The following is a 216,415-nucleotide window of genomic DNA, read 5'->3' as shown; positions in this document are numbered from 1 at the left end:
GGGTTTTTGCATTTATATTTATAAGAGAGACTAGTCTGTAGTTTTCTTGTGTCTTTGTCTGGTTTTGGTATTGGGGTAATATTGGTCCCAAATAATCCATTGGAAAGCGTTGTCTCCTTTTTTAAATGTTTGCAAGAGTTTGAGAAGAATTGGTATTAGCTCTTCTTTAAATTTTTAGAAAAATTTGCCAGTGAAGCTATCTGGTTCTTGGTGTGTATGTGTGTTTCCTTGGTCATTAATTCAATCTCTTTACTTATTAGAGGTCTATTCAAATTGTCTGATTTTTCTTGAATCAATTTCAGTAGTATATGTCTTCTAATAATTTATGTCAGCTGGGCATGGTGGCTCACGCCAGTCCCAATACTTTGAAAGGCCAAGGCAGGTGGATCACTTGAGGTCAGGAGTTCGAGACCAGCCTGGCCAATATGGTGAAACCCCATTTCTGCTAAAAATACAAAAATTAGCTGGGTATGGTGGCAGGTACCTGTAATCCCAGCTACTTTGGAGGCTGAGGTAGGATAATCACTTGAACCCGGAAGGCAGAGGTTGCAGTGAGCCAAAATCACACCACTGCACTCCATCCAGGGCGACAGAGCAAGACTCCATCTCAAAAAAAAAAAAAAAAAAATTTAGGGCGTGGTGGCTCACGCCTGTAATCCCAGCACTTTGCGAGGCCAAGGCGGGTGGATCACTAGGTCAGGAGTTCAAGACCAGCCTGGCCTCAAGACCACCCTGGCCAACATAGTGAAACCCCATCTCTAATGAAAATACAAAAAAATTAGCTGAGAGTGGTGGTGGGCGCCTGTCGTCCCAGCTACTTGGGAGGCTGAGGCAGGAGAATCGCTTGAACCCAGGAGGCAGAGGTTGCAGATAGCCACCTGGCTAAGTTTTGTATTTTTAGTGAGGTTTCACCATGTTGGCCAGGCTGGACGTGAACTCCTAACCTCAGGTAATCCGCTCACCTAGCCTCCCAAAGTGCTATGATTACAGGCATGAGTCACTGTGCCCGGCCGCATGATTATGATTATTTTAAATTTATACAGATTTGTTTTGTTGCCTAGTGTGGGGTCTATCCTATAGAACATTCTCTGTGCAATCGAGAAGAATGTATATTCTGCTTTTGTTGGGAGAAGTGTTCTATAGTTGTCTGTTATATCTGGTTGATTTATACTGTTCAGATCTTCCCATTTTCTTGTTGATTTTATGCCTAGTTGTTCTATCCATTATTGGAAGTGAGATACTGAAGTCTCCAACTCTTATTGTGGATTTGTTCATTTCTCCATTCATTTTTATTAGTTTTTGCTTTATGTATTTTGGTGCTTTATTATTAGAGTTATATATGTTTATATTGTTATGTATTCTGATAGACTGACCACCTTATCATTATACAATGTTTCTCTTTATCTGTAATAACTTTTTTGTTACAAAGCTTATTTTTTCTGATGTTAGTATTGCCACTCCAGCTTTCTTGTGGTCACTGCATGATATATTGTTTTTCATCATTTTGCTTTATATTTTTGAATCTTATGTGTTTTTCCTATAGACAGCTTTTAGTTGTATCTTGGTTTTCAAAACAATCTAGTCTGAAATATTTGACTTTTATTTGACTTTTAATTGAATTATTTATTTCATCAGCATTTAATGTTATTATTTATGCAATTGGATTTACATCTGCCATATTAGTCTGTGTTTTCTACAAAATTTATTTATTAGTGCCAGGAGGTTTTTGTTTTATTTATTGATTGATTTTATATTTATTGAGATTTTCTACACAGACAATCATTTCAGCTGGGGATGGGGACACTTTTATTTTTCCCTTCCCAATCTATATGCCTCTTACTTCCATTTCTTGACTTATTACACTGGCTAGGACTTCCAATATGATGTTGAATAGAAATGGTGAACATGCTTGACTTGTTCCCAGTCTTAAGAAAGAAAGCATTCATTTTTCACTTTTTGGTATGATATCAGCTGTAGGCTTTTTGATGCACTGTATCAGGTTGATGAAGTTCTCTTCTATTCCTAGTTTGCTAGGATTATTTTTTGCAAAATAAAACAAAACAAAACATGTATGAGTATTTTATTTTCTCAATACTTTGTCTGCACCTATTGATATAATCATGATTTTTCTTCTTTAGATGGTTAATATGGTAGCAGTGATTGATTTTCAAAAATTGGACCATTGTTGAATTCTTAGTATAAATCCCATTTGGTCATAATTTATTTTATTTATTTATTTATTATTATTATTATTATTATTTTGAGACAGAGTTTTGCTCTTGTTGCCCGGGCTGGAGTGCAATGGCACAATCTTGGCTTACTGCAACCTCTGCCTCCCGAGTTCAAGCGATTCTTCTGCCTCATCCTCCCAAGTAGCTGGGATTACAGGCTGTGCACCACGACGCCTGGCTAATTTTGTATTTTTAGTAGAGATGAGGTTTCTCCATGTTGGTCAATCTGGTCTTGAACTCCTGACCTCAGGTGATCCGCCCGCCTCTACCTCCCAAAGTGTTAGGATTACAGGCATGAGCCACCACGCCCGGCCAGTCATAGTTTATTACTCATTTTATATATTGCCAAGTTCAATTTGCTAACATTTTATTGAGTATTTTTGCATCTATATTCATGATGCAAAATGAGGAGTATTTTAGTTGTGTTTATTATTATTTTTTGTACTGTCTATCTGGTTTGTCATCAGGGTAATGCTGGCTTCATAACATGAGTTGAAGAATATTTCTCCTTTTGTATTTTCTGGAAGAAATTATGAAGAATTGGTGCTATTTCTTCTTTAAATTATGTATTTAAAACCATTGAAACCACCTGGGCCAGGAGATTTTTTAAAATGGCATTAACTATACATGCAATTTATTTAATAGTTACTAGACTATTCATATTATCTATTTCAACAGTGCTGAATGTAGTAGTTGGTAGTTTTTGAGAACTTGGTCCATTTCATCTAAGTTTTAGTATTTATGTGTATAGAGTTATTACCGATGTTTCTTTTTTTTTTTTTTTTTTTGAAACGGAGTCTTGCTCTGTCGCCCAGGCTGGAGTGCAGTGGCCGGATCTCAGCTCACTGCAAGCTCCGCCTCCCGGGTTTACGCCATTCTCCTGCCTCAGCCTCCCGAGTAGCTGGGACTACAGACGCCCGCCACCTCGCCCGGCTATTTTTTTGTATTTTTTACTAGAGACGGGGTTTCACCGGGTTAGCCAGGATGGTCTTGATCTCCTGACCTCGTGATCCGCCCGTCTCGGCCTCCCAAAGTGCTGGGATTACAGGCTCGAGCCACCGCGCCCGGCCACGGATGTTTCTTTATAAGCTTTTTAATAATTATAGGGTCTGTGGTGATAGCTGTCCTCTTTCTACTCTAATATTGATAATCCCTCCCTTCTCTCTCTTCTCTATCTCTATCTCTATCTCTGTCTCTTTCTCTCCCTCCTTCTCTCCTCAGTCTTGTTAGAGATTTATCAATTTTACTGATCTTTTCAAAGAAACAGCTTTTGGTTTTATTGATTTCTTCTATTGCTTTTCTGTTTTCATTGATTTTTGCACTTATTCTTATTTTTTTTCCTTGCTCTTCATTTGGATTTATTTTGCTCTTCATTTTCTAGTTTCCTTGGGTGAAAGCTTAGATTATTGACTTGAATCTTTCTTCTTTTCTAATATAATCAACATTTAAGACTATACATTTCTATATAAGAACTTCTTTAATAGAATTCTGCAAATTTTGATGTTTCTTACTTTCTTTCAGCTACAAATATTTCCTAATTCCCTTTGGAATGTCCTGTTTTTCAAATGATTAAAGACTGTCCTGTTATCTTCCTGTTATTGATTTCTAGTTTAATGCTGGCCAGGTGTGGTAGCTCATGCCTGTTATGTCAGCACTTTGGGATGCCAAAGCAGGAGGATCGCTTGAGGCAAGGAGTTCGAGACCAACCTGGGCGACATAAAAAATTTACAAAAAAAATCTACAAAAAATTTCACGTGAGCCCAGAAGTTTGAGGGTTCAGTGAGCTATGATTGTGCTATTGGACTCCAGCCTGGGTGACAGAGTGAGACTATGTCTCAAAAAAAAAAAAAAGTTCTAAATGGTCAAATAATATACTTTCTATGATTTCAAATTTTTTCAACTTCTTAACTTCTGTTTCATGACTCACAGTACCATTTGTCACGGTGAGTATTCCATGTGCATGTAAAAAGAATTCTTATTCTGCTATTTTTGGAGGAGATGTTCCATAAATGTTGATTAAAGCCATTTGGTTGATGGGTCAGTTCTATGTCTGTGATATATAACTTCTATATCCTTAATTTTCTCTCTACTAATTCTATTTATTACTGAGAGGGGAATGTTTGTCTCTAAGTACAGTTGTAGAATTCTTTATTCTCTTTCCTGTTTCGTCAGTTTTCACTTTGTGTATTTTTTTTCCGGGAAATAAAAATAAAATGGGTTTTTAATACCATATACGGATATTTCATTCTTGGGAATGGTGCTGTGCAATTACAGATTCTTCAGGAAAACTGGTTTTTAAATACTGGTGTAATTGCCCCACAAAAGGCCCAACAAGACCTGCAGCCTGTTTCATGCATGTGACATTTAATCTAACAGCTTCATTGACCCTCTCTCTGCTTGTCACGGCTTTGGGTATTTTGAAGCTTTGTTAGGTTAAAACATCATAATTGACCCTTTAATCAATATGAAATGCTTCTCTTTACTCCTGGTAATTTTTTTTCTGAACTTTAATTTGTCTGATATAAATATAACAACTCCAGCTTTCCTTTGATTAATTTTACAGACGTATCTTTTTTCACTCTTTTACTTTTAACCTACAAATTTCCTTAAATTTAAGGAGTTTCTTGTTGAGAGCACATAGTTAAGTGAATTTTTAAATCTATCCTGATAATCTCATTTAATTGGTATATTTAGATCATTTACATTTAATGTAATAATAGTGTTTGGATAGGGTATACCATTTTATCATTTGTTTTCTGTTTGTTTCATTTATTTATTTATTTATTTAATTTTTTTCTGAGATGGAGTCTTGCTCTGTTGCCAAGGCTGGAGTGCAGTGGCGTGATCTCAGTTCACTGCAACCTCTGCCTCCCGGGTTTAAGCAATTCTCCTGCCTCAGCCTCTTGAGTAGATGGGATTACAGACACCCACCACCACGCCCAGCTAATGTTTGTATTTTTAGTAGAGACGGGGTTTCACCCTGTTAGCCAGGCTGGTCTCAAACTCCTGACCTTGTGATCCAGCTGTCTTGGCCTCCCAAAGTACTAGGATTACAGGCGTGAGCCACTGCGCCCAGCGTATTTTGTTTTTGCTCCTCTCTTTTTCCTTTCCTGACTTTTTTTTTTTTTTTTTTTTTTGAGACAGAGTCTCACTCTGTTGCCCAGGCTGCAGTGCAGTGGCGCCATCCTGGCTCACTGCAAGTTCCACCTCCTGGATTCACACCATTCTCCTGCCTCAGCCTCCCGAGTAGTTGGGACTACCGGCACCTGCCACCACGCCTGGCTAATTTTTTGTATTTTTAGTTAGAGATGGGGTTTCACCGTGTTAGCCAGGATGGTCTCGATTTCCTGACCTCGTGATCTGCCTGCCTCGGCCTCCCAAAGTGCTGGGATTACAGGCGTGAGCCACGGTGCCTGGCCATATGACTTTTTTTTGCTTATTTGAACATAGTTTAGTATTCCATTTTAAGTTTTCAATTATGATTTTTACTATAACTATTTGTATACGTTTTTGGTGGTAACTCTAGGGATTACAAAATGCATACTGAACTTTTTACACCGTATTTAGAAACAATATTTTATCACTCAAGACTTTAGCACTAGTAGGTCCCTTAATTCTCCCTCTTTTATGTTATACTTGTTGTGTATTACGTACACATTCATGAAAATTCCATGGCCAATGTTATAGTTTTTTTTTCCAACTGTAAAACAGATTTTAGGGAACTCAAGAGGAGGATAGCCTACTGTATTTATCCAGGTAGTTATTACTTCTGTTTTCCTCCTTTATTCGTGACGGTTCAAGTTTCCTTCCGGTATCATTTTCCTTCTGTCTGAAGCAATTCCTTTAGCAATTTTTTTACAGCATTTCTGCTGGGTATGAATTTTCTTAGTTTTACTTCATCTAAGAATGTCTTTATTTCTCCTTTATTCCTGAAAGGTATTTTCACTGGAGATAGAATATTCCAGATTGACACTTATTTTCTTTCAGCACTTTAAAAACATTAGGCCGTTTCCTTCTGGCTTCCATGGTTTCTGATGAGGAATATGCCATCATTTGAATTATTCACATGTATTGACTTGTTGAGTTTTTTTTCTTTTTTCTTTTTTTCTTTTTTTTGCTTCTTTCAAGATATTTTCCTCATATTTAGTTTTTAGCAGCTTAATTATGATTTGTCTGTGCATGGATTTCTGTGAGTTTATCCTATTTGGGGTTCACTTAGCTCCCTGAATCTGCAGGTTTAAGTCTGTATATAGGGAAAACAAACTTTTCCCTCTTCTATACTCACCCTTAGCACTCAACACTTCTGACACCAGAAGTGTGGGGTTTTTTTGTTCAAGCAATTCTCCTATGGCAGTTGGGAGTCCTACATTTCAATTCAGTTCTAACACTATTTACCTAGAGACAGTGTCAGATCCCAAAAGTTAAGGGCTCAGTCCTGTCAGATTGCATCCCACTTCAGATGTCAATCGTAAGTGATGGGTTCCCAGGTTATCCACAACTTTTGTCTGACTTGTCTCCAAATTACAGGTTCCCAAGATCCTTTACTTGGGTTCAGTCATTTGCTAGAATGGCTCACAGGACCCACTCCATATACTGAAACTGAGAATTAACTTGATTAAGCCCACTGACCTTAACCTGCCTTACTTACTTTTAATTCCTTACTTCTAGTTAATCTTAATACCTATATAGATAAAAGTTACGTAGCTAAGCAATCTACTAGCTTCCCTATAGACAACATCCCTGACATATAGGTCACCATGGTAACAGTTGCTTAAAGTTGTTTTTCATGAATTTGGGGTCAGCTCCTGTCCAGTTCAAGCCACTTGAGACCACTTCAACTGGGCCTGCGTGAATGTCCAAGAGGTGAGCTTTTGACATCAGAGGGCCATAAAGATCTTCCTGCAGATCATACTAATGCCACAATTTTCTAAATGTGTTTCCCATGAAGAGCCATGAGGCTTGACCATGTATGTGAAGATTGCCAATTACCTCATTTTTTCTTATCCAAATTACCTTTCTCCACACCGCAGACCATTCTGCTTCTTTATCTCGTAAATATTCCTAATTCCCATCTTTAGGGAGGCAGATTTGAGACCCGTTCACCCACCTCCTCACTTGGCTGTCTCATGAACAAACCCTTTCTTTTTTGCAAAACCTTTCCGCCACAGTGATTGGCTTACTGAGTGCAGGAAAAACGAACCTTGCTCAGTATCAGTATTTACTCATTTGTTACAAAGAATACAAATGAGGAACAGCCAGATGGAAGATGCATAGGGCAAGGTATGAGGGAAGGGGTGCAGAGCTTCATGTCCTGTCCAGCTGTACCTGCCTCCTAGCATTTCCACTTGTTCAGCAATCCAGAAGCTCTCAGAATCCCATCTGTTTGGGTTTTGGTGGAAAGCTTCATTACATAGGCATGATTGATTGCATCATTGGCCTTTGGTGATGAACTCTACCTTCACTCCCCATCCTCCTCCCCAGAGATGGAGGTGGGGTGTGGCTAGAAGTTCCAGCCAACTCATCACGTGTTTGGTTCTCTAGGCAAGGAACCCTCATTCTGAAGCTGTCCTGGAGCCCCCAGCCATCAATCATCTCATTAGCATACAAAAATATTTCAGTTGTTTTAGGAGCATTGTGTCAGGAACTGGGGGAAGGCATAGATTAAAATTTATTTCTTGACCAAGTGCGGTGGCTCATGCCTGGGAGACTTTGGGAGACCGAGGCAGGTGGATCACCTGAGGTCAGGAGTTGGAGACCAGCTGGCCAACATGGTGAAACCCCGTCTCTACTAGAAATACAAAAATTAGCCGAGCGTGGTGGTGCATGCCTGTAATCCCAGCTATTCGGGAGGCTGAGACAGGAGAATCGCTTGAACCTGGGAGGCGGAGGTTTCAGTGGCACCACTGTACTCTAGCCTGGGCAACAGAGCTAGACTCTCTCAAAAACAAAACAAAAAAAATATTTTCTTCTTATTATGTCATAATAGCTTTTGCTAAACTTGAGATGTTTTCCATCATTATTTCTTCAAAATATTTTTCAGCACCGCACTTTCCTCTGGCCTCTGGGATACAAATGTTAGACCTTTGTGATTGTCCCACAGGTTCCTAAGGCTCTGTTCATTTTTTTTTTTTTTTACGTTTTTTTTCTTTCTACTATACAAATTTGGTTATTTTTATTGATGTATCTTTAAGTTGACTGATTTTCTTCTCCCATCTCCATTTTGTTATTGAGCCCATTAGATGAATTTTTTATTTTGGTTATAGTGTTTTTCAGTCACACAATTTCCATTTGTTTCTCCTTCACGTGTTTTATTTACTTGCTGATATCTTTAATATTTGTTTAAGAGTTTTTGTATATATAATTGCAAAGTTTATGTCATTGCAATAGCATGGATTGATTGTCTTTTCCCATGAGAGTTAAGAATTTTGGTATCCTTTGTATGCCAAGTAATTTGGGACTGCATCCTGCACAATTTGAGCATTATATTATGACATTCTGAGTCTTACTTAAATCCTATTGGGAATATTGATGGTTTTGTTTTCGTGGCCAATTAACCTGGGTAGATTCAGACTGCTAAGTTCCTACTTGCCTTCTATGCCCTGTGGTTCCAATGTCAGTTCAGTTTTTGAAGCATTTGCAATGCTATTCTGATCTATCTTCCACATGTGTCATCCAGTAGTCAGTCTGGGGCCTGGGCAGAAGTCTAATCATTAGCTCAGTTTCTAGTCTGTGGCATGCTAATCAGGGCCAGATGAGTCCATGAGTTCATAAATAACTTTATGGGGTGACTTTCTCAAGCCCTTGTCTTTCTGCTATCTTCCGATACTTTCTGGTTCCCTGGGCTCCCCTTTTTGATCGTCCAGACAGAAACTGCCCAATTTCATAATTGTGCCAGGTCTAGGATCAAGAGGTTGGAGAACAGAGAGGGAGCAAAAAAGCAATGGAGTCTGATCCTGTCCACTGAATGGAGAGAAAAGTCCTTTCCTGAATTTTGGGCTTCTGCCAGCTGCTCTGCTACTGCAATGGGATTGCTTGTAAGAAAACAGAGAAAAGGGGGAGAAAATAAATTCCCTCCGAACTTTAAGAGTACCCTTTCCTGCTCCTTCAGCCAGTCCTCTCCTAGGAGTCTCCCTGTCTGCACCACAGTGCTCACTTCCAAGTTTTGGACTGTATTGAATTCAGGTCAGGGGATAAAGGAGGAAAATAAAATAGTAAACTCATCATTGATTTGGTGGTACTTTGAATTTCTGTGTCCTTTCCTAATGCAACTGTTATAATTGACTTTCCAAAATTGTCAAATAGCTGGGCCATGTAGTCTGTCTGGATTTTCTAGTTGTGTTCAGTGGAAAAGAAAGTGTAGCACATGTTTACTCCTTCTTGCCTGGGTTTACTACTTCTTTCCCAGAAGTGGAACTTGAAAGGGACTTTTGAAGATTTGGTTTCAGTGTCATCTGTCTCAGTCTATTCAGGCTGCTCTAGCAAAAATACCATAAACCGGGTGGCTTAAACACTGGAAATTTATTGCTTACAGTTCTGGAGACTGTTAAGTCCAAGATCAAGGCACCAGAAGATTCAGTGTCTGGTGAGGGCTTACTCTCTGGTTCATAAACAGTCCCTTCTCACTGTGTCTTCACATGGTGGACGGGGCACAGTATCTCTCGGGTCTTCTTTACAAGGACACTAATCTCATTCATGAGGGATCTTCCCTCATGACCCAATCATCCTCCCAAAGGCTCTGCCTCCTAATACTATCACCTCAGGGGTTAGAATTTCAACATATGAGGTCGGGTGTGGTGGCCCATAGCTGTAATGCCAGCACTTTGGGAGGCCGAGGCAGGCGGATCACTTGAGGTAAGGAGTTCGAGACCAACCTGGCCAACGTGGTGAAACCCTGTGTCTACTAAAATACAAAAATTAGCTGGGTGTGGTGGTGTGCGTCTGTAGTCCCAGCTACTCTGGAGGCTGAGGTGGTAGGATCGCTTGAACCCGGGAGGCGGAGGTTGCAGTGAGCTGAGATCATGCCACCACATTCTGGGTGACAGAGCAAGACTCCCTCTCAAAAAGAAAAAAAAAAAAAAAAAGAATTTCATATGAATTTGGCAGGGAGGACACAGACATTCAGAGGTCCTATTTCCAAAGGGAGTGATGCTTCCACCAGCAGACACAACAATGATTCCAGTGAACTGGAAGTTGAGAGTGCCCCCTGGTTGCTTTGGGCTCCTCATGCCACTGAATCAACAGGCCACAGGGGAGGTCACTATACTGGTCAAGGCAATTAATTCTGACTATCAAAGGGAAATTGAGTATAAAGAGTATGTCTGGAATACAGAATATGGTCTAGGGTGTCTCTTAGTACTCTCAAGTCTTGTGATTGAAGTCAATGGAAAACTACAGCAACTCAATTGAAACAGGGCTGCTAATGGCTCAGGTCCTTCAGAAGTGAAGGTTTAGGTCATCCTACCAGGCAAAGATCCAACCAGATGAAGTAGTTGCTGAGGGCAAAGTGCATATGGAATACGTAATGGGAAAGGTAGCTGTAAACATAATTATAAATGCCAGCCATGATTATGTGTCCAGAAATAAAAAACTGTAGTAGTGTAAACCAAAATTAAAATCCTAAACCCCCCAAACAACTGAACACACCCCCTCTTGGCTGAGGCGATCACAGAGAAACCTGAAACACTGAATTCCAGGCCATGACAGGAAGGGAGGTCAAACGTGCCTCATTTCAGACCCTCCATTTTGGAAATTAGGCACAATTGACCAGCATTAACATTAAAATAGAGATCATGAGACTGGCTGGCAAAACAGACTCTGTGGCAACAAGACACCAGTTCCAACCCACCCCGGTGCAGCATCACATGCTCTCTGGGAGCTGCCACCCATGAGACTTCATCTACGTAACAGGAACCTTGACTTCTACAACCAGCTTTATCTTAACTCAAGCATATTTTCGCTACTGACTTCAAGTATTTAGTTTAGCACTTTCAACCAATTGCCAATCCGAAAAATTTTTAATCCACCTATGACCTATAAGCCCCACCCTCCACATCCAGTTTCCCAACTTTCCAGGTTGAACACGTATATATTACATGCATTGATTTATATCTTTGCCTGTAACTTCTGTCTCCCTAAAATGTAGAAAACCAAACTGTAACTCAACCACCTCAGGCACTTTCTCAGGACCTCCTGAGACTGTTACCCTAGCCATAGTCATTCATATTGGCTCAGAATAAACCTCTTTAAATATTTTACAGAGTTGGATTTCTTTTTCTTTCTTTCTTTTTTTTTAACTACTTATAACAGTTGTTATAAGTCTTTCTTCCTTAATTTGACATGGATATGTTTGTATATATATTAACCACATATTTTTAGCGTCTTCCCCTCTCTCTATTTATTGTCTAACATAAGGTATGTTAATAGTAGTTCACTTTATATTTTGGTATTGAAACTATAAGGCATCAATGGAGTGGTGTGAATCAGCTGGGAGAAGAAGGAACATCATCCAAAGACTAAAAAGGGTTATTGTATCCTCTTTTTGGGAAAAGATTGGCATGTTTTAAGTTTTAACTGGAAACATTTAGGTAACACCAAAACTTTGTTATTCTCTATTTGGAGATGAAGTGTGGTTAAAGGAGATGTATATGGTTGCAAGGTGACAAGGGGTAGACTGTGGTGGCTTTGCAATGTGCCTAACTTTAGTTGGTTGAAGAGGTGGATTTGAGACTTGTCTCCTATCTCCTGGCTTACATCACCTGCAATAAAATCTTTCTTCCCTGGCAATACTCATTGTCTCAGTGACTGGCTTTTTGTGCAGTGAGCAATCAGGTCTAGGTCAGACCCTTGGCACTTAGCAATACAACTTGGTTAGGCTGAACTACATTTCCCAGAATTCCCCTTTTGGTATGTTCCCAGTTAGGTTGAGCCACAGGAGCAATCTTTGTGGGAGATTTAGGGGCCAGGGGATGTAGCAGCCATTTAGACTCTCATGCATAGTTTCATCTGTCGGTTCACTTCATTGGTTCTTCAATGCTCCACCTTCCCTTGGATCCTCCTTCAACTTCTCCATCTGAAACTGGCCCAATTTTCCCATAGAACTGATGTTTATGGGTTTTTTGTTGTTGTTGAATAAACATAGAAATTGACCCTCCCCATCTTAAAGCTTGAAAAACTTACATGTGTCTTATCTGAGTTCCTTTCTCAGGAAACCAACTATCAGTTCTCCCAGATAGTATCAAGGAACTAAAACTTCCCAAATCAACACATCTAGAATGATGAGACACCATGCTCCTTATCTGACCACCTGCTGCCTGTTGATCAGCTTCTCTTCCTCACCCCTCCCTAATTCCTATTTTCTCACATGTAGTTACATTCCTTCCCTGCTATATAAACCCCTAAATTTAGTTTGAGAGAGAGAGGTAGATTTGAGACTTGTCTCCCATCTCCTGGCTCGCATCTCCTGCAATAAAAGCCTTTCTTCCCTGACAATACACGTTGTCTCAGTAATTGGCTTGTGCAGTGAGCAATCAGACCTAGGTGAGACCCTTGGCATTCAGCAGCAGAACTCTTGGGGCCAGATACGTGTGCTTGGCCCCATGATAAAAGACCCTGGCTCCAGCAGTATACCCACACCACCGAGGCTGGAGGCAACAAGAACTGACATGGGGCTGGGTGCAGTGGCTCACACCTGTAATCCCAGCACCTATTGGGTTCAGTCCAAGCATGTGACTGGAGGATAACAACTTGAAGTCAGAGACCATTTGAGACCAGCCTCGGGAAATCACAACAAGACCCCATTTCGGTAACAAAAAATTTTGTAGAAACTAAGCCAGTGTGTAGGTCTTGCGCACCTGATGCATCAGCCAGCTAGCTGTGGTTGAATCCTGGCTGAGGCAGGCACCAGATTGCTTGAGCTCAGGAGGTTCACAGGCTACAGCCTGGAGCTATGATCGTGCCACTGCACTCCAGCATAGGCAGAGCAGACTGGAGGAGCCCTGTCTCATTAAAATATGACAAAAGCCTCAAATAAATAAAGATTTACAAGGAGAGAATCTCACATGGAAGGCCGAGGCGGGCGGATCACAAGGTCAGGAGATGCAGAGACCACGGCTGAAACCTCGTCTCTACTAAAAATACAAAAAATTAGCCGGAGCGTGCAGCTTGCACTTCGGGCGCCTCGTAGTCCCAGCTACTCGGGAGGCATGAAAGGCAGGTAAAGTCACATCGGCGGGAACCCGGGAGGCGGAGCTCTGCAGTGAGCTGAGATCCGGCCACATATGTTGCTGCACCCTGCTTAGCTACGATTTTCTCCTCTTTGGGTCACAGTACTCCTGTTTTCCTTTAAGGTGCACTTCTACCCATGTTTAGCCCCTGTGATTTAAGTAAGATGTGATTCCCCTCTCCAAACTCTAGAAATGGACATATGCCCCAGGCCTGGGAAATGGGAGTCTATGTAACCCTGGCGACTGTCCTTAGTTCTGGGATAGATTCATGGTCACACTGGACCGAGACCCAACTCTAGGACCTTTGCTCATCCTCTGTCTGAGTTGCTTAGATGGTAGAAGGTGAACCTGGAGCTGCTGGTGACCACTGTTTCCCTCAGAAGGGAGGAGTCATTTTGAGAATGAGATCAACACAGAGGCACATTGAACTGGCAGAAGGGACAGGGAGACACTCCTCATGTCATCCTTTGAGCACCTGGATACAACTACACCTGAAGCTAAATATATCTGGACTTTTTAGTTGTGTGTACCATTAAGTTCCATCTTTGTCATTGTTATTGTTGTCTTTCTAATTAAGTCAACTTGAAATTGGGGTTCTTGCACTGGCAGCAGAGTCAAAACTAATAAACTGACCCTTCAGTAAACGAATTTAACTCCCGTCTCACATCTCCGGTGTGTTTGACTTGGGGGAAAAGCAGGGAGGCTGGAAATACTATTACCGATGGTAGCTAACTTTGTCGAGGACTTACCATGCACCAGATGCTCTTCAAACACTACATGCATTATACTTTACAATCCTCAAAACAACCCTATGAGGTGGCTATTAAAATTGCCCCCCGTTTATTGATTGATTGATTGATTGAGACGGAGTCTCACTCCTGTTGCCCAGGCTGGACTGCAGTGGTGTGATCTTGGCTCATTGCAACCTCTGCCTCCTGGGTTCAAGTGATTCTCCTGCCTCAGCCTCCTGAGTAGCTGGGATTACATGCGCGCACCACCACGCCCGGCTAATTTTGTATTTTTAGTAGAGACGGGGTTTCACCATGTTGGCCAGGCTAGTCTCAAACTCCTGACCTCAAGTGATTCGCCCGCCTTGGCCTCTCAAAGTGCTGGGATTACAGGTGTGAGCCACCGCGCCCGGCTGCCCCCAGTTTTAGATGTGGATCAGACAGCTTAGGCAGCCACCCCAAGGTTATACAACAAGCGAGAAGTATTGTTAGGAAGGGAGTGTCCACCGCTTCCTGACAATAGCGGCTGAGATGACTTCCCGGGCATGGGAATGGGAGTGGGAGAGGTCAAATCCCCCAATTTGGACCCGTCCAGGTTATCTAAGCACAACCTCTTGCAATGCTGAATGGGAGGGGTCCTGCCTCTGGTTGGTCAGGAAAGACCTTCTTTATTTTGGGCTAGATGTGCCCCCACATAATTGCCACCTAACAGTTCTCCTTCTGCCCTCTGTGGTCACAGGTAAGTGGAGCTCTTTTTCTCTCACTCTGAGACTAACAGATGCTAGAAGCAGCTGTGCCCTTTCACTATCAACCCCTGGTTTCTTCGATTGTTACTTGGAGGCTTTCCTGGCTGCCCTCAAAGTATCTTCCAGGTGCGGGTTGATTAGGTCCCACCTTAATGACCTCCTGACATCACCTCAAAGCTCACTTTAGGCTGAAAGAAAAACCATAAAGTAAATGCTTCTTATTTTACTGCCAGTGAAATGAAGAGCTTTTCAGTGCTGTGGATTTTTCTTTCTATTTTTTTTTTTTTTTTTTTTTTTTGCTTATCATGCTCACATCTGACCTTTCAGAGGCTGACTTTTAAAATGCAGGTTAGCAAAAGTCATATCAGGAGGAGATGGAGATGTCTCCTCTCCTCTGCTTCTGTAAAGGCGGCAGTGAGTGCAATCTACACCATAAATTTAGTTTGCAGAATCCGATAGGAAGAGGTGTAAAAGAAGGCATGGCAACGCGGGAGTAGCCTTGTGAGAACTGCTCTTTGCATAAAAAGCAGAGGCCTCATGCTGCCTCAGACCCCACATGGCCAGGATGCTCCCATCTCCAGCCTAGTATCTCCTTCTTTCACTCTGCTCCTCTTTCCTCTTCACTCCAGCTATGCTGCGCAGACTCACCATCCTCTCTCAGCACCGGTCTTTTGCACACACTATTCCATCTCCTTGAAATACTGTTCCCTGCATTCTTCATCTAGTTAAATCCCCTCATCCTTCAAGTCTCCGCTGAAACTTCGTGTCCTTGGAGAAGCCTTGTTTGAGTCCCTTCTGTTATCTTCTCTCATGAATTCCTATACTTCTCCTTTGTAGCAGGTGTATAGCACATAGCACACATAAGGCACATGTTTATATGTGTTTTTGTGGTTGAGTAAACTGTACCCCCGTCCTTTTAGAACAGGCTCTGCCAGGGCAGGGACCAGGTCTTGGTCACTGCTGACTAGCGGTGTGCTCATAAAGGTTTAACAACTATTGCAGGGGTGGGGGAATGTTGACTTATAGAGTGGCTGATTCCATGGTGTAAATCTTCCACCACGCATGATTTCAAGCTACCAATGCGAGTTCAACCAAAATTCCTGAAAAACTTAACAAAGGGCTCTTGTGAGTTGGGATAAACTGGCTTCAGCACGTGATATGGTTTGGCTGTGTCCTCACCTAAATCTCATCTTGAATTGTAGTTCCCATTATCCCCATGTGTCGTGGGAGGAACCCAGTGGGAGGTAACTGAATCATGGAGGAGGTTACCCTCATGCTGTTCTCATGAGAGCGAGTGTGTTCTCATGAGATTTGATGGTTTTATAAGGGGCTTTCCCCCCTTTGGCTCAGCACTTCTCTCTCTTGCCACCATGTGAAGAAGAACGTGTTTGCTTCCCCTTCCGCCATGATTGTAAGTTTCCTGAGGCCGTCCTAGCCATGCTGAACTGTGAGTCAATTAAACCTCTTTTCTTTGTAAATTACCCAGTCTCAGGTATGTCTTTTTTTTTTTCTTTTTTTCTTTTTTTTTTTGAGACAGAGTCTCACTCTGTTGCCCAGGCTGGAGTGCAGTGGTGCAATCTCAGCTCACTGCAAGCTCTGCCTCCCGGGTTCACACCATTCTCCTGCCTCAGCTTCCCAAGTAGCTGGGACTACAGGCGCCCGCCACCACGCCCGGCTAATTTTTTGTTATTTTTAGTAGAGACGGGATCTCACCATGTTAGCCAGGATGGTCTCGATCTCCTGACCTCACAATCTGCTCACCTTGGCCACCCCGAGGATTACAGGCCTGAGCCACCGCACACAGCCTTCAGGTATGTCTTTATTAGCAGTGTGAGAACAGACTAATACAGCACACCACTGCTGCTGACCCTCCAACACCTGGTACAGATTTGTGGAAGGAGTGAATGAAGTTAGGCCCACAAAGCAGAGCCTCCTCTGCCTGTGCCTATCCATGGTATACTCTCCATCTGTCTGCAGTAGGAATTAGCTTTAAGCAAAAGTATAGCATTGTCTATCAAGTAAAATACATTCAGTGTAATGTAAAGGAATATTCTATGGGTAAAACTTTCCCATTTTCCCCGGTATTAAAACATACTTTCTAGTGTGTAATTAGAGCTTTGCACGCTGTGAGTAGTGACTTGTTAGTGGTTCATGAGATCAATTTAGAAGGTCCAAACCAGCAATTTTTTTTGGAAATGGAATTAAGTAGAAGAAAAAAAGAAATTTCAGAGTATCAGAGTTTGTCTCCAGCCTTAAGTAAGTGTTACTTTGGTAAACTCTTATTGTGAGTGTGTATTGTTGACAAAAAAGCCAAACTTTGTAAAATATTTAAAGAGGTTTATTCTGAGCCTATATGAGTGGCCATGGCCTGGGGTACAGTCTCAAGAGGTCCTGAGAACATGTGCCCGAGGGAGTCAGGTTACGGTTTGATTTTATACGTTTTATGGAGACCGGAGTGACAGGCAAAGACATAAATCAATATACGGAAGGCGTACATTAGTTCAACCTGAAGAGGTGGGATATCTTGAGTCAGAGGGTGGGGAGCAGGGTTTACAGGTCATAGGTGGATTCAAAGACTTTCTGATTGCCATTTGGTTGGAAGAGTTAAGCTTTGCCTAAAGACTTAAGAAGTCCTTAGAAAAGAATGCTTGAGCTAACATAAGGGGTTGTAGAAGCCAAGGCCCTTGTTATGCAAATGAAATCTTCTAAGTGGCAGCACCCAGAGAACATGTGACCAGGGTCAGCTTGGAATTTGGGATCTGATTGCCATAAAGAGTCTACTCTGTCAGTCCCGTGATCTGTATTTTAATGTTACTGTTGGTCAGTTGTGCCTAAACTCCAGAAGGGAGGGGCTAGAATGAAGCATATGCACCTCCCATTTCATCATGGCTAGAATTCAGGTTTTCAGACGTCTCTGGGGTCCATTTGGTCCATAAGGGGGTCCACTTAGTTAGTTGGGGGGCTTAGGATTTTATTTTTGGTTCAAAGTATATATTCTAGGTTGTGATGTCAAATGACTCTCTTACAGTTAAAAAAAAAAAAAGTGTGAAAGTCACTGTGGTTGACAGCAATATCCTTTGGTTTAGTAGCTTTGTTTTGTTTTCTGTGTTATTACTTGGAAATTATTTTCCCCTGGACTTTCCTAAGTCTCCGTCTCCTATCTCCCAGAGACCTAAAGGGTGAACACACTGAGCTTCCAGATTTGAGGGCAGGAGGGTTCTAGGGAGGCCTGGCTTGGAGGCCAGGGAACTTCCTCTTCCAGTCTGCATATGTTACCCTTCAATCTCCAGCTCCCCTGGCTGTTGGTGCCCAGCCCAGAGTTGTGGAAGCCCTTTCAGTCTAGCTGTCCCACCTGGTGACAGCAGGGGCAGGGCAGGGAGCATCATGGGGCTGATGCTTTCTGCTGTCCAGCCTCCCTGCATGCAGGGCGATGGCCCCTAGCTGACTCTTGAGAGTTGAGGGGAGGCTGGGGAGAGGGTTAAAGGCGAAGCCAGACCCAGGCCATCATGGAAGTCACATGGCCTGCCAGGAAATCCCTCTCTATATTGTAGCTGGTTGAACTAACTATATTATAAATAATTTTCCATTTTCTGCCTAGAACCATGCTCTAGACATCTGCATGAGGTCATCAAACCTGCACCACAGCCATGTACACACACACGTGTGTGTGTGTGTGTGTGTGTGTGTGTAAAAGAGAGACATGAGGTGTAGAAGAGCAATATAGAGGTCTCCATATTACGGGGAGACAGACAGTCCCAGAGCAGGGAGGTCACTTGAACAGGGTCGCAGAGGCAGGAGGCCACAATCATGGCTGGACACTGCAAGGCCAAACAGGTAAACACTGTGCCTGACTCCCATCCAGACTTCACAACAACCCTAGAATATTAATAAGTCAGTAATAATAGTATTACAGGGAAGGAGTCCCGATCCAGACCCCAAGACAGGGTTCTTGGATCTCCCACAAGAAAGAATTCAGGGCAAGTCCGTAAAGGGAAAGCAAGTTTATTAGGAAAGTAAAGGAATAAAGAATGGCTACTCCATAAACAGAGCAGCCCCGAGGACTGCTGGTTGCCCATTTTTATGGTTATTTCTTGATGATATGCTAAACAAGCGGTGGATTATTCATTTCTCCCCTTTTTAGGCCATATAGGGGTAACTTCCCGACGTTGCCATGGCATTTGTAAACTGTCATGGCACTGGCGGGAGTGTAGCAGTGAGGAAGACCAGAGGTCACGCTCATGGCCATCTTGGTTTTGGTGGGTTTTGGCTGGCTTCTTTACTGCAGCCTGTTTTATCAGCAAGGTCTTTATGACCTGTATCTTGTGCCGACCTCCTATCTCACCCTGTGACTCAAAATGCCTTAACCATCTGGGAATGCAGCCCAGTAAGTCTCAGCCTCATTTCACCCGGCCCCTATTCAAGATGGAGTCGCTCTTGTTCAAACGCCTCTGACAGGGTGACAACTGTGACCACAACAGATTCACAAACATGATATTTTCAGAGAGAGGAAGGTATGCAGGGTGGTGTGATTTGGAAGAGGCTGTGGGTGTAGAGGGATGGGTAATTCAGTTGGGGTGGTCAGGGAGGGCTGCTTGGAGGAGGGGACTCTTGGCTGAGACCTGAGGGCTGAGAAGTTCTTACAGAAGGGTGTTCCAGGCAGAGGGAACAGCAAGCACAAAGGCCTGAGATGGGAGCTAGCTTGGTACGCATGAGGAACAGAAAAGAGGAAGTGAGAGTGAGGCGGGGGAGGGAAGGGGCAGGGAGTGGAGGCTGTGGAGGGGGGAGGGTTTCCAGACAGCCCAGGACCCTCAAGAGAGCAACGTCGGATGTGGTCTCCCAGGTAGGGTCCATCTGGTCCTTCCTCATGGCTCCTGGGGAGTCCAAGTGACCCTTTCCCTCCTCCTCCTTTCCTCCTCTTTCCTCTTCCTTCTCTCCCTCTCCATTTTCCCTGCAAGGTCTGCAGCCCGACTCCAATTCTCCCAGTACTACAGGGGCTCGTCGTGGGTCCTTCTGAGCAAGAAGATGGGGCTCTTTGTATACAGTGTCTGTCCATAGTCATTCATTCACTCATTCATTTGATCATTCACTCATTCATTCATTCATTCATTCATCCACTCATTCATCAAATACTGATTTTTCTCAGGTGTTTTGCCCTCACAGGTCCTGCCACCTAAAACACTGACTTCTTATCCTTCAAGAATTTGCCTTCAACACTGTCTCTTCCAAGACCTCTCCCTGACCAGTCCCAGCTTATTGAGCCCCTATCACCCTGTTATCTTTTGAATTGCTTTTCATGGTAAAACAGGACAGGTTGATGCTCTCCGGGGCTCTCTCTACATACAAGAGAAAGATTAGCTTGATGGGCATTCGTCTACCCTTCTTATTTTCTTTAGGAGCCAACCTCTCCTGCTCTTAGTCTATGTGATTTGGATACAGCCAACTACATTCCCCAGGTCCAGAAATGAACACGCCATCCAAATGAAGCCATGAGAGACAGCTGCAGGACTTTTGCTGGAACTATTGGGAAAGTGGCATTTCTTTTTCTGCCATGGTTACTTATCTGCTGTGCTCTAAGCCTGGAACTGCTGGAAGTCATCTTCGCTGAATGAAAATGAAGTCAGTATTGAGGACAGCAGAGGTGAGAGGGAGAGAGGCATAATCCTGAGTGTATTGTAGGGGCACCTGGATCCAGCCGTACCTGAAATCCGAGACTTTCCATTCTAAGAACCAATAAATTCCCTTTGTACTCAAGCTAGTTTGGGTTTTAATCACTTGTGACAGAAGGCCTGATTGATAATAAAATCTCAAAGATAAGCAGGCAGTCAAGCTTAGGTACTTTCCTTTTAAGAGGTGTGGGCAGGTGCTTCCTTCTCTCAGAAACCACTCCTCCTCTAGGACCTCCTATTCTAAGAAGCCTAAGTGTTTGAGGTTCGTTCATCCTGAGGCATAAAAACAAGATCAAAGTGCCAGGCCAGAAGGAGGCAGAGTGTCTACAGAAGCAGCCGTGCAACTAGCAGCAGGAATTGGGAATCTGCATTATTAGTAAGCAAGCCTATTTTCCTTTACTTCTTTGTAAGCAGAGCCTTAATTCTATTAGCCTGTTTATTAGCTCTGATCGTGTGTTCAGAAAAAGTACCCTCAGCCTCTGAGTGATCTAAGCCAGGCATAGCTCTCCTGTCTCCTTATTGGTGATTGGTTCTGGGAAAGGCTGGGACACACTCCTGGCCAAGGAGAAGTCACAGCAGTGACTGACTTTTAGAGGGAGTCTGCTGGGGGCTGGCTAGTGGAAGCCATCTGGGGTAAAATGTTTTTGGTCTTAAAAAGTACTGTAGGAGGCCAGGCATGGTGGCTCATGCCTGTAATCCCAGCACTTTGGGAGGCAAAGGTGGGCAGATCACTTGAAGTCAGGAGTTCGAGACCAGCCTGGACAACATGGTGAAGCTCCGTTTCTGTTTTTAAAAATAGAAAAATTAGCTGGGCCTGGTGGTGTGCACCTGTAGTCCCAGCTACTCAGGAAGCTGAGGCAGGAGAATCACTTGAACCTGGGAGGTGGAGGTTGCAGTGAGCGGACATAGAACCACTAAACTCCAGCCTGGGCGACAGAGACTTCATCTCAAAAGAAAAAAAAAAAAGTACTGTAGGAGTCTGGGTGTGGTGGCTCACACCTGTAATTCCAGCATTTTGGGAGGCCAAGGAAGGAGGATCACTTGAGCCCAGGAGTTCAAGACCAGCCTGAGCAACATAGCAAGACCCCATCTCTAAAAAATTTTTTAAAAGATACACAAAATTAGCCAGGCGTGGTGGTATGTGCCTGTAGTCCCAGCTACTCAGGAAGTTGAGAAGGGAGAATCATCTGAACTCGGGAGATCAAGGCTGCAGTGAATCATAATCACACGACTGCACTCCAGCCTGTGTGACAGAGAGAGATCCTATCTCAAAAAAAGAAAAAAAAAAAAAAGTAATGTAAGAGAAATAAACTATTTCTTTGCCTCGCAGAGAGAATGTGACAGTGTGAGGAAGCATTAGCTGGCTGAAACTGGGCGCTCAAACTCTTAGTCTAGAGCAGAGTTCTAACAGCATCACACGTTTTTGTTCTCCCTACATCCACATTGAAGAAGAGGGGGTGGTAAAAATATTCCTCTGGTTTAACAGAAAATTCACAAATATTTATCCTTTTCAGAATCTACATGCAATTTAAGTATTAGTCCCAGGGCGATAAATCCGAATCACAGATGCTGCAATGTTAAAGTTTCCTTTGATAAGACATACTGATGATCTCTGATGTCCCTGCGGCCTGCAAAGAATATTTGCAAACAGAGTTTTATGATGCTGAGGAGTGTCTGATTTTCTGAAGCCACAGAGAAAGACATCATTTTTCTTCTTTTCTTTCTGCAATTTCTTTCATTAGCACTTCGGAAAGCCTATAATCCCCATGATTTGAAATCCCATGAGTTAGTAGTAAGAGCAGAATCAGAGGGGCTAAACACTGAAAATACAGAAAGGAAATGGGTAGAGTAGGATTTTAGCAAGAGGAAGTATATGGTTGTGATGCTTTGCATCTACAGGAAATGATGGCTGGGGCTGTGGCAGCCACGTTACCACCATGAGGGATGATGTTACCCACATGCTGAGGAGCCTGAGTCTATAAGACCATCATTTGACTGATGCATTGACCCCTGGAGAAACTCCCCGCCTTTGGGGGACTAGCAGTTCTATAAAATAATACATGTCCTTATTGTTTTAAGATGTTTGGAATTTGTTCTTTCTTACGTGCAGCCAACAGCATCCTACATGAGGCAGCCAGGGTAAGGGGTCCACACACAATGGGTGAACCAGTGCTTGTCAAGGAATTGAAACAGCCTGGCTCATTCAGTGCTAGGACCAGGGCCCTCAGTGGACACTGTCCCAACTCTCAGCACTGAGGGTCCCTCCTTCCCTCCAAGCCGGTCATTGCTGTGTGTGATCACGTTCATTAGGTATCCATATTCTGTAGGCGGGAGCAACGAGGTTTTCTTTCTTTTTTTTAAAATTAAGACGGAGTCTCGCTCTGCTGCCCAGGCTGGAGTGCAGTGGTGCCATCTCAGCTCACTGCAGCCTCCTGGTTCCAGCGATTCTCCTGCCTCAGCCTCCCAGGTAGTTGGGATTACAGGTGCCCACTACCACACCGGGCTAACTTTTGTATTTTTAGTAGAGATGGGATTTCACTGTGTTGGCCAGGCTGGTCTCAAACTCCTGACCTCAAGCTATCTGCCCAGCTCGGCTTCCCAAGGTGCTGGGATTACAGGCATGAGCCACCGCGCCTGGCCGCAATGAGGTTTTTTCTTTTTTCAATTCTAGCTGCCAACCACAAAATTTAACTAAGGTCCCTCCCATCACACACCTGTCATCCACCCTGAAAATTTAAAGTAAAGGTATAAAAATATCAAAACCATGATTGCCTCTGGGGGTGGAGTGGAGGTGGGGATCATTTGGGAAGGGGCATAAGGGGACTTTGCAGGGGTCCTAGAGATGTTCTTCATCTTAACAGGGGCTGTAGTCTAAAGCAGGAGTGTATACTTATTACATAAGTGCATTCATTGGTCAAAACTCAGCAAATGGAGGTGGGAACAGTGGCTCATGCCTGTAATCTCAGCTACTGAGGAGGACAAGGCAGGAGGATCACTTGAGGCCAGGAGGTCAAGACCAGTCTGGGCAACATAGAGAGACCTTATCTCTTTTTTAAAAATTGTTTTAATTCCCCAGGCATAGAACTCACCCTGTGGAGAAAAAAAAAAAAAAAAAAAAAAAGGCACGCGTGGTGGCATGTTTCTGTAGTCCCAGCTACTTTCAAGGCTGAGGCAGAAGGATTGCTTGAGCCCAGGAGGTCGAGGCTACAGTAAGCTATGATCATACCACTGCACTCCGGTCTGGGGTACAGAGCGGGACTGCATCTCTAAATAATAATGATAATACTAAGAAATTCAGCAAATGGATGTTTCAGATGTGTACATTTCATTGCATGCAAATTTATAAAACCTCAAAAATAACTGCAAACATTGAACTCCAGTTGGTGATATGAATCCTGAAATGTTTAAGGGCAAAGAGTACTGATGTCTGCTTTAAAATACTTTACTCTAACCTTCTTTAAAAATACATTTTAAAAAAATCAGATGGCTTGATAAATAGAGGAATGGACTGAAAGATATGTAATAAAGTAAATACAGAAAAATGTTAACAATTGTAGAATCTAGATGATGGGGCGAGGCGTGGTGGCTCATGCCTGTAATCCCAGCACTTTGGGAGGCCAAGGCAGGTGGATCACATGAGGTCAGGAGTTTGAGACCAGCCTGGCCAACATGGTGAAACACCGTCTCTACCAAAAATACAAAAATTAGCCAGGCGTGATGGCACATGCTTGTAATCCCAGCTACTCAGAAGAATCACTTGAACCCAGGAGGCAGAGGTTGCAGTGATCTGAGATCATACCACTGCACTCCAGCCTGGGTGACAGAGTGAGACTCCGTGTCAAAAAATAAATTAAAATAAAATAAAAGTGATGATGATCATAGTTATGAACGACAGCGAAGAGTCCAAACACTGCCTGTAGTGTGGGCAAAGCCCTGTTCTCAGTGCTTCATGTGAATGAATTTGTTCACTCCTCACCACAACCTTCTGAGGTAGGTACTGTTATTCTCATTCACGGATACGGACTCTGAGACCAGGGAGGTTGCGTGGCATCATTACATCAGAAGGGGCGTGGTCTGAATCCACTCCTCCCCTTCCAGGGCAGGAAGTCAACAGAGAAGGGCTCTGTGGTAACGTTGACAATCACGAATCAGTGGCATAAACATCTCCTTAAGACATGTGGAGGCGGCTGGGCATGGTGGTTCACACCTGTAATCCCACCATGTGGGAGGCCAATGTGGGAGGATCACTTGAGGCTAGGAGTTTGAGACCAGCTTGGGCAACATAGTGAGACCCTGTCTCTACAAAAAAAATTTTAAAAATTAGGCAGGCACGGTGGCTCATGCCTGTAATCCCAGCACTTTGGGAGGCTGAGACAGGTGGATCACCTGAGGTCAGGAGTTCAAGACCAGTCTGGCCAACATGGTGAAACCCCGTCTCTATTAAAAATACAAAAATTAGCCAGGCATGGTGGCAGGTGCCTGTAATCCCAGCTACTCAGGAAGCTGAGACAGGAGAATCGCTTGAACCATGGGAGGTGGAGATTGCAGTGAGCCGAGACGGTGCCAGTGCACTCCAGCCTGGATGACAAGAGTGAAACTCTGTCTCAAAGAAAAAAGTAAATAAATAAAATTAGAAATTAGCAGGGCATGGTGGTGCATGCCTGTAGTCCTAGCTACTCAGGAGGCTGAGGTAGGAAGACTGTTTGAGCCCAGGAGTTCAAGGCTTCAGTGAGCTATGGTTGCACCACTGCACTCCAGCCTGGGCAACAGAACAAGACTCTGTCTCCAGGGGGGGGAAAAAAAAAAAGGTGGAAATTGTGAGAGACACATGACAGCAGAAATATGACTACTGCTTGCCTTTGGAGGAAGGAAGAAGTTGTGGAGGAGAGATAGGTGACTGGGCACTGTGGCAACACCAGCATGCCAGGGGCTGGGGGTGGGGGGCAGTCAGGACCTGAGGCCAGAAGCTGTGAATCTTGGAATCTGCAGGGTGCCCCTTATGAGACCCCAAGCGTTCATGTAAGCGTCCACGCCCCCACTGATGATATCTGGGCAGAGAGGCAATAAAATCAGAGGCAAGAAAATCAGAGTTACCGATCAAGGTTTGGAGGCTGCGGTTGGAGGCCGGACATCCTGCCTGCAGGGCGGGCTTCAGCGTGGAAGCTTGTGGCCCGGAACAGTCCCCGTGGGCACGCCCAGGCAGAGGGCTTTGCTAGTGTCTGACCCAGCTTCCAAAGCCAGGGTCTAATAACAACAGCGCCACCAACAACAGGAAACATTCGTGACGCACATGCTGCCAAGCACTGTTCTAAGCACTCCATATTACAGTGTATTCCTCCCGACAGTAAGAATGAGGTGGGTGCCAGTGCTAACCCCATTTTACATATGCGGAAACTTAGGCACAGAGAGGAGACCTCATGAAAGGCAATGGGGACACCTCCAGGAACCTCCCACCACAAAAGATCACCGCAAAATAAGGACAAATCGAACATCAGATTTCCTCAAGGGTGGGCACTTTCTCGCTGCATTGCTGGTGCCCTCTTTTGGATTTTAGCTGCAGTGGCCACAACACCACGGGTGTCAGCGACAGGAGCAAACCAAATCACACATGCACGGGGGAGTCAGCCGGGAGGAGCTGCCCCTGGCGTTCCCACCATGTCTGTGAAATGGGGGGAATCGTGGTATGTACTGGAGAATCAACAGAGGCTGGGCGAGGAAGACTTGGGATACTCGTGAGCCCATTCTAACATCAGCAATTACTAATATGTTTATTGCCTTGAAAAAAAGAGATAAAGAAATAAAGGAAAAAGAGGAAAGGAAAGGGGAAAGGAATGAAGAAAAGAGAGACAAGAAATAAAGCGTTGTTGGCCGAGGGCTCACGCTTGTAATCTCAGCACTTTGGAAGGCTGAGGTGGGCGTATCACTTGAGGTCAGGAGTTCAAGACCAGCCTGGCCAGCATGGCAAAACCCCATCTCTACTAAAAACACAAAAACTAGGCCGGGCATGGTGGCTCATGACTGTAATCCCAGCACTTTGGGAGGCTGAGGCGGACGGATCACGAGGTCAGGAGATCGAGACTATCCTGGCTAACATGGTGAAACCCCGTGTCTACTAAAAAAAAAATACAAAAAAAATTAGCCAGGTGTGGTGGCGGGCGCCTGTAGTCCCAGCTACTCGGGAGGCTGAGGCAGGAGAATGGCGTGAACCCGGGAGGCGGAGCTTGCAGTGAGCCGAGATCCGGCCACTGCACTCCAACATGGGCAACAAAGAAAGAAACCGTCTCAAAAAAAAAAAAAAAAAAAGAAAAAAAAGAAAAAAAGAAAAGTATTTTAGTATCAAAGAGGAAGGAATAGAGCCAGAAAGAAGAGAGAGGGCTGAAAAAAGAAGACAGGAAACAGGCAGAATGTTTCCAAAGAGTCCCACGAACTATTCAGAAAAGTTGTTTTTTGTTTTTGTTTTTGCTTTTTGTTTTATTTATTTATTTATTTATTGAGACAGAGTCTCGCTCTGTTGCCCAGGCTGGAGTGCAGTGGCACGATCTCGGCTCACTGCAACCCCACCTCCTGGGTTCCAGCGATTCTTCTGCCTCAGCCTCCTGAGTAGCTGGGAATACAGGCACACACCACCACTCCCAGCTAATTTTTGTATTTTTAGTAGAGACGGGGTTTCAACATATTGGCCAGGCTGGTCTTGAACCCTTGACCTCGTGATCCACTCGCCTTGGCCTCCCAAAGTGCTGGGATTACAGGTGTGAGCCACCGCGCCCGGCCAAGAGTTTTGTCTTTAAAGGAGTTAACGGTGGGGTGCAGACCGTGCAGCCGAGACAGCTCGCGGGGTGAGTTAAGAGTCTGCCTGGATTCCATCCCCAGCCCCGCCACACACTGTCCATGAAGCAAGTGACTGTCCCTTCCCAAGCCTCAGCTTCTGCACTTCAGAATGGGGACCGTTGTCCGCGGCATTCCCACAGGTTGGCGTGAGAACCTGTTGAGCCCACGCAGCAGGGTGTGCCTGTTGTCTGTGGTAAGGGGCAGACGGCGTTGCCTACTTTCCACTCGTAAGATGTCACTGCATGTACGCCGTTCTCACTTGGCAGATGAATCAAAGGGCTATAAATAGCCATGTCTTGGTTTCTCATAAACGCATTAAATACGACTTGGCATCTTGCCCAGGCTTCCTGTCGGGGCAGTGGACGAGGATTGTTTTGCAGAGGTCTGATAAGTGTCAAGGTTACAGTCACGTGCAGGTGCATGAAGCAGGACTCGAAGTGAGCCCCAGCTGCTCTGGGGAATGAGGGGGTCTTCCCTTCCACTCCCATGCCCTTCTTGGCATAGGTTCACACCAACCACTCTGGGCCCTGGCAAGCCCCGCCTTGTGGCTCAGGCTGGGCCACTGGCCTCTTTGCCGGCTTTGCCTGGACTCACCCCACTGGTCCAGCTTGCATTAGGTCAGTCTGTTCACAAGTGAATTCTGGGAAGACTGGACCAGGCTATGGGAAGAGGGGAGAGGAGGGAAAGGTGGACACATGGCTCGTGAGCTCGCCGGGCTGTCCTGGGCACCTCCCTGCATCTTACTTCATGAAGTTCTCTGAGGCTGACCTCACCCCCAACTCAGGGATGAGGCCCTGGGGGAGGCAGATGGGGACTCTGGACCCCCGCTGCCTGGGTTCAAGTCCCAGCTGCTCTGTAGGGGACCTCAGGCTTGTCTATGCTCTCAGTACCTCAATTTCCCTCTCTGTGAAATGAAGATAATGCCTCCTAGGGCCTACATCATAGAGCTGCTGGAAGGATTCAATGGATGTTGATCATGATCATGATTTCCTGATACTCAGAATAATGCCAGGCACAGACTGTCTGCCCTGAATAACGGTTTGGTATTATTATTTTTCTGCTAGTGATAGTTAAGAGCAAGGACTCTAAAGCCAGCCCAGTTGGGTTCAACGCCCAGCTCCACCATTTGCAACCAATGTAACCTTAAACCTGGATATCATCTCTCTGTGTCAGAGGCATGTGAACCAGAACAACTCCATCTTGAATGGGGTTGGGTAAAATGGGGCTGCATTCCCAGACGGTTAGGCATTCTAACTCATAGGATGACCAATAGGAGGTCAGCACAAGATACAGGTCATAAAGACCTTGCTGATAAAACAGGTTGCAGTAAAGAAGCTGGCCAAATCCCACCAAAACCAGAGTGACCTCTGTTTGTCCTCACTGCTACACTCCCATCAGCGCCATGACAGTTTACAAATACCATGGCAACATCAGGAAGTTACCGTATATGGTCTAAAAAGGGGAGACATGAATAATCCACCCCTTCTTTAGCGTAACATCAAGAAACAACCATAAAAATAGGCAACCAGTAGCCCCCGGGGCCACTTTGTCTATTGAGTAGCCGTTCTTTATTCCTTTACTTTCTTAATAAAGTTGCTTTCACTTTACTCTATGGAATTGCCCTGAAATTCTTTCTTGTGCTAGATCCAAGAACCCCCTCTTGGTGTCTGGATCTGGATCCCTTTCCTGTAATGTCTGTGCCTCAGTTCTTTCATCGGTAAAATGGGAGTGAGGATTATTTGTACCTTATAGGGTGTAATAAGGATAAAATAAGCAAACACCTGCCAAGTACTGAGACAGGAGCCTGGCACACAGTAAATACTCCAATGTTGTTGCTACCGTTGATGTTCTTATTACAAGGGGATGTGCTCACCCCCTATCAAGGTTGCTAAGCAGCCATGATGGAATCCTGGAGCTACTGAAGGACACCTCATCTCTTCATGGGAAGCATCTGCTTGAGGATTAAGGCGATGCAGAAAAAAAGTGGAGTAGAGAGATGGAGGAAGATGACTTTGGAGGACATTGTGTGAGCACCTGGATCTAACCGTGCCTGAAGCACAACTCAAACCCTGGACTCTCAATGTATTGGCTCTCCATTCCAAGACCCAATAAATTCCTTCTCAGCTTAGAATGCTTTGCTCAGATATCTGTTACTTCCAGGCAAATGTATTTTAATACAGAAAGCTCTTGGGGGCTCAAATAACAGAAAGGGAAGCTATGTGAGAAGCCGAAGGAAGCTAAGGAGAGGAACAGAAGTGATGCAGCTGGGTATGGTGACTCATGCCTGTCATCCCAGCTCTTTGAGAGGCTGAGGTGGGTGGATCACTTGAGGTCAGGAGTTCGAGACCAGCCTGGCCAACATGGTGAAACCCTAACTCTACTAAAAAAATACAAAAATTAGCCAGACGTGGTGGCATGCATGTGTAATCCCAGCTACTCAGAAGGCTTAGTCAGGAGAATCACTTGAACCCGGGAGGCGGAAGTTGCAGTGAGCCAGGATCATGCCATTGTACTTCAGTCTGGGCGACAGAGCAAGACTCCATCTCAAAAAAAAAAAAAAAAAAAAGAAGTGATACAGCTAAAGAGAGTAGGCCATGTGGAGGCCATGTGGAGGCCACGTGCATCGTGGGTTATAATCCAAGCTGTGTTACTGACAGCTTGTGGTAGGATGTTGCAGAATGGACACACTTCTTCACGCCTCCTTGAGTACATTCTTACAAGGTGACTTTGCCACTCTTCCCATCAAGGGATAGAGTCTATGTCTCCACCCCTTGAATCTGGGCTGACCTTGTAATTTGTTAAGGTCAATCAAACATGGTGAAAGTAATGCTGTGCTAGTTTCAAGCTTTGACTTCAAGAAACCTTGCTGCTTCCATGTCCTCTCTTAGTTGACCTTGCCATGACCTTGTGAACATGACTGGGCTAGCCTGCTGGAGGATGAGAGGCTGGAGGCTCCCCAGCAAATTGTCATCCAGCCCTCTGAGACAGAGCCACCTAGCTATACAGTGCTGGCCACAGATGTATGAGTGAGCCCAGCCTACATTAACAACCTGCAAAATGGACAGATAAATCCATCAATGTTGTTTTAAGCCATTTTAGATGATTTCTTAGGCAACAGTAGAGAACTGCTTTGTCTGGTTTAACTCAACCTTGCCCAAGGGGCTTCCAAAACCCTGACCTCCAGGTCACATGACAAGGCGAGGCCTCTACATCCCAGTCCCTGGTGATACTGTGCTAGTTCGGAGGCTGGGTTTCAAGGGGCCTTGCAACTTCCATTCACTTTCTTGGACTCCTGCCACCACCTTGTGGACACACCTGGGTTGGCCTGCTGAAGAATGAGAGACCAAATGGAGGAGAACCCAGTTGCTCCAGCTGATGACATCTGGTCCAGCCTACAGAGAGCCAACTATTGAGTTAGCCAAGATCAGCAGAGCCAACCCCAATTCACTGCTGCTGATCAGAGAAGCAAGAATGATCACAGCTGAAACCAGAACTGCCCAACTAATTTGTAGACTTGTAAGCAATAATGAATGCTTATTATTTAAATCTCTGACTTGGGGGATGTTTTGTTTTGCAGCCATAACTGATACACTAACCAATACACTTTGTAAACATGAGCAAATGAGCTGACATCTCTGGGCCGGAGTTCCTCTTGTGAAAAACAGGAACCATTTGGGATGGTCATGAGGATGTCATGAGCTCATGACCCTAAAACTCTTGGCACAGAGTCTGGCTGTCTTAGTCCGTCCAGGCTGCTATAATAAATTACCATAGCCTAGGTGGCTTCAACAACAAACATTTATTTCTCACAGTTCTGGAGGCTGGGAAGTCCAAGATCAAGGTGCCAGGTGAAGAGATGTCTGATGAGGGCTGCTCCCTGGTTTGCAGATGGCCATCTTCTTGCTGTGTCCTCACATGGCAGAGAGCAGAGAGAGAAAAGGCAAGCTCTTTGGTGTCTCTTATAGGAACACTAATCCTATCATGAGGGCTTCACCCTCATGACCTAATGATGTCACAAGGGCTCCCCACAACATTATGCCATTGGGGGCTAAGAGGTCAACATGCAAATTTCTGAGGGGACATGCAGTCCATAACACTGGCAGAGAGTGAGCACTCAATTTAAAAAGAGGTAAAATGAAAGGCAGACAGACAGTTGACTAACACCCTGCCCACCATGAATATTTTTGCCTTGTCCAGCCAGCTGTGGGTCATTTTATTATTTTTTTTATTATTATTATTTTTTTGAGTCTCACTCTGTCGCCCAGGCTGGAGTGCAGTGGCTGGATCTCAGCTCACTGCAAGCTCCACCTCCTGGATTCAGGCCATTCTCTTGCCTCAGCTTCCCGAGTAGCTGGGACTACAGGCACCCACCACCACACCCGGCTAATTTTTTGTATTTTTAGTAGAGATGGGGTTTCACCGTGTTAGCCAGGATGGTCTCGATCTCCTGACCTCGTGATCCGCCCACCTCAGCCTCCCAAAGTGCTGGGATTACAGGTGTGAGCCACTGCGCCTGGCCAGCTGTGGGTCATTTTAGTGTAGCTTCCCAATGGCCCATAGGTCCCCAGCCTCATATCACCAACACAGACACATTCCTTGGTGGCAGAACAAAACCGCTTGGGAATAAGTACCAAGACCTGGTAACCTGAGACCTACCTATTCAGAACAGGTAGCAGCACATTGTTGTAACAAGCTCTGGATTCAGTTAGACCTGGGTTATGATCCAATCTCTGCCACTTACCTGAGATGTGACATTGAGCAATCAATGCAACCATTCTGATCTTCCATTTTATCCCTGTAAAATAAGGATAATTGTGTCTACCTCCCAGGATTCTTGCTCAATCATTTCTTCCATCAGTTTAGTATTTTTTAATTTTTATTCTTTTTAAACAGAGTCTCATTCTGTCACCCAGGCTGGAGTGCAATGGCATAATCTCAGCTCACTGCAACCTCTGCCTCCCAGGTTCAAGCAATTCTCGTGCCTCAGCCTACCAAGTAGCTGGGATTACAGGCATGAGCCACCACGCCCGGCCCTTCAGTTTACATTTATTGAGCTTTTACGTTGTTCCAGCTTTTTCAGAATCTGGGGATACAATGGAGAACAACAATCACAAATTCCTGACGTCATGGAGCTCTCAATTTGTAGCTTAAAGAAAAATACTAATTTGATAGTGAGAGAAACAAGTGAAAAATTGCAAAAGTGACAAGTGTTTTGGAAGGAGAATGTATCAGTCAGAATAGGCTGGGTTATGCTGTGGTAACAAACATCCCCAAAGTCTTAGCACCTTATAATAACAAAAGTTTACTTCTTATCTGTCACTTCTATTGTAGGTCAGTTTCACTTCTCCTTTTCAATCCAGGCTGGCAGAATGGCCTCCACCTCAAGAATTGTGGGCTCTGTACAGAGTGAAAGAGAATCCTAGAGTATCTTTGCCCAGGCAATTAACTACTCTGGCCTAGAAGTGACTGTATTACTTCTGCCCACATTTCATTGGCCAGAGCTAGTTGCAAGGCCCCACACAACCATAAGGAGGACCAGAAGTAGCATCCTGTTGGATGGACCAGAAGTGGCACCCTGCTTGGAAGGGAGAGAGCCAAGGGGATTCAGGGAGCAGCACTAATGACCATTCTGAAAGCATATATGTGATGGGAAGACTTCCATGAGGCAATGATGCTTGAAGCATCAGAGCAGTGAACTAAGAGAAGGGGAAAATAAAAGTTTTCTAGGTTGGAGGGCGCAGCATGTAGTGAGAGTAATGAGTAGAAACAGCTTATTCAACCAGTTTGATTGGAGCTGGAAGGAGACATTGGGGCATGTGTGGTGCAAGGAAAAGGGAAAAGCGAGCAGCAGTCCATAGTGCAGTAAAGAGGTTTTCTTTTTGAGACAGAGTCTCACTCTGTCGGCCAGTCTGGAGTGCAATGACGTGATCTCAGCTCACTGCAACCTCCACCTCCCGGGTCCAAGCAATTCTCCTGCTTCAGCCTCCCAAGTAGCTGGGGTTACAGGCACCCACAACCATGCCTGGCTAATTTTTTGTATTTTTAGTAGAGACAGGGTTTCACCATGCTGGCCAGGCTGGTCTCCAACTCCTGACCTCAGGTGATCCACCTGCCTCAGTCTCCCAAAGTGCTGAGATTACAAGCATGAGCCACTGCGCCCTGCCTGTAAAGAGGTATTAATAGATGCCAATGATCTTCTTATGTCTGAACAAGAAACTGATAAGTATATACAAGTTTTAGGAATTCAGAGAAGTCCATATTACTCTCAGGTCAACAAATTATTTGTACAAGGAATCAAAATTACAGATTCTTTGTTGTTTGGTTAGAATTGCTTTCACAGGACATGGCCACAATTTCTGAATCCCTGTCTGGGCATTAATTGGCCAGATAGCCAACAATTTACCTCCTCTTCCTGGGCACACAGGCAGCCATGTTTCCCAATTTGCTTTGCAGTTGAGGAGGGGTCATGTGACTGCATTCTGGCCAATGAAATGTTCTGGCCAGTGGACAAAACAGATGACACTTCTAGGCCCAGTTCTACCCTTCATACTCAGTTCCATGTTCTCTCTGCCCATTGTGTGGTGACCTTGGAAGCCGGTACTTCAGATGGCAGCCTGCATTCCTGAGTTATCTGAATCACGTGAAAGAAAGCCACCTGAGCTGAGACTACGATGTTGAAGCCATGCCCCAAAGAGTTAAAGAAATCAGTAACTAACAGAAATTCTTGAGCTTGCAGGATGGCAGATAAGAAACAACTTGTGGAAATGTGAACCACTCCCTCCACTTATGAGATAAAAGAACTGGCTGAAATGAATCAGAAACAATATGGCTAAGTGGAGTCTGTGCAGAACCAGCTTGCTGAAGTCACAACCCAAAGTTTCATACTAACCCCTCAAGTTTTCACATGGGACTCCGTAAGGAGGCATGAGAGAGAACTGTGCATGCCAGAGGACTTTCCAGACCTCCACTTTGCTTCCACCAATCACCGGCTAATCACAGAATCCACCCCCTGAACCTTTCCCGGTAAAATTACTGCCTTAAAGCCAGCATAGGGAGACAGATTTCAGTGAGACTCCTGTCTCCTTGGAAGTTAACCTGCAACACAAAGCTTTTATTTTCTCAAAATCCTACTGCCATAGTATTGGCTCGTCGTGCATCTGGCAGCAAGCCCCTTTTGCTTGATATCAGTGTAAGCAAGAAATAAACCTCTGTGTTTTATTCTGGAGTCTATTTATTGCTGCAGCAGAGCCTATCCTATACTGACGAATACAGAATAATAAATGAGACTCCTTCCATAGCAGTAGGATTTGCCAGGACTTTTTTTTTTTGAGACAGAGACTTGCTGTGTTGCCCAGGCTGGAAAGCAGTGGTATGATCTTGGCTCACTGCAACCTCTGCCTCCTGGGTTCAAGCGATTCTCCTGCCTCAGCCTCCCCAGTAGCAGGGATTACAGGCACATGCCACCACACCTGGATAATTCTTGTATTTTTAGTAGAGGCAGTGTTTCACCATGCTGGCCAGGCTGGTCTTGAACTCCTGACCTCGTGATCTGCCCACCTCGGCCTCTCAAAGTGCTGGAATTACAGACGTGAGCCACTGTGCCTGGCCTGCCAAGACAATTTTATGATGCAGAAAACATCTGTATTCAGGGTTGTCATGTGGAGGTGTACAGGTCGAGCACTGTCCAACGTGTCCAGCCAAGGGATGAGGGGAACCCATTCCATGCTCCACTCACCAGGCCTTTATATAATTTGTTCTAAGGTGACATATAGGCTAGTGGCAGCTTTGTCTACATTTCTGCAGCTTTAGAAAAAAGGGAATATTTTCTCCTTTTCTTTCTCTGGCAGAATAGAAGAGTCATATAGCAAGGCTAAGTACTGGAATTGCATTTATAAGCAATTATTTTCGCCCAAAAAACATAGACTTAAGAAGTTAAAAAATTAGGCCGGGCGCCGTGGCTCACGCCTGTAATCCCAGCACTTTGGGAGGCCGAGGTGGGCGGATCACAAGGTCAGGAGATCGAGACCACGGTGAAACCCCGTCTCTACTAAAAATACAAAAAATTAGCCGGGCACGGTGGCAGGCGCCTGTAGTCCCAGCTACTCAGGAGGCTGAGGCAGGAGAATGGCGTGAACCCGGGAGGCGGAGCTTGCAGTGAGCCGAGATCGCGCCACTGCCTGGGCGACAGCGCGAGACTCCGTCTCAAAAAAAAAAAAAAAAAAGGAAGTTAAAAAATTACAGTAAGAAAAGAAATAGGGAAGAATAGAATGGTTAAAAGTGGAATCTGGGGCATGTTTTGTCTTACGCTGTACTCTGTGGTTCAGGGGAGGGTGGCAAGGCTGGGCCTGACCATGTCTCCTGCTTGGTGAGGAAAGTTTCTCATTGTACAGCTGGCCACATGCAAAGCGGCTGCTACTCCCTGCTCCAACCTGGGGGGCAACCCACCCTTACCTGTAAGGAACCCCACCTTGTCAGAATCACTTATTATTATTATTATTTTGAGATGAAGTCTCTCTTTGTCAGCCAGGCTGGAGTACAGTGGCGCAATCTTGGCTCACTGCAACCTCTGCCTCCTGGGTTCGAGCAATTCTAATGCCTCAGGCTCCCAAGTAGCTGGAATTACAGCCCCGCCACCACGCCTGCCTAATTTTTGTATTTTTTGTAGAGATGGGTTTTCACCGTGTTGGCCAGGCTGGTCTCGAACTCCTGACCTCAGGAGAATCATCATTTTAAGTGGACATCAGGTCATGTCTCTCCACTGCTCAAATCCCTCACATGGCTCCCATTTCATCTCAAATAAAGCCCACAGCTACTACCCTGGCCTACAGGGTCCCACACACTCTGGGCTCTGATGACCTTGATTTTCTCTCCACAGTTGCCTTCCTGTCCTAATCAGCTCCATCCACCAAGTAGACACCCACCCCCAGAGCCTGTGCCTGCAACTGCTTGGGGTAGGCTGAATAACGCCTCCCAAAGATGTCACTCTAATCCCCAGCACCAGTGAATGTTACCCCTGGGGAGTGTGCCTTAGAAGGGTGAGGAAGCTGGGTGCTCCTGTTCCTGTCCCTCGAGGTTAAGGACTGCTCCTGGGGTGTCAACTGCCCAGCTTCCAGCCTGCTCCATGAGTGGCTCAGCAGGCTTCTGGAATGAGTTAGGAAGCCCTTGGCACCCACTGGAATCATGCCCATGACTGCTAAAGCTGCAGGGGACTTCCAGGACTTTCCAGGGATATGGGTGAGTGTATTTGTTGTCTGTTGCTGCAAAACAGATCGCCAGAAATTCAGTGACTTAAAACAACACACATCTATGATCTCACAGTTTCTATGGATCAGGAGTTCAGGCACAGCTTAGCTGAGCCCTCCATCTGAGGTCTCAGAAGGCTGCTGTCAGACACGGATTGGGCTGTACTTTCATTTGGAGGCTCGACTGGGGATGAATCTACTTCTGAGTTCATCTGGGTTATTGGCAGAGTTCGTTTCCCTCTGGCTGTGTAACTGAAGGTCCTAGCCTTTTGCCTGCTGTCAACTGGGAACCTCCCTCAGGTCCTAGAGGCCACTTGCGTCTCCTAGAGGCCACCCACAGCTCCCTACCGTGTGGACTTCCTCAATGTGGCTGCTTACTTCATCAAGCCAACAAGCCTCCCTCCCTCTGATCTGCTAACACAGAGTTATAGATAACATAAGGCAAGCTAGGGAGTGACAGCTCAACACCTTTACTGTGTGCTATTGGTTAGGTGCAAGGTCACAGGTCTGGTCCACACTGGAGGGGAGGGGATCATACAAGGCATGGACACCAGGAGGTGGGAAGTCACTGGGGTCACCTTAGGGGCTGCCCTGACAGCCTTGGAGCACTGGGGCACTGACAGCCTCTGCTATAGGTTGTGAGACTTCAGTGCTGTGCAGAACAAACCCCTGAGTGTGGAACCCGTGCTTGGCTCTCCCTGTCCCACCTCCAGCTCCCACGCAATGGGGGCTTCTATGGGTGCAGGCACTGGGGGGCTCCCTGGGAGCTGGGGTGGGCACTTCAGGTCTCCTTTCACCTTCCAACCACTGGCCCCTTCCCACGCTCAGTGTGTGACCTCAGGTAGGTTGCTTGGAGCTTCTGAGTCTTGATGTTCTCAGCTGCAAGACAAAGTTAACAGTGGCACCAGCCTCTTGGGTGATTGTGGGGACATAGCACTTATGAAGGGTTTGAGTTTTGACCACACCAGGAAGTCCCCAAATGTTTGCTATGATTATCATTATTATTGTCTACCTCTGGTTCCCAGGGAAGCCTCTTTAGTTCTCAGGGAACGCTCCCTCATTCTGCAGGAATCTTTGAACATCTGGGCACCACATGAAGCCTTAAGTGTTTTGGCAACAGTGTCTGGTACATGAGGGGTGAATCCAGCCCTGTCATGGGGGCAAGGGTTCTGTTCTGGGAGAGTTTCATCTCTGTCCAGTCATGGCTTCACTGCACTATCAGGGCAATGAATTTTAATGGCATGAATGATTGTTCACTCTTGCACTCTGCTGAACAGTGTGTGATTTCTGGGAACAGCCAGGCCTGGTGATTCCTGCAGGTCAGCTGAGCCAGACCTGGCGCCTTGTACCAGCAGAAGGGCCTGTCTCCCCTTCCAAGGGCCTGAGGGGCTTCGCTCCACTGCAAGAGCCTGGAAAAGTGGTGCGTATCTGGTACTGCCTCTGACTTGGGGAGTGGTGGCTGGGCCTGAAGGCCTGGGCACAGTAGGGAGGGCGGGCAAGGGATGGGCAGGGAAAGACAGCAGGGCCCAGTGAGATCTGGGGAGCCTAGGGATGCCCTGCTCATATTCCCCATCTTGTTGGGGGAATGGGGTGAGTGAGGAGGCTATGAGTTACCACCCTTGGGGAGACACCCAAAGAATGGCCTCGTTCCATCTTTCCCTCCTTCTGAAGAACACAGGGCTTGGGCCAGGCAACCTGGTTTGAACTAGAATCCCCAGCCTCAGTTTCCTCATCTGTGGAATGGAAATTACTAATGAGTTAACAGAGCAGGACCTGACCCAGGGAAGAGCTCGGTTACCCTGGGCTATGGCCGCAGGTCTGTCCTGGTTCATGCAACTCAGAGCAGCGTGTGGGTGGGCACGGGGGCGGGAGTGACGGAAGGGGAGGCTGTGGCTAAGAGGGAACCGGAGGCTGGGTCCACTTGTGCATCGGAGGTTCGCTTTATTTCACCATCAGCACCTGTTTGCTTCTCTTGCTCGGGGAAGGGCGGATGAACTTGAGCAGCGCCCCCAGCAGGACCAGGACGGTGCCGACAAGCAGCACCAGCTTCAACCCCTTGAGCACGGAGTCCGCTCTGCCCGGCAGGGACTTCCTTGCCTCCCGCCACTGGGCATCGTTCTCTCTCCACTGAGCCTCCAGCGTCTCCGGACTGGTGGCGGGGTTGAACTGGGCCACGAGCTCCTGCTGCACGAAGCACTTGTAGATGGCCGGCTGGAAGACCTGCAGCTGCCTGCCGCCGGTGGAGGGGTCCAGGAAGGTGGTGAAGTCCCGGCCGGAGAGCTGGCTCTCCCAAGTCAGGGGGGTGTCGTTGGCATGCCAGTTGACGGGCCTGCGAGGAGGACAAGGTCAGGTGCAGGGCCCAGGGAGAAAGGAGGGACCGACGTCTGAAGGGAGGTGGAGACAGCGGCCCCCTTCTCCCTGAGGAACAAAAAATAAAGCACTGCTCCGCCCCCCTCCTTGCCACTCCTCACGGAGCACTGTGCAGCCGTCGACAGTGAGGTGGGGGCTCCCAGGGCTCCACCCCTTACTGGCCCGATCCCTTACTGGCTCCACCCCTTACTGGCCCCATCCCTTACTGGCTCCACCCCTTACTGGCCCCACCCCTTACTGGCCTCACCCCTTACTGGCTGGGTGACCTGGGCAAATGCCTCAAGCTCTTTGAACTTCCATTTCCTCATCTAAAAATAAGAGTCTAGACTGGGCTTGGTGGCTCACACCTGTAATCCCAGCACTTTCGGAGGCAAAGGCAAGGAGGATGGCTTGAGCCCAGGAGTTCAGGACCAATCTGGACAACAAAGCAAGAACCTATGTCTGCAAAAATTAAAAAAATTAGCTGGACACGGTGGCATGCGCCTGTGGTCCCAGCTGCTCAGGAGGCTGAGGTGGGAGGATCACTTGAGCCCAAGAGGTTGAGGCTGCAGTGAGCCAGTCACAGCACTGCACTCCAGCCTGGGTGACAGAGCAAGACCCTGTCCCAAAAAAGAAAACGACAAACCAAAAAAATGGAGAGTAATGATTGTACCTCGTAAGGTTATTTGGAGGAGTTAGCAAGGGCACTCCTTTAATGATTTGTGCACCTGCCTTTGCCTGTCTGGTCTCATCTCCTTCACCCTCCGCTTCACTCACTTTGCTCAGCCACGCTGCTCTCCTAGATGTTCCTCTGACATGCTGGGCACAGCCTCCGCCCTGGTTGTTCCCTCTGTCCCCAGAGTTCCCTCACCTCCTTTCAGTCTGGGCTGAAATGGCAGCTTCTCAGAGGAACCTTCCCTGACCCCACCACTTTACACTTTTAACTTCCCCTATTCCCAGCATCCTTCCCTGCTCTGTCACCATCTGAAATACAATAGGTCGGGCACAGTGGCTCAGGTTTGTAACCCCTCCCTTTGGGAGGCTGAGGTGGGAGGATCACTTGAATCCAGGAGTTTGGGCCCAGCCTGGGCCACAGAGTGAGACCTCATCTCTACAAAACTTAAAAACTTAGCCGAGCATAGTGGTGCATGCCTGTAGTCCCAGCTACTGTGGAGGCTGAGATGGGAGAATCACTTGAGCCTGGGGAATTGAGGCTGCAGTGAGCCGTGATCGCGCCACTGCACTCCAGCCAGGGTGACAGAGCAAGAACCTGTCTCTAATAATAATAAAAACAACAACAATAATAAAACTATGTATTTATGCACCACAAGGGCAGGAATCTCTGTTGGTTGTGTTCTTCACTGTTTCACAGGTCCCTAGAATGGAGCTTGGCATATAAATGTGCAGTGAACACGTGTTTAGTGGAGAATGAGTCAGGCACTGACATACCCAGCGTGGTGGAAGAACAGAGAGGATACTCCACAGACAATATCATAAAAGCTTGCGTTCCCAGCTAGGTACATTGTGGAACTTCTTATTGGATGCCGTGGCAGGCACTCTACAGTCTTTAGTATCCTTAACACATCACAATGACCCCGTGTGGCCAGGGGCTGGCAAGACCTCTGCACTGAGTTGGACAGCGGCCCCCCAAAACACATGTCCTTCCCAGAACCTCAGAATGTAACCTTATTTGGAAATTGGATCATTGCAGATATAATCAGTTGAGATGAGAGCATGTTGGAATAGGGTGGGCCCTCAATCCAATCTGAGCGGCATCCTTTTAAGAAAAGGAGAAGAGAAACAGGGACACAGGCACCCAGGAAGAATGCCAAGTGATGGTGGAGGCGGGCATTGGAGAGAAGCAGCCACAAGCCAGAGAAGACCGGGATCTCTGACTGCGTCCAGAAGCTACAAAAAGGGAGGATTCTGCCCAGCTCGGAGGGACTGAGAGGGAGTGTGGTTCTACTGACACCTTGGTTTCAGACTTACAGCCTCCAGAAGGGTGAGACAATGAATTTCTGGGTTGTTTTTGTTTTTTTGCATTTGTTTTTTGAGTCAGAGTTGTCTCCCACTGTTGCCCAGGCTGGAGTGCAGTGGTGTGATCTCGGCTCACTGCAACCTCCGGGTTCAAGTGATTCTCCTGCCTCAGCCTATCAAGTAGCTGGGATTACAGGCATGTGCCACCATACCTGGCTAATTTTTGTATTTCTAGTAGAGACGGGGTTTCACCGTGTTGGCCAGGCTGGTCTCGAACTCCTGACCTCAGGTGATCCACCCGCCTCGGCCTCCCAAAGTGCTGGGATTACAGGCATGAGCCACTGCACCCAGCCTGCATTTCTTATTAAGGGGCAGGTGGATTGGGGGAGAGGAGGGGAAGGGGGTATTTTCCAGGGACTCCTGGCAGGAAGCAAGATGAGTGTGAATTCTGGTAGGCAGGCCCTGATGGGAAGCCCCGGGGGGAACAGCATCTCCTCCAGGGTCTCAATGACCTTCCCAGATGAGGCAGGGGCCTGTTGGAGTCCCTCAGCTTCCTGGGCTTCCCCCGTCACAGCCCCATCTGTCTGCCTGTGCTTTTCCCATTCCAATTCGCACCACCCTGGGCTGTGTCCCCCTTGGACTGTTTAAGACCAGGGCCTGGCACTGTCCTGATGACCACTATGGGGCTGACCTGCATAGAACGCCCCCTTGTCCCTCTGCACAAATTACCACCAAGGATCCCCCGACCGGAAGAACCTGGCTAGGGGCCAGAGGCAGGGATTCCATCACCTGTACATGGATCCTAAGGGACAGTCGAGCCACACAAATTCTGTCTCCTCATCGAGCCTGAAGTTGTCAAAAATGACGTAATCCACCCTTAACTGTGTGTTATTGGTGCACCGGACGTGGCAGGCTTCCACCTGCAGCTCAGGCCGCAAGCGGCTAGACCACACCAGCATCTCTCCCAGATAGAGCCAGCAGGGCATGGCTTCCTTCAGAGGCTCCTCAATGTAGCAGTACCCCAGGCGTTTACGCTCGCCCGGCTCCTTACAGCGGTTGCAGTCCTGCCAGGGCTCCCACCGGGTAAAAATGAGCTCTTTGCTGCCCAGAGGTAGGGTCTCGTTCTGCAGGGGCCTCTGACCCAGGTCCTTGTGTGTTACATGCAGGGTGGAGACGTCCTGGAAGTCAATTTCATACTGCACCACTTGGCGGCCATTCTTATTCCAGCAGTGGTAGAAGCCCGTCTGGGAGGGCGATGGATCTTTAATGAGAAGGCTGCCCTCGGGCATTATTTCCATGTTGGAAATGTTGGTGAGGCTGGCGAGCCTGCCCTTCTTGCCTTGTGTGAATAAGTAGTACCAGTGTGCCCCCGAGGAGTTGCAATACAGGAGAATGTCATTGCCGGAGAGTAAGGCCTGTTGGCACTGCTTACCACTGGGGCAGCTGATGGAAAAGTAGAACCCCAGCGCCGGGGCAGCAAAGTTGAGCAGCAGCCACAGCGTGGGTGGCATGGTGGACTGGGGCTGGGGCAGTGGGCCGGTGCCACCCTGAACATTGTGAGGTCACCCATGAACTCTGGCCTCAGCCCTGGGCAGTGGGATGAACTGCAGCCACCACATGGGTGTGTGAGGTCACCATCCCCTTTTGTTTTATGACAAGCTGACAACACTATTTTTTCTTTTTTTTTTTTTTAGACAAGGACTCGCTCTTTTACCCAGGCTGGAAGGCAGCGCTGCAATCACAGCTCACTGCAGCCTCACACTCCTGTAATCAAGCAATCCTCTCACCTCAGCCTCCTGAGTAGCTGAGACTACAGGTGCATGCTAACCATGCCCAGCTAGTTTAAAATTTTTTCTGTAGAGACGGGGTCTTGTTATGTTGCCCAGGCTGGTCTCGAACTCCTGGCCTCAAGTCATCCTTCCACCTTGGCCCCCCAAAGTGCTGGGATTTCAGGCGTGAGCCACTGTGCCCCGCCAACCATATTTAATTTCTATTCCAAGCCCTCCATTTTGCTGGGAAAGGAGCAAACTTAATTTGTCTATTCAGAATTTTCTCTACTACCTGCCCCCCTTCCTTTCCCAGGGGTGAGACTACATTCCCAGGGATGGAACAAGAGCATGAACGTGTCACATGTGAACACTCAACACATATTTCCTGAACTCTTACTATGTTCTGAGCACACTTCTTAGCACTGGGGATAAAGCAGTAAACAAATCCTCTCTGGGTCTGGGCTTGGTGGCTCACGCCTATAATCCCAGCACTTTGGGAGGCTGAGGTAGGCGGATCATCCGAGGTCAGGAGTTCAAGACCAGCCCGGCCAACATGGTGAAACCCCGTCTTTACTAAATAGCTGGGCATGGTGGTGGGCACCTGTAATCCCAGTTACTCGGGAGGCTGAGGCAGGAGAATCGCTTGAACCTGGGAGACGGAGGTGCAGTAAGCCAAGATCGCACCACTGCACTCTGGCCTAGGTGACAAGAGTGAAACTCCGTCTCAAAAAAATAAAAAAAATTAAAAAAAAATTCTCTCTGGTTACTGTTCTGACCTCCTGCACCTCTCCCCCTACTCCCTACCCTCCAACCACACTGGCCTCCCACTGTTCCCTGAATCTGTCAGGCAGGCAGAGGGGCTCTTGCCCCAGAACCATTGCACGTGCTGGTCCCCGTCTCTTCCCTCAGCCATCTGCGTGACTCAATACATCTTCAACAAATATTTTTCTCAGTTGCTCCCTTTCCTTCCATTCCATTTTCTAAACCCCTTCTCAGGGGGTGGCTCACACGTGTAATGCCAGCACTTGCCAGCACTTTGGGTGGCCAAGATGAGAGGATCACTTGAGGTCAGGAATTCGAGACCAGCCTGGCCAACACGGTGAAGCCCCATCTCTACTAAAAATACAAAAAAATTAGCCGGGCATGGTGGTGGGCACCTGTAATCCCAGCTACTCGGGTGGCCGAGGCAGGAGAACAGCTTGAACCCAGGAGGCAGAGGTTGCAGTGAGTGCAGATTGCGCCACTGCACTCCAGCCTGGGTGACAGAGACCCTGCCTCAAAAAAAATTAAAAAAAAAATAAATAAATAAATAAAATTCATCTTCCAAACTTTTCCAAAAATAGAAAAAGATGGAACATTTCTATGAGACTTGCATCACCATATACCAAAACTTTATAAGGACATTACAACAAAGAAAAATCTCAGGTCGATCTCTTTTGTAAACATAGACGCAATATCCCAAAGGAAATATTAGCAAATTGATTCCAGTGATTTTCTTTACATAAGGATAAATATAAAGACCAAACTGGGTTATTTCAGGAAGGCAAATTTGGGTTTATATTTGAACATCAATGAATGTAATTCACCACATTAACAGAATAAGGGAGAAAAACCATGTTATTATCTCAGTAGATACAGAAAAAGCATCTGATAAAACTCAACATTCATTTATGGCTCAAAACTTTTGGCAAACTAGGAAAAGAAATTTTCTAAGAGGATAAAATGTTTCTACTAAAAACCTAGGGCAGGCTGGGCGCGGTAGCTCACAACTGTCATCCCAGCACTTTGGGAGGCTGAGGTGGGTGGATCACCTGAGGTCAGGAGTTTGAGACCAGTTAGGGTAACATGGCGAAACCACATCTCTGCTAAAAATATGAAAATTAGCCGGGTGTGATGGCTGGTGCCTGTAGTCCCAGCTACTAGGGAGGCTGAGGCAGGAGAATCATTTGAACCCAGGAGGCGAACGTTGCAGTGAGCTGAGATTACGCCATTGCGCTCCAGCCTGGGCAACAGAGTGAGACCCTGTCTCAAAAAAACAAAAACCAAACCAACAAACAAAAACACCTCGGGCTAAATTATGCTTCATAGTAAAATACTGAGAATAACACAAGTATTTCTGCCATCAGCTTTTCCATTCAGCATTTTACTGGAGGTAAGATACAAGCGAAAAATTAGACACAAGGTCATATATTAAATATGATTTATTTACCAGCAACAAAGAATTAAAAGATGAAATTTAAAAGATCAATGTATGATAGGATGAAAAAATTAAATACCTAGGAATAAATATAATAAAAGATACATGAGTCCTCTACATTAATAACTTGACATTATTGGGAGAAATTAAAGACAGACTAAATAAAGGAAGTATTTGCCACATTTCATGGATTAGAAGACTAAATATTGAATATATATTGATTCTCCCCAAATTTATCTTTAGATTCAACAAAGTCCCAATTTAAAAAAAAAAGAAGTTTTGGGGTGGAAACTACAAACTGATTCCAAAATTTGTATATAATGGGCCAAGAATAACCAAGACAATCTTGAAGAACAAAGTTGGGAAGCACTACTACATATCATGACTTACTGAAAGGTATAAAAAGACACTGTGGGCCGGGTGCAGTGGCTTGTGCTTGTAATCTCAGCACTTTGGGAGGCCAAGGAGGGCAGATCACTTGACGTTGGGGGTTTGAAACCAGCCTGGCCAACATAGTGAGATCCCTTCTCTACTAAAAATATAAAAATTAGCCAGGTGTGGTGGCGGGTGCCTGCAATCCCAGCTACTTGGGAGGCTAAGGCAGGAGAACCGCTTGAATCTGGGAGATGGAGGTTGCAGTAAGCTGAGATTGCGCCATTGCAATGAAGTGCAATCTGCAATGAAGTGCAATCTGCACTTCAGCCTGGGCAACAGAGGGAGACTCCTTCTCAAAAATAAATAAACAAATAAATAAAAGAAAAAAAAAAAAAAAAAAAGAAAACCAAAGACACTGTGGCACTGGGGCAAGGATGGATAGATAAATTGTATCCAGCGGGGTCTGATCAGGAGACAGAAACATCAGTGACTACATTGGCATGAGCCCATGGGCCTGAGTAGTTTGGTCTCTAGATTCTACATTTGGCCTCCCCCTGAATATCAGAAGCCTGTGCAGACAAGAACTAGGTCATTGCTGTGTCCCTAACATCATCTGCCCAGGGCACACTCAGAGGAAACACCAGGGAATTCTTCCTGAATGCACATCTCAGCAAGCCAGTGAAGAGACCTTTTCCTGAGCAGAAGCCATGAAGGCTTACGGGCTGGGAGAAAGAGTCTGGTTTTCCGTTGGAAGGTAACCCCCAAGCCCAGGTGAGCACAGAAAACAAAGCCTGGGTGAGGGTCAAGGGCAGGGCTATGGCTCTGGTCCTGTCACCTGTAGATGGTGGCCAAGGGACAAGGTGAGCCACCTGTTGTTCGTCCACTTGCCGGGCTGGTAAATGTCAAAGATGAGGTATGGCTGGTGAATTTCCTTGGCCGGGTTGCAGGGTACGTGGCAGGCTTCCACCTGCAGTTCGGGCTGCGTGTGGCTGAATTGCATCTTCTCGTCTCTCAGATACAGCCGGCAGGGCACGGGTTTTTCCAGGGGCTCCTCAGTGTAGCAGTACCCCAGGCGTTTGCGCTCACCCGGTTCCCCGCCGCGGTTACAGTCCTGCCAGGGGTCCCAGCTGGTAAAGATGAGTACCTTGCCATCCAGGATCAGGGTCTCATTCTGCAAGGACTTTTGGTCCAGGCTCTTGTGCGTAACATGAGGGTTGGTGACATCCTGGAAGTCGATCTTGTATTGTACCATAAGCGTACCATCATTGCCCTGGCAGCGATAGAGGCCGGGCTGGGAGGGCTGAGGGTTGGTCAGTTGAAGGCTACCCCCAGGCAATTTCCTTATGTCAGGCATCGAATTAAGCAGAGAAGGATCTTCCCCAAGAATGGAAGAGAAGTACCAGAGTGCCATGGGATGGTCACACTTCAGGACAGCATCACTGCCCGAGAGTAGGGCTCACTGGCAGAGGTTCTTGTAGGCACAGCTGATGAACATCTAGGCCCACAGAGCAGGGCAAGAAAGGCTAAGGCTAAGCAGCCGAGGGTGTCCAGCATGGTGAACCAAGGCTGTAGAAGGAGGCTAGGAACTTCCTGGCCATTGTGAAGTCACTCACAAAACTCGAGGATCAGCCTAGGCAATGGAATGAACCTTGATCCACTCTGCTTCCAGGAGTACAGTTCAGTTTGTGTCATCAAATGGCTTGTCATAGGTTGCAGGGTCGAAGGTCAAATGTCCACATGAGCTAGGCAGGAAACAAAATGGGTGAGCTTAAATCAGAACAAACGAACTACAAAGGCAAATTATTGGCCCTCCACATACCCAATATATAACGATGGAATGGGACAAAATGACTTTATGACCATTAGAAAGTGGAAGAGGCAGGGCCCAGTGGTTCACACCTGCAATCCCAGCACTTTGGGAGGCCGAGGCGGGTGGATCACCTGAGGCCAGGAGTTCAAGACCAGCCTGACTAACCTGGTGAAACCCCGTCTAACCCTTTCTCTATTAAAAATACAAAAATTAGCCAGGTGTGGTGGTGCATGCCTATAGTCCCATATGCCTGAGAGGCTGAGGCAGGAGAATCTCTTGAACCCAGGAGGCAGAGGTTGCAGTGAGCTGAGATCACACCACTGCACTCCAGCCTGGACGACAGAGTGAGACTCTGTCTCAAAAAAAAAAAAAAAAAAAGAGAGAGAGAGAAAGAAGAAAGAAAGAGAGAGAGAGAGAGAGAGAGAGAGAGAGAAGACACACAGAAATCACTGCTCTGTACCACTTCTGAAATCCAGTGGGAAAACATTACAAGGACCCCCTATCTTGTAGATGGGAAAGATTCCTTAACTAGCACCGAAGCAGCTCCTCGGTGTGTGTGGGGAGGGTAGGGGGATTCCCAAATGATTGTTCTCTGTGGCTCATGTCTCACTCTCCAGGGAAATACCTCCTTTTCTCATATTCTCCTTGGCTACATCTGAAGATGTGCCCTCCTCGAGACATCAGCAGTTTACTCAGCCTGCTTTCTATCTCCCAAAGTTTGGGACCTACAGTTCTTATAAGCCTCCAGTCAACTAAATATGTAAACAAACAAACAAAGACACACACACAGTCGTAGTTCTGTTCAAGATGTTCTCGAGCTGGGCACGGTGGCTCACGCCTATAATCTCAGCACTTTGGGAGGCCAAGGTGGGAGGATTGCTTGAAGCCAGGAGTTCGAGACCAGCCTGGGAAACATTGTGAAACCCTGTCTCTCCTAAAAAATACCAAAATTAACCAGGCGTGGTGGTGGGCTCCTGTAATCCCAGCTACATAGCAGGCTGAAGCAGGAGAATTGCTTGAACCCGGGAGATGGAGGTTGCAGTGAGCCAAGATCACACCACTGCAGTCCAGCCTGGGCGACGGGACAAGACTCTGTCTAAAAAAAAAAAAAAAAAAATATTCTTATCCTCTCTCTCTCTTTTCAGGTACCTGAAACTCTATCAAGCATCCTTGGAGAGCTATATCCCTTATCTCTCTTTCACTGAGGAATTTGTCCACCAAAAGCATTTTCTGGTAGTGTCTTAATTCACTCAGAGATTCTTTAAACAATCATCCTGGCTAACACGGTGAAACCCCGTCTCTATTAAGAAATACAAAAAACTAGCCGGGCGAGGTGGCGGGCGCCTGTAGTCCCAGCTACTCGGGAGGCTGAGGCCGGAGAATGGCGTGAACCCGGGAGGCAGAGCTTGCAGTGAGCTGAGATCCGGCCACTGCACTCCAGCCTGGGCGACAGAGCGAGACTCCGTCTCAAAAAAAAAAAAAAAAAAAAAAAAAACAATGGGTAATAATTATTTACCTAGGCATATACTCTTGATTTTATCCCTGTCAAAAGCTGAGTTCTAATTGGACTTTGTCTCTCAAAGGCCTTCTCAATTTTTAGCTAACTTTGGCCAACATCTACTGCTAATATCTTATATTCCAGCTGCTTCCTTGAAAGCTACAAGTCCATTAAATACATTATCTGCCTTCCAGAGTATCTCAGGCGACAGTTTCCATCCTTCAGGTTTCAAATAAGTGTCTTTGCCCCAAATGTATCTAAGCCAATGTTGTCTTTTTCTTTTTAATTACCTCAGCACCTTACTCCTGATACCATTTTGGTATCAATCTAGATAAGTTATTTGCTACTATAATAAACTTCTGGTCAGGTGTGGTGGCTCACGCCTATAATCCCAGCACTTTGGGAGGCTGAGGAGGACAGATCACCTGAGGTCAGGAGTTTGAGACCAACGTGGCCAACCCTATCTCTACTAAAAACACAAAAAATGACAAAACCCTGTCTCTACTAAAAATACAAAAATTAGCCAGGTGTGGTGGCACGCACCTGAAGTCCCAGCGACTTGGGAGGCTGAGGCAGGAAGATCGCTTGAACCCAGGAGGCAGAGGTTGCAGTGAGCTGAAATGGTGCCACTGCACTCCAGCCTGGGTGACAGAGCGAGACTCCATCTCAAAACAAAAAAACAAAAACAAAAACAAACTCCCCCAAATCTCAATAACATAAAATAAGAAAGGTTTACTTCTTACTCATTGTGCATCGGTACTGGAATCACTCAGGAACCCAGGGTGATGGAGCAACTGCCATCTCAAACATCTTCAGTTTCTTCCAAGGAGAAAGAAAGAGCTCTCTGTAAGATTTCGGGTCTACATTAAATGCTTTGCCCTTAAGTAACACATGTCATGTCACTTGCTCACAAACCATTGGCCAGAAACAGCTACATGGCACCACCAATCCACCAAAAGAAATGGAACTCTAGCCAGGCGCGGTGGCTCATGCCTGTAATCCCAGCACTTTGGGAGGCCGAGGTGGGCGGATCACGAGGTCAGGAGATCGAGACCATCCTGGCTAACACGGTGAAACCCCGTCTCTACTAAAGATACAAAAAAATTAGCCGAGCGTGGCAGCGGGCGCCTGTAGTCCCAGCTGTTGGGGAGGCTGAGGCAGCAGAATGACATGAACCTGGGAGGCGGAGCTTGCTGTGAGCCGAGATCGCACCACTGCACTCCAGCCTGGGCGACAGAGCGAGACTCTGTCTCAAAAAAAAAAAAAAAAAAAAAAAAAAAAAAGGAAAGAAAAAAAAGAAATGGAACTCTACTATTTCCAGGAATCTTTTGGCAAATGGCAGTAATGATTTCCATGGCTAATGTCTATTACAAGGAATTTTTCCTCTGGTATTATCCTTTATATCACAGAGTTAAAACCATTTCCAAAATCCTCACATCAGCTCTGCCCTGAAGTTCTATTGGCCAGGATCGGGGCCCATGCCCAGGTCTAAACCAATCCCTGAAAATAAATGAAGTTTACATCGTTGGCTTAAACCACTTAGAATTTGTTCCCTAGGACTGGGTAAGGTCAGCTTTTTCTTAGCAGAAAAGCCGCTGAAGACCCAAACAAAATCAGGGTTTTGTATGCAGGAGAGCTGTAGAAAAGAATGCTGACCTGGTGTAGCCAACCATGTCTTCCACAGCATTGACCGATAGGAAAATATTAGTTGTACCAGAATTGTGCTAGGCACTGTGTGAGCCACATGACCCCAGGCATGTTGCTGAGACTTTCCTTTTTTTTTTTTTTTTTTTTTTTGAGACAGAGTCTCACTCTCTAGCCCCCAGGCTGGAGTGTGATGATGCAATCTTGGTTCACTACAGCCTTTGCCTCCCAGATTCAAGCAATTCTCTTGCCTCAGCCTCTCAAGTAGGTGGGATTACAGGCATGAGCCACCACGCCCAGCTAATTTTTGTATTTTTAGTAGAGACGGGGTTTCACCATGTTGGACAGGCTGGTCTTGAACTCCTGACCACAAGTGATCTGCCCATCTCGGCCTCCCAAAGTACTGGGAATACAGATGTGAGCCACAGCACCAGGCCAGAACTAGTGGAGACTAGTTAATTTATAAGGAAAAGAGGATTAACTGACTCACAGTTCTGCATGGCTGGGGAGGCCACGGGAAACTTCCAGTCATGGTGCAAGGCGAAAGGGAAACAGGCACCTTCACAAGGTGGCAGCAGAGAGACAGCGATGGGGGAACTGCCAGCTACTTTTAAAGCATCAGAGCTCATGAGAACTCCCTCACTGCATGGGAGAAACCACCCCCATAATCCAATTACCTTCCACTGCGTCCCTCCCTCCACCCGTGGGGATTACAATTCGAGATGAGATTTGGGCGGGGACACAAAACCAAACCATATCACTTATCCACCTTGCACCAGGCACCAAGGATCCAGGCTAAGTCCTTGACCTCTCGGAGCTTACATCCATCCTAGGGGATGTGTTAGTCAGGATAAGTTAAGTTATGCTGTGTAACAAAGGATTCTAAAATCTTAGTGGCTTAATAAAATTTTTTTTCATGTGAAGTGTCCAAAGTTGGCTGGGGAGAGCTCTACTCCACAAAGTCCCTTCAGATACTGTGGCTAACAGAGGTGGTACCATCTGCAACATCATTAGTTGCTATGGCAGGATAAGGGAGTATAGCAAATCGTGAACTGGCAATTGAATGCTTTGGCCAGTGATATGGTTTGACTGTGTCCCCACCCAAATATCATCTCGTATTGTAGCTCTCATAATCCCCACGTGTCATGGGAGGGACCCAATGGGAGGTAATTGAATCATGAGAGCAGGTTTTTCCCATGCTATTCTCATGATAGCGAATAACTCTCACAAGATCTGATGTGTTTTTTTTTCTTTTCTTTTTCTTTCTTTCTTTCTTTTTTTTTTTTTTGAGGTGGAGTCTCACTCTGTTGCCCAGGCTGAAGTGCAGTGGCATGATCTCAGCTGATGGCAACCTCTGTCTCCCGGGTTCAAGCAATTCTCAGCCTCCTGAGTAGCTGGAATGACAGATGTGCGCCACCATGCCTGGCTAATTTTTGTATTTTTAGTAGAGAGGAGGTTTCACCATGTTGGCCAGGCTGTTCTTAAGCTCCTGACCTCAAATGATCCACCCGCCTTGGCCTCCCAAAATGCTGGGATTACAGGCATGAGCCATCGTGCCTAGTGAGATCTGATAGTTTTTTTTTTTTTGTTTATATTTTTTTTGTTACGGAGTCTCGCTCTGTAGCCCAGGCTGGAGTGCAGTGGCCGGATCTCAGCTCACTGCAAGCTCCGCCTCCCGGGTTCACGCCATTCTCCGGCCTCAGCCTCCTGAGTAGCTGGGACTACAGGCGCCCGCCACCTTGCCCAGCTAGTTTTTTGTATTTCTTAGTAGAGACGGGGTTTCACCGTGTTAGCCAGGATGGTCTCGATCGATCCGCCCGTCTCGGCCTCCCAAAGTGCTGGGATTACAGGCTTGAGCCACCGCACCCGGCCAATCTGATAGTTTTATAAAGAGCAGTTCCCCTACACACGGTTGCTTGCCTGCCACCATGTAAGACATGCCTTTGTTCCTCCTTTGCCTTCTGCCATGATTGTGAGGCCTCCCCAGCCATGTGGAGCTCTGAGTCTATTAAACATCTTTTTCTTTAGAAATTACCCAGTGTCAGATATTTCTTCATATTATCAGATATTATCATATCAGATATTTCTTCCATAGCAGTATGGAAATAGACTAATACACACATGGTAAACAAATAAATGACTAATAAAACATCAGGTCATGGTAAACGCTTTGAAGAAAAAAAGAAGGCATGAAGAGAGATTGGGGATGGAGACTATTAGGGGATGAATTGTGACCCCACAAGTTCATATGTTGAAACACTGACCGCCAATACCTCAGAATGTGACTGTACTGGGAAACAGGACTTTTAAAGAGGTAATTAAGTTAAAATAAGGTTGTTAGAGTGGGTTCTAATCCAATATGACTAGTGCCCTTAAAAGATGAGGAAATTAGAACGCAGGCAGAGGGATGACCAAGTGAGGACATAGTGAAAAGGGAACCATCTGCACACCAAGAAGAAAGGCCTCAGAATGAAACCAAACCTGCCAACACCTTGATTTTGGACTTCTAGCTTACAGAATTGTGAATAAATAAATTTCCGTTGTTTAAACCACCCAGTCTCTGGTGTTTGTTATGGCAGCCCTAGCCAACTAATATAGAGACTATTTTATTTTTATTTATTCATTTATTTTTGAGACAGGGTCTCATTCTGTCACCCAGGCTGGAGTGCAGTGGTGTAATCATAGCTCACTGCAGCCCGAAACTCCTGGGTTCAAGTGATTCTCCTGTCTCAGCCTCCTAAGTAGCTAGGACTACAGGGACGTGCCACCATGCCTAGCTAATTTTTAAAATTTTTGGTAGAGATGGTAGACTGGATAAAGAAAATGTATACACCATGTAGAGGCTTGTCTTAAACTTATGACCTCAGACTATCCTCCTGTCTCGGCCTCCCAAAGTACTGGGATTACAGGCGTGGGACACCATGCCCAGCCTGTGGAGAGACAGGTAGGTGGGAAGAGAAGGCTTCTCTGAGGAAGTGACATTTGAGCAGACCTACATAAGATGGTCATGAAGATTCACACAGTGGCTCATGCCTGTGATCCCAGCACTTTGGGAGGCTGAGGCAGGTGGATCACCTGAGGTCAGGAGTTCGAGACCAGCCTGGCCAACATGGTGAAACCCCATCTCAACTACAAATACAAAAATCAGCCAGGTGTGGTGGTACACACCTATAATCCTAGCTACTCAGGAGGCTGAGGCAGGAGAATTGCTTCAACCTGGGAGGTGGAGGTTGTAGTGAGCTGAGATTGTGCCACTGCACTCTAGCCTGGGTGACAGAGTGAGACTGTGTCTCAAAAAACAAACAAACAAAAAAACATTCCAGAGAAAGCGAGGTCTGAACTAAGCACACTCCACATGTGTGGGGAAAAGGAAGAGAGATCAGCCTATTACTGTGTCTATATAGAGAGAAGTAGACATAAGAGACTCCATTTTCTTCTGTATTTGAAATGCTGTTAATCTGTGACCCTACCCCCAACCTTGTCCTTGCAAGAGACATGTGTTGCGGTGACTCAAGGTTTAATGGATTTTGGGCTGTGCAGGATGTGTCTTTGTTAAACAAATGCCTGAAGGTAGCTTGCTGGTTAAAAGTTATCACCATTCTCTTAATCTCAACTACCCAGAGACAGGTACACGGCCAAAGGTCGCAGGGACCTCTGCCTAGGAAAGCTAGGTATTGTCCAAGGTTTATCCCCATGTGATAGGATGAAACAATGTTGCTAAAAGGTTTATCTCAAGGCACAGGATTTTCCTTTGAACTTATTCATATCACAGAGGTTTTTGTTCTTATGTCTTACTGCTAATTTCCTCCCTAAAAATGATCCTATTGTCCTGCCACTCCCCTGTCTTTAAGATGGTAAAGATAATTATCAATAAATACTAAGGGAACTCAGAGACCGGGGCCGGCGTGGGTCCTCTGTAAGCTGAGTGCCGGTCCCCTGGGTCCCCGCTTTTCTTTCTCTATACTTTGTCTCTGTGTCTTATTTCTTTTCTCAAGTCTCTCGTTCCACCTTACGAGAAACACCCACAGGTGTGGAGGGGCAGGCCACCCCTTCACACATGCAAAGGCCTTGAGGTGGGAACAGGTTTCCTATGTGAATACCCGTCAGCTAAAGACAATCAGGCATGCACCTATGAACAAAGTTAGGTTTTTTGACTTGCTGCAGTGAGGGCAGATGTACACCATGGGGAACGGTGTGGTGTCTCAGGAAGAAGGTGTCAGAGAAGACGAACAGAATTTGGGCTGTGTTGTATGATTTTGGGAAGGATTCAAAGAAGTGGGGATTTGCTTTGGGTTGGGTGCTATCAAAAAGTGTAACCAATTCTTTTTTTAAAAAACTTTTTAGCCGGGCGCGGTGGCTCAAGCCTGTAATCCCAGCACTTTGGGAGGCCGAGACGGGCGGATCACGAGGTCAGGAGATCGAGACCATCCTGGCTAACACGGTGAAACCCCGTCTCTACTAAAAAAATACAGAAAACTAGCCGGGCGAGGTGGTGGGCGCCTGTAGTCCCAGCTACTCGGGAGGCTGAGGCAGGAGAATGGCGTAAACCCAGGAGGCGGAGCTCACAGTGAGCTGAGATCTGGCCACTGCACTCCAGCCTGGGCGGCAGAGCCAGACTCCGTCTCAAAAAAAAAAAAAAAACTTTTTATTTTAAGTTCAGGGGTATGTGTGCAGGTTTCTTATAGAGGTAAATTTACATCATGGGGGTTTGTTGTACAGATTATTTCATCACCCAGGTATTAAGCCTAGTACCCATGAGCTATTTTTCCTGATCCTCTCCCTCCTCCCACACTCCACCCTCTGATAGGCCCCAGTGTGTGTTGTTCCCCTTTATGTGTTCAGGTGTTCTTACCATTTAGATTCCACTTATAAAGGAGAACATGTGGTATTTGGTTTTCTGTTTCTGCATTAGTTTGCTAATGATAATGGCCTTCAGTTCCATTCATGTTCCTGCAAAGGACATGATCTCATTCTTTTTTATGGCTGCATAGTATTCCATAGTGTATATGTACCACATTTTTTTTATCCAGTCTACCATTGTTGGGCATTTAGGTTGATCTTATGTCTTTGCTATTGTGAATAGTGCTGTAATGAATATACGTGTGCATGTGTCTTTATGACAGAACAATTTATATTTCTTTTGGTGTATACCCAGTAATGGGATTGTTAGGTTGAATGGTAGTTCTGTTTTTAGGTCTGTGAGGAATTGCCACACTGTCTTACATGCTAATTCACACTCCCACTAACTGTGTACAAGCATTCCTTTTTCTCTGCAACCTCACCAGCATGTTGTTTTTTGACTTTTTAATAACAGCCATTCTGACTGGTGTGAGATGGTATCTCTTGGTGGTTTTGATTTGCATTTCACTAATAATTAGTGACGTTGAGCTTTTTAATATGATTCTTGGCCAGATGTATATTTTCTTTTGAAAAGTGTTTGTTCATGTCCTTTGCCCACAACAAGTGTAACCAACTCTATCTTTTCTAGAAGGTGAGAAGAATGGAGAAAAGCTAAAACTGCAATTGGTAAAGAAACAGCAGTCACTCAGATCAGCTGAGAGAAGGGGATGTTTGATATTTTAAGGTTTGGACAGTGTTCCTGTTTCGTCTCTGTTTAGGCTTAATTACAGAGCAGTCTTGTTTCTGTCTAGATGCATCACAGTTACAGAGAGGCCTTTGTTGTTGTTGTTCTGTGAAAATTGTTCACTTTCAATAGGAGAACACCATGACCTAGCAGTGCATTCTAGACAAGCTGCTAGCAACACCAAGACCCAGTTGTTACTGTTAGGCCAGCTCCCAGCTATTAGAGGCTGCTTTTTCTTTTTTACATAGATGAGGAACTTCAGTGAAGTCTCTTCCAGCAATGAAAGACTGATCAAATGGCTTTCACTCTGTGAACCTCCGTTTCCTTATTTTCAAAGGATTTTAATTGTACTGGCCACATAGGGCTCTTGTGTGGATTTGATGAGATGTTATTTATAAAGTATCAGCCAGTATTAGTACCTAGGGATGAGCAATATGGACTCATCCTCCAAATATCAGAGTTCTGTGTTGGGATTCTGGATTACTACTTCTGATCACAGCTGTGCAGACACATGGGGTGGGCCACGATTGGCTTAATCCCCACCAGCTGAACTGGCTTCCAGAAGGTATCAAGGGATAGCCACTGGATTTTCTCCCCTTTTGTTCCCTTTGGAAGGTGGACATTTAGGGATCAGGACATTCAAAAGCAACTGTGTATACAAGGGAATTTAAAAGGCACTGCACAAGCTCAGGGAAAGATGCAAATTCAGAAAAGACCTAAGATGATCATAAGCTTTCATTTTAGGTTGATCCTAGCACAGAGACATCGTATAACAATAAACAAACAAACAAACAAACAAAAAACAAACAGGAAATCTTGGGGAATGGGGAAAATCTGATTTCCAGAGTTAGCACATTGTAAGATTCAAATGTCCATTTTCAACAAAAAAGTCACAAGACATACATACAAAGAAACAAGAGAGTATGGCCCATTCAAAGAAAAAATAAATAAACTATACGTGAGGAAGCCCAGGCAGTAGACTTACTAGACAAAGACATAAATAACTGTCTTAAAGATGCTTAAACAGCTAAAGGAGACATAGACAAAGACAGAAAAATGATGTATGAACAAAAGAAGAACATCAGTAAAAAGATAGAAAATGCAAAAAGGAACCAAAAGGAAAATTCTGGAGCTAAAAATACAATTACTGAAATAAAAAATTCATTGAAGGGGCTCAAAAACAGATTTGAGCAGGCAGAAGAAAAATCAGCAAACTTGATGATAGGACAATTTATTGAGTCTGAGGGACAGGAAGAAAAACAATTAAAGAAAACGGAACAGAGTCTAAAGGATCTGTGGGACACCACAGAGTAGAGCAACATACACATTACAGAAGGTCCAGAAGAAGAGAGAGAAAAAGAGGAAGAAAGAATTGTAATTTAAGAAATAAGGCTGAAAACTTTCCAAATTTGAAGACAGACATGAATCAACAAATCCAAAAACTCAACAAACTCCAAGTATGAAAAACCCAGAGATTCAAGCTGAGAGACATTATAATCAAACTGTAAAAAGCCCAAGCCAAAGAAACAATCTTGAAAGCAGCAAGAGAGAAGCAACTTGTCCCATTCAAGAAATTCTCAATAAGATTATTGGCAGATTTATCATTGGAAACCCAGAGGCAGTGGGTTAATACGCTTGACATGCCAAAAGAAAAAAAAAAAAAATACAACTATCAACCAAGAATTCTATAGCTACCAAATCTATCCTCCAACAATGAGGAAGAAGTTCAAACATTCCTGGATAAACAAAAGCTGAGGGAGTTCATTACCACTAGTCCTTCCCTACTAGAAATGCTAAGGGAAGTCCTTCAGGTTGACATGAAAGAATACAGACAGTAATTTGAACATATGAAGAAAAAAATAAAAATCTCTGCTAAAGATAAATACATGAGCAATTATAAAAGCTACTGTTATCATAATTTGAGTTTGTAATTTCATTTTTTATTATCTACATGATATAAAATGCATGAAAACAATTATTAATCTTTGTTATTGGGAAAACAATGTATATAGGTGTGACTTGTGACATTGACAACAGAAAAGGAATGACAGAGGCCAGGTACAGTGGCTCATGCCTGTAATCCCAGCACTTTGGGAGGCAGAGGCAGGTGGATCACTTGATGTCAGGAATTGAAGAGCAGCCTGGCCAACATGGTGAAACCTCATCTCTACTAAAAATACAAAAATAAAAGTAGCCAGGCATGGTGGCAGACACCCGTAATCCCAGCAACTGGGGAGGCTGAGGCAGCAGAATCTCTTGAACCCGGGAGGCAGAGGCTGCAGTGAGCCAAGATTGCACCATCGCACTCCAGCCTGGGCGACAGAGTGAGGCTCCATCTCAAAAAAATTTAAAAAAAAGAAAGAAAAAGGAAAAGGAGCAACAGAGCTATATAAGAGCAGAGTTTTTATATGTATTACTGAAATTAAGCTGGTATAAATGCAAATTGGAGTCTTATAATTTTAGGTTGTTATATATAATATAATCTCCTCTATGACCACGAAGTAAAAAGCTACAAAATATACACAATTGGAAATGAAAAGAGAATCAAAACATTTCACTACAAAAAAAATTAAACATAAAGGTAAACAGTAATGAAGAAAATGAGGGACAAAAAGCCCAAAGGCATATAGAAAACAAGTAGCAAAGTGGCAGTAATTTGGCTGATAGTCATTTCTTTAAATCAAGATGGAGATTGCCAGAATGTATTTTTAAAAACATCACCCAACAATATGCTGTCTATAAAGGATTCGTGTTAGATCCAAAGACATAAATCTGTTCAAAGCCAAAGAGATGGAAAAGGATATTCCATGCAAATAGTAACCAAAAGATAGCTGGAATGTCTATGCAAATATCAGACAAAATTGACTTTACATCAAAACAATTTACAAGAGACAAGACAGACATTACAAATTAATAAGATATAACAGTTATAAACATTTCTGCACCTAATAACAGACCTCAAAATATAAAGCAAAAATTGATAGACTCAAAGGAGAAATACATAGTTCTACCAAGATAGCTGGAGAGTTCAAAATCCCACTTTCGATAATGGATAGAACACACAGACAGAAAATAAGTAAAAATATAGTGGACTTGAATAACACAAAAACCAAATAGACCTAACAGACACATATGGAACACTCACCCGATTAAAAAAAAATCCAAGTGCACATGAGACATTCTCTATGATAGATGACATGTTAAGCCATAAGTTAAATCTCAGTAGATTTTAAAATAAATATAAAATGAACTATCTTCTTTGACCACAACAAGATACAGTTAGAAATCAATAGAAGGAAAAATGAAAATTCACAAATATGTGAAAATTAAACAACACTATCTTAAACAATCAATAGGTCAAAGAAGAAATCACAAAGGAAATTAGAAAATACTTAGTGACAAGTGAGAAAGAAAACAAAATATGCCAAAACTTATGAGATGCCCCAAAAACTGTGCTCACAGGGAAAGTAATAGCTATTAATGTACATGTTAAAAAGAAGAACTATCTCAAATTAATAACCTGACTTACACCTTACGGAACTAGAAAAAGTAGAGCAAACAAAACCCAAAGCCAGCAGAAGAAAGGAAATAATAGAGACTAGAGCAGAAACTAATAGAGAAAGAGAACAGACAAAAAATCTATAAAACCAAAAGTTGGTTTTTTGAAAAGATTAACAAAATTGGCAAACCTTTGGCGAGACTGATGAAGCACAAAAGAGAGAAGACGCAAATAACTAAAATTAGAAATGAAAGTGGCAATACCACTAATTTTAAACCACCTAGCAAAGAAAAATCTTAAACCAGATGGCTTCACGAGTTAGCTCAACCAAATATTTAAAGAAGAATTCACACAAATCATTTTCAAACTTCCAAAAAATTGAAGAGAAGGAAACACTTTCTAATTCATTCTATGCAGCCAGTATTACCATAATACCAAAGTCAAATAAAGAAATCACAAGAAAATTAGACTAAAACCCCTATGAATATAGATACAAATATCCTAAAAAAAAAATTAGCAAATCAAATCCATTAGCATATTAAAAGGATTACTCACCATATCCAAGTATGATTTATGCAGGAATGCAAGGGTGGTTCAACACAAGAAAATCAATCAATGTAATACATCACATTATTAGAATGAAGGTAAAAAACACACATATGATCATCTGAATTAATACAGAAAAGGTACTTGACAAAATTCAACACACCTTCATGATTAAAAAAAAAAAAAAAAAAAAAACTAATCCTACAGGGAAAATTCCTCAATGTGATAAATGATATTTATGAAAAACTCACAGCTAACATCATACTCAATGGTGAAAGATTGAAAGCTTTCCCCCTAAGATCAGGAATAAGACAAAGATGCTCACTTTCACCATGGCTATTGAACACTGTACTGGAAGTTCCACCCAGAGCTATCAGACATAAAAAGGAAATAAAAGGCATCCAAATTGTAAAGAAAGCAGTAAAACTATCTCTATTCAGAGATGACATGATCCATATATAGAAAATCCAAAAGAATTCACAAGACAGTTACTACAGTTAAACCAATTGCAGGGTACAAGATCAACACACAAAAATAATTCGTGGTTCTACACACCAGCACTGAACAATCTGAAGAGGAAATTGAGAAAACAATTCCATTTACAACAGCATCTAAAACAATTAAATACTTAGGAATAAATCTAACCAAGAAGGGGAAAGACTTGTACACTGAAAATTACAAAAGATTGCTAAAATAAATTAACAAATATCAAAATAAATTAACAAATATCTAAATAAATGGCAAGATGTGTTCATGGATAGAAAGACTTAACGTTAAGATGTCAATACTACTCAAAACAATCTACAGATTCAACACAACACTGACCAAAATTCCAACATCTTTTTCCAAAGAAATGGAAGCAGATCCTCAAATTAATATGGAGTTTTAAGGGGTCCCCAATAACCAAAACAATACTGAAAAAAAAATAAAGTTGGAGGACTCACACTTCCCAACTGTGAACTTACTACAAAGCTACAGTAATTAAAACATATGGTACTTGCATAAGGATAGGCATATAGATCAATGAAATAGAATGCAGAACCCAGAAACAAACCCTCACACATATGATTAATTGATTTTTGACAAGGAAGCCAAGACCACTTAATGGGAAAAGGACAGTGTTTTCAACAAATGGTAGAGGGAAAACTGAATATCCACGTGCAAAAAAATGAAGTTGGACCCTTCTACCACATACCAAAATTAAAATGGCTCAGGCCGGGTGCAGTGGCTCACGTCTGTAATCCCAGCACTTTGAGAGGCCAAGGTGGGCGGATCACTTGAGTTCAGGAGTTCGAGACCAGCCTGGCTAACATGGTGAAATCCCATCTCTACTAAAAATACAAAAATTAAATTAGCCCTGTGTGGTGGCACGCACCTGCAATCCCAGATACTTGGGAGGCTGAGGCACAAGAATTGGTTGAACCCGGGAGGCGGAGGTTGTAGTAAGCAGAGATCACACCACTGCACTCAAGCCTGGGTGACAAAGTGAGACTCCGTCTCAAAAAATAAAACAAAATAAAATAAAATGGTTCAAAGACTCAATTTAAGAGTTAAAACTATAAAACTCTTAGATGAAAATATTGTTGAAATCTTCATCACATTGAACTTGGCAACAATTGCATAAATAAGAGACCAAAAGTACAAGGAAGAAAAAATAGTAGGTAAATTGAACTTCATTAAATTAAGAACTTTTGTGCACCAAAGGACACTATCAAGAAAGTGAAAAAACCTGGAGAATGGAAGAAAATATTTGCAAATCATATATCTAACAAGGGATTAATATCCAAAGTATATATAGAACTCCTACAACTTGACAACAAAAAAACAACCCAGTTCAAAAATGGACAAAGTACTTGAATAGACACTTCTTCAAAGAAGATATACTAATGGACAATAAATTCGTGAAAATATGCTCAACATCATTAGTCACTCGGGAAATGCAGATTACAACCACAATGAAATGCCACTTCACACACTAACCAGGATGGCTATAATCAAGAAAATGGATAATAAGTTTTGGTAGGGATGTGGAGAAATTGGAATCCTCCATGCATTGCTGGTGGGAATGTAAAATAGTGCAGCCACTGGGCAAAACAGTTTGGCAGTTCCTCAAAAGGTTAAAAATAGAACTACCAAGTCACCCAGCAATTCCATTGCTAGGCATATATTCAAAAGAAATGAAAGCAGATATTTGTACACCAGTGTTCACAGCTGCACCATTTACAATAGTCAAAAGGTAGGAACAACCTATGTCCATCCACAAATGAATGGATAAATAAAACGTAGCATATACATACAATGGTACACTAGTTCGCTGTAAAAAGAAATTTTGATCTTACTTCATGCTACAAGACTTTGACATACTACAACATGGATGGACCTTGAAAACATTATTCTTTATGCAATAAACTAGACACAGGACAAATGTTAGACGATTCCACTTATATGAGGCATCTAGAATGGGCAATTTAATAAGCAAAGTAGAATAGAAATTACTAGGGGCAAGGGTAGCGGGTAATGCGGAGTTATTGTTTAATGGGCACAGAGTTTATGTTGGGGGTGTTGAAACAGTTTCGGGGATAAAGAGTGGTGACTGGTACAGGACATTGTGAATGTACTTAATGCCATTGGATTTTACATTTAAAATGGTTAAAACGATAAATATTATAGTTTGCATATTTTATCATAAAAACATTTTTTAAAATGATGAAGGAACGTGAACGGGTTGAAATTTTATAAAAAGTGGCCAGGGAAGGTGTCACTGCCAAAGTGTCCTACCGGAGGAGGAAGTTCATGTGGACATCTGCGGGAAGGGTGTTCTGGCAGAGGGAGTAGCACGGGCGATGGCTCTGAGGACTCTGAGAAGCATATTTGGAAACAGCGAGGAGGCCAGGGTGTCTGAAGCTGAGTAAGCCAGAGAGTGGGAGGAGGTGAGATAAGAGAGGGAAGGTCAGTTTCTGCTGAGAGTGAGGAGGAGCCACAGGCGGGTTGTGAGCAGGTGGACGTCAACTGGCTTGAGTGTTAACAGGGCCAGTAAAACAAAGCACGCATGGGTACCGAAACCAGCCAGTGACCAGTTGGCAACTTGGGGGAGTCTAACGCGAGGAAGCGCCCAGGGTTCCCCCAGGATGCGCTTCCCCTCGCCGCCACCTGGAGACAGCAGAGTCGCGCCCAGCGCTGCGCAGGCTGATCGCCGCGCCGCGCCCCGGACCTCGGTTGCAGGTGGCTACTCCCGGGAATTCCTACGCGGAAACCGGTCCCAGGCCCAGCGCCTTCGCTCGGCCCCTTTAAGAGCCAGAATTTCCGGAGGGCTGACCTGGGGCTAGGGATGCCCAGGGGCCGAACCACAAGTTGGGAACGGGTGGGGGAGGTGGCGAAAACTTCCGAAGTGGAATTCCAACTTTTCCTGGGCCTGATTCCCCTCGGGCATCCCTGAGGGGGCAGAGCTTCCCTTCCGGGGACTTCAGAGGGTTCCTCAGGTCATCTAACTGGGAGACACAGGGGGCCTGAAGCGCCCCCCTCCACCCGGTCCGGACGAACCCCAGTGGAAGTGGAGAAGTCAGGCGCCACCGACAAGCCTCTCCCCGCCAGGACTTTGCTTAGACTCGCTCCTCCCGGCAGGGCGCACCTAGGCGGGTCCATCGCCCGCCGGGGAGAGGGGTGTGGGTAGGGAGGGAACAGGTGCGCTGCGGGTCCTGCCCTATCTCAACAGGTGAATCGCTCCAAGTGGGTCTCGGTTTCGTGGATCTCGGTGCGCTTAGTTTGGCCGGAGCAGATGGGGGCCGGACGGGACCTGTGGTCCGCAGGCGCCCTCCCAGCGGGCCAGTCACTTGGTTCGGGCCCTGGGGGCCGGAGCGCACCTGGGTCAGCCCACTTCCGGGGAGGGAGGCAGAGGAACCCCTCCCCGCCACTCACCCCCAAGCCCAGCCCTCGGCTCCCACCCTTGTGTACCTGGGCCGAACCATTCACCGGAGCGCGCAGCGGGTGGAGTGTGGCTCGGAGAACCGCGGCGGGTCAAGCACCTTTCTTCCCCATATATGAAAGCGTGCCCTTTGTCCACCTCGTTTACGTTCATTAAACTTCTAGAACGCAGCAGGATGGACTTGTTGTAGGGACAAGGAACGGAAGTGGGAAGGGGAGGAGCGTGCACCCCTCCTGGCCTTGGTGCGCCCCGCGCCCCCTAAGATACTTTGGAAGGGACGCGCGGGCCGGACGCGCCCAGACGGCCGCGATGGCGCTGGTGGCCGGCGGGCTCTCTAGAGGGCTGGGCTCCCACCCGGCCGCCCCAGGCCGGGACGCGGTAGTCTTCGTGTGGCTCCTGCTTAGCACCTGGTTCACAGGTACGGGGCACGGGGCCCCTGACGCTGCGGAACGGCGGAGGGCACCGTAGAGGGGGATGGATGGAGTTGGAGGCGGCGGGGGCGCCTAGGGCGCGGGAAGCGGGAGGTCTCAGAGGCTGGGTCCTTACGATCCCCTGGGTCTTGGGCGATCTCTTGCGTGCCGGAGTGAGAGGAATTCCCCATCCGTGCCTGGGAGCGCTCCCCCCGCCCTTATCTGGGAGATAGCAGGAAGTGAAACTCCCTGGACGGTAAGACCCGGAGCGGCAGGGAGAATGGAACTCTTTGTGGGGAGGGAGTGGAGGACCGCCCGATCACTAGGAAAAGAAAAGCCGGGATGGAGCTTGGGCGCACCCGGGGTTTTCTAAGTGTTGGAGTAACGGGGAGAGGGCACGGGAGGGCTGGATCAGACGCTTCCTAGAGGAACAGAGACGAAGGAACAATGCCCAGGCCTCGGGTGGGTGTGGGACTAGGGACTTCCCATCCCCCGCACCCCACCCACCTCCCGCGGGTTCCGGATTATACGTGCGTAAGAGTCTGATGGGGTGGATTTACGGACTTGAAACCGACTTCTGCTGGCAGGCTTTCACCAGGATGGGATGTTTGGGTAGTGATGAGGTCTTTCAGCAGACGCTTTTGGTGAAGTCATTTGAAATGACTTTAGAGTAGGGTGAGGTGGTGGGAGGCTGATGGAGATATTGTGGGGGCTTTAGTCCCTCCATGGCAAAGCAGTTCAGGCAAACAACTCTGCGGTTTTCCCTCCAAATTCAAAAGACCCCGGATAACCTGGAATCCTTGGTAGTCGGTTTTGAAGTGGGGCCTTGGGCGCTGGGGGCATTGACATGGCCAGTTGGGCTTGCCTGCCCAGGCCACCCAGAGGCCCCTTGCTGTGGGTGAATGGCAAAGGGAAGAGGAGACTGGTGTGATTCAGAGGCCACAGGCTGGGAAGAGGGATGGCGGAGGAGTCCAAGGAAACTGGCCGTGTCACCGTGCACCTGCCACTTCAGCCCCACGGGTCTATAAAATGGGCATGATTATCCTGCCTACCTCACTGGTCCTGGCGATTAAGGAACAATGTGTGCCAGGCACTCTGTAAGTAAGCCACACACTTGCAAGTGTCAAGCTGGTGACAGGTGGCGTTCCTGTTGAAACACCTCCCTGAGCTCACAGCAACCCCTGCTTCTCTCCTCTTGCCCTCAGCCCCTGCCAGGGCCATCCAGGTGACCGTGTCCGACCCCTACCACGTGGTGATCCTCTTCCAGCCCGTGACCCTACCCTGTACCTACCAGATGACCTCGACCCCCACGCAACCCATCGTCATCTGGAAGTACAAGTCTTTCTGCCGGGACCGCATCGCTGATGCCTTCTCCCCAGCCAGCGTCGACAACCAGCTCAATGTCCAGCTGGCAGCCGGGAACCCAGGCTACAACCCCTACGTCGAGTGCCAGGACAGCGTGCGCACCGTCAGGGTCGTGGCCACCAAGCAGGGCAACGCTGTGACCCTGGGAGATTACTACCAGGGTCGGAGGATTACCATCACCGGAAGTATGTTGGGCGGGGCAGGGGGATGAGGCTGGGCTTGCCCGGGTGGTGGGGCTGGCATCCTTGTACTGGACCTGGAGTCCCCATCTGAAAGCTCTTGAGTGCCAGTGTCTGAAAGGACCAATGAAGGGAACAATTCTTTTTTTTTTTTTTTTGAGATGGAGTCTTGCTCTGGACTCCAGGCTTCCAGGCTGGAGTGCAGTGGTGTGATCTCGGCTCACTGCAACCTCCACCTCCCAGGTTCAAGCAATTCTCCTGCCTCAGCCTCCAGAGTAACTGGGACTGCAGGCATGTACCACCACGCCCAGCTAATTTTTATATTTTTAGTAGAGATGGGGTTTTAGCATGTTGGCCAGGCTAGTCTCAAACTCCTGACCTCAAATGAACTGCCCGCCTTGGCCTCCCAGAGTGCTGGGAGACACCATACCCAGCCTAAAGGGAGCAATTCTATTCTACTATTCTTCCTTCTGCTAATCCTTCCATTCCTTAATTTAATAACGAAGATTTTTTGAGTACCTGTCATATACCAGGTGCTGTTCTGGGCCCTGGGAATAAGCTGTTAACAAAATCATCAGGCCGGGCACGGTGGCTCACGCCTGTAATCCCAGCACTTTGGGAGGCCGAGACGGACGGATCACGAGGTCAGGAGATCGAGACCATCCTGGCCAACACGGTGAAACCCCGTCTCTATTAAAAATACAAAAAATTAGCCGGGCGCAGTGGTGGGCGCCTGTAGTCCAGCTACTCAGGAGGCTGAGGCAGGAGAATGGCGTGAACCTGGGAGGTGGAGCTTGCAGTGAGCCAAGACTGCGCCACTGCACTCCAGCCTGGGGCACAGAGCGAGACTCCCTCTCAAAAAAAAAAAAAAAAAAAAAAAAAGATCATCAAACTGTTTCCCTCGTGGAGCCCACATTGCAGTGAGAGAGACAAACACAACACACTCTCAAGTGCTTGAAGATAAAGAAAACTAGGTAATGGAGAGAGGAGGCCAGAGTTTGTTCTATAATCATATTAATAACACGATCAGTAAGAAGTAAAATTTATCTAAGTAACAACTTATAAAGGGTCTACTGTGTGCTAAGCTCCCATCCAGCTTCCCAAGGATTAACTCAGACCACATAGTATTTGAATAGATTCTATTATTGTCATCTCACAGAGGCCCAGAGAGAGAAAGTGACTTGCCTAGTGTCACATCGCTGGTAAAGGGGCTGGGATTCTAACTCGGCCACTTCGGGTCTAGTGGCCAAGTTCCTAATCCCTTTGCTTGCCTAGGGTGGTCCACAGAACTCAGAGGAGGTGGCAGGAGTGAACTGCAGGGGCAAGAGAGCTTAATGGAGAAAGCCTACGACGTGCTAGGAACTGCACACACTTTCTCCCATTGAGAGAGAAAGCTGAGGCACAGAGAGGTTACCTTGTTCAAATGGGCGCATAGGAAGTCAAAGTCTGGAGCTGGGGTTTGAACCCAGGCAGCTCTGAGAACCCTTGTTCTTAACTGTAGTGCTGCCTCCTGATAGGATGTGTCTATTGGGACTAAGTAAAGGGCAGTCATTCATTCATTCATTTGGTATTTATCAAGCATCTACTATGTGTCATTGGTGCTGGGGATAGAGGTGATTGGGGTGGCTGGTTTCTGTCCTTAAGGAGATGACTTGAACCTGGAAGGTGGAGGTTGCCGTGAGCCAAGACTGCGCCACTGCACTCCAGCCTGGGCAACAGAGTGAGACCCCGTCGCAAAAAAAAAAAAAAAAAAAAAAAAAGAAGAAAGAAAAGAAAATAGCACTGGGTGATGTGCTACATGGAGTGACTTGGGCTGTGAATATGATTTGAGGAGGGCCTGGGCCTGGGCCCTACAGAACCTAGAAGACAGAGAGGAAGGGGAGGGGCAGGGTGCCAGGGATGAGGGCTCATCTACCTCATGTCTTAGTGTGTGTTCACTGTCTTAAACAAGCATTTAAAGTTGGGCATGGGGCAGAAGGGGGAAGGGAGCATCCCTTTGCAGACCCCAGGAAGCCAGGAACTGGAGCACATTCTGCTAGAGGATCGATGGGAAGCAGGGTTCCAGGGGCTGAGCCCGTGTCAGTTCTGTTTCAGAGGACGCACCAGGCTTGCTTGCCCTGGATTTCTGTGGGCCGCTCAGCCATGAGCATCCTACTGTTACTGAGGTCACAGAGCTTCTTAGGCCCCCTCCCCTCTAACCCAGGGATTGTGCCTGCCTGGACTGGGCATGACTGCTCAGCTCCTGCCAGGACAAGCCAAATACTGAGGGTGCTTCCTCTGCTGGGCACAAAAGTCCAGGATGACCCCCCCAGGCTCTGTCTGGGGAAAGGGGCCCTGCATGCTTCAGGGGCCTCACAGGCCTGGGTCTTTCAAACCACCCCCACCTGGGCCCGTGTTTGATCAAGGCCCTGAGTGTAAACATCCATTGTGTGTGTGTCCTTTATCAGGAAAACCCGTAGCCAAAGGAGCTTCCTCCGTTTCAGCTTTGAGGATGGGGAAAAGTGGACTCCCCATGGTGTTCCTAGGGTCACCCACTGTGCTGCTTATTTATCTTTTTTTTTTTTCTGTCGCCCAGGCTGGAGTGCAGTGGTGTGATCTCAGCTCACTGCAACCTCTGCCTCCCAGGTTCAAGCGATTCTCCTGCCTCAGCCTCCAGAGTAGCTGGGATTACGGGTGCACATCACTACACCTGGCTAATTTTTGTATCTTTTTGGTAGAGATGGGATTTTGCCATGTTAGTCAGGCTGGTCTCAAAATCCTGACCTCAGGTGATCTGCCTGCCTCGGCCCCCCAAAGTTCTGGGATTACAGATGTGAGCCACCATCCCCGGCCTATCCTGGTTTCAAAAGTGAAAATAGTCCTGGGTGAACTAGGAGGCCGTCCACTCCAGGCGTCCCTCAGGTCAGGTGGCTCATGCCCTGCTTCATCCTTTCATGCTTTGGGTGATAGACCAGCACCTGGACAGGAGGCCCTGTTCCACCTCCTCAGGCTCCTTGGGGTCCAAGTGCCCCCAACTCCAGCGGCACTGCAGCAGAGAGCCCATGGGACCTCTGAAATCATGAAGGTCACCTTTGCAGTGTATAAAGAAGGAACCAGAGATTGGAGATGTGGAGGAGGCCTGGCTGCTGTTCCCCCTGGAGACCTGGCATCTCCTCCCCTAACCTAAAACAATGAAAGCAATGCTCAGCCCGGGTGAGATCAGCGCCAGCCCAGGACCAGGAACAGGGTACGCCCTGCAGGAAGAAGGTGCGCCCAGGCCTTAGGATGGATCAAAAGAAGCCAGAAAACTATATTTTGTGTGGGTTTTGAAAACGTCAGACAGGTCAAATAAAACACAGTGAGGTCCAGCCTTGGCCTATGAGATGCCAGATTTCAACCCCTGGCCTATAAGATCCATTTGCTATGTCAGGGGGTTCCTGTCCACGTCTTTTGCTTACAGCAGGGACCAGCTCTTGAGCTCCATTGTTGGAGAGGCATAGTCAGGGTCTCATTTGAAGACACTGGTGGCTCATGCCTATAATCCCAGCACTTTGGGAGGCTGAGGCAGGAGGATTGCTTGAGGACAGGAGTTGGGAGAACAGCCCGGGCAACACAGTGAGATCCAGACACTACAAAAAATAAATTAGCGGGGCATGATGGTGCACCCTGGTGATTCCAGCTACTCTAGAGATGGGAAGAGTGCTTGAGCCCAGGAGTTCGAGGCTGCAGTGACCCATGATCGCACCACTGCACTCCAGCCTGGGCGACAAAGCTAGGCCCTCTCAGAAAAGATACAGGTGGAAAAATGATGGACGAAGAGGGCATTGTGGCAAACCTGGAGGATTTAGGAGAACCTAGTTTAGAATTCTATGAGGATTCAATGAAAGAATGTGTGCAGAGGGGCCTAGCACATAGTAAGAGCTCAATAAATGGTGGGGACACAGGGCAGTGGCTCACGCCTGTAAAATCCCAGCACTTTGGGAGGCCGAGGCAGGTGGATCACTTGACAGTGGCTTAGATGCCTGATCATTAGGGGAAGTCGTGTCCTCAACCCCTTCACATCTGCTCTGAAGGTCGCCATATCCGGAAGCCTCCCTGGCCTCCTTGTTTAAAATGGCACAGCCCCCACTCCATGCCTGGCACTCTCTGTCTGCTGTCCCTGATTCGTTTTCTCCATACAGCTTATCTTTGTCTGATATGTGACATAGTTACATTTTTTATTTGTCTTTCTTTCTCAGTTGGAATCTGAGCTCTGGAAGGACAAGGGCAAGGATTTATAACTCAAAGATTCTGGGCTTAGGCCTCTTTACACTCTTGATTTTGAGGTTAATTAAGAGCTCAGGCCTAGCGAAGTGGCTCATGCCTGGAATCCCAGCACTTTGGGAGGCCCAGGCGGGCAGATCACTTGAGGTCAGGAGTTCCAGATCAGCCTGGCCCACATAGTGAAAGCTCTGTCTCTACTAAAAATATACAAATTAGCCAGTTAGGGTGGCAGGCGCCTATAATCCCAGCTACTCAAGAGGCTGAGGCAGGAGAATCGCTTGAACGCAGGAGGCGGAGGCTGCAGTGAGCCAAGATCGCGCCATTGCACTCCAGCCTGAGCAACAGAGCGAGACTCCATCTCAAAAAATAATAATAATAATAATAAGAGCTCAAAGAGTTTGTTTTCAAAGGTAGCAGACTGAGAAAAGTTTACAAAATAGTTTAAATGACAACTCATTATAGATTAACATAAATAAAATAATTTTTATGAAAAACAATCATTTTCTGAAAGCAGACAAAATATTGTGAATGAGAAGGTGGCATGGTTTTATTGTTTTGCAAGTCTCTGAAGCCAAGCTGGATAGAAGAGCCTGGCTTCTCAAAGCTGCTTCAGTCTGCTGTGATGTCTATCGTATGTCACGTAGCCTCTGGAAAACTCCAGTTAGTATTGTTGGGAAAATAACTTTGACCTCAGGGTCTCCTGAAAATGTCTTGGGGAACCCCAGGGTCTAGAGACTGCAGTTTGAGAACTGTTGCTATGGTATACCAGGTGTCTCAAATACTGCCTAGAGCATAGGTGGCACTCAGTAATTATTGTTGAAGAATGAATGAATGAATGAATGAATGAAGTATGTCTTTGAATCCAGCCATGTGCCCAGAATGACAGGACAGATGACAAAAGCTAAGGGACTTTAGCATGACGGGAGAGGGGGTTCATTTTTGTTTTTGTTTTTTTTGCGATGGAGTCTCGCTCTGTTGCCCAGGCTGGAGTGCAGTGGTGCGATCTCAGCTCACTGCAACCTCCGCCTCCTGGGTTCAAGTGATTCGCCTGACTCAGCCTCCTGAGTAGCTGGGACTACAGGCACGCACCACCATGCCTGGCTAATTTTTTACATTTTTGGTAGAGATAGGGTTTTACCATGTGGGCCAGGCTGGTCTGGAACTCCTGACCTCAAGTGATGCACCCGCCTCAGCCTCCCAGAGCGTTGGGATTACAGGTGTAAGCCACCGTGTCCGGCCAAGAGGGTGTTCATTTCTACTCCTGGCCAGGTATAGTGTCAGGCATTGGGGACCCAGCAGTGACAGACAGACAGGGCTGTGCCTTGTGGAGCCCACATTTTCACCAGGCAAGGGATGGTCGGCCCCTAAGCTGGGAGATAGACTTCACCAGTTGGTTGGGGGAGCTGTGGGAGAAGCCCAGCCCATTGGGGGACAGTGCGAATCTAGAGCCAAGGCGATGGCAGGGGTGAGGCTGGCATGGTAGCTAGAGACCATGTTGTGCCAAGGGCCTTGGGGACTGTGGGACCTTAGGGAAGGCGTCTGGAATGCTGTAGCGAGACACCGTTGCAAGGAGAATTTTTCTGTAGACAGGAGACCTTCCTTGTGAAGAAGGAAGAAGGCAAGGGTTCTTTCATTCCTGGGAGTGCCAGGCGCTGTGGACTGGCATGCGTGGTTGCTGCCATCACAGAGCTGTCGTGCAGGAGGGCAGCGCGTCCTTGGGAAGGTGGCAGGCAGGTCAGGCTGGCAGGAAAGAGGCTGGGAAGCTGAGGGCGTTTCCTGCCCGAGATGCCCAGTGTAGCGTACTTCTCTCCCCACTGGCCTAAGGCGGAGTTGCCTGGTAGGTGCCCGCGTCCCACCTTGGTGAAAGGCTGAAGGTATTTAACTAATTAGGGCCTGAGGAGCAGAGAGGAAACAGGATGTGCCAAAACACTTTGATGGTTGGCAGAGTTAACAGGCTCCTTGTCTGCAGCTGCTTCAGACATGAGCGTCCCCAAGCCCTGGGCCTGACCTAGAATGTGGGGATGGAAGGGGAGGGGAGGGACCAAGGCCCTGGGAGGGTAAGTCTCTCTCCCCCACACAGACGCACCCACTCCTTATGGGTGCCTGGGCATCTCCTGGTACCTAGAATCTGGACTGTTTATTTCCACACCCATCCCTGGGGTGTACACTAGGCCCTGTGGGTGGCAGTTCACATCAGGGGAGTTCAGACTTTGGATCTGAGAGGTGGTTCAGAGATGGCTGGAAGTTGAGAAGCACAGACTGCTGGGTGTGGTGGCTCACGCCTGTAATCCCAGCGCTTTGGGAGGTGAGGTGGGTACGTCACCTGAGGTCAGGAGTTCGAAACTAGCTTGGTCAACATGGCGAAACCCCATCTGTACTAAAAATGCAAAAATTAGCCGGCATAGTGGCAGGTGCCTGTAATCCCAGCTACATGGGAGGCTGACACAGGAGAATCGCTTGAATCTAGGAGGTGGAGATTGCAGTGAGCCAAGATTGGATCGTGCCATTGCACGCCAGCCTGGGCAGCAAAAGCGAAACTCTGATTCAAACAAAAAAAGAGAGCTGGGTGTGGTGGAGTGTGCCTGTAGTCCCAACTACTCAGGAGACTGAGGTGGGAGGATTGCTTGAGTCTGGGAGGTTGAAGCCACAGTGAGCTATAATTACATCACTGCACTCCAGCCAGGGCCACAGAGTGAGACCCTGTCTCGAAAGAAAAAAAAAACCAACCTCAGGCTCTGAGGGCACCATTACTGCTCTACACTGAAGAGCTGTGCAGCTTTTCCACACCCGATATGTCATCCACAAAACAGGAGTGATAATGGCCCTGCCTCACAGACTTCTTGTAGTAGCCCAGGTGTTTCGAACGGGGCGTAAAAGGCCGCATGCCATTGGTAGGAATCTTTGCATATGCATTTGATCATCTTCAGCCTGCCCAGCCCACCGCTTGCCCGCTCCTGGATGTGCTGGGAAGGGGGCTCTGACCCTCGTGGGGTTAGGTGCCCCGGCCTCTAAGGTGCCCTCACGCCTTTTCATCCTGACCCAGATGCTGACCTGACCTTTGACCAGACGGCGTGGGGGGACAGCGGTGTGTATTACTGCTCTGTGGTCTCAGCCCAGGACCTCCAGGGGAACAATGAGGCCTACGCAGAGCTCATCGTCCTTGGTGAGTGGGCCTGGGAAGGGGGAGGCGTGGCCCTTCCTTTTGTCCGCTTCTGTTCTGTCTGTCCTCCCCCGTGTCCGCCCTCTGCCCTCCAGCTTACCCTCTGGGCTCTGTCGCCTGCTCTGCTCTCCCCCAGGCTCTGCCAGTCACTTAGGCTCCCCTGTGCCCTGCACCCCAGGCAGGGACCACTGGCCCACGGTGCCTCCAATCAGCCAAGCCAAACTAAGAGTGGAGAGAATTGGCGACTCTGCCTCTTCAAAGTCTCATTTAAAAAAAAATCCAGACTTGGGGTCCGGGTGCAGTAGTTTATGCCTGTAATCCCAGCACTTTGGGAGGCGGAGGCAGGCGGATCACTTGAGGCTAGGAGTTCGAGAACAGCCTGGCCAACATGGCAAAATCCCGTCTCTACAAAAAACATAAAAGCCAGGTGTGGTGGTGCACATGCCTGTAATCCCAGTTACTCAGAAGGCTGAGGCATGAGGATTGCTTGAACCCGGGAGGCAGAGGTTGCAGTGAGCCAAGATCACGCCACTGCACTCCAGCCTGGGCGACACAGCGAGACTCCGTCCCCCCCCCAAAAAAAAAAAATTCAGACATGGTCAGAGTCCATGGGCAGTGAATGAGGACAGTTGATGGTATGCAAAATTGACCCACCTCCTGCTACATCCCCAAGGCCTCATCTCACCTGAGTCCCTCGCTAAAGCACAGTGGCTTTGCCGTGTGCCCCGCTGGGATGGTGCTGCATGGCACACACAGAGAGTGTGGGAGTGCAGCTGAAACGAAGCCGATTCCAGACACCCAGGGGCAGGGCGGGGTGTCTGTGTGGCTGGGAGGCCTCCCTACATGTTAGGGGGATGCTGCCATCTGCCAGGTGCCCTGCTATAAGCCAACACACGGAGTCTCGTGTGGCATGTGCTCTGCAGGAGTGACGCCGCTGGGCTGTACACTGCCATCTTCACATGTGTGAGTGAGCACGTGACTGGGGAGTACTTGGGCTGCAAGACAGAGTTCATGTGTGGGGGACGGAACACGTGCACCAGTGACCCAGGAACCTCTTCGTGTTCTTTGGTAAAATGCACCATTTGCATCAGCAGTTCCCAAAATTTAGTCTCCGGGTCTGTTTACACTCTAAAAAAAATTATCGAGGGTCTCCAAGAGCTTTTGTTTGTTCCTGTGGGTTTTATGTCTATATGTTGCTTAATATATTAGGAATTAAAATGGGGAAATTTTTCAAGCCCAAGATACACAAGCAAGACTGGGCAACATGGCAAGACCCTGACTCTACAAAAAATTTTAAAATTAATAGGCGTGGTGGCATGCACCTGTGGGCCCAGCTTCTTGGGAGGCTGAGGCAGGAGTATCGCTTGTGCCCAGGAGGTCAAGGCTGCAGTGAGGCGTGCTTATGCTACTGCACTCTAGCATGGGTGACAGAGACCGTGGCTCAAGAAAAACACACACACACAAGCATATAGTCCATTAGGCATCAGGGCGATGATGACTTCGGGGAGCCTGGGAAACTCCACTGGACATTCATGGGAGAACAAGTGAAAAAGACAAATAACATCTTAGTGCTTTTCTAAAAATACTTCTTCTGGCCTTGTGGACAGGACCATGTTTTGAGAGCTGTGACTGACATGCCTCTGTCCTGTTGCGAGGGCCTACGGTGCCAAGTGCATGAGCTCTGGGGAGGGCTTCATGGGTGCAGAACTGGGCCTGTGGAGGCCCCTCAGACACAATGCTGGTGGGGCTCAGAGCTCCAGGGGGCACTCGAGGGAAGGTAAGAACCTGGTCTGAGATGCGCGAATGTGATAGTGCCTGAGTAGAGATGGAGACCCTGTGGGCCCCAGAACCAGGACTGCATATGACTTTCATATGTGGGCATTTTTGCTTCAATGGGTCCTTTCCTGTTTTAAAACAAAAATTTGTGATTATGTTCTCACAAAGACAGTTTATTACTATATATTCAGTGTTTATTTTTTTTCAGATTTGTAAAGTAAAATTAAACCATTTCAGCCAGGTGTGGTGGCACGTGCCTGTAGCCCTAGCTACTTACTCCGGAGGCTGAGGTGGGAGGATCGCCTGAGCCCAGGAGGTTGAGGCTGCAGTGAGCCATGATCGCACCCCTGCACTCCAGACTGGGCGACAGAGCTGAGATCCTGTCTGTCTCTTTATTTTGTGGGCCCTAGGGCACTGTGCCTGCTGGAACAGGACATCCCTATCACCGTGCTTGGAGCCCTTTGGGGTGCTAAAACCTATGAATGAGGAAAACTTAGGGTGCCCAAGCTGAGGTAGAGCCCTCAGAACCCCCTGGGATTTGTGTTGGAGCCCTCGTGGCATGAGACACAGGTGGATTATGCAATGGGAATTTCTTTCCTATGAGCACCCACATGTGGGCGGGTGGAGGGCAGGAGCCATGCGCTAGGGCTTCAGTCCTCAGCCCCTCCCCACTTCAGGGCACACCTTCCACTTGGCCAGCCTGGAACTGGGCTTTCGGGGGCGGCACAGCCTGGGCTGGCTCTGGCCAGCATAATCTATTTCTCTTTTGTCCCTCCAGGGAGGACCTCAGGGGTGGCTGAGCTCTTACCTGGTTTTCAGGCGGGGCCCATGGAAGGTACGGGGGGTGGATCCTGTGTTGGGCTTCTGAGGAGCTCCCACACATCACCTACTGCTTCTGACTCTAGTTAGTATCCCCTTCCCCACTAAACCCTGCTCACTGTGGACCCCTCACTAACCTGGCCTGACTGTGGCTCTGAGGCATCTAGTGGCCTGGGCTGGGCTGGGCTGAGGAGAGCCGGGGTGCAGGCCGGGGCTCTGTGACTGGCACCTGCGGTGCTCTTGAGGGCGTGGCGTCTGGGCAGCTGGCTCTCTTTGGTCTGGGGGCTGCAGTCTGCCTCTTGTTTTCTGCCTTGTGTATTTGCACCTGCGGGAGGGCCCTAACTGGGGACTGGCCGGGATGGTAGAATGGGGAGTGTGCCATGCCCAGCCTCTGGCACAAAGAATCCAGCCAGGGCTGCAGGTTCCTTGGTGAGCTTTGCAAATAGTTGCCGACCTCAGTGCTGGTTGCGCACCGTGTGCCCCTGCTGTGCCCTGTTTCCTCCCAAGCCTCCGGGCTCAGGGCCTGTTCTCTCTTTGCAGACTGGCTCTTCGTGGTTGTGGTGTGCCTGGCTGCCTTCCTCGTCTTCCTCCTCCTGGGCATCTGCTGGTGCCAGTGCTGCCCACACACTTGCTGCTGCTACGTCAGGTGCCCCTGCTGCCCAGACAAGTGCTGCTGCCCTGAGGCCCGTAAGTGCCCTGCTCATGGCCACCCTGGTTCGGGCCACATCCTGAGTCTGAGGGAAGGAGTTGGCCATCCACCTGCCCCCAGGACAGTGGCATTGGTCTGGAGGGTGTGAATTTAGCAAGTGGGGAGAAAGTAGGCTGAGGAGGGTCTGCTGCTTTAGATTGTCATTTACTTCCTCCAACTTTCAGTTTCTTTTTATGTATGTTGTTTTTTTCTTTTGTAAGTATAATCCATACACATGGTAAAAATGTTCAACAGTACAAGATACTATTCACATGAAAGTAAAGCCCTCTTAAAAAACCAAATCTTGGCCAGGCCCAGTGATTACGCCTGTAATCCCAGCACTTTGGGAGGCCAAGACGAGCGGATCACTTGAGGTCGGGAGTTCCAGATCAGCCTGGCCAACATGGTAAAACCCCGTTCTCTACTAAAAATACAAAAATTAGCTGGGCATGGTGGTGTTCGCCTGTAATCCCAGCTACTCAAGAGACTGAGGCATGAGAATCGCTTGAACCCAGGAAGTGGAGGTTGCAGTGAGCTGAGATCACGCCACTGCACTCCAGCCTGGGCGACAGAGTCAGACTGTCCCAAAAAAAAAAGAAAAAAGAAAACAAATCTTCAGTGAAAAAGGTAAGAAACCAAACAAGGTTTACAACACTACATGATTTAAGCAAAAAAACTTTTTTTTTATTTAGAGAAAGGGTCTCACTGTCATCCAGGCAGTGCAGTAGTGCGATCATAGCTCACCACAGCCTCCAACTCCTGGGTTTAAGCAATCCTCCTGCCTCAGCCTCTACAGCAGCTGGGACTGTAGACACACATCACCATGCCCAGCTAATTTTTTGATTGTTGTTTTTTGTAGAGACGGGGTCTCAGTATGTTGCCCAGCCTGATCTCAAACTTGGCCTCAGGTGATCCTCCCAAGTCAGCATCCCCAAAGTGCTGGGATTACAGGCATGTGCCATCATGCTAGCCAATTTTTAAAATTTTTTTGTAGAGACAGGGTCTTGCTATGTTGCCCAGGCTGGTCTTAAACTCTTGACCTCAAGTGATCCTGCTTCAGGCTCCCAAAGTGATGGGATTACAGGCATGAGCTACCACACCTGGCCTTAAACTTAAGCAATTATTTTGAGACATTTTCACTGTTGCCCAGGCTGGACTGAAGTGGCGCGATCTCGGCTCACTGCAACCTCCACCCCCCGGGTTTAAGCTATTCTCCTGCCTCAGCCTCCTGAGTAGCTGGGATATAGCATCTGCCACCACGCCTGACTAATTTTTGTATTTTCAGTAGAGACAGGGTTTCGCCATGTTGGCCAGGCTGGCCTCGAACTCCTGACTTCAGGCAATCTGCCCTGCCCCACCCCCACCTTGGCTTCCCAAAGTGCTAGGATTACAGGCATGAGCCACTGTGCCTGGCCAAATTTAAGCAAATTTTTGAAAACATATCCACAGGAATGCTGCACATTTTGCCCAGTTACTACGTCTAGGGTCATATCTAGCACACCAGCATGGGTACTGTGGAGAGCTGGGACTGGCTGTGGGACTAGAGCTAAAGGGGAAGTAAGCAAACCAAGCAGGGGAAGGTAAGAGAAGACAGAAGAGAGAGAGAGACCTAACTCTATGAGAGGAGTCAGACATGTGCAATTGAAAAAGACTTGCTCCTGCCTCTCTTCTGTGAATGTTTGTGAATATCCCAACGGGACACTTTCACAGAGGAGCTGATAGACATGGTCACAGCCATCAGCCCCGGGACACCAGGCCACAGCGTGTACACTAAGTGGCACTGATGGACACTTCAGCATCCCTGCAACTGCTGTCCCATTTCCCCTCCTCGGGGACCACAGCTGTTGCCAGTCCTTGGTTTCCTTCAGGAGGGTGTCTGGGTAGACTAGCCTTTCTGCACAGTCCAAGACACATGAACAGTGAAGTACCAGGCAATCCTTGCAAGCGTGGGCAGGTGGAGAGCTGAGGCCTGCTTGACACCTTCCTGCTCAGAAGCCCAGTGAGCAGTTTCCCTCCCTAAAGCTCAGTGTCGTCCCCTATGAAATAGGGCTTACGGCAAAGCTCACCGCTCTGGGTGCGTTTGGGGATTCGGTGAGCTCATGTGCACGCCATTGAGCATGGGACCTGATCTATATAAAATATTCTACGTCTGCCAGCTGCTGGGCACTGCCACTCTCAGCCTCGGTAGTGACTGAGGGCCAGGGCACCAGTCAGATCCCTGGTGCACACAGAGTGACCCCAGAGAAGCAGCCTTCCCTCTCTGAGTCCTGTTTCCTTCTGTTAGGTCCCCACTTCATGGGGTGTTGTGGGTATTAAGGAAGTCACTGGCTAATTTTATAGTCATTGAAGTCAGTGGTGTGCAACCTGGTTCCTCAAAGGATCGCTTTCCTGAAAAAATTCCACTGCTTCCTGGAGGCTTATGCAGGCCATTTCATCCCCCGCCTCTTGTCGTGTTTAGCTGACAGCTTTTTGCCCAGGCAGTGAGTGTTAGGTCCATTTCACAGATGGGCTGCAACCAAGTTTGCAGTGAACCCACTAAGACCAGAGCTAGGGCCAGGACTGTAAATGCTGGTCCCAACACCACATTTCCTCCATCTGGAGACCCTGTTACCCCAACCTGGCACCCCATTAACTCTCTGGCAGAGGCCCTGTTACATCTGCTGCTGCCACAGCCTCTGCCACTGATGAAGTTGCAGGCTGCCTGCGCTAATGAATGGGCTTCCTCTAGGCTGTGCACTTAGCCTTCTGCTTCCAAACCAAATCAGAGGTGAGGCACCCTCTCTGGGCCCATCTCTTTCCTCCATTTACCTGTTGGGGTCCCAGGGAGGAAGCCACTTGCCTAGGGCCCAGGAACTTTGCAAGCGTCTTGCCCTAGGGAGGAGGATCTTACCTCGAGCTGTCAAGCCTAGACCCTGACAGGGCAGGTAGGAATGGGTGCAGTCCATGAGTTAGAAACACTGGAGGAGACACTGCTGCTTGGCCAGGGCAGGCAAGTTAACTCCTGAGGCTCCTGCCATTGCATCTCTGTCTGGAAGGTGACCAGGTGGGCAGGATGCACGTCTCCCAGATGACTCATTTTTTCTAGAGCAGGGGCTTGGCCGCCAAAGAGGATACATGATTTTGGCTTGTGGGGACAGTGGTGGACGCAGCACCTGGGCTTTATATAAAGGGGCAGCTTTGTTGCCCTGTAAACACACAGACTGTGGGTGGCCACTTCTTCCAGTAAGTTAGCTGGGGAGTTGGAAGTTTAGGTAAAACCTTTTGATTGGCAAACGTTGGCAAATCACCATACTGTTAAATGAAACATTGTCCTGCCACCCTGGGGCCGTGGGCTGCCTGTGTGCACCCTCTGAAAAACCACACAGGAAGTGGGGTGGGGTCTCTGTGAAGCTGGTGTCCCCCAACCTCAGGGATGCTGCAGAAATGGAATGAGGACCAGCAGGGACTCAGATGCCCACGGAAGCTCTACAGTGGAGAGGGCGGCTTGGGAAGGAGGTCCAGGCCCAGGTCCCTCTGAAAGCCAATGGGTATGGGGCAGCCTGGCTCCTGCCCCACCCGCCTTCTCATGTTCATTGTGTCCTCACAGTGTATGCCGCCGGCAAAGCAGCCACCTCAGGTGTTCCCAGCATCTATGCCCCCAGCACCTATGCCCACCTGTCTCCCGCCAAGACCCCACCCCCACCAACTGTGATTCCCATGGGCCCTGCCTACAACGGGTACCCTGGGGACCTGGACAGGAGTAGCTCAGGTGAGGCTGGGGGAAGCAGGAACAGCTGGTGGGGGTGTGCTGGGCATCTGGACACTGAGGGGCAGGGGCTGGAAGGAAGAGGGTCTTGGGAGCTGAGGAGGGGCTCTGCTCCTGGTGAGCAGCAACTGACAGCCACTCTCTCCCAGCTGGTGGCCAAGGTTCCTACGTACCCCTGCTTCGGGACACAGACAGCAGTGTGGCCTCTGGTGAGAATCCATCATCCCAAAGTTGGATGTGCCTGTAAGGGGGAGGGCTGGGCCAGGATCCATCCTCCCAAACCGACCACCACCACCCTGTCCTTAGAAGTCCGCAGTGGCTACAGGATTCAGGCCAGCCAGCAAGACGACTCCATGCGGGTCCTGTACTACATGGAGAAGGAGCTGGCCAATTTCGACCCTTCTCGACCTGGCCCCCCCAATGGCCGTGTGGAGCGGGGTGAGCAGGGGCCTGGGGGGGTGGGGGCTTTTCGGGTCGGGGGGGGGGGGGGGGGGAGGGGGGAAGCATGTCTCCCTGATACCTGCCCCAGGGACTCTTGGTGCAAACCCTGGACCTGGGCAAACCTGGGCTCCTCCAGTAGTCAGTGACACCCCGCTTCCCTGCAGCCATGAGTGAAGTCACCTCCCTCCATGAGGACGACTGGCGATCTCGGCCTCCCCGGGGCCCTGCCCTCACCCCGATCCGGGATGAGGAGTGGGGTGGCCACTCCCCCCGGAGTCCCAGGGGATGGGACCCAGAGACCCCCAGGGAGCAGGCAGGCGGGGGCTGGCGGGCCAGGCGGCCCCGGGCCCGCTCCGTGGACGCCCTGGACGACCTCACCCCGCCAAGCTCCGCCGAGTCAGGGAGCAGGTCTCCCCCGAGTAGTGGTGGGAGGAGAGGCCGGGCCTACATGCCCCCGCGGAGCCGCAGCCGGGACGACCTCTATGACCAAGAAGACTCGAGAGACTTCCCACGCTCCCGGGACCCTCACTACGACGACATCAGGTCTCGGGAGCGCCTCCCTGCCGACCCCAGATCCCACTACCACCGTACCCAGGACCCTCGGGACAACGGCTCCAGGTCCGGGGACCCCCCCTATGATGGGCGGCTACTGGAGGAGGCCGTGAGGAAGAAGGGGTCGGGGGAGAGACGGAGACCCTACAAGGAGGAAGAGGCCTACTATCCGCCCGCGCCGCCCCCGTACTCGGAGACCGACTCGCAGGCGTCCCGCGAGCGCAGGCTCAAGAAGGTGAGGGCCGCCCTCCCTGGCGTCCAGATCGTCCCTGGGTCCCCAGCCGGTCCCCGCGGCTCATACCCTTCTTCCTTTCTCCCTTGCAGAACCTGGCCCTGAGTCGGGAAAGTTTAGTCGTCTGATCTGACGTTTTCTACGTAGCTTTTGTATTGTTTTTTTTTAATTTGAAGGAACACTGATGAAGCCCTGCCATGCCCCTCCCGAGTCTAATAAAACGTATAATCACAAGCTCTGGAGAGAACCATTTGTTCAGCCGCGTAGGGCGGGGAACGGGGACTGCTCCCGTGTGTGTCTGTAAAGCCCCGCGTCCCGGCGGCGCCGGAGTCCCGGGCCGGGAAGGAGAGACCCAGCCTGGCCCGGCCCGCGCCCGCGCCGCCGGCCGGAGAACGTGCCCCGCCGCGCAGCCGCCGCCCGCCTGCGTGCGCGCCCCAGCCCCGCCCAGGCGTGCGCATGCGCCCCGGTCCTCCGCCTTCGCGCTCCGCAGGCCGACTGCCGGGAGCGCGCGCGCGCGCCCCTCTCCCATTCCAGCCCATCCCCCCCCACCCCCCACCGACCTACTTTACTGTCTCCAAACTCGGGCAGCCCACCTGGCCCCCGGCGACCCGAGCCCCTGCTCCGGGTTCCCCGACGTTCCATCCGGACCCTCGTTTCACCCGGGCGGCGCGCGGCGATCTCGCGCCCCGCGGAGCCCCGGGCCTGCGCGCGCCCGCCCGCCCCCGGAGACAGCCAGCGCGCGCGCTCCCGGGCCGCCTCCCCCAGCGCTGTCCGTCTTGCTCGCGCTCCGCCGCCGCCGCCGTTGCCGCCGCCGCGCGCGCGCGCTGGAGGAAAAGGGGAAAATAGCGAGCGCGGCCAGAGCGATCCGCCGCCGGCGGCGTGGCGCCGCGCGAGCCGGCGATCCAGGGCACTGGCGGCGGCCAGCCAGGGCGGCCAGCTCGCGCAAAGTCGCGGCGGCGGCGGCTGCTCAGGGGAAGGAGGCCCGAGGGCCGCGTGCAGCGGGCGGGCGGCGTGGCGGAGTACAGGCCGCGCGGCGTCCCGGAGCCTGGGCCGCCCGGAGCCGGCGGCGGTGGATGATAAGTGCGGCGCCGCGGCGGCTGCAGGATGGCGGCGGCTGCGGCGCGCGCGGCATCTCCTCCCTACATGACCCCATTGTTTGTCCCCGTGATCAGCGGCGAGCGGCTCCCATTCCTCCGTCCTCCTGCCGCGCGCGGCGTGAGCGTGCTGGCCTGGGCCCCCGGCCGCCCGCCCCTCCCTCCCCTCCCCTCCCCTCCCCTCCTCCCCGGGCCCCGCGCCCCCGCCCTCAGCCTCCCCATGGGATGCTGGACCCGGGTCTGGATCCCGCTGCCTCGGCTACCGCTGCTGCCGCCGCCAGGTAAGATCCCCGGCCTGGCCGTGCCCCTGCGCCCCGGCCCCGGCCCCGCGGCCTGCAGGCCGGGGCCGCCATGATCCCGAGCGGCCGCGGGCCCGGCTCAAAATGGAGGCCGCCGAGGCGGGGGGGGACCCGGCGTCTCCCGCCCCCGGACCCCGGCCCCGGCAGCGCCCCCGGCCTCAGGCGCAGCCGGGAGGGACGGGGGCCCTGCAGCTGGGCGCGGGGGCGGGGGCGCGAGCCGCGCTGATCCCGCTCCTTCCTGTGCCCCCGGCAGCCACGACAAGGGACCCGAGGCGGAGGAGGGTGTCGAGCTGCAGGAAGGTGAGTGTTTGCGGGGCCGGCCGCGCCCGGGGAGGGCTGGGGGCGCCCGGCGCGGCCGTGATCGTGCCCCGACCCTTCTCGGCCCCAGGCGGGGACGGCCCAGGAGCGGAGGAGCAGACAGCGGTGGCCATCACCAGCGTCCAGCAGGCGGCGTTCGGCGACCACAACATCCAGTACCAGTTCCGCACAGAGACAAATGGAGGACAGGTGAGCTGCGGGCCGCGAGGGCGGGCGGGCGAGCGAGCGAGCGAGCGAGCGAGCCGGCGGGCGGGCGCGCCGGGAAGGCTCGGACCTGGCCCCAGCGCCGGCCTCGCCGCTCTGCCGCCCCCTGCAGGTGACATACCGCGTAGTCCAGGTGACTGATGGTCAGCTGGACGGCCAGGGCGACACGACTGGCGCCGTCAGCGTCGTGTCCACCGCTGCCTTCGCGGGGGGGCAGCAGGCTGTGACCCAGGTGGGTGTGGACGGGGCAGCCCAGCGCCCGGGCCCCGCCGCTGCCTCTGTGCCCCCAGGTCCTGCAGCGCCCTTCCCGCTGGTAGGTGCCCTGCCACCCCTGGACGGGGGGTGGAGAGGGGACACTGGCTCTGCTCTTGGGGATCCCCGGGGGTGGGGCAGGTGTCGCCCAGGAGATACTGCCTTCAAGCCTCAGGCTGCATGGGGTCAGATCCCTCTTGTGCACCTTGAAACCTGGGGACGGTGCTCTTGGAATTTTTTTTTTCTGCAAAATGGGAATGATGTGTCTAAGGGGAAAGTTTCTTAGAGTGCAAAACAGATTGGCTCAGCAAGTGATCGCTGACCTCCTCCTGCCATGTTCCAGAGCTGTCTGAGACACAGGACAGAATGCTACTCGCAGAAGGAGTCCCCACTCCTGTTAATTGCGGAGAATGCAGTAAACCCCGAGCACAGCAATGAGGGGACCGGATAGAGGAACAGAGAAAGCTAAGGGTAGTCTCTGTCCTCCTACTCCCCAGGCTGTGATCCAAAATCCCTTCAGCAATGGTGGCAGCCCTGCGGCCGAGGCTGTCAGCGGGGAGGCACGATTTGCCTATTTCCCAGCGTCCAGTGTGGGAGATACTACGGCTGTGTCCGTACAGACCACAGACCAGAGCTTGCAGGCTGGAGGTGAGGAGAGGAGGAAGCCAGGTTGGCAGGTCGGGGAGGCAACGGGCCCAGCAGGGAGGGAAGCCCCTGCAACCAGTTCTGACTTCACCCTGTCTTGCCACTAACCCCCACTATCCCTGCAGGCCAATTCTACGTCATGATGACGCCCCAGGATGTGCTTCAGACAGGAACACAGAGGACGATCGCCCCCCGGACACACCCCTACTCTCCGTATGTGCAGGGGACACCAGGCGGGCCTGGCATTGGAACTGAAGGGAGGGGTTTCTGGAGTAGAAGCTGGGCAGTTAGCATGAAGCGGGCACATGGTGTAATTTTTTTTTCTTTGCCTGTTTCTGCTTCTTTAGTGCACATAAAGAAAGTATCATCTCGTTTTTGCACATGGATTTACCTGAAAAAGATAATTTTTAAGTCTAATACTTAACAAATGCTTGGACAAACAAATCTGTGATAATACATGCCCCTTTTTTTCCCTCCTTTTCTAGAAAAATTGATGGAACCAGAACACCCCGAGATGAGAGGAGAAGAGCCCAGCACAATGAAGGTGAGGACAAGGTGTGGCTCCGGGTCCCCCCCCCGACCACCGCCCTCACAGGCTCAGCCAGCCCGGGGGTGTGGAGTGACAGAGAGGGAAGCCACTCCTGGCAGGCCACAAGTGCTCCAGAGGGCTTTGCTGGACGCTGTAAAGGTAGAAAGTGAGCAACGAGGGGAGAGTACAGTGTCAGAAATAGAGGGACAGGGAGTGTGAACTGGAACTGGCCATGTGTTGACCTGGCTGGTGATCTTGTATTCATGGCCCACATCTAAGATGGTGGATTTCATGTTCCCATACGGATTGCCTGCCCCACTTGAAAATTGGGGCTGACCGGGCTCACCTGAGCTGACCTTTCCACGTGGCAGCTGTCATGCTCACATCCCTCATTCCCATGCCTGCCTGGCCTCCAGAAGTAGGTCTGTTCCCCCAGGGAGCACAGCTGAGGCAGAAACTGCATGAAGCTCTGCCTCTGGCTGCCTAAGGCCGGAGCATCCTGCCCTTTCCAGAAACACCAAGTCTCACCTCAGGTCATTTGGCCTTCGACACTGTCTCCTCGCCCCCACCCCGCCTGTCAGTAGCCACTGTAGTGGGCACAGCAGCGTGCAAGTGCCAGGGGAGTGCTTATACCCAAACAACCATCATTCAACAAATATTTACTGCCCATGGGTTCTGGGCCGAGCGGCACAAGCCCTGTGCCAGGTCTGGAGTCTGGCCTGGAGCGTCGGGGAGGCTCGAAGGCCGGCGGGCTCATGTCTCACGGGTCTCGTGGGACATTGATGGGGAGTGGGCTGGGGTGAGGCTTCCCCAGGGAGAGGGGAGTTTGGGTCAGGTTACTTTGTGGGGTGCTGGTTTGGTTGTGGGAGAAGTTCCATCTGGAATGCCTCAGGAGGGAAGATCGGGAAGATCAGGAAGGCCTTAAATGCCTGAGTGAGGCGCTGAATCTCAGTCCTAACGGTGGCCATGGGGCTGGGGTCTGTGGCCCAGGTAGTTGTGTTCTGAGCAGTTCCTCTCTGAGTTCAGGCATTCATTCAGCGTGTGCATACTACGGCCAGCCCCCGTTTTGCGTCTTCAGATATGGCAGTGCAGCAGGTAATAGGCCAGACGAGGTCTCAGCTCTCTGTGCGTGTTCTGGTGGGAGAGATGGAGTCATACACAGCCAAAGCAGGCATCAGGCAGCACAGGCAGTCACAGGCAGGAGAGGAAAGCTGGGGAAGGAGGTGGCGGGTGATGGCGGCATGGCACTTTGCTCTGAAGGGCTCTTTGAGAGGTGACATTGAAGCAGAGTCCTGAAGGGACCTGAGGGAAGGGGCCTGTTGAGAACCTCAGGAGAGTGCTGGGCAGAGGGAAGAGCTAGGACACAGGCCAGGCCCTGAACCGGGACCGCCGTGGTGTGTCTGCAGAAGAGCAGAATTCAGGAAAGGAAAGAGGAAGTCGGCGCAGTGGAGGGGGCTGCCCAGGCCAGATGGTGGAGGACCTTGAAAGAAGTCCCTAGTGTGACTGGACTCCTGTGGTTTTATTCCAGGGTGATGAGAAGCCAGCGGAGGGGTTTGTGCGTGGAGGCTGCTGGCAAGGGTGGTGGGAAGAGGCTGGGAGATAGGACACCACTCGGGTGTCAGGCCTGAGACAGGGCAGGGGTTGAGGGGAATGCGGGGAGGACTCCATGGCTGGAGAGTCAGGATTTCGTGCTGCACTCCCCTCCATGCTTGGAAGGGAAGGGGTGCATCTGAGCTTGGTTTTGGGATGCATTGAGTTTGAGGGGCCCCCAGAGCAGCCCCCACGCTACCACTTACCTATGGTGGGGCATCAGGGTGGTTCTTAATCTCCGTGCCTGTTCCCCCTCTGTGAAATGCTGGAAGCATGGCTGCCTCCGACACCTGGTGGGGATGCAGTGAGTCGAGGTGGCCACACAGGCTGAGGAGAGGACTCGGGACCCTCCCACCCCATTCTCACCCCTGCCTCTCCCTCAGTTAATGTGACTCCAGGCAGTCTTGAGACTTTCTCTCCTTGTGAAGCAGTCTTCGTCACCTGCCCAGTTTTCCAGCCCCGTCCTGTCTGCTTTCCCGACTTGCAGAGCATCTGCCCGATCTGCTCATCCTCCCAGTACCCTCGGCCGTCTGGCTCATGGGTCTACCAAAACAGCTCCACTCAGGTCACCCATGGTGACCCCATTGCCACATCAGCTGGCCTCCTTTGCTGTCTGGGCTCCAAGCATCTGACGCTGCCTGCTTCCCTCTGTTCCTTTCTGGAATCTTCCTTTCCTGCACCCTCTCTGATTCTCCTGTGATCTTTGCCTTTCCTGCCCCACTGTTAATGAAATTTCCAGGGCTCTCCCCGTTCCAAGTGAGTAGGTGGGGGTGCCGGGGAATCTGTGTTTTCCATCAGCTCTTCAGGTGATTTGTCATAGTGGACAAGTTGAGAAACTGCTTTAGCTGCGAGTGTTTCTTTTGTTTTTGAGAAGGGGGTCTCACTCTGTCACCCAGGCTGGAGTACAGTGGCACAATCACAGCTCACTGCAGCCTTGACCTCCCAGGCTCAAGCAATCCTCCCACCTCAGGCTTCTGAGTGGCTGGGACCACAGGCAGGTGCCATCACATGGGGTCATTTTTTTTTATCTGTAGAGTCGAGGTCTTGCTATGCTGCCCAGGCTCGTCTTGAACTTCTGGCCTCAGGCAGTCCTCCAGCCTTGGCTACAGGCCTGAGCTGCCACGCCCAGTCTTGCTGGTGTTTCATAAGGTCCAGCCCCTCTTCCGTCGGCCTCAGGTGTATGATGTGTGAGGCCCAGCAACAGGCTTGGAAGCTCTTGGTCAGTATCCCCCAAACTCCGTTCCCACTTGTAGGTGTTCCTCTTTTTTCTTGGCTCCAGAAGAGTGTGTGACTCACAAAAAGTTGAGGACTGTTCCTTGATGTCCTCCCAGGCTTTGCCCACCACCTGGCTCCTGGTAATGCAAGGAACTGTGTTTCCATCCCATTACATTCCTCTCACTGCAACTCCAGCCCCACATTCTGAACTACCCGTTCAAGATTTCCGTCTTCGGACATCCCCGTAATGCCTCCAACTCAACTCACCCAAAACAGAATGTGCCATCTCCCCTCTCCAAAGGCTCTCATGCAACATTCCTCTTTGCAGAGCAGCAAAAGCTACCCCTGTCACAACTGCCCAAGCCAGAAACTTAAGACCAGAGCCGCTTTCAGCCCTGCCCTTTTCTTCCCTTATGGCCACAAACCCCAAGTTTCTGTTCTATGGTGAGTTTCAGATCCGCTTCTCTCACTTCTTTTTCCCTCCTTCCCACCACTTCTTGGTACCGCAGAAGATCATCCCGGAGTCACAAACTCAAATGCCTGCAGGGGCCTGAGGGCGGGAGGTGCACTTGGCATGGTAGGAAGGGGTGTGTGGCTGGGCGTGGTGGCTTACACCTGGAATCCCAGCACTTTTGGGATTACACTTTGGCCAAGACAGGCGGATCACTTGAACCCAGGAGTCTGAGACCATCCTAGGCAATGTGACAGAACCCTGTCTCTACCAAAAAAAAATTTAAAAATTAGCCAGGCCTGGTGGTACATGCCTGTAACAATCCCAGCTACTTGGGAACCTGTGGTGGGAGGGTGACTTGAGCCCGGGAGATGGAGGTTGCAGTGAGCTGATTTTACACTCCAGCCTGAGCAACAGACCCAGACCCTGTCTCAGAAAAAAATAGGAAAGGGTGTGGGGGGCCCCCAATGATCTGGGGCACGTGTGTCCTGCCTGAAGGGTGGCCCTTGCCCAGTACCTTCCCCTTGCTGCCCTGTCAGAATCTAGGGCCACTGTTGTCAGAAACTCTGAGAAGCCAGAAATCGAGACTTCTATGTGAAATCTGATTTTTAGGTGCCAGATTGGATTGCTTCTTCTGTTTCATTGATTTCTGCTCTTAATGTTACTAATTCATGCTTCTGCTCACTTTGTTTTTTTGTTTGTTTTTTTGTTTTGAAACGGAATCTCGCTGTGTCACAGGGTGCAATCTCAGCTCATTGCAACCTCCGTTTCCGGGGTTCAAGTGATTCTCCTGCCCCAGCCTCCCAAGTAGCTGGGACTACAGGTGCCCGCTGTCACACCCAGCTAGTTTTTGTATTTTTAGTAGAGATGGGGTTTCACCGTGTTGGCCAGGCTGATCTTGAACTCCTGGCTTCAGGTTATCCACCTGCCTGGGCCTCCCAAAGTGCCGGGATTACAGGAGTGAGCCGCTGCACCCGGCCCCTTCTACTCACTTTGGATTCAGTTTGCTAGGTTTTGTGCTTTGGCTCCCCTGGCATGCCCCAACCCTGGCTTTTTAAGGTTTTTTTTTTTTTTTTTCAATTTTCTACTAAAATCTTTATTTTACAGGATTTATGTTTCACAGCAGGGATTGAGATGATTCTTAAGCTTTGTCTTTGCCTAATAGCGTTTAGAGTTGCCAGTTCACTCCAACATCACTTTAGCTACATCCCACTGGGATGTGTTGTGTTTTTGTTATTCAGTTTAAAGTATTTTCCAATTTTCCTTGTGATTTATTCTTTGACCTTTCTGTTATTTGGAGGCAGATTGCTTAATTTCCAAATATTTGTGGGTTTTCCAGATATCTTTTTGTTACTGATTTTTAATTTCTGTTATGGTCAGAGAACATACTCTGTATGATTTCAGTTCCTTGAAATTTGATGAGACTTACCCGACGGGCCTGAATGTGTCCTAGCTTGGTGGAAGCTTCTGGGGCATTGATGAGGACAGGTGTCTGCTGCCGTCAGGCAGAATGTCCCCCCAGGTCAGTGAGGTCAGGCTGGTTAAGTGTTCAGGTTTTCTATTCTGATTTTTTTTTTTTTTTTTGTCTACTTGTTCTACCAATCATTGAGAAGGATGTCCATGTCTCTCACTATGTTTGTGGATTTGTCCATTTCTTCCTTCAGTCCTGGAAGGTTTCGCTTCTGAATTTTCTCTTTTTTTTTTTTTTTTTTGAGACAGAGTCTCTCTCTGTCACCCAGGCTAGAGTGCAGTTGGGTTCAAGCAATTCTCATGCCTCAGCCTCCCAAGTCCCTGGGATTATAGGCACACACCACTATGCCTGGCTAATTTTTGTATTTCTAGTAGAGCCGGGGTTTCGCCATGTTGGCCAGGCTAGTTTCGAACTCCTGGCCTGATGTGATCCGCCCTCCCAAAGTGCTGGGATTACAGGCGTGAGCCACCCCGCCTAGCCTCTGAATTTTAAGCGTCCTATGGAGTTACTGAAGTGCTTCTGTGGAATGAACGTGGCCTTGGTCCTGTATTTCAAATGTGCCATGATGGTGTTCCGAAGCCACAGGCTGGACAGCATCACCACCTGCTGAAGTCAGGGCCTAGACTCAAGGGCCTGGGCCTCTAGAGGAGGATCTGAAATTCACTATAGAACAGAGCACCCTGGTCCTGATGTGCGAGCAGACCACGCAAGGCCTTGACAACCGATCTTTACAACCTCTTCCCGCCCCTGCACACCCTGAAATGGTTTTCAAGCCAACATTTCTGGGATCTTCCCACCTGCCTGCCTTAGAGCCCTTCTCTCAGGAAGCAGCCCAAATGTTTCCTGGATCTCTGAGGATTCGTCCCACCCCCATTCCCGTGCAGAGGCCATGGCTCGGCGCCTGGTGTTCCCGAGGCACTTTGTACCGTCTTCGGTGGTGACACAAATGCTATGGGGTTAGTGCCACCTGCCCACAGTGGTGCTGCGAGTGCCAACGGGGCACAGTGGGGCTGCTTCCACCCTGGACCCCGGCCTGGCAGAGGGCCTGGCATACAGTAGGGCAGAGAGTAGGTGTGTAAGAAGTAAATGCGCGCTGGAGAGGATGTAGCTGCAGCCGGCGCCCAGCCCTTGAGAGGGCTGAGGGAAGGCAGAGGCCGAAACAAGGCCATCTGCCAAGTTCCTCCACGGACCCCTGGGCGAGGAGCACTCTGCTGGGGACTGCGCCAGCGGTGTCTCCGGGCTTGGACTGTCAGCTCCGCTGCTGCTTTTGGCCAGAGTTCCCAAAGGCAGGTGTGGCTGTCTTTGGTGGGAGGGTTCAGCGCACCGTGATAGTAACAGGCAAGCAAGCAATCGCTGAGCCCAGTGCAGGGCCTGGACCATGCTCCATAGCGAGCTCTGATCTTCGGGTATTTGTTTTGGAGGAAAGAGGGAGCTCAAGGGTGGAAGAGGGGCCAGGGAAGAGTGGTCACGGTGGGAGGAGGAGAGTCCATGTCATTCGGGGGGTTTGTCACTCGGGCCTGAGTGGGAGGCACAGGAGGCAGGTAGAGGCCAGTCAGCGGCACACGGCCACAGCCCAGAGGGGTTTGCCGATGGGTGGGTCCAGCCTTCTAGAGGGAACGGCGGGGCCAGGGAGCAGCTGATCTCCGGGTGTGAGGGTAATGGGCAGGCTGTGGCCCACCCCTACTTCTCAGGCTCACTGGACCCCAGCCTGGTATCCCATCACCATTATCCAAGGCTTTGAAAAGATCCCCGGCCTTCCTGCCGCATCTGCCCTAGCTATAGGCTTTGTTCCCCGCCGCCAATGCCACAGACAGCATGGGCCACCCTGGCAGGGGGCTGGGGTTCCGTGGGGTGGGAATTGGGGGTAGCTGAGCGTTCTTTCCTGTCCCCCCGGTGCCTGGTGCTGGGGCTTGGCAGGCGGTGAAGGGTTGGGACAACCTGGCTTTAGCAGGCCCTGGGTCAGGGGTCTCAGGCTCCGTGGCACACAGACCCCAGGCAGGTATCAGGATGGCATGTGGCCAGAGACAGGCTTGTGCTCTGTCTGGGGACAGCTGCTACCCGGCCGACACAGTTGGCGTAAGATGGTGGAGTTTTATGGAATAAAATCACAAATCTGGGTTTTTTAAGTAAAATCTTCTATGAGTTGCCATCTCTGGCCTTCAGCATAGGGTTCGTGTCTTTCCTGGCCTCGTGGGCCAGGCCTGGGAGCTGCAGATACCAGTTGGGATCTGCCATTACCCTGTGGAAGGATTTTAAGCAGCGGTGAAACATGGTCAGACTTGGAATTAGAGATGAGGAAAAAAACAAAATCACGGTGCCCAGAGTCTCTGGGGACACTGGAGAATCCAGTGCAGGGGCCACGGGAGCCAGAGAGGGGCACTAGTCCTGTGAAGGGCGGCTCTGCCCATCCCTGCCTCCCAGTACGTGCCCACTGTGACCAGAGCTCCATTTCTCAAAAGAAGCCAGTGACACCAATTACCATGAGAAATTTCTTTATTCTTAACCGTCGATTGAAATTTGTGCAAGTATGGCCGGGCAGGCCCGTAAAACGAACTCCAAGTGCCTGACCTTTGACGCCCGTCCTAAAAGCGTGTGTGGCACTGGAGGGCCCAGGTTTCTTTGTTCCTCTTGAGAAGCTGGGGTGGGGGCCGGCTGGGCTCAGGGTGCGGCCCCTCACTTCCCAGGGCTGTGGTCTCAGTGGGGCCTGCGCTGTGCCTGGGTGTCCTTGGGCTGAGCCTCTGCCCTGTGAGGACGGCCGCTCGGGCACGAGCCCTGTCAGCGAAGCCGTGGCTGTGGCTCTGTTTCCCGCAGTGGAGCGGAGGCGAAGGGACAAGATCAACAACTGGATCGTCCAGCTTTCGAAAATCATTCCAGACTGTAATGCAGACAATAGCAAGACGGGAGCGGTGAGCATCCCGGACCCTTAGTGGCTGCGGTGGGCCTGGCCCCCAACCCTTGCATGCAGAAAGTCCAACTGCCATGGGGCTCGGGAGTCTTCCCCGGGGTGGAGGCCAGTGGGTGGTGCCCGCCCTAAGGCTCCTGGTCCCCTCGCCCCCCAGAGTAAAGGAGGGATCCTGTCCAAGGCCTGCGATTACATCCGGGAGTTGCGCCAGACCAACCAGCGCATGCAAGAGACTTTCAAAGAGGCCGAGCGGCTGCAGATGGACAACGAGCTCCTGAGGCAGCAGGTGGGTGCAGGGCCTGGAGCGGGTCGGGGCCCAGGAGCCCCACATGCAAGGCGCTGGCCCTCAGCTCCCTTGTCCTCCGTCGTGTCCGCCAGATCGAGGAGCTGAAGAATGAGAACGCCCTGCTTCGAGCCCAGCTGCAGCAGCACAACCTGGAGATGGTGGGCGAGAGCACCCGGCAGTGACGCCCGCCACCACCGCGCAGCCGCCGCCGCCCACGCCGGCCTCTGCTGCCCCCTTCCCCAGCCCTTAGCACAGAGAGGGACACACGCCCCTCCCCCAGCTGCGTTTTTTTATAGTAGATTTTTAACAAAAAACGGGGAGAAATAATGGATTTCTGTGGATACAGTGCCCACCGCCCTCCTCCACTTGGAAACGGTATCCTCCCTCCCCATCCATCTGTCTGTCGCCCTTCTCCCGGCCCTCACTAAGCCCCGGCACTTCTAGTGGTCTCACCTGGAGGCAAGAGGGAGGGGGACAGAGGCCCTTCCGCGTCCCGCTGCCTCCTGCTCTCTGGAGGTACTGAGACAGGGTGCTGATGGGAAGGAGGGGAGCCTTTGGGGGGCCACCCGGGGCCTGGACCTATGCAGGGAGGCCACGTCCCACCCCACCTCTTGTTTCTGGGTCCCTGCTCCCCTTTGGGTGTGTGTGTGTGTGTTTTAATTTTCTTTATGGAAAAATTGACAAAAAAAATAGAGAGAGAGAGGTATTTAACTGCAATAAACTGGCCCCATGTGGCCCCCGCCTTGTCTGCTTGTGTGTCTGTCCATCTCGGGAACGGGGAGGGGCCTGGGGTCTACAGAGCTCCACGCGGCATGGTTCCGCCGTTGTGCACATGGCTGTGTGCAGTCCCTGCCAGCTGCACCACCTGGTACCCAGTGGTTGGTTGGATGGATGAAGGAATTAAGGAATGAATGTCCCCTTTGAGGCCCCAGGCATGCATGAGGGTGTGGGGAGCTGGGGTCAAGGACATGTCCCATGTTGGAGGAGAGGCGGGGGTCTCCATGTCAGCAGTTCTGAAAACACAACCAGCCCCTGGCCCTGCTCTGCTGGGCTGAAGCCCTCCCCTCTGCACCAGCCAATAGTGGGGCCCGGCCTTGAGCCCCTCACCCCCAGGAAGGGCAGATGGCCAGGGCGCCAAGCTTGGCCCGTCAGCCTGTCGCCTTGCACCGAGGCTCTGGCGCCTGTGCTGTGACCCCTGCCCCTGCTGATGATGAAACCTGTCCTGAGCTGAGATGCAGTGATGCCTGGTAGGGCTGGGGGCTGCTGCCGAGTCCCCGGGTGAGCACGCCCCTATTCACTGGACCCTGCCGCATCCTGCACTCCCCTTCAACTCCATCCACTCCCAGGAGCTGGGCCTGCCACTCTGCTCACCTTGTGGAGCTCCATGCTCTGCCTTTCCTCCCAAATGTCCTCCCCCCAATCGTCTCTTGCCTCAAGAGTCCTGTCTCCTTTTCCTAGCTATTCCCATCTGAGGCCATCTTTATTCGTTTAGTTTTTAGAGACAGGGTCTCACTCTGTCACCCAGGCTAGAGCGCAGTGGCGCACGATCACGGCTCACTGGAGCTTTGACCAACTACAGGTGCATAGCACCACAGCCAGGTTTTTGTACCGATGGGGTCTCGCTTTGTTCCCCAAGCTGTGACAAGAGGAACCTCCCACGTGGTGTGGATGAGGAGGCAGATGGCAGGGCCTGTCCATTTCTGTGCCTGAGTGGGCCTTGGCAGCGGTTCAGCAGTCAGGAAGAAGTGTTCACTCCTCGACAGCAACATCCCCAGACTCTGGTGACTGGGCTGACACTGGATGGCCCTGGAATGAAAGGCAAAGTGGCAAAATGTCCAAGGGCCCATCTGGAACCAAGGTTTGTGGATCCCCTGGGCCGTGTGCACCCTGAGCTGGGCCTGGTAGTGGAAAGGAATGAAGGCACTGCAGTCAGGCCGCCTGGGTTCATCCCCCAGCTAGTGGTGTCCTAAGGAACCGGCTCCCCCAAAATGTCCCTGGCTTGTAGGGTTTGCCCATTTCCTGGTGTCAACACTCCCACCACTGCTGATTTCAGGGTACCGGCATGATGCCAGTGAATGCAGAGTTTCGAGATGTGCACGGTCTGCTCTGTTGAGCCAGTTCTAGCATGCCACTGTACCCTGCTGTGTTTTAGGGGAGATGGGGAAGCCTGGTGGGTAAGAGCAGAGGCCCTGGGTTCAGGCTGTCCAGGTCAGAATCCCAGCTCTACCTCTGCCTGGGCAAGCTTGGGCCATGCCCTGATCTCTGCCTTCAGTGCCTTTTCTGTAAAGTGAAGGAAATGAGGGTCCAACGTGGAGGAGGCTCCTGAAAGGGAGTGGGGTCTGGGGAGCCCAAGCCCCTGGGGTTGGGTGACCGAGAAGGCAGCCCCTGAACACAGAGCAGAGCTGAAGGTGGGGCAGCAAGTGCTGCTGGGAGAACAGGCGGCGCAGGCTAAGTTGGTGCAGAAGTGAGTCAACACATGTGCCATCGTATAAAATGTACTCATCAGACAGCAGATGTCAGCTATTCCTATTACTGCTATTTTATGTTTTATAGACAGGGTCTCGCTCTGTCACCCAGGCTGGAATGCAGTCACACGATCATAGCTCACTGCAGCCTCAACCTCCCTGGCTTAAGCGATCCTCCTGCCTCAGCCTCCCAAGTAGCTGGGACTACAGATGTGTGCCACCACGCCTGGCTAAATTTGTTTAAAAAATTTTTTTTTGTAGAGATGGTGTCTCCCTACGTTTCCCAGGCTAGTCTTGAACTTCTGGGCTCAAGCGATCCTCCTGCCTCAGCCTCCCAAAGTGCTGGGATTACAGGCATGAGCCACCGCACTGGGCCATATTACTGCTGTCATTTATGGCCAAAAGTTTGCTCAAACATTTTCCAGTTACCAGAGACACGTCTCAAGGGTCTGACGCTGGGAAAACACCGTGTGCGGATCAGGGGCACACGCTGATGCTCGCCATGCTCAGGGCTATCCACTGTTCCCTGCCAGAACCTATGCATGTGTGGTGAGAGCTTAAAGCAATGGATACTTCCCCCAATATGCCGGACACTCCTGAGGAGCCTGGCAGCTGCTGGCCATGCCCTGTGTGCATGCAGGCGGTAGGGAAGTGGGTGAAGGAGAGCGGAACCTTGAGTCAGATCACCAAACTGCTTAACCGCTGAAGCAAAAGGGGTAACTTTTTCTCAATCAGCAGAATGACATCATGATGGGGAAAGGGCTCCCCAGATGGCTGGCGAGCAGTGTGTGTCTGTGACCCCGTCTGCCCCACCCCCTGAACACACCTCTGCCGGCTGAGGGTGACACAACCCTGTTCCCTGTCGCTCTGTTCCCGCTTATCTCTCCCGCCTTTTCGGCGCCACCACCTTCTTGGAAATGAGTCAGAGCAAAGGGGAGGGGGCCCAGACCACTGCCTCCCCTGGCAGGCCCCATAAAAGCGACTGTCACTGGGTCCCAGACACCAGAGCAAGCTCAAGACCTAGCAGTGGGACAGCCAGACAGACGGCACGATGGCACTGAGCTCCCAGATCTGGGCCACTTGCCTCCTCCTCCTTCTCCTCCTCACCAGCCTGACCAGTGGCTCCGTTTTCCCACAACAGGTGAGAGCCCAGTGGCCTGGGTCCTTAGAAGGGCAGCAGGGATGGGAGAGCCAGGCCCCAGCCTAGGGCACTAGAGACACCCAAGCACTGAGCAGAGCTCAGGACAGGTCAGGGGGGCTGGCAGCTGAACAGGAACCAGGCCAGGCACGGTGGCTCATGTCCAGACCACTTGAGGTCAGTTTGAGACCAGCCTGGCCAGCATGGTAAAACCCCATCTCTACTAAAAATACAAAAGTTAGCCAGGCGTGGTGGCAGGTGCCTGTAATCCCAGCTACTCGGGAGACTGAGACAGGAGAATCACTTGAACCTGTGAGGTGGAGGTTGCAAAGTGAGCTGAGATTGCACCACTGCACTCCAGCCTGGCAACAGAGCAAGACTCCATCTCCAAAAAAGAACAGAAATCGATGAAGCACCAAGTGACAGGGATTGGAAGGTCCTAATTCTGTGGGTATCTACGAAGCCCTTACGCTGTGTGGAGTCTTATTCTAGACAGTGAGGACAAGGCTATGAACAAGGTAGATGAGAGAGGAGACCTCTCATCCTGGTCAGGGAATTCGTTAAAGACTGATGAAAACATGAACAAATAATTGTGTCTAGTACATGCTATTCGTGAATCACATAACGGTGGTAGAGTGACCGTGATCCATTCGCCACACAGTAAAGTCACTTTTTTGGTTTGTTTTTTAGAGACAGGGTCATGCTCTGTTGCTGAGGCTGGAATGCAGTGATGCAGTCATAGCTCCCTGCAGCCTCGACCTCCTGTGCTCAAGCAATCCTCCCACCTCAGCTTCCCAAATAGCTGGGACACCAGGCACATGCCACGGGTGGCGGGCCCACGGCACGGTCAAGGGGCTGGCAGTCAAGCAAATGTTTCATGAGAAAGTGACAGTTGGCCTTCGTCTTGGAGGGTGAGAGATGGAGGCAGCAGAGACCCGAGGAGAGGACGAACTGGCATAGCCCAGGGTCAGGCTGAGCAAGAGGAGACGGTGGGACTTGGGGATAAGGCCGAGGGGTGGGCAGAGTCCCAAAGTCTTGTGGGCAACCGTACAGACGCTGACTTTTCCTTGGAGTAAAGAGGAAGCCCCCATAGGCTTTTTTTTTTTTTTTTCCTGAGACGGGGTCTTGCTATGTCTTTCAGGCAGGCATGCAATGGCATCATCTGGGCTCACTGCAACCTCCGCCTACCGTGTTCAAGCAATTCTTCTGCCTCAGCCCCCCAAGTAGCTGGGATTACAGGCACCCGCCACCACGCCCAGCTAATTTTTGTACTTTTAGTAGAGACAGGGTTTCACCATGTTGGCCAGCCTGGTCTTGAACTCCTGAACTCAGGTGATCCTCCCATCTCGGCTTCCCAAAGTGCTAGGATCACAGGCGTGAGCCACTGCGCCCAGCCTCCTATAGGTTTTTTAAATGGAGAAAACCACAATCTCACTGGCCACGTTTTTTAAAAAATTAGTCTGCCAGTCGGGCACCATGGCTCACGCCTGTAATCCCAGAGTTTCAGGAGGCCAAGGTAGGAAGATCACTTGAGTCCAGGAGTTCGAGACCAGCTTCGGCAACACAACCAGACTCCATCTCTACACAAAATTTAAAAATTAGCCGGGTGTGGTGGCGTGCACCTGCTGTCCCAGCTACTCAGGAGGCTGAGGTGAGAGCATCGCTTGAGCATAGGAGGTCGAGGCTGCAGGGAGCTATGACTGTGCCACTGCACTTCAGTCTGAGTGACAGAGGGAGACTCTGTCTAAAAAACAAACAAAAAAAGTGACTCTCCTGTGTGGCAAATGGATTGAGGGGCAAGAATGCAGGGAGATGTGTTAGGAGGCTGGTACTGTCATCCAGGCAAGGGAAGATGATGTCCCAAAGAAGAGTAGGAGCTGTGGAAAGAGGAGGAGGCGGATCTGGGAGGTTTTTTTTTAGGAAGAGCCGCCCATGGGAAGGTGAGCAGAAGCAAGAAAGCAAGGTCCCTCCTAGGAGTCCAACTGAGCTCTGGGTTTAAACCACTTGGAGAGGAGCAGGTTGCTGGGAGCCAGTCTCAGAGGTCCGCCGGGCCCCCTGCCATCCTCAACACCCCCTTCTGCTTTCACAGACGGGACAACTTGCAGAGCTGCAACCTCAGGACAGAGCTGGAGCCAGGGCCAGCTGGACGGTGAGCACACCAGTGACGCCCTTCCCAGCCCCCTGCTCCCTCCGCGTGCCCAGGTCGGTTCCCTGCTCACACTCCCTTCCTTCTCACAGCCCATGCTCCAGAGGCGAAGGAGGCGAGACACCCACTTCCCCATCTGCATTTTCTGCTGCGGCTGCTGTCATCGATCAAAGTGTGGGATGTGCTGCAGGACGTAGAACCTTCCTGCCCTGCCCCCATCCCCTCCCTTCCTTATTTATTCCTGCTGCCCCAGAACACAGGTCTTGGAATAAAACGGCTGATTCTTTTGTTTTCCAAACCAGCGTGTCTGTTGTCCTTTCTCTCTGCCAAGGGCCTGTGCTAAGAGCTTGTCCTGACCCTGCCTTGCAAGCGCCAGTGCTTGGTGGGTCATGTGGGGCTGGTGTGTCCTGGAAGTTGCCAGGAAAGTTGGTGAAGAAAATTCGTTTCTGTTCTCCCCCTTCATGTTGCAATCACGGGGGATGAAACTTAATGTTTCCTCTCCTTGAGATCTTCCTAAAACAGCCGTAGAAATCAGTGCCTATAAGGCAAGCTTGTCCCACCCGTGGGCCACATGCAGCCCAGGATGGCTTTGAATGCACCTAACACAAATTCGTAAACTTTCTTAAGGCATTATGATAATTTTTTGTGACTTTTTTTTGTTTTTCTCATCAGCTGTCATTAGTGTTAGTGTGTTTTACATGTGGCCCAAGACAATTCTTCTTCCAGTGTGGCTCAGGGAAGCCAAAACATTGGACACTACTATAAAGGTTCTCAAAGTAAGATCCGGGGACTCCTTTTGTAGGGCTCCTGAAGGTGGAAACTACTAAGACATTTTTTTTTTGGAAGCAGAGTCTCTGTTACCCAGGCTGGAGTGCAGTGGCACAATCTTGGCTCACTGCAACCTCCACCTCCTGGGTTCAAGCGATTCCCCTGCCTCAGCCTCCTGAATAGCTGGGACTACAGGCACGCGCCACCAAGCCTGGCTAATTTTTGTATTTTTAGTAGAGATGGGATTTTGCCATGTTGTCCAGGCTGGTCTTGAACTCCTGACCTCAAGTGATCCACCCATCTCAGTCTCCCAAAGTGCTGAGATTACAAGCGTGAGCCACCACGCCCGGCCTACAAAGATGTTTATTTGCCTTTTTCACCGTGGTTCTCTCATGAGTATACAATGGAGTTTCCAGGAGGCTCCGTGACACCTGATGGCATCATCAGCAGATGGCTAATGGATTGTGTGCTGGTGTATCTCATGCTTTTAAATGTCCCAGTTTCTAGCCCAATGCGGTTACATGGTCCCAGCTACTCAGGAGGCTGAGGTGGGAGGATCGTTAAAGACTGGGAGTTCCAGAAGAAGACTCGGTGTCAAAAAAGAAAAAAGTCGGGCAACCAAAATGAGAGTGATACAGCTTTTAAGAATGGGAGGAGACAGGGACAGTGATTCACGCCTACAGCACTTTGGGTGGCTGAGGCAGGTGGATCACTTGAGGTCGGGAGTTCAAGACCAGCCTAGCCAACATGGTGAAACACCATCTCTACAAAAATTAGCCAGGCATGGTGGCATGTGCCTATAATCCCAGCTAGTCAGGAGGCTGAGGCAGGAGAATCACTTGAACCCTGGAGGTGGAGGTTACAGTGAGCCAAGATAGCACTGCTGCACTTCAGCCTAGGTGATGGAGTGAGACCCTGTCTCAAAAAAAAAAAAAAAAAAAAGAAAGAAAGAAAAAAAAGAATGGGCAGGAACTCAGTGTCTTCTGGAGGTGAACCATATTCCTATATGTTTCACGTGCAAAGTGTGCCCTTCCTGAAAGAATACAACTTAAGATGCTCTCATGTAACAATCCCCTGTATCTCGCTCATTCACTACACCTGGATGGCCTCTGAGGGCCGTGGCCCTCACACCTTTCGGTCTTAGGACCCCTTTACATTCTGAGAAATTATTGAGGACTCCAAAAAGCTCTTGTTGAAGTGGGCTATATCTCTAGTTGCCTGATGTATTAGAAACTGAAACTGGGAAAATATTTCTATTACTTATTTATTTATTTATTTATTTTTGAGACAAGGTCTCACTCTGTCGCCCAGGCTGGAGTGCAGTGGTGCGATCTCGGCTCACTGCAACCTCCACCTCCCAGTTTCAAGTGGTTCTCCTGCCTCGACCTCCTGAACAGCTGGGACTACAGGCGCCCGCCACCTTGCCTGGCTAATTTTCATATTTTGAGTAGAGACGGGGTTTCACCATGTTGGCCAAGCTGGTCTTAAACGCCTAACCTCAAGTGATCCACCCGCCTCAGCCACTCAAAGTGTTGTGATTACAGGCGTGAGCCACCGTGCCCAGCCCGCCCACATTTGATAGAAACAGAGATAGGAGCTGTATTTCACAGTCTTCTTAGCTCCTAGGAAGCAACAGCTCTCACTTGATGGTAAAGGGCATTGGTCATTCAGCCTCAATGTTGGGTGTGGGCAGAGAGTGGGAAGGCCCAGGCTTGGCGGGAGAGGGCTCCAAGGCATGGCTGCCGCGCCCAAGGCAGGCAAACCTGGCTAGAGCTTCTGATTTCGTCAAGAGAAGGTGGGAATTCCTATTTTTATTTGCGATTTCTTGCTTTTACAGTATTGGCAACTGAGCAAAGGAATTTGTCTTTTTACATTAACATTCTGTGAGCCAAACTAAGCCCAGCTGGGAGCCAGATGAGTCCCGGTGCACCACCAACGTCTGCCTTCGCTTTGGAATCCACGGAGGCTTGTCCTCTGGGAGGGGAGGTTTCCTGAATGAAGACTGAGGGGTAGGGAGAGGGGAGTTGTGGTGAGCTTGGCTTCTTATTAGCTATAACATCATGCATGCATCTTCTTCGTATCCGGAGCTCCACCTCCTCATCCGTATTTTTTATTTTATTTTTTTAGTCTGGGTCTTGCTCCATAGCCCAGGTTGAAGTGTAGTGGTGTGATCATGGCTCACTGCAGCCTTGACCTCCTGGGCTCAAGCAATCCTCCCACCTCTGCCTCCTGAGTAGCTGGGACCACAGATGCCTATCACCACACCCCGCTAAAGTTTTGTATTTTGTGTAGAGATGTGGATCTGGCTGTGTTGCCCAGGTGGGTCTCAAACTCATGGCCTCAAATGATCCTCCCACTTCAGCCTCCCAAAATGCTGGGACTACAGGTGTGATCCACCATGCCTGGCCTCTCCTTACCTTTAAAAGAACAGAAGCCCTGGGTGCAGTGGCTCACGCCTGTAATCCCAGCACTTTGGGAGGCTGAGGCAGGTGGATCACCTGAGGTCAGGAGTTTGAGACCAGCCTGGCCAACATGGTGAAACCCCATCTCTACTGAAAATACAAAAATTAGCCGGGCGTGTTGGCGCACACCTAAAAATAATCTCAGCTACTCAGGAGGCTGAGGCAGGAGAATCACTTGAACCCGGGAGGCAGAGGTTGCACTGAGCCAAGATCATGCCACTGCACTCCAGCCTGGGTGACAGAACGAGACTCCATCTCAAAACAAAAACAAAAAACAAAAAAAACACAGAAGCATCTGTACAGGACTTAGCTTATCTGGCTCTAGAGTTGCTCAACAAAGGGGATGAGTGTGAAATTGCTTTGGAAACTGTCCAATGCTTCCTCAATGTAAAGGATTCATATTGACAGGGGATGGTGGAGGCCTCCCTCCTGGTAGGTGGGAAACCTGAAATCAGGAATTACACTTAATGACATGGGGTGCTCTTCTCTCCCGAGCAAGCAGTTCTCTGGGGGTGATCCTAGAGAGATGGGAGAACATATAAAGCAGAGATACTCAAACTTCAGCGTGCTCAAAATCTCCTGGAGGGCCTGTAAAAATGCAGACGCGGCCAGGTGCAGTGGCTCAAGCCTGTAATCCCAGCACTTTAGGAAGCTGAGGCTGGAGGATCACTTGAGGCCAGGAGTTCGAGACCAGCCTGACCAACACGGTGAAAGCCCGCCTCTACTAAAAATGCAAAAATTAGCTGGATGTGGTGGTGGTGGTACACACGTGTAGTCCCAGCTACTCGGGAGACTGAGGCATAAGAATTGCTTGAACCTGGGAGGCAGAGGCTGTGGTGAGCCAAGACCATGCCACTGCACTCTAGCTTGTGTGACAGAATGAGACTCTGTCTCAAAAAAAATCAAATAAATAAATAAATAAAAATAAAATGCAGATGAGGCTGGGTGTGGTGGAACACATTTATAATCCTAGTAGTTTACGAGGTTGAGACGGGAGGATTACTTGAGGCCAGGAATTCAAGGCTGCAGTGACCTATGATGGCACCACTGCACTCCAGTCTGGGTGACACAGTGACACTCTGTCTGTAAAATAAATAAACATACAAAATGCAGACAACTGGGCCTCCAGAATTTCTGATTCCACAGGTGCAAGGTGGGGCCCTTGAACTTGCATTTTGAGCAAGCCGCAGTCCTGCGGAGGACTGGTTGTGAAGCTGCCAGCATTGTCTGAGGACAGCAAGGACCCTTGGATGGATCAAGCCTCAGCCCCTGTCTACGAGAGCTTTAAGCTTTAAGTGAGAGCTCCCCATGGCCGAGAGCTTCCTTCTGAATTCCTGTTGCTAGGAATTCCAAAGTCACATTGAAGTCCTAATCCCTAGTAGCTCAGAATGTGACCTTAGTTGGAGGCAGGGTCTTCACGGAGGTAATCAAGTTAAAACGAGATGGGCGAATCCTGAGCCAATAGAACTGGTTTCCTTATAAAAACGGGAAATCTGACAGGGTGCGGGGGCTCACGCCTGTAATCCCAGCACTTTGGGAGGCCAACACAGGAGGACCTCTTGAGCTCAGGAATTCAAGACCAGCCTGGGCAATATAGTAAGACCATGTCTCTACCAAAAAAAAAAAAAAAAAAAAAAAAAGCCAGTAGTCCCAGTTACTGTTGAGAGGCTGAAGCAGGAGAATCGCTTGAATCTGGAGGGTCGAGGTGGCAGTGAGCTATGATTGCACCACTGCACTCCAGCCTCAATGACAAAGCAAGACTATGTCTCAAAAATAAATAAATAAATAAATGGCAAATCTGGGCAGGGGTGAATACAGGGGGAAGAGCATGTGAAGATGAAGATGCCATACAGAGAGAGGCCCAGAAAAGATCCTCACACCCTCAGAAGGAACCAATGCTGCCAGCACCTTGATCTTGTTGATCTTGGAATTCAAGCTCAATGCTGGCGGTTTTTTAAAAAAATTTATTTATTTATTTATTTATTTATTGAGTTGGAGTCTTGCTCTGTCGCCCAGCCTGGAGTGCAGTGGAGGAGTCTCCGCCCACTGCAAGCTCTGCCTCCCGGGTTCACGCCATTCTCCTGCCTCAGCCTCCTGAGTAGCTGGGACTACAGGAGCCCGCCACCACGCCCGGCTAATTTTTTTGTATTTTCAGTAGACAGGATTTCACCGTGTTAGCCAAGATGGTCTCGATCTCCTGACCTCATGATCCACCCACCTCGGCCTCCCAAAGCATTGGGATTACAGGTGTGAGCCACCGTGCCTGGCCTCAATTCTGGTTTTTAAGCCACCCAGTTTGTGAAACTTTGTTGTAACAGTCCTGGAAAACTGATACACCTGCTTTCTCGTAAGAGATCAGCTGATGCGGCAGCACCGGCCACTGGATCTGCAGGTCGGTTGTCCTCTTAGACGGTGTACCTGCCCGCCAGTCACAGGTCCTCTCACCCAGCCCCTTCCTCTCACGGGCTCCAGCTGCCTCGCTCCCACAGGGCTCCTGGAGACCCAAGTTGCAGATGTCAGCGACTATTGCGAGTGCTCCTGTGGGACACTGTCCTCTCCCCAGCAACAGCCTTCAGTTCACACCCAGGGAGGAGATGGAGCCTCACACTACACCAGCACACAACTCCAGCTCCAACGAGGTGGGTGTTGATGCTGAAGGCTGGGACATGCAAATACCTCCAGGATCTCCTTGTCACCCCAACCACCACCACCAAAGCCCAGGCACCAGGCCCCTCTCTTCTCCAGGACCCAGGCGTTCAAGCCCCACCCAACTCTCAATGGGTCTTTGTCCCGGACTGGGAAAGGCACGGGCAGAGTCTGACATCATGAAGCCTGGGGTGGGGGTGGGACTCCCCCTCCCCCTCCAACTCCCCCACATCCCCACAACACTTCTCTCCCTGGTCTGAGGGATTTCCCCGCCCCTCATCCCCTGGGTTCTCCCTTGAGAGCGAGGACCCCCCCCTCCCCACTGCTCTGGCCTGAAGGAGGAGAGGAGATGTCCCAGTGCGGCTGAACAGCTCATGGTGAAATCACTGCTGCACTTTGTCACGCCACCTCCAGCTGTCCCAAGCCCCCACCCACCTGGCAAAAGTCGTAACCAAGGGGTGGAATCTGCACTCAGAAAGTCCTCGCCCAACTCGGTCAGCACAGTCCTCTGTGCACCAAGCACACTGCTCCAGGGGATAGAAGAGTGGCAGATAGGTTTCTGGTGAGCCCCTGCCTCTGAGAGCTCCTGGGTTAGTGGGAGGCAGAGGCGGGCAGACCTAGGGTGCACACGGGCCAGCCTGCCAAGGCTACAGAAGGAAAGGACAGCATTGCAATGGAGGGGCCTGGCTAATGGGGGAAGATGGGAAAGCTTCCCGGGGAAGCGGCACCCGGGCTGCTGAGCCTACAGGACGGGTGAACGGCAACCAGTGCCAGAGCGGGGAGTGCTATGGAGTGGGGACTGCTTTCCACGAAGAATGAGCAGCAGGTGCCCAGGCCCTGAGTCTGAAGGTACCCCGGGGCTCTGGGGAACACATTCAACCACCCATGCTGTTTATTAAGCTCAACTGCCTGCCAGGAACTTGTCTATGAGCGGGGATGGATTGAGAATATCCAAGACAAGGCTTCTGGCCTGGTGGAGGTCATGTTCTCATGAAAGGAGTTGGTGAACACGGAAGGTCATTTCAGATGGCAAGAGGAGGTGGCACTGACGTTGAGGGTGGAAAGGACCTGTCTCCTTCTGCTGCCCACCTAATGTTGCCACTATGATTCCCTGAGGACAATGCCTCTGTCCCTCAGCCTGGGACTTCCAAAGAGGTTAGACTGCCCCCCCTCCCCAGGACCCAGAATCAGGGTGTTCAGGGATGGAGGATGGGGAGAGAGCAAGGCAGCCACCCCCAACCCCTCCAGGAAGGAGCTAGGAGAACCCAAGCGTCAGGCTGCCCAGTCCGAGCCCTGTGGTGACAAGGGCCCTTTTGTGCCCCCCTCCCCCGGGGGTAGGGAGGAGCTGGGCCCTGGAGGCAGGCGGCCCCTGGCACCCAGGGGGAGGGGAGGGGCTGGCAAGTGGGGGCCTAGACCCTGGGAGGCAGGGGACTGCGAGCTGGGCTGGCGGAGCAGAGGTGCAGAAGCAACTGCGTCCAAGTGAGTACGATGGTAGGGAGGCCGGGGCATGGGGAGCAGGGCGCCGGGGCAGTGGCACCCAGATGTGAGCAGAGTCAGGTGCTCTGGGTGAGGAAGCGTCGCTGTGCACCGCCACTGATTTAGGATGCAGGAGGGTGTGGCTTGGAGCTGCTCTGGGGATGGGCTGGGACCATCACTGGGGCAGCGATGGGGCTCTGGGAAGAAACCGCAGAGAGAAAGAACAAAGGGCCCCCCTCAGCACCCCTTGTGGGTGAAGGTTTTGCAGGAGAGGTTTCCTTGGGGTTCCCAAGTGCGGGGCAGATGGGGTGGAGAAGGTCCAGGTGATCAGACACCTGCAGTCTGCAATCTGGGAGGTGGATGGGGCAATGGACTGTGAGTGACTGCATTCTAGCACCTGGGCACCCAACAGCTGTGTGTGTGTGTGTGTGCACGCGCACACACACACACACGGCTGCCCATGCACCTTCCTCTGTGAGCCTCAGTCAACTTTTATTCATTAATCCCCACTAAGGAAACTTTTTATTTTTTATTACTATGTTTTTAAGAGACGGTACTCTCACTATATTGCCCAGGCTGGTTTTAAACTTCTGGGCACAAGAGATTCTCCCAACTTGGCCTTCCAAAGTGCTGGGATTACAGGCGTGAACCACTGCGCCCGGCCCCAACTAAGGAAACTTTCTAGATGCATTTGTCCTCATCTCATCCTTCCCTTGACATTTTAACCCAACAGATCTGCTGTACATATGTTTATGGACTGTGACCACACACATTGTAACAGCTGAGGTTGATTTGGCCCCCATCCCGAGAACTGGCTTTCCCCGCTGTTAACAGTACATGATTTACCTGATGGTTTCATGTCTGCCCGGGCATGTGCTCATCCTTATCTGCATCTCTCACCTGTACCTTCCCGTCACAGGTGCAAGGGCAGCGTCGGCCAGGTGTCCACTGGCGCGTGTCTGGCTGGACCCGTGTGTAGCCATCCTCAGTGTGTGTGTGCAGTTCCTTGCATCTTTGTCAGCCTGCCATGCATGCAGGGCTGTGTGTGTGTGTGTGTGTGCGCGCGCGCGCACGCGCGCACACCGAATGCCAGGTCTATGTCTGTCCAGGTGTGTGTGGACAGCAGCAGGGGCACTGCACGCATGCCTCGGGAACTGTGTGAGTGCCAGCCCATCTCTGTGGGCACAGGGGTCCCCGTGCCTGTCTGTGTGTTCAGGGTCCTGTCTGAGTGTCCGCATGAGTCTCTGCTGTGTGTGCCTGCCCCTTCTGACTGGGGCTACATCTGTCACATTTCATCCCGGCGATTGGATATGTGTGTGCACGCGTCTCTGTCCGTGGGAAGAGGGTGGTGAAGGCTGGGAAAAGCAATCACTTGGAAACCCTGGCTCCAACCCCAAGGCAACCCACGGAGCAGCAGGGTGCCAGGGGCTCGCTAGCCCCCACCCTGGGCCTTCCTGGCCCCACGCAAAGCCCAGTCAGGAGTGCCTGACCCCTTTCTCACTCCCCACCCACCCTGAAAGCCCCCCGCAGGCTAAAGCATCCTCTCCCCAAGGGAACAGGACTCTTTTGTACCGGGGACCAGCTTCTGGTGAGGGTGCAGACACCAGGGGCCGTCTGTGGGGTGGGAGAGGGCGGCAGGAATTCACGCGGCATGTCGGGAATGCTGATGTTGTGAAACCCAGTCATTGATGGCGCTGGGTCCCTGCCCGCCACCCCCAGGCCCCGGCCGTGGGACATCTGCTCCCTCACTCCACTCGCCACACCCCTCTGCCTCACCCCCATACCCCGATGCGGCCGTTCCCCCCTTCCCTCCCCACAGTTCTCCCACACCCCAGCTTGTGGGGAGTTGTTGCCAGAGAGTGGCTTCGAGGCTGTGTGGGAGGGTCCCAGGCACGATGGGAGGCCACACAGGCAGCCTGACAACAGATCACAACCCATGCAGGAGATACTGAAGCGAGGGCGGGTTGGGGGCCCCGATCCCACCCCCTTGCACCTGAGTGACTCTTGTTGCAGGCTGTCTGGCAGCTTCAGGTGGACCCAGAAGACGTTCCCAACTCAGGGACACTCAGGTGAGGAGGGACAGGGTACCAATTCTCTTCCTTTGCTTCCGCTTTGCAATGCTGGCCCTGCCTTGGCTCTCTGGTTCTTACTTGCTGGAGCTCTCCAGGGCCATCATAATGACAAAGATACTGATCAGCACATCATCACTGCACAGAGACAGGACATGCGGCTAAGACTGCAGACCGACTGTGTGGCCTTGGGCGAGTCACTTAACCTCTCTGGACCTCAGCTATAAAATGAGGATAATGCATCTTCCTCAAAGAGATCAAATGAGTTAAGACAGCAGAATAAGCAATGAGGGCTGGCGCATGGCCAATGCCATCGAAGGGTTTGTAATTATAAGTAATAGCAGCAGGTCGAGTGAGGTGGCTCACGCCTGTAATCCCTACACTTTGGGAGGCTGAGGCAGGAGAATCGCTTGAGCCAAGGAGTTTGAGACCAGTCTGAGCAATGTGGAATATGGCAAGACTCCCATCTCTAAAAATAAATAAATAAATAAATAACAAAATAAATAAACTACAATAAAATTAGCCAGGCATGGTGGTGTGCACCTGAGGACCCAGCTACTCTGGAGCATCGCGTAAGCCTGGGAGATTGAAGCTGCAGGGAGTGAGCCATGATTGCACCATTGCATTTCAGCCTGGGCCACAGAGCTGAGACCCCATCTCAAAAAGTAAAAAGTTAAAAAAATATCAGCAGACCAGCAAGGTGATTTACACCAGTAATCCTTTGGGAAGCCAAGGCAGGAATATTGCCGGAGGCCAGGAGTTCAAGACCAGCCTGGGCAACATAGTGAGACCCCTCCCGCCCCATTTCCACAAAAAAGAAGAAAAATTAACTGGGTGTGGTGGAGCACACCAGAAGCTGAGACAGGAGGATGACACGAGCGCTCAGGATTTCGAGGCTATAGTGAGCTGTGATTGTGCCACTGCATTCCAGCCAAGACCCTGTCTCAGAAAAACAAGTAAATAAACGCATAAATAGATAATAATAGCAGCAGCAGCTAGCATGTGAATGAGCCCCTTCCTGAAGGCCACATGGAACACCCCCTTTCACTTCCCCCAGCCTTTAACCCTCTCCTCTCCCTTTCCAGCGATCACTCACTTGCTGTACAGAATGATATTCCTCACGGCACTGCCTCTGTTCTGGATTATGATTTCAGGTAATGGCCGACAGGTGCTGGGGACCCAAGGGCCTTGGCCCCTGAGCAGGTTGGAGGTGGGTCCCTGCACCCCCTGGCATGTGGTAGGGGATGGGAGCTGGAGGGGGTGATCAGGTAGGATGTGTCCCTGAACTTCAGCTCTCCTGCTTGCCCGCAGCCTCCCGAGGGGGTCACTGGGGTGCCTGGATGCCCTCGTCCATCTCGGCCTTCGAAGGCACGTGCGTCTCCATCCCCTGCCGCTTTGACTTCCCGGATGAGCTGCGGCCCGCCGTGGTGCATGGCGTCTGGTACTTCAATAGCCCCTACCCCAAGAACTACCCTCCGGTGGTCTTCAAGTCGCGCACCCAAGTGGTCCACGAGAGCTTCCAGGGCCGCAGCCGCCTCCTGGGGGACCTGGGCCTGCGCAACTGCACCCTCCTGCTCAGCAACGTCAGCCCCGAGCTGGGCGGGAAGTACTATTTCCGTGGGGACCTGGGCGGCTACAACCAGTACACCTTCTCAGAGCACAGCGTCCTGGACATCATCAGTGAGTCCCCAGCGGTTGTGCAGGCACCGGGGGCTGCGGCAGCGGGGCAGGAAGGAGTGTGGCCGGAAGGCCTCCCCACACCTTCCCCAGCAGGCCTGGATGGCAGATCTGGGAGGTGCTGATTTGGCTGGGGGTGCAAACCTCAAGGCCCACGCAGACCATGCAGATGACACACATGAACAAAGCAGGGCCCCAGAATAGTCTTGCTAGCCTCAGAGGGAAACAGGTGCTCCTACTCTTTTGGAAACACCTGGAGAAAGGCAGTGGGGCCAGTGGGTAGGGGCAAGGCTGCTGGGTCCCCACTTCAGCGTAGTGACCTCGGGCAAATGACTTAACTTCCTTGGGTCTTGGTTTTCTCTTCTGGAAAATGGGGATAAGAACAGCACTTAAGGCAATGAGTGAAATGCTGTCAGGTGCCCAGGGCAGCACCTGGCATGTGGCCTCTAGCTCTGGCCAACAGAAAGCAGGGCCATGGCTGTCAGGCGTTCTGAGTTTTCAAGATAAACCAGAATTTTGGATTCTTTGGTGTAATCTCCTAATTCTTGAATTTTGGCTGCTGATTCAGATTTTTTTTTTTTTTTTTAAATCCTTTAAGCCAAATAGAATACAGCTATGGCCAGACACAGCAATCAGAATAGGGCACACTGCCTGATTTCAGGGGATCCCCCTGCCTCATTTCAAATGAGGCAGTCACTCATTTGAGTGGCGCTGCTGCTTGGAGCCCTCAGTGCTGGGTCCCTATGAGACAGCTGGGTTCACCCTGGTGCGGAAAGGGACTGCAGAGGTGCAGTACACACACACACACCACTCTATAGAAATCACACACTACACACTGCACACTCTACCTACACACTACCCACACACCACACACACCACACACTACACAAACCACACACCACACACACATCACACACTACACATGCATCACACACTACAAAAACCACACACCACACACTGCTCATGCTACCTACACACTGCCCACACACAAAACACACACACACACACCAAACACACACAACACACACCGCACTACACAAACCACACACCACACACTGCATATGCTACACACACTCTACCCACACACCACACATACACCACACCAAACACACATCACACACACAAACACCACACTACAAAAACCACACACCACACACTGCACATGCTACACACATAGAACCCACACACACACACCACACCAAACACACACCACACACACCACACACTACAAAAACCACACTCCACACATTGCACATACTAACCACACACCACACACACCACATAAACTACACACCACACACTGCACACACTGCCCACACGCCACACACACTACACACACCACAATACAGTACACACACCACATACATACACCACATACTGAACATGCTACCCACACACCACACACTACACACCACACAAACCATGCACACACTACACCAACCATGAACACACTACACCCTATGTATACACACTGTACACATATATGCACTACCCACACATCACAACACAAACCACACACTCCACACACAACAAACATGCACAACACGCACTACACAAACCACACACTGCACACACACCACACATTACCCAAACCACACACCACACACTGCACACTCTACCTACACACTACCCACACACCAAATACACGCCACACACCAAACACACACCACAAACACTACACAAACCAGACACCATGTACACACCACACACACAAACCACACACTATACCCACCACACACTGCACACACACACACCATACACTAACCACAACACACACTGCAGACACTACCCCTACACCAAACACACACCACGCACTACACACAAATCACATGCTACACAAACCACACACACTACACCCTACACACTTGCACACATACATGCACTACCACACACCACACATTAATAACACGCATACAATAATAATCACGCACATGATACAAACCACACACCACATACACACCACATACTACACTCACACCACACACACCACACACACCACACACCACACACACATACACCACATACTACACAAACCACATACCACACACGACCCAAATTGCACAACACCCCCACACACTGCACACATACATGTACTACCCCCACATCTCACACACCACACATGACACTGACCACACACCACATACACCACGCGACTAAACTCACACCACACAAACCGCACATCACACAACAACACACACTGCACACATACCATACACACAAACCACACACTGCACATGCTACCCACACACTACACACATGCATCACAAACACACCACACACTACACAAACCACACACATCACACTACACACATGCACCATACACCCACACCACACACACACACCCCTGCACACACACACTCACGTGCCAGGCAGAGGGTAAACCAAGCAGGCATGGGAGAGGAGAGCCGCTTGGGAAACGATGAGGTGTGGGGAGCCCACACTGCCAGAGCTACGGGGTTTGTAGCCAGTGTTACCTGGTGCCAGCTGCAGCCTCAGTTTCTTCATCTGCAAAATAAGCAAAATTACAGTACTCGCCCTCTCACTTCGTGGGAGGGACTGGCAAGTTAAACGCTGTCAAGTGCTCTGGCCACGACACTGTGATTTTCATTACGATGGTGCTCTGATGGCTCCGTGGAGGGCTCCGGGGTGACCAAGAAGAGGAAGGGTGAAGGGAACTCTGGATCCGGAGGCAGGGAGCGGAGGCGGTACCGTTGAGGCGTACCATTGCCAGCAATGGAGGTGGACAAGGAGGATGGTGGGTGGGGTGGGACTGGGACTGTAGCCCAGTGCTGCTTCCTCAGCCCTCCCTTTCCCCGCCTCGTATAGACACCCCCAACATCGTAGTGCCCCCAGAAGTGGTGGCAGGCACGGAAGTGGAGGTCAGCTGCATGGTGCCAGACAACTGCCCAGAGCTGCGCCCTGAGCTGAGCTGGCTGGGCCACGAGGGGCTGGGGGAGCCCGCTGTGCTGGGCCGGCTGCGGGAGGACGAGGGCACCTGGGTGCAGGTGTCGCTGCTGCACTTCGTGCCCACGAGGGAGGCCAACGGCCACCGGCTGGGCTGCCAGGCCTCCTTCCCCAACACCACCCTGCAGTTCGAAGGCTACGCCAGCCTGGACGTCAAGTGTGAGCCTGGGTGCGGGCAGGGCGGGGTGGGACGGGGTGGGGCGGGGTGGGGCGGGGCCCAGGGAGGGGATGGACCCGGGGATGGGGCCGGAGGCGGGGCCGGGCAGTGATGGGGGCGGGGCTAGGGCCAGGGCCAGACAGGGATTGGGGGGTGGGGTGGGGGCGGAACCAGGCAGTCCCGGGGTGGGGCCAAGGCTGAGGGCGGGGCCGGGCAGTTTTGGAAGCTGGGCCGGGCTGGCGGGGAGAGGGCAGTGGGCCGAGTCCCCAGCACCTGCTCACTAAAGTCGCTGTATCGCGGGCCTCAGACCCCCCGGTGATTGTGGAGATGAACTCCTCGGTGGAAGCCATCGAGGGCTCCCACGTGAGCCTGCTCTGTGGGGCTGACAGCAACCCGCCGCCGCTGCTGACCTGGATGCGGGACGGGACGGTGCTCCGGGAGGCCGTGGCCGAGAGCCTGCTCCTGGAGCTGGAGGAGGTGACCCCCGCCGAGGACGGCGTCTACGCCTGCCTGGCCGAGAATGCCTACGGCCAGGACAACCGCACCGTGGGGCTCAGTGTCATGTGTGAGTGGCCTGCCCTGTGTGTCCACACGCCCACCTGCAGCCGAGAGATAAAGGGAAGAGGCCTCATCCAGGACGATTAGGGGCTGGGCCCCGCAGGGGACCGGCCATAAACACAGTCGAGACCAAGGTGGACAGGAGGGTTGCAGGTCAATGTGCACCTTCATTCTTTGCACAAGAATCTGGGGAACACCTGCTCTGCCTCACCCTCCTTCCCAGGATAAGACCCAGGCCTGCCTCCTTGGGAAGCCTGTTAGCTGCAGCTTCCTGAGGGCAGCTCCTGGCTGTTCTGGGACTTGGTGTGGGCCTGGCCCCAGAAAATTTTACTTTATGAAATTTTTTTGGAGACAAGGTCTTGCTCTGTTGCCCAGTCTGGAATGTAGTGGTGCCATCATAGCACCCCTTGCCCTCAAACTCCTGGGCTCAAGCAAGCCTCCCACCCCAGCCTCCCAAGCAGCTGGGCCTACAGGTGTGCACCACCAAACGCCAGGCTAATTTTTAAATTGGTTTGGAAAGTTGGGATCTTGCTATGTTGCCCAGGCTGGTCTCAAACTCTTGGGCTCAAACGAGCCTCCCACCTCAGCCTGCTGCACTGCTGGGCCTACAGGCAGGAGCCACCACACCCAGCCAATTTTTCTATTTTTTTGTAGAGACAGAGAATGGATATGTTCCCTGGCCTGGTCTTAAACTTCTGGGCTCAAGTGATCCTCCCCCCTCAGCCTCCCAAAGTGCTGGGATTACAAGCATGAGCCACTGCGCCTGGCCAGGAATCCGCATTTTTAAATGAATTTCATTGTAGTTCTAATGAGAGGGTTGAGGGGACTTCAGGCCTCATCCAGCCCCTTGTATGCAAATTTATATTATTGGGCCTGCAAGAAGGGAGCTGGTCAGAAGAGGATTCTCAGCTGAGAACCAAGGAGAGACCATTCATTCTTTCATTCATTCATTCACAAATGTGTATTGAGGCAAAGTGCCCAGCACTGGGGATATTAACAATGACAGCCCCAGCCAACATTTGCTCCATAGCTCCTGCGGGCTTTTTTTTTTTTTTTTTTTTTTTTGAGACAGTCTCACTCTGTCACCAGGCTGGAGTGCAGTGGCGCAATCTTGGCTCACTGCAACCTCTCACTTCCTGGTTCAAGCAATTCTCCTGCCTCAGCTTCCCGAGGAGCTAGGATTACAGGCGCACACCACCACGCCTGGCTAATTTTTGTATTTTTAGTAGAGACAGGGTTTCACCATGTTGGCCAGGATAATCTCAAACTCCTGACCTCGTGATCTGCCTGCCTTGGCCTCCCAAAGTGCTGGGATTACAGGCATCAGCCAGCGAGCTCGGCCTAATTTTTGTATTTTTAGTAGAGACGGGATTTCACCATGTTGGTCAAGCTGGTCTTGATCTCCTGACCTCAGGTGACCCGCCCGCCTCAGCTTCCCAAAGTGCTGGAATTACAGGTATGAACCTCCATGCCTGGCCTCCTGCGCGCTTCTGACATGCCCTTTTCTCCCCAGTATTCCCATGGCTGGCTCTGCCCACCTCCTAGGCTGGCTGAAGCCTTCCCCCATCATCCTATCCCAAACTGTAACTACCCTGATTTTCCATACCCTCAGCCCCTTTATTTTTCTCTACATACTTCTTCCCATCTTACAAAGTATATATTTTATTTAAGTACATCTGCTCTTTCCACATGGGCCTTGTTCAAGCTAGAGCAATGCCTGTCACTCAGCAGGTTCTCAGTGAATGTCGGATGATCACCCCTATGAAGGTGGAACTATTATAAAGCCCATTTTCCAGATGAGAAAAGTGAGGCCCAGAGAGGTTAAGACGTGGGCCCACACACAACTGGGCAGGGGTAGAGTCGGGATCTGAAGACAAGCACTCTGGCTACAGAGCTGCTGTTCTTGGAAACGAGATAGCCGGGACTGGGGTCACTTGAGCCTTCCTGAACTGGTGTGCTAGGTTTGGGGTGGGATCTGGGGTCCTATCTGGGGATGGCTGGCAGAAACACCTACTGGGTTCTGACCATCAGTCCCGTCCCACCCCTCAGATGCACCCTGGAAGCCGACGGTGAACGGGACCATGGTGGCCGTAGAGGGGGAGACGGTCTCTATCTTGTGCTCTACGCAGAGCAACCCGGACCCTATTCTCACCATCTTCAAGGAGAAGCAGATCCTGGCTACAGTCATTTACGAGAGCGAGCTGCAGCTGGAGCTGCCGGCCGTGTCGCCCGAGGATGATGGAGAGTACTGGTGCGTGGCTGAGAACCAGTATGGCCAGAGGGCCACCGCCTTCAACCTGTCTGTGGAGTGTGAGTACCTTCCGCTCCCCTTCAACCTGTCTGTGGAGTGTGAGCCTTCGCTCCCTTCAAGCCTGGCTGTGGAGTGTGAGTACCTTCCGCTCCCCTTCAACCTGGCTGTGGAGTGTGAGTACCTTCTGCTCCCCTTCAACCTGGCTGTGGAGTGTGAGTACCTTCCACTCCCCTTCAACCTGTCTGTGGAGTGTGAGTAACTTTCGCTCCCCTATGCTGGGGATGGATGGTTCCGTGGGGGACACCAGGGTTACTGTGGGTGCCCACGCATCCCAATCAGTGTTGGCTTTGCCTGTCCTCTGGAGGGACGAGGAAGGGAGGGCAGGGAAGCTGAATTCACAGCAGGAATCTAAAATCCCATCTGAGAATACTGTGTTCCCACATCCAGGGGTGGACTTTTTTTTTTTTTTTTTTTTTTTTGAGACACAGTTTTGCTCTGTCACCCAGGCTGGAGTGCAGTTGCACGATCTCCGCTCACTGCAATCGCTGCCTCCTGGGTTCAAGCAATTTTCCTGCCCCAGCCTCCTGAGAAGCTGGAATTACAGGCACCAGCCACCACACCTGGCTAACTTTTGTATTTTTAGTAGAGACAGGATTTTGCCATGTTGGCCTGGCTTGTCTCAAACCCCTGACCTCAGATGATCTGCCCGCCTCAGTCTCCCAAAGTCCTACGACTATAAGCGTGAGCCACCGCGTCCAGCCTGGGGTGGACTTTTGACCAATGAAATTTCTGGATCCTGTGGCTACTGCCCCTCTGCATTAACCAAAACAATGACCACGATCTCTAACCTGTGTAGAGTGTCGCTATGTACCAGGCACTGTTGGAAGCGCTGTACAGCAACCCACTCATTTCATCCTCATGACATCTTCATGAGGGAGGTTCTATTACTGTTCCCCTGTTTATGGAGAAGGAAGCTGAGACCCAGAGAGGTTACGCCACTTGCCTAAGTCCCCACAGCCAGGAAATGGCAGAATTTGAGGTTTGAATCCAGGCAGTCTGGTTCCATTCTTCTTCGCTGCCCAAGGCTGACCTCATCCTATGTATGACACCAGAATACATTGATGGGGTAGTTGTTATACACAAAAGGCTGTGCGGCTCTGTGAAAGGTGAAGGATAGGGCTGAGAAGACACCACGCTTATGAACAGGTAGAGAATAGCTGGAGAGATGACACAGATGCACATAAAAAGCTTCCATGTCTTGGAAATGAAACTCACCATTGCATGGCTGGCCAGCGCCTCTCATCTCCTCACTATGGACTGTGCCACCATCTTCCACCACCCCTACCGCCACAGCCATCACTCCAGGTTGTAGCAGCCAAGTCACAGTTTTGACTCCCCTTCCTTAAGCAACTCCCTCTGGAATGTCGCCTTCCTGTTTCCATTTCCCCTGCTTCCCCCCAAGTTCCTGTTGGCTTCTAGCATCCTCTCTAAACTTCACCTTTCTGGTCTTCACGATGCCCATAATGACCCCCACCACACAAATTTGCCAGAAGGTTTGATGACATTCAACATGCAAATAATTCTATGCAGTGTCTGCTACACGGTACATGCTCTGTGCTGTGTACATGGTGACAATCAGTACATGGCAGATATAGGTTAGTCCTGTGGGGCCACCTCTCGTGGCAAAGCCGTCCCTTCCCTGCTGACCTATAATCTTTGGGCACTTTCCCTCCTGGTTCTGTTCCCTAGTGGGGTTGATGTGATCCTGGTGCGGGACTGCGTGGTCCCCTGCTCCCTCCATCTGTGCGTGCCATCCTGGGCCAGCTTCCCCCTCTTATTGTCCCCTGTCCCCTGCTACACCCCACACCAGTGATTCTTAAGTTTAAGAGTCAGGGAGAGGAGGTGATGGGAGCACTTGAGCAAGCATGCAGCACCACCTCACATACATTTTCTGGTGGGGCACAGATCTCTCCTTTATAGTAAGAGCAGTGGGCAGCAAGCGTGCATTAGGGGCCTGCCCTGGGCCAGACCTTGAATCCCCTACAGCTGTTTTCTGGCTCAGTTCTTTTTTCTTTTTTTTTTGAGACTGAGTCTCGCTGTGTCGCCTAGGCTGAAGTGCAGGGGCACGATCTTGGCTCACTGCAACCTCTGCCTCCCAGGCTCAAGCGATTCTCCTGCCTCAGCCTCCCAACTAGCTGGGATTACAGGCGTGCACCACCACGCCCAGCTAATTTTTGTATTTTTAGTAGAGATGGGGTTTCTTCATGTTGCCTGGGCTGTTCTCCAACTCCTAGCCTCAAGTGATCCACCCGCCTCGGCCTCCCAAAGTGCTGGGATTACAGGCGTGAGCCACCACACCCGGCCTATCTGGCTCAGTTTCAATCCTAGGGTCACCCTGTGAAACAGGGGTGTGTTATCATTCTCCCCTTCACCAAGGAGAAAACTCAGGGGCGGAATTCCCTGAGGCCAGGCAGCTATAAAATTGGTCCGAGCCGATACTTCCAGACTCCTGTCTGCCCCAGCTGTTAAACCTCTGGCTGCCTCACCTCCCTCCCTGCTCTTAACACTTCAGGACTCAATCTAGCTTCTCTTGAAAACGAACACACGGGCAGATATGGAGTGTACAGGCCTCACCCTGCTGGAGTTGAGGGGAGCAGTGGCCCTGTCCCCTGCCCCACCTGCCAGCTCCCCACTTTTCACCCAGGGCTGTGTCAAAGTGCCTGCCCTTGGAGAGTGCGACCCTCAGGCTCCCTCCCTCTGCACACAGTCAATGTTCCCTGGCACCAGGGCTCCAATGTTCACTGACAATGGTGGTGACCCTTGAGCAGCGCCTTCTGTCCTACCTGCCCACCCCAGAGCCCTGAATGGCACGGGGCATGTAGGAAGCGTGCAAACTTGCCGAGTGCCTGAGATGTCTAGGGAACTAGCTTGAGTACGTTGCACGTATTGACCTATTTTGTTCTTACAACCATGTGACTGGGGGGAGGATACCATTCTTCACCCCAGTTTAATACAAGGAAACAGAAGTTTGACTGGCATCCAGTCCCAATAGGGCTGAACAGACCTGGGCCAGAATCCCAGCTCTGTCCCCATCCTCCTGCATGAGCTGAGGCGAGTGACTTCAGTTTTGCAACCCTTAGCAAGGGTTCATAACAGTATCTTACCACAAAGATGGCTGTGAGAACTAAGAGAATTAGGCTGGGCATGGTGGCCCACGCCTGTAATCCCAGCACTTTGGGAGGCTGAGACAGGTGGATCACTTGAGGCCAGGAGTTCGAGACCAGCCTGGCCGACTTGACAAAACCCCATCTCTACTAAAAATACAAAAATTAGCCAGGCGTGATGGCGCAGACCTGTAGTCCCAGCTACTCAGGAGGCTGAGGCAGGAGAATCGCTTGAGCCTGGGGGGTTGTGGAGGTTGCAGTGAGCTGAGATGGAGCCAGTGTACTCCAGCCTGGATGACAGAGCAAGGCTCTGTCCCACCCCTCCACTGCCCCCGGAAAAAAGAAGAACTAAGAGAACAATACTGAGTGTTCATAGTGCTACGTACTCTGTGGATATTGGATGTCATCATCTTTCTCACTGATTTTTCCTTTGGACTCCAGGTTAAATATTTGTGTGTGTTCTGCTGCTGAGGTTTTGCTCATGTGACCCCTCGGCTGGAATGGTTCTGTCTATCTACCCATGAGTACTTGGGTGGGACGTTAAGTGTTTTTATTTTATTTTTTAAACATATTTATTATTACTATTATTTTTTAGAGACAGGGTCTTGCCCTGTTGCCCAGGCTGGAATGCAATGGTTTGATCATTGCTCACTGCAGCCTCAACCTCCTGAGCTCAACTGTTTCTCACACTTCAGCCTCCTGAGTAGCTGGGACGACAGGCATGCATCACTATGCCCAGTTAATGTTTTAATTTTTTGTAGAGATGGGGTCTTGCTCTGTTGCCCAGGCTGGTCTCAAACTCCTGGGCTCAAGTGATCCTCCTGCCTTGGCCTCCCAAAGTGCTGGAGTGACAGGAGTGAGCCACCATGCCTGGATGGGATGTTAAGTGTTTACAACACACTTGCGCGCCTATCTTTGGAGTCCCGTAGCCCCTTGTGAGTTACTGATTGTAACCCCCTGGTCTGCATAGATGAGAACTCCATCCCGTAGGTCCAGGAGGCTGAGTGACCTCATCCAGCCAGTAGATGGCAGAGCTGGGATTCAAGCCAAATCTATCCCTTTGCAAACTCCTCATTCTTTGTACCTTTGTCTTTGAGGTTTGTCTAGAGTCCCATAACAGTTTCCGCAGCTTCACAGGTTGCCTGCAAAGATACAAAACACGTGCACCAGCAGGGTATCGGCGTTCCGCCAACATCCAGGTTGGACACTTTGTCACCAGAGCACCAGTGATGCTGTCTTGAGTGGAAGTGCTTTGAAAAAGTTTTAGGTCTGTCCATTCAGGTTCGCTGTTATTAATGTACTCTATGGTGTGTTAGCTGGTTAACGCTATAGCAAGCATATTGCATCTCTGCCCGAAGGGGACTTTTTATTTAGTAGACTTAGAGACGTATGCACAGAGGTTCCCATCCCTGCCGTGAATCCGTGTGCCCGTGTGACTCTCACCACTGTTACCGGCACATTCTTTTTGCTGGAAATTGAAAATAGGTGGGGTAGGTGAGCCAAGGGTTCCTCGCCTGTGTGTAAGTGGGTTTTGATGAGAACTCACTGAGAACCCGTGCTCAGTCTAGAGCAAGCCAAGGAGGGTGCTGGACTCTCCGGCCGAGAAAGAGAACATAGTTTAAAAAACAGCATTCGGTGCTGGAATAGTTTCGTATTGTGGTACAAAAATTAGCTGGGCATCACGACGCCCGTGTAGTCCCAGCTACTCAAGAGGCTGAGGCAGGACAGTCACTTGAACCTGGAAGACAGAGGTTGCCATGAGCCAAGATCACGCCGCTGTACTCCAGCCTGGGCGACAGAGAGAGACTTCGTCTCAAAAAATCATAGTAATAATAATAATAATAATAATAATTTCCTATTTTGGAAAATGAAAAAAAAAGCCTACCAGTACTATTTTTGTAATCTAGTGGCAGCAAAGCAAAGCTCAACCAAGTGACTTTGGGTGGAGGGTGGTGTTTGGTGCTAGTGGCAGAAGGGAATCCCATGGGTGAGGGAGGGCCAGGGTTCAAGGGGGCTTTAGGGGAGAAAGTGGGGGGCATCTGCAGCAGGGACTGAAAGGAAGGAGCAGAGGCTGGAAGCCAGAAAGGAAGGGATAGTCTGAACCTTGTGAGCCCCAAGGGTCTGGGGAGACCAGGGGCTGGGAGAGTTCCATAGTTCCTCCCTTCTACGTGTGAGGCCCAGAGTGGAGATGGAGCAAGCCCCTGTCTTGATGAAAACAGGGGGCCCCTTATATCAGCGTGTGATGCAGGGAGGGTGAGTGCTGGGGAGGAGAGCTGAGTTAGGCAGGGAGTGAATGACGTATGGAGCGAGGTGCAGCTTCCCTGCGTGGTCAGAGAAGGAGATGCCGCGTGGGTAGAGGCCGACGTGGAGCGAGGGAGGGCGTTCCACAGGCAATTGATGGAAGTGTTCCAGGTTGAGGGAGAAACACACAGATCCTGGAGTGGCAGAAAGCTCCATGATTTTGAGACACAGCAAGGAACCGGTGTGGCTGGAAAGGACTAAGCCAGGGGAAGAGAAGGAGAGAGCATGTGGTCAGGCAGGGCCTGAGGGGCCTTGTAGATGAAAGACTTTGTATTTTGGGCTGGGCACAGTGGCTTGCACCTTATAATTCCAGCACTTTGGGAGGCCAAGGCAGGAAGATTGCTTGAGCTCAGGAGTTCAAGACCAGCGTGGGGAACATAGCAAGACCCTGTCTCTACAAAAACAAACAAAAACCCTCCAGTAACTGTCATGAGTAAGATGGATTTACCGTCCTCTGCAGTTCTGAACATAAAGCTTTAAAATCAAAAGGCTTTTTGCAATTTTGGCAACACCCTGATTTGACGGCAAAATCTGCCCTAAAGAACACAAGGCTGTTTGCAATCTGTACTGATTTCATTTAGGGTGAATATTCGTACTTTTTGCTGTATATACTACATTGAACTATGTGAAATGTTTTCTGCATGTCAAAAATGGTCGAATGTGGCTGGGTGCAGTGGCTCATGCCTGTAATCCCAGCACTTTGGGAGGCTGAGGCGGGAGGATCGCTAGAGGCCAGGAGTACAAATGAGCTATAGTACTGCCACTGCACTTCAGCCTGGGCGACAGGGCCAGACCCTGTCTCAAAATGATAAAAAATAAAGGATTTGTATTTTAGGTGAATCGCGGAGCAACAGAAGGAGGGTTTTGAGCAGAGTGCCGTGATCTGATTTATGTATTTCAAGGTGAATGAGGTTAGAGAGAGTGAAAGAGCCAGGGCCCAGGAGAAACAGCCCATCCCTGTGACATAGTGCTCTGTCCAGGCCGTACCTGAGGCTAGAGTCGCCTCAAAAGTGGCACCAGAAGAATTGCCCCAAGAGAGCACCCCAAACCATCCTGAAATGAGGCCACTTGGGATTCCAAAGAGAGAGGCACTAAACACCAGGTGATCACCAGTCCAAAGCATTTGGGAGGGGAACTGGCACGGTGCTACAGTGAGAGAAAGGGAGGTTCTACCCAGACATGTCTGTGAGGGTCAGGGTATGGGTTTACCTGAGGGTTTAAGGAATTTGGCCCAGGGCTGGGGCTGGTTTCTTTCATTCGTTCATTTTTGTTGTTGTTGTTTGGGGTTTTTTTGAAACAGCGTCTCATTCTATCACCCAGGCTGGAGTGCAGTGGCGAGATCCCAGCTCACTACAACCTCTGCCTCCCAGGCTCAAATGATTCTCCTGCCTCAGCCTCCCGAGTAGCTGGGACTACAGGTGTGCACCACCACACTTGGCTAATTTTGTGTTTTTAGTAGAGACAGGGTTTCACTATCTTGGCCAGGATCTCGAACTCCTGACCTCAGGTGATCCATCCACTTTTCGGCCTCACAAAGTGCTAGGATTACAGCTGTGACCCACCGTGCTCGACCTCTTTTAGTGTTTTGAGCAACAATCTAAACACCTTTATCAGTGCCTGGGAATGTTCAAGGCCCCTGGCGTGGGTTAGTGAAGCTTGCAGTGAAAACAGGCAGCCGGCGGGGTCGTAGTGAGGTCAAGGCACTCTCAGTCAGGACAGAGAAAAAAGGAGGGGGAAATTGGAGGGCCCTACATGAAGCTACCGCCCCATCCTTGGCCACGCTGGCCTTGCCTTGAGCCAAGGAGTCTCCTGGGCCGGGCCTCGTTGGTTCCTGGCCACCTTCAGTCCTGATTTTGCCTCTGCAGTCGCTCCTGTGCTCCTCCTGGAGTCCCACTGCGCGGCAGCCCGAGACACGGTGCAGTGCCTGTGCGTGGTGAAGTCCAACCCGGAGCCATCTGTGGCCTTTGAGCTGCCGTCGCGCAATGTGACCGTGAACGAGAGCGAGCGGGAGTTCGTGTACTCGGAGCGCAGCGGCCTGGTGCTCACCAGCATCCTCACGTTGCGGGGGCAGGCCCAGGCCCCGCCCCGCGTCATCTGCACTGCGAGGAACCTCTATGGCGCCAAGAGCCTGGAGCTGCCCTTCCAGGGAGCCCGTGAGTGGCATGGACTTGGGGTGGGAGCCACAGGAGGCAGCGGGCTCCTCTTGGATCCAAGCTCTCGAGGCTGACCAACAGCCACAGAGCATGGGCTATGCAGATTGAGAAAAAGGTCAAATTCTCCCTTTCCCGGTGGAGAGGAGAAGCCGCCCTGAGTTTGCCCCGAGTTTGCTCTGACCTTGGCGGTATGAGCCCCTGCCCAGGGCCTCTCCAGCACAAAAGGGATTGCCCTGGCGCCAGGAGCCTCCGTGCCAGTCAGTCAGTGCAAGGATGCCCCGGCTGCGTGAATACATTGACTGTCACCCCAGCACGTCTCCAAAGTTCTCAGGTGTTGTCACCACCACCCATAGCCCTAAGGGTGCCTGGGTCTTCTCTGTCCTCAGATCGACTGATGTGGGCCAAGATCGGGCCTGTGGGCGCTGTGGTCGCCTTTGCCATCCTGATTGCCATCGTCTGCTACATTACCCAGACACGCAGGAAGTGAGTGCCAGCCGGGGCTGATCTGGGGATGATCCAAAAAGGGGACCTGGTGGGAGATGGAGGCCCGGAGTGGGCGGGGGAAGGCAGCACCCTAAGTGTAGAGAAGGCAGATTCTGCTCTGGGATGTTCAGCGGGACAGAGGAGAGAGGGTTCCTGTTAATTCCAGCCCCTGCTGGTCAGGGGCACACCAGGGCCTGGGCTGAGCCCTTTACACACATCATTTGAGACCTGTTTCCCCACATTCTATTTTGACGGCCTCCCTATCTCCAGTAACTCTCCGCTACACACTCCAGTGTGGTGGGGAAAGCCCAGGTACCCCCTACAGCCACAACAGCAGGTCCACTTGACGCCAGAAGCCCCAAAGATTACACACATCTGTGGCAAAAAAATATATGCCTTGGCCGGGTGCATTGGCTCACACCTGTTATCCCACACTTTAGGAGGCCAAGGCGGAAGGATTGCTTGAGGCCAGGAATCTGACACCAGCCTGGGCAACACAGCAAGACCACATCTCTAAAAAAAAATTTTTTTTTTATTAGCCAGGCATGGTGGCACACACCTGTAGTCCCAGCTACTTGGGAGGCTGAGGTGGAAGGATTGCTTGAGCTCAGGAATTAGAGGCCTGCCTGGGCAACATAGGGAGACCCCATCTACAAAAAAATGAAAAAATTAGCTAGGCATAGTGGCACGGGCCTGTGGTCCCAGCTACTCCAGAGGCTGAGGAGGGAAGATCGCTTGAGCCTGGGAGGTTGAGGCTGTAGTGAGCTATGATTTCACCACTGTACTCCAGTCTAGGTGACAAAGAGAGACCCTGTCTCTAAAAACAAACAAACAAGCAAACAAATAAACAGACAGAAAACCTCTCCAGCCCCAAACCACAGCTACCTGGCCCAACTGAACTGCAGCCGTGTTTCTTCCTTGTGGTGTACACACATCAGCTGTCCTGAGAAATAAATTCACCTCTCTGCTCCACATCCTGGCGGCAAGAGGGGCAGACAGACCCAGAGCCTATGAGGGGGAACCTGGAGAATCCAGACGGGGGTCCTGAAAAACAGCAGAGCCCCGTGGCCAGGTGGCTCATCCCCAGCCGGGCAGGGGCCGCAGAGGTGGGAAGGATGGGCTGTGTGGGCAGGAGAGGCTGGTTCTGAAAGGGCTGCTTGCCACATCTTAGAGATGGGTGGGAGAACTCTGAGGTCCCCTGAGCCGAACTCCTAAAACACATGGGGGTGCAGAAAGGGAGGGCAGAGGGAGGTCTGACGAGTCCCGCCCTACAGAAAGAACGTGACAGAGAGCCCCAGCTTCTCGGCAGGGGACAACCCTCCCGTCCTGTTCAGCAGCGACTTCCGCATCTCTGGGGCACCAGAGAAGTACGAGGTAAGGACCAGAGCCCTGCAGCGCCAGGCTGGCCTGGGAACCTGGATACCAGGATCACCGAGGGCCTGGGAGGGGCCTGTGAGGCCAAGGGGCAGGGGAGTGGGGTGGCCTCTCAGAGGAGGAGAGGAAGGACATTCCAGGGCTGGGTTGGACCTGGAGGCTGGGGAGGAGGTGCCCAGGCTGAAGCTGTGTAGGGGGCGATGGGACGTGGGGCCCAAGGAACCCCTCCCTCCCCCTGCCTGCGTCTGTGACTGCATTTCCTTCTCCAATAGTCCAAAGAGGTCTCTACCCTGGATGCTCACTGAGCGCCCCAGGAGGTAGGTTCCGGGGGCCTCAGTGTGCCCTCCTCTGGGCCCTCCTTGGGCCCTGGGGTTGGCGTGCATGTCCGTGTGTCCCTGTCAGGTGTCAAGGTGGTCTCTGGTGAAGTTTGGGCCTGCCCGGCGGTGCTGGCCTTGTCTGGTCTCTCCTGTTGCAGCTCCCTTCTGTCTGTGGCCCCCGTCCTGTGTGTCCAAATTCCTGTGACTGGGGGGTGGGAAGCATGAGGGGAACCCACGTGTCACTTGCAGGACCTCCCAGATTGAGGGGGAACCCATGCCGGATCTAAACATGGGGGATACGTACCAAACCAGGTATTTCCAGGAATTTGGAAAGATGGGGTCCTGACTAGGTGGCTTCCCAGCACTTCGAGAAGCTGAGGCGGTTGGATCACTTGAGGTCAGGAGTTCGAGACCAGCCAGGCCAACATGGTGAAACCCCATCTCTACTAAAAATACAAAAAATTAGCCAGGCGTGTTGGCGGGCGCCTGTAATCCCAGCTACTCGGGAGGCTGAGGCAGGAGAATCGCTTGAACCCCAGAGGTGGAGGTTGCAGTGAGCCGAGATCGAGCCATTGCAATCCAGCCTGGGTCTCAAAAAAAAAAAAAAAAAAAAAGAAGAAGAAAAGGAAGAAAAAAGCTTCCTGGATAGATTGAATTTGTAGGCAGATTTCAAGCTCAGCAATGATTAACACTGGCAGAAGCTCCAGAGTGGAACCCGGTGACCGCGGGGCCTGCTGGGCCTGTGGTCCTTGAGAAAGGAGGTTGACATAGGGATTTACTTGGTACGGAACTCAGGAGCTCTGAGGGTGCAAACACTCTGGCCTCTGCATGGGGAAAAGGCAGGGAGCAGGACCCTGCTAATGGGTGATTTCCCCTCCTAGAGCGAGAGGCGCCTGGGATCTGAGAGGAGGCTGCTGGGCCTTCGGGGAGAACCCCCAGAGCTGGACCTGAGCTATTCTCACTCGGACCTGGGGAAACGGCCCACCAAGGACAGCTACACACTGACGGAGGAGCTAGCTGAGTATGCTGAAATCCGGGTCAAGTGAAGGAGCTGGGGGCAGCCCATGTGGCTGACCCCCCTCAGGACCCTCGCTGGCCCCCACTGGCTGCGGGCTCCCTTCCTCCCAAAAGTAGCGGGGGCTGGGGCAGGAGGGGAATGAGGCAGGTGACAGTGAGGTCCTGGGGACCTGACCTCCCCCTCCTTCCCAGCTGCCCCTCCCTGCCAACACCCCCACACCCTCATTACGGCTCCTCTCCAACCACCTTTACCCTCATCTGTCCGGAGAGGAGCTCTGTCTGTCCGTGTTATTTATTGCTACTTCCTGCCTGGTCTCCTGCCCCGACACCTGGCCCCGGGGCCTGTACAAAAGGGACATGAAATAAATGCCCCGAAGCCAAAGCCAGTCTAGATCCTGATGCTTTCTGACCCGTCTTTGGGCAGCCTGCCATCCCACCGTCTACAGAACGATGACAGAATTTCTCCTTGCCCTCGGCTGAGCCTGGTGTGCAGGCAAGGGCCCAGGGATTTTAGCCTTGAACCCAGGGCCAGTGGCCATTAAGTTGCTTCCACTCTGAGCTGGTAGCTGCGGGCTGGGTCTGGTTTGACTTCTGGGTGATTTCACATAAAAATCCTCATGCTGGTTTCTGTTGCAGTCAGATCAGTTGACAGCACCAGGCTTGCACTTGCACGTGGCCATGACTTGCTGAAAGGGAGGGTCCTGTGCATTGGCCACAGTCCCCACCACTCCCTATTGTCCCACACCTGGCCGGCTTCTTACACTGAGATTACCTCCTGGTCCCTGCAGCTTGGAGTGTGAGCCGCAGATGTAGGTCTCACGAGCCCATGTTGGTTTCACCCCCATCTCTCATATTCATGCTGCAATTTGCAGTGTCAGCAAATTTTACACATCCCTACATTCAGTTCAAGAAACATTAATTAAGCACCAGCTGTATACCAAGCACTTTCCAGAGGCTCAGGCTATCCTGAGAAGGGTCTCCGAGGACAACTCTGTGACAATGAGAACGCTGAGACTTAGGGAAGTTAGGTGATTTTCCCGGGGTCTCGGAGCTCAGAAATGGTGTGGCCAGGCCCTGGGGTCAATTCTTCTGATTCAAATGCACTCTTTTCTTTTCCTTCCTCCCTTCCTTCCTTCCTTCCTTCCTTCCTTCCTTCCTTCTTCCTTCCTTCCTTCCTTCCTCTCTCTCTCTTTCTTTCTTTTCCTTTTCTTTCCTTCCTTCCTTCCTCACTTCTTTTCTCCTTCCTTCCTTCCTTCCTTCTTCTGCTATTGTATGCTTCCTTCTTCCTTCTTTAACCTTTCTTTCTTTCTTTCTTTCTTTCTTTCCTTTCTTTCTTTCTTTCTTTCTTAACTCTCTTTCTGCTTTTAGTTCTTTCTCCTTTCTTTTTTGATGGAGTCTGGCTCCTTCATTGCAGCTGGAGTGCAGTAGTAGATCTGGCTCCTACAAACCTCTGCCTCCCTGGGTTCAGCGATTCTCCTCCCTAGCCTCCCGGTAGCTGAGGATCACGGGCACCACCACGCCCGGCGGTTTTGCATATCAGTGCACTTTTCTATAATACCTGTCAGGAAGTAAAAAAGGGCCAGAGTGTCTCGTGTAAATGGGAATAGTAACTAACAGTTGTTGAACGCTTTCTATGATTCTACCCAGTTTGCGTTAATTAATCTCCATTAACCTCATTTACCTTCCCTAACAACTAGACAATGGTTCTCAAAGTGTGGTCCCTAGGCAGCAGCATCAGCAGCACAAGGGAGCTTGCTAAAAAGGCGAATTTTCAGCCCCCACCCCAGACTTCAGGAATCAAAAACCCTGGGGTGGGGCCCAGGAATCTGTGTTTTGAGAAGTCCTTGGTGGATTCTGATGCACGTGCATGTTTGAGAACAAGCGGCTGAAGCCTGGAGAAGTTATATCAGTTCCGCAGTCCCCAGCTGTTAGCAGTGGAGCCCAGATTTGAGCCCCGACCACTGGCTGCAGAGGCCACACTCCGACGCTGTGCTACACGGCTGTGTTGGTGAGAACCAAAGGCTGCTCACAGAGCTCGGGTGCTGGAGGAGCAGTAAGGTGAAGCCGTGGGCTGCAGCAGTGAGGGCAGGGTTTCCTATACGGCAGCTCTGCCTGGTTTTTGTTTTGTTTTGTTTTTTGTTTTTTTTTGAGATGGAGTCTCACTCTGTCATCCAGTCTGGAGTTCAGTGGCACGATCTTGGCTCACTGCACCCTCTGCCTCCCAGATTCAAGCGATTCTTCTGCCTCAGCCTCCTGAGTAGCTGGGACTACAAGCGCCCACCACACTCAGATAATTTTTGTATTTTTAGTAGAGACGAGGTTTCACCATGTTGTCCAGGCTGGTCTTGAACCCCTGACCTCAAGTGATCCACCCAACTCGGCCTCCCAAAGTGCTGGAATGACAGGCATGAGCCACCATGCCCCGCCTCTCCCTGCATTTTGAAGAAGGCAGAGGACGCAGCACAGAGACCAAAAGAAAGGCCTAGAGGCAGGAATGAACAAACCAGGTCGGGAGGGGAGGTGACATGGGGCTGCTTGGCTGGGACAGGAAGTCCACATGCAGGAGGAAAGCAGACATGGGTGGGGGCCGGGCCGTGGGCAGTGGGAAGGGAGGCACTCTGTGGGGGCTGTCCAAGCTGGCAGAGTGCATGCCCTTTCCGCACGGGGCTCACAGTCTTGCAGGGAGAAGGACATGAAAGAATCTCATGCACATATCAAACCACAACTGTGACACCTGCTCCCAAGGGGTAGCTCAGAGTTTTTACAGCAGGGGTCCCCAGTGCTGTACTGCACACACTGATACTGGTCTGTGGCCTGTTAGTGACTGGGCTGCACAGCAGGAGGTGAGCAGCCAGCGAGCAAGCATGACCGCCTGAGCTCCGCCTCCTGTCAGATCAGCAGCGGCTTTAGATTCTCGTAGCAGCACGATCCCTATCGTGAACGGTGCATGCGAGGGATCTAGGTTGCGTACTCACAGATCATGCCTGATGAACTGTCACTGTCTCCCATCAGCCCCGGATGGGACCGTCTAGTTGCAGGGAAACAAGCTCAGGGCTCCCACTGATTCTACGTGATGGTGAGTTGTAGACTTACTTCATTGTATATCACAATGTAATAATAATAGAAATCAAGTGCGCAATACATGTAATGTGCTTGAATCATCCCCAGCTCCCTCCCCACTCTCAGGTCCATGGAAAAATTGTCTTCCATGAAACCGATCCCTGGTGCCAAAAAGGTTGGGGACCGCTGTTTTACAGCATAGAATCTAAGTGTGACTTGAGGTCTGAGGGGCCAGGGGAGGCTTCCCTATGGAAGGAAACTCACATATGTGTGAAGGCCCCAAGTGGGAACATGTTTAGCAAAACTGCAAAATTCGAGGAGCTGAAGCAAGGCTGGAGAGGCATGAGATGGGGCTGGGGATACACAGGGGCCTCTCGGCAGCCGGGAGGGAAGCCTCTTCCAGATCCGCTGCATACATGCTCACCAGCCCTGCCCTGACACACCTGTCCTCTGACGACAGATCCTGGCTCCAGCAGGTCTGGCCTGGGAGGACTTCGCCCAGAGGAGCAGAACATTGTCAATAACCAGGGATCGGGGAGTAACCCCGCTCTGCCCAAAGTGCAGCTTGAGGGCCCCGGGAGCCACTGTGACGCTACTGTGTATGCTTCATTTAGTATGCGCCAGAACAACAGGAAACCAGAATGCCAAACCGGCTTCACATGAGGCTAAGTCAAAATAAATAAATAAATAAATAAATAAATAAATAAGAAAAAAAATCAATCAACTGAATTGATTTTTAAAATGTATTCAATAAACATGTTGCAGGTGACTCATAGACAGGACAAAAGTCCTGAAGGTTGTAGGCAAACCTCTAAAGTTTGGGAAACAATGAAGGAATTTGACACAAAGACCACCCTTAGGAGGGTCTGGCACTCAACCATGGTGAACGTGTAGGACCGAGCCGGGCACGGTGGCTCATGCCTGTAATCCCAGCACTTTGGGAGGCTGAGGCTTGTGGATGGCTTCAGCCCAGGAGTTTGAGACCCGTCTCAGCAACATATCAAGACCCTGTCTCTACAAAAAATACAAAAATTAGGCAGGTACGGTGGCGTGCGCCTGTAGTCCTACCTACGCGGGAGGCTAAAGTGGGAGGATCATTTGAGCCCAAGAGATGGAGTTTGCAGTGAGCCGAGACTGAAACATTGCACTCCAGCCTGGGCAACAGAGTCAGACCCTGTCTCAAAAAACAAACAAACAAACAAACAAACAAACAAACAAGTAGGACCTGAGTTCGAGTTCACTCTCTCAGACTTCCCCACCCAGCTCCTGGATCCCACCAGAACACCAGAATTCAACACATGCTCACTGAGCACCTCTGTGTGCCAGGCCTATGCTGGGCCCCAGGGTCACAGCAGTGCCCCCCAAAAATCACTCTCTGGCCTCCCAGAGCTGACGTTCTGCAGAAGAGACAGACAACGATCCGAAAGACAAGCAAACACATGACCTCTGACAGTGAAGGAACCACAGAGGGGTGCAATGTCAGGCTGTGCTGGGTCCGGCTGCCATTTCAGAAAGAGAAGTCGTTTGACTTGAGACCGGAAGGAAGTGAGGGAGGGAGATCTGTGGGTTCCTGGGGAATGTGGGTCCAGGGAAGGCCAAAATCAAGTGCAAAGACACCTGGCGAGAATGTACTTGTTGCGTTCACGGAACAAGAAGGAAAGAAGCGTGCTTGAGTGGAGTGATGGAGGTGGAGTGGTTGCCCAAGGAAGCTTGATTACACAGGGTCTTATAGGCCACAGGCAGGATTGGTGCTTGTTTATTTGTTTGTTTTGAGACAGTCTCGCTCTGTTGCCCAGGCTGGAGTGCAGTGGCACAATCTCAGCTCACTTCAGCCTCTGCCTCCCGGGTTCAAGCGATTCTCCTGCCTCAGCCTCCTGAGTAGTTGGGGTTACAAGCATGTACCACCATGCCAGTCTAATTTTTATATTTTTAGTAGAGACCAGGTTTCACCATGTTGGCCAGGCTGGTCTTGAACTCCTGACCTCAGGTGATCCACCCACCTCAGCCTCCCAAAGTGCTGGGAGTACAGACGTGAGCCACCCCATCCAGCAATGGAATTTAATTCTAGTTTTGTTTTGTTTTTGAGATGGAGTCTTGCTCTGTCGCTGAGGCTAGAGTGCAGTGGCGTGATCTCAGCTCACTGCCACTTCTGCCTCCCGGGTTCAAGTGATTCATCTGCCTCAGCCTCCCAAGTAGCTGGGATTACAGGCATGCACCACCACGCCTGGCTAATTTTTGTATTTTAATAGACACAGGTTTTCATCATGTTGGCCAGACTGGTCTCGAACTCCTGACCTCAAGTTATCTGCCTGCCTCCGCCTGCCAAAGTACTGGGATTACAAGTGTGAACCACCGCGCCCAGCTGGAACTTGGGCTTTCAAAGAGCACGTTGAGAAGCCGCTGGAGAAGTGAGCTCGGAGGGTGTGATGGAGGGCTTGAGGCTTCAGAGGCCTACTGGCAGCTGCGTGGACAGTGAACACAGGCTATCAGTGGAGGCAGGGACAGGGCTGGGAGGCCCTGGCCATTGTCCAAGAGAGAGGAAGTGGAGATGGAGAGAGGAGTGGGGTCAGGACCCATTTTGGAGGAGGAAGTGGCAGGACTCACTTGAAGAGTCAAAGGTGACTCCAGCTGCTTCCTTAAGAGGTCGAAGAAAGCGCGAGGGGCAGGTTCAGTGGAGAACGCAAGAGTGACCTACTCCGGCCGAGTTCACGCCCAGGGAGGCCCTCAGGGACAGGGAAGACAGATGGCACCCCCTCCCTGTGAAATGCCAAGCTGAGGAAGAATCAGAACACATGACATAGTGACTCAGAGAGATGGGGGCAGATGCTGAGATGAGGGCTGGCCAGGCAGGAAGGGAGGTGAGAAGGTCTCATGGCCTCACATGCCAGGAGGGCTGGGCCACCATGTGCGGGAGGGAGGACACCCAGGCACCGGGCCATGGTCATGACACGGGTCTCTTTGTCCCTCCCGGTCTGCCAACCTCCTGAGTCACTCCTGACGGAGATGACCGATCCATCCCTGGCCCGCCTCCCACCCTGTCCCTGGGACGGTGCCTGGGGCAGGCAGCTCCATTATCCTCCTTGATGAAAGAGCTCCCAGCGGCACTGGCCACTCCAGAGCCTCCTCCCCAGGTGGGTGATCATGCAGGGCTGGGCTCTTGCGACTGGCCAGGGGTGGAGATGCACTGCACTGCTGAGAAGTGCTTTCTAGGAGTTCAAGACCAGCCTAGGCAACATAGCAGACATTGTATGTAGGAAAAAAATGCTTAAAAATAAGCTGGGCACAGTGGCGCATGCCTGTAGTCCCAGCTACTCAGGAGGCTGAAGCAGGAGGACCATTTGAGCCCAGGAGTTTGAGTCTGCAGTGAGCTGTGATTGCACCACTGCACGCCAGCCTGGGCAACAGAGAAGACTCAGTCGCTTAAAAAGAAAACAAAAGGTCGACTGTGGTGCTCATGCCTGTAATTCTACCACTTTGGGAGGCCGAGGTGGGCAGATCATCTAAGGTCAGGAGTTCGAGACCAGACTGGCCAACATAGTGAAACCCTGTCTCTACTAAAAATACAAAAATTAGCCAGGCGTGGTGGTGCGCACCTGTAGTCCCAGCTACTCAGAAAGCTGAGGCAGGAGAATTGCTTGGATCCGGGAGGTGGAGGTTGCAGTGAGCTGAGATTGCACCATTGCACTGCAGCCTGGGCGAGTCTTGGTCTCAAAAAAAAAAAAAAAGGAGAAGTAGCCAAGCCTCTTTCTTTCCCCACTCTTCTCGCTCTCAACTCCAGGCTGCTCCTTCAACAGGAGGTGACAACCTCACCTCGCGAATTTAAAAAAAATTTTCTTTTAATTTTGAAATAATTATCAGAGGAAGTTGCAAAGATAGGACAGAGAAGTCTGGCGGCAGCTGAGCCAAAGACCCCTTCCCACCCTAGAGTGCGATCTGCCCAGGGAGCGGGAAGAAATGACAGTTTCGTCTCAAAGGGCCTCTCTGTGAAGCTCAGGCTGGGGCTGAGTAGCCAGAGGTGCGTGAATTGATGTCTGCAGGGAGTGATGGGTCAGCAGGGTACCTGACAATGTCTGGAATAATGACGGCTCACTTTCACAGAGAGCCCGTTCCATAGCAGCCACCGTGCTAAGTGCTGTAAGGACTGGGACCTGTCACAGCACAGCCCTGAAGTCGTAACAGCAATCTTATTATCACCCTGGGAGGGGAAACTGACAGATGTCACAGCAAACACATGGCAGACCCAGGACTGGAACCCACGTCTGTTTACCACATGCTTGTCATGGGATGTTCGGGTTGCTGAGCGTGTCCTGTGTGTGCTGTCGCCAGCCCTGTGAGGAAGGCACTATCATTGTTTCCATCTTACCGTCCTGGGCAGAGGTGGGGGGGTGAGGGCGACACAGCCAGGCAGGGAGTGGCCACCCAGGGCTCTCAGGGACTCTGTTCATTGCCTGCTTTCAATGCTTCCCTGGTAAGGGGGTGACAGTCAAGTCACCAAAAAAGGAGACCAACGACCTGTTTGGAGGAACGGCGGGGAGGAAGAGTGCAAGTGCCGAGGCTGCATTCTCAGGAGTTGTGCTCCTCTCCCCTTGCCCTCTCCACGCAGCCCTTGGCCTCCGGAAATCAAGACACGTCCACAGACCCATTGTCCAATCCCCTCCTGTAACAAGACTATGAGCCACACCTGGTGCCGTGGCCAGCAGAAACCTCAGCTACTCCTTCTAGGTGAGGAGCAGGAATTCAAGTCCCAAAGGGTCCCCTGCCTGAGACCTTTGGGACCTGGCGACCTGGCCACCTGGCCTGGAGTCCCCCATTAAGATTGCTGGAATTAAGAAAATAAAAATTTATGTCCAGGTGCGGTGACTGGCACCTGTAATCCCAGCATCTTGGAAGGCCGAGGAAGTGGATTGCTTGAGGCCAAGAGATGGAGACCAGAATGGGCAATGTAGAGAGACCCCGACTCAACAAACAATAAAACATAAATTAACAGGGTATGGTGGCTGATGCCTGTAGTTCTAGTTACTCAGGTCGCTGAGGATTGCTTGAGCCCACCTCAAGTTCAAGGCTGCAATGAGCTATGATCGCACCACTGCACTCCTTCCTGGGTGACAGAGGGAGACTCTGTCTTAAATTTCTTTTTTGAAAAAAAGTAAGTATAGATTCACAGAAGTTGCAAAGATAGAACAGAGAAGTCTGGTGTGTGCTTCATCCAGCATCCCCTGATGGTTACTTCGACTAAATCATTCAGGACAGTATCAAAACCAGGAATTTGACATTGGTATAATATGTGTGTACAGTTCTGTCATTTTATCACATCTGGATGTATATAACGACAACTGCAGTCCAGATACAGAATTATTCTGTTACTACAAAGACCTCCCTTGTGCTACGCCCTTCATAGTCAAACACTTTCCCCCACCATCCCTAACTCCTGGCAACGTTTCATCTTCTCCACCTCTATCATTCTGTCATTTCGAGAATGTTACGCTTGGGAATGTTACGCTTGGGCATGGTGGCTCACATCTGTAATCCCAGCACTTTGGGAGGCTAAGGCAGGTGGATCACTTGAGGTCAGGAATTTGAGACCAGCCTGGCCAACATGGTGAAACCCCATCTCTACTAAAATACAAAAATTAGCCAGGCGTGGTGTCAGGCAGCTACTGGTGTGGCTGAGGCAGAAGAATCACTTAAACCCAAGAGGCAGAGGTTGCGGTGAGCTGAGATTGAGCCACTGCACTCCAACCTGGGGGACAAGGGCGAAACTCCATCTCAAAAAAACAAACAAACAAAAAGAATGTTGTAACACATGTGATCCTTAGAGACGCTTTTTTCACTCTCTGTACCACTCTTCAGAATCGTCCAAGTTGTTACCTGTATCCTCTTCATATCTCACTCATTTTTATTGCTGCATAGTACTCCATGGCATGGATGTGGCATAATCTGTTAAGCCACTCACCTAGTGAAGGACGCATTGGTTGTTTTCAGTTTTTGGTTTGGTTTTGTTTTTTCTCTTGAGATGGAGTCTCACTCTTGTTGCCCGGGCTGGGTGCAATGGCGCTATCTCGGCTTACTGCAACCTCCGCCTCCCAGGTTCAAGCAATTCTCCTGCCTCAACCTCCTGAGTAGCCTGTGTTAGAAATGCTTGTTTTTTGATGCTGTAAAGAAATAGCACTTGAATATAAATTTAATTTCTTTAGCAAGGCTATATTTACTTTCTGCAGAAAGGGTATACTCGCTGGCGGTTTTGCTCCAAAAGTACACCGAACAAAGGAGACAGGGTCGTTTATAATTTGACACATCTGTTTTATTGCTACGTCTGGTTTCTATTGGCTGGAACGGGACCTCACATTCTGTATTTGTCCTGATTGGCTAGCAACTTAGAACTTTTTAAGAGGCAAAGGCAGAGGAGAACAAAAGAAGGAGGAAGTAACTTGTGGAATGCTGAGAAAGGTAAAAACATTTCTACATAAGGAAGAGGAACAGGCTATGACTTAATGCTTTCTTGGACTAGTATAAGCACGCTAGGGCAAATATTTAGGCTAAATTGTGGGAGTTAAGAACATAAAGTACGTTGATTTTTTTATTACGGCTAGAAGATATTTAAGAATGTTAGCACACATCTTTGAATAAATTTTGCTTCTAAGAGAAATTACTATTTATTCTTAATTAGATGGGGAGGAGAGTCTCTGAAGAGGAACTTCTACTTTACTTTTTACACTGGGATGACCGGCATGTACCACTACGCCCAGCTTATTTTGTATTTTTAGCACAGACAGGATTTCACCATGTTGGCCAGGCTGGTCTCGAACTCCTGACCTCAGGGGATCGCCCTCCTTGGCCTCGCAAAATGCTGGGATTACTCCCGACCTCAGGTGATCGCCCTCAGCCTCCCAAAGTGCTGGGATTACAGGTGTGAGCCACCGCGCCTGGCCTGTTTCCAGTTTTTGGCTATTACAAATAAAGCTGCTGTGAATAATTAATTGTGTGCAGGTTTTTGTGTGGACATACGTTTTCGTTTCTTGGGGATAAAATGCCCAGGAGTGCAATTCAGTTGCTGGGTCATCTGGTAGGTATATTTTGTTTAGTTTTTCAGGAAACTGACAAACTGTTTTCCAGAGTAGCTGGACCATTTTGCATTCCCACCGGTCATGTGTGAACGATTCAAGTTCACGGCATCCTCACCAGTGTTTGGTGTTGTCATTATTGGTTTTTAAATTTTAGCTGTTCTAAAGTGGTATCTTGTCATGGGTTTCAATTTGCATTTCACTAATGGCTGGTGATGTGGGACATCTTTTCATGTGCTTGTTTGCCTTCTATATACCTTCTTCAGGGACATGGGCTATCATGTCTTTTGCCTATTTTCTAATTGGACTGGTTTTTATTTATTTGTTTATTTAGAGACAGAGTCTCCCTCTGTCGCCCAGGCTGGAGTGCAGTGGTGGGATCTCGGCTCACTGCAACCTCCGCCTCCCCGGCTCAGGTGACTCTCCTGCCTCAGCTTCCTGAGTAGCTGGGATTACAGGTGCACACCACCATGCCCTGCTAATTTTTGTGTTTTTAGTAGAGATGGGGTTTTGCCATGTTGGCCAGGCTGGTCTCAAACTCCTGACCTCTGGTGATCCGCCTGCCTCAGCCTCCCAAAGTGCTGGGATTACAGGTGTGAGCCATCACGCCCAGCGTGATTTTTATTTTATATATATATACACACAATATACATACACACACATATATGCACACACTGCATATAAAGCTGTTATATATTACATTTATTCTACATACATAACAGATTTGCTGAGATACAATTCACATACCATAAAACACACCCATATAAAATGTCCAATTGAATGGTTTTGAGTCTATTCACTGAGTTATGCAACCTTCACCGCAACCAGTTTTAGAACATTTCATCACCCCCAAAATAATCTCACATCCATTAGCAGTCACTCTTCATTTCCTCTCACATTCCCCACCCCACCCCAGCCCTACACAACCACTATATCTATTTCTGTCTCTACAGATTTGCCTTTTCTGAATATTTCACATGAATGGAATCATACAATATGTGACAGTTTGTGACTGGCTTCTTTCACTTAATGTTTTCAAAGTTCATCCATGGCCAGGCGCCGTGGCTCATGACTGTAATCCCAGCACTTTGGGAGGCCAAGGCGGGTGGATCGCCTGAGGTCAGGAGTTCAGGACCAGCCTGGCCAACATGGTAAAACCCCGTCTCTACTAATAATACAAAAAATTAGCTGTTCGTGGTGGCGGATGCCTGTAATCCCAGTTACTCAGAAAGTTGAGGTGGGAGAATCGCTTGAACCCAGGAGGCAGAGGTTGCAGTGAGCCGAGATGGCGCCACTGCACTCCAGCCTGGGCAACAAGAGTGAAACTCGGTCTCAGGGGAAAAAAAAAAAAAGTTCATCCATGTTGTAGGATCTATCAGTACTTCATTCCTTTTTATTATCAAATAATATTTTATTGTTTAGGCCTACCATATTTTCTTTATTCATTCATCTCTTCATGGACATGTGGGTTGTTTCTACTTTTTGGCTTTCATGAGTAATGCTGCTGTAAACATTTGTGTTCAAGTTTCCCTGGTGAACATGTTCTTATTTCTCTTGGTTATATACGTAGGAGTGGAGATGCAGGAGTGTATGGTTATTCTATGCTTAATCTTTGGAGGAACTGTTTTGAGACTTTTTCCCAGAGTGGCTGGACAATTTTATATTCACACTAGCAATATATAAATGATTTTGTTTCTGTACATCCTCTCCAGTATTTGATACTATCTTTTATTTTAGCTGTTCTTATAGATGTGTAGTAGTGATATCTCATTGTGGTCTTAACCTGTCTAAAGGCTAGTGATGTTGAATATCTTTTTAGATAATTAGTTTCTATCCATATATCGCCTTGGCTGAAATTTCTCTTTATGTCTTTTGCCAGTCTTCTAATTGATTATCTGATTTTTTAATGTGGCGTTTCTATGTTGAATTGAGAGTTCTTTATATATTTGTTCTAGATATGAGTCCTTTGTCAGATATGTGGTTTGCAAATATTTTCTCTTAGTCTGTAATTTGTCTTTTCATTCTCTTAACTAGGTCTTTTACAGAGCAAAAAAAAATAATAATAATTTTGATGAAGTTGGATTGATTTTTTTAGGGATCATGCCTTTGGTGTCATGTCTAAGAATGCTTCATCAAGCTTTAGGTCTCAGAGATTTTCTCCTATGTTATCTTCCAGAGGTTTTTTTAAAAAATTTATTTTATTTTACTTTTTAATTGAGACAGATTTTTGCTCTGTTGCCCAGACTGGAATGCAGTGGCATGATCTCAGCTCACTGCAACCTCTGCCTTTCGGGTTCAAGTGATCCTCCTGCCTCAGCCTCCCGAGTAGCTGGGACTACAGGCACGCACCACCACAACTGGCTAATTTTTTTTGCATTTTTAAATAGAGACAGGGTCTCGCCATGTTGGCCAGGCTGGTCTCAAACTCCTGGCTTCAGGTGACCCATCCATCTTGGCCTCCCAAAGTGCTGGGGTTACAGGTGTGAGCCATGGCGCCCGGCCCTTCTGGAGGTTTTATAGCTTAATTATTTACATGAAAATCTATGATGCACTCTGAATTAACTTTTATAGGAAGTATGAGGTTTAGGTTGAGGTTCATGTTTTTGTCTATGGATATCCAATTACTCTACCATCATTTGTTGAAAAGACCGTCTTTCCTCCATTGAATTGTTTTTGCTCCTTTGTTAAAAACAAGTTGGCCATATTTGTGTGGGTCTATTTGTGGGCTCTCTAGTTTATTCAGTGGATTGATGTGTCTATATCTTCACCAGGGCCACACAGTTTTGATTACTGTATATTACTTTATAATAAACCTTGATATCAAGTATAGTGGTTCTTCCCCCTTTATTCTTCTGTTTCAGAAATGGTTTCCATTCTAGCTCATTTTATTACTATTTTTTGCTTTTCCCATAGGTAAGAAAACAATATTCTTACTGTTCTTTTTAAAAAAATTTTATTTAAAATTTAAAAAAAAAATTTTAAGTTCTCTTTTTAAAAATTTTATTGTTTAAAAATTTTGTTTTGTAGAGATGGGGTCTCATTATACTGCCCTGGCTGGTCTCAAACTCCTGGCCTCAAGTGATCTGCCCACCTTGATTTCCCAAACTGCTGGGATTACAGGCATGAGCCACCATATCTGGCCTATTCTAGTTCCTTCTATGTAAACTTTAGAATAATCTTGCCTATATCTATAAAAAAATCTTGCTGGGATTATGGTAGTAATTGCATTAAATCTGTATGTGTATCAATTTTGGGAGAACTGATATCTTTACTATGTTTAGTCTCCCAATCCATGAATATGGTATGTCTCTCTATTTAGCTATTCTTTGACTTTTTTCAGCAGTGTTTTGTAGTTTTCAGTATATAAGTCATATGTGTTTTGTTGAATTTACATCTAAGTATTTTTTTAGCCATTGTAAATGGAATTGCATTTTAAATTTTGGTTTCCACATGTTGATTGTTAATATAAAGAAATGTGACTAATCTTTGTGTTAACCTTGTATTCTGTAAATGTGTGAAACTCACTTACTATTTTTAGGTGGTTCTTTTTTTTTTTTGGTTCTTTGGAATTTCTACTTAGACCATCATGTCATCTGCAAATACAGATAGTTTTCTTTCTTCCTTTCAGATCTATGTCCTTCTTATTGCCTTTCTTTATCTTATTGCACTGTCTAGAACTTCCAGCATTATGTTGATAGGAGTGATGACAGTAAAAATCCTTGTCTTGTTTATGATCTTAGGGGAGAAGTATTCAGGACTGCAGTGTTAGTTAAGTATGCTAGCTGTAGTTTTTATAGGTTAGTTGTAGGTTATCACGTCAAGGAATTTCCCCTCTATTCCTAGTTTTCAAAGAGTTTTAAAATCATAAATGGGTGTTTCATTTTATCAAATGCTTTTTCCACAGCAATGGATATGATCATGTGATTTTTCTTCTTTATCCTGTTAATATGGAAGATTACACTGATTGATTTTCAATTGTTAGACCAGCCTTGCACCCCTGGAATGAATAAATCCCACTTGGTCATGCTGTATAATTATTTTTATATATTGTTGATTGTTTTTTTCCTTTTCTGAGATAAGGCCTTGCTCTGTCATCCATGCTGGAGTGCTGTGGTGCAATCATGACTCACAGCAAACTCAAACTCCTAGGTGTAAGCAATCATTTTCCCTCCCAGCCTCCCAGGTAGCTAGGACTACAGGCACGTGCCACCATGCCCAGCTAATTAAAATCATTTCTTTTTGTAGAGATAGGGCTTTCACTATTTTGCCTAGGCTGCTCTCAAACTCCTGGCCTCAAGTGATGCTCCCGCCTCAGCCTGCCAAAGTGCTGGGATTACAGGCGTGAGCTATCGTGCCTGGACTACTACTGAATTCTATTTGCTTATATTTTGTTAAGGATTTGGCATCTATATTCATGAGGAATACTGGCCTATAATTTTATTTTCTGTACTTTCCTTTTTTGGTTTAATGTTAATACTAATTTCATAGAAAGGGTTAGGAAGCATTCCCTCTAATATTTTCTAGAAGAGATTATATGGAATGGTGTAAATTCTTCTTTAAACATTGAGCAGAATTCTCCAATGAAAACATATAGGTCTGAAGATTTATTTTTCTCATTTTAAATTACCTAATAGTTATAGTGCTGTTCAAATTATCTAACTCACATTGGGTGAGTTGTGGTAGTTTGTACTTTTTGAAGAATTGATCCATTTCATCTAAATTGTCAAATTTATGTGTGTAAAGTTGTTCATAGTATTCCCTTATTATCTTTTTGATATCTGCAGGGTCTGTAGTGCTATCCCCTATTTCATTCTTGATATTAGCAATCTGTTTTTATTTTATTTTTTGTCAGTCTTGCTAGAGGTTGCCAACTTTGTTGATCTGAAAAGATATTTTCTTTTCTCTATTATTTTTCTGTTTCCAGTTTAATTGCTTTCTCCCTTTTTCGTTATCATATCCTTCCTTATGCTTGCTTTGGGTTTAATGTGCTCTTATTTTTCTAGTTTCTTGAGATCAAATCTTACATTATAGATTTGACATTTCTGTTTTTGAGACAGAGTCTCACTGTCGCTTCAGGCTGGGAGTGTGCAGTGGCTGATCTTGGCTCCACTGCAAGCTCCACCTCCGGATTCATGCCATATTCTCCCACTTCAGCCTCCCAAGTAGCTGGGACTACAGGCACCCGCAACCACGCCTGGTTAATTTTTTGTATTTTTAGTAAAGACAGGGTTTCACTGTGTTAGCCAGGATAGTCTCGATCTCCTGATCTTATGATCCACCTGCCTCGGCCTCCCAAAGTGATATAAATTTCCCTCTTGTGCTTTAGTTGGTTCCTAAAATTTGGTAAGTTCTATTTTCATTTTCATTCCATTCAATGTATTTTTTAAATTTTACTTGCGATTTCTTCTTTGACCCTTGGATTATTTAGAAGTGCTTTGTTTAGTTTCCAAGTGTTTGAAGATTTTTCTTTTAACTTTCTGTTATGGTATCTAATGAGTCCATTGTGGTAATAGAACATACTCTTCGTAATTTCAGTTATTTCAAATGTCTGACATTTGTTTCATGACCTTGCATATGACTTATCTTGGTATATATTCCATAGATGCTTGAAAAGAAGGTGTATTATGCTATTGTTGGGTAGATAATTCCATGAATGTCAATTAGATGCTGTTGGTTGATGGTGTGTCATTGCGTTCTTATATATTCTTGTTGATTTTCTGCTTGATTGTTCTATTGTTGAGAGAGAATATTGAAGTTCCCAATTATGTTTGTGAATTTGCCTATTCCTTTTTTTTTTTTTTCAGATGGAGTCTCACTCTGTCACCCAGGCTGGAGTGCAATGGTGCGATCTCAGCTTACTGCAATCTCCACCTTCTGAGTTCAAGTGATTCTCCTGCCTCAGCCTCCCAAGTAGCTGGGACTACAGGTGTTTACCACCATGTCTGGCTAATTTTTGTATTTTTAGTAGAGATGAGGTTTCACCACGCTGGCCAGGCTGGTCTCAAACTCCTGACTGCACCCACCTCGGCCTCCCACAGTGCTGGGATTACAGGTGTGAGCCCGGCTGCCTATTTCTCTTTTTATTTCTACTGGGTTTTACTTCATATATTTTTCAGCTCTGTTGTTTGGTGCATACATATTTAGGATAGTTATGTCTTCTTGGTGGATTGACTTTTCCCACATTATATAATGTCCATCTCTGGCCTTGGTAATTTTCTTTGCTCTGAAGTCTACTTTATCTGTTATTAATATAGCCACTCCTACTTTCTTTTGACTACTTTTTGCATGGTATATTTCCATTATATTTGAAGTTATTATTATTATTATTAATTTTTTTTTTTTTTGAGACAGGGTCTTGCTGTGTCACCCAGGCTGGAGTGCAACGGTATGATCTTGGTTCCCTGCAACCTCTGCCTTCCAGGTTCAAACAATCCTCTCACCTCAGTCTCCCGAGTAGCTGGGATTACAGGCATGCACCACCATGCCTGGCAAATTTTTTTTGTACTTTTAGTAGAGACAGGGTTTTGCCATGTTTGCCAGGCTGGTCTTGAACTCCTGGCCTCAAGTGATCCATCCACTTTGGCCTCCCAAAGTGCTGAGACTATAGGTGTGGGCCATTGCACCTAGCCTTCAAGCTATTTTCTTGTAAACAGCATTTATTTAGGCTATTTACATTTAATGTAATCACTTATATGCTAAGGCTGATGCGTGTCATTTTATTTTTTGTTTTCTTTGATTCTTTTTCTTTTCTCCAGCTTCTAGTGAGTTCCTGAACAGTTTTTTAGAATTCCATTTTGATTTATCTGTAGTGTTTTTGAGTATATTACTTTGTATAGCTTTTTTATAGGTTGCTCTAGGTATTACAACATACATAATTTATCAGAGTCTACTGGTTTCAACACTCTACCAGTTACTTCCCTTTACAACCATTTCTCCTCTCCCATTTATAGGCTAATTGCTTAAATATTTTATCTACATACACTGAGAACAGAATTAGACAGTGTTACAGTTTTTGCTTTGAGTGTCAAACGTAATTTAGAAAACTCTAGAGGAAAAGAAGAGTCTATTGTATTTACCCATAGGTTTGCTCTTCCAGAGGCAGGGGGTGGCAATGGAGGGTAAGCCTCTGTCACCAGAGACTTTACTGTACTTTCCCTTTTACTGTCAGATGCTACCAGGGTTCCTGAAGAGGGAAGATGTGAGGAAATAGGTAAAAACCATTTTTGTTCTTTTTTCGCATTCAACAAGTGTTCTTTCTTCCATCCCGGTATTCCAAGATTCTTTTTTAAAAAAAGTACTTCCTTTCTGTTCAGGGAATTGCCTTTAGCCATAATTTTAGGGTAGGTCTGTGTTGAACAAAAATTCTCTTTGTTTTCCTTCGTTTGAGAATATCTCAATTTCCCCTTCATTCCTGAAGGGTATTTCCACTAGATACAGGCCTGATTCCAGATTGACAGTTCTCTGAGCACCTGAAAAATATTGTGTCACTTTCTTATGGACTCCATAGTTTTTGATGAGAAACCCACTGTTATTTGAACAGTTTTCCTGGTATAGGTAATGTGCCATTTTTATGTGGTTGCTTTCAAGAATTTTCTCTGCCTCTTGTTTTTAGAAGTTTGACTATGATGTGTCTTGGCATGAATTTCTTTGGATTTATCCTGTTTGTGATGCACTTAGCTTCTTGAATCTGTAGACATATATTGTGCATGTATGTTGTCAAATGAAGACAATTTGCAGCCAATACTTCTTGGAATTTTTTTAAGGCCCACCCTCCTTTACCTCCCCTTCTGGGACTTCAATGACAAAATGTTAGATCTTCTTTTATTATAGTTACACATGTCCTTGAGGCTTTGTTCCATTTCCTTTCATCTATTTTCTTTCCATTGTTCAGAATGGGTAATTTCTATTGTTATATGTTTTGTTTCACTGCTTCTTTCTTCTACACTCTCCATTCTGCTATTGAGCCAATCCATTATGGTTTTTATTTCAGCTCGTGTATTTTTTAGTTCTAAAGTTTCCATTTGGTTCTTCTTTATATTTTCTATTTCTTTGCTGATACTTTTTATTACTTTATTTGTTTCAAGCACATTTATAATTTCTCAGTGAAACATTTTTATGATGGCTGCTCCAAAATCTTTGTCAGATTATTGTAACATCTGTGTCATCTTGATGCTTGTGCCTGTTAATTATCTTTTGTTACTCAGTCTGAGAATGCCTGATTCTTAGTATGACAAGTGATTTGCCATTGAAGTCAGGATATTCTGGGCACTATGTTATAAGAGTCTGGATCTTATTTAAATCTTTTGTCTTAGCGGGCTTCCCTTTATACTGCTCCAGCGAAATAAAGTGGGGGCACTGCCTCATTGCTTCCAGACAGGGATAAAAGTCCAGGTTCTCCATTCAGCCTTTCTTGAACCTGGGGGACTGGGAGAGATGAGGACTCCATGTTATTGTTAGGTAAGGGTAGAAGTTCAGGTTCCCCACTAGGAATCCACGACAACTCCCAGGCTGGGAGTGGGAGGGTTGCTTCATTACTGCTCCCTATATGGCTTTCATCGACACTGTGTGTGGCAGAGAGAGAGAGAGTGGCGCTTGTTACCACTGAGTGGTGGTGAAAGTCCCAACTCTCCGCTAGGCCTCTTCTGACACTACTCCAGTGGGGGTGGGGGAAAGCCCTCACTTCTGCATTGGGGTGGCAGTGGGTGTCCAGGCTGCCCACACGGTCTCCACCAACACCACACTGGGGGAGGGTGATCCCAGTAGGGGTGAAGGTCCCAGCTCCAACTCAGGCATCACTCCGACTGAGTATGGGAGTGGCCTAGGGTTCTTTGTTACAGCCTGGTGAGGGTGAAAGTCCAGGTTTCCCAGCCAGCCTTTGCTGACAGGGGTGAGGATGGAACTTGGCAGGAGCAGAGCAGGTATTGACTAAAAGACTCTGTCTTTCTACGATGCCCCTTTCCTTGTTCTTTGGCTAGAAAATCATAGTTTTGCTAGAACTTGTTTTGTTGGGACTTGTTTTGTTTGTGCCCCTTGGCATTTTCAGTTGTTGGCTTCTTCAATATTCACCCGGAGATATATGAGGCAAAGAGAAATCCCAGGGAATTCACCACCGTTCCTTAAGTCCCGAGGTCCCTAACCAGTCTGCTTCTCTCCATCTTTCAGTCTTCTTATGCTTGTCTTATCATGTTCAAGGTTTTCAGTTATACTTGGCAGAATAAATAAATACATCTAGTCCATCTTCCCAGAATATCACTGCTTTTTGTTCATTTTATTTATTTATTATTTATTGAGACAAGGTCTTACTTTGTTGCCCGGGCTGGAGTGCAGTGGTGCTATCATGGCTTACTGCAGCCTTAAACTCCCAGGCTCAAGTGATCCTCCTGCTTCAGCCTCCCAAGTAGCTTGGACCACAGGCACATGCCACCATGCCCAGCTACTTTTCATTTTTTGTTTTTGTTGGGTAGCTGCACAGAGTCTTGCTATGTTGCTCAGGTTGGTCTCAAACTTCTGGCCTTAAGCGATCCTCTTGCCTCGCTCTCCCAAAGCATATTACAGGCGTGAGCCACCACACCCAGCCCCATAGGTGCTTTTGGAAGAAGGTGTTCTTCCCTCTCTCTGTTTCCCTCCCTATGGCCAGCTGCTTGTAGAGGGCAGTGGTGCTGGAGTGAAGACCTCTCAGCGCATCCCTCATCATCTGTAGGATGTGCATGGCTTCCACTGCTATCTGTTCTGCTCCTCAGACACTCTCTGGCTACAAGATTATAAAAGTGATGAGGTTTCAGCCTCAAGACTCTCCATTCAATAACACTTCCTACAAGATATCTTTTTTTGTTTGTTTTGTTTTGTTTTGTTTGGAGACAGGGTCTGGCTCTGTTGCCCAGGCTGGAGTGCAACGGCACGATCTGCTTACTGCAACCTCAGCCTCTCAGGCTTAAGTGATTCTCCTGCCTTAGCCTCCTGAGTAGCTGAGACCACAGGCACCTGCCACCATGCCCAGCCAAGTTTTGGATTTTTTTTTTTTTTTTTTTTTTTTTAGTAGAGATGGGGTTTCACCATGTTGCCCAAGCTGGTCTTGAACCCCTGAGCTCAGGCGATCTGCCCACCTTGGCCACCCAAACTGCTGGGATTACAGGCGTGACCACAGGCACAGCCACCATGCCCAGCCCTACAAGATATCTTTTCGTTTCCTTCCTTTCTTTTTTTTTTTTTTTTTTTTTTTTTTCTGAGACAGAGTCTCACTCTGTCGCCCAGGCTGGAGTGCAGTGATGCGAGCTCTTCTCACTGCAACCTCCGCCTCCTGGGCTCAAGTGATTCTCCTTCTCAGCCTCCTGAGTAGCTGGAACTACAGGCGCCTGCCAACACGCTCAGCTAATTTTTTGTATTTTTAGTAGGTACGGGATTTCACCATGTTGGCCAGGCTGGTCTTGAACTCCTGACCTCAAGTGATCCATCACCTCAGCCTCCCAAAGTGTTGGGATTCCAGGCATGAGCCACTGCTCCCGGCCAAGATATCTTTTTCCTCCTCAATATCTATGTGCTCCTCCCTCAACCTTTAGGGGCTTCAGTGTAGGTGGTCAGATTCCCCACCATTTATGCCTCTGATGAAAGGAGTGGAAATGGTAATAACTAGATGGTGTCACTAAACTACAAATACTTTCAGGTGGGCCTGTGCCTTTTTCAGCGGGCTCCAGTTCTCCTGCTTGACTTGAGTCATTCGCATTTCCTGAGAGCTGGGTAGAGGGGTAGTTGTGAAGGAGCCGATTCTGAAACTGATCTGATATTGCAAACCCACACACTGAAAGGAAGAACTGCCCATACATACTCGAGTCTTCCGATCTGACTCTGAGCCTGCATCCCCCTCATTCGTCTCTTTTCCCCACTCCCCAGATCATGATGCTACTTGGTCCCCCTCAGAGCCATAGAGAAGCAGGGGGTGTGGCCATGGAGGGGAAACCTCTGTCACCAGAGACTTTACTGTACTTCTCCTTTTGCTCTCAGATGCTGCCAGGGTCCCTGAAGAGGGAAGACACGCGGAAAGAGGTAAAAACCATTTTGCTTTTATTTTGCATTCAACAAGCAAATTATTATGGAACAGCAGTTATAGGCCAGGCATACCTCCCAGAGCTGGGAATACAGTGGGGACCTCCCTGGCTCTCTCTTACCTGTGTTACAACAGGTTGTAGACAGACCCCTGTCTTGAGCATCCTCCTTGTCAGGCCTGTTGAGTCTTCTGAGAGTAGGGTAGGTTACTGGATGCCTAGGAGGGAAGAAGGAGCCAGGGAGGCCAGCCCCAAGGTTCTGCAAGGCCCTCAACAGGCCTGGACTGAGGAGGTCTGGACAGCATGGCCCTGTCCTGAGCCTCTGTGCATAATAACTGCTGTCCCTAACCTCCACCCCACCCTCAGCCTTCCAATTCCCGGGCCTGGGGCCCTACTCCTGTGCTCCAGAGACTCCTGGAGCTCCTTGAGGCAGCACACAGCCCTGCCATGGAGACACTCATCTCCCACTCATGCTGGGATGCTCCAGCCCGGCCCAGAGCAGGGTGTGGCTGGAGGGTGCCGACAGAGGAGGGACGATGGCCCGGCTCCTGGAGGCAAGTGTTGGCTGCAGGAAACAGAGTCTATTCCGTCCCACAGCCCTTGTTACCCCTTAGGTAACCTTAAGGGGATTTCAGAGAACACTGGTCCTGCAACCCTGCAAAGTTTTTTATGGAACATGTAAAGTAGATCCCATGGTCAAAGAAGTATGGACAATGTATTATACTATACTCTAATCTCCATATCTAGAGATTAATGGTGTAGATAGAGTTTCCTAAAAGGTTTTTAAAGCCCTGCAGTAAAGAATCTTACTTAAGCCAGGTGCGGTGGCTCACGCCTGTAAACTCAACACTTTGGGAGGTCAAGTTGGGGGGATCACCTGAGGTCAGGAGCTTGAAACCAGCCTGGCCAACATGGTGAAACCCCATCTCTACTGAAACAAACAAATAAACAAACAAATAAATCAGACAGGTGTGGTGGCACATGCCTGTAGTCCCAGCTACTCAGGAGGCTGAGGCAGGAGAATCACTTGAACCCTAGAGGCAGAGGATGCAGTGAACTGAGATCACACCACTGCACTCCAGCCTGGGTGACAGAAGAATGAGACTCTGTCTCAAAAATAATAATAATAATAATTATTATTATTATTATTTTACTTAACTCTTTAACCCTGCCTTTCTCAAGTGTATGTGACCTTGAAGACGTTTTTTGCATGTGACATTATGAGCACTTGCAGGGCTCATGTCAACTCTGCCTGGGGAATCTGCCTCAGCTTCAGACCCTGCACCCCAAATTCATGCTCAGGTCAAGCGAGACCCCCTTCCTGCTGTCCACAAGCAGCTTAGCTTTCCCCACACCCATGAACTGACACCTGGCAGCCCTCGGCATGAGCCGTGTGGCCCGAGGAGATAAACACAGAGAGAGAGAGGAACACTGATGCGTGGGAAATGTTGGCAGGTGAGTGGGAGGGACTTGGGTTGGTGCTGAGACCGGAGACACACTCTGCTGTCACATCCTTCGGGGTCCCCGGGGGCCAGCACGGAGGGCCACGATCATGTAAATTGGGACTTAAATTTAACTCTATGTAAATATAACTCTATGCAGAGGTCAGGGATGGTGGAGGATAAGCTCATTGCAGAGAAAGAGAGAAAGACGGGCAGCAATTACAGAACCTAACCCACAGATAGGTTTTGTTTGACCAGCTCTGCATATTTTTAGTTGGTGTATTTGTCGTTAGCCCCCGCACCCGGCCTATTTTTTATTTTTTCAAGACAGGGTCTCGCCCTATTGCCCAGGCTGGAGTGCAGTGGGGAGATCACCATTCACTGCAGGCTTGACCTCCTGGGCTCAACTGATCCTCCCACCTCAGCCTCCTAATTAACTGAGACCACAGGTGTGCGCCACCATGCCTGGCTAATTTTTAAACTTTTTTTGTAGAGACGTGGTCTTGTTATGTTGGCCAGGCTGGTCTCAAACTCCTGACCTCAAGTAATCCTCCCACATTGGCCACTTCTCCTTGGTCTATTTTTCTTTTTAAGTAGGTCATTCCACTTAGAAGTTTAGCTTCTTACTTCTCTTACAGTGGAAGATCAGACAGTGCTGAGCTCAGGTTCTGTCTGGCAATAACTGACTAGAACTGAGACAGCTACCACCTTTAGAGGAGGTACAACCTTTGTCCCCACTCGGCTGATTTACGTTTCCTACCTGGCCTGTGGGGCATTCTCCAGAGACCTTCCAGACCCCTCAAAATGCTCTCCTGGTGTCACACTTTATTTTTTGTTTTGTTTTTGTTCTGAGACAGGATCTGGGTCTGTCACCCAGGCTGGAGTGCAGTAGCACGATCTTGGCTCACTGCAACCTCCACTTCCCGGGTTCAAACAACTCTCCTGCCTCAGCCTCCCGAGTAGCTGGGATTACAGGTGTGCGCCACCACGCCCAGCTAATTTTTTGCATTTTTAGTAAAGATGGGGTTTTGCCATGTTGGCCAGGCTGGTCTTAAACTCCTGACCTCAAGTGATCTGCCTGCCTTGGTATCCCAAAGTATTGGGATTACAGGTGTGAGCCACTGCACCTGGCTCACCCATACTTTGTTACTGGTTTTAAAATTCCTTTTTGCCTGGTCTTTCAAACCAAGTTTTGACCATATCTGTCCCTGAGTATAATCCTTGATGAGTAGCACCAGAGAGAGCTCCATGTTATCCGGGGCCTGGCATTCAAGGCACTCAGTGGTCTGGTGCCACTCAAAGCCTGCGAGCCAGGCAGGAGGTTTGTAAAATTAGAGATGGATGAATGGATGGATGGAAAAAAGGAAGCAAGGAAGGGAGGAAGGAAGGAAGAAAGGAAGGAGTTCTGGGAAGAGAGAGAAGCTGCCCTCACAGGGCTCTCAGTTTGAAGGAGAGGCACAGCATACCTAGAAAAAACTCCCGGCCAGGAGTGGTGGCTCACCCCTGTAGTCCCAGCACTTTGGGAGGCCGAGGCTGGCAGATCACCTGAGGTCAGGAGTTCAAGACCAGCCTGGCCAACATGGTGAAGCCCCATCTCTACTGAAAATACAAAAATCAGCCAGGCGTGGTGACCCCTGCCTTTACCCAGCTACTTGGGGGGCTGAGGCCAGAGAAGTGCTTGAGCCTGGGAAGCAGAGGTTGCAGTGAGCGGAGATTGCACCACTGCACTCTGGCCTGGGAGACAGAGCAAGACTCTGTCTCAAAAAAAAAGAAAGAACTCTGTGAGCATCTCAAATGCCACATCCCCATAATGCAACCAGACCCAGTCCTCCCAGATCCAGGGGAAGGGTCGGAGCTCAGTGGGTGAGCAAGAAAAGCCATGTGGAAGAAGTCAGTGGCCAGATGGCTCAAAGACAAACTCTCCCCTGCTCAGGCTTCCACCCAGACACGACACCATGCATCTCCTCGGCCCCTGGCTCCTGCTCCTGGGTAAGGACTGTGGCCTGGGCCAGTACTGGGGTTCTGGGATGTCAGTGGGCACTGGAGGAGGAGGAAAGACCCAGGCAGAGAGGCGTCAACATAGGGTAGGGTGGGGGTGGCGGTGTGTATAGATAGATGTACATACAAATATATATGTTTCCCATATATACATACGCTTCTCTCATTGCATCCTGCTGTCTTTGTGTATCTCTGTATTTCTCCCACTATCCTCAGAGAGAATTCTTTAGTTTTTGGAAAGCTCTCAGCTGGGTGCAGTGGCTCATGCCTGAAATGTCAGCACTTTGTGAGGCTGAGGTGGGAGGATCACTTGAGGTCAGGAGTTTGAAGCCAGCTTGGGCAACTTAGCAAGACCCCTATCTCTAAAAAGAATTAAAAATTAAACAAATTTTAAAATAAAGAATAATTTGTAAAAGAAGGCTCTCGTGCCCCCTCAGTAATGCTTTCTGATCACTGTGGTGAGTTCTAGAATACTTGGCTTTCTCTGACTCAAGTAAATGGAATATTGATCACCCTGGAACCATCTACGCCTGGGAGGGGGCCTGTGTCTGGGTCCCCTGCACCTACAGAGTCCTAGATGGTGCCCTGGAAACCTTCATCCTGTTCCACAATCCTGAGTATAACCAGAACATGTCGAAGTTCGAAGGGACCAGACTCTATGAAAGCACAAAGGATGGGAAGGTTCCTTCAGGGCAGAAAAGGGTGCAATTCCTGGGGAACAAGATTAACAACAACTGCACACTGAGTATCCACCCAGTGCACGTCAATGACAGTGGTCAGCTGGGGCTGAGGATGGTGTCCAAGACTGAGAAATGGATGGAACGAATACACCTCAATGTCTCCGGTAAGGCCTTCGGGGAGCGGGTCTTCTGCTCTGGGCAGGGGTGAGTGGGAGGCAGGAAATACCTGACTCCTGGCAGAGAGCTCACAAACCGAGCTTCCTGCAGAGCTCAGGCAGGGGACGCCAGTGGGTGACGATGGTGACGCATCAGCACTAGTCAGAGCTGCGGGACCTCGGATGTCCCATCTGACCCTCAGTTCCTGCCCCTCTGGGACCTGGATTCCAAGGTTGTCGGATCTCCTGATCTTTCTCTCTTTCTTTCTCACCATGTATTTTTCAGCTTTTGTGACAAACTCGTGTTTGGCCTTAGTACGGTAACCATCCAAGCACCGCATCCCTTTAGTGGGGTGGCTCTGCATGTAGCCAGCCTCAGCTCTCTCCCAGACTAGACTGCCCCCTTCAGACAGCGGGGTCTGAAGCTGCACCCTAAACTTAGGGCTGCTCAGAGCTCCCTATAGAGGAAACTGTGTGTGGAACGGAGTAACCACACTCCCTGGGGCAGAGGCCCCAGACGTGTGTTTGATGAGTCAAATCCACCCCTACATGTGCAGTGCCATAACTGAACCTGTGTTATAAAAATCATAAAATATTTTTTAACTTTTTTTCTCTTCTTTTCCCCTTCCCCTTCCTTTCCCTTTTTATGAGACAGGGTCTCGCACTGTCGTCACCCAGGCTGGAGTGCAGTGGTGCGATCTCAGCTCACTGCAGCCTTGATCTCCCGGGCTCAAGCTATCCTCCCACCTCCAAAGTAGCTAGGATCACAGGTGCATGCCACCATCCATGCCCGGCTAACTTTTTAATTTATTGTAGAAATGGGTCTTCCTATGTTGCCCAGACTGGTCTTGAACTCCGACCTCAAGCAATCCTCTTGCTTCAACCTCTCAAAGCATTGGGATTATAGGCGAGAGCCACCGCACCCGGCCTGATCTTCTGGTTTTTCAAGAGATGATGGAAATCTAGATTTTCCAGTGAAATCTGTCAGTGTGTTAATGTTCATGGCAAGTTCTCATGAGCTCTTCAAGGTTAGATGACACTGTTGTCGAACCCCACAGGCCAGGTTTGAGCTCCCGATGCGTAGTCAGCCAAACACTGACACATCAGTGCTTAGAAGCTAAGAAAGGATTATTTAATTTAGCCAAAGTGAGGGGACAGAAGAGAGAAACTCTCAAATCTGACCCGACTTTGAGCGTTACTGGGGGCTTTTATGAATAAAGTAGGTGTGCAGGAGGTGACCTCCTGATCATTAAAGCTGTTGCGTCTCTCGGCTCATCAAATTTCTGGATGTCATCAAGGAGGTCTGTGTGACCTAAGGATCATTGTTCTTTGAAAGAGAGACAAGTTCATTTATCTTGCAGGCAGCTGCCGGGGGGTCAGGATGTAAGTTAAACAATTATTAGTGAATTAATGGTTACCTGCTACTGAAATGACCAAATGTAACTAATCTTGCATGGAGGAAGAAAAGGACAAAGAGAAAAGAAAAGAAGCAAAACGAACATCTTACAATTTGTATAACATAAGCTCAGCCATAGCACTGCATATGTAGGCGTGGCTTTGACCCATGAAACACAGGTGTGAGGGGCCCCTGCCATAGGGAGTGTTGGCACTCCGTTCCACACCGTTTCCTGGATGGGCAGTTCTAAGCAGCCTTAAGTTTGGAGTGAGCAATGCAGTTTCAGACCCCGCTGTCTGAAGGAGGTGGTCCAGCCTTGGGGAGAGCTGAGGCTGGGTGCACACAGACCCACCCCACTAAAGGAATGCGGTGTTTGGATGGCTGCAATACTGAAGGAAGCCATGAAACCAACACAGGTTTGTCAAAGCTGAAAAGCCTGTGAACTAAACTGATAAAATTCACTTAGAGGTGGTGGGAATAGAACTTTGCAATCATTCAGAAAGCAGACATCTGGCAATGAGCATGAAAAGAGAGTGGATTACAGTTCCCAAGGAGGTTTAGTGTGGTCAAGGCCTTTCAGAGAGGATTTCAGGTGAGCAAAAGTGATTCAAAGTGGAGAAAAGCAGGACTGGGCTGGGTGCAGTGGTACCCGCCTCTAACCCCAGCACTTTGGGAGGCTGAGGTTGGAGGATCGTTTGAGCCCAGGAGTTTGAGACCAGACTGGATAACATGGAAAGACCCTGTCTCTACAAAATGTTTAAAAAACTAGCTAGGTGTGGTGGCACATGCCTGTAGTCCCAGTTACTCAGGGGGCTGAGGTGAGAGGATTGCTTGAGCCTAGGAGGTCAAAGCTACAGTGAGCTAGGATTGTGCCACTGCACTCCAGCCTGGGTGACAGAGCAAGACCCTGTCTCTAAAAAAAATCGAGGCCGGGTGTGGTGGCTCACACCTGTAATCCCAGCACTTTGGGAGGCTGAGGCAGGAGGATCACTTGAGGTCAGGAGTTCAAGACCAGCCTGGCCAATATGGCGAAACCCTGTGTCTACTAGAAATACAAAAAGTTAGCTGGGCGTGGTGGTGGGCACCTGTAATCCCAGCTACTTGGGAGGCTGAGGCAGGAGGATCACTTGAACTGGGGAGGTAGAGGTTACAGCGAGCCAAGATCACGCCACTGCACCCCAGCCTGGGTGACAGAGGGAAACTTCATCTCAAAAAAACAAAACAAAAGAAAAACAAAAACAAACAAACAACAACAACAACAAAGCAGGACTGGAGAGAGGTGGAATGAAGTGGCAAGGGGTTCCTGAGGGGTGATTTGGGACAGGACATCTAAAGCCAGGTGTACGCTCACGTCTTCAGTCCCCCAGCCTCCAGCGTGGACTCTTCTTTTGCAGAAAGGCCTTTTCCACCTCGTATCCAGCTCCCCCCAAAACTTCAAGAATCCCAGGAAGTCACTCTGACCTGCTTGCTGAATTTCTCCTGCTATGGGTATCAGATCCAATTGCAGTGGTTACTAGAGGGGGTTCCAATGAGGCAGCCTGCTGTCACCTCGACCTCCTTGAGCACCAAGTCTGTCTTCACCCGGAGTGAGCTCAAGTTCTCGCCACAGTGGAGTCACCATGGGAAGATCGTGACCTGCGAGCTTCACGATGTGGACGGGAAGGTCCTCTCCGAAGACACGGTGCAGCTGAACGTGAAGCGTGAGTCTCCCCGACGTGCCTATGGGAAGGGCAAGGTCTGTGTCACCTTCTCCCCAGCCCTGCAGGGGGCACACACCCAGGGCACCGAGAAGCCTGCACAGACGGTGGCGTCCTCCAACCTCGGTCACGCCGCCCTGGTGTTTTGGGAAACAGATTTGCTTTAGCCTAACAGAATAAAACGGTCCATCCTCAAGCCATGACATGATTTGGGGATTATCTGGTTAGGTCTTTTTGTTCCCCTCTTGGTGGAGATTTTTTTTCGCATCATTATCTTGTGCCTCATTCATTCAATAAATATCTATCACGAACCTACTAGGCACCAGGCCTTATTACGGCTGCCAGTGGGGGCACAGGGTGGGGGGCAGGGTACAGCAGTGAGCAAAGCTCTTGCCCCACACGGAGCTGGCACTGCAGTGAAAGAGACAGACAACAAATGGATTAACAAAGAAATACACAGCATGAGCCAAGACATTAGAATATGGAACAAAGCAATGTTAACAAAGAAATATACAACACTATTGTAGGTAGTGATATGTGTGTTAGGGAAAAAATAAGGCCGGGAGAGGGGAGTGATGGGGAGAGACCTCTCTAAGAAGGTGAGCACTTAAGCTGACTGGAATGGAGGAAGGGGCTGAGGCCAGCAAATATTTGCGAGAGGAGGATTTCAGGGAAAGAGAAGAGCAGGTTCAAAGCTTTGAGGCAGGAGCTGGGAGTGGGAGGACCTCAGAGGCTGAAGTTCACGGCCTCTGAGGGCCACATGGTAGGACAGGAGGCAGGAGATGGAGCAGGACTCTGGATCCCGACGGCTGAGGTGAGGGTTTGGGATTCTATGCAAAGCACGGAAACCACTCATGGTTTCCAGCAGAATTGGTGAGGTCTGGTGGATGGTGTTAGGAACCCTGCGTGCTGCTGGTGGAGACTAGCAGGTAGAGGAAGTGGGAGGGGGAAGCTGAGAGCCGAGTTAGGAAGCCGTGACCATCACCTGGGTGAAGGGACTGGCAGGTCACCACTTTGTCAGAATAAAAGCACTTTCCACACCCTCCGCCCTCTGAGAATTCCCCGCCCCCTCCCTGACTGCCCCTCTGCTCCTTCAGACACCCCAAAGTTGACGATCGAGGTCACTTCCAATGAAACCATAGTGAGGAAGGGGGACTCTGTGACCATGACCTGCAAGGTCAACAGCAGCAACCCGGAGTACACGACGGTATCCTGGCTCAAGGATGGCATCCCGCTGAAGGAGCAGAATACGCTCATGCTAACCCTGCACGAAGTGACCAAGTCCCAGACTGGGAGGTACTGCTGTAGGGTCTCCAATGACGTGGGCCCGGCAACGTCGGAAAAAGTGTTCCTGCAAGTGCAGTGTGAGCCCCTCGCAGCTGGGGATGGGCCAGGCAGGGAGGTAGCAGGGGTGGACCCGGAGAGGCAAGCTACGGGGGCTCTCGGGACCGTGTGCACAGATTGGGGGTGCTCTCCTCACCCCTCCACTCACCTCTGCCCCCTCTTCCAGATGCCCCGGAACCTTCCAGGGTTCAGATCTCCCAGTCACCGGCTGTGGAGGGAAGTGAAGTCAACTTTCTTTGCATATCACCAGCCAATCCTCTTCCAACAAATTACACGTGGTACCACAATGGCAAAGAAGTGCAGGGAAGGACAGAGAAGCAATTCCAGATCCAAAAGATCCTCCCCTGGCACGCTGGGACTTATTCCTGTGTGGCGGAAAACATTCTTGGTATTGGAGAGAGGGGCCCGGGAGCTGAGCTGGATGTCCAGTGTGAGTAGCCACAGAGTCTCTGGTTCTAGGGAGAGAAGATGGATGGGGAAGGCGGAAGGCAGATGGGGTGCAGGGCATTCTAGGGTCCTAGAGTCAAGAGCAAGGAGCAGCCAGAGACTCCTGACCTGTAAGCTTCTCAGGGCAGGGGCTCTATTGTTTGTTGCTGTTCACAGCTGTGTGCCTAGCTCACGGAGAGTGCTCAGTAGATGCTTGGGGTTTTTTTTTTTTGGTTTGTTTGTTTGTTTTTTTGAGACGGAGTCTCGCTCTGTCACCCAGGCTGGAGTGCAGTGGTGTGATCTTGGCTCACTGCAAGCTCCGCCTTCCCGGGTTCACGCCATTCTCCTGCCTCAGCCTCCTGAGTAGCTGGGACTACAGGTGCCCGCCACCACGCCCGGCTCATTTTTTATATTTTTAGTACAGACGGGCTTTCACTGTGTCAGCCGGATCTCAACCTCCTGACCTCATGATCCACCCGCCTCGGCCTCCCAAAGTGCTGGGATTACAGGCGTGAGCCACTGTACCCAGCCTGTAGATGCTTGTTGAATGAATGAGGCCAGGTGCAGTGGCTCACACCTGCAATCCCAGCTCTTTGGGAGGTTGAGGCAGGAGGGTCTCCTGAACTCAGGAGTTTGAAACCAGCCTGGGCCACACATCGAGATACCATCTCTACAAAAAAATACAAAAATTAGCTGAGCATGGTGGTGTGTGCTGGTGGTCCTAGCTACTGGGGAGGCCGAGGTGGGAGAATTGCTTGAGCCCAGGAGGTTGAGGCTGCACAGTGATCTGTGTTCCTGCTACTGTACTCCAGCCTGGGTGACAGAGCAAGACCTGGGTCTCAAAAAGAAAAAGAAAAAGAAAACGCTGGGACTGGGATTATAGGTGTGAGCTGGGCATGATGACTCACACTTGTAATCCCAGCATTTTGGGAGGCCGAGGTGGGCAGATCACTTGAGGCCAGGAGTTCGAGTCCAGCCTGGGCAACATGGTAAAATCCCATCTCTACAAGAAATTAGCCTGGCATGGTCATGTACGCCTGTAGTCTCAGCTACCCAGGAGGCTGAGGTGGGAGGATCACCTGAGCCCGGAGGTCGAGGCTGCAGTGAGCTGGTGATCGAACCACTGTACTCCAGCCTGGATGACTCAGTGAGAACTTGTCTCAAAAAAAAAAAAAAAAAAAAAAAAGAAAAGAAAAAAAAGGAAAAAAAAAAAAAAAGAAGGATTGACCAGGCATGTGGCTCACGCCTGTAATCCTAGAACTTTGAGAGGCCAAAGTGGGCGGATCACCTGAGGTCAGGAGTTCGAGACCAGCCTGGTCAACATGGTGAAACCCTGTCTCTACTAAAAATACAACAAATTAGCTGGGTGTGGTGGGGCACCTGTAATCCCAGCTCGAGCTGAAGCAGGAGAATAAGCAGGCCGGAGGCAGAGGTTGCAGTGAGCAGGAATGGGGCCTGTACTCACAACCTGGGATTGGGTACAGGGCTCTCTCCAAAAACCATTCAACTTTTGCAAGATACCAAGGACCCATGAGGGACCTGAAGCAGAGACTTAGCCAACCTAGGCAGTGCCTGAGTCTTAAAAGAGGTCTTGAAAATTTTGATAAAACTGGGGCAAACTGTCTCATTACCTCTCCATTGTGAGACCCTCTTTAACACAGTGAATCTTGTCACCGAGTAGGGCACAGGACAAAAAAAAAAAAAACGCATAGGCTTCATCCTTGGACCCCGCAGGAGATGTCTCACCCATGTGCTAGCGGGACAAGTTACCCCAAATCTGAGCATCTCAGACAGCTGGATGTGCGACTGCAACAGCCGTAGCGATTGTTTGTGGAGTGTTTGCCACCGCCACACTCTGCTCTAAGGGCATCGTCTCATTTCTTTCTTGAAATAATTCCCAGGAGGTTAGGAACTCTCAGGACTCACCCCCCACCTACCCTCCGTGGCCTTTTGTTTTTGAGATGGAGTCTCCCTCTGTTGCCCAGGCTGGAGTGTAGTGGCTTGATCTCTGTTCACTGCAACCTCCACCTCCCAGGTTCAAGCGATTCTCTTGCCTCAGCCTCCTAACTGGGACTATAGACATGTACCACCATGCATAGCTGATTTTTAAACTTTTTAGTAGAGACGGGGTTTTGCTGTGTTGGCCAGGTTGGTCTAGAACTCCTGACCTCAGGTGATCCGCCCGCTTCGGCCTCCCAAAGTGCTGAGATTACAAGTGTGAGCCACCGTGCCCAGCCTCAGGACCCCGTTTGACAGATGCATAAACTGAGACCCGCAGCCCATGCCCGTGCACCTCTCGGCAGCCGTCTGGCTTCAGCACTGTGCCCCGAACCCCTGCACCAAACCACAGCCAGGCCAGAGAGCCAGGGCAAGGTTTCTGTTCTTGCACAGATACAGGAAGGAAGCACAAGCCCCCCTTAGATTAATTTAGGACCTGTGCAGATGCCCGGGACAGGTAACGGGAGAAGAGGGAGCAGGAGGGAAGAGGTACTATGGACAGCTGGCTTTTCTTTACTCACCTCTCCGGCTTTCTTCCAGATCCTCCCAAGAAGGTGACCATGGTGATTGAAAACCCCACGCCGATTCGAGAAGGAGACACGGTGACCCTTTCCTGTAACTACAGTTCCAGTAACCCCATTGTTAACCACTATGAATGGAGACCCCGTGGCGGCTGGGAGGAGCCATCGCTTGGGGTGCTGAAGATCCAAAACATTGGCTGGAACAACACAGCCGTCGCCTGCGCAGCTTGTAACAACTGGTGCTCGTGGGCCTCCCCTGTCACCCTGAATGTCCTGTGTGAGTCTCTGGGCTAGGCAGGGGGATCTGGGAGGTGTCCCAGCTGGGATGAGGGGAAGAAGGGGACGAGGCCAGAGCCTGGGCCAGTGTCTTCAAGAGAATTGAGGGACAGGAGCCCAGCCTCAGGGCCAAGGGGAGGGGAGGCCTGGGGACAGCAAAAGGGACAGGGAGCGGAGAGGTCAGCTTGGGACCCTTGCCCTCCAGATGCCCCCCGAGGCGTGAGGGTCCGGAAAATCAAGCCCCTTTCTGAGATTCACTCTGGGAACTCGGTCAGCCTCCAATGTGACTTCTCAAGCAGCCACCCCAAAGAAGTCCAGTTCTTCTGGGAGAAAAATGGCAGCCTTCTGGGGAAAGAAAGCCAGCTGAATTTTGACTCCATCTCCCCAGAAGATGCTGGGAGTTACAGCTGCTGGGTGAACAACTCCATAGGACAGACGGCGTCCAAGGCCTGGACACTCGAAGTGCTGTGTGAGTTGGGGCCAGAGGCTGGGAGTGGAGCAGAGCGGGGACCAGTGGCCTGCCTGGTGGTGACTTTGCACCCCCCCCCCCCTGCCCGCCATGCAGATGCACCCAGGAGGCTGCGTGTGTCCATGAGCCAGGGGAACCAAGTGATGGAGGGGAAGACGGCAACCCTGATCTGTGAGAGTGACGCCAACCCTCCCGTCTACAGCTACGCCTGGTTTGACTGGAATAACCAAAGCCTTCCCTACTCCGGCCGGATGCTGAGATTGGAGCCGGTGAAGGTCCAGCACTCCGGTGCTTACTGGTGCCAGGGGACCAACAGAGTGGGCAAGGGCCACTCGCCTCTCATCACCCTCACCGTCTACTGTAAGGCCTCTTCCTGCTCTTGTTCTTGGTGGTGACCTTCTTTCCTTCTTTCTTTCTTTTTCTTTCTCTCTTTCTTTCTCTTTCTTTCTTCTTCCTTTCTTCCTTTCTCTTTCTTTCTTTTCTTTCTTCTTTCCTTCTTTCCTTTCTTTTCTCTCTTCTTCTCCTTCTTCTTCTTCTTTTGACTCCTTCTCCTCTTCCTCCTCCTCCTTCTTCCTCTTCTTCTTCTTCCTCTTCTTCTGCTTTCTCCTCCTCCTCCTCTTTCTTCTTCTTCTCTTTCCTTCTCCTTCTTCTTATAGAGACAAGGTGTTACTCTGTCACCCAGGCTGGAGTGCAATGGCATAATGACACCTCACTGCAGCCTCCAATTCCTGGGTTCAAGCAATCCTTTTGCTGCAGCCTCCTGAGTAGCTGGGACTATAGACATGCACCACCCGGCCAATGTTTACATTTTTGTAGAGATGGGGTCTTACTATGTTTCCTACGCTGGTTTCAAACTCCTGACCTCAAGTGACCCTTCTGCCTCAGCTTCCCAAAGCCCTTGGATTAGAGGCATGAGCCACTGTGCCCTTAGTTCCTCCCTGTTTCCTCTCAGGTTCCTCTCTGGCCCTGTCTGCTCCTGTGACTTCCCCAAAAGCCTTCCAGACCAGCTGGCCCCTTCTTCCCCACCTCACTGTCCCCTTTCCCATTCACACCCCTTGCTCCAGGCCACCTGCCACTGTGCTGGAGAAGTCATCCTGTCCTGCGTCATCAGTCTCTCTCTTTTTCTACCTCCCCTGCAGTCTCTCCTGCCTCCGTCTAGGGTCCCCTCTCAGGCTGCTCCACCTTCCAGAAGTCCTGAGCGCCTACTGAGTCCCCGTCTCTCTCTCTGACTACTCTGTCTCTCTCAGCCCTGACAGCCTCCTTGTTTTTATCTTTTAAAATGTAAATGATTTTTTTTTTTTTTTGAGACAGAGTCTCACCCTGTTGCACAGGCTGGAGTGCAGTGGCACAATCTCAGCTCCTGCAGCCTCGACCCCCTGGGCTCAAGTGATGCTCCTGCCTTGACCTCCAGAGTAGTTGACTTGAGTGATTTTTAAACAGATCATACAAGCACACGGTAAAAAAATAAAATGTAAGCATGAAAGGGTAAATAGTGGAAAGACAGATGCGGCTCACTCTTGATCCCCAAGGACTCTTATCCCCACCAAAGGTCCTCACTGCACACAGTCATCCCATGTCCCCCCAGGGGTATTTTTCACACACACAATTCACATACAGAGGTCTGTGCACATACACCCTTCCTCGTGACACAGACGAGGCAGAGCTCACACTTTGCCCAGGAATTTTCTTTGCTTTTTTCCATGTAATAATACTGCTTGGACATTGTTCTGTATCTATGCATACACAGAGTGTCTAAAGTCTGGAGCCTGGGCGTGGTGGTTCATGCCTGTAATCGCAACACTTTGAGGGGCCGAGGTGGGAGGATCACTTGAGCCCAGGAATTCAAGACCAGCCTGGGCAACATAGCCCATACCTCATAGCAAGACCTCATCTCTACAAAAAATACCAAAAAGTTTTTTAAAAAATAAACAAACAAAACAATAACAACAACAGAAAAGAATCTGGAAGCATAGGGAACATATTTAATTAATTCATTGCACTTTTTCAGATTAATAATTGGAAACATAGCCTTAAGTTGAGGGAACCTGGCCAGGCACAGTGGCTCATGCCTATAATCCCAGCACTTTGGGAGGCCGAGGTGGGTGGATCACTTGAAGCCAGGAGTTCGAGACCAGCCTGGCCAATGGTAAAACCCCATCTCTACCGATAATACAAAAATTAGCTGGGCGTGGTGGTGCGCACCTGTAGTCCCAGCTACTCAGGAGGCTGAGGCCGGAGAATCGCTTGAACCCGGGAGGTGGAGGTTGCAGTGAGCCAAGATCTCACCACTGCACTCCAGCCTGGGCAAAAGAGCGAGACTCTGTCTCAATCAATCAATCAGTCAATCTAGAGAACCATCACCAGCACAACTGAAGGCCAAAGGAAAATATCTGGAACATGTTATCAGAAATCTAACAGACACATCCCGTCATATAAAACCATTGTTCCCTGGATGTCCCCTCTGCAGACAGCCTGACAGCCTCCTCTTTTTCCCAGGGCCATGGAGTCCTCGCATATGAAGGTTGCATACGTCCTCCTCCCAGTGCCCTCTTCAGGGCCTAGGTCTGCAGCCTCTTGTTTTGGGCATGCTTGCAAGGACAGTTGCAAGATGCATTCCCATGTGGAATTGCTGGGTGGAAGACAGGTGCATTTTCAGAGCTGATCACACAGCCATACTGCTGTGAAGAGCTGCACCCATTCATGCGAGTGCGGGTCACAGGCTCTGGGCGTGCCGTGTCTGTGGGAAAAGCAGCTCCTCAGGAGGATTAGTGCCTTTCTCCTAAAGGGAGGCCCAGAGCAAGCAGGGGCTGGTGTCACCCTCTCCCTCTGCACCCCTGTCCCATGCATGCAGGGGAGAAGAACAAGTCTGGCTGCGGAGAGAAGTCCAGGATGCCTTCCAGGCAAAGGCTGCCAGGCAGAGCTGGCCTCTCAGCTGATTAAGGTCTCTCCTTTCTCCACCCAGATAGCCCGGAGACCATTGGCAGGCGAGTGGCTGTGGGACTCGGGTCCTGCCTGGCCATCCTCATCCTGGCAATGTGTGGATTCAAGGTCCAGCGACGGTGAGCTCCTGCTGGCCCCCACCACCTCCTCTTTCCCTTGGCAGAGACCCGTGTCCATCTCGAAGCCTCCAGCCTGTGGAGTCCCTGAGCCTCACACCTGTGCTTTTATTTCTCAGTTGGAAGAGGACACAGAGCCAGCAGGGGCTTCAGGAAAATTCCAGTGGCCAGAGCTTCTTTGTGAGGAACAAAAAGGTAGGATGGAGCTGGGTGCGGTGGCCCATGCCTATAATCCCAGCACTTTGGGAGGCTGAGGCAGGTGGATCACCTGAGGTCAGGAGTTTGACACCAGCGTGGCCAACATGGTGAAACCCTGTCTCTACCAAAAATATTTTAAAAATTAGCCGGGCGTGGTGGTGCATGCCTGTAATTCCAGCTACTCAGGAGGCTGAGGCAGGAGAATCGCTTGAACCCGGGAGGCGGAGGTTGCAGTGAGCCAAGATCGCGCCATTGCCCTCCAGCCTGGGTGACAGACTGAGACTCTGCACCCCCCCACCAAAAAAAAGGATAGGCACGAGGCAGACCGTGAAGCTGAGTGGGGAAACAAGGTGAAGGAAGGAGATAAAATGTCCTCTGGGGAGACCTGGGCTGTCAGAGGCCAGGGAAGGGGACGAGGGTTGGGTAACAGGTGGTTAGCACTTCACCCTCGTCTCCCTCCCAGGTTAGAAGGACCCCCCTCTCTGAAGGTCCCCACTCCCTGGGATGCTACAATCCGATGATGGAAGATGGCATTAGCTATGCCACCCTGCGCTTTCCCGAGACGAACACACCACGAACTGGGTACTGAGGGTACCAGGAGGGTGACCCTACACCCTGGGAGGGAGGCGGGAGGAAAAGCTCTTGTCTCGCCTGCCCTCTGTGCCAGGCCCATGCCAGGCACCCTGATACATGCACTGCCTTATTCCGGCTCCGAAACAAGCCTCTGGGTAAGGGTCAGTCTCCGGAAGTGGACCTGCTTCTTCAAGTCAGCAGCGCACATGCCCAGTCCGTTCTTATCACAAAGGTCAAGACCTTGTGATACACACCCACGCCTACTCCCTCCACACACATTTGCACGAGCTCCTGCTGTGAGCTTTGGGCACTGGGGAGGCCTCAGGTTTTACATAAGGGGCTGAGGTTGGGGTGCTGTTGGGGGCTCTGGGTGTTGAGAGGGAGGAGAGTTCATGGGAGATGCTTCATACGTGGTCATCTGTCTGCCCTCTCTCTCAGAGATGCAGAGACCCCAGAGATGCAGAGACTTCCCCCAGACTGCGATGACACAGTCACTTATTCAGTGTTGCAGAAGCGTCAGGTGGTAAGGAAGGTGGGGCTGTGGAAGGCTGGGGACAGACGCCTGGCTTCAGCGGTGGGTCCCACATAGGAAGGACTTGGGTAGGCATCCATCGTGGCAGAGGTTGGGTGTTGGAGACGGTTGCTCTGGCAGAGCGGGTCAGAGCCAGGCAGGTACCTCTGGGTCCTGGATACTGGCCACAGCCAGTTTCCTGACACGAGGACGCCCGCCTGGGTTTTTGGAGCCCCGGGTGGAATGAAGGAGAGAATGCAGAGAAAAGCAGCGGTGGAGGCTGGCGACAGCGGGGCCAGGCTGACCACCACGTGGTTTTCTCAGGGCGACTATGAGAACGTCATTCCAGATTTTCCAGAAGATGAGGGGATTCATTACTCAGAGCTGATTCAGTTTGGGTTCGGGGAGCGGCCTCAGGCACAAGAAAATGTGGACTATGTGATCGTCAAGCACTGACACCGGACGGACGGCAGCGGAGGCGCTGGGGGCAGCAGGGGCCAGGGAAATCCCAGAGCTTCCCCAGACACCACCACATGGCTTCCTCCTCCGCGCATGCGCATGCGCGCACACGCACACACACACACACACACACACACACACACACACACACCACACACCACACACATGCTCACTGTGGAGAACCTTGTGCCTGGCTCAGAGCCAGCCTTTTCGGTGAGGGTAACCCCAACACTCCAAATCTCCTGTCCCTGTTCTGTTCCACCCAGCTCCTTGCTACCCAGAAACCCATCTAAACACCTGCCCTGACATGCACACCTCCCCCTGCCCCCACCACGGCCACTGGCCACCCCCACCCCCAGCGGCTTGTGTCCCTCCTGGGATCTGCTTGTCATCATTTTTCCTTCCCTTCTACATCTCTCTGGTCCCCTACCCCTGATCTGACATCCCCAGTCACAAATACTATGCCCAGTTTCTGCCTCTGGGGGAAAGCCCAGAAAAGGACAGAAATGAAGTAGGAAAGGGCCCCGTCCTGGCCTGGCTTCCCCTCTGGAAGTGAGGCATTGCACAGGGAGGCGTACATAACAGCGGCCCCCTTGACTCCAAGGACTCCGGGTTTGAGACGGACACACTGGCATGGATTAACGTGCCACGGAGACAGAGCTCACAATAAAAATGGCTCAGATGCCACTTCAAAGAACCAGCGAACGCTTTTCAGTCTGTGGAGTCAGAGTGGGGATGAGGAGAGGGGAAAGGCTTCACGGGGCCTGGGGGGAAGGAAATGGAGTCACAGTGGTTTAGTGATCAGACCAGCAGATTAGAGAGTCTGGTGTCTTGTTAGGAAAAGCATACTGGCTCTGCAGGCAGACAAGCGTGAGAGCTTGAATCTTGATTCTTTGGCTTAACTAGCCCGGTGATCTTGGCAGGGTTCACCAGGTTGCCTGAGCCTCGTTTTCTCCATCTGTAAAGTGGAGAGGGAGAGACCACTGCCTACCACGCAGGTGGCCCACGATAGGAAGTGAGGCATCGTCTTATATATGCTGGAGCCACACTGAGACCCAGCACAGAAGCTCAAAGTCCCCCAGAAAACAAACCCCCGTCCTTTATTTGCATTTCTCGAAGAATGTGAAAAGGGGAAGCCAGTTCAAAACGGCTCTTCCCAAAAGTGACGCTACTCAGTTCTTGCACAACCCATAGCTGCCAGAGAAAGTCCTGAAGACCAGCCACCCTGAGAAACCTCACGGCTTTGCTGTCGTTCAAGGTCCTCTGCACCTGTTCCCTAATTCTCTTCACTGATTCAGGCTTTCCAGTTAGGTGCCCCAGCTCCCCTCTCGCTTCTCAGGTTTGATCTTTCTCCACCCATTCACCTGCTTCGGCAAAGGGACCCATTCTCCTTAGAGGGCAGGGGTGTGATTATCTGACCATCAAGGAGATCGGCTCCTGGCACGTGGCAGGTTTCCCCAAACAGCCACCTTCCTTTCCCATCCTCCTTTCCCTCCCATCTCTGCTCAGTACCTGGATGGTAACTCTAGGAATTATGGTGCAGGGAGGCCTTGATCTCCCCATCAATCCACTTTGTCCCTGGTTTGATTTCTCATGAGCACCATTCACTTTTCTGGAGGCAGGTGAGACTTTAAGAACTATTTAAAGGCCAGGTATGGTGGATCACGCCTGTAATCCCAGCACTCTGGGAAGCCGAGGTAGGCGGATCACCTGAGATCAGGAGTTCAAGACCAGCCTAGCCAACATGGCAAAATCCTCTCTCTACCAAAAATACAAAAATTAGCCGGGCATGGTGGTTCCCACCTGTAATCTCAGCTACTTGGGAGGCTGAGGCAGGAGAATCGCTTGAACCCGGGAGGTGGAGGTTGCGGTGAGCCGAGATCACACTACTGCACTCCAGCCTGGGTGACAGAGCAAGAGTCCGTCTCAAAACAACAACAACAACAAAAACTGTTTAAATGAGACAGGAAGGGTGTTGGGGTGTCTGTGCCCAAAATGAGGTCTGATGTCATTCAACCCTTTTTTCATTTACTCGGCACACAGATACTGAGCACCTGGAAATGCACCCAGTACAGAGCCAGTTGTTAGGGCACCAAAAAGATAAGGCATAGGACCAACCTTGGGGATCTCTAGTCTAGGGCTGCCAAGGGTTTTTAAGGCAAGACCCCCTGGAGGGAACTGAGGCAGTCCTAAGCCTGAAGGGCCTGGCTCAGGCTCCCTGGCAACCATCGACCGTCTTCCCCTTCCCACCCTGTCCCTCAGCACAGCTGCTGACATAAACCTACTACATGGCTGATTGACCATGAGATGTGGCCATCAATAGACATTGCTGAAGCATGAAGAGCAGGTGGCCAGGAAGCTGGGCGGCCAGGACTCCAGATGCAAGCCGCCCTCCACAACCCCAGCTCTCACCGTCCTCCCAGGGTCCAGATAATGGATCGTGCAATTAGGTTTCCAAACACCTGCTGTGCAACATGCAGTAGACAAAGCAGACCAAAGCCTTTGCCCTCAGGAGGCCCGGCATTCTAGCTCAGGAGCCAGCCAAGACGATGTCGCACTGAAGACAGACAACAAAAGTGAGATTCACGGGAGGGATCAGTGTGGCTGAGGCACCCGGGAAGGCCCTTGGAGGAGGTGACCTTGGGCAAAGATCCAGACGCCAGGTGGGTGGAGCCAAAGCAGAGACGATCTGGAAAACCCAACAGCTCCCCGGGGCTTCACTTTTGCTATAGGAGGGGAAATGGCACTGCTTTGGATTCTTCCTCGGTTTTGTCCCTTTCTCGGTTCCCAACAACAGACGGAACAGTAGGAGGCCGGTTCTCTGCTCACAGCGGGTGCTACACCCCATGCGCGGCTCCCGCTGGGGGAGAAAAAGGAGAGCATGGACCAATTTAGTGACTCCAAGGTGTGAAAAGCAGTGAGATGGTGTCTTTGAGGGAGTTAGTGATAGGCTGAGACCCCCTTGCTGTTCGCCCTGAAGCCTGGTGACTGGAGCTGCCAGGAGGCCACACAGAGAGAGGTTTATGATGGGAGATCTGGAATTCGGAAGGGGCAGAGTGGTCAGGTGACCCACACACGCCTGAGAAAACTGATGTGGAGAGGCTGTGTTGTCATTCTGAGGCAGGAAACAGACAGACAGACAGACAGAGACATGGGCACAGTGAGAGACAGAGACAGAATCACAGAGCAGAGCTGGCTTCTCACCAGCAGGCATGGGCACACCTGAGAGAGCATCCAGAGAGGTTAGAAATCTTCCTTAGGTCCTCCTGGGAGACTCAGGTGACCCAAATGGGAAACATGAAAGGCTGGGAGGATTCCCAGGGCTGAGAGAAGGAAGTTACGCAGCCGGCCGGTGCCACATTCCTTGTGCCTCAGGGAGTGCCCCCCAATGTCCCCAGCCATGCACCCTGGGGGGAGTCAGCTTGGACATTTGTGCCACCCCTTGACAGGCAAAGTGGGGGCCACAACCTGGGTCCTCCAGTGCCAGCCAGCAGAGGCTGCCCCCATCCCTTGCCTTCCTCCTCCTGCTCCTTTCTCCAGCCCTGGAAAGGTCAGAAGCCACCACCCTGGAACTAGAGGGGAAGGAGAGGCAGAACAGAGGGGCCCCTCCTTGCAAAAACGAAAACAAGCCCACAACCTGTGCAGAGCCGCACCTGGGTGTGATCACTCCTTATCCCACACACCCACTGCCACGTGGAGATGGCTTCATGGCTGCGGTCACGGGGCACCCTGTGTTGTCAGAGGTGAGCCATCGAGACCCGGGGCCTGCCTAGGGGTGCATCGAGGGTGGAGAAGACCTGGCCCCAGCGCAGGTATAAACAAGCAGGAGGGCTGGGGAGGGAATAGCACTGGGTTGTGGCCAAGCCCCCGAGCCCTGCTGTTGCAAGGCACTAGCTACACACCCAGCCCCTACCCAGACAGGACCCCGATTCCTCCCTGGCCCCTCTGTGTTCCAGCATCTTCCCAGCCCCTCACCTCCTCTGGTGTGGCCTCACCTCCAGCCGGGATGCCCCATTAGCTGCTCACCCAAGCTGCTAGAACCTCAGGCTAATGGCCCTGCCACCCGCCCTCCTCCCCTTCCGGCTCACTGCTCATCCCGGGCATCCTCCATCAGCCCGCTGAGGGGACTGCTGAGCCTCAGAGACATCGGCAGCGCCAGGAGGTGGGTCCCTCTCTCTGTGGTTCCTCTCTTCACCTAACTGTTCCCTAGACCTCCAGACCCCTGCCCAGGTGGCCCCTGAGAACTGCTAAGCTCAACCATGACATGGATGGGGCCCAGCTGACCCTTGAGCTCTCCCAGGGGGACCCCCTTTTCCTGCCCCTGGCCACACCCTCACCTCATCCACACCCTTCTCCTCCCTGCTGCCCTGCCGACTTTCCACTGTGGGGGAGCAGCTCTTGCCTTGCCAGGGAACCGGGGAGGGCAGTGGGCTCAGGAGTCAAACTCCCATTCCCAGGGAAGGCTCAGGCTGTGGGGCCCAGCCCTGTTCTGAATTCTCTCCACCCCTTCTCCCCACAGAGTCTCAGAAATCGAGAAGCCTTCTTCCTCTGCACCACCCAGCCATGCACCCTGGGGGAGTCGGCTTGGACATCTGTGCCACATCCTATCTCCTGTGACACTCCAGGAGCTTCCCTGGTTTTAAGAAGTGATATAGGGGAGAGAAAGCACAGGACTAGGGGCCACAGGTCTCAGCTTCTCATCCAGGCTCGGCGGCTCCCTGGCTACTGCCTTCCTCTGTGGGCCTCCGTTTCCTCCGTGATCCCATCAGGCGAATTCTAATCCTCCAGGCAGGGCTGGAACCCGCGAGTGATCCCAGGAGCCCCTCCTCTCAGGGGCCCCAAGATCTGAGACCAGGGAGCCAGCTGCACGCAGGAGCCCTGCAGGCCAGGACAGTGGCCCCATGGACCTGCCCCGGCAGCTCTCCTTCGCCCTCTATGTGGCGGCCTTTGCGCTGGGCTTCCCGCTCAACGTCCTGGCCATCCGAGGCGCTACAGCCCACGCCCGGCTGCGTCTCACCCCCAGCCTGGTCTACGCCCTGAACCTGGGCTGCTCCGACCTGTTGCTGACAGTCTCCCTGCCCCTGAAGGCGGTGGAGGCGCTGGCCTCCGGGGCCTGGCCTCTGCCGGCCTCACTGTGCCCTGTCTTCGGGGTGGCCCACTTTGCTCCACTCTATGCCGGCGGGGGCTTCCTGGCCGCCCTGAGTGCAGGCCGCTACCTGGGAGCGGCCTTCCCCTTGGGCTACCAAGCCTTCCGGAGGCCGTGCTATTCCTGGGGGGTGTGTGCGGCCATCTGGGCCCTCGTCCTGTGTCACCTGGGTCTGGTCTTTGTGTTGGAGGCTCCGGGAGGCTGGCTGGACCACAGCAACACCTCCCTGGGCATCAACACACCGGTCAACGGCTCTCCCGTCTGCCTGGAGGCCTGGGACCCGGCCTCTGCCGGCCCGGCCCGCTTCAGCCTCTCTCTCCTGCTTTTTTTCCTGCCCTTGGCCATCACAGCCTTCTGCTACGTGGGCTGCCTCCGGGCACTGGCCCACTCCGGCCTGACGCACAGGCGGAAGCTGAGGGCCGCCTGGGTAGCCGGCGGGGCCCTCCTCACGCTGCTGCTCTGCGTAGGACCCTACAACGCCTCCAACGTGGCCAGCTTCCTGAACCCCAATCTGGGAGGCTCCTGGCGGAAGCTGGGGCTCATCACGGGTGCCTGGAGTGTGGTGCTCAACCCGCTGGTGACCGGTTACTTGGGAAGGGGTCCTGGCCTGAAGACAGTGTGTGCGGCAAGAACGCAAGGGAGCACGTCCCAGAAGTAACGCCACCGCTCGGGGGAAGGAGCATGAGGCAGGAGGGCCCGGCTGCGTCTCCAGGCCCCTGCGGAGGGCTGCTTCGGAGGAACTGCAGGGCAGCCTGGCCCGGAGGCCTCCCTGGAGCCACTCAAGCGGAGAGCGGCGCCTGCTGAGGGCAGCACCCCAGTCAAGAGAGGAGCACGGAGCCAAAGCAAGGCGGCAGGGGGAGGTAAGCTTGCCCCCGCACACGTCGGCCCCTTTCCTCGTCTGTCTGTCTCTGCCCTCTGCACGTCCTCACCTGCCTGTCTTCAGTGGGCCGCGAGCAGAGGCCTTGTACTTACGGGAAGGAGGAGGCAATCTGTTTCTGACCCACACGAGCGGTCACTCCGGTGATGCACTTGAGGACACGCTACGCTGAAATCAGTTGCCAGGTGAGAACATTTGATTTCGGAGTAGGAGAGGAGGCAGGAGGCAGGATAATGACACTGTTATACCACGTGAAACTCGCAAGGGGGCAGCCTTGGAGCTGGGAACGGAGGCTGGCCGGAAAAGATGTTTCAGCCGCGGAGGGAAAATGCAAGGTCCCGCAGTGATGGGCAGCGGCCACGCAGTTGACCCTTGAACAACGTGGGGATGGGGTGCCGAACCCCCACGCAGTGGGAAATCTGTGCATAACTTTGACTCCCCCCAAAGTTCAACTACTAATAGCCTATTGTTGACCAAAAGCTTTACTCAGTATATAAACAATTGAGTAAGACAATTTGAAGCCAGACACAGTGGCTTATGCCTGTAATCCCAGCACTTTAGGAGGCTGAGGCGGGAAGACTGCTTGAAGCCAGGAGTTCAAGACCAGCCTGGGCAACATAGTGAGACCCCACCTTTACAAATAATAAAAATAAAAATAATTAGTTGGGCGTGGTTGTGCGTGCCTGTAGTCCCAGCTACTCAGGAGGCTGAGGTGGGAGGATTGCTTGAGCCCAGGATCGAGGCTGCAATGAGCCGTGATCGCACCACTGCACTCCAGCCTGAGTGACAGAGCAAGACCCTGTCTCTGGAAAAAAAAAGAAAAAAGACATATTTTGTATGTTATATGTATTATGTGCTGTATTCTTACAAGAAAGTAAGCTAGAGAAAAGTACATGTTACTGAAAACATTATTAGAAAGAGAAAATACCTTCACAGCACTGTGCTGTATTTATTCATACCGTAAGTTTATGCTGTCTGTTTATAAGAGAAAGTGTCTGTCTGAAGCAGCAGTAACCACAGCTGCAGATCTCAATCTATGGTAGATATCAAGCAGTTCAACCCTTTTTTGTAATGTTGTAATTTTTCTTTGCTTCTTGGAAGCAGTCTGGCATCACTAGCAGCCCCGCATATGAGGCCCAGGGGGTTATTCAGAGTTTACCGTATTGCACTAAACGTGGTGAAAAATACGCAATAACTACGAGACATCGCTTTTGACTTCTATACACAATGTGCTGGTGAGAACTGCTCACCAGGAGATGATTAGCTTCACGTGGTGTTTTAAGCAGATACTCAACAGCTGAGCTCACGGAGACAGCACAGGAGGTGGCTACGAAATTATTACAGGAGTATAGTATATCTACAGTAACTATGTGCTTATGACTTAATACTGCACATCTTTATGTTTGCTTGCATTTCTCTTGACTTCAAATGGCACCAAGTAGAGTTTGTGTTTGTGTGCATATATTTTTGATAAATTTTAACTTTTTTTTTTTTTTTTTTTTTTTAGACAGAGTCCTGCTCTGTCTCCCAGGCTGGAGTACAATGGTGTGATCTCGGCTCACTGCAACCTCTGCCTCCCGGCTTCAAGCAATTCTCCTGCCTCAGTCTCCCAAGTAGCTGGTATTACAGGCACCCACCACCACACCTGGCTAATTTTTTGTATTTTAAGTAAAGATGGGGTTTTGCCATGTTGGCCAGTCTTGTCTCGAACTCCTGACCTCAGCTGACCCACCCGCTTCGGCCTTCCAAAGTGCTGGGATTACAGGCATGAGCCACGGTACCCGGCCAATTTTAACTTTCTATAAGTGATTTACCCAACCTGGGCAACATGGCGAAACCCTGTCTTTACCAAAAATACAAAAAAATTAGCTGGGCATGGTGGTGTATGCCTACTTGGGAGGCTGAGGTGGGAGGATGGTTTGAGCCTGGGAGGCGGAGGTTGCAGTGAGCCTAGATCATGCCATTGTAGTGAGTCGAGATTATGCCATTGCACTCTAGCCTGGGCACTAGAGCCAGATCCTGTCTCAAAAACAAAAAACAAACAAACAAAAAAAAAGCTTTGCATCCATTTTGTGGCAGTAAATGATAAGCTAGACTAGTACCTACATATATTTTTTGCATTCGTGACATACTTAATTTTTGCTTAATTTTAAAAATATATGTCTAGGCTTGTGGTTCCTCTGTAAGTTTTTTTCAAATTGTTGCAAATCTCTGAAAATGTTTCCAATATATTTATTGAAAAAAAATCCATAAGTAAGTGGACCTGCACATTCAAACCTGTGCTATTCAAAGGTCAACTATATAGTCTGTAATATGTGATGGGTGCCATGCTGAGTGTCTGCAATGAGTGTTGTCTCACTTCAGCTTCACACAACCTTGTGGTTTAGCCATGCGACTTCTGTGCAGATGGGTGGGTGTTCACTACACGAGGGTACTGGGCAGAGGGGCAAACACTGCCTAAATTCTAGCCTGTGCTTTGTTCAGCAAGCCACATGCCTGTCTTGCTTGCATCAAGGGAAGGAGTATTGTGTTCTAATTTGAAGAAATGCACCAGCCACTCCTTAGGCAGCACTTGGTGCGGGGTGGGCTCCTCTGGAAAGGGAGCACCCAATTTGCACAAAGGTGCTGCACCAGGTAGCTGCGATCCTGGAACAGGATGAAGAAAGTTGCCTGAGGCCCTACAGCAAGGACAGGGTAAAAGCAGGATGTGATCCTTCCAAGCGGGACCCCCAAGGGCCAGGGGATATTTGGGAAACTTGGGCGTGTGGAAGTTAACCCTGTATTTGTGGTCCATTTTGCAAAGGATGGCATCCCAAATCCATGAGAGGGAGGGCAGAGGGGAGTGGCTGTGGCTGTGAAGGAGACAGACACCTGGGCACCTGCTCTAAGTGACAGCAATGCCATGCACATGATGATGTATTGGAGCACAACAAATGGCAGCCACCAGCTGGCGTGCACACACCAATTTCTACAAATGAGCTCTGTTCGGGCTGAAATGTCTACGCATCCAAGGATTGTTCTTGTAACTGATGATATACCCCCAACACCCAGAAGAGAGACTGGCACACAGTAGGTGCTCAGTAAATGTTTGCTCAATGAATAAATGAATGCCTCTACTGGCCTTCCAAAGGCCTTCTGTTTTATCAATATGGAAACAGGCCAGAGAAATTAAGTAACTTCTTTTGGAAGCCAGAAACAAGCCCGACCCCTGTGCAGTGACAACACCAGGGAATTTCAGTAAAACCCCAAACTCCACCCCAGGGAGCCCCAGTGCCTCCTCCCGCACCGCGGGGCGCCAGGGCCCACTCACTTTGGCTCCTGCTCCACAGCCCCTGCTGGGTACTGGGCTGCTTCTCCCCATTCCTCCTGCCTCCTCCCACTTAGGGCAAATCCAGTGCCTCCCTGGGACCCAGGAGACTCAGTGAGATCCACCCCAGGCGCCTCTCACTCCTGTGAGACCCAAACCTCCTATCACCAAACCCAGCAGGCCAAGCCTGTGTACCCATGACTCCCCTACCCCAGTGTTCCCTCCAGTGGCTCTTTGCCTTTTCAGTATCCATGTCTTCATGATCCTTCCTCTACATCCCCCAAGCCCTCACCACCAAACGTAATGTAAACAGCATGACAGCAAAGACTTTTCGTTCACAACTGCGGGTTTTTTTTTTTTTTTAGACAGGGTCTCACTCTTGCTCAGGCTGGAGTGCAGTGACACAGTCATGGCTCGCTGCAGCCTTGAATTCCTGGGCTCCAGCGATTCTTCCACTTCAGCTTCCCAAGTAGCTGGGACCACAGGCACATGCCACTACACCCAGCTAATGTCTTTTTTCTTTCTTTCTTTCTTTTTTTTTTTTTTTTTTCCTGTGGACACAGGGTCTCCCTATGTTTCCCAGGCTGGTCTCAAACAACCTGTGGTCAAGCAATCCTCCCACCTCAGCCTGCCAAAGTGCTAAAATTACAGACCTGAGCTGCCGTACCCAGCCTACTGCTGCACTTGTAACAGCTTAATTGAGATATTATGTACATGTCATCAAATTCACCAACGTTAAGTGTACAATTCAATGATTTTTAGTAAATTTACTCAGGTGTGGGTCCATTACCATCAGCTAGTTTTAGAACATTTTCATGACCCTAGTAAAATCCTTCATGTTCATTTAAATTTAATATTGGGCCAGGCAGGGTGGCTCACGCCTATAATCTCAGCACTTTGGGAGGCTGGGGCGGGTGGATCACCTGAGGTCAGGAGTTCAAGACCAGCCTGGCCAACATGGCGAAACCTCATCTCTACTAAAAATACAAAAATTACCTAGGCGTGGTGGTGGACACCTGTAATCCTAGCGCCCTGGGAGGCTGAGGCATGAGAATCTCTTGAACCTGGGAGGCAGAGGTTGCAGTGAGCCAAGATCGCACCATTGCACTCAGCCTGGGTGACAGAACAAGACCCTGTATCAGGAAAAAAAAAAAAAAAAAAAAGGAAAAAACCAACTTAATTTTCATTTCTACCTCCATCCCCCAGACAACCACGAATCTACTTTCTGACTCTATAACTTTGCCTAATCTGGACATATCATATAAATGAAATCTGACAATATATGATCTTTTATGTCTGGCTTGTTTTACTCAGCATAAGGCTGTAGGGTATATGGGTAGCTCATTCCTTTTTATTGCCAAATAGAATTCCAGTATATGGATGTGCCACCTTTCTTTATTCACTCACCAGCTGATGGGCTGCCAGGTGACATTTCCACTGTTGGCGACTATGACCAACACTGCTGGGAACATTTAGGACTGAGTCTTTAAGTGGACCTGAGTTTCCACTTCTCTTAAGTAAATACCTACGGTGGAATTGTTGGATGGCATGGTGAATTTATGTTTAACTTTTTAAGCAACTGCCACCTGCTTTCCAAAGCGGGGGCACCACCTCCCATTATTCTCACCAGCAGCGAATGAGGCCCTTGTTTCTCCACATTCTCGCCAACCATAGGCATTGTCTGACTTTTTGCTTGTGGCCATTCTAGTGGATGTGAAATCATATCTCATCGTGCCCCGTGATTGTTTGAATGAACTAAGAGATCACCCGTGAAACTGGACAGCACTTGGGTTTGAACCCTGGTGGTGACATTTCACAAGCTGTATCACCTGGAACAAGTGACTTCACCACGGTGAGGGACAAGGATATGACATAAAAGCGTTGCTCTAGAAGCAAAGTGTCTGCTACGGATTATGTGCCCACGAAAAGGCAGCTGCTGTCATCATCACCACCACTGCTATGATTATTATTATTATTATTATTATTATTATTATTATCACCCCAGAGATAATCCTGAACCAGTGACAGGGAAAATAGCAGCTGGCATCAGCTGCCCACTCACCACCACATGCCAGGCTTCCGTCAAAGCATTCGACATGTATTAGTAGTCTTTTAATCTACCTACATATTGTTTTAATTTACATGTGTTAATGCGTTGATCTATGAGATGACTACCATGACGAGCTCTGTTCTGTAGGGGAGAAAGCAGAGACGTGGAGAATTTAAGTCATTTCCCCCAAATCACAAAGTCGGAAAGGAACAGACCTCACGGAGGTCGCTCTCTGTCATTGCATCACACTTCCTGCCCTTACAAGGCAAATTGGATAAGTGCCATTCTAGAGAAGCAGACAAAATTCAAGTGGAGAAGAGGGGAGGGGAAGACGTTGGCTGGGGCCTGTTTAGAGCATCCCAGCTGAGGCTGCATGAGAAGGAGGCACACAGTTGTGGAATTTGCTCCCCTTTTTGCATACCGACCAGCCCTGGCAACGGAGCTCAAGGCATCTTTGTGCCACTGCTCAACAGTGAGTGACGTCATGGGCACGACCAGGTCTTTATCAGTTCTGCTGGATAAATAGCCAACCGCACTAGGTCCGGAGAGACAGCAAGGTGCTGTGCGGCGGAGCATTTGGGTCTCAAAGAAGCAGGTGAGCCTGGGCCCGAGGGGCTGGGTGGAGGAGCATCTTGGTGCTTCTCTGCTGGGGAAGAGACAGGGGACAGGGCATGTTCAGGAAGACAGGCAGGCTGACCCCGCCTGGAAGGCACCTGGAGACAAGAGGGGTGGGCATGGTGACCACGTGCCCTTTTGGGTGAGATGGTGCTGGCCAGAGGCAGGAAGGCCCCCTGCTACCAACTCCTTGTCTCTCTCACCAGTGGCCACCACCATGGGTGCAGGCCCCGACCAGTCCTATTTCTCCGGCAATCACTGGTTCGTCTTCTCGGTGTACCTCCTCACCTTCCTGGTGGGGCTCCCCCTCAACCTGCTGGCCCTGGTGGTCTTCGTGGGCAAGCTGCGGCGCTGCCCGGTGGCCGTGGACGTGCTCCTGCTCAACCTGACCACCTCGGACCTGCTCCTGCTGCTGTTCCTGCCCTTCCGCATGGTGGAGGCGGCCAGTGGCATGCGCTGGCCCCTGCCCTTCATCCTCTGCCCGCTCTCTGGATTCATCTTCTTCACCACTGTCTATCTCACCGCCCTCTTCCTGGCCGCTGTGAGTGTTGAGCGCTTCCTGAGCGTGGCCTACCCACTATGGTACAAGACCCGGCCGAGGCTGGGACAGGCGGGTCTGGTGAGTGTGGCCTGCTGGCTGTTGGCCTCTGCTCACTGCAGCGTGGTCTACATCGTGGAATTCTCGGGGGACACCTCCCACAGCCAGAGCATCAATGGGACCTGCTACCTGGAGTTCCGGAAGGACCAGCTAGCCTTCCTCCTGCCCGTACGGCTAGAGATGGCCGTGGTCCTCTTTGTGGTCCCCCTGATCATCACCAGCTACTGCTACAGCCGCCTGGTGTGGATCCTCGGCAGAGGGGGCAGCCACCGCCGGCAGAGGAGGGTGGCGGGGCTGGTGGCAGCCACACTGCTCAACTTCCTTGTCTGCTTTGGGCCCTACAACATGTCCCACGTTGTGGGCTATATCTGCGGTGTAAGCCCGGCATGGAGGACCTACGTGATGCTTCTCAGCACCCTGAACTCCTGTATCGACCCCTTTGTCTTCTACTTCTCCTCCTCCAGATTCCAAGCCGACTTTCATGAGCTGCTGAGGAGGCTGTGTGGGCTCTGGGGCCAGTGGCAGCAGGAGAGCAGCGTGGAGCTGAATGAGCAGAAGGGAGGGGAGGGGCAGAGAGAGGACCGTCCAGCTGAAGGAAAGAGCAGTGAACACTCACTGGGCTCTGGAACTGGTGGCCAGGTGGCCTGTGCCAAAAGCTAGGTCCTCTGCGGCAGGAGGGTGTAGCTGGCATGTCATCCTCAGGGCACTTTCTCGCTCACGCCAGGGACTTGGAGTGGCGAGCTGGGGCCCGATGGGGCTTGGGGGCAGAATAGACATCTAGCCTTCCTAAGGGTGTGCGCACTAAAGCCCAGCTCTCTATCTCACCTCCATCCCCATCCACCCACACACCATGGATTGGGCTCTGGAAAGGGGTCAGGGTGAGAGGCTGCTCTGGAGAACAATGAGGTTCTCGTAGCAGCAGGCAGCTCTTGTGCTTTTTTGAGGGTGGCAGAGGAGCTAAGAGCAGTGCCCAGGGTCTGAGGGGGCTGCCCAGTGAGTGACAGGGGCAGGAGAGGGCAGAACCCTATCCTCAGGGCTGCTCCAAGCCAGCGAGTCAGGAGCGGGGGAGACAGGGCGCCAGGAATGAGGCCACATTCTGCTCCCACAGTGCCTTTTTCAGAAAGTTCCCATTGCTCAATAAATCTGGATCATCAGAGTCATTTATGAACAATGACAGAAGAAAAATTACCCAAATAAATGTGGAAGCAAGCAAAAGAGAACAGTGTTTCCTTTTCTCCAGTTTTGTTCTGGTAGTGTGCTTGGGCCGGGTGGGACTGGTGGATGGAAGGAGAAAACACCAGACTCCAGAGGAAAAGGGCCAAACACCGGGATGCCTGGATGCTGGGAGAGGATCTGGCTTGCAGGGATGAAAATAACAGCTTCCCTGTCTAAAGGACTTAGCCTGACACATCATCTCCTTCTATCTCTCAATAGCCCTGTGGTAGGTACCAACATTATCCCCAGTTTCAGATGAGGGAGTGACCCAGAGAAGTGACATCTCCTACCTGAGATCCCATAGCTGGTGGGTGATTGAAGTGGGACCAGAAGCTGGCGTCAGTGGGCTCTGACACTCATGCCCCTAAGCCACTCTGCTGGTCTCCAGCATTGTGTCACCTGTGGTCACCTAACCCAGTCAAATGTCCCAAGTCAGATGACGCCATCTGAGCAGGACAAATGTAAACAGGCCATGATAAGAAACAGAACTGAATGCAAAACATATTGGCTATCTGTGTGGGTTCAAACTTTTCCCAGTAAAAAAGTCCTCTTGGAAAGAAATTAAAAAGATAATTAGTCAGTACAATGGACTTCAGGTTTCTGCAAAGTCAGAAAGATGTTCCTCAGAGCTCTATTCATCAAAGTGTGGCCATTCAGGAAGTTTTCATGTTCCCTGAGTGGTGGCCCATGAGAAATAGCTGGTCAGGACCTCCTCCCCAACCTGAGACTCACCAGCCCCTGTTTGCGTGCTGTCGGCAGTATTTCAGAAGCATTTGTTGAACACCTATTGCATGCAGACAGCTGGGCTCAGAACGCTGGGGAGTTCGACACCATGGTCTTTAAATATCTGCTTCCTCCCTGGGGTTAAGTATGCTGGAAGAATGAGGACGGGCTGTGTGTGGAGAACGGGATTTCAGGTGGGAGGAGAGGGACTCTGTGGAGAGTTGAAGCCACGAGCTGTCTCTCAGTCCCATGGCTCACCTGTCCATCCCCGGGGCACTCAGCCCTGGTGGCTGCAAAGAAGTTGATGCAAGTAGGGGTCTTCATGGCTCAGAAAGGGGACAAAGCTGCTGTGGAATCCTGCAACTTCAGAATGGGCACTGCCACCTCAAGGCAGAGAACAGAAAAGCTGAAAACTCCACAGTTGAAAGAGAGCCATGAAGAGCTGGAGTCTCACTCCTCTCCCAGGGTTTATAAGAGGGAATCAGAGGCAGCTTCATGGGCTTTGCTGTCCCCAGCCATTGCCCAGCTCAGACCAGTCTGTATAAGCAAAAGCCCAGGGGTGGTGAAGATGAAAAGCCATCAGGGTGTGAGCAATCGTGGGAGTGGGGGTGAGCATTTTCCTTACATCTCAGAAGCCAAGGGAAAGGGGCTGTCGGAGAACGGGAGAGGGAGGGAGATGGCATCTTTGGAGGGAGGTGGTGATAGCCTGAGACCCTCTTGCTGTCCCCGCTGAAGCCTGGTAACTGGAGCTGCCAGGCCGCACAGAGAGAGGCTGATGATGGGGGACCTGGAACTCGGAAGGGGCCGAGTGGTCAGGTGACCCACACATGCCTGAGAAAACAGATGTGGAGAGGTTGTGTTGTCATTCTGAGGGAGGAAACAGAGACAGACAGACAGAGTCATGGGCACAGTGAGAGACACAGACAGAATCATAGAGCAGAGCTGGCTTCTCACCGGAGAGAGCGTCCGGAGAGGTTAGAAATCTTCCTTAGGTCCTCCTGGGAGGCCCAAGTGACCCCACCGGGGAGCTGAACAGCCGACGGGATTCCCGCGGTTGAGGGAAGGAAGCTGCGTAGCCGGCTGGGGCCGAATCCCCTGTGCCTCAGGGAGGGACACCCAATATTTCCAGCCACGCACACCGGGAAGAGTCCTTGGAGTTGAGGCCACTGCCTGGGTCCTCCAGTGCTGGCCAGCGGAGGTTGCTCCCGTCCCTTGCCTTCCTCCTCCCCATCCTTCCGCCAGCCCTGGAATGACTTATTCCTGACAGAGAAGAAAAAATAAGCAACTTGGAAAATGCATCTTAAGGTATAATTCAGGAAAATGTCCCCAATCTTGCTAAAGAGGTCAACATGCAGATATAAGAAATTCAGGGTATGCCTGAGAGAGGGACTATACAAAATGACCATCCCCAAGGCACATAGTCATGAGACTACATGGAAGAAAAATATCTTTAAGGAAGCTAGAGAAAAGAGCCAAATTACCTATAAAGGGAGTCCACTCAGAATAACAGTGGACTTCTCAGCAGAAGTCTTACAATTCAGAAGAGATTGGGTGCCATTTTTAGGCTTCATTTTTTTGATGGAGTCTTGCTCTGTCGCCCAGGCTGGAGTGCAGCGGCGTGATCTCGGCTCACTGCAACCTCTGCCTCTGGGTTCAAGCAATTCTCCTGCCTCAGCCTCCCAGGTAGCTGGGATTACAGGCATGCACCACCATGTCCAGCTAAATTTTTTTGTATTTTTAGTAGAGACAGGATTTCACCATATTGGCCAGGCTGGTCTCAAACTCCTGACCTTGTGATCCACCCGCCTCAGCCTCCCAAAGTGCTGGGATTACAGGTGTAAGCCACTGCTCCCAGCCTTCTAGGCTTCTTAAAGAAAAAATGCCAGCCAAGAATTTCATATCCTACCAAAGTAAGCATCACAAAGGAGAAATAAACTCTTTCCCTGACAATCAAATGCTAAGAGAATTCATCACCACCAGACTGGTCCTATAAGAAATGCTCAAAGCAACTCTAAACGTGAAAACAAAAGAATGATACTCGCTACCACAAAAGCAAACTTAAGTACAAAGCCCACAGACCCTATAAAGCAACTACACAATCAAGACTACAAAGTAACTAACAACACTATGATAAATCACAACCGGAACAAAACCTCACATATTAACCTTGAATGTAAATGGCCTAAACACTCCACTTAAAAGACATAGCGTGGAAAACTGGATAAAAAAAAAATGAGACCCTACCTTCTGCTGTCTTAAAGAGACCCATCTCACATATAACGACACCCAAACCCTCAAAAGGATGGAGAAAAGTCTTTCATGCAAATGGAAAACAAAGGGTTGCTATTGTTGTATGAGATAAAACAGACTTTAAACCAACAATAGTAAAAAAGCACAAACAAGGGCACTTCCTAATGATAAAGGGTTCGATTAAACAAGAAGATTTAACATCCTATTTGTATAAGCACCCAACACTGGAGTACCTAGATTTATAAAACAATTACTACTATACCTAAGAAAAGAGATGGACAGCCACACTTCAGCAGCCATTGACAGCATTAGACAGATCATTGAGGCAAAAAACTAACAAAGAAATTCTGGACTTAAATTGGATACGTGATCAAATGGACCTAATAGACATCTACAGAATACTCCAACGACCACAAAATATACGTTCTTCTCATCTGCACACAGAACATACTCTAAGATTGACCCAACGCTTAGTCACAAAGCAAATCTCCATAAATTTAAAGAAATGAAAATCATACCAACCATCTTCTCAGACCACAGTGGGATAAAAATAGAAATCAATACCAAAAGGAATTCTCAAAATCACACAAATACATGGAAACTAAACAACTATTTCCTGAATGACTTTGGGGTAAGTCATTAAGGAAGAAGTCAAATAATTAAGGCAGAAGTCAAAAAATGCTTTGAAACAACTGAAAATAGAGGCACAACATACCAAAACCTCTGGGATACAGCAAAAGCAGTTTTAAGAGGAAAGTTTATATCACTAAATGCCTACATCAAGAAGTTAGAAAGCTCTCAAATTAATCACCTAACATTACACCTAAAGGAACTAGAAAAACAAGAGCAAACTAAATCCAAAGCTAGTAGAAGAAAAGAAATAACTAAAATCAGAGTAGAGCTAAATGAAATTGTGACCAATAAGCCATTCAAAGGATCAGTGAAACGAAAAATTGGTTATTTGAAAGAATAAACAAGATTTATAGGCTGCAAGCTAGATTAACAAAGGAAAAAAAACCTCCAAAAAAGCAAATGAGAAATAACACAGGCAGCATTACAACTAATTCCACAGAAATACAAAAGATCCTTAGAGACTGCGATGAACATCTATATTCACATGAACCAGAAAATCTAGAGGAAACAAATATATTCCTGGAAACACACAACCAAGATTGAACCAGAAAGAAATTGAAACCCTGAACAGACCAATATTGAGTTACAAAATTGAATAAGTAATAAAATACCTACCAACTTTAAAAAGCCCTTGACCAGACGGATTCACAGCCAAACTCTACCAGACCTGCAAAGAAGAGATGGTACAAACCCTACTGAAACTATATCAAAAAATTGAGGAGGAGAGATTCCTCCCTAACTCATTCTACAAAAACAGTCTCATTCTGATATCAGAATCTGGCAGGACACAGTGAAAAAAGAAAACTATAGGCCAATAGCCTGATGAACATAGATCCAAAAATCCTCAACAACATACTAGCAAACCAAATCCAGCAGCACGACAAAATCATAATTCAGCATGATCAAGTGGGTTTTATTCCTGGGATGCAAAGATGGTTCAATATATGCAAATCAATAAATGTGACTCACCATATAAACAAAATTAAAAATGAAATTATATGATCATCTCAATAGATGAAGAAAAAAAAGTATAATAAAATCCAACATCCTTCATGATAAAAACCCTCAAAAAACTAGGCATCGAGGGAACATACCTCAAAATAATAAGAGCCATCCAGGACAAACTCACAGCCAACATCATACTGAATGTGCAAACGTTGGAAGCATTCTCCCTAAGAAATGGAACAAGACAAGGATGTCTACTCTCACTACTCCTATTCAACATAGTAGTGGAAGTCCTAGCCAGAGCAATCAGGCAAAAGAAAGGAATAAAAGGTATCCAAATAGGAAGAGAAAGTCAAATTATCTCTGTTCACTGATGACATGATTCTATACCTAGAAAACCCTACAGATTCCTCCTAAATACTCCTAGACCTGATAAATGAGACTGGCAGTTTCAGGATACAAAATCAGAGTATAAAAATCAGTAGCATTACCATATGCCAACAATTGTCAAGCTGAGAGAAAAATAAAGAACACAATCCCAATTACAATAGCCACACACAAAAAATAAAATACCTAGGAATACCTCTAACCAAGGAAGTGAAAGTGAAAGATCTCTACAAGGAGAACTAAAAAACACAAACAAATGAAAAACATTCCATGTTCATGGACCAGAAGAATCAATATCATTAAAATGTCCATACTGCTCAAAGCAATCTGCAGATTCCACCCAATTCCTACCAAATTATCAATGTCATTTTTCACAAAATGAAATCATTCTACCAAAAAGACACCTGCGTGCATATGTTTGTCACAGCACTATTCACAGCAGCAAAGTGATGGAATCAACCTAGGTGCCCATCAATGGTAGACTGGGTAAAGAAAAAATGGTATGTATACAACATGAAATACTATGCAGCTATGAAAAAGAATGAAATCATGTCCTTTGCTGCAACATAAATGCAGCTGGAGGCCTAAGTGAATGATCCTAAGTGAATTAACACAGAAACAGAAAATCAAACGCTGGGTTCTCACTTTTAAGTGGGAGGTAAACAATGGATACACACAGACATTAAAGATGGAAACCATAGACAATGGGGACTCCAAAGCAGGGGAGGGAGGGTGGAGGACAAGGGTGGGAAAACTACCTGTTGGGTACCAAGTTCACAATTTTGATAATGGGTTCAATAGAAGCCCAAACCTCAGTATTATGCAATCAACCCATATAACAAACCTGCACATGTGCTCCCGAATCTAAAATAAATATTTCCAAAAAGCAATTGACCTATATTATTAACATTTTAATCTACCTGTATATATGTTTTAATCTGCATGTGTTCATGCTTTGAAATATGATACGGGTACTATGATGATCCCTGTCCTGTAGGGGAGAAAACAGAGACACATCACTTCCCCCAAATCACAAAGTCAGGAAGGAACAGACCTCACGGAGTCCAGTCTGTCACTGCCTCATGCTTTGTGCCCTTACAAGGCAAACTGGATAAGTGCCATTCTAGAGAAGCAGACAGAATTCAAGTGGAGGAGAGGGGAGGGGAAGAAGACGTCGGCTGGGGCCTGTTTAGAGCATCCCAGCTGAGGCTGCGTGAGGAGGGAGGCACGCAGTTGTGGAATTTGTTCCCCTTTTTGCATACTGACCAGCCCTGGCAATGGAGTTCAAGGTGTCTTTGTGCCACTGCTCAACAGTGAGTGATATCATGGGCACGGCCAGGTCTTTATCAGTTCTGCTGGATAAATAGCCAACCGCACTAGGTCTGGAGAGACAGCAAGGTGCTGTGCGGTGGAGCATTTGGGTCTCAAAGAAGCAGGTGAGCCTGGGTCCGAGGGGCTGGGTGGAGGAGCATCTTGGTGCTTCTCTGCTGGGGAAGAGACAGGGGACAGGGCATGTTCAGGAAGACAGGCAGGCTGACCCCGCCTGGAAGATACCCGGAGACAAGAGGGGTGGGTGTAGTGACCACGTGCCCTTTTGGGTGAGATGCTGCTGGCCAGGGACAGGAAGGCCCCCCGCTACCAACTCCATGTCACTCTCTCTCACCAGTGGCCACCACCATGGGTGCAGGCCCCGACAAGTCCTACTTCTCCGGCAATCCCTGGCTCGCCTTTTCTGTGTACCTTCTCACTTTCCTGGTGGGGCTCCCCCTCAACCTGCTGGCCCTGGTAGTCTTCGGCAAGCTGCAGTGCCGCCCGGTGGCCGTGGACGTGCTCCTGCTCAACCTGACCGCCTCGGACCTCCTCCCTTTCGCATGGTGGAGGCGGCCAGTGGCATGCGCTGGCCCCTGCCTTTCATCCTGTGCCCGCTTTCCGGATTCATCTTCTTCACTGCCGTCTATCTCACTGCCCTCTTCCCGACAGCCGTGAGCATTGAGCACTTCCTGAGCGTGGCCCACCCGCTATGGTACAAGACCCGGCCGAGGCTGGGACAGGCGGGTCTGGTGAGTGTGGCCTGCTGGCTGCTGTCTTCTGCTCACTGCAGCGTGGTCTACATCATGGAATTCTCAAGGAACTCCTCCCATAGGCAGAATACCATTGACACCTGCTACATGGAGTTCCAAGAGGACCAGCTGGTCATCCTCCTGCCTGTGTGGCTGGAGATGGTCGTGGCCCTCTTTGTGGTCCCCTTGATCATCACCAACTGCTGCTACAGCCGCCTGGTGTGGATCCTCGGCAGGCGGGGCAGCCACCGCTGGCAGAGAAGGGTGGCGGGGTTGGTGGCAGCCACACAGCTCAACTTTCTTGTCTGCTTTGGGCCTTTGCACATGTCCCATGTCATGGGCTTTGTCCAGGGTGAAAGCACGGTGTGGAGGATCTACGTGATGCTTCTCAGCACCCTGAACTCCTATGTCGACCCCCTTGTCTACTCCTCCGGGTTCCAAGCCAACTTTCACGGGCTGCTGAGGAGGCTGTGTGGGCTCTGGGGCCAGTGGCAGCAGAAGGGCAGCATGGAGCTGAAGGAGCAGAAGGGAGGGGAGGGGCACCAGGAGGACCTCACGGAAGAAAGGAAGAGTAGTGGACTATAGCAGGGCTGTGGAACTGGTGGCTAGGTGGCCTATGCTGAAAGCTAGGTCCTCCGGGGCAGGAGGGTGTAGCTGGCGTGTCATCCTCAGGGCACTTCCTCGCTCACGCCAGGAGGGATTTGGAGTGGCGAGCTGGGGCCCGATGGGGCTTGGGGGCAGAATAGACATCTAGCCTTCCTAAGGGTGTGCGCACTAAAGCCCAGCTCTCTATCTCACCTCCATCCCCATCCACCCACACACCATGGATTGGGCTCTGGAAAGGGGTCAGGGTGAGAGGCTGCTCTGGAGAACAATGAGGTTCTCATAGCAGCAGGCAGCTCTTGTGCTTTTTTGAGGGTGGCAGAGGAGCTAAGAGCAGTGCCCAGGGTCTGAGGGGGCTGCCCAGTGAGTGACAGGGGCAGGAGAGGGCAGAACCCTATCCTCAGGGCTGCTCCAAGCCAGCGAGTCAGGAGCGAGGGAGACAGGGCGCCAGGAATGAGGCCACATTCTGCTCCCACAGTGCCTTTTTCAGAAAGTTCCCATTGCTCAATAAATCTGGATCATCAGAGTCATTTATGAACAATGACAGAAGAAAAATTACCCAAATAAATGTGGAAGCAAGCAAAAGAGAACAGTGTTTCCTTTTCTCCAGTTTTGTTCTGGTGGTGTGCTTGGGCCGAGTGGGACTGGTGGATGGAAGGAGAAAACACCAGACTCCGGAGGAAAAGGGCCAAACACCGGGACGCCTGGATGCTGGGAGAGGATCTGGCTTGCAGGGATGAAAATAACAGCTGCCCTGTCTAAAGGACTTAGCCTGACACATCATCTCCTTCTATCTCTCAATAGCCTTGTGGTAGGTACCAGCATTATCCCCAGTTTCAGAAGAGGGAGTGGCCCAGAGAGGCGACATCTCCTATCTTTGATCCTATAGCTGGTGGGCGATTGAAGTGGGATGGGAAGCTGGAGTCAGTTGACTCTGACACCCATGCCCTAAGCCACCCTGCTGTTCTCCAGCTTTGTGTCACCTGTGGTCACCTGGCCCAGTCAGATAAGGCTGTCTGAGCAGGACAAATGTAAACAGGCCATGATAAGAAACAGAACTAAATGCAAAGCACAGTGACTATCTGTGTGGGTGCATCCTCTCCCCAGTAAAGAAGCCTTCTTGAAAAACATAGATTATGATAATTGGAGTCAATGATTGGGCAGGTGACTCACATGGGCACCCGATGCTCCTCAATCTTAGCTAATGCAGGATCTCTTCAACTTTTTACATCCTTGTCCCCTTCAGGGGCCTGTTTGGACATACATCTTTCCTACACAGCACATTCCTCTGCCTGCTTATGCAATTTCAGTGCAACCAACACACTGTCTGTTTACATGTTGTGGCCCTTTAGAAAGATAGAAACCAGCTGGGCGCAGTGGCTCACGCCTTTAATCCCAGCACTTTGGGATGCTGAGGCGGGCAAATCACTTGAGGTCAGGAGTTCGAGACCAGCCTGGCCAACGTGGTGAAACTTCGTCTCTACTAAAAATACAAAAATTAGCCACAGTGGCAGTGCGCACCTGTAATGCCAGCTACTCAGGAGGTTGAGGCAGGGCAATCACTTGAGGCCAGGAGCAGAGGTTGCAGTGAGCCGAAATCACAACATTGCACTCCAGCCTGGGTGATAGAGTGAGACTCCATCTCAAAAAAAAATTTAAAAATTTAAAAAAAAGAAAAGAGAAAAGACAAGATAAGACAGGACACAAATCATTGTGAGATTTTTTGTTTGTTGTTGTTCCCCAAGAACTAGTTTTCACCTATTTGGGACCAACATCGCTGCTGCTGAGAATGTCTGAGCCACGGAAATGGTCCCATCTAATATACTGATAGAGCCTGTCTCACAGAACTGTAGCCCAACAAAATTAGGCTGAAGATCTTGCTACAGGAAGGGAGATCACACTCCGGAAGAAGTGTGGGGCCTCGTGCAAGAGAAGAGAGCCAGTTCTCATCGAATTGGAGCTAAGGGTAGTGTGAATTTAGATGAAGAGGTGTGTGATGGGCTCAACACAAAGCAGGGATGTGTGGAAACAGGCCAGTGTCAGGTGGAGGTCAGGAAGACTACTCAAGATCCTGTTTCTCTGGAAAATATGAAGCAGAGATAAAGGTAGAACTCTGTATTGAAAAACTCGTTATCTGAAGCTCTGGTGGGTTGAAAATCAAGGTTGCATCTCTGTGTCAGAGACTCTGATCCTCTAAGCAGAAGTACAGATTCCTTTCTTACTCATGATCTCATGCATCCGAGTGTCTTTGACTTTTGAGAACTAGGATTTTTAGCAGTATCTTTTTGTTAATTAGCAAAACAAGTTTTTAAAGGTTTACAAGAGGAACTTTTTTAGAAGGAGAGATCATCCTTTACTGAAACTGACAAAGATGGTTCAGTCCATCCCATGGAAGGCAGTAAGACCATGGAAGGGAAGAGCTCAATCCATCTCAGGCTACTCAGCTAATCCCGGGGCCAGTGGCAGGTCAGGAGTCAGATCAGGAACTCTACACGGGGAGTGACAGGAAACTAGAAATTTTCAATTACCCAGTGTTGGCTGGGTGCGCTGATTCACACCTGTAATCCCAGTGCCTTGAGAGGCTGAAGTGGGAGGATTGCTTGAAGCAAGACTCCTTCCTCTAAGAAAAATAAAGTTAGCTGGGCATAGGTGCATAGTGGCACGGGCATAGGGGCATAGACCTGGCACGTGCCCATGGTCCCAGCTGCTCATGAGGCTGAGGCAGGAAGATCGCTTGAGCCCAGGAGGTCGAGGCTGCAGTGAGCCATGATTGTAGCACTGCACTCCAGCCTGGGTAACAGGGACGGGGCTTAAGCGGCTTCCTATAGAATACGTCCATCAGTGTCCCCTGACAGTTTACCATTGTCATTATAACACCTGGTAATTACCACCCTTTTCCTAAAACTTTGGGCATTAACTGCCCCTTAATCTGCATGTAATTAAAAATAGATATAAATATGAATGCAAAACTGCCCTAAGCTGCTACTCTTAGCACATCGCTATGGGGTAGCCCTGCTCTGCAAGGGCAATCATGGAGCTGTCGCACTGCCGGAACTATAACACCACCGCTTCCATAAAGCCATTTTCTTCTACCACTGGGTAGCCTTTAAATTCTTTCCTGGGTGAGCTGGGTGCAGTGGCTCACACCTGTAATCCCAGCACTTTAGGAGGCTGAGGCAGGCAGAGCATTTGTGATCAGGAGTTCGAGACCAGCCTGGGCAACATGGCGAAACCCAGTGTCTACCAAAAAATACAAAATTTAGCCAGGTGTAGTGGCCCACACCTGTAATCCCAGCTACTCAGGAGGCTGAGGCAGGAGAATTGCTTGAACCCAGGAGGCAGAGGTTGTGAGCCAAAATTACACCACTGCCCTCCAGTCTGGGTGACAGAGTGACTCACTATCTCAAAAAAATAAAATAAAAATTTAAAAATTAAATAAATAAATAAATAATTTCCTGGGCAAAGCCAAGAAACTTCCCAGGCTAAGCCCCAATTTAGGGCTCATCTGTCCTACATCAGAAGGGGGGCAAAGACCAGACAGGGAGAGCAAGAAGCCTGGGAGTCTACAAAATTAGTTGCAGGACTCTTCCAAAAAAAGGAAGCAGAGCATCGAAAAAAGCTGAAAGACACCTGAAAGAAAAGTGAGGCCACTGTTCCTGGGAATTGCAAGTGGGAGATAGAGGTTTTTATTGTGGGGTTACAGGGTGAGAAGGTGCTCAACTTTTGACCTTCCTCTCTGAGGACATGACTCTTCTGGTTTAGAAAACAACAGTAAAAAGTCCCCAAGAGATACTGATGGTTGCGGTTCCCAAAACTTCGTTAACATCTGTGGGAAGCCTTCTGACTTTCCTCTGAGGCCAGTTCTGAAAAGCCGTTCATACGGAGGCAAGTCGAACTATCAAAGCAGCAGCCTGTGTTCTGGGAAAAGGATGCTGGGATCACATTCCAGAGAAAAGATGGGATAGAAGGAATGAAAGCTGATCAACGTGACTGGGTGTGGTGGCTCACGCCTGTAATCCCAGCACTTTGGAAGGCTGAGGTGGGCAGATCACCTGAGGTCAGGAGCTCGAGACCAGCCTGGCCAACATGGTGAAACCCTGTCTCTACTAAAAATACAAAAATTTGCCGGTCATGGTGGCATGTCCCCGTAGTCCCAGCTACTCGGGAGGCTGAGGCAGGAGAATCGCTTCAACCTGGGAAGCTGAGGTTGTGAGGTTGCAAGGTTACAGTGAGCTGAGATTGCAGCACTGCACTCCAGCCTGGGCAACAAGAGAGAAACTCCGTCTCCATAAAAAGAAGAAAGCTGATCAACACTGGTAGAAGTGGGGAAGTGCAAAGCTCACTTCCCATGGGAGCCAGGGTGGAACTAGCAGAGAGAAAATGTTGCAAAAGAGGAAATGGGATACAGAAATATTTTTTTAAGGAGAGGGTGCTTTCAGTGGATTTAGAAGAATATAGTGGCTGCATGTGGTGGCTCATGCCTGTAATGCCAGCATTTTGGGAGTCTGAGGCAGGTAGGTAACTTGAGCCCAGGAGTTCCAGAGCAGCTTGGGCAACGTGGCTAAACCCTGTCTCTACTAAAAATACAAAAATTAGCTGGGTGTGGTGGCACATACCTGTAGTCTCAGCTGAGGTAGGAGGATCACCTGAACCTTGGGAGGTTGAGGCTGCAGTGAGCCATGATCAGGTCACTGCACTCCAGCCTGAGTGAAAAAGTGAGACCCTTTCTCAAAAAAAATTAAAACTAAAAGAAGAGTACAGTGAGATAACCCAATCAATCATCCCCTGTTGCAGATCCCCCAGTCTCAGGGGTCAAATCGCGATTGGCACTAATCATGATGCTCTCGACCCCCTTTACTGGTGATTGGTCTCAAGATGGAAGTGCGACCCAGTTCCAGCCAACAAAAAGAAAGAAGTCTGCTGGGGGCCTCTGGGACAGATTTTCCTCTATCTCATTTAAAAAAAAAAAAAAAAAATAGATGCATAAGGAGCTGCTCTCCCACTTCTGATCTGGAACTTTCTATGGAAGAATGTGATACTTGGAGCTACAGCAGCCATATTGGGGCCATGAGGTTACAAACTTGAGGAAGAAGACAAACAAGCTAAGGACAGCAGAGCAGCAGGATGTAAAGGGCCTGCGTCCTTGACCCTGTTGAGGTGGGACCACCAACCTCCAAAATCACTGTAGTAAATGTTGACTCACTATTGGCCAGATACCCTCTAACTTACAGGTGAACACAGTAGATCAGCCTATATGCTACTAGAACATACCCAATGACATCTTCTCTCGTGTTAAAATATTTTAACGTCCTGGGGTTTCTAAACTCTGCCTATTTGCCTTATAGAAGCTATGTGATGTTAGCGTTTGCCTTATCTGTTAAGGCTGAACTCAGATGTCTTATTGTTCTAGACACTAGCTCTAGCACCAAGATGTCTGGACTTTCCTCATTCAGAAGGAGGCTTTTGAGAGCTGACTGGCTGGGGCTGCACAAACATAGCTTTCCAAGACAAAAAAAAAAAAAAAAAAATGCTAGATGGGATCTTTTTAAGATAAAATGTTCGTCTGACTGACAATCTCAATTGCAAGCCTGCACTTTTATTAATAAAAATTCCCATACTTGAGCAGATCACCTGAGGTCAGGAGATCGAGACCAGCCTGGCCAACATGGCAAAACCCTGTCTCTACTAAAAATACAAAAATGAGCTGAGTGTGGGGGCACACGCCTGTAATCCCAGCTACTCGGGAGGCTGAAGCAGGAGAGTTGCCTGAATCCAGGAGATGGAGGTTGCAGTGAGCTGAGATCATGCCACTGCCTTCCAGCCTGGGCAACAGAGCGAGACTCTGTTTCAAAAAATCAAAAACAAAAACAAAAAAAATCTCATACTTATTATGGGCTCTTGGATGCCATGGAAACAAGAGAGGGCTGAAAGAGTAGGATGTGGACCATGAGCAATGTTATCCTATGGAAAAGTACTTGTCTCTGTTCAGTGTTCTTGGGCACAGGAGAGCTACCCAGTCCTTGTGCCTGTGGAATCACTTGAACACACACAATGCCCACATGAGGATGGGGATATGTGGTTCTGGATGCCTAATTTACTACTTACAATTAATGCACACAATTAGACGATTCCCTTTTCCCTCCCCTCCCCTTCTTTTTTCTTTCTTTCTTTTCTTTTCTTTTCTTTTCTTTTTTTTCTGTGACAGAGTCTGGCTCTGTCACCCAGGCTGGAGTGCAGTTATGTGATCATGGCTCACTGCAGCCTCAACTTCCCAGGCTCAAGCAATCCTCCCACCTCAGCCTCCCAAGTAGCTGGCTGGAACTATAGGTACATGCCACCATGCCTGGCTAATAAAAAAACAATTTGTAGAGATGGGGTCTTGCTATGTGGCCCAGACTGGTCTTGAACTCCTGGGCTCAAGCGATCCTCCCACCTTGGCCTCCCAAAGTGCTGGCGTGGAAGGCGTGAGCCTAGCTTTGATAATTTCCAGTGGTTCTCTATGCTTAGAGCATTACTCTCATCTTTTTTTTTTTTTTAACAGTCTAGAATGCTCTCTTAAAACCTCCATAAAAATAACTCCTTGTTTGTGAGTCCTTTGGTGAACAATCCAATGACTTGCAGGAACACTGCCAGGCATCCCCAGCCAGTGCAGGCCAGCAGACTGCTTCCCTAGCGCACGTTTGCTGGTCTGCTCGTTCACTCTGCAGTGAATGCTTCTGCTTACAGCCTTTCCAGCTAACCTTCTTTTGATTCACAGTGTGGCCTCTGACAAAAAGCAGACCAGTAGTTGCCAGGGGCTGCGGATGGGAGAGAGGAGGGTGTTGCCTGGGAAGATATCAGAGGGACATTTTCAGGTGATGGAAATGTTAGATTACTTGATTGCAGTGGGGGTCACACATGAAGTCAAAACTTATTGAACTCTCTCCTTGCAATGGGTGCATTTTATGGTGTGTCAATGAAGCCTCAATAATGTTTTTAAAAGCCGGTGTCACCTCACCTCCTGGCTTGTAGTGTTTGTGTACCTAATATAAATCTTGCTAAGTTTCCTTCAGCCAAGCGGGTCTCTGCTTCTGCTGGGCTGCTCTGCAGAGGCTGTGACTGCTGGATGATAACCCAGGTTACATAAAAGTGTAGAAACCATGTGCAAACAAATGCTACATGGCAACCAGCTTTTATCTTGGTGCTGGAGATCTGCAGGGCGTGGTGGAAAGGGTGGCAACTGGACAGTGCAATGGTTCATTTCACCTCCTGTCACCGCGTGGGGCTGTAGGGGCAGCTCTGTCATACTTTCCAATTTTCCAAGCTGAAAATCCAGTTGTTATTGCTGTTTTTGAAATCTTACATTTTTTTTTTAAACTGATAACAAATTGAAAACGTTTAAGTATTTGTGTGGGGAAAGTGAATCAGGCCTGAGGGTTGCGGACTGCCTTCTAGGTTTCCGGCCTGTGACCTCTGCAGCAGCCAGAGGTGGAGGAGGGCTCAGAGGTCGGGAGGGAAGGGGAAGGAGCATGAGGAAGTGTGATTCTGCAGTAAGCACAGCCCATACTTTTACTCAGAACCCAAGACAGGCAGTTGACGAGACCTGCTGACCTTCTGAAGACGTTCTTCCTCGTCCCTCGTTCTTATTTTGCGGTCCCTCCCTGCCCCTACAGCTGTTCTCTGAAAGCTGTCTCCCTCATCCACAAAAAGATCTTGGAGGCCACAGACCAGGCAGGGAGGGAAGCTCCGAGGACTGATGCTGGCTCTCCCTCCTTCCCCTCCCAACTCCCCCTCCCAGCTGGCACTGAAGGCAGATGTTCCTCAGGCTCGGACCCCACCCACCTTTGCTCGTTTTCTCTCTCCTCTCTGCAAGCATTCTAATCCATCACAATGGCTGTAAACATCCGTGACTCCCACATTTCCATCGCCAGCACCAGACTCTTGTGTATCCACCTGTATACAGAGACGTCTCAACTTCTAGACTTTCAAGAGCAAACCTAACTCCTTACTTCCTCCCCCTAATCTGGCCCCACCATCCAGCCTACTCCACCTCTATAAATGGCAACACCACCCACAGTCTGCCCACACCAGAAACCCAGATGTCATTCATTCATTCTTTCTTTTCTTTCCTTTTTTTTTTTTTTTTTTTTTGAGACAGAGTCACTCTGTTGCCCAGTCTGGAGTGCAGTGGTGCGATCTCGGCTCACTACAACCCCCACCTCCTGTGTTCAAGTGATTTTCCTGCCTCAGCCTCCTGAGTAGCTCTGATTACAGGCATGCACCACCATGCCTGGCTAACTTTTGTATTTTTAGTAGAGATGGGATTTCACCACGTTATCCAGGCCGGTCTTGAACTCCTGGGCTAAAGCAATCTGCCTGCCTCAGCCTCCCAAAGTGCTGGGATTACAGGCGTGAGCCACCATGCCCAGCCCTTTCTTTCTTTTTTTAGAGATTTGATTCTTTTTTTAATTTTTAAAATGATCACACAATAAAATGAACATTTTCAGGAAAAGGTGTACAGTTCTGTGAATCAAACAGACAGATTCCCGTAACCAGCAACAAAATCAAGATAAAGACCAATTATAGTCACACCTTCCTTTCACCCCTAGCCACTATGAAACACAGATGTGCTATCACTAGGGTTTTATCTTCTCAAGAATGTCACATAGCTTTTCGCAACAGGTTTGCCACCAGAACACAGGTGTCGTGAAAACTGCCCCTAAAAGCCAAAATGGGAAAGGAGAAGACTTATGTCAACATTGTCATCAGTGGACAAGCAGATTTGGGCAAGTCCGCCCCTACTGGCCATCTGATCTACAAATGTGGTGGCATCAACAAAAGAAGCATCAAAAAATTTGAGAAGGAGGCTGCTGAGTTGGGAAAGGGCTCCTTCAAGTATGCCTGGGTCTTGGATAAACTGAAAGTTGAGCGTGAATGTGGTAGCACCATTGACATCTCCTTGTAGAAATTTGAGGCCAGCAAGTACTGCATGACTATCATTGACGCCCCAGGACACAGAGGCTTCATCAAAAACATGATTACAGGAACATCTCAGGCTGACTCTGCTGTCTTGGTTGTTGCTGCTGGTGTTGGTGAATTTGAAGCTGGTGTCTCCAAGAATCGGCAGGCCCGAGAGCATGCCCTTCTGGCTTACACACTGGCTGTGAAACAACTAATCATTGGTGTTAACAAGATGGATTTCATTGAGCCACCCCACAGCCAGAAGAGATATGAGGAAATTGTTAAGGAAGTCAGCAGTACATTAAGAAAATTGGCTACAATCCCGACACAGTAGCATTTGTGCCAATTTCTGGTTGGAATGGTGACAACATGCTGGAGCCAACTGCTAACATGCCTTGGTTCAAGGGATGGAAAGTCACCCGTAAGGATGGCAATGCCAGTGGAACCACGCTGCCTGAGGCTCTGGACTGCATCCTACCACCAACTCGTCCAAGTGACAAGCCCTGCTTCTCCAGGATGTCTACAAAATTGGTAGTGTTGGTACTGTTCCTGATGGCCGAGTGGAGACTGTTGTTCTCAAACCTGGTATGGTGGTCGCCTTTGCTCCAGTCAACTCTGCAACTGAAGTAAAATCTGTCGAAATGCACCATGAAGCTTTGAGTGAAGCTTTTTCTGGGGACAGTGTGGGCTTCCATGTCAAGAACATGTCTGTCAAGGATGTTCGTCATGGTAACAATGGAAGCAGCTGGATTCACTGCTCAGGTGATCTATCCTGAACCATCCAGGCCAAGTCAGTGCTGGCTATGCCCCTGTACTGGATTGCCACATGGCTCACATTGCATGCAAGTTTGCTGAGCTGAAGGGAAAGATTGATCGCTATTCTGGTAAAAAGCTGGAAGACGGCCCTAAATTCTTGAAATCTGGTGATGTTGCCATCGTTGATATGGTGCTTGGTAAGCCCATGTGTATTAAGAGCTTCTCAGACTATCCACCTCTGGGTTGCTTTGCTGTTCATGATATGAGACAGACAGTTGTTGTGGGTGTCATCAAAGCAGTGGACAAGAAGGCAGCTGGAGCTGGCAAGGTCACCAAGTCTCTCCAGAAAGCTCAGAAGGCTAAATGAATATTATCCCTAATACCTGCCACCCTGGTATTAATCAGTGCTGGAAGAATGGTCTTAGAACTGTTTGTTTCAGTTGGCCATTTAAGTTTAGTATTAAAAGACTGGTTAATGATAACAATGCATCGTAAAACTTTCAGTTCAAGGAAAGGATAATATTATGTGGACCACTTTGGTTTTCTTTTTTGCGTGTGGCAGTTTTAATTTATTAGTGTTTAAAATCAGTGCTTTTTAATGGAAACAACTTGACCAAAAATGTGTCACAGAATTTTGAGACCCGTTAAAAAAGTTTAATGAGAAAAAAAAAAAAAAAGAATGTCACATAAACAGAATCCTACCGTGTGTAACCTTTTGAGCTGGCATTTATTTATTCATTTATTTATTTATGTATTTTGAGACAGAATCTCACTGCAATGCCCAGGCTGGAGTGCAATGGTGTGATCTCAGCTCACTGCAACCTCTGCCTCCCGGGTTCAGGCAATTCTCCTGCCTCAGCCTCCCGAGTAACTGGGATTATAGGCATGTGCCATCATGCCAGGCTAATTTTTGTATTTTTAGTAGAGACAGGGTTTCACTATGTTGGCCAGGCTGGTCTCAAACTCCTGACCTCAGGTGATATGCTCACCTTGGCCTCCCAAAGTGCTGGGATTACAGGCATGAGCCACTGCACCTGGCTAGCTGACTTTTTTCGTTCAGCACAATGTCACTGAGCTTCATCCATGCCACCACGCCTGGCTAATTTTTAAACTTTTTGTAGAGACAGGATGTCACTATGTTGCATAGGCTGATCTCAAACTCTTAGGCTCAACTGATCCTCCCATCTCAGCCTCCCAAAGTACTGTAATTACAAGAATGAGCCACCACACTCGACCTCCTATTTAGCCAGGCATGGTGGCATGCACTTGTAGTCCCAAATATACAGGAGACTGAGGTGGGAGGTGTGTGTCTATGTGTGTGTCTCTATGTACATGTGTGTGTGTTTCTGTGTGTCTGTGTGTGTTTGTGTGTGTGTGTGCATGTCTGCGTGTGTGTATAAAGAGATTTATTTAAGGAATTGGCTCATGTGATTGTGAACTCTTGATGAGCCCAAAATCTGATGGAGGAAGCTGGCTGACTCGAGGCTCTGGAAGAAGTTATGGTTTAAGTCTAAAGAGAGCCTAATGGTGAGCCAGGAAGACCCACTGCTACAGACGAAGTCTGAATCCAGTGTGTAGGAGAATTCTCTTTTGCATGTGGAGGTCAGCCTTTTGTGCTGTTAAGGACTTCAGTGACTGGAAGAGGCCCCCACGTTTTGGAGGGCAATCTGCTTTTCTCAGAGTCCACCAATTTAAACCTCTCATCCAAAAACACCGTCACAGAAACACCCAGAGTCATGTTTCACCAAATATCTGGGCACTGTGGCTTGGCCAAGCCAACACATAAATTTAACCATCATACTCTGTATTATTTTCATATTAATCTCCCAGATTAAAAATGAGATAGACAATATTTGCATATTGTGTAGAGTCATTTGTGTTTCTCCCAATGCTTGCTTTGTTCTTATTTGACTTACAGGAGTTCTTTGAATATTGGCTGACAAACCCCATATCAGGTACATAAGTAGAAGCATAGTGGCCTTTTACTTTGTTGATTGTAATGTTTTTCTTTTTTCTTTTTTTTTTGAGATGGAGTCTCGCTCTGTCACCCAGGCTGGAGTGCAGTGGCACGATCTCCACTCACTGCAAGCTCTGCCTCCTGGGTTCACACCCTTCTCCTGCCTCAGCCTCTGGAGTAGCTGGGACTACAGGTGCCCACCACCACGCCCGGCTAATTTTTTGTATTTTTAGTAGAGACAGGGTTTCACCGTGTTAGCCAGGATGGTCTCAATCTCCTGACCTCGTGATCCACCTGCCTCAGCCTCCCAAAGTGCTGGGATTACAGGCGTGAGCCACCGCGCCCGGCCGATTGTAATGTTTTTCATAAGTTTTCTCTTTTTATGTGCTCAAATGTCTGATCATTTTTTGATGACTTCTACATTATGTCATACTAGGAAAAAAACCTCCTTATTTATAAGACTTTTAAAATTACACGATATCTACATAACGTTTATAATTTTTAAAACCATTTTTTATCTTGAATGTACCTGCCTTTTATTCTTGTTACCTGGCTGTAATTCTTCCCAGTGGATAGTCAGCTAGCCCAACATAATTTACTGAATGGTCCATCCTTTCCCACAGTGGTTTGAAATGGACCTAGATCACTTAAGTAGAAAGAATCCTCCAAATGTAATCTAAAATGACAAGATTTCATCATTTTTACCCATCTTTACCCATAATTAGCAAAAATATTAAAGATACAAACATTCAATGTTGGAGAAGGTGCAGGGGAAGGGGTTATGCCGTGTACAGCTGGTGGAAATGTAAATTATCAAACACTATCCAGAAGGTAATATGTAAATATCTATCAATAATTTCAAGGCACATCTCTTTGACCTAGAAATTACATAAATTATGGATCTAAAGATTCGTCTAACCAAAATACTCACACCTGGTCAGATAGCTAGCTAGCTAGCTAGCTAGAAAGATATAGATAGATAGATAGATAGATAGATAGATAGATAGATAATAGACAAATTTGCAGAGGCACTGTTTGTTATACCAAAAGAACTATAAACTATGTAAATTAATCCTAAATGGTTACATAAATTATAGGACAGTCCTAAAACAAAGTACCACGTAGCCATTAGAAAGACTCTAGATTGGTACAGGCTGCCATAAAAAGGTTACGAAAGCACATTATAAGGTGAAAAATAAAATTTCACAAAAATATATAGAGTATGATTCCATTTACGCATTTTTTTTCTTTTTTTTGCGATGGAGTCTTGCTCTGTCACCCAGGCTGGAGTGCAGTGGTGCCATCTCGGTCCACTGCAACCTCTGCCTCCTGGGTTCAAGTGATTCTCCTGCCTCAGCCTCACGAGTAGCTGGGACTATAGACGCCTGCCACCACGCCTGGCTTATTTTTGTACTTTTAGTAGAGGTGGAGTTTCACCATGTTGGCCAGGCTGGTCTCGAACTCCTGACCTCAGGTGATCCACCTGCCTCAGCCTCCCAGAGTGCTGGGATTACAGGCACGAGCCACCGGGCCCAGCCCCATTTATGTTTTTTGTTTTTTTGTTTTTTTTGAGACGGAGTCTTGGTCTGTCGCCCAGGCTGGAGTGCAATGGCGCGATCTCAGCTTACTACAACCTCTGCCTCCTGGGTTCAAGCAATTCTCCTGCCTCAGACTCCCAAGTAGCTGGGATTACAGGTGCGCACCACCACACTAGCTAATTTTTTGTATTTTTAGTAGAGACAGGGTTTTATTATATTGGCCAGGCTAGTCTCAAACTCCTGGGCTCCAGTGATCTGCCTGCCTTGGCCTCCCAAAGTGCTAGGATTACAAGCGTGAGGCACTACACTCGGCCTCACTTATTCATTTTTAAGTCAAATATTTGTATATGTACATATATGGACATAAAATAGTGGTTTCATCTGGGAAGGAAGAAGCGAACTGGCATTTCACATTTTACTTCTGTACCGTTGGGTTTTTTTAAAAGGCTATATTCATGCATTATAATGCAATTTTTTTAAATTAGAGAAATAATAATGGGAAACCATTCAGCACCTTGATTCTGACCAAGCAAGTGCAGATAAGGTAGCACAGGGATTCAAACTGCCTGGAGACCTCCAGGGTCACCGTGAGGGTAGCTGGAATCATGGGCGTAAATAAATGATTTAACGTGCTCAGGCTTCTAAGTGCCCATCCCTGGGGCTGGGGAGGAGCGAGGTGCTTAAACCATTCCCAAGCCTCAGGCATTGAAAACAGGAGTGTTTTCTCTAAGAAGGAGGGTGCTGTGCTGTAATTGACCTCTTTGGCATTCAGCGTCTGCACGACATCCAGTGCAGCTCTGGGCTGGCGGAGAGATCAGGCTGCTTGTGCTGGGAGGGGTCGCTGACCAAGGACAAGTCCTGTACTCACAGCAACGCTGAATCGCAGTCCTGGGCCATCTGGCCCCGGCCTCATAATCACTCTTCTGTCATGAATACTGAATGAAGGTAAACATACAGTCACAGGGCTATCTTGACAGCACCCAACTTTAAACCTGTGGCCTATTTCTGGCTCTATACTGTGATGAATTCTGTCAAAAACCAAACAAATAACATCCTAAAATTATTTCGTGAACAATACATTACTTATTTCACATTAAAAATGTTGCTCTGTTATTGTAAAGACAGCACGGTTTTTGTTTTGGTTTTGGCTTTTGTGTGTGTGTGTGTGTGTGTGTTTTGTTTTTGTTTGTTTGTTTGTTTGGTTTTGGTTTTTTGTGGTTTTTTTTTTTGAGACCGAGTCCTGCTCTGAAGTGCACTGCCCAGGCTGAAGTGCAGTGGCGCGATCACTGCAACCTCTGCCTCCCAGGTTCAAGCAATTCTCCTGCCTCAGCCTCCCGAGTAGCTGAGATTATAGGTGTGAGCCACCACGCCGGGGCTAATTTTTGTATTTTTGGTAGAGACGGGATTTTGCCATCTTGGCTAGGCTGGTCTCGAACTGCTGACCTCAGGTGATCCACCCACCTTGGCCTCCCAGAGTGCTGGGCTTACAGGCATGAGCCACTGCACCCAGCCGACAGCATGGTTTTGGTCACCCCAAATGAGCACACAAATTCATAAATCTCACAGTTTTGGTATTGCATCATTTTTTTCATATACTGGGAAACAAAAAATGGAAGTGGTGTAAGCTGTTCTGACCTCTGAAGGGCCCTGAGGGGACACGGGCCATCTTTTGGTTTCCTGGCTTCTGAACCACTTCTGTGTTTAGGGAACTGGCCACGTATGAGCCTTGTGAGGAGGCAGAGCCCATCTCCCACTAGAGAAACTACTGATGCAGGGACCTTATTTTCCAAGCATCCCTGATGCCTGCGTTTAGCCAATCAGGTGCACCTGCCCCAAATTCTGAATCTGAGGCTAATGGCACAAAGGAGGAAAAGTGGAAAATTATTTCTGGCAGTGGCAGTAGCGGTGGCAAACAGAATGTGGCTCTAGGTCCTAGTGTGCGGTGGTGGAGGGACTCCCACGTACTCCCTGGACTGAGCTAATGGCATGACTTTTAATGTGGCCCTGGCTGTGCAGCTTCCTTGATTCTAGAAGCCTGGTTTTCCAGCCTTCCTGGCACATCTCTGAGCTACTCAATATCTTATCATTAAATCCCTAAATGAGCCAGAGTTGGTCTCTGTTGCTGCAATTAAGAGCCATTGCTGAGACACGAGTCCAGCGCAATGATCATGAGCAAGGAAGCCTGCGTTCTGCTGAGAGATGGGCAGCCCATTAGTAATCAGAAAAATGAGAGGGCACTAAAACAGCATGGAGGCGCTACTTGATATCCATGTGACTGGCAAAATCTCAGGCGCTGGATAATGCCAAGAGTGGGTGGGGGTGTGGCTCGGAGATCCAATTGCCCTGTGGCCAGTAACTATACCCTTTTCCCTTTTTAAAAAAAATGTGTTATCTCAGCTAGGCACGATGGCTCACACCTGTAATCCCAGCACTTTGGGAACCGAGGCAGGTGGGTCACCTGAGGTCAGGAGTTAAAGACCAGCCTGGTCAACAACGTGAAACCCTGTCTCTTCTAAAAATACAAAAATTACCCGGGCGTGGTGGCGGCCGCCTGTAATCTCAGCTACTCGGGAGGCTGAGAAGGAAAATCACTTAAACCCAAGAGGTGGAGGTTGCAGTGAGCTGAGATCGGACCGTTGCATTCCAGCCTGGTGACAGAGTGACTCTATCAAAAAACAAACAAAAGTTTGCTTTTTTACATTTTTTCTCTTTTTTTAATTTTTAATTTTAATTTTAATTTTTTGAGACAGTCAGTAGCCTGGTCTGGAGTGCAGTGCTGCAATTGTAACTCACTGCAGCCTCTACCTCCGGGCTCTAGTGATCCTCTTGCCTCCACCTCCCAAGTAACTGTGACTGCAGGCACATGCCATCACGCCCAGTTTTTTAATTTTTATTTTGTAGAGACAGGGTTCTTGCTGTGTTGCCCAGGCTGGTCTCAAACTCATGGGCTCAAATGATTCTCCCACCTCAGCCTCCCAAAGTGCCGGGATATAGGTGTGAGCCACAGCACCTGGTCCCTTTTTCTTTTTTATGTCTATTTTATGTCTATTTCGGTTCCATACACTCAACAGCTCAACAGAAGAAAGGGCTGTGGCTGGACGGAGTGGGCCACACCGCTTGCCTCCGCCTTAATCATAGGTCACGTTCTTCTTGCTTTTAATTCCTTTTTTTAGCAACATTAAACATTCATACACATACTTACATATTTAGAGAATTTCTTCAACGGCAGAAAAGGATATACGGGGAAAGGTGAGTTTCCCTCCTGCACCGATGCCCAGAGCCCCTTCCCAGAGACAGCCGCGGATAACAGATTCGTGGGTGACCCTTCCCCAAGTCTATTCCTCACTCAGCATCCCGATGGGTCCTTCAGAAATGTGACACAGATGACAGCACAACCTCCAGGGGCTTCCCATCATTCTTCGGATGTCATTCTACATCCTACCGTGGCGACAAAGCCCTGCGTAATCTGGACCAGTCGTCTGCCCCGGCCTCATTCCCACGGCTCTCCCCCACCCCGACCCCTTGCAGCCGCACTGGCCTCCCCGGCCCCCACTGACACCCCATGGCTCATCTCACGACTTGCTGTACCTCTGCCTAGAATGTCCCTACAGGCTCCAGCCTCTGACTCTCCTGCTGGAGTTCTCTCCTCAAATACAACCTCCTCCGAGGGGCCTTCCTGGGCTGCCTGCGCCCTCTTTCTCTGTTCTCCCAGTCTGAGGCTTCCTACCCGACTCCAGACCGCAGCCCCAGGCTTTATGGTAACGTAACTGCTGTAAACTTAAAATTCTGGCTGGGCGTGGTGGCTCATGCCTGTAATCCCAGCACTTTGGGAGTTCGAGGCGGGCTGATCACTTAAGGCCAGGAGTTCGAGACCAGCCTAACCAACATGGCCAAACCTCATTCATCTCTACTAAAAATACAAAAATTAGCTGGGCGTGGTGGAGCGCGCCTGTAGTACCAGCTGCTCTGGAGGCTGATGTGGGAGGATGGCTTGAACCCGGGAGGCAGAGGTTGCAGTGAGCTGAGATCACGCTACTGCACTCCAGCCTGGGTGACAGAGCAAGACTCTGTCTCTCAAAAAAAAAAAAAAAAAAAAATCCTAAGTCCCCCCAGTGACTGAACAGACTCCCTCTTGGGCAAGGGGACCCCAGAAAAACCTTAAAACTTGAGTTCCTGGCCGTGAAAGGATGGGAGGTCAGACATGCCTCTTTATACCTCTTCACCTTTTATCGTTCAGACACTGACCAGCATTCGTGTTAAAATAGAGGTCATGAGACTCACAGAACGGACCTTTCGTGGAAGTAAGATACCAAATTATAAACAGGACTAAGGTCATTCCAGACAAGGGGTAAGTCACTCACCTCTACACTTAAAGAATAGCTTACGTTCTAACTGTCACGAGGCTTTTCTTTTTCTCTAGCAGATAAACAAGCACTGGTCTCAGGATAAGCAACGCTGAAACATTTGGAAGTTCCTGCAGATGCTGAATAACTGACCTCCAGCCTCTGCTCCACCAGCACAGCTACAGCTTTGACTGGACAAGAGACTGATTTCAGCCACTTTCTCCTGGTAAGAAGAACATGGACTGGTCCTCGCTGGTTTACAGAGGTTGCACACAGGTTGCCTTCCTCTCTTGAAAATACCTTTTGATATATAGGACCTAACTGTAGTAACATTTAAATGCTAAGTCTCCACTCCAAGGTGAACATTGGGTGTTTGTTTGTTTGCTTGTTTGTTGAAGACAGAGTCTCATTCTGCCGCCCAGGCTGGATTGTAGTGACGTTATCTCAGCTCATTGCGACCTCTGCCTCCCAGGTTCAAGCGATTCTCATGCCTCAGCCTCCCAAGCAGCTGGGACTACAGGCGCGCCATTACGTCTGGCTGATTTTTCGTAGAGACGGGTTTAGCCATGTTGGCCAGGCTGGTCCTAAATTCCTGGCCTCAAGTGATCTGCCCGCCTTGGCCTCCCAAAGGGCTGGGATTGCAGGCATGAGCTACTGCACCTGGCCAACATAGGTTGTATGTTTTATGCATATTTGTTGAATATGCATGTGTCATGACTACCTCATGAATATTCATAGCTTCTCCTGTAATCTGTTGAATATGTGTGTTTAGCCAACCCATTCAGTATAAAACTCCTACCTCAAACCCTCTTTCTTCGAAGTGCCTGTCTTTGTTCTTGGCCAAAGGCACACTTCCCAGCCTGTGGGACAGCCACCTTGCAGGCTGTAACCCTTTATAAGAAACGAAGTCTTCGTCAGGCATGGTGCTGTGTGCTTGTAGTCTCAGCTACTCACGAGGCTGAGGTGGGAGGACCACCTGAGCCCAGGAGGTCAAGGCTGCAGTGAGCTATGATTGTGCCACTGTACTCCAGCCTGGGCAACACAGTGAGATCCTGTGGAAAAAAAAGAAAGAAAAAAGAAGGAAGGAGGGAAGGAAGGAAGGAAGAGAGAGAGAAAGAAAAGAAAGAAAGATGGAGAAAGAAAGAAAGAAAGAAAGAAAGAAAGAAAGAAAGAAAGAAAGAAGGAAGGAAGGAAAAAGAAAGAAAAGAGAGGAAGGAAGGAAGAAAGGAAGGAAGGAGGGGAGGGAGAGAGAAAGAGAGAAGGGGAGAAGGGGAGAAGAGAAAAGAGAAGAGAAGAGAATAGAGAGAAGAGAAGAGAAAGAAAGGAAGAAAGAGAAAAAGAAAATCACAGTCTTTTCCCCTTTTCTACGTGTATAAATTCATTGAGTTTTAAGTCATCGCTGTTTATCAGTCTCTGGCCTGTCTTGCTGCAATGGTCAGCTGCATGGAGCCAGGCCTTGTCCACCGCTAAATCCCCAGCACGGGCGAGTGCTGTGACAGGGGCTGCTCAGCAAGTCCTCGCTGAACGGGTGTGGAGACGCATGCCATTCTCGTGCCTTGCTTTTTTCCACTGAACAGTACGTGTCAGGGCTTGGTCTACATTGGCATACGTGGACCTGCCTCGTTCTTTGTAACAGGTGTGTGGGATTCCTACCATGTGGAAGCTCCACGATCTTTATTTAACCAGAGCCTTTACTGATAGACAGTTTGCTCCCGATTTTTTATTATCACAAAACAAACAACAACAACAACAACAATAAAAAACAGAAAAGTATATCCATACAATAAATCTGTAGATATCAGCTTCTTGGGTCAAATAATATGGAATGTTTCATTTCTTTTTTTTTGTTTTGTTTTGTTTTCTTTCCTTTTTTTTTTTTTTTTCCTCTCTTTTTTTGACACGGAATCTCTCTCTGTCACTCAGGCTGGAGTGCAGTGGTGGAATCTTAGCTCACTGCAACTTCCTCCTCCCAGATTCCAGCGATTCTTCTGCCTCAGCCTCCCAAGGAGCTGGGATTACAGGTGTGCCTCACCATGTCTGGTTAATTTTTGTACTTTTAGTAGAGACGGGGTTTTGCCATGTTGGCCAGGTTGGTCTTGAACTCCTGACCTCAAGTGATCTGCCCACCTCAGCCTCCCAAAGTTCTGGGATTATAGGCATGAGCCACTACCCCTTGGCCGGAGTGTTTCATTTTGAAAGATGTCATCAAATCACAGTCCCCAGAGAAGTCCCCAGAGAATCACAATCCCCAGAGTCACAGGGAGATGGGAGAAAAGAGGAGCAGATGAGGCCAGAGACTGCTACAAACAGAAGGCCCATGGAGCAGAACTTACAGGACACTGGGAGGACTCTAGCTTTGATCAGAGAGGTGGGAATGGATGTGGCCTACTTATGTTTTTATTTATGTATCTATTTTGAGACAAGGTCTCACTCTGTCACCCAGGCAGGAGTACAGTGGTATAATTACGAGTCACTGCAGCCTCAACCTCCTGGGCTCAAGTGATCCTCCCACCTCAGCCCCTTCAGTAGCTGGGACTACAGGCACGTGCCACCACACCCGGTTAATTTTTTTTATTTTTTGTAGAGACAGGGTTTCGCTATGCTGCCCAGGCTTGTCTTGAACTCCTGGGCTCAAGCGATCCTCCCGCCTTGGCCTCCCAAAGTTTTGGGATTACCGGTGTGAGCCAGTGCACCCAGCCCTGCTTGTGCTTTTGTAAGACCATTCTGGCTGCTGTGTGGTGTGAAGTAGGGGGCCAGAGAGTAGATGCTGAAGAGACACAGGTGAGACACAGTGCTTACAGCCTGGACCAGGGCTGTGCTGAGAAGTGGCTGGATTGGGGAGCTATTCTGAAGACAGGGTGGAAAGGATTTGCTGGTGGGGTAAGTGTCAGATAAAGACAAGAATCAGAGATCTCTCAGGGCCTGAGCAACTGGAAGGACGGGGTGGAAGAGTCTGTGTAATTGGTACCCCATTCCCAAGATGTTGGCACCATGGGCCTGCAGGGGCAGCAGCTGGTAGAGGGGAGGCATCTGGTAAACTCCCTTTCCCAACAGATAAGGTTTCCTGATCTTAGCCTGTCAGGGTGATTTCAAAACAGGTACAGCTGGACTGCAGCAGGCTGAACTGTAAGGAAGGGCCAGCCTACAGGCAAATGAGGGCAGTAACTAACTCAAATCCTGTCCCCCAGCTAGGCCCACCTCCTCCTTTCCCTCTACTTCCTTCCCCCGTAAAGGGCTGGGATTACAGCACTTTGGCATGAGCCCGTGGGCCCAGCGTGTTTTTTTGTGTGTGTGTTTTGTTTTTTTTTTAAGAGATGGAGTCTGGCTCTGTCGCCCAGGCTGGAGTACAGTGGCACGATCGTAGCTCACTGCAGCCTGGAACTCCCGGGCTCAAGCAGTTCTCCCACTTCAGCTTCCTGAGTAGCTGGGAATACAAGCATGCACCAGCACACTCAGATAATTTTTTTAATTTTTTGTAGAGATGAGCTACCACTATGCTGCCCAGGCTGGTCTCAAACAACTGAGTTCAAGCAATCTTTCTGCCTTAGCCTCCCAAAGTGCTGGGATTACAGGCATGAGCCGCCACATCTGGCCCCCTTTTATCTTAAAATGCTTCCCAGTCATTCTGTCTGGGGTGCCCCATCTCTGACCTTTACCGTATCTGTCATTGCAGGATGCTGACAAGGACAGTGTGGCTGCTCAAAGTGGGTTTCTATTGTCAAGATACCACAAGGGCGTGGAACCAGAAGGGGGCTGTCAGATTCTGACTGGCTGTAGTAGCTTATCAGAACGTATCACAGATCAGGAGAGGACGATATAATCAACAGATGAGGCAACCATCAACTGAGGGCAAACAGCTTCAAAGTAAAGTCAGCACTTTCCAGCTGGCTCCAGTGCACTCTCCCTGTGGCCGCAGGCAGAGCAGCCAGGGCCCCTCCTCCAGCCTCCTTTCCATCCTTCCAACACAGCAGCTTCTCCCATCTCAGAGCTTCAGGGCTGCAGATATCCTTGGTGCTGAGGCCTAGGTTCCATGAGGTCAAAGGGAGAATTCAGGCCAGGCACAGTGGCTCATGCCTGTAATTCCAGCACTTTGGGAGGCCGAGGTGGGTGGATCACCTGAGCTCAGGAGTTTGAGACCAGCCTGACCAATATGGTGAAACCTTGTCTCTACTAAAAATACAAAAATTAGCTGGGTGTGGTGGCGAGTGCCTGTAATCCCAGCTACTCAGGAGGCTGAGTCAGGAGAATTGCTTGAACCAGGGAGGTGGAGGTTGCTGTGAGCCGAGATCGCCACCACACTCCAGCCTGGGCAACAGAGTGAGACTCCATCTCAAAAAAAAAAAAAAAAAAAAGGAGAATTCAGACTAAGCTGTTCTGCAGCATCCCAAGGCTGTGTTGACCTCACGTACAGCTGCATCATGGGAGTGGGCGGTGCGACGTCTCAAGTCCAATTCAACTGAGCCATGGTACAGGCTAAGTTCCCGCTGGTGCCCCTACCTGAAACGCTCTTCAGATAGTGGCTCTTTCTCACCCATTCAAATGTCTCAGGCCTTTCCTGATAGGCCCTGCCCGTCTCTCTCTCAATTTCCCTGCTTGCTTTCGTTGTTGTTGTCATTGTTGTTGTTTGGTGTTTTGTTTTTTTTTTGGCAGAGTCTTCCTCTGTCGCCCAGGCTGGAGTGCAGTGGCACGATCTTGGCTGACTGTAATCTCTGACTCCCAGGTTAAGGTGATTCTCCTGCCCCAGTCTCCCACGTAGCTGGGATTACAGGTGCCCGCCACCATACCTGGCTAATTTTTGTATTTTTAGTAGAGACAGGATTTCACCATGTTGGCCAGGCTGGTCTCAAACTCCTGACCTCAAGTGATGTGCCCGCCTCAGCCTCCCAAAGTGCTGGGGTTACAAGTGTGAACCACCACATTTAGCCAATTTCTTTTCTTTCTCCCCCTTTTACCCTCCCAGACAGGACCACTAGATTGGAGTGGTACCATCATAGTTCATTTTAATTTCCAACTCTTAGGCTCAAGTGATCCTCCTGCCTCAGCCTCCTGAGTATCTGGGACTACAGGTGTGCATCACCATGCCTGGCTAATTTCTTATTTTTATCTTTCTTTTGTAGAGACAAGGGTCTCACTATGTTGCCCAGGCTGGTCTCAAACACCCAGCTTAAACAATCCTCCTCCTGCCTCAGCCTCCTAAGTAGCTGGGATTATAGGTGTGAGCCACCACGCCTGACTTTTTATTTCATTTTTTGTAGAGATGTGGTATCACTATGTTGACCAGGCTGGTTTTAAACTCCTGGCCTCAAGCAGTCCTCCCGCCTGGGCCTTCCAAAGCATTGAGATCACAGATGTGAGCCACCTTGCCTGGCCTACTTCCTTTCTTCCTATGAAATTGCCTTGTTGGTTTGTCTACTTGTTTTCTGTCCATCCTGTTTACTCTTGTCTCTATCTCCTAGAACAGTACCTCGCACAGAGTAAGGGTCCCTTGTGTTTTGTGACAGGGAAGCAGTGTGGCTTGTTGGAGAGGAGCCACATACCCCCGCCCCCCCATTCATACATGGTGTGACTCAGCCTGAACGATTGCTCAGTTGAGTTGGATTTGAGATGTTGCACTGCCCTCTCCCATGACGCAGCTGTGTGTGAGGTCAGCACAGCCTTGGGGTGCTGCCAAACAACTTAGTTTGAATTCTCCCTTTGACCTCATTGGAACCTAGACCTCAGCACCAAAGATGTCCCCATACCAGTAACCCGGGCAACAGAATGCAGATAAAGGACAGAAGATAAAAGGCGCAGGTTCTGACACACTCTTTGCTTGTGTCATCAGTTAGCAAGCACTCACAGGCACATCCAGCCTCCATCCTTACATTCCACAAGGATTTGAGTGTCTGTTATAGGCAAGGGACAGTGCTAGGTTTTTTTTCTAAAAAGCAACTTCGGGCTGGGCATGGTGGCTCACACCTGTAATCCTAGCACTTTAGGAGGCTGAAGCGGGTGGATTGCCAGAGCTCAAGAGTTCGACAACAGCCTCGGCAACATGGTGAAACCCTGTCTCTACCAAAAATACAAAAAATTAGCCAGATGCCGTGGCGTGCACCTGTGGCCCAGCTACTCGGGAGGCTGAGGTGTGAGGATCGCTTGAGCCCAAAAGGTCAAGGCTGCAGTGAGCCGTGATCGCACCACTGAACTCTAGCCTGGGCAACAGAGTGAGACCCTGTCTCAAAACAACAATAGCAACAACAAAAGAAAGAAAGAAAGAAAGAGAGAGAGAGAGGGAGGGAGGGAGGGAGGGAGGGGGAGAGAGAGAGAGAGGCAGAGACAGAGAGGGAGAGAGAGAGAGAAAGAGAAAGGAAGGGACGGGAAGGGAAGAAGGGAGAGAGAGAGAGAAAGGAAGGAAGGAAGGAAAGGAAAGAAAGAAAGAAAGAAAGAAAGAAAGGAAGGAAGGAAGGAAGGAAGAAAGGAAAGAAAGGAGGGAGGGAGGGAGGGAGGGAAGGAAGGAAGGAAAGAAAGGAGGGAGGGAGGGAAGGAAGGAAGAACGAAAAGAAAGGAGGGAGGGAGGGAAGGAAGGAAGGAAGGAAGGAAGGAAGGAAGGAAGGAAGGAAGGAAGGAGGTGAGAGATGGATGTGTGTGCAGTCGTATGGGATAATTGCCTGTGGGAAGGAGAAAGAATGCAGCCTCTTGGAATGCAGGGGTAGGAGGAAGCCTGAAAAAGCTGTTCAAATTTGGATTCTGGGCTGAGCACGGTGGCTCACGCTTGTAATCCCAGTACTTTGGGAGGCAAGGCAGGCGGATCACTTGAGGTCAGGAGTTCGAGACTAGCCTGGCCAACATGGTGAAATCCCGTCTACAGAAAATACGAACTCCAGCCTGGGCGATAGAGCAAGACTCTGTCTCAAAACAAACAAACAAACAAACAAACAAATAGGACTCTGGGTGAAATAAGTCTGCTGGGGGCAAAATTTGGTGGGAGACCCAGAAGGTCAAGCTGCTTTAGAAAGAGCTCAACTGCTGACTTTCCTCTTTTTGACCACATGACTCTTCCAGGTATAAAAGCCTGCCGTTGGTGGAAAAGGAAAAGGTAGTCCAGTTAGACCAGATGCCACCTGCTTCTGAAACCAGACATTTTGAAAACCCATCCATCTACCTGTAGGAAGAGGCAAGGGACCTGACCTCGCTTGGGCTCAGAGAAGAGGTTGCTGGGATCATAACCCCAGGGAGAGACAGGATGGAAGGAGAGCATGCAGGGAGCAGAGGACAGGGCTACTCTCCAAGGAGGAGAGGGAAGAAGCCACAGAAATGGGAAAGGGGCCAGGACAAGTCAGTGGAGAGATGGTCAGGGCCTGGCCGGGAGGAGCAGGAGGAAGGCGGTGGAGCTCAGCCCCACGGCAGCAGGACCGCTCCCATTCATCTGGTCCTCTACTTCTGAAATTCTGGAATGCAGAATGAAAGGTACAGATGGGCCAGCAGTGATATGTTATCCATCATAGGTTAAGGCCTCAAGTTTTATTTTATTCATTTTTAAACTTTTTTTTTTTTTTTTTTTTTGAGACAGGGTCTTGCTCTGTCGCCCAGGTTGGTGTGCAGTGGTGCCACCATGGTTCACTGTAACCTTGAAACCCTGGGCTCAAGTGATCCTCCTGCCTCAGCCTCCAGAGTAACCAGGACTACAGGCGCACACCACCATACCAGCTAATTTTTTAACGTTTTGTAGAGAAAGGCTCTCACTGTGTTGCCCAGGCTGGTCTTGAACTCCTTGACTCAAGCAATCCTCCCGTCTTGGCTTCCCAAAGTGTTGCGATTACAAGCATGAGCCACTGCTCCCAGTCATAAGTTTTATTTTAAATGTCTGCCTTTCAATGATCAGGTCGAGGAGAGGCGTGCAGTGGCACTATCTCGGTTCACTGCAACCTCCAGCTCCTGGGTTCAGGTGATTCTTCTGCCTCAGCCTCCCGAGTAGCTGAGACTACAGGCACGTGCCACCACTTCCGACTAATTTTTGTATTTTTAGTAGAGTCAGGGTTTCACCTTGTTAGCCAGGTTGGTCTCGAACTCCTGACCTAAAGTGATCTGCCTGCCTCAGCCTCCCAAAGTGCTGAGATTACAGGCATCAGCCACCGCGCCTGGCCTCATTGTCTAGTTTTTACCAACCAAGAAGACGATGAGATATGCCAGAGGGCCCTGTATCTGCTATGAGAACTTCCCCCAAGAGCAGCTGGCCGTGGTGCTGCAGCTGGAGCTGTGCTTGGAGCTCTTCTTCACCCCCATAGTGGTCACCACCTTCTGCCACCTGGCACTTTGCGCAGATCATGCTCTCCTGGCCCCAAGTGGGGACCTGGAGGTGCAGGAGAGCCAGGAGACTGGCTGCCATGATCCTCTTCAACTTCCTGGTCTGTTTGGACCCTATACTTTGTCTACCATGGTGGGTTCCCCCAGTGGAAGAGTCAAATTGGTGGGCGGGGGCAGTGTTGCTCAGTGCTCTCAATGCTGCATTGACCCCTTGATTTTCTTTATTTTTGTTTTTGTTTCTATTTTGTTTTGTTTTGTTTTTGAGACGGAGTCTCGCTCTGTCGCCTGGGTTGGAGTGCAGTGATGTGATCTTGGCTCACTGCAACCTCTGCCTCCCAGGTTCAAGCGATTCTCCTGCCTCAGCCTCCTGGGTAGCTGGGATTACAGGCCCCCACAACCACACCTGGCTAATTTTTGTATTTTTAGTAGAGACGGGTTTTCACCATGTTGGTCAGGCTGGTCTCGAACTCCTGACCTCAAGTGATCCACCCACCTTGGCCTCCCAAAGTGTTGCAATTACAGGCATAAACCACCGTGCCCAGCCTAACCCTTTGATTTTCTGTTTCTCTTCCTCCACGTGCACAAAGCCTTTGACAGAGGGCCACAGAGGCGGCAGCATGGGGGGTCTCACTGTCTGGGTAGTGGTGAAAGCGCTGGAGAGCCAGGTGCAGAGAGAAGATGCAGATCTTAGGGATAGCCAATGTCACCTTCACAGGAGATTAGAGGCGCCAGCTTGGGGTAACCTTTTGGGGAAGGAGGGCTCAAAAAGAGGAAAGATGAAACAGAACTAAGGTGAGTTCAGAGGTAAAGGAGAGTAGTAGATAGCTCAAAGCCAACTCAGCCATTGAGTGAGTGTTCCTTCGTGTCTGTGATATATTCCATTTTCTTTTCTTTCTTTTTTCTTTTGCTTTGTTTTGTTTGTTTGTTTGTTTCTTTTAGAGACAGGGTTTCCCTCTGTCTCCCAGGCTGGAATGCAGTGGTGTGATCACATCTCACTGCAGCTTCGAACTCATGGGCTCAAGCCATCCTCCTGCCTCAGCCTCCTGAGTAGCTGGGACCCCAGGTGCACGCCACCATGCCCGGCTAATTGTTTATTTTTTATAGAGACAGGGTTTCACTATGTTGCCCAGGATGTTCTACAACTTCTGCCTTCAAGCGATCTTCCCTCCTGGGCCTCCCCAAGTGCTGAGATTACAAGCGTGAGCCACCACACCCAGCCTATAACATTTTCTTCATTATGGCTGGTACTACCTCGTGATAAACCACAAGCCTTTTTATCCTGTAATATCAGAATCTTGGAATTCTTTATCTTCCCTACTCTGTATCTAGAAGATGGTAGCATTCACTTATCTGCCGCAGAGCTCTTAATTCTATCCTTGGCTCCGATTCAGAAAAGGGAGTTCCTCATGCTGGATCTAAACAACCCAGCACAGGCAAGTCTGGGGAGCAAGACAGGAGCCTGCATGTGGACTCAAAGGACCAGCACCCAAAACAAAGCAGTGACTGGCACAGGTGGACAAACTGGGCAAGAGAAGCAACAGTCCTTCAGAGCAGAGTCCACGTGGTGGGAAGAAACAGGTCATGATACTTTTTAGTGGTTACCTCCTATTGTGTTTGTGCCTTCTTTTTTCCTTTCTCAGTCTTGCCAAGAGGTCCATTAATCTGTCTTTTCAGAAAACCAAGATCCTTTCTGGCATTTATCTCTGTTTTCTTGTTGCATTAATTTCTAATCTTATCTTTATTGTTTCCTTCGTTTTACTTTATTCAGTCTCCTCTGTTGCTCCTTTTCTAACATGTTAACTTGGATGCTCATTCATTTTAGCCTTTCTTCTTTGTTAATGTAAGCATTTAGTGCGTTGGACAGATTTCCCTCTAAGAACAGCTTTAGTGGGATGTCACAAGTTTTGATTTGCAGAATTCTCATTATTTTGAGTTCTAAATAGGCTCCAAATTCCATGTGATTTTTTTCTTTGACTCTCGACTTTGGAAATGTATCTTAATTTTCAAACACAGCATTTTTTCCCCTTTATTCTTTTGTTATTCATTTCTAACTAGAGAGTATTGTTTCAATGGTATCGGTTTTTTGAAATTTGCTGAGAATTGTTTTTTGACTTGGAATATAAACAGTATTCTAGTATTCCAGCAATGAAAAGAAGAGAGATTCTGCAATTGTTGGGTGCCATCTTCTCTGCATATATCTTAGATCGAACTTGTTAATTTATGATGTTCAAATCTTCATAACCTTTATATACATTTTCATCTATTTAATCTATCAGTTACATGAAGAGGTGCATTACATGCTCCTTCTATCATGATAAATTTGTCTATTTCTCCTTGTAGTTCTGACTCCTTGGTGAATTGAAACTTTCAAAATTCCTTCTGCCTTAACACTGATTTTGTCTGATATTAACAGAGCCACATCGACTTCGTTTTTAGTTATTATTTGCCTAGTCCATCTCTGTCCATCCTTTTACATTCAACCTTGCTTTATCTTTATGTTTTAAATGTGCTTTTCCTAAGCAGTGTATAAGAGGTTGGATTTTTTTATAATCCGGTCTGACAATTGGACAATATTTGTCTTTTAACTATATCATTTTGTCCATTTATAGTTATAAAATAATAATTTTCAATATATTTGAATTTACTTCTGTCATCTTATTTTAAATTCTTTTAGTGAAGTATGTACATATATTGAAATATACATGCATTCCGTGTGTATTAGTCCATTCTCACACTGCCAGTAACGACGTACCCGAGACTGGGTAATTTACAAAGAAAAGAGGTTTAATTGACTCACAGTTCCACAGGGCTGAGCAAGCCTCAGAAAACATAGAATTGTGGTAGAAGGGAAAGCACACAGGTCCTTCTTCACATGGCAGCAGCAAGAAGTGCAGAGCAAAATGGGGGAAGCCATCTGATAAAACCATCAGATCTCGTGAGAACTCCCTCACCATCGGGAGAACAGCATGAGGACAACCACCCCACAATTCAATTACCTCCCACCTGGTTCCTCCCATGACACTTGGGATTAAGGGACTGCAATTCAAGATGAGGTTTAGGTGGGGACATAGCCAAACCATATCACCATGCATAGCCAAATAACAAGTGTATAGGCCACATAAATTATCACAAATATCACAGAGTGAACATACCTATTTAAGAAAAAGCGAAACGTCTACCATCTTATTTTGTACTTTTTATTTCCCTCGTCTTTTATTTTATTTTATTTTATTTTTTATTTTATTTTATTTTCAGACACAGTCTCACTCTGTTGCCCAGGCTGGAGTTCGACAGCATTATCTCAGCTCACTGCAACCTCCACCTCCTGGGTTCAAGCAATTCTTGTGCCTCAGCCTCCCGAGTAGCTGGAATTACAGATGTGTGCCACTATGCCTGACTAATTTTTGCATTTTTAGTAGAGACGGGATTTCACCATGTTGACCAGCCTGGTTTGAACTCCTGACCTTAGGTGATCCACCCACCTCAGCCTCCCAAAGTGCTATGATTACAGGTGTGAGCCACCTCGCCCGGCCGTCCCTCATCTTTTAATGTTTCTTTTTTTCTGCTCTCTAGCCTTCTTTTGGGATTCAGTTTGTTTATTTCTTTTCTTTCTCATTTCATTTATTCCTCCATTGACTTCAAAACTATATGTTCTGTTTCCATTATTTGGTGGTTATTTTAAACACTGTAAGATGTTAGGACTTCCTCAGTGAGTTCCTCCCTCCCTCCCTTCCTTCTTCCCTTTGATACCACACATCAAGGAAAAACCAACCCAAGTGGCTTCAAACTATGTGAATCTAGGGCAGCATTTCTCAAAGCACGGTCTGTGAGGTCAAAACTATTCATAATGCTATTAAGATGCTGATTGCTCTCTTCACCTTCATTATCGCACAAATAATGTGCACAGTGGAGGTTTTGAGAGCTACGTGACGTGATATCATGACGGAATGAATGCAGACCAGATAGGAAAATACAGCTGTCTTCTATTAAGCCAGGCATTAAAGAGATCTGCAAAAATGTAAAACAATGCCACTGTCACGAATTTTTTGAAGATATAGTTGTTTTTTTCTAGGAACGTGTTATTTATATTAACATGTAATGTCTTTATGGTTATTATTATTATAAGATAATACACATTTTAACATTTTTCTGTTCTAACTTTGTTGGTTTGGTTTTTTTGATATGCAGTTTCACTCTTGTTGCCAAGGCTGGAGTGCAGTGATGTGATCTCGGCTCACTGTAACCTCTGTCTCCTGGGTTCAAGCGATTCTCCTGCCTCAGTCTCCCAAGTAGCTGAGATTACAGGCATGCACCACCACATCCGGCTATTTTTTTGTATTTTTAGTAGAGACGGGGTTTCACCATGTTGGCCAGGATGGTCTCAAACTTCTGACATCAGGTGATCCACCCACATTGGCCTCCCAAAGTGTTGGGATTACAGGCATGAGCCACTGTGCCTGGCCCCGTTTTAACTTTGAATATGGTTAATGTAAACAGATATAGCCTACCTAAACAGAAGCTCTTTGGGGTCCTCAGGAATTTCCTT

General features: G+C 49.3%; 9 protein-coding genes, 1 long non-coding RNA gene and 3 pseudogenes across 26 annotated transcripts; 11 read left to right on the top strand and 2 right to left on the bottom strand.

Annotated features, from left to right (window-relative positions):
- Positions 1-19,686: 19,686 nt before the first annotated feature.
- On the top strand, positions 19,687-21,089 carry LOC103880049. 2 transcript variants are annotated; one of them, XR_004180325.1, is made up of 3 exons: positions 19,687-19,767; positions 20,321-20,565; positions 20,823-21,089. It is a non-coding gene; the product is annotated as an uncharacterized LOC103880049 (long non-coding RNA). The 2 variants fall into 2 exon arrangements; XR_002518962.2 differs by having other exon boundaries at positions 20,321-21,089.
- A 17,490-nt stretch (positions 21,090-38,579) lies between these two features.
- Positions 38,580-42,647, bottom strand: LOC101000949 (protein FAM187B). The gene is made up of 2 exons (XM_003915335.5): positions 41,779-42,647; positions 38,580-38,992 (listed from the first exon to the last, which is right to left on the bottom strand). The coding sequence occupies exons 1-2, from the start codon at positions 42,498-42,500 to the stop codon at positions 38,605-38,607; spliced, it is 1,110 nt and encodes a 369-aa protein (XP_003915384.1). The 5' UTR covers positions 42,501-42,647; the 3' UTR covers positions 38,580-38,604.
- Positions 42,648-45,518: 2,871 nt separating this feature from the next.
- Positions 45,519-82,178, bottom strand: LOC103880050 (protein FAM187B-like). Of its 2 annotated transcripts, none has more exons than XM_009194140.4 (2): positions 82,007-82,178; positions 45,519-47,072 (listed from the first exon to the last, which is right to left on the bottom strand). In XM_009194140.4, the coding sequence occupies exon 2, from the start codon at positions 46,739-46,741 to the stop codon at positions 46,145-46,147; it is 597 nt and encodes a 198-aa protein (XP_009192404.2). In that variant the 5' UTR covers positions 46,742-47,072; positions 82,007-82,178; the 3' UTR covers positions 45,519-46,144. The 2 variants fall into 2 exon arrangements, with proteins under 2 accessions (XP_009192404.2, XP_021786701.2); XM_021931009.2 differs by lacking the exon at positions 82,007-82,178 and adding an exon at positions 49,382-49,701.
- On the top strand, positions 63,508-81,676 carry LSR (lipolysis stimulated lipoprotein receptor). Of its 4 annotated transcripts, none has more exons than XM_003915337.3 (10): positions 63,508-64,251; positions 65,449-65,793; positions 73,073-73,192; positions 75,744-75,800; positions 76,325-76,471; positions 80,059-80,220; positions 80,367-80,426; positions 80,524-80,655; positions 80,823-81,445; positions 81,535-81,676. In XM_003915337.3, exons 1-10 carry the CDS (start codon positions 64,143-64,145, stop codon positions 81,568-81,570), a joined length of 1,791 nt encoding a protein of 596 aa, XP_003915386.2. In that variant the 5' UTR covers positions 63,508-64,142; the 3' UTR covers positions 81,571-81,676. The 4 variants fall into 4 exon arrangements, with proteins under 4 accessions (XP_003915386.2, XP_003915385.2, XP_009192402.2 ...); XM_017952375.3 differs by lacking the exon at positions 63,508-64,251 and adding an exon at positions 64,346-65,340; XM_003915336.3 differs by lacking the exon at positions 75,744-75,800.
- A 459-nt stretch (positions 82,179-82,637) lies between the features above and the next one.
- USF2 (upstream transcription factor 2, c-fos interacting) lies at positions 82,638-93,446 on the top strand. 4 transcript variants are annotated; one of them, XM_031659652.1, is made up of 10 exons: positions 82,638-82,817; positions 83,089-83,135; positions 83,224-83,342; positions 83,470-83,670; positions 84,107-84,257; positions 84,380-84,467; positions 84,740-84,798; positions 92,322-92,416; positions 92,570-92,698; positions 92,791-93,440. In XM_031659652.1, exons 1-10 carry the CDS (start codon positions 82,762-82,764, stop codon positions 92,878-92,880), a joined length of 1,035 nt encoding a protein of 344 aa, XP_031515512.1. In that variant the 5' UTR covers positions 82,638-82,761; the 3' UTR covers positions 92,881-93,440. The 4 variants fall into 4 exon arrangements, with proteins under 4 accessions (XP_031515512.1, XP_031515513.1, XP_031515511.1 ...); XM_031659653.1 differs by lacking the exon at positions 83,470-83,670; XM_031659651.1 differs by having other exon boundaries at positions 82,736-82,817; positions 92,570-93,446.
- A 2,541-nt stretch (positions 93,447-95,987) lies between these two features.
- On the top strand, positions 95,988-98,745 carry HAMP (hepcidin antimicrobial peptide). The gene is made up of 3 exons (XM_003915341.3): positions 95,988-96,304; positions 98,391-98,450; positions 98,540-98,745. The coding sequence occupies exons 1-3, from the start codon at positions 96,215-96,217 to the stop codon at positions 98,642-98,644; spliced, it is 255 nt and encodes an 84-aa protein (XP_003915390.1). The 5' UTR covers positions 95,988-96,214; the 3' UTR covers positions 98,645-98,745.
- Positions 98,746-105,643: 6,898 nt separating this feature from the next.
- Positions 105,644-126,667, top strand: MAG (myelin associated glycoprotein). 3 transcript variants are annotated; one of them, XM_017952381.1, is made up of 12 exons: positions 105,644-105,802; positions 107,813-107,868; positions 108,954-109,022; positions 109,180-109,548; positions 112,372-112,668; positions 112,974-113,231; positions 115,274-115,534; positions 122,806-123,093; positions 123,480-123,576; positions 124,851-124,950; positions 125,223-125,267; positions 126,149-126,666. In XM_017952381.1, exons 3-11 carry the CDS (start codon positions 108,977-108,979, stop codon positions 125,253-125,255), a joined length of 1,749 nt encoding a protein of 582 aa, XP_017807870.1. In that variant the 5' UTR covers positions 105,644-105,802; positions 107,813-107,868; positions 108,954-108,976; the 3' UTR covers positions 125,256-125,267; positions 126,149-126,666. The 3 variants fall into 3 exon arrangements, with proteins under 3 accessions (XP_017807870.1, XP_017807869.1, XP_009192410.2); XM_017952380.1 differs by lacking the exon at positions 125,223-125,267; XM_009194146.2 differs by lacking the exons at positions 107,813-107,868; positions 125,223-125,267 and having other exon boundaries at positions 105,722-105,802; positions 126,149-126,667.
- A 15,632-nt stretch (positions 126,668-142,299) lies between these two features.
- CD22 (CD22 molecule) lies at positions 142,300-167,017 on the top strand. Of its 7 annotated transcripts, none has more exons than XM_021931013.2 (15): positions 142,314-142,331; positions 147,404-147,445; positions 150,820-150,875; positions 151,348-151,728; positions 154,510-154,815; positions 155,910-156,176; positions 156,323-156,586; positions 159,121-159,378; positions 159,583-159,846; positions 159,943-160,206; positions 162,809-162,905; positions 163,022-163,097; positions 163,564-163,682; positions 164,112-164,196; positions 166,906-167,017. In XM_021931013.2, exons 3-15 carry the CDS (start codon positions 150,842-150,844, stop codon positions 166,915-166,917), a joined length of 2,427 nt encoding a protein of 808 aa, XP_021786705.2. In that variant the 5' UTR covers positions 142,314-142,331; positions 147,404-147,445; positions 150,820-150,841; the 3' UTR covers positions 166,918-167,017. The 7 variants fall into 7 exon arrangements, with proteins under 7 accessions (XP_031515506.1, XP_031515507.1, XP_021786705.2 ...); XM_031659644.1 differs by lacking the exon at positions 166,906-167,017 and adding an exon at positions 164,509-165,343 and having other exon boundaries at positions 142,315-142,331; XM_031659645.1 differs by lacking the exon at positions 166,906-167,017 and adding an exon at positions 164,509-164,881 and having other exon boundaries at positions 142,316-142,331; positions 151,354-151,728.
- Positions 167,018-169,400: 2,383 nt separating this feature from the next.
- Positions 169,401-171,849, top strand: FFAR1 (free fatty acid receptor 1). Its single transcript, XM_009194154.4, has one exon. It carries the CDS (start codon positions 169,545-169,547, stop codon positions 170,445-170,447), a length of 903 nt encoding a protein of 300 aa, XP_009192418.1. The 5' UTR covers positions 169,401-169,544; the 3' UTR covers positions 170,448-171,849.
- Positions 171,850-175,110: 3,261 nt separating this feature from the next.
- LOC101004439 (free fatty acid receptor 3) lies at positions 175,111-178,451 on the top strand. The gene is made up of 2 exons (XM_003915345.5): positions 175,111-176,618; positions 176,845-178,451. The coding sequence occupies exon 2, from the start codon at positions 176,856-176,858 to the stop codon at positions 177,894-177,896; it is 1,041 nt and encodes a 346-aa protein (XP_003915394.1). The 5' UTR covers positions 175,111-176,618; positions 176,845-176,855; the 3' UTR covers positions 177,897-178,451.
- Positions 178,452-184,325: 5,874 nt separating this feature from the next.
- LOC110741866 lies at positions 184,326-187,501 on the top strand (annotated as a pseudogene).
- A 6,940-nt stretch (positions 187,502-194,441) lies between these two features.
- On the top strand, positions 194,442-196,434 carry LOC103880053 (annotated as a pseudogene).
- A 15,202-nt stretch (positions 196,435-211,636) lies between these two features.
- On the top strand, positions 211,637-212,837 carry LOC110741927 (annotated as a pseudogene).
- Positions 212,838-216,415: the final 3,578 nt, after the last annotated feature.

Source organism: Papio anubis, chromosome 20 (genome assembly GCF_008728515.1).
Source record: "Papio anubis isolate 15944 chromosome 20, Panubis1.0, whole genome shotgun sequence".
NCBI lineage: Eukaryota > Metazoa > Chordata > Mammalia > Primates > Cercopithecidae > Papio > Papio anubis.
Note: the sequence above shows the minus strand (reverse complement) of the source record. Positions and strands in the feature narration are given on the sequence as shown.

Coding starts and splice junctions, on each gene's coding strand:
- LOC101000949 (XM_003915335.5), bottom strand. CDS start 42,500: ATGCCACCCACGCTGTGGCTGCTGCTCAACTTTGCTGCCCCGGCGCTG. Junction 38,993..41,778: donor CCCTTAGGATCCATGTACAG/GTGATGGAATCC, acceptor TCCTCCTCGCAG/GCCCGTCAACTGGCATGCCA.
- MAG (XM_009194146.2), top strand. CDS start 108,977: ATGATATTCCTCACGGCACTGCCTCTGTTCTGGATTATGATTTCAG. Junction 112,669..112,973: donor CGCCAGCCTGGACGTCAAGT/GTGAGCCTGGGT, acceptor CGCGGGCCTCAG/ACCCCCCGGTGATTGTGGAG. Junction 123,094..123,479: donor GCTGCCCTTCCAGGGAGCCC/GTGAGTGGCATG, acceptor CTCTGTCCTCAG/ATCGACTGATGTGGGCCAAG.
- LOC103880050 (XM_009194140.4), bottom strand. CDS start 46,741: ATGGCACTCTGGTACTTCTCTTCCATTCTTGGGGAAGATCCTTCTCTG.
- LSR (XM_003915337.3), top strand. CDS start 64,143: ATGGCGCTGGTGGCCGGCGGGCTCTCTAGAGGGCTGGGCTCCCACCCG. Junction 76,472..80,058: donor GTGCTGCTGCCCTGAGGCCC/GTAAGTGCCCTG, acceptor GTGTCCTCACAG/TGTATGCCGCCGGCAAAGCA. Junction 80,221..80,366: donor CCTGGACAGGAGTAGCTCAG/GTGAGGCTGGGG, acceptor ACTCTCTCCCAG/CTGGTGGCCAAGGTTCCTAC.
- HAMP (XM_003915341.3), top strand. CDS start 96,215: ATGGCACTGAGCTCCCAGATCTGGGCCACTTGCCTCCTCCTCCTTCTC. Junction 96,305..98,390: donor GCTCCGTTTTCCCACAACAG/GTGAGAGCCCAG, acceptor CTGCTTTCACAG/ACGGGACAACTTGCAGAGCT. Junction 98,451..98,539: donor GAGCCAGGGCCAGCTGGACG/GTGAGCACACCA, acceptor TCCTTCTCACAG/CCCATGCTCCAGAGGCGAAG.
- FFAR1 (XM_009194154.4), top strand. CDS start 169,545: ATGGACCTGCCCCGGCAGCTCTCCTTCGCCCTCTATGTGGCGGCCTTT.
- USF2 (XM_031659650.1), top strand. CDS start 82,757: ATGGGATGCTGGACCCGGGTCTGGATCCCGCTGCCTCGGCTACCGCTG. Junction 84,799..92,321: donor AAGAGCCCAGCACAATGAAG/GTGAGGACAAGG, acceptor TGTTTCCCGCAG/TGGAGCGGAGGCGAAGGGAC. Junction 92,699..92,790: donor ACGAGCTCCTGAGGCAGCAG/GTGGGTGCAGGG, acceptor CGTGTCCGCCAG/ATCGAGGAGCTGAAGAATGA.
- CD22 (XM_031659644.1), top strand. CDS start 150,842: ATGCATCTCCTCGGCCCCTGGCTCCTGCTCCTGG. Junction 156,587..159,120: donor AGCTGAGCTGGATGTCCAGT/GTGAGTAGCCAC, acceptor GCTTTCTTCCAG/ATCCTCCCAAGAAGGTGACC. Junction 160,207..162,808: donor CATCACCCTCACCGTCTACT/GTAAGGCCTCTT, acceptor TTCTCCACCCAG/ATAGCCCGGAGACCATTGGC.
- LOC101004439 (XM_003915345.5), top strand. CDS start 176,856: ATGGGTGCAGGCCCCGACCAGTCCTATTTCTCCGGCAATCACTGGTTC.